At 42.0% G+C, this 272353-nt stretch overlaps 9 protein-coding genes and 3 long non-coding RNA genes across 36 annotated transcripts; 4 read left to right on the plus strand and 8 right to left on the minus strand.

The window, feature by feature from the left end:
• Positions 1–47321: 47321 nt before the first annotated feature.
• On the minus strand, positions 47322–60539 carry LOC110505471 (predicted GPI-anchored protein 23). Its single transcript, XM_021584709.2, has 10 exons — positions 59751–60539; positions 53898–54112; positions 53057–53101; positions 52529–52624; positions 50762–50800; positions 50396–50557; positions 50095–50229; positions 49867–50019; positions 49410–49544; positions 47322–49318 (listed from the first exon to the last, which is right to left on the minus strand). The coding sequence occupies exons 1-10, from the start codon at positions 59843–59845 to the stop codon at positions 49197–49199; spliced, it is 1197 nt and encodes a 398-aa protein (XP_021440384.2). The 5' UTR covers positions 59846–60539; the 3' UTR covers positions 47322–49196.
• A 3661-nt stretch (positions 60540–64200) lies between these two features.
• On the minus strand, positions 64201–73300 carry LOC110505470 (spidroin-1). 3 transcript variants are annotated; one of them, XM_021584706.2, is made up of 10 exons: positions 73149–73300; positions 72006–72547; positions 69759–69803; positions 69217–69312; positions 67403–67447; positions 67043–67204; positions 66739–66873; positions 66511–66663; positions 66049–66180; positions 64201–65957 (listed from the first exon to the last, which is right to left on the minus strand). In XM_021584706.2, exons 2-10 carry the CDS (start codon positions 72457–72459, stop codon positions 65836–65838), a joined length of 1344 nt encoding a protein of 447 aa, XP_021440381.2. In that variant the 5' UTR covers positions 72460–72547; positions 73149–73300; the 3' UTR covers positions 64201–65835. The 3 variants fall into 3 exon arrangements, with proteins under 3 accessions (XP_021440381.2, XP_021440382.2, XP_036818855.1); XM_021584707.2 differs by having other exon boundaries at positions 72960–73235; XM_036962960.1 differs by lacking the exon at positions 69217–69312.
• Positions 73301–88100: 14800 nt separating this feature from the next.
• Positions 88101–107471, minus strand: LOC110505472 (serine/threonine-protein kinase PAK 6-like). Of its 3 annotated transcripts, XM_036962863.1 has the most exons (9): positions 106975–107471; positions 98097–98344; positions 95269–95907; positions 93827–94360; positions 91591–91724; positions 90149–90275; positions 89931–90056; positions 89630–89764; positions 88101–89506 (listed from the first exon to the last, which is right to left on the minus strand). In XM_036962863.1, the coding sequence occupies exons 2-9, from the start codon at positions 98298–98300 to the stop codon at positions 89339–89341; spliced, it is 2067 nt and encodes a 688-aa protein (XP_036818758.1). In that variant the 5' UTR covers positions 98301–98344; positions 106975–107471; the 3' UTR covers positions 88101–89338. The 3 variants fall into 3 exon arrangements, with proteins under 3 accessions (XP_036818758.1, XP_036818759.1, XP_021440385.1); XM_036962864.1 differs by lacking the exon at positions 98097–98344; XM_021584710.2 differs by lacking the exon at positions 106975–107471 and having other exon boundaries at positions 98097–101526.
• Positions 107472–116910: 9439 nt separating this feature from the next.
• On the minus strand, positions 116911–124387 carry LOC110505475. 5 transcript variants are annotated; one of them, XR_002470818.2, is made up of 6 exons: positions 124001–124387; positions 123700–123731; positions 118825–118994; positions 118356–118538; positions 118157–118254; positions 116911–117890 (listed from the first exon to the last, which is right to left on the minus strand). It is a non-coding gene; the product is annotated as an uncharacterized LOC110505475 (long non-coding RNA). The 5 variants fall into 5 exon arrangements; XR_002470816.2 differs by adding an exon at positions 121639–121698 and having other exon boundaries at positions 118825–118939; positions 123700–124387; XR_002470817.2 differs by having other exon boundaries at positions 118825–118939; positions 124001–124385.
• On the plus strand, positions 124366–134911 carry LOC110505476. 2 transcript variants are annotated; one of them, XR_005039501.1, is made up of 5 exons: positions 124366–124567; positions 125331–125432; positions 126033–126164; positions 134348–134524; positions 134776–134911. It is a non-coding gene; the product is annotated as an uncharacterized LOC110505476 (long non-coding RNA). The 2 variants fall into 2 exon arrangements; XR_002470820.2 differs by having other exon boundaries at positions 124396–124567; positions 126025–126164.
• LOC110505473 (protein phosphatase 1 regulatory subunit 14B) lies at positions 134545–154220 on the minus strand. The gene is made up of 4 exons (XM_021584712.2): positions 153810–154220; positions 140156–140236; positions 135187–135219; positions 134545–134988 (listed from the first exon to the last, which is right to left on the minus strand). Exons 1-4 carry the CDS (start codon positions 153996–153998, stop codon positions 134920–134922), a joined length of 372 nt encoding a protein of 123 aa, XP_021440387.1. The 5' UTR covers positions 153999–154220; the 3' UTR covers positions 134545–134919.
• Positions 154221–163070: 8850 nt separating this feature from the next.
• Positions 163071–166830, minus strand: LOC110505478. 2 transcript variants are annotated; one of them, XR_005039534.1, is made up of 5 exons: positions 166480–166830; positions 166071–166365; positions 165190–165395; positions 164964–165072; positions 163071–164864 (listed from the first exon to the last, which is right to left on the minus strand). It is a non-coding gene; the product is annotated as an uncharacterized LOC110505478 (long non-coding RNA). The 2 variants fall into 2 exon arrangements; XR_002470821.2 differs by lacking the exon at positions 166071–166365 and having other exon boundaries at positions 166480–166828.
• On the plus strand, positions 165781–181634 carry LOC110505477 (kunitz-type protease inhibitor 1). 2 transcript variants are annotated; one of them, XM_021584714.2, is made up of 11 exons: positions 165781–165873; positions 167859–168318; positions 170634–170791; positions 170965–171106; positions 173608–173778; positions 173856–173906; positions 176345–176473; positions 176980–177030; positions 177178–177348; positions 179129–179188; positions 179571–181634. In XM_021584714.2, exons 1-11 carry the CDS (start codon positions 165823–165825, stop codon positions 179756–179758), a joined length of 1632 nt encoding a protein of 543 aa, XP_021440389.2. In that variant the 5' UTR covers positions 165781–165822; the 3' UTR covers positions 179759–181634. The 2 variants fall into 2 exon arrangements, with proteins under 2 accessions (XP_021440389.2, XP_021440392.2); XM_021584717.2 differs by lacking the exon at positions 165781–165873 and adding an exon at positions 167332–167522.
• Positions 181635–183331: 1697 nt separating this feature from the next.
• On the plus strand, positions 183332–230307 carry LOC110505479 (pleckstrin homology domain-containing family G member 3). 10 transcript variants are annotated; one of them, XM_021584724.2, is made up of 22 exons: positions 183332–183581; positions 184513–184595; positions 186204–186382; positions 194103–194190; positions 194919–194986; positions 211990–212492; positions 215696–215796; positions 218081–218150; positions 218263–218309; positions 218428–218578; positions 218840–218971; positions 219697–219879; positions 219984–220076; positions 220168–220254; positions 220367–220400; positions 220646–220768; positions 220938–220970; positions 221716–221726; positions 222152–222493; positions 223420–223530; positions 226927–228421; positions 228534–230307. In XM_021584724.2, exons 5-22 carry the CDS (start codon positions 194938–194940, stop codon positions 229355–229357), a joined length of 4389 nt encoding a protein of 1462 aa, XP_021440399.2. In that variant the 5' UTR covers positions 183332–183581; positions 184513–184595; positions 186204–186382; positions 194103–194190; positions 194919–194937; the 3' UTR covers positions 229358–230307. The 10 variants fall into 10 exon arrangements, with proteins under 10 accessions (XP_021440399.2, XP_021440398.2, XP_036818257.1 ...); XM_021584723.2 differs by lacking the exon at positions 194103–194190; XM_036962362.1 differs by lacking the exon at positions 194103–194190 and having other exon boundaries at positions 186209–186382.
• Positions 230308–240049: 9742 nt separating this feature from the next.
• LOC110505481 (neuroglobin) lies at positions 240050–249881 on the plus strand. Its single transcript, XM_021584729.2, has 5 exons — positions 240050–240674; positions 244535–244642; positions 245500–245620; positions 245722–245802; positions 249608–249881. The coding sequence occupies exons 1-5, from the start codon at positions 240514–240516 to the stop codon at positions 249725–249727; spliced, it is 591 nt and encodes a 196-aa protein (XP_021440404.1). The 5' UTR covers positions 240050–240513; the 3' UTR covers positions 249728–249881.
• Positions 249882–252326: 2445 nt separating this feature from the next.
• Positions 252327–264605, minus strand: LOC110505483 (signal recognition particle 14 kDa protein). Its single transcript, XM_021584735.2, has 5 exons — positions 264451–264605; positions 263969–264041; positions 255471–255583; positions 253800–253832; positions 252327–253624 (listed from the first exon to the last, which is right to left on the minus strand). The coding sequence occupies exons 1-5, from the start codon at positions 264472–264474 to the stop codon at positions 253535–253537; spliced, it is 333 nt and encodes a 110-aa protein (XP_021440410.1). The 5' UTR covers positions 264475–264605; the 3' UTR covers positions 252327–253534.
• A 49-nt stretch (positions 264606–264654) lies between these two features.
• Positions 264655–270362, minus strand: LOC110505482 (5'-3' exonuclease PLD4). 5 transcript variants are annotated; one of them, XM_021584733.2, is made up of 11 exons: positions 270248–270362; positions 270082–270157; positions 269744–269916; positions 269445–269590; positions 269207–269327; positions 266472–266599; positions 266160–266360; positions 265832–265971; positions 265545–265710; positions 265355–265451; positions 264655–265200 (listed from the first exon to the last, which is right to left on the minus strand). In XM_021584733.2, exons 4-11 carry the CDS (start codon positions 269550–269552, stop codon positions 264995–264997), a joined length of 1167 nt encoding a protein of 388 aa, XP_021440408.1. In that variant the 5' UTR covers positions 269553–269590; positions 269744–269916; positions 270082–270157; positions 270248–270362; the 3' UTR covers positions 264655–264994. The 5 variants fall into 5 exon arrangements, with proteins under 5 accessions (XP_021440408.1, XP_021440406.1, XP_021440405.1 ...); XM_021584731.2 differs by having other exon boundaries at positions 265832–265932; positions 269407–269590; XM_021584730.2 differs by having other exon boundaries at positions 269407–269590.
• Between the last annotated feature and the right edge of the window lie 1991 nt (positions 270363–272353).

Raw genomic sequence — 272353 nt, forward strand, 5'->3', positions numbered from 1 at the left:
GATGGTTGTCCTTCTGGAAGGTTCTCCCATCTCCACAGAGGAACTCTGGAGCTCTGTCAGGGTGACCATCGGTTTCTTGGTCACCTCCCTGACCAAGGCACTTCTCCCCCGATTGCTTAGTTTGGCCGGGTGGCCAGCTCTAGGAAGAGTCTTGGTGGTTCCAAACTTCTTCCATTTAAGAATGACGGAGGCCACTGTGTTCTTGGGGACATTCAATGCTGCAGAAATATTTTGGTACCCTTCCCCTGATCTGTGCCTCGACACAATCATGTCTCGGCGCACTACGGACAATTCCTTTGACCTCATGGCTTGGTTTTTGCTCTGACATGCACTGTCAACTGTGGGACCTTATATAGACAGGTGTGTGATTTTCATGTCCAATAAATTGAATTTACCACAGGTGGACTCCAATCAAGTTGTAGAAACATCTCAAAGATGATCAATGGAAACAGGATGCACCTGAGCTCAGTTTCAAGTCTCATAGCAAAGGGTCTGAATACTTATGTAAATAAGGTATTTCTGTTTTTAAGGTTTAATATACTTCACCTTTTCATTATGGGGTATTGTGTGAAGATTGATGAGGATTTTTTCTAATTTAATCCATGATAGAATAAGGCTGTAATGTACCAAAATGTGTAAAAAGTCAAGGGGTCTGAATACTTTCCAAAGGCACTGTATTTACTGTATGTTTATTGTTATAAGACAGTTGTTTTCAGAGTTTATGGTTATATATATACCTTCTGATAATAAACTTTCAGTCACACTGCTTGTTTGTTTCAACGTCAGAATCACATTCAGCCGGAGTCACAGTCAGAATCACATTCAGCCGGAGTCACAGTCAGAATCACATTCAGCCAGAGTCACAGTCAGAATCACATTCAGCCAGAGTCACAGTCAGAATCACATTCAGCCCGAGCCACAGTCAGAATCACATTCAGCCAGAGTCACAGTCAGAATCACATTCAGCCCGAGTCACAGTCAGAATCACATTCAGCCGGAGTCACAGTCAGAATCACATTCAGCCGGAGTCACAGTCAGAATCACATTCAGCCGGAGTCACAGTCAGAATCACATTCAGCCGGAGTCACAGTCAGAATCACATTCAGCCGGAGTCACAGTCAGAATCACATTCAGCCAGAGTCACAGTCAGAATCACATTCAGCCGGAGTCACAGTCAGAATCACATTCAGCCAGAGTCACAGTCAGAATCACATTCAGCTGGAGTCACAGTCAGAATCACATTCATTCAGAGTGCATGGAAATGCATGGCAAAAGTTGTGTTACAGTAGTTTATTTATGTCTGAAGTTTAACAGCATATACTGCATGCTGTTTATCAGATCTCTAATACATTTCATTCCTGAGTTAATTAAGCAATGAACATCCCATCATGTTTCAGGTCATGTATAACAATGCCCAGTTCCCCAATATTTTGGCCTCCATGGCTAGAAGTCATCTCAGTGACCATGAAAGAGGTGTCTCAAGGAGCATAGGGGGTTTAAAGGGTGTGTGTGTTTCTCAGTCACCAGATCTCAACCCAATTGAACACTTATGGGAGATTCTGGAGCGGTGTCTGAGACAGCGTTTTCCACCCCCATCAACAAAACACCAAATTATGGAATTTCTTGTGGAAGAATGGTGTCACATCCCTCCAATAGAATTCCAGACACTTGTAGAATCTATGCCAAGACAAATTGAAGCTGTCCTGGAGGCTCATGGTGGCCCAATGCCCTATTAAGACACTTGATGTTGGTGTTTCCTTTATTTAGGCAGTTACTTGTATGTGCGCCTGTGTGTGTGTGTGTGTGTGTGTGTGTGTGTGTGTGTGTGTGTGTGTGTGTGTGTGTGTGTGTGTGTGTGTGTGTGTGTGTGTGTGTGTGTGTGTGTGTGTGTGTGTGTGTGTGTGTGTGTGTGTGTGTGTGTGCGTTTGTGTGTGTGTTTGTGTGTGTGTCCGCGTGTGAGTGTATATGAGCTTGTAGATCTATGTGAGTGTGCTTATTTGTATACTGGAATATATTTGTACCCTAATGACAAGCATATACAGGGTGAATCATCAGCAGCATGTCCAATGAGTGAACTGAGTGCATCTGAATGATAGACACAGTGAAGACAAGGGAGAAGCAATTTAGTAAAGCATGCAAAGGCACTAGGCTATTTGAGCTCACTGGCTCTTTTGTTTTGAAGCAGATCCAATGCTGTTTGATGGTGGTGGGCACGTGAGTGAAGGCAATGACACATGTGAAGCCTGGTTCCTATTACCAGAGTGCCTCCGTCTCTCTCTCTCTACTTTCAATACAAGATCTTTTGCTGTATCTCTGTCTGCCCATGATGGCCATCAATCTGGCAGACAATGGTCTTACTCATTCATAATTACACACAATTGCAATGCTCTTTGTATCTGTCTGTTACGATTTCAAAGCCCTAAATCGCTGATTCATTCCCACAAAAGCGAGGCGATGACGGAGGCATGTGGAAAGTGCGAGTGTCACACGAGACATTTGGGAATACGTTGTCAGGAGCTGAGGAGTTGAGACATTCATCCACAGTGGTAGTTAGATGAGGGAGAGAGCTTTAAGACAATGTTACATAAAAAAGCTACCTTAAGATGAATGCACTAACTGTAAGTCACTCTGGATAAGAGAATCTGCGTAATGATTAAAAGGTTTTTAAAAATGCATGGGGACTCGTTTATCAGACCTTCACATAGAGTCTGTGGCCTAATGCTGTTCTACATAATTACAGAAAGTAATGTATTAATGTATAATTACAGAAAGTAATGCTATGTAAACCATAGCTTAAACAAGCAAGTTGACTTCGACAGACAAGGCAGCTTTGCTTCTAGCTCCTACCTTAAGCAACTTTGCAGTGTTTTCTTTTTGTGTGTTATTTCTGACATTATTAGCCCAATAAATATTTTGTGTTATTACATACAGCCGGAAATAACTTTTAGACATTCGAGCGACGGTAACTCACCAACATTACAACCGGGAATACAGCTTTCACGAATTGGATCCTTTGTTCATACCCCCCAGGGCAATTGAACTAATTCCAGAGGCTGATCCAAAACACCACCGGTAGAGAAGAGGTATTTGGAGTGGATATCTAGTCCGACTCAGGAGGCATGCACACCATCCACTGCTTCCGAGTATACTACTCGCTAACGTTCCGTCTCTGGATAATGAAGTGGACAAGCTCAAGGCGAGAATCTCCTTCCAGAGAGACATCAGGGATTGTAACATACTCTGTTTCACTGAAACATGGCTCTCTCGGGATATACTGTCTTTGTCCATACAGCCAGCTGGGTTCTCAGTACATCATGCCGACAGGAATAAAGAATTCCCTGGGAAGAAGAAAGGCGGCAGGGTATGTTTCATGATTCACCACTCATGGTGTGATTGTGATAACATACCGAAACTCAAGTCCTTTTGTTCAACCGACCTAGAATACCTCACAATCAAATGCCGACCGTATTACCTCCCAAGATAATTATCTTCGGTTATAGTCAAAGCTGTGTATATTCCCCCTCAATCCATTACCACGGCTGCCGGCCCAGACAGAATCCCTTGCCGCGTCCTCAGAAGATGCGCAGACCAGCTGGCTGGAGTGTTTACAGAAATATTCAATCTCTCCCTATCCGAGTCTGCTGCCCCCACTTGCTTCACGATGGCCACCATTGTTCCTGTTCCCAAGAAAGTGAAGCTAACTGCACTAAATGACTATCGCCCCGTGGCACTCACTTCTGTCATCATGAAGTGCTTTGAGAGGCTAGTTAAGGATCATATCACCTCCACCTTACCTGACACCCTAGACCCCCTTCAATTTGCTTACCGCCCCGATACATCCACAGAAGATGCAATTGCCATTGCACTACTCACTGCCCTATCCCATCTGGACAAGAGGAATACCTATGTAAGAATGTTGTTCATTGACTATAGCTCGGCATTCAACACCATAGTACCCTCCAAGCTCATCATTAAGCTTGAGGCCCTGAGTCTCAACCCCACCCTTTGCAATTGGGTCCTGGACTTCCTGACGGGCCACCCCCAGTGGTGAAGGTAGGAAACAACACCTCCAGTTCGCTGATCCTCAACACAGGGGCCCCACCAGGGTGCGTGCTCAGCCTCCTCCTGTACTTCCTGTTCACCCATGACTGGTGGCCATGTACGCCTCCAACTCAATCATCAAGTTTGCAGACGACACAACAATAGTAGACCTGATTACCAACAATGATGAGATAGCCTACAAAGAGAAGGTGAGGGCCCTGGGAGTGTGGTGCCAGGGAAATAACCTCTCACTCAAAGGAAATATATTTTTTTGCGTAAAGGCTCTCCAAACCTGTTTTATTTTATGATTCATGCATACGTTCCAAATCCAAAAATGTGCCTAAATAATCTACAAAATCAGAATATTTCTTTATCTTCCAGTTGGTGCTGAAACGGAGACGAATATGTACATCATTGATCCCTATATTCTGAACCTGTTCTCAATGTATTCTGTTCTCAAAATTTAAATGAAAGGTATATCATATTTAAAGAGATGGCTTAAGATAAATGTACTGAAAACCCTATTGAATGAAAACTCCACAAGAAAATCTGTTGGCCAGCAAGTGGGAGGGTTTTCAGCAGTTGAATTAAATGTATTCAGCGTGCGCAAGGGAACCACGCCTGCAAAGCCCATTACGCACCTGCATAATGTAAGTCTGAATTCCATCTAATGAGAAGTGCTAGGAAAGACATACATTTCTTAAGTCGGAATCTGCACCTATGAGCACTTCCAAGGGACTGTAGCTAATGTGCTTACTGGGTCTCCAGAGTGGCAAAGCAGTCTAAGGCACTGCATCTCAGTGCTAGAGACATCACTACAGACCCTGGTTCGAATTCCAGGGTGTATCACAACTGGCTGTGATTGGGAGTCCCACAGGGTGGCGCACAATTGGCCCAGCGTCGTTAGGGTTTGGACGGGGTAGGCCGTCATTATAAATAAGAATTTGTTCTTAACTGACTTGCCTAGTTAAATAGAAGTTACATGAACTTCAGGTTCAGAAGGTTGGAAGTTCCATTCTCCAGTTGGATTGCTCCCATCTTCTAATGCTTTGAAATGTTAAAAATGAGGATGTCAGTGTCCACAGGCCATTTGCTCAGGACAGCTTGTGCCTGAGATTACTGTCCCCTCACACACTGCTGAACATGTGATACCACTCAGTCTTGAGTCACTACTATCATAATGTTACATAAGGGCCAGCAGCTTCTCACCCACCAGCTAGAGAGGGAAGGCCCCATGCAGGGAGCATGCTCTCCGGTCATCACTGTGGACAGCTCACTGTCCAGGGAACACAGCACTCCGCTTAGATTAGAAAAAACACAGGCGTAACAATCAATCCCTTTGGTGATCAACAACTACGGGACAAATACATTCCTTTGCTGGAAATGCACCTCCCTTTTGAGATTCAATCAGAATCAAATAATCTGTGGTGCTTGTGATTATGATTATATTATATTGCTCTGTACGTGATGAGAGAGTGTGAAATTGACCAGGAGAGAATGAGAAAAGAGAGTGACGAGAGGAAAAGTAGGCAGGGAAAAGAAGAATGAAAAAAAGAGTCAGCTATGACATGGTCATTTCAGTTGACTGAAATGATAAAGAATAGATGGGTAGTATGATGAATAAATAAAGCAGATAGGAAATGAGTCTGAATGAGAGAGAGAGCTCAAAAGAAAGATCAAAAGAGAGATGGAAAGAGTAAAGGACAAGACAGAAGGTGGAAGTCTCCTCTCTCCTGTTCCCTAAGATACTCAGCTAGCCTGTGTGGGCTGAGAAGGGGTGGGTTATGAACAACACTATGTGTGGGCTGGAGAGGGATATGAGCATCCTAAACCATCCTACACAAAAGGGTAGACATTCATAGCCCAAGGATACCACAGGTTTTCAAGAGTCCAATCAAATTTACAACCCAAGGTGTATTGAAAAAGTGGATTCAACAGGTCCATATCCTCTAGTTATAACAAATTAATGCTAAGGGTCCATAAGAGGGTCTATGTTGGCGGACAGTGAGGGGCGAACTGACTCATTCATCATCCCCCCAAACCTTCCTCTAACACGTGTGGTTTGACAAAGCCAGTTTCCCTCAATCTCTCTCCTCCTCCTCCTCCTCCTCCTCCTCCTCCTCCTCCTCCTCCTCCTCCTACTCTATTCCCTCCTTACCCAGGCTCCATCTAGAGAAGCTCCGTGAATCAGAGGTGTGGACATGAGTCACGTGACTTGAGACTGTACTTGGTTGTACAGAGGTAGGATCTTAATTTGAGCCAATTTGCTACAGCAGGAAAATAATCATGCAGCAACAGGAAATGTGAATTATTATATGGATTATAATTAACTGACATTTTTTGTTGAGCTTGATTCTTTTTTCGTTAAGGCAACTCAAGTCTCCAATTTTAAAGTGGAAAATACAAACTTTACTTGTGACTCAAAAAAGAGTGACTTGGTCCCACCTCTGGCTTGAACCCTAATGCCATCCCTCTTGTTTGCCAGGCAACTCCTTCCCTGTAATATTTCCCTTCAGACCTGCCCTGGTGATTCATTCTGCCCTACCTCTGCCTCACTGCACCATCTGAAAAAACACTGTTGCCTAGTAATACCACCATAATGGCTCCAAGATTCTTCTTAAATGGGTCCATGACTCACAGTGAGCTGAATAGCTATCGCTGCATGAGTTTAGAGAGAGCAAGAGCATGGCAAAACAACAACAGTTACACAAAGGCAGAGTCAAGACCTAGACCGGGAGGGGACGACAGGTCCGAGACCGAGTCAAGACCGAGACCAGAAAAATGAGAGTCCAATTCAATACCATGATTGTAATTTTGTCAAATCATCACCATAATTACAGTTCAAAATGTCCAGTATTTCTGTGTTTATATTTCAGAACAACATATGGATTTTTTAGACATTCAGAATAGTGAAAAAATGCATGCTGGGGGAAAATAGAGCCACACATTATTATTAACCCAAACACAGTGGTGAACAATGAGGGCCTTCTACACCTTCAGAGAAGGGCTAAGGAATTCTAAAATAATATAAATAATAATAATGATATTAATATTTTCAATGATGTTCTGATTTAATCTCTTCAGTTTTTGTTAGAAAGGAAAAAGTTAACACAAGTGAAAAAAATATCCAATCAGGATTTTTCTTTGGTGGTCTCTGGGAAGATAAATCTACCTAGCTAAGCCAGTCATTGGCTAGGTCATCAGAAGCTTGACAGAAGGCATCTGCCATTCAACTGCATTAGGGCAACATTTTGGAGTGACAGTGGAACCAACAATTCACATTGACAAACAGCTCGAAGGCCAACAGGTCACTGTGCAATAGCGAGCAGTAGTTTTCCCACGGTCTAGCTAGCTAGCTTTTTATGTGGACTAGTTTGCAGCGGCCGTAGCAGCAGGTGTTATTGAAGAGGATGTTGTTGCTAATTTGTTAGCTTCTCCCCTTTGAAGACTAACTTTCAACAAGAAGTTACGTTTAAAATTATCATCATCTGGTGAGTGGAACTGTGTTTTTTTTGCAGCTCGCATGCTGTTGTTAGCCATCTCTTTGAAAATAACTTCTGTGTGAAACATTGTTGCATTTAAACTTTAGATCAGCTGTGCTAAACGTGAAATGTTTTTTTGAAATGGGAAGTAATAGTTGTACATTTTGTTTGGGAAATGCTTAGCCTAATGGTTGTGTTTTTGTATTCTTGTGATTGGGACCTACTGGCTTATTATGTGAATGGACTACTGTCTTTCCATCAGCCCTATGCAGTGGTGTAGCCGGGCCTGGAGAAGTGGTTCTCGTGTGAATAAAGGCGTCCTGTGTGAAAAACACTATGTTTTCCTAGAGATTTTTTAGATTTTAAATGGGGGGGGGGGGGGGGGGGGGGGGGGGGGGGGGGGGGGCAGTAGTTGCCCTTTAATTAATTTTAGCAAAACAAATTCCCTCCCCATTGATACAAATCAGCATTATATCATTCTGTCAGGTAGGCCTACATTGCAGTCAACATTTAATCAGAAGGTTTTTTTGGGAAAGCCTTTAGAAATGTTTATGCAAACAGCGCATGATGACTGAATTGGACATTGCAAATAGCCAACTAACCAAGACTAAGGACCACACTTTTTCAATTCCTGGCTTGCATACTAATTGTTGCCTTAGTTAGTATTTACTGGTAGATATCATCTATTGAAACGTCTTTCCTACTTACCGGCTACCTACGTCATCCGTCTGAGCTGCTTCTTGTGACAACCAGTTGAGAGCTGAGCGCTGTCATGACGTTGGCCTGGGGGATAGGTTTATGACAGTCATAAATACCTCTTCCCCCCTTTTTCCTTTCTCTACCCTACTGAGGTTACATTTGCAAAACCTTTGGTTAACATAGAGATTCTGGGAACATCAGAAAGTGGGGGGAAATTAACTATATCCTGCTAATCCGACCAATGGAACATATGCGGTGGTACTTAATGAATGTGTTGTCAGTTCGGTTGTCATGTGAGACATTCTCATCAATGATAAGATGACAAACTCTACAGTGGAAAGTCTACACATCAGAGTTATCGGATTCACATGGAATTGTTGTTCAATTTAAATGGTTGAATATGAAATTATTCGTGATGGGATGAAATGTAATTTTAGCTTCTAAAATGTGAGATTTGGGTTTTCATAAGACAGGGCTCTGCTCAATCAGTGGCCCGCCCCTGTGAAGGGACATGGGCTATAAAACCTTTCAAACACGCCCTCCTCTCCCTTCCTATATAATCCCTTGATGACAATAGAACCTCCTGTTCCGAGGATGTAGGACGACAGTCCTATGTCAGAATGGTTCAGATAATAAATACAGAACGAAGCCAACATCAGCGTGAGCTTTGGTTGCGAATGGTATGAACTTTGAACTCTTATTCCCTACAGGTGTGATACCTCCTAGCCATTGAGTTAGCAACAGCAGATGCAATGAGGGTTAGGAAGGAGCAGACAGACTATCCCGTCTATCACCCAACGACGTTACTACAACGTATGCAATTGACAACCAGAGACATTCTTCGAAGGACTCGTTTTGGCAACACGGCCTTCCATCTACCACCAACATACCGAAGCGCAGCTCAGAGTAAATATTTATTGCATTTTCCTTTTCCAAATGAGCAGTAATTTAGAATGCATCAGATACTGTATTTACGATAGCACAGCTTCTCCCTGTGTCCCTCAGTCTTCCCGCTCTTTCACTCAAATCCAGCCCTTTTCCTTTGTGTAACAAGCTGTCATATCTGTTCCGCCCGCTAGGGTCGTTTTCCATTATGACGTAATTTGTAATCAAGTTATGATTTAATTATGTGTATGTGTAATTCTGTGTGATTAGTTAGGTATTTAGTAAATAAATAATTAAACCCAATTTTGTATTGCTGATTCACATTGTTAGTCAGGGTTCGTGCAGATAACCAAGACTTTACAATTTTCAGATGAGACTGAATTAGGATGAGGATTAATATTGACTGCTATTGATGTAAAATATTACTAGGTCTTTAAGAGTTTATTCGGAAGATAACAGCTGTATAAATGTTTTTTTTCGTGGTGCCCGACTCTCTAATTAATTACATTTACATGATTAGCTCAATCAGGTGATATTAATTACGGAGAAATTATTTTATAGAATAGCATGTCATATCACTTAATCCGGCATAGCCAAAGACATGACAGCGCTCTTGCTGTCTGCAGATTATATTCCGCTGAAACTAGGCTACAGGTATGTGTGCTGCACACATGTTAATATATTTTATGTGCTTTGCGATTGTGTAGGATACTTTGTGCATGATTACTCTATTGTACTACATCATTAATAAATCGTATACCTCCACCATACTACTTTGATACGCAACATATGGGATTATAGGCAATGCCCACTGAAAATAAAAGTGGGTATAAGGCTTGCCTGCGTATAGCCTCCACTACACCACTGGCCCTTTGTGTTTTACAAAAAGTGCACTCTCCTACATGAGCGCGCTGGTATTGTGGTTGCTGTCCTTTCAGCATCATGAGCCTGTCACACACTGGAGGCCTAGGTCCAATAGGTTCGCCACTGTGCAAACATGTCTATAGATAGATATAGATAGATAGATATAAATAGATAGATATAGATAGATTGTTACGGTGCGTGAATGAGGACCCAAAAGCGAATTAACGTAAACAGAGCTTCTTTAATGACAAAACATAGGTAGGCTCAGATGGACCGGCAGATTCCGACAGGACAGGACAAGGTTGCAGCAAACATGACGATAGTCTGGTTCAGGCATGAATAACACAAACAAGAATCCGACAAAGACAGAAACAAAAACAGAGAGAGATATAGAGGACTAATCAGAGGGAAAAAGGGAACAGGTGGGAAAAGGGGTGACGAGGTAGTTAGGAGGAGACAAGGAACAGCTGGGGGAAAGAGGGGGAGAAAAGGTAACCTAAAACGACCAGCAGAGGGAGACAGGGTGAAGAGAAAGGACAGAAACAAGACACAACATGACAATACATGACAGTACCCCCCCACTCACCGAGCGCCTCCTGGCGCACTCGAGGAGGAAACCTGGCGGCAACGGAGGAAATCATCGATCAGCGCACGGTCCAGCACGTCCCGAGAGGGAACCCAACTCCTCTCCTCAGGACCGTACCCCTCCCAATCTACTAGGTACTGATGACCACGGCCCCGAGGACGCATGTCCAAAATCCTACGGACCCTGTAGATGGGTGCGCCCTCGACAAGGATGGGGGGGGGGGGGGAGACGAGCGGGGGCGCGAAGAACGGGCTTGACACAGGAGACATGGAAGACCGGGTGGACGCGACGAAGATATCGCGGAAGAAGAAGTCGCACTGCGACAGGATTAATGATCTGAGAAATACGGAACGGACCAATGAACCGCGGGGTCAACTTGCGAGAAGCGGTCTTAAGGGGAAGGTTCTGAGTGGAGAGCCAAACTCTCTGACCGCGACAATATCTAGGACTCTTAGTTCTACGCTTATTAGCAGCTCTCACAGTCTGCGCCCTATAACGGCAAAGTGCAGACCTGACCCTCTTCCAGGTGCGCTCGCAACGTTGGACAAAAGCCTGAGCGGAGGGGACGCTGGACTCGGCGAACTGAGATGAGAACAGCGGAGGCTGGTACCCGAGGCTGCTCTGAAAAGGAGATAGCCCGGTCGCAGACGAAGGAAGCGAGTTGTGGGCGTATTCTGCCCAGGGGAGCTGTTCTGACCAAGACGCAGGGTTGCGAAAAGAAAGACTGCGTAAGATGCGACCAATAGTCTGATTGGCCCGTTCTGCTTGACCGTTAGACTGGGGGTGAAAGCCGGAAGAGAGACTGACGGAAGCCCCAATCAAACGGCAAAACTCCCTCCAAAATTGAGACGTGAATTGCGGACCTCTGTCCGAAACGACGTCTGACGGAAGGCCATGAATTCTGAAAACATTCTTGATGATGATTTGTGCCGTCTCTTTAGCAGAAGGAAGCTTAGCAAGGGGAATAAAATGAGCCGCCTTAGAGAACCTGTCGACAACCGTAAGAATAACAGTCTTCCCCGCTGACGAAGGCAGTCCGGTGACAAAATCTAAGGCGATGTGAGACCACGGTCGAGAGGGAATGGGAAGCGGCCTGAGACGGCCGGCAGGAGGGGAGTTACCGGACTTAGTCTGCGCGCAGACCGAACAAGCAGCCACGAAGTGACGCGTGTCATGCTCCCGGGTGGGCCACCAAAAACGCTGGCGAATGGAAGCAAGCGTACCCCGAACGCCAGGGTGGCCGGCTAACTTGGCAGAGTGAGCCCACTGAAGAACGGCCAGACGAGTAGGAACGGGAACGAAAAGAAGGTTCCTAGGACAAGCGCGCGGCGACGGAGTTTGAGTGAGTGCTTGCTTTACCTGCCTCTCAATTCCCCAGACAGTCAACCCGACAACACGCCCCTCAGGGAGAATCCCCTCGGGGTCAGTGGAGGCTACTGAAGAACTGAAGAGACGAGATAAAGCATCAGGCTTGGTGTTCTTAGAGCCCGGACGATAAGAAATCACGAACTCGAAACGAGCGAAAAACAGCGCCCAGCGCGCCTGACGCACATTAAGTCGTTTGGCAGAACGGATGTAAAACGATTCTTGAGGAGATCAAAAGCTCCCTGGGCGGAAACGGACCACTTAAAGCACGTCTTGACAGAAGTAAGGGCTGTGAGAGGAGCTGCCACCTGACCGAAATTACGGATGAAACGACGATAGAAGTTCGCGAAGCCGAGAAAGCGCTGCAACTCGACGCGTGACTTAGGGACGGGCCAATCAATGACAGCTTGGACCTTAGCGGGATCCATCTTAATGCCTTCAGCGGAAATAACAGAACCGAGAAATGTGACGGAGGAGGCATGAAAAGAGCACTTCTCAGCCTTCACAAAAAGACAATTCTCTAAAAGGCGCTGGAGGACACGTCGAACGTGCTGAACATGAATCTGGAGTGACGGTGAAAAAATCAGGATATCGTCAAGGTAAACGAAAACAAAGATGTTCAGCATGTCTCTCAGGACATCATTGACTAATGCCTGAAAGACAGCTGGAGCGTTAGCGAGGCCGAAAGGAAGAACCCGGTATTCAAAGTGCCCTAACGGAGTGTTAAACGCCGTCTTCCACTCGTCCCCCTCCCTGATGCGCACGAGATGGTAAGCGTTACGAAGGTCCAACTTAGTGAAAAACCTGGCTCCCTGCAGGATCTCGAAGGCTGAAGACATAAGAGGAAGCGGATAACGATTCTTCACTGTTATGTCATTCAGCCCTCGATAATCTATGCAGGGGCGCAGGGACCCGTCCTTCTTCTTAACAAAAAAAAACCCCGCTCCGGCGGGAGAGGAGGAGGGGACTATGGTACCGGCGGCAAGAGCTACAGACAAATAATCTTCGAGAGCCTTACGTTCGGGAGCCGACAGAGAGTATAGTCTACCCCGGGGGGGAGTGGTTCCCGGAAGGAGATCAATACTACAATCATACGACCGGTGTGGAGGAAGAGAGGTGGCCCTGGACCGACTGAACACCGTGCGCAGATCGTGATATTCCTCCGGCACCCCTGTCAAATCACCAGGCTCCTCCTGTGAAGAAGAGACAGAGGAAACAGGAGGGATAGCAGACATTAAACATTTCACATGACAAGAGACGTTCCAGGAGAGGATAGAATTACTAGACCAATTAATGGAAGGATTATGACAAACTAGCCAGGGATGGCCCAAAACAACAGGTGTAAAAGGTGAACGAAAAATTTAAAAAGAAATGGTTTCGCTATGATTACCAGAAACAGTGAGGGTTAAAGGTAGCGTCTCACGCTGAATCCTGGGGAGAGGACTACCATCCAGGGCGAACAAGGCCGTGGACTCCCTTAACTGTCTGAGAGGAATGTCATGTTCCCGAGCCCAGTTCTCGTCCATAAAACAGCCCTCCGCCCCAGAGTCTATTAAGGCACTGCAGGAAGCTGACGAACCGGTCCAGCGTAGATGGACCGACAAGGTAGTGCAGGATCTTGAAGGAGAGACAGGAGTAGTAGCGCTCACCAGTAGCCCTCCGCTTACTGATGAGCTCTGGCTTTTACTGGACATGAAGTGACAAAATGACCAGCAGAACCGCAATAGAGACAGAGGCGGTTGGTGATTCTCCGTTCCCTCTCCTTAGTCGAGATGCGGATACCTCCCAGCTGCATAGGCTCAGCACCCGAGCCGGTAGAGGAAGATGGTAGTGATGCGGAGAGGGGGGCAACGGAGAACGCGAGCTCCTTTCCACGAGCTCGGTGACGAAGATCAACCCGTCGCTCAATGCGAATAGCGAGTTCAATCAAGGAATCCACGCTGGAAGGAACCTCCCGGGAGAGAATCTCATCCTTTACCTCTGCGCGGAGACCCTCCCGAAAACGAGCGAGCAAAGCCGGCTCGTTCCAGCCACTGGAGGCAGCAAGAGTGCGAAACTCAATAGAGTAGTCTGTTATGGATCGATTACCTTGACATAGGGAAGACAGGGCCCTGGAAGCCTCCTCCCCAAAAACAGATCGATCAAAAACCCGTATAATCTCCTCCTTAAAGTCCTGATACTGGTTAGTACACTCAGCCCTTGCCTCCCAGATTGCCGTGCCCCACTCACGAGCCCGTCCAGTAAGGAGAGATATGACGTAGGCGACACGAGCAGTGCTCCTGGAGTAAGTGTTGGGCTGGAGAGAAAACACAATATCACACTGGGTGAGGAACGAGCGGCATTCAATGGGCTCCCCAGAGTAACACGGCGGGTTATTGATTCTGGGCTCCGGAGATTCGAAAGCCCTGGAAGTGGCCGGTGGATCGAGGCGGAGATGGTGAACCTGTTCTGTGAGGTTGGAGACTTGGGTGGCCAGGGTCTCAACGGCATGTCGAGCAGCAGACAATTCCTGCTCGTGTCTGCCTAGCATCGCTCCCTGGATCTCGACGGCTGAGTGGAGAGGATCCGAAGTCGCTGGGTCCATTCTTGGTCGGATTCTTCTGTTACGGTGCGTGAATGAGGACCCAAAAGCGAATTAACGTAAACAGAGCTTCTTTAATGACAAAACATAGGTAGGCTCAGATGGACCGGCAGATTCCGACAGGACAGGACAAGGTTGCAGCAAACATGACGATAGTCTGGTTCAGGCATGAATAACACAAACAAGAATCCGACAAAGACAGAAACAAAAACAGAGAGAGATATAGAGGACTAATCAGAGGGAAAAAGGGAACAGGTGGGAAAAGGGGTGACGAGGTAGTTAGGAGGAGACAAGGAACAGCTGGGGGAAAGAGGGGGAGAAAAGGTAACCTAAAACGACCAGCAGAGGGAGACAGGGTGAAGAGAAAGGACAGAAACAAGACACAACATGACAATACATGACATAGATATGAAGACTGTTACAATTTCCCCGTTTCACCTTTACTAATAGCGAGCGTGCAACTTTCCAACATTTCCCCTACTCTTCCCTACCAGCGAGTCAAGGAAATTGGGACAAAGAAATTAGGAGTAAAAATGTATCTGGCACCAAGACAAGACCAAGACCCTCAATATGTGGTCCCGGTCTGGAGTACTACAATACTGCTTTATATTTTTCCTTTCGTTTCCCTTTAAACCTTTGAAAGATTTTTTTTTTAACATTTAGCTCAACAATAAATCACTTCACCAATCATTGTGGATTGAGGAGCTTTCTATATGGAACAGGCAAGCAATAGTTGTTTACATGCATTTGACAGACAAGTGTAGGGCGTGAGATGCGACTGAAATTTTGCGGGAGAGAGTGAGAGCAGGTGGAGGCTTGGCTTGAAGCGCTGGGTATCTTGTTATGACATGAGTTAGCTACAGTATCTGAATTAGGCCCACAGAATTATACCAACGGAGGAGCTGCTTCTATGAAGGAGCTTTGAATGTCTTTGAACTTCTGAGAGTAAGCTTGAGAAGCTTGTGTGTGCAGAGCGGCACCAGCTTTAAAATAATTACCTTTTCGTAGTTAATAAATCCAATGTGAAACATAATGACTATAGTATCCTTAACTAACATTGAAAGAGTTAATCCATTCTTCTGTAAATCAAAATCTCTCTCCCTGATTTCTGCATCATCCTTGTAATGCTTGTGACCACACACACTGGCAAAGATTTTCAGCTGGTAGGAAGCCACTGTAATAAGTTTCTGAGTGACAGAGTGAGGGCTTTGCATAGGCGCTTTGTTGCATTTTTTTTGTGGGATGGGAAAAAATGCCCAGAATGTAAAATAACATTGTTTACCGGTTCCCATGCTTTTAAAATAATGGTTATGTTCTTGAACAGTATAGATCACTTTCGTTCCCGGTTCTGATGCTGTTCCTTGAACATTTTTGTTATTTTCTGGTTTTCAGTTCTGTTCCCTGAACCGTTTCCAACCCCTGGTTTGAAACCAATTAGTATAAGATTGGCAGGTGCAGATCTCAGGTGAGATCAAATGGAAATGGACTGACGTGGAATGGACTGATGTGGAAGTGTAACTCAAAAACATCCATACAATGAACATAAAAAAACAGTTTTCATATAGTAGCTTAGTAATAGTATACTCATAAAGTAATATTCTGTTGATGATTGAAAAGAGAGGGTAAGAAATGTCAGAGCCATTTGTCAAGCAAGCTTTGAGTCTTTGTAACAACTAGAAATCTTCAGTGATTCAATAAAATATGTCTATTTTAAAAGAACGGTATGATTCCAAGCTGTCCAAAAAGCAGAGAAATGTTGGTTCAAATCCCGTTGTACCCGAGAATTTTAGTTTTTCATCTAATAATATGCCGAACAACATGCTGAACTCCATTGCTATGCCAGAACAAAGCAATCATTAAATTACTATGTTGTTACAAGAGTAATTACAGTGTTACTAGACAGGTAAGCACAACATAATATACAATGCCATTTAGTTTTTACCTTGCTTTCAAATGTTGTCTGTAGGCTAACATTGTTTGTCAAGTTTTCCAGGTTCTCTGCCAGTGGAGCTAAGTTTTAATTACCAGGTGCATCACCTGTTTAACCTATGGTTGAACTGACTCAACTTAGCTCTGGGATGTTTAGATAAGGCAGTGTGTGTTTTCTTAGGTTTTCCATTAGCTGGAACTGTCTGCTGAATGGTGATGGATAAAAACTTCAGAAGGTTTATCCCGAATGAACTTTTGAACTGTTGGGAGAAATAATATTTTATAACCTATGACGTCATATTTTGTATATAAACTGTTGCTCGTGGTTACATGGCAGCGCGCTCCGAGAATAAATGCCTATTATCTATTTTTGATAAGACTGGTCTCTGTCTATTTTGTGCAAATAAGAATCTTACAAATTCTCATAAAATAGACTAGTGAATTCAATTAATAAAAACATATTGGAATAATGAAATTACACTATCAGGCATCTGCTATGGTAGGCCGCATTAGTGGGTTCGTTGCATTGTGCAAACGGGATGATTCTTTCCCTGACTTTCTTAGTTATCACTGCGTAATTCATCAGCAAGCTTTGTGCGGGAAGATGTTAAACATGAAAGGGGTGATGGATGTTGCAATGAAGATTGTGTGTTCTATTCGAGCAAAGAAGCCTACAGTGGAGGCTATTTCGCGCTCACTTAGAAGAGACTGAAGCGGAGCACACAGACCTGCTGCTGCACACAGATGTGCGGTGGCTGAGCCGAGGTACATTTTTAGGGAGATTCAGTGAGTTGTGCAGAATATGCACAGCTAGAGGACACACAGTGGCTCCTGGATTTAGTTTTTCTCACTGACCTAACTTGCATGCTTAATGAATTGAATGTAGAGCTGCAAGGAAAAGGCAACCATGCCTTTGCATCGTTTGAGCCTATTGCCACTTATATGTTCTTTCCATTTGGCACAGACATAAATGTGGAAGTCATTGCCTCCAAAATGGGATCACTTTTTCAGTTGAACGCAACTATAGCAGAAACTGAAATTCTCACCCTTCAAATTGACATTCAGCTGAAATCCAGGGCAGCCACTGAGATGAAGGAAGAGTTCTGGGAGCTACTGCTAGAAGATGTGCTCTCAACTTATCAGCCCTTTGTGGATCAACCTACCTCTCTGAGTCTGCATTTTCTCACATGAGGATAATAAAGTCCAAGCACAGATCTGCTATGACTGATGACCACCTTGTTGCCTGCATGAGACTTGCAACAAGCTGCTCCAGCCCTGACTATGAAAAACTAATTGCCTCCACCCCATGCCAAAGGTCACACTAAGGTAGGAAATTAAATTAGTTGCACTTATTTGTGGAAAACATGTTATTGGTCCACATTATATTTGGATATCAAATAGGTATCACAGCAGCAAGTCCATACTCAGTGGTGTGTTGCGTTTCTTATATTTTGTTGGTTGGTTTAGATTTAGAGACTGGTAGATCTCATCAGGCTGGCAAAGTAGATCTCACGTCAAAGAAGCTTGAGCACACCTGGTTTAGAAGTAGTGCAAAGGCGAATTGAGTCATTGCACATGTGCACTTCACAGAGTACACGTTCCCTACCGGAAATATGCAAATGTATGCTAAAATGAACCAATAGGATATAGCAAGCTTGTGCTTGGCTCTGCCCAGCTCCTTGCTAGTTCTGCCCACTATCACTGTTGTTCCCATTTGAAACGACGGGCTGTGGTCTATCTTGGTTTAGCTATAAAAATGTTCAGTAGTCCTGTGTCCGTGAGAATCAAGGCTACAGCTCAGTGCAAGGCACTACGATTTATGGTGTCCATAGATCGATTTATAAGCGAAAATGTCGGCCGGAACCGGTACCAGAACCACGCAGGTCCCCAAAACGTGAATTTACATCTAAGAGGTCTTAATTGTCCTGAAAACATTGCAGTGTCATCCTGCGGTAATAAAACAGCATAACACATTACACTCTTCCTGTTCCTCTGCATTCAACTTGAGACTAAAAAAAGATCTGAACCTCAGGCAGGTGAAGGATTTAGTTTGAAGACAGAAAGTAAAACATTTGAGAGGCCGGTCATGTGCGGAGAGTGAATATTACCTATAAAAATACAATGTGATTCTTTCAAAGGCACAGTGTCAAATGCTAAGTTTTTCAATTAGTTTGTCCTGTGATGCGGAAATGGATAACCTTGGGCCTAAGGGCACGAGCTAATCTGAAAAGAAAGTATGTTCCTCTACTCTGCATCCTTCTTGTTTGGACCCCAGGATAACCCTAGGAAGAGTAGCTGCTGCCTTGGCAACAGCTAATGGAAATCCTAATAAAATACTAAATAGTCTAGAGAGAGTGCTCAAAGAGCTGTATTCCAGACATTAACAAAGCTTTGTGATGTTGCGGACTGAGCAACCTTTCCATCATCAACAGAGTTTGATTGCACTGCACTTAAATAATTTGCCTTGAAGAAATGACTTTGCCAGCATACTATACAATGCTTGTTGTGCCCCTTGACATTTCTATTCAGTCATGTTATTGAAAAGACCTGAAGAACCTTAGTTTTAGAAATGTGTTATTCCTTTTCAGCCAATACAATTACACTGCTTCCATCTGACAGGCTGGGAGGGAGATGTGTTGAACCATCCTGAATTCCAGTCATTTACTAACTTGGACACTTTCCTCCAATCTGAAATAATTAAAAGCATTTAGAAACTCAATATTTAATATTTAAAAAACAAATAATTGTTATGAATTTTAATTGAGAACTGTTGCTATTACATTTGACAATTCAAAGTAACATTCCATCCATTTTTATGTCAATTGATTTATCAAAAATGAACCACCTTGAGTGATATCCTCTGTGATTTGCTTTCAACCTTTTAGCATGCTTAACATCTACCTCCTCAACCGACAGGGATATATACACAGCACACAATATCTGGGGATGTTACTGTGTCTACTGGTATTAGTCACAGTGACATGTAAGCTACACGTGGTGGTGTTTTAATGTCCCAGATGGTGGGTAATGCTTTCTCTTCTTTTTCTGTCCCAGCCAGAGACTGTGGGCCGCTTTCGCAGCAGCTTCCTGTGTGAATGGGATTACCTGGCAGGCCATTACTCCAGGTGCGGCCTAGCATGGCCCGTATCCCAACGATGTGGACATCACAGAAATACATTTGTTATCCAATTGTCCAATTTATTGAGCTGTCACAGGCAAGCGAGGATAGAAGGCCACAAATAGGGCCTGTAAGGGGGAGAGATGGAGAGGAGGCTCCGCGGGCCTCTGTCTCCTTCTCAGAGCGCATCCAAAGACAGGCAGTGAATTTCAATCAGAGCCAGACATGATAGATCAATGATGTGGCACAGGTGGCTCCTGGTGCACAGAGCCTGGTGTCTCTGTTGTTAATGATGTTATTATCGTAACAAATTCAGGTGTTTTTGTCCTACACAAATGCAGACTGTATCGATCTGACTTGTTAGAACAATGTTGGTGTGTCAAATCGATCCTCCACAAAATATGTTCCATTGAGAATCCCATCTTTATGGCAATCATTTGCTTTGACATCAGTCATTTAAATAATGGTTAGGGACGTTAATAAAATCACGCTTGATTAGAGCCACATGAACAAAGGGAAAAGAATGTCCAGACATGTTGATCAAGCCAGACACCATTGAGTGGGATCCAAGCAAAACCATAATACTGTCTGGAATGGTACTTTTAATCATTTTATTATCCTTCGCTCGCTGAATGCAGGAAAAAGTCAGAGCACAAATTGCATTTGTATATCTAATTACTGGTGGTTCAAAGCGCCTCAGAGGGAGAGCTGATATTAGCTTCCTTAAATCCAAAGGGTGATGACACAGCCTTGTAATTAACATCTGGCCATGGTAGGGAGGCGATAATAGATAGGAGAGCAGAGGGAGGGGTGACTCTGAAGGGCCCAACTTCATGGTCAATAACATGCTGAGGCCCCTATGATTGACCGGTGCCAGCATGCTGCCAGACTCCTCTCACAGTAATACTGTAGTGCTCTCAGTCAACCTTGATTTTTTCACTGAAATACAACCCTCAACAACAACATCAACGCACTTTGAATGTCTCTATCTTTTATTCTTGTGAAGGGAACACTGAATGCTAGAGATTAAATTTAGCAGTTTAAACAAAAGCAAAGTGAAAACCCAGCCACTGTTTTGGTAAAAAGCTGAGGGATGGGGCTGGAGACATGTAATCCCTCTCAAATTCATAGACAGAGGTATGGATGTAATGACTGACCATCCAGGATATCAAAATTATAGTTCTAACCATGTTTTGAGGCTATAAAGTGTTTTCTTTACATTACATTTGAGTAAAACAGTAAGTATTCGGCCCCCTTGAACTTTGCGACCTTTTGCCACATTTCAGGCTTCAAACATAAAGATATAAAACTGTATTTCTTTGTGAAGAATCAACAACAAGTGGGACACAATCATGAAGTGGAACGACATTTATTGGATATTTCAAACTTTTTTAACAAATCAAAAACTGAAAAATTGGGCGTGCAAAATTATTCAGCCCCCTTAAGTTAATACTTTGTAGCGCCACCTTTTGCTGCGATTACAGCTGTAAGTCGCTTGGGGTATGTCTCTATCAGTTTTGCACATCGAGAGACTGACATTTTTTCCCATTCCTCCTTGCAAAACAGCTCGAGCTCAGTGAGGTTGGATGGAGAGCATTTGTGAACAGCAGTTTTCAGTTCTTTCCACAGATTCTCGATTGGATTCAGGTCTGGACTTTGACTTGGCCATTCTAACACCTGGATATGTTTATTTTTGAACCATTCCATTGTAGATTTTGCTTTATGTTTTGGATCATTGTCTTGTTGGAAGACAAATCTCCGTCCCAGTCTGAGGTCTTTTGCAGACTCCATCAGGTTTTCTTCCAGAATGGTCCTGTATTTGGCTCCATCCATCTTCCCATCAATTTTAACCATCTTCCCTGTCCCTGCTGAAGAAAAGCAGGCCCAAACCATGATGCTGCCACCACCATGTTTGACAGTGGGGATGGTGTGTTCAAGGTGATGAGCTGTGTTGCTTTTACGCCAAACATAACATCTTGCATTGTTGCCAAAAAGTTCAATTTTGGTTTCATCTGACCAGAGCACCTTCTTCCACATGTTTGGTGTGTCTCCCAGGTGGCTTGTGGCAAACTTTAAACAACACTTTTTATGGATATCTTTAAGAAATGGCTTTCTTCTTGCCACTCTTCCATAAAGGCCAGATTTGTGCAATATACGACTGATTGTTGTCCTATGGACAGAGTCTCCCACCTCAGCTGTAGATCTCTGCAGTTCATCCAGAGTGATCATGGGCCTCTTGGCTGCATCTCTGATCAGTCTTCTCCTTTTATGAGCTGAAAGTTTAGAGGGACGGCCAGGTCTTGGTAGATTTGCAGTGGTCTGATACTCCTTCCATTTCAATATTATCGCTTGCACAGTGCTCCTTGGGATGTTTAAAGCTTGGGAAATCTTTTGTATCCAAATCCGGCTTTAAACTTCTTCACAACAGTATCTCGGACCTGCCTGGTGTGTTCCTTGTTCTTCATGATGCTCTCTGCGCTTTTAACGGACCTCTGAGACTATCACAGTGCAGGTGCATTTATACGGAGACTTGATTACACACAGGTGGATTGTATTTATCATCATTAGTCATTTAGGTCAACATTGGATCATTCAGAGATCCTCACTGAACTTCTGGAAAGAGTTTGCTGCACTGAAAGTAAAGGGGCTGAATAATTTTGCACGCCCAATTACAGTTTTTGATTTGTTAAAAAAGTTTGAAATATCCAATAAATGTCGTTCCACTTCATGATTGTGTCCCACTTGTTGTTGATTCTTCACAAAAAAATACAGTTTTATATCTTTATGTTTGAAGCCCTAAAATGTGGCAAAAGGTCGCAAAGTTCAAGGGGGCCGAATACTTTCGCAAGGCACTGTATTTTTGGTTCTGATGGGATACGACAGTTAACCTAACTCATGAGGCATTTTCAAGTTATATTCTTCAAGAATCAATGGGTACATATCATTCATTTATGAGTCAAAAAATTGATGTAGCAACTGCTGATTACCCCTTTAAAATGTTAAAAACATTTCAGCAAAGAAAGGCTGTGCAGTTGAAAAGGACATTGTCTCTATTGTGTGCCGCCAACGGTAGCACTGACCTCCACTGAGCCTCCTTAGAGAGAGGCACATTGAGCGGCCCTATGACAGGAGGCCAGCTGCTTCCTTCCTGTGTGTGAAGACTTCCCCTGAAACCAAGCTGTCGTGTCCTTGTACCAAATCAAAGGGTATTAGTGCAATAAGAAGAAGACGAGGAAAGCAAGACACTCGAGCAGACACCTCTCTGCTGCATACTGAGAGATCAATCTAGTGAGCCCCAGTCAGTTATCTTCCACCCCCCAACCAGAGAGGTAGCATTCAGCTGATTATGGGTGCGTTCATAAAATCCCTCTGGCTATCTACTCTGATTTCAGAGCACTCTGTTTGTGTGCCAGAGCACAGAATAACTGATGAATTTACAAACGCTCAAAACCCCTTGAATATGGCTAGTGTCAGTAAACGTATGCAAAGAAGCGTAATTAAATTGTTGCCAGCAGCACAGTTACAGTCACCAACACTCTGGATAACATGAAAACAGCCTAACCATCTCTCAGTAGCTAGCAAGCGTTAGCCAGATAGCTTGGGTGCTTCACGGCCGCTGTGAGGTCAGAATGCTCGATTAACCCTACTCCTCGGCCAGATCGTCCAGTCTCTCCGAGAGACAAAAACGCTTTGAATTTAAGAACTGACAATGGTCTGAATTTACGAACGCCGAGAGCTCACTCTGGCACTCCAGAGTGAATTTACGAACACACCCTAGGTAACAGTGGAAAAACAGGGCAACACAGGGATCTGTGCACATAAAGTGTATGGACTGGTGTTCTGTCCTGTCCACACTGATGTATAAAATAATGTATAATCTGATGTTGTTGACTGACACATTGATAACATGTGTTAAATAATGGTGCAACATTAGCATCCCAGGGAGGTAATACAGTACTATATCTGAATATAAAAGCTTGGCCAATTAATATGAAGGGCCCTTCGTTATTGTTTTTTTGTTTTGTTGGGAAGTCGTCGAGGGAGAAGCAGATTAATGATAGTGAAGGAGATGCATCCTGTTTTCCTCAGTGTGTTCTGGGTAATCCCAGACCCAGGCAGGCATCCTCAGGTGTGCTCCAATTAGGACAGACAAGATGAAACAAGATAAAATGAGCTGTGTACTTTTTGACAACAGTTAGGAGGCATTTACAGGTAAAATTAATGGATCTCGCAAAATCAGGTCCCAGACTAATTCCTGTTCATGATTTATAATTATGTTTTTTAATAATTGGAATTGTGTTAAGATTCTTTGCCATCGCCAAGTAGCTAAAACATTTATCTGCTGTACCTTGAGAGACTTGTTGATTCAGTATCCGAGAAGTGTCCTCTCCCTAGAGGCTAATTCAGTCATTATGACTGTTAACACAACGGCTTTAAGTGAGCCTTAATATCTGATAAGCTATTCTAGGGGGCTGCAGCTGGGTGAGAGTGAGTAGGGAAGAGGAGATAGAGTATTTATCGTGGCATCTCTGCTTTCTCCGCATTCATCTGTTCAATTAGTCAGCCTCATGGGTCCTGCTCATTCAGACTCTTCATATTTAAACAATCCCTTTCATTCTATTATCTGAATGGAATATATAGTGTATTTAATGACAAATGCAATTGCCCTGTGCATTTTTGTCACCTCTGAACATATTCAATGACACAGTCTGGAATTACTATTTTTACTCTGCACTTTTTGTCAAAACCTAGGAAAATGCATGAAAATGATACATGAAAAGTATGTACATATAGAGTGACATGCCACCCACATATCCTGTGCTATTTCTGTATGATCATAAATCCTAAAATATATTTATTATATTGTACTCCCCAAAAGGCACAGCTGGAAACATGAACAAGCACAGATTATCTGGAGTTGTGGGAGCCAACACAATAACTCAAGCACAGCCTGTAGACTCGCTGCTAGGATTAAGTTTAGTCTGAGAGCTCGTCTATTTCTGGAGGAATGCAGCTCTGAAATAGCCGCCAACGGCTGCAAGCAATCCACTGGAAAACCAGATAAGGGGACACATGGAGAGCACCATTTTTATCAAGCACTGTGCAACTTTCCCCTTAGTCATATATCTACAAGGTGGAATAACCTAAACAAGCTATATCTGCTGAGATAAGAACTCTTGTTAATGAGTAGTCTGTATGCTATTTAATATGCTGCTGTGCTGACATGGTCTGAGATGTGGTGATTATTATATTACCATGCTGCGGTTGTGAGAAATTGATCTGACCTAATTCAGCATCCTGGGATCAGGTTATTATGTTTGCTTAGTTAACAGAATCTGCTGAATCACATTAACCTGATTAAGGTCTTATCGGCATTGAAGGAGACAGAGGCTGCATCATAAACACACTGGCTTATTGCTATGGAGAGCGTGCGTTAGCAGTAATTAAAGCAGGATGGTGGTGAGAAGCGGAGACACTGGCTGTCCTGTAGCTAAGGCGAAACATCAGATGTCCCTAAGGACACACCACTCAGTCTGAGCTTTGGAAAAGAAGATCCAGATCCTCTGGATTGTAGTTCAGTGGCGTGTAGGCACATTCATGGATGCAAAGGGAAGTCAGGCTTCCCCAAATATTTGACCAATACATGTTTTTAAACGATAAAATCCTTTCTCATTTGTCTCTCTCTCTCTGTGTTTTCCTAATTTTCTGTAAATTCGCAAGTGGCTGAATCTCAAAGGAGAAATAATTTGAGTGAGGGAAACAGCGCCCTTCTGTCTCAGTATGCGTCGCTCATGTATCTGATGTTGTCTGGACCAAAATAGTATGACATGTTGCCGCCGTAGCATTTGATTGATTGATGCCAGCAAGCATTTGGCCTCCCTTGATAAATGTTTTTATAAGATAATTAGCTAATCAGCGTTGAACTAGCTAGCTAACTCAGCTGGTTCTGTGGTTCATTGTTGCCCATGCGAGGAAGTTAGTCTAGCAAGCATTTAAGCTAGGTAGCCTATGACAACAACAAAAAAATAAAAGTGTGACAGTATGACAGAGCCATAGACCGTTTTGCCAACATGAAAGACATAAGGATGACATTCGCTTTCAACTAGTCTACAAGTAGGGTGAGTAAAAAAAAGACGTTTTATGCACACACACACACATACAGAAATTAGTACCATGGACAGCCACATGATATTTAGCAATATTGATGGGACTAAATTGTTTTTGATCTTTCATTTCTTTTTTCAGTGTATTAAACTAAGCATATATATAGCCTTGTTGATTTGAAGATGTTTAAGTTGAAATGGTGCTGGAACAGCGGAGACAGTGCTCCTGTGACTTGCGGTAACTCTGTGGTTCTAAATCAGTTGTTGTTGTTTAGTAAACCGTCGAAAACATTAACTTGCTTGATCATGCTGCAGGTGATTTAACTGTTTGTCACATATTTGCTTTGTGGACTTCACCCGACAGATGTTGCTCTTCGGTTTTGTGATTAGACAAACGCATGTGTAGTTGAATTTATTCTGCCGCGGCATGACTGTTGTCTTTTTGTTGTCACGGCCTTATTGTATATCACAGTGGAGTATGAACAAATGGGTTATAGAGCAAACAACTCAAATATCACAACATAGGTTGTAATATGGCTTTTTTTACTGGCTTGGCTTCCTCAGTGATTTTACAATGCAACTTGGGATCGGTTATTGAGTGTTGACAGGGGGGAAATGTATCCTTGAAATCAAGAAGGTTGAATGTAGAATGACTATCTCATGGCATTATTAAAACATTTATTGAAGTTGTTGCTAAGACTAGATTATTACATACCTGTTCTACAGTGATGTAATACTGTATATAACCAGCTCTTACTGTCAGAAAATTACATCAGTCACTGCATGAGTTTCAGTCCTATTTGTGTTACATTGCCTCTGATCAAATCTATCTGAATGGGAATCGTACATGTAATGGTGAGATAATGGAGCTGGCTCATCAGAGACGTGCTGTGGGTTTTGATGAAGAGACATGTTGACAGTAAGGAAGTGCTGCTTCTCTCACCTGCACTATCTGGGTCTGGGGTTGCTCCTGCTGTTTTTGATTTGAGCAATTAAAACCTAATTAAAATGATCAGAAGGCACGGAGGCGATGGCTGCTTTCTATAATTCAAGAGAAGTTATGTTAATGTGTTAGGTACATGTTATACTGCTGGTGGTTGGCTAAATCAGTGGGCACATTTTTGGGAGGGTCCATCCCCATCCTCTCCTCCAAATCTCCTCTTCCAAGAGCCTGGCTCCTGTGCTCCCACAGGTCAATTCTGTTGAACCTGAAACAATCAACTTAAAAGGTATTTCTGAGGGGAACATGAATAATGTTTTTGGAACAATATCATCAAATGAATCAAATGGTGATTCTGCAACTACGGGCACTTCCATGTCCTCGGGTCAATTTTGGGGATTTTATAAAAAATAAAACAAATACTTGTATGTTAAGTTCACACTGGAATCACCCCATACTTTTTTAAACACCACTCTATTAAGTATTTTAGCTACTTTTCAGATGCATTTTATATCTCAATTTCAATATTTTGCCCTTGACCCTGACCCAGACTTTTAAGCTTTTACTATGTTCTTCTATGAGAAAACATTAATAATTACACATTATATAATGTCATGTACTACAGAAAGAGGCAATTAAATCAAATCTATATCAATATTTATTGTGAGTATGCCCTTTATATTGTTTTTTACACAAAATATACCTGTCCTTTGGGAGTGGTTGTCATTTCCACCACTGAGGACAAATTCCTTATTAATAATGTTTTTTCATGAGAATGTTAATTTAGTTACCATGGAAACATATTGTGACACTGAAGCACGTGGACAATTGTTCCAGATGTGATGTCCAGAAGTTGAAGAAATATGGAGGTAAATATTGCTCGTGTAGAGAATATTTTAATTGTCAGTCATTTCCAAACAGGCTATACTTTCTTTAATTTGTGGAAGAACTTTATATATATTTTTTTATATTTTATGTATTTAGTGTAAATGATATGCTAGCTGTAAAACTAATCAAAGCATGCTAAGCAGTCTGTCAATTTTCTCCAGAAACTATAGAAATGTAATTTCCATCACAGTCATTTCCATTACAAACTTAAGTGTGGGGGAAATTACAGAAAGTGGTGGAAATTACACAAATCCATGATCTTATTTGTTTTTTATCTTTACTTAAAAAAAACAACTTCATGCTTATTTAGTCAGCTTTTAAATTAATTTAATCTAGAAAATGCTACAAGGTGTGCACAAGTTATGCCACATAAAACAGCACAGAGGTCAGAGACATATAGAAACAAAATCAAAAAGTTTCCTATACGATACCAGGAACATCTGCAAAAAGACGGGGTGAGATACTGGAAGAAAAAAGAGAGGGGAGAAGTGAAATCTTATCTCTGAGCTTACAAAGCGAGAACAAAGAAACAAGAGAAGGCAATGGAAATGTAACCAATGGAATTGAAGACAGACTTTAAAAAGAACAGTTGAAATGGAAACCTACCTATCAGGCAACACAACACCTTAGTCACCAGATGACTTGCAGCCAGAACATTAGGCCAACATACCTGCACCTAACATACCTGCCCCTGATGCAGACCCTGATACCCCTTCTTCCTCATCGTCTGCAACAGGAATGAGAAGTCAAATACTTGCTGGAAGGAAAAAGGTTGGAAGAGGTCGCTCAAAAGCATACAGAGATCTTAGTATGACAAATGTCAAACTTGATAATGCTTTACGGAAAGCTGAGAAATACAAAAAAAGGTACGATCGACTGATGAACAAAATGAAGAGACAAGATTCCCCAAAGACAAAGACAAAACCGCAAATGAAGGGAACTCCGAAGAACTTTAGAAGGATTTTATTGTTTCAAAATGCCATCATTGCAGAGTTAAAACAAAAGTACAAAACAATGGGCAGTGCCAAGGACAAACAAGTGGCTTAAAAAATGCTCAGAGGCAACATCCTGAGAAAGTATGGCCTGGTCAAAGCCCCAAACAGAGAATTTGGATTTTCAGCAAAAGCAATGAGGGCAAATGAAAACAGGCCATCAAGTCTTCAATACTCCAGGAAAAATCAGCGTAACAGAATTAGCACTGCACTAGAAGAGAAAATCCCTAGATTCTAAGAACGTGATGACAACAGCAGAGCAACAACAGGGAAAAAGGACACACTAACGAGGAACAAGAAGAAAAAGCAAAAGCACTTCTCGAATGGCACAATTCAGAACCTTTTTCAGAAGTTTAAATTTCCTACTGTGAATTCTGCAAAATACGTCCTTTTTGGGTTGTCAAGCCAGCAGTCCAGGATAGGAACACATGTCTCTGCAAAAGCCACGCCAACCTCCAGTTCATGGCGGACAAACTACAGTATCACAAAGTGATCAGCTGCAGCAACATTGAGAAAGATATTGAGTCTTTGTGCTGTGAGAACCTGAATAAAGAGTGCATGTACACAGACTGCTCCCTTTGCCAAGCCAAATAGCTTAAAACATCTGACTTTGATGCTGGTGAGCAGACATGGTGGTTTGAGTGGAAAAACAAAGCTGAAGAGAGAGAGAGAGAGAGATGAAAAACAAAGAGGGAAACATGGAGATGTTCTCTGTACATTTGACAGTAAAAGAAAAGGTGGACCAAGATTGAAAATTCAACTCCTCTCAAAGCACCGTCCAGCACATTGAAGATCTAAGTGAAGCATTGATCGGAAAGTGGTGTGGAGTATGATCACGACGTTTACCCTGGTATCGTGCAAGACGTTCACGCAGAGAGTGGTGCTTTTGTGAAAACCATGAGTGCGTTGGCCCCAACCATTTTTTTGGGCCAATGAGAGACGACATCATATGGTACAGACCACAGCATGTGCTTGGACTTGTCCCTGAGCCCCATCCAGTGACTAAAAGGCTCATGGAGCTGGATGCCTTGGTCTGGGAGGAACTTAGCTCTCTTTCTAAGCCTTAGATACACTTGGATACAGTACATACAAAGCAGGGCATAAAATCATCCATTAAATAAAACATGTGTAGCTCTCAATGAACTCTTCCCTCTATATATGTGCTAGAATTTCTACTTGTAGCATCTGTAACACATTGTTCTCATGTTGTTCCAGTGTTTTGGAATCTTACATTGTCTTCTATTAATCAAATGTTTAACAATGGTTGTTGTTCAAAATGTTTGCAATAAAATATTGTTTTCATACGTTTTTTTATTTTTTACATAGATGTAATTTCCACCACACCTTGCAATTTCCACCACACCTTGTAATTTCCACCACACCTTGTCATTTCCACCACACCTTGTCATTTCCACCACACCTTGTCATTTCCACCACACCTTGTCATTTTCACCACACCTTGTCATTTCCACCACACCTTGTCATTTCCACCACACCTTGTCATTTCCACCACACCTTGTCATTTCCACCACACCTTGTCATTTTCACCACACCTTGTCATTTCCATCACAACCCATATTTTTGAGGTAAATGAGTATATTATGTATAATTGACATACATGTATTTATTTTTGATATGGAAATCATATGGTTGTTATCATCTCACAAAAAGGTTGGGTGGAAACATCTTATTTTTCATGATAAAAAAAAGTTTTCAGCAGTCACCAAGGCAAGTTTATACATTCAGGCGTCGTGTGGAATTATTAATATTAGTAAAACCTTAAAAATCATCACTTAAAATCATATTCAATACAAGTTCATGTACAAATGTATAAGAAATCCGTTATAAATCAATTGTATGATATTTCATTTTCAACTAAAATGGATGTTTAATGACGTGATGGAAATTACATTTGTCTATGGCTGTCTGGGAAAAATGACAATATTATATAAATTCCTGAATAGTACGATCGCAGCCATTATCAGATACAGTTTCCAGACAAATCAAAGACAAGTACAATAAAAAATAACAGTGATATACAAAACAGTTGGTTGCAAAACACTTCAAAAGGACAAAGAGGGCATGAAAAAAACATTATCCTCAATACTATACTATCAAGGTTGCTATGTTCAGAAACCTCTCTCCTGACACGTGGACAGGACATGGTTATTATTAGTATTACAGCATGGAGCAGGTTAAGTGGAAAAATAATAGATGTCCTACAAACAGAGTTCTTGTCACTGATTACAGAGATCAAAGTGATCAAAGGCAGCGAGGGCCAGGTTTCCTGGAACGGGGAGTAGAGGGGAGTCGCTACACTATGTAAACAATACCTCCATTTATTGGAACTGTATTAAGCAGTGTTCAAGTGGTAGGGCGGTGTTTTAGTGGTAGGGCGGTGTTTTAGTGGTAGGGTGGTGTTTTAGTGGTAGGGCGTTTTTTTAGTGGTAGGGCGTGTTTTAGTGGTAGGGCGGTGTTTTAGTGGTAGGGCGGTTTTTTAGTGGTAGGGCGTGTTTTAGTGGTAGGGCAGTGTTTTAGTGGTAGGCAGTGTTTTAGTGGTAGGGCGGTGTTTTTGTGGTAGAGCGGTTTTTTAGTGGTAGGGCGTGTTTTAGTGGTAGGGCGGTGTTTTAGTGGTAGGGCGGTGTTTTAGTGATAGGGCGGTGTTTTTGTGGTAGGGCGGTTTTTTAGTGGTAGGGCGGTATTTTAGTGGTAGGGCGGTGTTTTAGTGGTAGGGCGGTGTTTTGTGGTAGGGCGGTGTTTTAGTGGTAGGGCGTGTTTTAGTGGTAGGGCGGTGTTTTAGTGGTAGGGCGGTGTTTTAGTGGTAGGGCGGGGTTTTGTGGTAGGGCAGTGTTTTAGTGGTAGGGCGGTGTTTTAGTGGTAGGGCGGTGTTTTGTGGTAGGGCGGTGTTTTAGTGGTAGGACGTGTTTTAGTGGTAGTACAGTGTTTTAGTGGTAGTACAGTGTTTTAGTGGTAGGGCGGTGTTTTAGTGGTAGTACAGTGTTTTAGTGGTAGTACGGTGTTTTAGTGGTGTTTTAGTGGTAGGACGTGTTTTAGTGGTAGTACAGTGTTTTAGTGGTAGTACAGTGTTTTAGTGGTAGGACGTGTTTTAGTGGTAGTACAGTGTTTTAGTGGTAGTACGGTGTTTTAGTGGTGTTTTAGTGGTAGGGCGGTGATTTAGTGGTAGGCGGTGTTTTAGTGGTAGGGCCGTGTTTTAGTGGTAAGGCAGTATTTAGGTGGTAGGGCGGTGTTTTAGTGGTAGGGCGGAATGGAAACACCCATTCCGTCTTAAAAAACAAATGTTCTGTCTATTAATAAATCAGTGCTTCTAACCGGACTATACTCTATTCTCCTCTGAAACCTTTGGGAAGAGAAGATGGATATGTATGAGTCATTATAGGATACACTATAACTTTCATAACATGCAGCATTGGCTGACCTTTAGCAACAAAGGACATAAATGGAGACTCCAAGCTCTCTATTTTCATCCATGTGAGAGAGTCTGGTAAAGTTAATTAGAGTTGCCATGTGAAAGAATGGTAGCCTGGGAAAAAACAAGAGACTGATTTAAGCACCTCTTTTGCAGCCACTTTTACCTGGCACACATGAAAAACACTGGTCATGTTTTTCTCCTTGAGTAATTATTCAGTTGAAATAGCATATATTTTCTTCTGGCGGAGGCAGGTTATTCTGAATGGAGGTTGCAACAGCACAATGGTCCTCAGATGGCTGTTTCCCTGGCAACGTGGGGAGGGCGTGTCGAGAGAGAGGTATAAAATGCCAGCAGCTCCTCACTGAGGCTCACTCTGAGGTAAATACACACACTGTCAACACAAACAGGGTCGGGATTCACTCTCTCTTCCTATCTCAGAACACAGTCTGAGGCTCACCTCCAGAATTTACTGTTAAGTATGATGAGACCTAAGGATCTGCGCCAGGGCTCTGGCACAAAGACCTTCCTGGATGCCATGCATGGTGGCAAAGTGCACCTAGCACGCTTTGTCCTGGACGCGCTGGACAACAGCATCATCAACTCCAAGACAGAGAACGGCCGCACCCCTCTGATGTTCGCCGTTTGCCTGCAGGACCCCATGGCCAGGGCCAAGTTTACCCGTCTACTGCTGGAGAAAGAGGCTGACGTGAACTGCCAGGACGATTACGGGCGCACGTCCTTGAGCCTGGCCTGTGAGCTGGGCCAACTGGACGTGGTCAAACTTCTGGTGCAGTTCAACGCAAACCCTGATGTGTCTGACACCTGGGGGAACAGCGCACTGATGTACGCAGCTTACACCGGCCACAGCCACGTGCTGGAGTTCCTGGTCAGGTCTTTCAAAAGAATGGGCATGAGGCTGGACCGTACCAACCACGCTGGCCACTCTGCCATCCAGGTGGCCAACTTCTTTGGGCACGACCAGTGTGTCCAGGCCCTAAACTCTGGGAGGAGGGGGGTGGTGTCAGATGACCAACTAGGGGAGGTCGGGATCTGGAAAGAGGCAGGGACCGAGCAGAGGCAACCAAACAAGCTCCCCAGGCAGGTTCTGGAGAGGTTCTCTAAACCGTTCCACAGCACGGATGAAGCCCAGCTACCTAAGGTGTTCCAGAGACAGCTGAGGGTCGGGGACAGCCACGAGCTGTGGGCGCGCATCAAATGCCAGAATAAGTCCCTTGAGAGAAAAGGCAATTGCCTAGAGAGGGGCCAGTCAGAAGAAGAACAGGATGACATATTCCCAGCCAAACAGATACAGTCACAGAACTGTAAACTAAGGCACATAAGGGGGGTTAAAACAATGAGCCATTGCCCAGAGCCATGCCAGAAAGATGTCAGCAGAAACGGACGAATGAAACAGGAGGAGCCAGATACTATTTCAGTCTGGGGCAAAGCAAAGTCATTTAACCTGGACCTGCTGAGCAGCAGAAAGCAGTCCTATCATGGGGATGTGCGTGACATGAGCCTATCAGCCAGGAAATTAAAGAGAGCCTCACTGCAGGACGAAATATCCCTGATAGTCAAGACTGAATGTCAAGAGAGCAACTGTGAGATGACAAACGATGCTGACAAAACTGTCACTGCGCAAAAAGCACTTTTAAACGGCAAAAGTCAATCTCCGAGAGCGCCTGAGGATTCCACCAGGGCGCCAAAAGATGAAAATAATGACATCGCTCAATCAAGCAGGAGAGGGAGTCAGAAGTGCGGCGGCCTCCCTCCGAACGGACGACTCAACAAACTCCTATTTTACAGAGAAGAGATGGAGCCGGAGAAGATTCCTGTCCGTCCACCGGGGTTCACCGGGTTGGGAACCAGATTACTTCGGAGATTCACCGCTCCTGAGTTCATGAGACTGGTAATTAACTCTTCCTCCGATTCCTCACAGGGCAGAGGGAGGATGTCCCGGTCTGAGACTTTCCCTTTTTCTCACACTCACCAGAGAGTTAACAGTCAGCCAAGCGTCGACAGCATTAGCGGGGTGAAGTGTGAATTTGAGAGCAGTTCCTGCGGTGTCTCCTTCGAGTAAAATGGAAATCAACTGTTCAATTTGGAGAATTAGTGGCAGTTGATTTAAGAAAGCATTTTTACATTCCTTTATTCTTAGATTGGAAATGAAAAATGATCATATAGCTAAGCTAAGCTTGTGTTTCTTAAGTGTAACGAGTACAGACCATTGCTTTGTCTGTAGATTCACTTTTATTTGACACAATATTATATTACACTACTAATTAAATGTGTAGCGTATATTCTATTTATCATGTATAATTTTTTATAATGAATCGCGCATTATGCTATATGAATTGTAATATATTTATTAAAATGTTTTCAAATGTGACAGTATATTAATTTCTGCATTTGATACAATGTATGTGTGAGAGAGGGGGGACGAGAGAAAGAAAGAGAGAGATGGACCTGTGTGAAAGGGGATGTTAAACATCAAACTGAATAGGAACAAAATAGTGGATAGTTTATAAAGATCAAGAGTCAATATGCATTATTTATTGATTTTTACAAAAGGATTATAATGTATAATTGTTTTGTTTTTTTTATCCTAGAAATACTAATACATTAAATATATTGTATCACTGGTAAGAATGCAAAGAAAATGTGCAATGTGTTCTCAGCTGGTGCACGCACACATTTTCTGTAGCAACACACACATCCTTTAGTTTAAAAAGTCGGTCGCAACAGAGTGGAAGGGATGGTTGAGGCAAACACACTTAATTAAGTTAAATTCATACCATATAAGTACAGTGGCTCTGCAATTAAGTCATATAATATTACAAGTAAGTTCTGTACTTACATGATTTGTTCATCTGCTACATTTCAAGTTGATCATGTAAAGTTAAAACTTATTTGCAATTTCAAGTTGCAAACCATTCACAACACTTTTCGGGAAAAAGAAAAATAGAATAAATATTAAAAGGAACATGATTCCTTGAGCACAATAAAAACAAACAGCCATCCCCTCATCTACAAATGTGTCATGGTGATACTGGCGGCAGGTCTCTCATAGTAGCATGTTTTAAACATTCTGATCAGGCCGGGTCTGCCTTCATTTGGCCATGCAAATTGTTTACTGACAAGGTGAACTTCAGTCAATGTCCCATATGGTTGTAGAGGTATGTAACATCAAGCTTCTCTCCAAATCATGAGCTATACATGATAAAATAGCTTTTAATTTCAGCACTTTTCAGGAGGAATGAAGCATTATTTCAATGAGCTGTAAGGGTACCAACAAATTTGAGCACGTCTGTAAGTGGTACTCACTCAGATGTTCTTAACACTTAATGTTTTTGAGTACTGTTAACAAAACAAATGTTAGGTTATAGAGTAAATCTAACTTTATTTGTCTTTGTTCTGCTGATCTAAATGAATGACTTTTTACAAGTTATGATTGTTTAATATTTTACAGTCAATCTAACACTTATTAAATAGGTTGTTCTTGCTTGATTGTATTGTTTTACATCTTTACATTGATATCTGAGTAAAAACACTTGATTTATCTGTGTTGTGATGATATCAAATTATTATGTTTTTTCTAGTCATGAATACTTAGTAGTGCCACGTGGCTCTGTTTTTAGAGTATTGCGGGTAATTCAAAATGTTTAGACTTCATGATACTTTTACACAATTTTGTATGCATGTTCGAAGAAAGAAAAGTATATTTCTACAATAGTATTAAGCAGTTTGCTGTGCTATGAGGTGTAATTGATCAATAATGAGTCAAGCCATTCCCACCAACAACAAAGTCATTAGCACCACTCTTAATGACAGAGGCTAATGCAGCATCCTGTAATGCTTATAGCTTACTCTTTAGCACAGTGCTCATTCCAGTATCTGCTAAGGTGGATTCAAATGACAAATCGTAAAATACGTTAAACAAAGTTAAACATTTAGACGTGGCCGTTGAAAACTACTTACATTTGACAAAAAAATGAGTAATGAAGGTAAAAATAATTAAGTAGAAGGGACACTAAATGTTTATGTTCACTGAAAAAATATTCATGTTCAAGTAACTTCAATCTTTATAGTTCACAATACATAATTCCTCTTTCGAACTTAAAAAGATAACTGGCCATGCAATGGGTGGTGATGTTATTACTTTAAGTATTATCCACGGCATTCTTTGAGTTGGGTGTCTCAAATGGTTCTAAGCAGTGGGATTCAACAGAAAGATGTAGTTAGCAGAACTAATGACTTTTTACAGTAAATACGTTCATTTTTCAGTGTTGAATTTAACATTTCAAGAACATAATCATAACATATAGCAAATCAGTTCTAATGAGGTTGGTTTATTGTACACTGAGTGTACAAAACATCAGAACACCTTCCTAATGAGTTGCACCCTCTTTTGCCCTCAGAAAAGCCTCAATCCGTCAGGGCATGGACACCAAGGTGTCCAAAACATTCCACAGGGATGCTGGCTCATGTCGACTCCAATGCTCCCACAGCTGTCAAGTTGGCTGGATGTCCATTGGGTCCTTTGGGACCCTTCATAATACACACAGGAAACTGTAGAGTGTGAAAAACCCAGCAGCGTTGCAGTTCTTGACACACTCAAACCAGTGTGCCTGGCGCCTACTACCATACCCCGTTCAAAAGCACTTAAATCTTATGTCTTACCCGTTCACCCTCTGAGACCCATGTCTCAATTGTCTCATTGTCTCCTCCCTTTCATCTACACTGATTGACGGATTTAGCAGGTAACGTCAATAAGGGATCATAGCTTTCACCTGGATTCACATGGTCAATCTATGTCATGTTAAAGAGCAGTTCCTAATGTTTTGTGAACTCAGTGTATATCATATTAACCAAGCAGGCTTCCTAGGCACATTATGCTGTAACCGAACAGGCTTCCTAGGCACATTATGCTGTAACCGAACAGGCTTCCTAGGCACATTATGCTGTAACCGAACAGGCTTCCTAGGCACATTATGCTGTAACCGAACAGGCTTCCTAGGCACATTATGATGAAATGATAAAGGAAATAAAGAAAATAATGTAGCCGAATACTGACAATAGGGTCACGTGATGCTTAAAACATGACACACAAATGTAGTTTACTGAAGTTCAATCAGGAAGTCTGGTCTGAATGCTCATTTAACTTAATCAAGTAAGCATAAGCTGACAAGGTACAAATCTGTCGTTCTGCCCCTGAACTAGGCCATCATTGAAAATAAGAATTTGTTCTTAACTGACTTGCCTAGGTTAAATAAAGGTTAAACAAATAATAATAATAATGACTTCATTCACTTTGTTTCCTATTATACGGGCATAGTGGGAATGAATACAAATGTATCCTCCTCATCAGCATAGTGTCCTCATAGCTTCTTCTCTTCTTTCCTATTAGCCACGTGCGGAACTCCATTCATCTATTTACCTTATAGGTTATAAGCATCACACAATTATGCACATTCCTCATGCTTGCTGTTAAACCTATGGGCTCAATTATCACCTTCATCTCTCTAAACCAATGGGTGTAAATCTTGGGATGTACAGTGCCTTGCGAAAGTATTCGGCCCCCTTGAACTTTGCAACCTTTTGCCACATTTCAGGCTTCAAACATAAAGATATAAAACTGTATTTTTTTGTGAAGAATCAACAACAAGTGGGACACAATCATGAAGTGGAACGACATTTATTGGATATTTCAAACTTTTTTAACAAATCAAAAACTGAAAAATTGGGCGTGCAAAATTATTCAGCCCCCTTAAGTTAATACTTTGTAGCGCCACCTTTTGCTGCGATTACAGCTGTAAGTCGCTTGGGGTATGTCTCTATCAGTATTGCACATCGAGAGACTGAAATTTTTTCCCATTCCTCCTTGCAAAACAGCTCGAGCTCAGTGAGGTTGGATGGAGAGCATTTGTGAACAGCAGTTTTCAGTTCTTTCCACAGATTCTCGATTGGATTCAGGTCTGGACTTTGACTTGGCCATTCTAACACCTGGATATGTTTATTTTTGAACCATTCCATTGTAGATTTTGCTTTATGTTTTGGATCATTGTCTTGTTGGAAGACAAATCTCCGTCCCAGTCTCAGGTCTTTTGCAGACTCCATCAGGTTTTCTTCCAGAATGGTCTTGTATTTGGCTCCATCCATCTTCCCATCAATTTTAACCATCTTCCCTGTCCCTGCTGAAGAAAAGCAGGCCCAAACCATGATGCTGCCACCACCATGTTTGACAGTGGGGATGGTGTGTTCAGCTGTGTTGCTTTTACGCCAAACATAACGTTTTGCATTGTTGCCAAAAAGTTCAATTTTGGTTTCATCTGACCAGAGCACCTTCTTCCACATGTTTGGTGTGTCTCCCAGGTGGCTTGTGTAATGAGGAAACTTTAAACAACACTTTTTATGGATATCTTTAAGAAATGGCTTTCTTCTTGCCACTCTTCCATAAAGGCCAGATTTGTGCAATATACGACTGATTGTTGTCCTATGGACAGAGTCTCCCACCTCAGCTGTAGATCTCTGCAGTTCATCCAGAGTGATCATGGGCCTCTTGGCTGCATCTCTGATCAGTCTTCTGCTTGTATGAGCTGAAAGTTTAGAGGGACGGCCAGGTCTTGGTAGATTTGCAGTGGTCTGATACTCCTTCCATTTCAATATTATCGCTTGCACAGTGCTCCTTGAGATGTTTAAAGCTTGGGAAATCTTTTTGTATCCAAATCCGGCTTTAAACTTCTTCACAATAGTATCTCGGACCTGCCTGGTGTGTTCCTTGTTCTTCATGATGCTCTCTGCGCTTTTAACGGACCTCTGAGACTATCACAGTGCAGGTGCATTTATACGGAGACTTGATTACACACAGGTGGATTGTATTTATCATCATTAGTCATTTAGGTCAACATTGGATCATTCAGAGATCCTCACTGAACTTCTGGAGAGAGTTTGCTGCACTGAAAGTAAAGGGGCTGAATAATTTTGCACGCCCAATTTTTCAGTTTTTGATTTGTTAAAAAAGTTTGAAATATCCAATAAATGTCGTTCCACTTCATGATTGTGTCCCACTTGTTGTTGATTCTTCACAAAAAAATACAGTTTTATATCTTTATGTTTGAAGCCTGAAATGTGGCAAAAGGTCGCAAAGTTCAAGGGGGCCGAATACTTTCGCAAGGCACTGTATTTATACTTCAATTTACCGATGTTCTCTCACTGTTTTTCAGCAACCGTTGTTGAACGACGGTGTCTGCTTTTCGTGTTGTTTAAATTATGTCAGATGCCAAAAGCTCCCCTGGGGAAACGATACTTACCCTTTTTTTGTTGTTGATTTTTTGTTATTGTTGATTTAACCTTTATTTAACTACACATTAAAGAAAAGAGGTGTAAAAATAACAGTTTTTACTTATTTTAACCCAGGATGGGTAATTTCTACACTATGAGGAGTCAATGAGCACTAGAGTCGGAATTAAATCGGAGTGTAAAATTATGCAGTCATTGCAGTGTAAATTCAACTCAATTCAGTGAAATTTTAACACCATTTTGGTAAATTTAGGGTAAATTTAACACTATGTAGACCGGGACCAAATGTTATCTGAAACAGTGTTGAATTCAAATCTATAGGAGTTAAATTAACACTTTTATTTTTACTGTGTAGGCAAGTCAGTTAAGAACAAATTCTTATATACAGTGACGGCCTACTCTGACTAAACCCCGCCAATTGTGCGCCACCCTATGGGACTCCCAATCACAGACAGATGTGATACAGCCTGGATTTCCAGCTACCGATCTACACCCACTCCCAGGCGATTCCTCCTGACTAGGATTTCCCCGAGAATAAGTTAGAGAATGAACAGCAATTATGTAAGTGGGCCCTGAAAAATATGGCTTGTTTATGAATTCTAAGGACCAATAAAAGGGGATAAAAAAATTAGGTGCTGGATTTTAGGCCGTTAGTAACCACCACGGGGTGTCCGTTCAGAACACGAGGAAGCAGTAGTTCCTGTTCAAGGGTTTGATGAAGATTCTCACACACATACAACACCACTCTCTCTGATACTAATTGTGGTTCTGTAAAGAAAAGAGAACTTAGGCTATAGCACAGTATTGCAAAAAATATGCCTATTTGCATGTCAACAACTAAACAGGCTATGTGGACCCAAACACATGCTAGATGCACAAAGAATAATAGACTAATGTAGAAATATCTACACATTATAAAACATAATAAGCATGAGCAATCTACAACCTAAAATAGGCTAGCAGCACAGACAAATTCTAACAAACTGGCAGGTCGGGTATTACGCTAAGGCCCGGGATAAAATGCTGCTGATTGGCTAATAAACTTATGATGATTGGCGTGACCTTATTCCAATAGGAAAACCAAAATAAAGTTGGGGTCTTGGAAATGAGATGAGCTGGCTGTTTTTACAGGCCCATTTTTCAAGACGCTAGCCTATGGGTTTGCCCATCCAGGCTGGTCCTTCCTCCACTCCCTTTGCCGCACCGCGGCCACCTTCACCGCCACCACCTGGCCCCTCTCGCTGTTGCGGTGACCAAGACCCGGTGCTGTCGGCTATCCAGCTGTCTTAAAACCTCTGAACTCAGGCTACAGCGTGTCCTTTACATCGCAGAGTTTGTAGTAGCATTTAGCATCTGCTGTAATGTTTTGCTCCATGTTATCCCCAGGAGAACAGAGGTTGATAAATTACATTTCTATGATTTGTGGTTAGCCATCATTCCACATTGATATATAATATCATATATTTCAGACATCAGATCTGGTCGGATTTATCGTAAATGCTCTTTAAAAAAAACGTATAGTCTCTCGAGGCTATTCATGGGGAACACTCAACCATATGATATTTATTTCCATCCGGGATTCTCATTCACAATCATGAATGTAATGTTTAGCTGGTGAAATAATCACAATAGATTATTACTCAGAACTTTATTAAAACTGATGAATACATGTGCTTCCCGTACACTTATATACCAAGATGGCATAGCAGTCAGACGTCCTTTGTCCTCATCTTGTCGTGTTCCGTGTATACATATATTTATCTTTCTTCGCATATCTTTTATATATTTTCTTTTCCAAAAACTCAACTTCAAAACACTCTCCTCCAACCTGCCTCATCAATTTAAAAAAGTATTATTTGCCTCAAATCTGAAATCCACAATAGAAGCTAGCCAGAAGCTAACCAGAAGCTAGCCAGAAGCTAACCAGAAGCTAGCCAGAAGCTAACCAGAAGCTAACCAGAAGCTAGCCAGTTTACTGGCTAACGTTAGTATTCAGCTAACCACGGTTTGTGATCATCAGCTATCCTTTAGCTCGAAAAGCTATCGCCAGTTTTGTACAACGCGATTCAGACCAGAATATACAGGACCTATTTTTCTCTCCATATCCCAGGATTTCAACCGCAAGCTCTGGACATTTACACCTGGATCTCGCAGCTAGCTATCTGCTATCTGTGTGACTATTGGCTTACGTCGATCCCGGAGCAAACATAAATTATTCCGGAGCTAGCCAGTTGAAGAGTTCAATCAGCCACTCCTGGGCTGCAATCACCTATCCGGACCCGTTTAACTGCCGATGCGGAGACCCACCGGGCCTTCACGACTGGACTACCAACGTTATCTGCCCGAAGGAGTTATCCAACTGGCACCTCTGTCGCGACGTTACCTGAACGCCCATCTGCGGCCCGCTAATCGTTAGCTGTCTTATCGGCTGATATCTGAATAGGTCTATCGGACAATTTTTCTTGGGTCACTATAACTATATCTATTTTGCCAATTGGATTGATCCCCTCTACCACACTGAACCCCACTAATCTACCAACAGAAACGCACGAGGGGGCTAAAAACAGACCTCCATCCTATGCTAGCTTGCTACGGATGGCCCGGATAGCTGTATGAATCGCCGTTAGCCCAATCAACCTCACTGCTCACTGGAACCTTATGATCACTTGACTGAGCATGCCTCTCCTTAATGTCAATATGCCTTGTCCATTGCTGTTCTGGTTAGTGTTTATTGGCTTATTTCACTGTTGAGCCTCTAGTCCTGCTCATTATACCTTATCCAACCTTTCAGTTCCACCACCCTCACATGGGATGACATCACCTGGTTTCAATGTTTCTAGAGACAATATCTCTCTCATCATCACTCAATGCCTAGGTTTACCTCCACTGTATTCACATCCTACCATACCTTTGTCTGTACATTATACCTTGAAGCTATTTTATCGGCCCCAGAAACCTCGTTTTACTCTCTGTTCCGGACGTTCTAGACGGCCAAGTCTCATAGCTTTTAGCCATACCCTTATCCTACTCCTCCTCTGTTCCTCTGGTGATGTAGAGGTGAATCCAGGCCCTGCAGTGCTTAGCTCCACTCCTATTCCCCAGGCGCTCTCTTTTGATGACTTCTGTAACCGTAATAGCCTTGGTTTCATGCATTAAAAGCTTCCTCCCTAAGTTTGTTTTATTCACTGCTTTAGCACACTCTGCCAACCCGGATGTTCTAGTCGTGTCTGAATTCTGGCATAGGAAGACCACCAAAAATTCTGAAATCTCCATCCCTAACTACAACATTTTCAGACAAGATAGAACGGCCAAAGGGGGCAGTGTTACAATCTACTGCAAATATAGCCTGCAGAGTTCTATCCTACTATCCAGGTCTGTACCCAAACAATTTGAACTTCTACTTTCAAAAATCCACCTCTCTAAAAACAAGTCTCTCAACGTTGCCGCCTGCTATAGACCACCCTCTGCCCCCAGCTGTGCTCTGGACACCATATGTGAACTGATTGCCCCCCATCTATCTTCAGAGCTCGTGCTGCTAGGTGACCTAAACTGGAACATGCTTAGCACCCCAGCCATCCTACAATCTAAGCCTGATGCCCTCAATCTCACACAAATTATGAATTAACCTACCAGGTAGCACCCCAAAGCCTTAAACACGGGCACCCTCATAGATATCATCCTAACCAACTTGCCCTCTAAATACACCTCTGCTGTTTCCAACCAAGATCTCAGTGATCACTGCCTCATTGCCTGCATCCGTAATGGGTCAGCGGTCAAACGACCTCCACTCATCACTGTTAAACGCTCCCTGAAACACTTCAGCGAGCAGGCCTTTCTAATCGACCTGGCCGGGGTATCCTGGAAGGATAATGATCTCATCCCGTCAGTAGAGGATGCCTGGTTATTTAAAAAAAATGCCTTCCTCACCATCTTAAATAAGCATGCCCCATTTAAGAAATGTAGAACCAGGAACAGATATAGCCCTTGGTTCTCTCCAGAACTGACTGCCCTTAACCAACACAAAAACATCCTATGGCGTTCTACATTAGCATCGAACAGCCCCCGTGATATGCAACTTTTCAGGGACGCTAGAAACCAATATACACAGGCAGTTAGAAAAGCCAAGGCTAGCTTTTTCAAGCAGAAATTTGCTTCCTGTAACACAAACTCAAAAAAGTTCTGGGACACTGTAAAGTGCATGGAGAATAAGAACACCTCCTCCAAGCTGCCCACTGCACTGAGGATAGGAAACACTGTCACCACCGATAAATCCACTATAATTGAGAATTTCAATAATCCTTTTTCTACGGATGGCCATGCTTTCCTCCTGGCTACCCCTACCCCGGTCAACAGCACTGCACCCCCCACAGCAACTCGTCCAAGTCTTCCCCATTTCTCCTTCTCCCAAATCCAGTAAACTGATATTCTGAAAGAGCTGCAAAATCTGGACCTCTACAAATCAGCCGGGCTACACAATCTGGACCCTTTCTTTCTAAATCTTATCTGCCAAAATTGCTGCAACCCCTATTACTAGCCTGTTCAACCTCTCTTTCGTGTCGTCTGAGATTACCAAAGATTGGAAAGCAGCTGCGGTCCTCCCCCTCTTCAAAAGGGGGGACATTCTTGACCCAAACTGCTACAGACCTATATCTATCCTACCCTGCCTTTCTAAGGTCTTCGAAAGCCAAGTCAACAAACAGATTACCGACCATTTCGAATCCCACCATACCTTCTCCGCTATGCAATCTGGTTTCAGAGCTGGTCATGGGTGCACCTCAGCCACGCTCAAGGTCCTAAAAGATATCTTAACCGTCATCAATAAGAAACAATACTGTGCAGCCGTATTAATTGACCTGGCCAAGGCTTTCGACTCTGTCAATCACCACATCGGCAGACTCGATAGCCTTGGTTTCTCAAATGACTGCCTTTCCTGGTTCACCAACTACTTCTCTGATAGAGTTCAGTGTGTCAAATCGGAGGGCCTGTTGTCTGGACCTCTGGCAGTCTCTATGGGGGTGCCACAGGGTTCAATTCTTGGACCCTCTCTTCTCTGTATACATCAATGATGTCGCTCTTGCTGCTGGTGAGTCTCTACGCAGACGACGCCATTCTGTATACTTCTGGTCATTCTTTGGACAATGTGTTAACAACCCTCCAGACAAGCTTCAATGCCATACAACTCTCCTTCCGTGGCATCCAATTGCTCTTAAATACATCTAAAACTAAATTCATGCTCTTCAACCGATCGCTGCCTGCACCTGCCCGCCCGTCCAACATCACTACTCTGGACGGTCCTGACTTAGAATATGTGGACAACTACAAATACCTAGGTGTCTGGTTAGACTGTAAACTCTCCTTCCAGACTCACATCAAACATCTCCAATCCAAAGTTAAATCTGGAATTGGCTTCCTATTTCGCAACAAAGCATCCTTCACTCATGCTGCCAAACATACCCTTGTAAAACTGACCATCCTACCGATCCTCGACTTCGGCGATGTCACCAAAGCCCCATATACTACCCACCACTGCGACCTGTATGCTCTCATTGGCTGGCCCTTGCTTCATACTCGTTGCCAAACCCACTGGCTCCAGGTCATCTACAAGACCCTGCTAGGTAAAGTCCCCCCTTATCTCAGCTCGCTGGTAACCATAGCAGCACCCACCTGTGGCACACGCTCCAGCAGGTATGTCTCTCTGGTCACCCCCAAAACCAATTCTTCCTTTGGCCGCCTCTCCTTCCAGTTCTCTGCTGCAATGTCTGGAACGAACTACAAAAATCTCTGAAACTGGAAACACTCATCTCCCTCACTAGCTTTAAGCACCATCTGTCAGAGCAGCTCACAGATTACTGCACCTGTACATAGCCCATCTATAATTTAGCCCAAACAACTACCTCTCCCCCTACTGTATTGATTTATAAAAAAAAATAAAAAAAACTCAATGCCTGTTTTTCAATGCCTGTTTTTCAATGCCTGAATTAAATGCCATTATCAGTGTGCCCTCTGCTGTGAAGGCAGACAAAATTAACATTACAATTAATATTTGATTATGGCATGTTGCCTTTGGTCATATTCTTTCTTCCGCAGGAAGTGCAAGAGTTATTTCCAAATATAGCTATCCTCTGCAGGGACAAGGGCGCATATATGCTGCTGGTAGTGTCTCACACATATAATTCATGATGGACCTATTTAACTGACGATATTCATCGTCACTTCATCAAGTTCTGCACGCAATGCATATGCATAGTCATTATAATATGTCCTTCATTGTAGTGGCTATCGTGCCTGTGTAACAGTACTCTTCTTGCGTTGTGTACAATCAATCATTGTTATGAACTACAGCTTTTAGCACCAGTCATGGAGATTTATTCTGATAGAAACAACACAGAATTTCACACCATGCAATGCACTTCTCACCATCCAACTCTGCACTCACGCATGCTGGTTTGGTGCTTGTTCACTGGGCAACGTAGCTACCAAAATAATACAATAATTACTATATAAAATATAATATTAACAATGTACTTGATAGAAACAGCACATAATTGCCCATCATGCAATGCACGGCTCACTATCAACTCTGCACTCACGCACTGTACAAAATATACTGTAACGACCCTGGGTTTGTACGCGCGGATGTCGCTTGAGCATGCTTTTGGGGCACAGTCGAGAGCGCGTTGGACTTCGGGCTAGAAGGTCGAGGGTTCGAGGCAGGCTTGTTTCATTACCTGCTTGTTTCATTACAATATGAATGTCATGAAACAGACACAGCAAGTTGCTAGCTAGCTTTAGCTGAAATTCTCGACAACAACTATGCACAAAAAAACTGCATCTTGTGTATGATGTTCTAATAATATTTACAAAATTGTACGTTCAAACCATCACTTGGGAGTATAAAAATCACTTACAGTGCTAACTGAAACATCCTCCCTCGTAAGTAAGCCACGCAAACCAGCCAATAAGATGCCATGTTGAGTAGGTGAAGGCAAGACAAAACTAAAACCAAAAACCCATAGGCTTAACAATAACGTGGCAACATAACCCTCTAACACTTGCACAAATCAATATAATAACATGTTATTATCATTTGTACAGGATAGACGTGGTGTAGGCTTCACAGTTCAATTAAATTCTTACTGGCGGCAATTTTATTCACTCATCGGGCTATGTCAATTTTATCATGTCATGTTGGATCTACGCTCTCCCATAGGATAACCCTTTGGTTCCAGGTAGAACCCTCTATGGAAAGGTTTCTACTTGGAACCAAAAGGGCTCCATCTGGAACCAAAAATATTTCTTCAAAGGATTCTTCTATGGGGCCAGCCGAATAACAATTTTAGGTAAATCTAGATGGCACTTGATCTAGTCTAGTGCATGTGAGCATGTGATGTAAGGCATTGCGCAATGACAGTCACGACAGATTTATCTCCATGTTTTAATTATAGCTATATCCCCACCAAACCGTTTGACCTTATACAAATACATGAGCAAAAAAGAAAAAAACTGTAGAAACGAATAAGATATACGACCTCATCAGTTCTACCAGCTAATGTGAGATTTTTAGATGACAACATTTGAGGACACAATTGAACCTCTTGAAACTAGGGGGCACTATTTATATTTTTGGAAAAATAACGTTCCCAAAGTAAACCGCCTATTTCTCAGGACCATATGCTAGAATATGCATATAATTGACAGCTTAGGATAGAAAACACTCTAAAGTTTCCAAAACTGTAAAAAAATTGTCTGTGAGTATAACAGAACTGACATTGCAGGTGAAATCCTGAGAAAAATCCAAACAGGAAGTGACTCTTATTTTGAAACCCCTGTCTTTCTATGCATCCCTATTGCCCATTGAAAGGGATATCAACCAGATTCCTTTTTCTGTGGCTTCCCTAATGTGTCTACAGCCTTTAGACATAGTTTCAGGCCTTTATTTTGAAGAATGAGCGTAAACGACTACATTGCGTAAGTGGCCAGCAGAGGGCTCTGAGTGATTCTTGCGTAAAAGACAGAGGTAGTAATTTTTCCTCTCGCTCCTACTGAAATTCTCTTGACAGCGCAACAACAACGATAGAAAAAGTAAGTAGATAAGTGAATAAATACAGCCCAATGAAATAAATTCACTTTTCATTTATTTATTTTTTTAACAAATAGTTACATAGCTTATATGGAAATAATAGACATGAGCCACCTGTAGAATGGAATAGGTTATAATATGTCTACGATTCATTTCATTTGGTCAGTTCTACCACCTCAACATTGTTCATTTTAAACAGGGTTAAATATAATTTTGTAAAGTGCAGCTTCAGTCCAAAACGGGACACTGCGTTACTGTCAAAAGATATGTGGTTCAGTCAGAAAAACAATTTCTTTCCGGAACAAAAACCTCTTGGGCTGAAGCCCCGGAAACCTAGGCCTAAAGACGCCACTCATAATTCCATTGTTAAATCTTTCCTCTGTCACGTTTGTGTGGTTGTTCTTTAGTATTGCTAGCAATAGTGGATCATATTACGCTGACGTATTACATGTTGTGCAATCATTAAGGGCATGTAGCCTATTTGAATCTTTATGGAACGCAGACCATACCTAGCAGTATAAAACCTGGAGTCTGGCGCACGGTTTACGACTACTGGACCGTTGTCATCTGTAATTAGTGACGATTATTAGGGTAGATTTATAGGACTCCTTGTTCAACCCCTATTGTACACCTCTCACCTTCCAATATTTAATCGATTGACCAATTGAATATGTCAACTTTCAGGCTTTTCAAACCTGTTTTTTTTATTCATAAATTCTTTCCGAACCCGAAATATAATACAAGATCAGAGTATTTTTTAATAAGTGCTGAAGTGAGACAAATGTGTGTATTTAAATTACTTTCTCTCATTGATTTCTAAAATTCGGAACATTCTCTCCATATATTCTAGTGAGTCTGTTGAGAAAATTCGACTTAACAGGTGCTTTTCACCAAATTTAAAGGGATGTCTTTAGAAATAAATGTACTGAAAACTTATTTGAATGAAACTCCACCGGAAAATTAGTTCACCAGGAAGTATGAGGGTTTGCAGTGGTTGAATTACATTTATTCAGCATGTGCAAGGGAACCACACCTGCAAAGCACATTACACACCTGTTCTGTGTTTGGTGTGTCAAAGGGCTGGGTATGTTGACAATTAAAAAAAACATGTTTCCATTATACAATAGACCTCTATTTTGAAAGTATGTTTGTTAATTATTTTGTCACATGCATAATTGTTCCTCTGAGTGGATGTGCATGCATCTGTTTGCAATACATGTTGAGTGGGTATATACCAGTATGTGTTTTGGCAACACCAAAAGGGGGTTTACATATGCACTCATAACACCATTATGAAATCATTCAAATCAAAATCAAATCAAGTGTTATTTGTCACACGCACCAAATACAACAGGTGTGGGTAGACCTTACAGTAAAATGCTTACTTACAAGCCCTTAAAAAATACATCTTAAGAAGTTTTTAACCAAGAAAAAGAGTGTTGAGAAAATATTTACTATGCCGAAAGGTTGGTAAATACCCATTAAATTGCTGGGGGTTTATACATGGAGAGTGCAACTTTCTTTATTTTCATAGTTTATTCGTCATTAGAAAGCACTTCCACACAAACTATTACTCTGCACCTGCTCATGTTTTTTTAGCGAGAAAATATTTACTAAAATAAACTCAAAAATCTGAAATAAAAATGATTTTTTTTTGTAGCTTTATTTTAACTAGGCAAGTCAGTTAAGAACAAATTCTTATTTTCAATGACGGCCTAGGAACAGTGGTTTAACTGCCTGTTCAGGGGCAGAATGACAGATTTGTACCTTGTCAGCTCGGGGGTTTGAACTTGCAACCTTCCAATGAGAAAAATATAAAAATAACAAATAATTAAGGAGCAACAAAAAAAAACATTCATAACATCAACAGTTTTTATGTAAAGGGCCCTCTTCTCATCCTCTCTCTTCCCTCTTTACTCTCCTCCCTCCTTTTTAGACGTCCTGATTCTTGAGAACAGCCATCCCGCCGCTCCACCAACTGCTGTTTTAACACGACCCCCAGCTGCTGTAGCCTCTCCTGAAAGCCCTGCAGCACCTAGATGAAGACCACACACATCGCTGTTCCACATTCGAGATACAAATCTCCTTACATTACCAATTAAAATGATAAATTACTCCCCACACACCTTCTGCAGCTGCTGTAGTCGTTCCTGAAAGCCCTCTCTCCTCGACTCCTCCCTCCCCTTCAGACGCTCCAACAACTGCTGCTCTAACACCTCCCACAGCCTTTGTAGCCTCTCCTGAGGCACCTAGAGGAAGACCTAGAGGAAGACCACACACACATTGCTCTTCCACATACGAGATACAAACATCCTCACTACTCTTATCCCAATTACCTTCTAGCCACGCCCCCTCCCTGCAACTCACCACACCTGATCAAGCCTTTACCTTACCTACTAAAAGTACCTTGTCTTTTCATGTATGCAATAAAGTGACAACTATTTATTGCACTTTGACTACTGCCCCATAGTGGTAGCTTACCTACATGAACCAGCCTTAGCCTATACAGTCCTTAGCTCTAGAGGCCAAATATTAATTTGACTTACATGACCAATTTATCAATGATAAATGAATCTGATAAACCTCCTGCAGCAGCTGCTGTAGCTGCTCCTGTATCTTTTCCTTCCTCCTTTTCAGGTGTCCTAGTCCTTGAGGCCAGCCATCCTGCTGTTCCCCCAACTGCTGCTCCAACACCTCCCGCGGCTGCTGTAGCCGTTGCAGAGAGCCCTGCAGCACCTAGAGAAGACCACACACGTCACTATCCCATATATGAGAAACAAACTTGCTTACATTACACTGCCACTCACACACCTGCCGTAGCTGCTGTAGTAGCTGCTGCCGCTCCTGAGAACCCTGCTCCTGCGGCCACCCATCCCAAGGCTCCACTAATCGCAGCTCCAGCACCTCCCACCGCTGCTGTAGCCGCTCCTGAAAGCCCTGCAGCACCTAGGTTGACCACATACACATCTGTCACTGTCCCACATAAAAAATAAATCCAAACAGCAATGATAAACGACATCAAGTCATGTGATTTAGTAAGTTATGACATCACAAGAACCACCATTGTCCATCTTTATTTCATTCGAAAGACTGTAGCTTTCTTCGTATTTACCTGCTGACTGTAGAACAGCGACAAGACCCCCTGCTGCTACCCCACCTCCATTTACCACGGCCGCTGCAGACATCATGCTTGCTGCATATGATCCAGCAGCAATCCCACCAGCAGTGAATCCTATCGCTCCTAGGACAACTGGTGCCATTGCCACTGCCGCAACTATGAAGGCCCAGCAGAAACACTTGAGCAAGCAACCAGAAACATACCTGGCCTCGTGTTATAGGAGGTTGACAATAGTATGACTGTCATGGGAATGTTTGGCCTAAACAACAAAACAAAGTAGCAATACTGTACATCTATACAAATTATTTGAAGCTGGTAATTGATCATTTGAATTCATGCTGACTAAATAAATTATCTCACCTGCTCCCACTGTTGCTGTTGCAGCAATTGTACCCGTTCCTAAACGGTAAAGAAAATATTGCTTATTTTACGATAACCTCCTTTTATGGCAACTGAACTTGTAATTCACCCAATCCATCAGAGTAACCTTGGTTGTTGATTGTAAACTAGGTGCTCACCATTTTGGATTCAAAAGGTTAAAAGGACTTTTACTCAAGAACATTTTTCTAGCCCATCAGTCCACCCTTCATATAGTCCCAAAATGTAATTATATACACTGCATATGAAAGCCTCATAGCTGTCCTAAGAGAAAGCCTCATAGCTATCCTAATAGAAAGCCTCATAGCTGTCCTAAGAGAAAGCCTCATAGCTATCCTAATAGAAAGCCTCATAGCTGTCCTAACAGAAAGCCTCATAGCTGTCCTAACAGAAAGCCTCATAGCTGTCCTAACAGAAAGCCTCATAGCTGTCCTAACAGAAAGCCTCATAGCTGTCCTAACAGAAAGCCTCATAGCTGTCCTAACAGAAAGCCTCATAGCTGTCCTAACAGAAAGCCTCATAGCTGTCCTAACAGAAAGCCTCATAGCTGTCCTAACAGAAAGCCTCATAGCTGTCCTAACAGAAAGCCTCATAGCTGTCCTAACAGAAAGCCTCATAGCTATCCTAACAGAAAGCCTCATAGCTATCCTAACAGAAAGCCTCATAGCTGTCCTAACAGAAAGCCTCATAGCTGTCCTAACAGAAAGCCTCATAGCTGTCCTAACAGAAAGCCTCATAGCTGTCCTAATAGAAAGCCTCATAGCTGTCCTAACAGAAAGCCTCATAGCTGTCCTAACAGAAAGCCTCATAGCTGTCCTAACAGAAAGCCTCATAGCTGTCCTAACAGAAAGCCTCATAGCTGTCCTAATAGAAAGCCTCATAGCTATCCTAATAGAAAGCCTCATAGCTATCCTAATAGAAAGCCTCATAGCTATCTTAATAGAAAGCCTCATAGCTGTCCTAATAGAAAGCCTCATAGCTGTCCTAATAGAAAGCCTCATAGCTGTCCTAATAGAAAGCCTCATAGCTGTCCTAATAGAAAGCCTCATAGCTGTCCTAATAGAAAGCCTCATAGCTGTCCTAATAGAAAGCCTCATAGCTGTCCTAATAGAAAGCCTCATAGCTGTCCTACTAGAAAGCCTCATAGCTGTCCTACTAGAAAGCCTCATAGCTGTCCTAATAGAAAGCCTCATAGCTGTCCTAATAGAAAGCCTCATAGCTGTCCTAATAGAAAGCCTCATAGCTGTCCTAATAGAAAGCCTCATAGCTGTCCTAATAGAAAGCCTCATAGCTGTCCTAATAGAAAGCCTCATAGCTGTCCTAATAGAAAGCCTCATAGCTATCCTAATAGAAAGCCTCATAGCTATCCTAATAGAAAGCCTGCATTTACTTCCTGAGAAAAAATCTATAATTATGCTTTTTGACACAAAACGCATTATCATAGATATTTTCCAGGACTTCTGGTCGTGCTGAATACCACTTGAAACCTATGAGTGTCATGGAGGTGGCTTTGGGACTTTAGTGGGTTTTGGCTCAGTGGGGTAATAGTTTCAAAGAACATGGGTGACCCAAAATGGATACACACAGGATACACATCCTTACATTATAAGAGCAAAGAAGAAAACAACTAAGTCAATCATCAATGATAAATTCTACTCAATAAGTCATATGATCTAAACAATATAATCACAAACACTACCATTGGCTTCCTTTATTCCATCATGCCATTAAAGCTTTCTTTGATTTTACCTATTGCGGCGCCCCCTGCAGTTGCTCCTGCAGCAACCCCAACAGTAGTCACACCTGCCACTCCCAGGGCTACTGGTGCCCCCAACACTGCTGCAGCTGTGAAGGCCCAGCAGACAAGAGCATGCAAAGAGCAAACAAACAAAAACATACATGGCTCCCTGTTATAGGAGGTTTGACAATGGTATCACTATAATGTGAATGACTTAGGCCTAAATGACAAAAGAAAGTAGTAACACAACTGTGAAATTATTTGAAGGTAACACCTAGAAAGGGCTTAACCAATAATGTTCAGAGCATAGACTAGAGATTCCTTTTCCTATACTGACAATTATTGTGCCATTTATACTGTGTTTCTTTTTTCTGGCAATTATTGTTCCATTTACATTGTTTTAACTCATGTCAACAATGGATTTTGACCAGTGTTAGTTTTTTTATAGCAAAAATCAACAAATATAATGCAGATCAATCAGATTAGTGGAGTTATTGGATCAAATATAATATTCATGCTGACTAAATACATTATCTTACTTGCTCCCACTGTTGCTGCTGCTCCTGTAATGATCATCCTTTTTCCTAAATAGAAAAAAAATATTGCTCTTTTATGATAACCTGCTTGTTGACAAAGCAGGTATGTGTTAGCCAGCAAGTCACCTAGTAATTCACCTAATCCACAACAGTAGCCTAACCTATTGTAGTTCGTTGGAAGTAAACTAGTTATTCACTATTTGGGATTTGAAAGGTTTAAAGGGTGCATTTTACTCAAAAACCATCCTCTAACCCAAGGGGGGCAAAGAATGGCCCGTAAAACATGTATATTTTTTTTACCCCTTTTTTCTCCCCAATTTCATGGTATCCAATTGGTAGTATTGAGAATTTTCCAGAACATATGTGGCCATTATACATTTCAGTCCACACAGCTATCCTACATTTACTACCTTTAAAATATCCATGACACAAAACACATCATCATGGATATTTTCCAGGATTGTTAGTCATACTTAATATCACTTGATAACAGGAAACCTATGAGTGTCATTGAGTTGGCTTTGTGAGTTTGGTGGCCTTTAGCTCAGTGGGCTAATACTTAAGAGGAATACAGATGACACAAGATGGATGCAGACATGTGACCTGTATTGCTGTGACCTGGAATCAACACATTATGTTCTGTTATTAAATATATGTTTATTTTGGTAAATTCTAAACGTGCTTTGTACTTAACACTACCTGGCCAGCTATTAAATGTTTTCATAAGTATTTATGAACTTTAAACATTATGGGTGCATGTTGCTATTTGTACAAATGTTAAATATGGTGCTCCCATTTTGAGGATCAGAATTGTGATAGTTTTGGGATGTTCTGTTTGACTCACTGTTCTGTTTGATTCTTTGTGAATCATCCGGGTCCTGAGGCTCCTGACAGTCCCGAGGCTCCTGACAGTCCCGAGGCTCCTGACAGTCCCGAGGCTCCTGACAGTCCCGAGGCTCCTGACAGTCCCGAGGCTCCTGACAGTCCCGAGGCTCCTGACAGTCCCGAGGCTCCTGACAGTCCCGAGGCTCTTGACAGTCCCGAGGCTCCTGAGCATTGCTGAAGTAAACAGTGAGGGCATCAATCATTGCTGCACATGTTTCAGTCATTGTCAAGGTATTTAAGATGCACAGTCCCTCATTGCCAAGGCAAGCGCATAACAATGTTATCTTCTCTTCGTCTGGCAAGCCTATGTCTGCCCTGTGTAATGTACAATTCAAAATATTCTTTCCAGTCATTCCAAGGCTCCTGCAGCTCACCGGGTACCGGCAGAGATATGGTCGGTGCACTACACAAAATATTGTGTCCCTTTTACTTTAAAAAAATGTAGGTAACTATTTGCATCAGCTTTTTAAGTAAATGCAACAAGGAGGATATTTTAAGTATAATATGCTTTACTTTTAGTGTATTACAAACTCAAATATATTAAGCGCAAACAACTGGATCTCAAAATTCACTTTCATCCAACTTCATTTTATCAGGTTCAGAACAGTTCTTTTTTTGTTTAGCCTGCTTAAGTCCTTCAAGTCCCAGAACTAATGTTATAAGTTTGATATACTTAATTTAATTAGTTACCAAACTACTATTGTAAGATTCATTTGCTGAATTTTCTCAGTATCGTAATTGATATTCTATGATTACAAATCTACAAATGTAGTAACTTATTGTATTCAGGTTAGTAAAATTGATTTAAATTGGGTTCCTACTACTCAAATATATACTCACAACTATACTTAAAAAGCTGATGTAAATAGTTGCCTCAACATACTTTAATAATAATAATTTACTAAAAATTGTTATTTCTATACAAGGGAATATGCAAAAAGAAACAACAGTGTTCAACTTCAACATCTTTATTTTGAATAAAATAAACGTTATAATTTCTTCAAACTCAAATTGCCCCTTAAACCCTACTCCTTAGGCATTTGTGGAGAGCTCATTATTTTGTCATCTGTAAGCATTCTGGGTATAACTACACCTTGCCTCCTTAGGTAAAGTTACCTGTACATCCAGATAGCTTGCACCTGACTACAAATCACTTCAGATGTTCACAACTGCATAAGGTTTAGGTGATAGTTTGGAATTAGCACTTTAGACAAAGCACAATATGAACTTTAGCTCAAATACCTCATTCAAGCTGTTTTAGATTAATTAAAACATGGATTTTCAAAACATACATTGCACATATTGTTACAAAATACAGTGGCAAGAAAAAGTATGTGAACCCTTTGGAATTTCCTGGATTTCTGCATCAATTAGTCATAAAAAAAATTCTGATCTTCATCTTAGTCACAACAATAGACAAACACAATGTGCTTAAACTAATAACACACACGATTGTATTTTTCTATATTGAATACATAATTTAAACATTCACAGTGTAGGTTGGAAAAAGTATGTGAACCCCTAGGTTAATGGCTTTTCCAAAAGCTAATTGTAGTCAGGAGTCCGCTAACCTGGAGTCCAATCAATGAGACGAGATAGGAGATGATTGTTAGAGCTGCCCTGCCCTATAAAAAACAGTTACAGAATTTGAGTTTGCTATTCACAAGAAGCATTGCCTGATGTGAACCATGCCTCGAACAAAAGCGATCTCAGAAGACCTACAGTAGATTCATTGTTGACTTGCATAAAGCTGGAAAGGGTCTCTAAAAGCCTTGATGTTCATCAGTCCACGGTAAGACAAATTGCCTATAAATGGAGAAAGTTCAGCACTGTTGCTACTCTCCCTAGGAGTGGCCGTCCTGCAAAGATGACAGCAAGAGCACAGTGCAGAATGCTCAATGAGGTTAAGGTGAATCCTTGAGTGTCAGCTAAAGACTTACAGAAATCTCTGGAACATGCTAACATCTCTGTTGACGCGTCTACGATACGTAAAAGACTAAACAAGAAGCCACTGCTGTCCAAAAAAAACATTGCTGCAAGTCTGAAGTTCGCAAAAGAGCACCTGGAGGTTCCACAGCGCTTCTTGCAAAATATTCTGTGGACAGATTAAACTAAAGTTGAGTTGTTCCTGGAGAAAAAAAAGGCACAGCACACCAACATCAAAAACTCATCACAACTGTAAATTATGGTAGAGAGAGCATCATGATTTGGGGCTGCTTTGCTGCCTCAAGGCCTGGACAGCTTGCTATCATCGACGGAAAAATGAATTCCCAAGTTGATCAAGATATCATGCAGGAGAATGTAAGGCTATCTGTCCGCCAATGCATCACCCAACAGAAGTTGGGTGATGCAACAGGATAATGACCCAAATCATCAGAAGTAAATCAACTACAGAATGGCTTCAACAGAAGAAAATACACCTTCTGTAGTGGTCCAGTCAGAGTCCTGACCTCAATCCGATTTAAAATGTTGAGGCATGACCTCGCGAGCGGTTCACACCATACACCCTAAGAATATTGCTGAACTGAAACAGTTTTGTAAAGAGGAATGGTCCAAAATTCCTCCTGACCGTCGTGCAGGTCTGATCCGCAACTACAGAAACCCTTTGGTTGAGTTGCTGCCAAAGGAGGGTCAACCAGTTATTAAATCCAAGGGTTCACATACTTTCCCCACCCTACACTGTGAATGTTTACACAGTGTGTTCAATAAAGACATGAAAATGTATAATTGTTTGTGTTTTATTAGTTTAAGCAGACTGTCTATTGTTGTGACTTAGATGAAGATCAGATCAAATTTTATGACCAATTTATGCAGAAATCCAGGGGGGGATCTTCTGAACAGATAAGGACAAAATATGATCTGTGAGCCATAATGCTATTGGGAAACCCCTCCCAAAGCATGTGCAGAGTGAGAATGTTCAGACTAATCTTGACTAATCTTTAATGCATATTTCATTGTAGATTAGAATATTAGGTCAAGACAAAAATATATTTTGATCAATATACATTTTCTACCTACATTGACTATTTTCATTCAGCTGTATGTTGTACCCGAGTGAGCTCAAACATGGCTGGCCATCTTTCTTCTAAGTCTTTCAAAGGAAGGGCCTGAACGACATTTTGGCACTCACAATGTTGTAGTTGTCACATATTTGTACTTCTCCCAGTAGCTCCACTCACTCCCTCTCCAGGGTCTCATCTGTTTTTCCAGCAGGGTGGGGTGGGAGGTAATTTACCTATGCCTTCTTTGTTTTAAACAAAAATATTCCTGTCCTCTGGTGATTCTCTTGAGTTCACTTCAAATCAAATTTTATTTGTCACATACACATGGTTAGCAGATGTTAATGCGAGTGTAGCAAAATGCTTGTGCTTCTAGTTCTGACAGTGCAGTAACATAACAATAATATTTAACAGTAATATCTAACAACTCCCCAACAACTACCTAATACACACAAATCTAAAGGGGTGAATGAGAATATGCACATGTAAGTATATGGATGAGCAATGGCGAAGGTGCAATAGATGGTATAAAATACAGTATATACATGTGATATGAGTAACGTATTATTTAGCATTATTTAGAGTGCATTGTATAAAGTGACTAGTGATCCATTTACTAAAGTGTCCAGTGATTGAGACCCAATGTAGGCAGCAGCCTCTCTGAGTTAATGATTTCTGTTTAGCAGTCTGATGGCCTTGAGATAGAAGCTGTTTTTCAGCCTCTCGGTCCCAGATTTGACGCACCTGTACTGACCTCGCCTTCTGGATGATAACGGTGTGAACAGGCAGTTGCTCGGGTGGTTGATGTCCTTGATGATCTTTTGGCCTTCCTGTGACGTCGGGTGCTGTAATGGTCATGCTGTTTCCTGAAGTCCACGATAATCTCCCTTGTTTTGTTGACGTTGAGTGAGAGGTTGTTTTCCTGACACCACACTCAGAGTGCCCTCACCTCCTCCCTGTAGGCTGTCTCGTCGTTGTTTGTAATCAAGCCCACTACCGTTGTGTCGTCTGCAAACATGATGATTAAGTTGGAGGTGTGCATGGCCACGCAGTCATGGGTGAACAGGTTGTACAGGAGAGGGCTGAGCATGCACCCTTGTGGGGACCCAGTGTTGAGGGTCAGCGAATTGGAGATGCTGTTTCCTACCTTCACCAACTGGGGGCGGCCCGTCAAAGTCCAGGACCCAATTGCACAGGGTGGGGTTGAGACCCAGGTCCTCCAGCTTGATGATGAGCTTGGAGGGTACTATGGTGTTGAATGCTGAGCTGTAGTCAATGAACAGCATTCTTACATAGGTATTTATTTTGTCCAGATGGGATAGGGCAGTGTGATGGCGATTGCATCGTCTGTGGACCTGTTGGGGCGGTGTGCAAACTGAAGTGGGTCTAGGGTGGCCGGTAAGGTGGAGGTGATATGATCCTTGACTAGTCTCTCAAAGCACTTTATTATGACAGAAGTGAGTGCTATGGGGCGGTAGTCATTTAGTTCAATTATCTTTTCCTTTTGGGTACAGGAACAATGGTAGCCATCTTGAAGCATGTGGGGACAACAGACTGGGATAGGGAGTGACTGAATATGTCCGTAAACACACCAGCCAGCTGGTCTGCGCATGCTTTGAGGACGCGGCTAGGAATGCCATCTGGGCCAGCAGCCTTGCGAGGGTTAACACGTTTAAATCTTTTACTCATGTCAGCCAAGGAGAAGGAGGGGGGGGCAGTCCTTGTTAGTGGGCTGTGACGGTAGTACTGTATTATCCTCAAAGCGGGCAACGGTGTTTAGTTTGTCTGGAAGTGTGACGTTGGTGTCCGTGACATGGCTGGATTTCATTTTGTAGTCTGTGATTTCATGTAGACCCTGCCACATACGTCTCGTGTCTGAGCTGTTGAATTGTGACTCCACATTGTCCCTGTACTGGCATTTAGCTTTTTTGATTGCCTTGCGGGGGGAATAACTACAATGTTTATATTCAGACATATTCCCAGACCTCTTTCCATGGTTAAATGCGGTGGGTCGCGCTTTCAGTTTTGTGCGAATGCCGCCATCCAGCCACGGTTTCTGGTTAGTGTTAGGGTTGCGTCAATTCGAATCTGGTATCAGGATAAATATGACATTGAGTCACCGATTGTATACTATGTATTTTTTATTAGCTAAGCATTAAGTGGTACATGCAATTTTCATATACACGGGCTCTCTGTCCCACCTCGCAGGGCAAACAGAGAACTGACTTGTTCCTGACAAAGATATTATAATATACTCTTGACAGAAGTAGTTCCTGCTTCCGAGCCGGCCTGTCAGAGTAGAGACTGGGCATGGTTTAAACTCACTCAGCCTTATCGTTGATTGTTGGCGCACAGGCTGGTCCCAGCCTCCTAAGCGCTTCAGCGGTCAGTCGTTGTAGAATATCTATGCACTCACACACTCAATACAGTTATCTCACACCTGGCTCCTGTTATCTAACAAAAGACCGTTTGTTCCCGCAACACTACGTTCTGAATGTGCCCTCACAATTCATTGCACAGTGCCTGTCTTCATGTTATTCTGTATTTTTCCACCACGAGAAAAGGCCCATGGCCCTGAAACTGTTAACAATGTCTCAAGTCAGCTATGTTGCATAACACATATACATACCCACACAAGCCAACAGCAAATAATATTCCATCACATATGATATGGTATGGTAAGGGCTATAGTGTATAACACAGAACCTCACATTAGGGTTGGTTTTAATAGTCAACATGGTTAATTCAAATAACCAACTCATCAATCTTTCATTATTTGAATCAGCTGTGTAGTGCTATTGGCAAATACTCACATCAAAAATGGTGGTGTCCGTGGCACACACTCGATGAACAGTTGAGGAAGGGGCCGACATGCGCGCAATCTCATTGCTCCATGTACAGCCCACATAGGATACGATAATGATAAGCCTTACACGGTTTAAAAACCTGTGATAATGTTAACCATCAAGCTACAAAAAGCATCAAGCCTTCTATAATGCTTTTTATACTTTCACTTTCGAGCTTCAGGAACGAGATCTCCGCCCAGTTTCCATTTCAGGGAAGTGAGTGTATGTTTACAGCCAGAGTCGCATATGTGAAGCGAGAGACACAACTCTGCACTTTGTCCTGGGTGAAATAAGACGCAATGCAGACAACGCGGTTAGTGTAGTTTTTTGACTGGAAGGCAATGGGATTGTGTCGCATTTGGTCAAGAAAAACATGTATTGTTCATTGATAACGTTGGACATAACTAAGAGACCTCAGTGCCGTACTTGCGAACATAAGCAACCATTTAAAGTTAAATGGATTCTCCAGTTAAAAATGCATATCAGCCAATGAAAAGCGTCGATTTACTTGCATGTGGCAGAAAGCTAAATTGTAGTTGGCTGAGTTCAATACGTTTGTACGTTCTGGGGCATTCAATTGATAGGAAACAGTGCTGTACTGAACGACTGGAAAACGGGGAGAGGTTGGATTATGTATGGAGCCAGATAGCTGCCAAAAGGTTGAACGTATGTATCGTTAGGATCGTAAGAAAACCCATACTTAAATTGTTAGGATTGTAAGAAAAGCCATGTATGAAACATAAACATTACATTTAATCTGTGAACATACAATTACGGACTAACATTTAAGGCTTGAGCAAATCTTGTGTTGCAATTCTGATGTACCTTTCAGAGTTTTGGCAGTTTTATCCCCCCCCCCCCAGAAAACGTTGTGTGAGGAGTGCTACGCAAACAAGCATAACACAGTATTTAAAAAAAAGGAAGTCAGGGAAACCAAAAGAGGTATCCTGCACATTTTCTAGTCTAAGTCTCCATCCTCTAATACTCCTCAGTTGAGTTTACTTCACAGTTAGGTCGCTAATGTAATGGATTTTCCAGTGCAAGTCAAGATAGCACTAGCTGTATTACGCCAACAAGAGTGAAGTTGCAGTCCGCTAGGTGTCTCTACAGCATGGGCATATAACTGGGTGACGTGGACATCCCCATGCATGCACCTTCTCAAAATACGACTAATTCAATATTGCACCATAGACATTTATTTCATCACTCAAAATCTTGCCAAAGCATATTCTGTTTGAGGGGTTAATATGAATGTAAAAGTATTTGACATGATTTATATGAATCGGGTCATGAACATATGGACTTTGAAATGAACAAGGGAGAGGGTAAACGAAGGCTAAGTCTGGCATAAACTTATTCCCACACTTTACAATAACTCTGTTACAGTGGTTTTAGGTAGTCTCCATATAGGCTATTCCCTCCATCACAACACTGCTGCTCAGTAGAAGAGCTTGTGATCTCCATTCAGCACCTTCAGATTTTTTTATTATTATTTTTAAAATTTAACTAGTAGTGTCAGTTAAGAACAAATTCTTATTTACAATAACGTCCTACCAAAAGTCCTCCTTTTGGGATGGGGACTTGTTTTTTAAAATTTTTTTAAATAGGACAAAACTCATCACGACAAGAGAGAGACCACAACACTACATAACATGGCAGCAACACATGACAACACAGCATGGTAGCAACACCACATGACAACAACATGGTAGCAACACAACATGGGAACAGCACAACATGGTAGCAGCACAAAACATGGTATAAACATTATTGGGCACAGACAACAGCACAAAGGCAAGAAGGTAGAGAAAACAATACATCACGTGAAGCAGCCACAACTGTCAGTAAGAGTGTCCATGATTGAGTCTTTGAATGAAGAGATGGAGATAAAACTTTGAGTGTTTTTTGCAGCTCGTTCCAGTCACTAGCTGCAGCGAACTGAAAAGAGCAGCGACTCAGGGATGTGTGTGGTTGGATTGGTAATAATCTGAGAAAGATTTAGGGAGTCCCATTGCTTTAGGACTTGGTCAGGTGGTTTAAGTATGTCCCAGTTTAGGTCATCTAGCTTGACAAATTCAGACTTAATGTAAGGGACCAGGAGAGAGCTTAGGGCAGGTAGGGTACAGGCCGGTGCTGATGGAGGACAATAACACCCAGCAACAGTCAACAAAGAGCTATTTGAAAGTTTAATGCTTAAAACCAGCAAATCAAATTGTTTGGGGACAGACTTGGTGGAGACAACCGAGCACTGATGGTGTTCCTTGGTAAAGATTGCCACTCCACCACCTTGGGAAGATCTGTCTTGCCGAAAAACGTTATAACCTAAAAGGTTAATATCAGTGTTCAACATAACCACGTCTTAACCACGTCTCAGTAATGAACAACACATCTGGATTGGAGCTGTGAACCCACACTTTCAATTGATAATTTTTAGGTAATAATTTGAGTAAAGCCACCCCTCAGCCTCAGAAGATGCCCTTCTGAAGGCATGCAATCATATATACTCAAATGTAGGCCTATTTGACTACTAGCCAAATAAAGTGCAGAGCATGCATGATGCGTGCAACTCATCATTCTAACGTACTTTAATATTTAATTCATCCTTCATTCAGTTCAGTCAGTCAGTATGTCATCCATTCTGTAATTTGTCTGAGTTGCAATAGGAACTAAATCAAAGAGAATAGAACAGTCTTATCCATTTGTTTATTGAAATCCAAGTGTGTATTCAAAATCATCTAAATTCTCCAAAGTTCTTAAGCCTATTACTTTAATAATTCAATGTTTAATTTAGGCCTATCCAAATAAACAAATAGGCCTTCAACTTGTAGGCATTGCAATTTAGGCTATCATTTTTAGTACTGGTGTCTTGCGGAATCCTAATGATACCTACAGTATGTTCAACCATTTGGCAGCTATCTGGTATGGAGACAGATACAGTAGCTGCCAAAAGCTTGAACGTATGTATCGTTACGATCGTAGGACTCTATGGCTGCATGCTTATGCCAGACTTAGCCTACATTTAACCTCTCCCTTGTTCATTTCAAAGTCCATATGTTCATGACCTGATTCATATAAATGGTGTCAAATTATTTTAAATTCATATTAATCCCTCAAACAGAATATGCTTTGGCAAGATTTTGAGTGATGAAATAAATGTCTAAATGTTCTATAAAAAAATATTTTGAGTAGTAAAGACTCCAGTGGTCATACATATTTCATAGATTCACCAAACACTTAACTATGTTTAGTTATTCCTGGTATATACTACTGGTTATGATTGCAGACAGAGCCCAGAGAATGGGATGGTGCAATATTGAATTAGTCATATTTTGAGAAGGTGCATGCATGGAGATGTCCACGTCACCCAGAGATATGCCCATGCTGTAGAGACCAACACCTAGCGGACTGAAACTTCACTGTTGTAGGCATAATACAGCTAGTGCTATCTAGACTTGCACTGGAAAATCCATTATATTAGTGACCGAAATGTGAAGTAAACTCAACTAAGGAGTATTAGAGAATGGAGACTTTTAACTTGAAAATTTGCAGGATTCCAGAGACTCTGGGTTCAAGCCCAGGCTCTGTCGCAGCCGGCCACGACCGGGAGGTCCATGGGGCAACGCACAATTGGGCTAGCGTCGTCCGGGTTAGGGAGGGTTTGGCCGGTAGAGATATCCTTGTCTCATCGTGCACTAGCGACTCCTGTGGCGGGCCAGGCGCAGTGCACGCTAACCAGGTCGCCAGGTGCATGGTGTTTCCTCCGACACATTGGTGCTGCTGGCTTCCGGGTTGGATGCGCGCTGTGTTAAGAAGCAGTGCGGCTTGGTTGGGTTGTGTTTCGGAGGACGCATGGCTTTCGACCTTCGTCTCTCCTGAGCCCGTACGGGAGTTGTAGCGATGAGACAAGATAGTAACTATTAACAATTGGATACCACGAAATTGGGGAGAAAAGGGGGTAAAATAAAAAATGTGCAGGATTAGGGCTGTTACGGTGACCATATTACCGCCACACCAGCGGTCACGAGTAATGAAGGCAGTCAAATTCCACTTGACCGTTTAGTCATGGTAATTAGGCTTCTCCAAGCTCTGATGTTGCTGATGGTCATTAGTAGCCTACCAAACTTGCTAACTACCTGGTACTCAGCACTCTATTGTCCCGCTAATCACTCTGACATCACTGCAAATGTGATCGGAAATCTAATTAAACACCTAATGAGAGCCCATGAGCTCATGTTGAAAATCTAATCAAACACCTAATGAGAGCCCATGAGCTCATGTTGCACAACATTTCTGTAGGCTATGCAATTGCATGATATGGCTTCTATTAAAAAGAGGAAGATCCCATCAGCTTTTTATAGGCTAGGCCTACTATATTTATATCTCAACATTCCTAATATTAAGCACAGAGCTAGTAAGGTGGAAAAAAACTTCAAGTTTGTTTACGTCATATACACATGTAGTACACAGTGCAATGAAATGCTAACTTGCAGGTATTTACATAGCCTATATGGAAATAACAGACATGATCCAAGCACGTTAACCTGTAGAATGGAATAGGTTATAATATGTCTACAATTCATTTCATTCGGTCAGTTCTACCACCTCAACATTGTTCATTTTAAACAGGGTTAAATATAATATTGTAAAGTTCAGCTTCAGTCCAAAGTGGGACACTGCGTTACTGTCAAAAGATGTGGTTTAGTCAGAAAAACACACTTTCTTTCTGGAACAAAAACCTCTTGGGATGAAGCCCCGGAAACCTAGGCCTAAAGACGCCACTCATAATTCCATTGTTAAATCTTTCCTCTGTCACGTTTGTGTGGTTGTTCTTTAGTATTGCTAGCAATAGTGGATCATATTACGCTGACGTATTACATGTTGTGCAATCATTAAGGGCATGTAGCCTATTTCAATCTTTATGGAACGCAGACCATACCTAGCAGTATAAAACCTGGAGTCTGGCGCACGGTTTACGACTACTGGACCGTTGTCATCTGTAATTAGTGACAGTATTAGGGTAGATTTATAGGACTCCTGTTCAACCCCTGTTGTACACTTTTCTCATGGGTTGAAAAATGAAATTTGTCAAATTTCAGGATCAATCAAACCACTATTTTTTATTCACCAATGCAGTCCGTGTGTAAAGGCTTTCCAAACCTTTTTTTTTTTATCAATTATTTCCAAACCCTAAATAATACAGTACACAGGATCAGAGTATTTTTAAATTGGTGCTGAAAGGAGACGATTATGCGTATATTTAAATGGGATTATTTCATTGATCTCTAATATTCTGAAAATTCTTTCCATATAGTACAGTGAGTCTGTTGAGAAAATTTGAATTAAAGGTACTTTACACCAAATTTAAAAAGGATGGCTTTAGATAAATAATCTGAAAACCCTATTGAATGAGAACACTGCAAAATCTGTTGGTCAGGGTTTTCAGTGATTAAATTGCATTTATCCAGAATGCGCAAGGGAACCACACCTGCAAAGTGCTTTACACACCGGCTCTGTGTTTGGTATGTCATAGGGCTGTTACGGTGACAACTAACAAAACACTTTTTCCAGTATACAATAGAGTTTTATTTTGAAAGTATGTGTGTCACATGCCTATGTGTTCCTCTGAGTGGATGTGCATGCGTCTGTTTGTAAAGGGGAAAGGGGGATATCTAGTAGGTTGTACAACTGAATACCTTCAACTGAAATGTGTCTTCCGCTTTTAACCCAACCCCTCTGAATCAGAGAGGTGCAGGGGGGCTGCCTAAATCAACATCCACGTCTTTGGCGCCCGGGGAACTGGGTTAACTACCTTGCTCACCGGCAGAACGACTTCTTTTGGGGATTCGATCCAGCAACCGCTCGGTTACTGGCCCAACGCTCTAACCACATGTTGAGTGGATATATATGTATGTTTGGCAACACCAAAGGGGGTATACACATGCACTCATAACACCATTATGAAATCTTTCAAAACACTTTCATGAATGTTGCAGTATCAATATGTTTTTTTTTTTTTTTAAGGCCCTCTTCCGGGATCTCTTCTCTTCCCTCTTTACTCTCCTCCCTCCTTTTTAGACGTCCTGATTGTTGAGAACAGCCATCCTGCCGCTCCACCAACTGCTGCTCTAACACCTCCCACAGCCTCTGTAGCCTCTCCTGAAAGCCCTGCAGCACCTAGATGAAGACAACACACATCGCTGTTCCACATACGAGACACAAATATCCTTACATTACCAATTAAAATGATAAATGACTCCCCACACACCTTCTGCAGCTGCTGTAGTCGTTCCTGAAAGCTCTCTCTCCTCGACTCCTCCCTCCCCTTCAGACGCTCCAACAACTGCTGCTCTAACACCTCCCACAGCCTCTGTAGACTCTCCTGAACGCCCTGCAGCACCTAGAGGAAGACCACACACATCGCTGTCCCACATACGATACAAACATACTGTTGTGAAGGATCATGGCTCCTATCCCAATTACCTTCTGGCCTCACCCCGTCCCAGCAACTCACCACACCTGATCAAGCGTTTACCTTACCTACCAAAAGTACCTTGTCCTTTCATGTATGCAATAAAGTGACAACTACTGCTTGCACTTTGACTACTGCCCCATAGTGGTAGCTTACCTACATGAACCAGCCTTAGCCTATACAGTCCTTAGCTCTAGAGGACAAACATTAATTTGACTTACATGACCAATTTATCAATGATAAATGAATCTGACAAACCTCCTGCAGCAGCTGCTGTAGTTGCTTCTGTCTCCTTTCCTTCCTCCTTTTCAGGTGTCCAAGTCCTTGAGGCCAGCCATCCTGCTGTTCCCCCAACTGCTGCTCCAACACCTCCCGCGGCTGCTGTAGCCGTTGCAGAGAGCCCTGCAGCACCTAGAGAAGACCACACACGTCACTATCCCATATATGAGAAACAAACTTGCTTACATTACACTGCCACTCACACACCTGCCGTAGCTGCTGTAGTAGCTGCTGCCGCTCCTGAGAACCCTGCTCCTGCGGCCACCCATCCCAAGGCTCCACTAATCGCAGCTCCAGCACCTCCCACCGCTGCTGTAGCCGCTCCTGAAAGCCCTGCAGCACCTAGGTTGACCACATACACATCTGTCACTGTCCCACATAAAAAATAAAAATAAATCCAAACATCAATGATAAAATATATAGTCATATGATTTAGTAATTTATGACATCACAAACACCAACATTGGCTATCTTTATTTCATCAAAAGATTGTAGGATTCTTCGTATTTACCTGCCGTCTGTAGAGCAGCAACAAGACCTCCTGCTGCTACCCCACCTCCATTTACCACGGCCGCTGCAGACATCATGCTTGCAGCATATGATCCAGCAGCAATCCCACCAGCAGTGAATCCTATCGCTCCTAGGACAACTGGTGCCATTGCCACTGCCGCAACTATGAAGGCCCAGCAGAAACACTTGAGCAAGCAACTAGAAACATACCTGGCCTCGTGTTATAGGAGGTTGACAATAGTATGACTGTCATGTGAATGTTTGGCCTAAACAACAAAACAAAGTAGTAATACATCTGTAAAATTATTTGAAGCTGGTAATTGATCATTTGAATTCATGCTGACTAAATAAATTATCTCACCTGCTCCCACTGTTGCTGTTGCTGCTGCAGCAATTGTACCCGTTCCTAAACGGTAAAGAAAATATTGCTTATTTTACGATAACTTCCTTTTATGGCAACTGAACTTGTAATTCACCCAATCCATCAGAGTAACCTTGGTTGTTGATTGTAAACTAGGTGCTCACCATTTTGGATTCAAAAGGTTAAAGGGCTTTATGCTGCAATTGTTTGTGTGTCAGGGGCTAGGATCAGTCTGTTACAGTTTATCTGGAGTATTTATCCTGTCTTATCCCGGTGTCCTGTGTGATTTTAATTATGCTCCCTCTAACTCTTTTTCTTCTCTCTGAGGACCTGAGCCCTAGGACCATGCCTCAGGACTACCTGCCCTGATGATTCCTTGCTGTCCCCAGTCCACCTGCTGCTGCTCTAGTTTCAATTGTTCTGCCTGTGGCAATGGAACCCTGACCTGCTCACCGGAAGGGCTACCTTGTCCCAGACCTGCTGTTTTTAACTCTCTCTCTCTCTCTCTCTCTCTACTGAATGATCGGCTATGAAAAGCCAACTGACGTGCCATCAGAGTCCCTGGGTTCGCGCCCAGGCTCTGTCGTAACCGGCCGCGACCGGGAGGTCCGTGGGGCGACGCACAATTGGCCTAGCGTCGCCCGGGTTAGGGAGGGCTTGGTCGGTAGGGGTGTCCTTGTCTCATCGCGCACCAGCGACTCCTGTGGCGGGCTGGGCGCAGTGTGCGCTAACCAAGGTGGCCAGGTGCACGGTGTTTCCTCCGGCGCATTGGTGCGGCTGGCTTCCGGGTTGGATGCGTGCTGTGTTAAGAAGCAGTGCGGCTTGGTTAGGTTGTGTATCGGAGGACGCATGACTTTCAACCTTCGTCTCTCCCGAGCCCGTACGGGAGTTGTAGCGATGAGACAAGATAGTAGCTACTACAACAATTGGATACCACGAAATTGGGGAGAAAAAGGAGTCAAATTTAAAAAAAAGAAAAAAAAAAAAGAAAAGCCAACTGACATGTACTCCTGAGGTGCCGACCTGTTGCACCCTCCACAACCACTGTGATTATTATTATTTGCCCCTGCTGGTCATCTATGAACATTTGAACATCTTGGCCATGTACTGTTATAATCTCCACCCGGCACAGCCAGAAGAGGACTGGCCACCCCTTAGAGCCTGGTTCCTCTCTAGGTTTCTTCCTAGTTTCCTGCCTTTCTAGGGAGTTTTTCCTAGCCACCGTGCTTCTAAATTGGCATTGCTTGTTGTTTGGGGTTTTAGGCTGGGTTTCTGTATTGCACTTTGTGACATCGGCTGATGTAAAAAGGGCTTTATAAATCAATTTGATTGAAAAATAAATGTGATTTTAAAAAAGAAAAATGTTCTAGCCCGTCAGTCCACCCTTCATATAGTCCCAAAATGTAATTATATACACTGCATACGAAAGCCTCATAGCTATCCTAATAAAAATACTATATTTACTTCCTGGGAAAAATCTATGATTATGCTTTTTGATGCATCATCATAGATATTTTGAAGGACTTCTGGTCATGCGGAATACCACTTAAACCTATGAGTGTCATGGAGGTGGCTTTGGGACTTTAGTGGGTTTTGGCTCAGTGGGGTAATAGTTTCAAAGAACATGGGTGACCCAAAATGGATACACACAGGATACACATCCTTACATTATAAGAGCAAAGAAGAAAACGACTAAGTCAATCATCAATGATAAATTCTACTCAATAAGTCATATGATCTAAACAGTATAATCACAAACACTACCATTGGCTTCCTTTATTCCATCATGCCATTAAAGCTTTCTTTGATTTTACCTATTGCGGCGCCCCCTGCAGTTGCTCCAGCAGCAACCCCAACAGTAGTCAAACCTGCCACTCCCAGGGCTACTGGTGCCCCCACCACTGCTGCAACTGTGAAGGCCCAGCAGACAAGAGCATGCAACGAGCAAACAACCAAAAACATACATGGCTCCCTGTTATAGGAGGTTTGACAATGGTATCACTATAATGTGAATGACTTAGTCCTAAATGACAAAAGAAAGTAGGAACACAACTGTGAAATTATTTGAAGGTAACACCTAGAAAGGGCTTAACCAATAATGTTCAGAGCATAGACTAGAGATTCCTTTTCCTATACTGACAATTATTGTGCCATTTATATTGTGTTTCTTTTTTCTGGCAATTATTGTTCCATTTACATTGTTTTAACTTATCAAAAGTATGTTTACAATGGATTTTGACCAGAAAGGGTTGTTTTTTTGCAAAAATCAACAAATATAATACAGATCAATCATATAAGTGGAGTTATTGCATCAAATAGAAATACTAAAATAGAAAGACTAAACAGATTATCTTACCTGCACCCATTGTTGCTGCTGCTCCTGTAATGATCATCCTTTTTCCTAATTAGAAAATAAAATATTGCTCTTTTATGATATCCTGCTTGTTGATAAAGATACTGTATGTGTTAGCCAGTAAGTCAACTTGTTATTCACAACAGTAACCTAACCTATTGTAATTTGTTGATAGTGTCACGCCCTGGCCATAGAGAGGCTTTTATTCTCTATTTTGGTTAGGCCAGGGTGTGACTAGTTTCTTTATTTCTATGTTTTCTGTTTCTATGATTTGGTATGGTTCTCAATCAGGGACAGCTGTCTATCATTGTCTCTGACTGGGAATCATACTTAGGCAGCCTGTTTTTCCACCTTAGTTGTGGGTAGTTTACTTTGTTAGTGGCCCGTATAGCCCTAGTAACCTTCACGGTCGTGGTTTTTCTTGGTTTTTTTGGCAACATTTTTAATAAAAATAAATGTACGCTCACCACGCTGCACCTTGGTCCGGTCATTTCCCTGACGACAATCGTGATCGATAGTAAACTAGCTACTCACTATTTGGGATTTGAAAGGTTAATAGGGTGCATTTGACTCATAAACCATCCTCTAATCCAAGGGGGGAAAAGTACGGCTCGCAAAACGTATATTTTTTCTAGCCCTTTTTTCTCCCCAATTTCGTGGTATCCAATTGGTAGTATTGAGAATTTTTCAGAACATGTGTGGCCATTATACATTTCAGGATAGTCAGCAAAACTAGTGCTCTATGTCATTAGACACCATTAGACATGCACCTGTCTGGGGAGTGGACAAGACTGGTTGTTTCTTTAACTGTGGTATGGCCTAATATGTACTGTTGCTATGGTTACACCTCTTGGGTTTTTTCCAGATCCCTAACCCTAACCCTAACCCTTTCAGAGGAGTTGGCAGGATGACATGTCTGCCTATTTCTGTAAAGTGCCAAGGACTGCTGCTGTGGTCCTACATGCATGCACCGGTCTTAAGGTGACATTTTTTTGAACTATAGGTGTGGCTCTACAGTTTCCATGCCCTAATATGAAACCAAACTAAAATGAATAAGGCGATAAGCTAATGGTGGCTAAATGCCAGAGGGGATGAGTCATTAAGAGGAGTTACTATGAGTGTGACTTAACGAGGAAAAATGTATAAGAAGTATGTACCAAGAGTGAAAGTGACTTGATTTCATGAACCAGCTCGGCTTTTATTATGTTGTAATAAATGTCCATTTGAACTCACAGGCTCCGGTATTTGAGAAATATGATTGACTGAATATTTCCACGACAGTAGTTAGTCTTGTCCCATCGCTGCAACTCCCGGATGGACTCTGGAAAAGTGAAGGTGGAGAGCTGTGCGTCCTTCGAAACACAACCCGCACTGCTTCTTGACACAATGCCCGCTTAACCAGGAGGCCAGCCGCACCAATGTGTCGGAGAAAACACCGTACACCTGGCGACCATGTCAGCGTGCATGCACCCGGCTCGCCACAGGATTGCTAGAGCGCGATGGGACAAGAAAATCTCGGCCTGCCAAACTCTCTCCTAACCCGGATGACGCTGGGACAATTGTGCACCGCCTCATGGGTCTCCCAATCACGGCCAGCTGTGACACAGCCTGGGATCAAACCCCGGTCTGTAGTGACACCTCAAGAACAGTGATGCAGTGCCTTAGACCGCTGCGCCACTCGGGAAGCCCCCACAAATTGGTCCCCCAAAAAATGTGGCCCTCCGTTGAATTTCAAAATCCCGATGTGGCCCTCGAGCCAATAAAGTTTGCCCACCCCTCCTCCAGTCCAACCTTCATATATTCCCAAGATATCATTACATTGTGCACTAGAGCCTCACATCTATCCTAATAGAAACCCTACATTTACTACCTGGAAAATATCCATGACACAAAACACATTATCATGGATATTTTCCAGGATTGCTAGTCATACTTAATACTACTGAATAACACCTATGAGTGTCATGGAGTTGGCTTTGTGAGTTTGGTGGGCTTTATCTCAGTGAGATAATACTTGGATGGATACAGACATGTTGCTGTGACCTGGATTCAACACATTATGTTATGTTTTGGTAAATTCCAAAGTGTTGTGTACTTAACACTACCTGGCCAACTATTAAATGTTTTCATAAGTATTTATGAACTTTAAACATTATGGGTGCATGTTGCTATTAGTACAAATGTTGAATATGGTGCTCACATTTTGATGATCAGAATTGTGAAAGTTTTGGGAAGTTCTGTTTGACTCACTGTTCTGTTTGATTCTTTGTGAATCATCCGGGTCCTGAGGCTCCTGACAGTCTTGAGGCTCCTGACAGTCTTGAGGCTCCTGACAGTCTTGAGGCTCCTGACAGTCTTGAGGCTCCTGACAGTCTTGAGGCTCCTGACAGACTTGAGGCTCATGACAGTCTTGCGGCTCCTGACAGTCCTGAGGCTCCTGACAGTCCCGAGGCTCCTGAGCATTGCTGAAGTAAGCATTGAGGGCATCAATCATTGCTGCATATGTTTCAATCGTTGTCAAAGTATTTAAGATGCGCAGTCCCTCCTTCCCAAGGTAAATGTTTAACAGTGCTATCTTCTCTTCCTCTGGCGAGCCTCTTATGTACAACTCAAAATATTCTATCCAGTCATTCCAAGGCGCCTGCGGCTCACCGGGTACCAGCAGAAATTTGGTTGGTGGAGACAAGTTTAATTCTGGTGCCATCTTCGTTTGCTTTGGGTTTAACCGCTTTGGGCTTCAGTCAAATTCTCAGTCAGGGTTGGTGCAACTTCGGGTGAAATTTAGATGCAAACTGCAAAGAGTGGGAGAAAAGTTACAGCATTTGACTCTCTCATTACACACACATTTCAAAAGGCGGGGCAAAGTGCACTCTATAGAGGTAAAGGAAAGTACTGTATTTGGAACATTATTGTGACACAATTCAAATGTAAAATGATGACAACAGATCTTGAATGCTGAACACATCTAATAACAAAAGGTCACATGGAACGTTGAAACATAACGCGTCTACTGTAAAAGCAAATCACCACGCATCGAAAAACGAATGCCCACATCGGATCTAGAAACAACATCTATAACAGATGATGTAGTTGAATATTGAAAGTACACCCCTAAATTACAAATGACTAACTTTAATATTGAAAACACTAAGTAAACACAAGTAAGCTCCAAATGATAGGTATTTTTGCACACACATACATTACCTTAAGTCAGTGGTATTCAAACTTTTTCTGTTTTTTTAATTCGTCGTCACCCCTTTTTTGAGAAAGTTATAATAATAATCTGTACTCAATTCTCATTCATTCTTTTGCCGACCACCCTACATGCGTGCCATCCGATTGGTCGAGGTAATAGCACACATAGGTTATAATGATGAAAGTAATTTTACAAACCTGTGATAATGTTAACCTTCCAGCTACAAGCAGGATCACGCATTCTAAATGGTTTTCTCAGTTTCACTTTCCAGCTTCAGGAACGAGATCTCCGCCCAGTACTCATTTCTGGGAAGTGAGTGTTGGCTCACAGCCAGAGTGACATGTGTGAAGCGAGAGAAACAACTCTGCACACTGTCCTGGGTGAAATAAGACCCAATGCAGACAAAGTGGTTAGTGTGTTTTTTTGACTGGAAGGCAATGGGATTGTGTCGCTTTTGGTCAAGAAAAACATGTGTTGTTCATTAATAACGTTGGATATAACTAAGAGATCTGAGATCCGTACTTGCAAACATAAGCAACAATTTAAAGTTAAACGTCACTCATTGCTTCAGGCCACACCCACCAAACGCGTAAAATGTACCTCAAACTGTTCTAATTTTTTTGCGGAAACGTGTCATTCAGTACAAATCGTACGGGAATGTAGCAAATGTTCAAGCGAACTGAACGCACCTCAGGTCCCATAAGATAACATGGCACAAGTTAGCCCTATGTTAACCTCAAAAGGTGGTAGCCTACTAAATATATCTTGACACAACTTCTCCATCAGCCTGTGAAAGAATTTAGACGTTAAATCCACCAACCAACAGCATTTCTTAAAATAGGTCAACCCTGGCCACGAGAGGGACATTTTAAACCTACAAATTCAAGTTGTACTTGTTCCTTTGGTCCCTAACAAAATGTTGCGTGCCAATATTGCACTGATACATCCTTGACAAGTGGTGCTTTCAAGACAACTGGGAACTGAAAAAAATCATGACATCAGTGATCTTCAGGTAGGAAAGTCTAAGCTCTAGAAAGATGCCAGAGTTTCCGACTTGGAATGCCAAGTTGGATGACCTTTCAACAACAACAAAAATCCCAGTGAAGCAAATTTTTCCCGAGTTCCCAGTAGAGTGGTGAGGAGGAGCTCTGTGGAACCTTTCTTTGATTCCACAAGTAATTTAGCCATTCATTTAAAAAAACATTTATTTAACTAGGCAAGTCAGTTAAGAACAAGTTCTTATTCACAATCACGGCATACCTCGGCCAAACCCTAACAATGCTGGGCCAATTGTGCGCTGCCCTATGAAACTTCCAACCACTCCCGGTTGTGATACATCCTGGAATCTAACCGGGGTCTGTAGTGACGCCTCTAGCACTGAGATGCAGTGCCTTAGACCGCTGAGCAACTCGGGAGCCCTCAAGGTAGTCATTGCGTTTTGTAGAGTTGCTATTTTCTCTAGTTTTCATGTGTCAATAACGTGTGACATTCCTGGATTCCTCATTATATGAATGAAGTCCGATTTAAATCAACAAATGCAATAGTCAGTTTAAAAATTGTTAAGGGTACAAAAATGTGTACATACCTTACCTGTCTGTGTTGCCAAAATCACTACATATCCCATCAAGCCTAGCGGGGATAGGCTGCCCGTTGTCACAGTTCCAATGGTGCGTTCTAGACAACGTAGAACTCATAAAAAAATAGAGTCAAATAGTGACATCAGTGATCTTTAGGTTAGAAAGTCTAAGCTCGAGTAAGATGCCTGAATTTCCGACTTGGAATTATGAGTTGCAAGTTCCCAGTTGCCTTGAACAGAACAGTCAGAAATGTCCAGCTAACCCTACGCCAATGACACTGGTAGATCTCAAAACTGAATTTGGTCCTATGGGACTCCAAATCTCAGCCAGATGTGATGCAGCCTGGATTTGAACCAGGGACTGGAGTGACACCTCTTGCACTGAGATACACTCGTGTCACATATCAGTGTGCAAACAATGTAAAAAAAATAATTTATTGGGTTAATAAAGCAGCATACAGACCATCTCTATTTTGCCTTTCTGAGTAAGGCAGCTTCAAAATGCAGGTGTTTCAGCTTAGCACAGTGCTTTCTGTGATGGAGGGGCAGCCAGCAGAAAATATAGAGCGCAGGGGTTGGCAAGCTTCTCTAGTTGCACCATGATTGGCTCAGTGTTCTGTCACTCATGGGGACACTACATCACAGCAAAATCTACAGGGAGAGCTAGAAAGTTCAAACCCACTTGGGTGCTGCCCTAGATTTACATTAGAAGTGCCCATCCAAGAAGGCTCAAGGTCCTTGGCCACAGATTAAATGACATCAAATCACATATCTACCGTAGTTTTGATTGGACTGATCATGTCAACCTCATACTTTCAAAATCTTAGCTAGCAAGCTAGACAAGCAGTCATCATCATGAATCAAGTTGACAATCTACTGGCAAATCCTTTTCCATCCTTGTCATATGAAGATAAATTATATATATATATATATATAAAACATATTGGTGCTCATTGGCCATTGGACATAAACATTAGACAACAAGTGGAAATTGCAAATTCACCAATGAGTGTTTTGGAAGGAATCAGTGGCTAACTGCAAGGGTTGCCAAGCCATCACTATTTTGCTTCCCCTGCCTTCAATTCAATGGAGAGGGTGTGGTCTAAGTCTTAAAAGCTTAAAAGGATAAACATTCACACGCAACACCATGGGCCAGAAAAGGTTGAATACATTGGTCATGCTGTCAATCCAGCATGACTTCTGCTTCGTTCAAAACAACTGGGTACTCTCAGACTTCAGTGAGTTCAAGACAACTGGGAAATCGGGAAAAATGATCTCCGACTGTGTGAATACCTTTTGAACCGTCAACCAACTCAGAATTCCAAGTCGGAAACTCGGGCCTCTTTCCAGAGCTCCGACCTGAAGATCACTGACGTCATGATTCAACCTTGTTTTTTTCCAGAGTTCCCAGTTGTCTTGAAATAACCTTAATTCTAGAGAATGCCAGTGTCACGGTCGTCCTCCTCTTCATCTGAAGAGGAGAGGCAAGATGGATCAGAAGACCAAAATGCAGCGTGGTAAGTGTCCATGGTAAATCTTTAATCAAGAAAGTACTGAACACTGAAAACTATACAAAACCAGTAAACAAAATAACAACTGTGACGCTGACGCGAGCTGCGCTGAAACAAGCCATCAACATAGACAATCACCCACAAACAAACAGTGCAACCCAGGCTACCTAAGTATGATTCTCAATCAGAGACAACTAATGACACCTGCCTCTGATTGAGAACCATACTAGGCCGAAACATAGAAATCCCCAAATCATAGAAAATCAAACATAGACTGCCCACCCAACTCACGCCCTGACCATACTAACTAAATACAAAAACAAAGGAATAAAGGTCAGAACGTGACAGCCAGACTTTGATGGGGGTGCTGCAGCACCCTCAGCACCCCCAGGGTTGTTGAGTAACAGATTACATGTAATCCCTTACATGTAAGGGATTACCAAAAACTGGTTACTGTAATCTGTTACGTTACCAGCAAAAATATTGTAATCAGATTACAGATACTTTTGAAAAACTAGATGATTACATCGAGGATTACTTTTAAATTCAGAAAATATGTTGGCGGAAAAAAATCTTTGACATTTCTTTGTTTTCTCAATGACATTCAAATGACATTGAAAAAAGGCACATGTTTAAATTTGTTCCACCTGAGCGAGTCTGACCACAAGTCAGAGACCACTATGATGACACACCACATGTGTTTGATGAACCGTAGGAAAAGAGCAGTAATAGGCTTTTGTAGGCTACAGACCAAGCTATGTCTTCAAATGGTGTGACTGCTGTCGGCATACAAAGATTATCCAATTTGAATAAATGCTAGGAGGTAAGAATGACAGCAGTGGTGTTGTCTACGGCGATACGGGTATAATTTATTATGGATATCTACATAGCGCATTGATGTGAATCACACTGCTGCTCTCTCATTTAGCTACTTGCGCCTTACGGATTGTGGTTGTTGTCGATGGCTGTTCACAAATCTAAATGTGTATTTGAACCCAATAATGGTTGAATTCAAGAAGTGAAGAGGCGTCTCTGTCCAGTGTCTGTGTTCTTTTGCCCATCTTAATCTTTTATTTTTATTGGCCAGTCTGATATGTCTTTTTCTAAGCAACTCTGCCGAGTTTCCTCTTCACTGTTGACGTTGAGACTGGTGTTTTGCAGGTACTATTTAATGAAGCTGCCAGTTGAGGACTTTTCCTCTTGCTCAGTTGTGCACCGGGGCCTCCCACTCCTCTTTCTATTCTGGTTAGAGCCCGTTTGCGTTGTTCTGTGAAGAGAGTAGTACACAGCGTTGTACGAGATCTTTAGTTTCTTGGCAATTTGGGGCGGCAGGGTAGCCTAGTGGTTAGAGTGTTGGACTAGTAACCGGAAGGTTGCGAGTTCAAACCCCCGAGCTGACAAGGTACAAATCTGTCGTTCTGCCCCTGAACAGGCAGTTAACCCACTGTTCCCAGGCCGTCATTGAAAATAAGAATTTGTTCTTAACTGACTTGCCTGGTTAAATAAAGGTAAAATTAAAAAAAAAAAAAAAAAAAAAAAAATTCTCACATGGTATTCCTTCATTTCTCAGAACAAGAATAGACTGACGAGTTTCAGAAGAAAGTTATTTGTTTCTGGCCATTTTGAGCCTGTAATCGAATTCACAAATGCTGATGCTCCAGAAACTCAACTAGTCAAAAGAAGGCCAGTTTTGTTGCTTCTTTAATCATAACAGTTTTCAGATGTGCTAACATAATTGCAAAAGGGTTTTCTAATGATCAATTAGCCTTTTAAAATGATCAACTCAGATTGGCTAACACAACGTGCCATTGGAACACAGAAGTGATGGTTGCTGATAATGGGCCTCTGTACGCCTAGATAATCCATAAAAAATCAGCCGTTTCCAGCTACAGTAGTTATTTACAACAATATAATGTCTACACTGTTTTTCTTATGTTATTGTAATGGACCAAAAACGTGATTTTCTTTCAAAAACATGAACATTTCTAAGTGGCCCCAAACTTTTGAACGGTAGTGTATATCCATTGATTCTTGAAGAATATAACTTATAAATGCCTCATGAGCTTAGTTCAGTTGTCACACTCCATGAGAACCCAAAATATAAGCTTGTCCATTTTGTTATTGTTTCATCTGTGGATTTGCCCTTTAAACAGCTGCATATTATCAAGATATCAAAGTGTCACCATTTTTCACATGTAAATAGTACTTTTCAGTAGTGCTCAAAGCATGCCATTCCATGAGCGCAGCATTTATTTTTCAACTCAAATCAATGAGCCCAATCAGTCCTCCATGACAACAAATCATTAACAACAGAGTAGGGCTGGCTAATAAATCCTTAGTCCTATTCTTAAAGATCAAGGTGCATAACATTTATTGGAGTGACTGGAATTCTGATAGACTTTGGTTTTTAATGTAAAGATATAATTTAATCGTATGTAGTAAAAAGTGATGGGTTAGAAGAAGCCTACATAACCAACCCATAAAGTAAAATGTAACATCCATATATGGCCAGCTAAGTAAACTTTAACATTGATTTATCCTAAAAGTAACGGAATGTACTCAGATTACATTACTGAGTTTGTGGTAATCAAAAAGTTACGTTACTGATTACAGTTTTGGACAGGTAACTAGTAACTGTAACAGATTACAATTAGAAGGTAACCTACCCAACTCTGAGCACCCCATACTTCCCACAGTTATGCTTTAATTGGAAAAATATAAATGAGGTCCTTAGAACATGTAAGTTTATCAACAATGAAGGCTATCATTGCAGTCATGAAGGCTATCATTGTCGTCATCGCTTCTCTGTGGCACACAGCGCATAAAGCAGATGTTGACTCGCAATTGATAGTGTACCTTAACCATAGATTGTAACAGTGGGTTCCAGCCCCCTCCACAGCAAGCTTTTTTTTGTTGAGGAGAAAACTGTTAACTGCTGGTCCTTATGCTCGATTCAAAACGCATTACGATGTAGATGAATATAATAATGCATAGCGGCTAGCCTAGATGTACATGTAGCCTACACAAGACTTGTCGATTTTGAGTCCTGCAGACTCGTGATGAACGTCTTTAATAAGCCTAAGTGTCCCGCTAGCGGAACAACTTCCGGTGAAACTGGAGGGCTCGCAATTCAAGTAAATAATCATAAAAATGATGGACATTAAACATTTAGATACATATAAATGTCTAATATCGGTTGAAGCTTAAATTCTTGTAAATCTAACTGCACTGTCCGGTTTACAGTAGCTATTACAGCGAAAACATGCCATGCGATTGATTGAGGATGGTTTCATAAATTCACAAATAGCGATTAAATGTTCACTTACTTTTGGAAAATCTTCCTCTGATTTGTCATCCAAAGGGTCCCAGCTATAATATGTAGTGTCGTTTTGTTAGATAAAATCCTTCTTTATATCCCAAAAGGTCTGTTTAGTTGGTGCCATCGATTTGAGTAATCTACTCGTTCCTCAGATACCCTAAAATGTAATCAAACTATAATATTTCTTAGGGAAAGAAGTCTTTTCAATAGGAAACCGATTTTAGCAGGTGCGTCTTGTATTCATGGCGTGCGCAAACACGAATTTCCAAGACTGTGTCCCTGTACTAAAACTGATATTTCTTATTCGTTTTGTAAGTTACAAGCCTGGAACCTTGAACATAGACTGCTGACACCCTGTGGAAGCCATAGGAATTGCATCCAGGGAGCTAATTTTCAGTATGCCCTTAAACTTGATGGTCTCTCAAAATAAAACAATTCTGGTTGTTTTATCTTTGGATTTTCTCCTACCATATCTATTGTGTTATATTCTCCTACATTATTTTAACATTTCTACAAACTACATAGTGTTTTCTTTCTAATGGTACCAATCATATGCATATCCTGGCTTCAGGGCCTGAGCAACAGGCAGTTTATTTGGGCACGTCAGTCAGGCGGAAATTTAGAAAAATAGACTCTAGCCTGAAGAATATTTATAATATTAATCTTAATTAATTAAAGATAATCAGAATTACCAGTGTCATCTTTGCTCACTTTATCCAATGGTGCACGGTCCTCCAGACTCCATTCTTCCTGCAGGGAACCAGCCAGAACACTTTGAAGCTCTGTTAGGTGCCCTTGCCCGACCAACCCATCTTGATCAGCTGGAGCGATGGAATAAACAGCTCATGGTCCTCTGGCCATCGCACTACCCAATAGAGTGTCAGGCCATAGGCGTCCTGGATCTTGTTGTGACCTCTGACCGAATGATTTCTGGTGTAGACCAGTTCTCCTTCCCTTAGTTGTGGGTCGCTCACTTGACTTCGATACCTCTGATCTCTGAGCTGCTTCCTTGCATTCAGCCACTGCTGCGCATGGTCATGTGCTTCTCCCGTGGACTCCTGGTGCTCCTACACCCAATCCTCCACATTGCCCTCTCCAGAATCCTCTCTGTCCATACCAAGCAAAAAGTCAACAGGCAGACAAGTGGACTGATCAACCGTATGCATTGGTTACCTGATGGAGGTGGTGACGTCAGCGCCTCTTTTGGTCAGAGGGCAAGGTCATGAAGGATCCAGTTGAAGCGCTCACACTGACCGTTACCCTGGGGGCTGGTATTGGGTTGTGGAGTTTGCACAGTTGCTGGATCAAGTTGCTCTAAAAATGTTGCACTTGTTCCAAATTGATCCGACACGGTGGGCCGAACAGATATAGCCAATGCTTCACCAGAACCTCAGCAACCGTACCTGCCCGCAGATCCTTGGAAGGGATTTCCTGCATGCACTTGAAAAACACATTAGTAACAGGAGAACATTCTGGATTCCATTGCTAGCTGGCTCTAGTACAGTGAAATCTATAGCTAGGACTTCATGGGGGCATATAAAGAGATTGACCTTTGGCTGAATTGCTTTAGGTAGAATGCACCTCCAACACGTTCTGCACCATTTTCTCAAAGTCTCCAGACAAGCTTGGTCAGTAACAGTTTGACCGTACCAATTGCAAAGTGCACTCCACCACTTGGTGCCCATGATTGTTGTGAAGACTGATACCTTTATACTTATGGTGACACTGTGGCAGTACGAGATGGTACTTCTTCTTGCCTCCATCAGAGGCATAGTTTTGTCGGGAACAACACAGTTGCTACCTCTGACGAACAAGCTCCTTTGTACGTCCACCCAATTTCTCTCTCTCCATTGGGCCTGGAGATCTGGCATCCTTCCAGTATGTCAGGAATGGTCCAATGACTATATCTCGCTTCTGCAAAACAGTCAAGTCTGCCTGCGAACAACCAGGAAGAGCAGAAATCTCACATTGAACACTTGACAACTTTCTTACTGGTTCATCCTCTCCACTTGTCACCACCTCCTCTAGTTCGCCTGGCTTCACATACTGGCGGGACAGTGCATCAGCATTTCCATTCCTAGATCAAGGGCAATACATAAGAATGAGGTCAAAAGAGGCCAACTGGGAGGCCCACCGTTGCTTGATTGCCTTGTTCAGATGACACAACTTGTCACGACTTCCACCGAAGTTGGTTCCTCACCTTGTTCAGGTGGCGTTCGGCTGTCGACGTCACCGATCTTCTAGCCATCGCCGATCCACCTTTAATTTTCTATTTGTTTTGTCTTGTTTTCCCACACACCTGGTTGACATTCCCTCATTATTTGACGTGTATATAACCCTCTGTTCCCCCCATGTCTGTGTGTGGAATTGCTTGTTGTAGTGTTTTGTGCATTTCTGACTGGTTGGCGACGGGTTGTTTCAACCCGTATTTTGTTGTTCTGGGTGCAGTTTGTTTTTGCATCATTAAAGTGCTCCGGCTTTTGCCCATTTCTGCTCTCCTGCGCCTGACTTCCGTGCGGCCAGTTACGCACCGCTTACACAACTGCTTGTTATCTGTAAATACTTTAAAGGGGGTTCATAGGAAGTACTCTTTGAACTTTTCTGTAACAGCCCACTTAAGGGCCAGGAACTCAAGCTTCATGGAGATATAATTCTCCATGTTCCTCTCAGTGGGTTTGAGCGCTCTGATAACAAAGGCGATAGATCTGCGCCTCCCCCCCTGGCTGGCATCAATCACTAATACAACAAGCTTCTGTAAGTCAGCATAAACTAGAATAGGTGCTGATATGAAAGCTTGTCTGAGCTGGTGGGAACATGCCTCGCATTCTATGGTCCAAGCCCATGTCAGTGATTTCCTAAGGTTATAGCACCGGTTCCAATCCAAGTGCCAATGCCGTTTATCAAACTCCAGATGGTGCTATAGTCGGATTACCTGAACATAGAGCTCTTTGGGCAGGCACATCAGTGGTGGGTTTGACATCGAAAAACTAAAGCATATGCAGAAAAGTATTTAATACCTACGGTAGAATATGGTGAGGCACTTTATATCTTATGAGGTTATTTTGCTTCCACTGGTCCCTGTGGCCCTTGTTAAGATTGCCCTGTGAGTTTGGCCTACTGGACATTATCAAAATTCTGGTGCAGTTCAGCACCGACCCTGATGTGTCTGACGCCTGGGAGAACAGTGCCCTGATGTGCACCGGCCACAGCCAGGAGCTGGATTTCCTGTTAACTTCTTAGTGATTCCTTCGAGCGCCAATCTTTTGACAACACCTAGTGAAATAGCAGCGCGCCAAATTCAAAACAGAAATACTCATAATAATAATTCATAAAACATACAAGTGTTATACACCGATTTAAAGATGAACTTCTTGTTAATCTAGCCATAGTATCAGATTTCAAAAAGACTTTACGGCGAAAGCAAACCATGCTATTATCTGAGGACAGCACCCCATCAAACATACACATGAAAATCATAATTCAACCCGCCAGGCACAACACAAAAGTCAGAAATAACATATAACTCATGCCTTACCTTTGAAGATCTTCTTCTGTTGGCACTCCAATATGTCCATTAAACATCACAAATAGTCCTTTTGTTCGATTAATTCTGTCGTTATATCCCCAAAATGTCCATTTATTTGACGCGTTTGATTCTGAAAATACACCGGTTCCAACTTGCGCAATATGACTACAAAGTATCTAATAAGTTACCTGTAAACTTGATCCAGACATTTCAAACAAATTTCCTAATACAACTTTAGGCAATTAAGACGGGATAAACTGCGTTCAATAGCGGATAAAAACAAAGTGGAGCGAGCTTTCAGGTCATGCGCCTCTAACAAACAGTACACTTCACTCGACCCTCGTTCTGAACTGCCTTACTTCTTAATTTCTCAAAGGAAAAACATCAACCAATTTCTAAAGACTGTTGACATCCAGTGGAAGTGACAGGAACAGCAAGCAAGGGCCTTAGAAATCTTGATCTCCTTAGAAAACCATTGAAAAGAGAGTGACCTCAAAACAAAAATCCTAGATGGTTTGTCCTCGGGGTTTCGCCTGCCAAATAAGTTCTGTTATACTCACAGACATCATTCAAACAGTTTTAGTTTTCTATCCAAATCTACTAATAATATGCATATCCTAGCTTCTGGGCCTGAGTAGCAGGCAGTTTACTTTGGGCACACTTTTCATCCGGACATGAAAATATTGCCCCCTAACCTTAAGAAGTTTTAAGGGCTTTCAAAGGAATAGGCCTGAGGCTGGCCTGCGCCAACCAGTCTGGGCACTCTTCCATCCAGGTGGCCAACTTCTTTGGGCACGGAAAGTATGTCCAGACCCTGAACTCTGGGAGAAAGAAGGTGGTGCCAGATGAGGAGAGGTCGGCATCGGGAAGGGGGCAGGGGCCGAATGGTGACAGCCCAACAAGCTCTCTAAACCCTCTGGGGCAAAGCAAAGTAATTTCACCTCCACCTCCTGAGCAACAAAAAGCAGTTTTATCAGGGTAACGTACTTGACAAGAGCCTATCAGCAAGGAAATTAAAGATAGCCTTGCTGCAGGACAAAATATCCCTAATAGCCCATGTCAAGAGAGCACCTGTGAAGTGACTAACAATGCTGACAAAACTGTCTCCACACCAAAAGCACTTTTAAACGGCAAAGTCAATCTCCGAGAGCGCCCGAGGATTCCACTAGGGCGCCAAAAGATGAAAATAATGACGTTGCACAATCAAGTAGGAGAGGGAGTCAGAAGCATGGCAGCCTTCCCGCCGAAAGGGCGACTAAACCAGCTCCACTTCCACAGAGCAGAGATGGAGTCGGAGATTCCTGTCAGTCCCCCAGGGTTCACCGGGCTGGGGACCAGATTACTGCACCGATTCACCACCCCTAAATTCATGAGACTGGTAAATAACTGTTCCTCCGGTTCCTCACAGGGCAAAGGGAGGATGTCCTGGGATAAAACTTTCCCTTTTCTCAAAACACCAGAAGGTTTACAGTCAGCCAAGTGGGACAGCATCAGCGGGTTGAAGTGTGAATTTGAGAGCAGTGTCTCCCTCGAGTAAAAGGAAAACTGACTGTTCAATTTGGAAAATTAGAGGCGGTCCATTTGATAAAGCACTTTAGATTCCACATGTTCAAACAGTATGGTAACTAAGGAATATATTCCAATGCCTTGTCTGTAGATTCAAATCATGTGCTATTTGCATAAATCGTAATAATGGCAATGTTGCTTTTATCTGACAAAATAATAATATCTTACACTATTATTGAAATATGTAGTGTATATTCTAATTATAATGTAAACTTATTTATAATGAATAATGTTGTTAATATGCACAGGCTATGCTATATGAATTGTAATACATTTATACAAATATTTCCAAATGTGACAGAATTCTCATTTCTGCATTTTATATTATCTTTGAAGTAGAGTAGAGATAGAGAGAGAGAGAGAGACAGAGAAAGATGCTCTTGTGTGAAAGGGGATATTAAACATCAAACTCAATTGGAACAAAATAGCGGTGGTTTGTTGATAAATAGCAGTGATTAGTTGATAAATAGCAGTGATTAGTTGATAAATAGCAGTGATTAGTTGATAAATAGCAGTGATTAGTTGATCAAGATCAAGAGTTAATATGCATTATTTATTGATTTTTACAAAATGTCATAAATGTCCTACATAGAAATACAAATACATTAAATATATTGTATCACTGGTAAGAATACAAAGACAATGTGCAAGGTGTTCTCAGCTGGTGGACGTTCTTCAGCAATCACATGCCAAGCCTGTGTGCTTTATCTTTGCAAACCAATGCAAATGCTGTCACGCATACATTTTCTGTAGCAACACACACATTCTGTAGTTTAAAAAGTTGGTTGCAACACAGTGGAAGGGATGGTTGAGGCAAACACTAAAACAGCATCCAGGCATAAACACACACTTAAAAAAATTAAGTTAAATTCATACCATATACACTACCGTTCAAAAGTTTGGAGTCACTTAGAAATGTCCTTGTTTTGAAAGAAAAGCACTTTTATTTGTCCATTAAAATAACATCAAATTGATCAGAAATACAGTGTAGACATTGTTAATGTTGTAAATGACTATTGTAGCTGGAAACAGCTGATTTTTGATGGAATATATACACAGGCATACAGAGGCCCATTATCAGCAACTATCACTCCTGTGTTCCAATGGCACGTTGTGTTAGCTAATCCAAGTTTATCATTTTAAAAGGCTAATTGATCATTAGATAACCCTTTTGCAATTATGTTAGCACAGCTGAAAACTGTTGTTCTGATTAAAGATGCAATAAAACTGGCCTACTTTAGAATAGTTGAGTATCTGGACCATCAGCATTTGTGGGTTCGATTACAGGCTCAAAATGGCCAGAAACAAAGTACTTTCTTCTGAAACTCGTCAGTCTACTCTTGTTCTGAGAAATGAAGGCTATTCCATGCGAGAAATTGCCAAGAAACTGAAGATCTCGTCAATGCTGTGTACTACTCCCTTCACAGAACAGCGCAAACTGTCACTAACCAGAATAGAAAGAGGACTGTGAGGCCCCGGTGCACAACTGAGCAAGAGGACAAGTACATTAGAGTGTCTAGTTTGAGAAACAGATGCTTCACAAGTCCTCACCTGGCAGCTTCATTAAATAGTACCTGCAAAACACCAGTCTCAATGTCAACAGTGAAGAGGCAACTCCTTCTAGGCAGAGTTGCACAAAAAAGCCATCTCAGACTGGCCAATAAAAATAAAAGATTAAGATGGGCAAAAGAACACAAACACTAGACAGAAGAAGATGAGGAAAGAAGTGTTATGGACAAACTAATCTAAGTTTGAGGTGTTCGGATCACAAAGAAGAACATTCGTGAAATGCAGAAAAAAGGAGAAGATAGTGGACGCCATCTGTCAAACATGGTGGAAGCAATGTGTTGGTCTGGGGGTGCTTTGGTGGTGGTGAAGTGGGAGATGTGTACAGGGTTGTCACGTTCTGACCTTGATTTTCCGTTGTTTTGTATTTATTTAGTGTGGTCAGGGCGTGAGTTGGGTGGGCAGTCTATGTTTGTTTTTCTATGTTTTGGGGCATTTCTATGTTTTCGGCCTAGTATGGTTCTCAATCAGAGGCAGGTGTCATTAGTTGTCTCTGATTGAGAATCATACTTAGGTAGCCTGGGTTTCACTGTGTGTTTGTGGGTGATTGTTCCTGTCTCTGTGTTTGTTGTCACAGGATAGGCTGTATAGGTTTTCACGTTCCTTTTGTAGATTTGAGTTATTTCATGTATCGTTCAGTTTTCCATTAAAGAACATGAGTAACCACCACGCTGCTTTTTGGTCCGCTTCTCCTCCTACAGACGAACGTCGTTACAGAATCACCCACCCACCAAGGACCAAGCGGCGTGGTAAACAGAGGCAGCAGCAACAGCAGCAGCAGGAGAAGCGACAGGTGCAGCAGGAGCAACAGCAACAGCGGCACAAGGAGGAATGGACTTGGGACGATGTGTTGGACGGCAAGGGTTGCTACACATGGGAGGAGATCCTGGCGGGAAAGGATCGCCTTCCATGGGAACAGGTGGAGGCAGCGAGGCGAGCAGAGGCAGCCGGAGAGAGGAGCCGGCGATATGAGGGAACACGGTTGGCAAGGAAGCCCGGGAGTCAGCCCCAAAGATTTCTTGGGGGGGGGGGGGGGGCTAACAGGGAGTATGGCTACGACAGGTAGGAGACCTGAGCCAACTTCCTGTGGTTACTGGGGGGCTAGAGAGACCGGGCAGGCACCGTGTTATGCAGTGGTGCGCACGGTGTACCCAGTGCGGGTGCATAGCCCGGTGCGGTATATTCCAGCTCCGCGTATCGGCCGGGCTAGATTGAGCGTCGAGCCAAATGCCATGAGGCCGGCTCTACGCATCTGGCCGCCCGTCAGCCAGGGGCCGCCAGTGCCGTCAGTTAGCCAGCGCCAGTGAAAGCCACGGAGGCGGACAATAAGGCGGACTAAGACAATGATGAAGTGGAGTCCGCGTCCCGCGCCAGAGCCGCCACCGCGGACAGACGCCCACCCAGACCCTCCCCTATAGGTCAAGGTTTTGCGGCCGGAGTCCGCACCTTTGGGGGGGGGGGGGGGGGTACTGTCACGTTCTGACCTTGATTTTCCGTTGTTTTGTATTTATTTAGTATGGTCAGGGCGTGAGTTGGGTGGGAAGTCTGTTTGTTTTTCTATGTTTTGGGGCATTTCTATGTTTTCGGCCTAGTATGGTTCTCAATCAGAGGCAGGTGTCATTAGTTGTCTCTGATTGAGAATCATATTTAGGTAGCCTGGGTTTCACTGTGTTTGTGGGTGATTGTTCCTGTCTCTGTGTTTGTTGTCACAGGATAGGCTGTATAGGTTTTCACGTTCCGTTTGTTGTTTTGTAGATTTGAGTTATTTCATGTATCGTTCAGTTTTCCATTAAAGAACATGAGTAACCACCACGCTGCTTTTTGGTCCGCTTCTCCTCCTACAGACGAACGTCGTTACAAGGGTAAAAGGGATCTTGACTAAGGAAGGCTATGACTCCATTTTGCAACGCCATGCTATACCCTGTGGACGGCGCTTAATTGGAGCCAATTTCCTCCTACAACAGGACAATGGCCCAAAGTACAGCTCCAAACGATGCAATAACTATTTAGGGAAGAAGTCAGCTGGTTTTCTGTCTATAATGGAGTGGCCAGCACAGTCACCGGATCTCAACCCTATTGAGCTGTTGTGGGAGCAGCTTGACCGTATGGTACGTAGGCAGTGCCCATCAAGCCAATCCAATTTGTGGGAGGTGCTTCAGGAAGCATGGGGTGAAATCTCTTCAGATTACCTCAACAAATTGACAACTGGAATGCCAAAAGCCTGCAGGACTGTAATTGCTGCAAATAGAGGATTTTTTGACGAAATTAAAGTTTGAAGGACACAATTATTATTTCAATTAAAAATCATTATTTATAACCTTGTCAACGTCTTGACTGTATTTCCTATTCATTTTGCAACTCATTTCATGTATGTTTTCATGGAAAACAAGGGCATTTCTAAGTGACCCCAAACTTTTGAGCGGTAGTGTAAGTACAGTGGCTCTGCAAGTAAGTCCTAATATACAGGATGTATTTACATTATTTGTTCATCTGCTACATTTCAAGTTGATATTCTAAACTGAAAACTTATTTGCAATTTCACGTTACAAACCATTCACAACACTTTTCGGGAAAGCAAAATATAATAAATATTAAAAGGAACATGATTCCTTGAGCACAATAAAAACGAACAGACATCCCCTCATCTACACATTTGTCATGGTGATACTGGCGGCAGGTCTCTCATAGTAGCATGTTTTAAACATTCTGATCAGGCCAGGTCTGCCTTCATTTGGCCATGCAAATTGTTTACTGACAAGGTGAACTTCAGTCAGTGTCCCATATGGTTGTAGAGGTATGTAACATCAAGCTTCTCTCCAAGTCATGAGCTACCATAACTTGAGTCTATAGCACAAGCTGAAAATTCACTATTATCCAAACACTACAATGGGAAACTGCTCAATTACAGTAAAAGTTCACAATGCAGTTTACAGTTCCCTTGGATTTCAAGTCTGTATATAATGTACCAAGGCTAGATTGGTGTTGTGTCGGGAGGAATCCCATTGGATGTTGTCTATCACAGGTAGAACCAGACGTTGTTGAAATGAGTTAGGAATACTGTTTGTTTGCATGCTACTGTTTCACTACACCAACTCACTGCTAAAGTGCTTCTTACAGTAGGTCTCTAGGCCCATGCTGTGCCATTGTTTACCAAGCCTACAGGCCTGATGCCATGAGCTCTGTAACAGCACCAGGATCTCTGGGTCTGGATCTGCTCTCTGGTGCTGCTCCCACACTGGGGTGGGTGCTGGGTGGGTTGGGCCTGGGCAGATCACACTCAGGGTGGGTACAGTAGTAATCAGGGATCAGGGTCCACCATGGGATCAGCAGTGAGACATGCGCTTGCGGTACTGCTCCACCAGGGGCACCAGGCACTGTGGGGAGCCGCTCTGCAGGAGGAAGGGGTGTTCTAGCAGGTCTGTGGCGCTGGCCCTCTCCACTGGGTCCCGGGTCAACATACGGTTCAGGAAGTCTTTCAACACCGGGGATACCTATAGTGTAAAGTCCAAGCTAATTCAGCAGACATGTTGAAATAGAGAAAAGATGTGTGTGTGTTTCTGTGCATGTGTAAGAGAGTATCTCTCTATGTACTGTATGTGTTCTGTTTGACTGACCTGGGTTGTGTTCCGTACGGTGGGAGCTGGCTCATCCCTCAGTCTTCTCATGGCTGCAACGGGGGTCTCACTGAAGTAGGGGGGCTCTCCGTCCACCATCTCAACTACCATGATGCCCAGAGACCACACATCCACCTGGCAGACACAACAAACCAGTATGCAGTATACTGGATATCAGCAGTGTTGACATGCACATGAATACTGGACATCATGAGTATGTGTTTGGACACAGTTAGTATGCAGTAATATACCTGTAAAGTTAGTTAGGATACAGAGTCATTTTGAATATCTTCTTTCTCACCTCAGTGCTGTATGGAGATTTAGAGATGACCTCCGGAGCCATCCAGTAGGGTGTTCCTACTAAAGACTTCCTCTTGGGAATGTCCTTACTGATCTGTGCACAGAACCCAAAGTCTGACAGCTTGATCTGTACAGGACAGGAGCATTACAATTAAATTATCAACAGTTATGAATACATGAACAGGTGTGTTCTCTCTCAACTCAATTCAAAAGACCCACCCTCCCATCCAGTGTTAGCAGTATGGAGTCACTCTTGATGTCCCTGTGGATGACTCCCTGGGAGTGAAGGTAGGCCAGGGCTTGCAGCACAGCCTCACACACTGTGGCTATCTGCTCCTCACTCAGCCTGCATGGGGGAGTGACATAGATACACACAACACTCAAAACTGCACTGCAGAATGGCTGTTGTTGTGTCACCCAGGTGATGCTATAAATGAATGGTGGCATAGGTGAGGTTCAGATGACTATGTGCATTCAGAGTGTCACGTTTATGCATTTAGAATATATAGCCTAGGAGATTTTGAACGTTGAAGAACTGTGTTTCAGAACCTCCTCAGTAAATACCTTAGCACACATCTGCAGTTCAAATGACAAATCAGGCTCCTCACCACTGTTCTGGTAAATAGCTGAGGGATGGGGCTGGAGCTCTCAAATTCATAGACAGAGCTACGCATGCAAGGACTGACCTCCATGATATAAAAATGTATAGTTTTGACCATGTTCTGAGGCTATACAATGTTTGTTAGAAATATAATTTTGACAAATAAATGGAGTAAAACAAGCTTAGATTTTGGGTTCTGATGGGGTACGACAGTTGAACTATGCTCTTTTTAAGTTATATTCTTAGTTATATTCTTAAAGAATCAATGGGTATATATCATTAATTTAAAAGTAAAAAAATGTAAGTAGCAATCGCAGATTGTTCCTTTAAGGCTTCCAGAGCGATATAGATTGTTTCAAAACTTATTTTGGGATGGATTGAAGTATGAAGGAGGTATATTTTAGCAAAGGGGTCTTATTCCAGACTGTTCAATCAAAACAAATACTAATCTAGGGCTCTGACAACCAATGAAAATTGCAGACTCCATCTGGACCATTTTAATATGTCAGCTGGCTAGATAGAAATGCACTCTGTCCCCATGTCTCTAGATACCTGGTTTTGGGGTCAACTCCTATCTATATAGTGAGAATGTGTCAACTTTCAGTTTGGAATTAAAATACATTGACAGGTAGTGTTAATATGCATTGACAATTTGTTTATGCATACAGTTTCTGATGTATTTAACAGCATGGGAGCATAGATTGATTCGTGTTTTTGGATCAAATTAAATTAACCACGTCATTTCAACATGCACAAATCTAATTATGTTATCAGATTATAGTTTCCCATAGGAGGACACAGTGTTTTGCTCTTGTATCAGTGAGAATGAAAGCAACTGTGCTTAGGTGCCTGTCCCCTCAAGCAGTCAGTAGCACACTACCACATAATGGTGAAAATAGGTACTGAAGACATGACTAGAATTTTGCTTTATCATTCTGTCACGTCTTTGAATTCTTGTCTCTTAAAAATGACTATATTTTACTTTTCATTGTTCCTTCAATACAATTTGCCCCCAATTGTTTATGGGGTAGTAGGTCAGATCTGTGCTGTGTCTCCATACCTGGTCTCAGACACGATGTTGGTTAGTGCTCCACCCTCTATGTACTCCATGATGACCCAGAGCTCCTCCTCCACCAGGGCACTCTTAAACATCTCCACCACGTTCCTGTGCTGGTAGTCCCTCATGATCACCACCTGGACAAACAAATACAGTTGATAACAGAGGTGTCACGTGAGGTTACTGATGATTTCAAGTGGGCACTGATGGGCAAAATAGGGTTTTGGGTATTATTGTCAGGGACAATAACTAACTGATGGACAAAATAAGGACTAGCTGGATCTAAGGGGGCATGTGTCTCCGCAGTTTCAATTGATAACAGGTGGGCTCTGTTACAGATATAGTATCTTAATTTGACCAGTTTCTCACAGCCAGAAAATAATCCTGCAGCAACAGGAAATGTGAATTATTATGTGCATTATAATGAATGGACATTTTTGTAGAGGGTGATCATTTTTTTTCTTAGGATAAATGAAGTCTGACATTTGAAAATGTAAATTATAAACTTTAGAAACGTTTTAAAATCTTGAATACATTACAATGTGCATTTCCTGCTGTGAAGGGACATTTTCTGCGACAACAGAGAGATCAAATTAAGATAGGATATACAGCACCAGTCAAAAGTTTGGACACACCTATTCATTCAAGGGTTTTTCTTTATTGTTGCTATTTTCTACATTGTAGAATAATAGTGAAGACATCAAAACTATGAAATAACACATGTAGTGTCCAAAAAAAAATCAAAATATATTTAAATGTGAGATTTATCAAATTAGCCACCCTTTGCCTTGACAGCTTTGCATACTCTTGGCATTCTCTCAACCAGCTTCAACAGTCTTGAAGGAGTTCCCACATATACTGAGAACTTGTTGGCTGCTTTTCCTTCATTCTACGTTCCAACTCATCCCAAACCATCTCAATTGGGCTGAGGTCGCATGATTGTGGAGGCCAGGTCATCTGATGCAGCACTCCATCAATCTCCTTCTTTGTCAAATAGCCCTTACACAGCCTGGAGGTGTGTTGGGTCATTGTCCTGTTGAAAAACAAATTATAGTCCCACTAAGATGGAATGGGGTATCGCTGCAGAATGCTGTGGTAGCCATTCTGGTTAATATGTGTGCCTTGAATTCTAAATAAATCACTGACAGTGTCACCAGCAAAGCACCCCCACACAATCACACCTAGTCCTCAATGCTTCATGGTTGGAACACACATGCGGAGATCATCCGTTCACCTACTCTGCTGCTCACAAAGAGACGGCGGTTGGAACCAAAAATCTCAAATTTGGACTCATCAGACCAAAGGACAGATTTCCACCGGTCTATGGTCCATTGCTCGTGTTTCTTGACCCAAGCAAGTCTTTTCTTATTGGTGTCCTTTACTAGTTTCCTTGCAGCAATTAGACCATGAAGGCCTGATTCACGCAGTCTCCTCTGAACTGTTGATGTTGAGATGTGTCTGTTACTTGAACTCAGTGAAGCATTTAATTGGGCTAAAATTTCTGAGGCTGTTAACTCTAATGAACTTATCCTCTGCAGCAGAGGTAACTGTGGGTCTTCCTTTCCTGTGGCGGTCCTCATAAGAGCCAGTTTCATCATAACACTGGTGGTTTTTGCGACTGCACTTGAAGAAACTTTCAAAGTTCTTGAAATGTTCCTTAATGACTGATCTTCATGTCTTAAAGTAATGATGGACTGTCATTTCTCTTTGCTTATTTGAGCTGTTCTTGACATAATATGGACTTGTTATTTTACCAAATAGGGATATCTTCTGTATACCACCCCTACCTTGTTACAACACAACTGATTGGCTCAAACGCATTTTAAGAAGGAATGAAATTCCACAACTTAACTTTTAACAAGGCACATCTGTTAATTGAAATGCATTCCAGGTGACTACCTCATGAAGCTGGTTGAGAGAATGCCAAGAGTGTGCAAAGCTTTCATCAAAGCAAAGGGTGGCTACTTTGAAGAATCTCAAATATAAAATATATTTTGATTTGTTCAACTTTTTTGGTTACTACATGATTCCATATGTGTTATTTCATAGTTTTGATGTCTTCACTATTATTCTGCAATGTAGAAAATATTCAAAGCAAAGAAAAACCCTGGAATGAGTAGGTGTGTCCAAACTGTTGACTGGTACTGTATGTATATGATGTATCCAACGTGATATATTGGTGATTTGGGGTGAGGTTTTGGGGGTCATTAAGGATGGTGTTGACTGGAGGTCTTCATACCTCGTTGAAAAGCAGCTCTCTTCGCTGTTGTCTCCGCAGGTCCATCATCTTCACGGCCACCTGCCTGCCACTGTGTTTCTCCCGAGCAATACACACCACCCCCGTCGAACCTTCGCCAATCTTCACAAAGTTCTCCAGGTACAACCGAGGGTCTCCCTTGTCTACCACCATCTGCAGGGCAGCCTTAAACTGTTCATGGGTCACCCTGGGGGGGTCTGGTGGCGGCCTCTGGGGGTGCTGAGGGGGTCTGAAAGCAGGGGAGCATGTGCCTGGGGGGCTGGTGGCCAGGGAGCCTGTGGGGGAGGGCCGGGGCTGGGAGGGGCTGTCCTGCCTGGGGAAGGGAGCATTAGGGCACCCTGAGTGTCTCAAAAAAGGGTCAGGGCCATTGAGTCTCAGGCCCATGTTGGGAGACAGTCCCAGGGTGTAGCTGGCTGAGGAGCGCACCGTCCTGTGGGGTCTGATGCCACTCATGAAGGGACTGCTGGGGGTGCTGGGTAGGAAGCCTGACTGGTGGTGCCTCAGAGCCGACTCTGCCTGGATGATGAGAGAGTAAGAGAGAGAGAGTTGGCTGTCTTCCCAAGGTCCCTCCCCTGCTTTATTACTGGATGTAAATAACAGTGCTTTACTCTCACACTATGCATTCACTTCACCTGGTATGCCCCTTGCTAAAACGCCATTCAGATATAGGATCTTAATTTGATCACTCTTTTGTTGCTGAGAATTTTTGCTCTTTTCATGAAGCCTACTTTTTGCCAGTGAATAGCCTAACCACCGATCAAGCAACATTATGGACTTAACATTCAAATCCTGTTGCTGCAGGATTATTTTGCTGTGATAATATAGGGCAACTTAAGATCCTACACCTGTAGGTACCTCAATGTACCCTTGAGATCTTGCTAAACATAGCATCTCTCAACGTTTACAAGCACATTCAAGCAATAAAGTCACAAATCACATTTTAGCACCTCTGAAAAAACAACAGCATTAATTGAGCAATCGACTGTAGAATGCAGTGATGCAGTCTGCTGTAAGATGGAGAGGAGCTATGGGCTCTACAAGTGTTTTCTATAAATGTTTCACCTAAAAAACTGTCTATGAAGTAGCTCACTGTCCATTATATGCACAGGGTTTTCAACGAGTAAAGTTGTTAATTGCTGTATATACCACAGCACAAGAGGCTGTTGAGGGGAGAACAGCTCATAATAATGCCGAAATTAGCAAATGGAATGGCATCAAACACATGGAAACCATGTGTTTGATGGATTTGATACAGTTCCACATATTCCTCTCCAGCCATTACCACGAGCCAGCCATTACTGGCCAATGTGAAATTGGTTGACGTATGTCTGTAAATAATATATCATAGTTGATTACATCAGCTAAGCTAAGACAATGTACATCTAAAATAGAGATGAGAGATAATGATGAAATGACATGCTTACCTTCAGGTCGTAGGAGGAGTATGGTCTGCTAGGGCTGTTGTGGGAGTGGATGTAGAGGTTGGTGCGGTACTCCGGAGGGAGGTGTCGCCCATGATCAGGATGGGGCTGCTGGACAGCCATGGCTGGGTTGTAGAAGCATGAGAAGGGCCTCTGGTTGTGTGGCATAACCCTCGGCACCTGGAAGTCTCTCCTCACCATCAGTCTCTCTGTGGGACTGCCCACCTCACAGCTGATATAAGCCCCTTTAATAGGCACCTGTATGGGCTGGGATGGAACCGGGGGTCTCTCCAGAGAGCTGACACTCACCTCGTAGGTGGACTTAGCCCTGGGAAGATCCCCGTTGGGCTGCAGGGTGATGCTCTTCTTCATGCCCATTTGGGGCATCCCACTCTCACTGTGGATGTTATGAGCCCTGTCCCTCCACTGCTGCTGCTCCATGTCATCCTCTCCCAGGTCTTCATACTGGTAGGTGTCCCCCTCCTTAACCTCCCCCAGCCTGCCAAGGGACTGGGCCCTCTTCCTGCCTGAAGGGCTGCTCTTCCTTAGGGAGTTGGAGCTGGTCACGGACAGCCTACTCATGTCGGAGATCATGGCTGAGATGTAGTCTCCATGGCCGATCATACTCCCACGCACAATGGTCTGAAAGGAGAGCAGTTATGTCCAGCCAACCACATTGACTGGAATGATCATAACATACTTAGATGCCTGTGCATTTGGGTGTGGAATAATGAGGGTGACACAACTGTCGCTGGAAGATTATTTTTAGAACTCTGAGTCTGAAAGGGAAGTTTGGGCATTCTTCAAAGATCCAGACTTAACTCGTTTTCCCAGTTAGTTTTGCTGGCAATATGTTGGAAGGACATATCTACATATTGCATATTTATTTTGTAGCATAGATGGTGATTTCATATTTTGGCCTGTATGCAGGCGCATCTATTTTGTAATGTGGTTTGTATAAAAACGGTAAAAGCTGACAGATTCTTTCTGACAAGTAAAATATCTAGCAGCACCCATCACAGTGGCATAGAGAAAGAGCATTAACTTGCCCTGACAGAACAAGATGACACAGACTTAAAAATGCATTGGCAGAAGGCCCTTTCAGTTTAACATAGAGAATAGGCCCATTGGCTGATCACTCAATCTCTGGGTAAAGAAAAGTCATGTTCACTGTTATGAGAGTCTTCCATGCGTCTGTCTTTAGTATGGTGCTCTAGTCTGCTCTCACAGCTGCACAGGTGGCTTAAGGGCTATTTATACCCTATGAAGACGGACCCCGTGTCACAATGTTGTTTTCTTTTGTCACAAAAGGGGTGGCTCCTTGTAGTGCATTCCGACATTCTACGTACTCCCGTGCCACACCACATGAAAATTGTAAAGCGCTGTATCATTCCTCTCGTAGCCATGGGGGCAGCGTTGAAGCTCGCATGGTTTGTAAATCTGATTTGTAGGCTATGTATCAAAGTAACCTATTTTGCATTGATAAGTACATATAATCTCAGCGACTATTCAAACAATAAACCAAACAACATTAAAGCCTTATTAGAATCCCCCACAAAAAGGTATTTTGTTTAGAAGTGATAACTTTATTCTAGGCTATTTGAAAATGTCAAAGCAGTGCTTGTTTCTTCTTCTCTGTGACAAAAAAAGTTTAACGTTATATTTTTTAGATGATATGGGAGTGAATACATTGAAGCAGCATATCAGATTGGGATATTGTTGTAGGTTACACTGGGAACTATAAGAATATTTGACAGGGCATATTATTTAATTATACATCAGATTATTTCACATGAGATGTGGGAAGCTAAAAGGCTAGCTAGCTCGCAGTGTTTAGCCAACTTGCCAGCAGGGGAAGACAAGACAAGCCAGACTCTTCTTTTTGCTTTCACAAGAAATGAGAAGACAACAAGAAAACCTCTGTCACCCCTTGATGAATGTTGCTACTTGGGATGGGTGAGGTATCAGGTTACCCAAAGGTGCACGTGTTGCTCTACAATGTCTGACTCCACCCAGCGCACTCATGCGTGTAGATCTACACACGTGAAGACTAATTCACATCCCACTGCATACCCTTTACAAAGGACAGAATGCATCATTATTGTTCAAATGTAGCAAATGTGATCATGTTTCATGTAACCTCTCCAACCTTTGCCTCTGCCATGCAGGCTACATAATTTACAGAACACAAGACTCCTCTGTACTACCAATCCAATCCCGATGATCCCATTAAAACCATGACTCTGCTTCATAAGCTGACGAGGAGATTCTGAAATGCAAAGCTCAAACTTATCCACTGGTGGTAATGAAAATGTGTTATGTTTTTCTAAGGGGCATATCGGCACGAGCATTCAGTCTAGCGCAGAAATCCTTAGATTTGCAGGCTTTATCGCTCACTGGCATTTCCATTGCTGTACCTGCACTTTCTATTCCTCAGCGTGACATCTATGGGAAGGCACCATGGATCGTTATTAATTGCCTGCATTGAGTAATAAATCTTGGAGCCCTCCAAGGATTCATGTTGTACAGTCAGTGTACACAGCAGGGTCATTAGCTGAGCCCTGTGATAGATAAGAAAGCAATATGACAGGGAGAACAGCAAAGTGTTGACCACCACAGTGCTCTGCTGCAGTAAAGGACTCTGTACTGTAGTAAGAAAGCCTCTGCTAGAAACGCTTTAGATGGAGGGCTTTGAGGCTCACTAATACTGGAATATTCTCAGAAATAAAATCCTATACATTTTCAACTCTTTTTAATCTGTTGGAAAATACATCAAGAGAAAAAGACACCCAGTGCATACAGCCAGTTGGGCTGAGAATAAGGCCCAGTACCTTCTTTGGATTGAGCTCAACTGGGGTGATCCGGGAGGGGTCCACCATAGGCTTGGGCCTGCGGAGGTTCTCTATCAAACTGTGCCATTGGGTTGGCAGGCCCACGAAGCAGCCTCGTTTAGCATCAAAAGAGGTGTGCACCCGGTGCTCAAAGTTCTTTGGTGCCGAGATCTCTGGCCTCTTCTTTTTCTTCTTACGAAACATTGTCAGGTCCAGAAAAGTGACAGCTTGACAAATTCAAGATGGCCCTGCATAGACAAGAAATATATATAACATGTTTCTAAATCTGCAGCACACTTAACATCTACTGTACTGTTCATACCATTGATACAGTCACTTACAGCTCCTTTAATCTATGAACAGCTTGTTATCCATCAATGTGTACCCCGAAGTGACTAAGCCATCATCAGATGCAGTACGTTCCCAGAAATCAAAATACAAGTGAATAAACTCAAATCTATCTGTCTAAAAAACATTTTCCATCTTCCAGACTGGCTTCCTGTCTGTCACTGGCCTTTGTGCTTTAGAACTCGTCTTAGGGGGACAGAGTGCATTGGGTTTGTAAGCCTGTGTGTAATGAAGGATATCTGGTCAATTAAGGCTTTTTCATTCTCTGTGCCCTTTTACTTACGAGCACACAGCCGGCCTCGCCAGAGCCCACAGGCTTCCAGAGCATTAGAGGGAAGAAAACACACTAAAAGTCTACCCACTATGCTACAGTCTGCCCACTATAACCCCATCCCCATTCCAATGCTAATGAAGGAGCATGAATTTTTCTGGCTTGTAGGGAAAGTAACCACTCAAGCTTTAGATATAAACCCCTCTGCACTGACAGTGGAGTGGTATAGTGTAAGCCAAGGACACTGCTGTCATGTCTCTCATGTGTACCTACCACAAAGACAGTTATCAATTACATTACATCTAATGTCCTTAGCTGTACTAGGATAGAATTCACCCACATTTATGCTTGTGTATTTTCTTGAAAATATAATAGTGCATTTGAGCTGCTCTTTGATAAAGTGCTGTTGGAGAACATGTTTTGTTGAAAGCTGGTGGATGTTTGCTAGAACATCAAATAGGAACATGGCCGGTGGCCCACTGTAACAAGCTGGCATGACACGTTAATGACGTTGTCATATGTAACACAACAAATGTGCCTTCAGTTGAACATGGCTCATCTCCCATGATGCATTGTGACACAGTGGGAGTTTAGGAAATCACTACTACGGCATTCTGTAACTCAGCAGGCCATCACACTGGCAGCCTCCCCTCCCACACTCTACAATCCCAATCTCCCCCTCCAAGGATAATTCAAACAGAAGGTTAATATGCTAAGTGTTGCATAAGTGTATCATTCTGTGCTCTCCCTATGTACGTAATGTGAAGCTGGGAAGGAATTGAATTCTGACAGGGACACTATAGCGTGAGGGAGGCTGGCAGGAGGTGGGGTGGGTGGGCTTGAGGATAGAGCGGGGACCACAGAGCAGGGTAGACCTGACTGTGGTTGTAGACGGGGACCTTGTTTTTCACTCTAAAACACAAAAAGGCTTTTAAGGAGTGTTTGTCTTTTGAGTTTGATTAAAGAAAGGTTTGAAATAACCAGAAAGTACATTACTGTTTTTTCGCTCCATTTGCCTGGTTCTCTAGTTCTGTGTCTGTTCAGAACTGTGCATTTGCAGATGTTGGCACTACTGAGCCAAATATTTACACAAGGCTCTTGTGTTTCCTGTACAATCAGATCTATCAATATTTACTCATGAGTGAAATATAAGCTACTACCGTCATCCGGTGCCAGTGATAATGGGATGATACCATCACAAACAGAATGGCTGCTCTCAGTGCTCTGTGCTGTGTGCTGCTACTCTATCAGGCATCCTCGCTTTGCAGAACTGCAGATTACAAACACAACATTATACATCACTATATGCCTTCTATGCGGTTCCTTTCAGAATAAATGGGAGTTACAAAGTAAAGAACCAAGTAATTGGACACAAATAAAAACACAGTATCTTGATTCATTCTCAACAAAATGAATTGAAAAGTAGATGATTTACAAGTTGTGATCACAGGCTTCTGCCCTTACATCGACATATCAGAATCCACTGAGCTAATGACTGTTCAGATAACAATATCTTTCATTTCAGCCCATAGGAAAATACTTTATATACAGTATATTCATGCAGAGCTGAACTTGCAGCTGCTATAATAACGGTTTCTGGTCACATACTTCTGAACTACTGGGACTTGACCCCATGCCTCAGCAGCTTGCCTTGAATCTATCAAAGTGCTGAAGCAAAACTTGGCCACATGCTGTCAAGGATATCAGAAAGCATAGAGGATGAGGTCATTCTAAATTGTGCTACACTTGTTGATTTCTTTCCAACTCCATGAACACACGTGCAAACATAGCATAGATCCAAATACCTGCCATGAACACAGAACCAATCATGCGTACCTTTCACAACTGATTTTTAAAGATTGATGGTTCAGTGCCATCAATTGTTCAAAATCACTTTTCAAAGGGACACATGCTAAACTCTTTACCTGGCATACTGGCCTACTTAACGTTAGAAAACATACTTACTCTTGTAGTACAGTCTGATCAATAATCACTACTCTAAGTTGTATGAATTACAACCCTGGTTTTTAAAAACAGACAGCCTATAATTCCAGAATGTGTCAGTGTCCCTGTAAACAACATACCTTAGAGTGCAAACATGCCTTCATACCCAACGCCCATCTCTAGATCTAAAAACAGCCATACCACCCTGTGAGCAGCTTTAACAGACAGACAAGACTCTCAGTTATCCCATCAATCCAGACCCATAGAGGACAGGACTAGTGATGGGGGGCGTATGCACCCCTTACCATATTCTTAGAAGGGGATATAGAGATAGCGAGATATAGAGAGATACGAGAGGTATTGGATTTGCTGGATGTGAGTCCACCAAGCTTAAGTGAATGTTTTCCCTATTTCGTCCTGACTGACTTTTCATCCTTTTTGGCAGGATTGCACTGATGTAGGGAGGATGAAGGTTACTATGCTTGTAAGATCAGTAGCGTGTTCAGCCCTCCTGTGATCGAATTTTAGGACACAGTTTCTCCCACGAGTGCTGACGCACGTTTGTTGTTCACAAAATATGTGTCAAATTGTGAGGTGTGGGTGGGAGATGGGACAGAAGGTTATCCTCTTTTTGTGTTTGTCAATGCATTAATAATCCAGGGCTGAATTACACAGCTAGACCTGTGCCGTGGCATAGATACCATCAAGGTCTTAACTGCTGTTTTGGACTCTGCAGTGCGGTGGTGTGGGCTCAGAGATTTCTATTCTATCAGCTTCATTATGATGCCCGTTTTGCCCTTTGAGTGTAATGAGACTGCATTGCCTCTCAAGGGGGGTGGAGGTGGAGGGGTATGTTTTTTCAGTACACACACACACACACACACACACACACACACACACACACACACACACACACACACACACACACACACACACACACACACACACACACACACACACACACACTCTGAGGGAAGGATAAAGGTACACAAGAAATGGACGTGACTGGACGGCACAATTGCAGTGTTTATGATTGTGGTTGATGCTGCCCTTTCCTTCAGTAGCCATGCCTGTCTAAAGAGTCACTTCTAGTGGCAATAACAGAGCTGAGTCAACACGCAATAGGGTGATGATTATTGTTTTAATTTAAACGTTTAAAAGGTGTAATCAGACTGGATTCTTATGACACATAAAGACATACTCCCTCCGTGTATATTTCATTAGTAAGTGGTCTGGTATATCATGCAAGTGTTGTGCAAGCAAATGAAAGGGGAGACACACTATAGAACCTGCACTAAGTTACTCATTGCCGGAGTGTGACTGTAGAGTCACTGGGGGCAGACCTTCCTCATAGAGGGAAATGGGGTTTCTTTGCTGATGGCCTCAATCATCATGTTACCGTTACTCAGTATAACATGAGCTGTTACAGGAGAGGGTACAGTACTCTACACCACAGTACATCATATAATAGGAGATAAATTATATACATCCTAAAGTGGTTTAGGATCTAGACAATAACATTGCAATGAAAAGAAAGAAAGTGCATTTGTGCTTAATGTTTGCTCCTCCCAAGTGTGGTCTTTATTTGAGCTAGTGGTACAACAACAGCATATAAAAACAAAAAAAATGTATTGTTACATCGCTAGCTCAAATAAAGACCACACTTGGGAGCAGCCAGCTATGTACAGTATACCCTGGGGCTAGATCATGAACCACATTCATTAGACACTGTAGTTTATTAAAGTAAAGCTCTAAAACAGAAGAATATTCTGGAAAAGTGAGTATGCAAAACTCACTGAACTAGGTCATCTGCCCTTGCAAGCTTCAAACTCCTGTTAAGTAAGCAAGTCAGAACTGCATCAAATCACTGAAATTCTGGTTTTAAAGGAAACTGAAAGCTTTTCCATCATGTTCTTAGTTCTTATTTTCCTTGAGTGACTAAGAAATTAGTTTCAGAAATTAAGAATTGTCCTTATCCTAAAACTTTGCGCTGTTTTAACTTCTAGGGTAGAAACAGTGCATGACTGCTCATAACTTTTGGCTGAATATTGACAGTATGGAGTGGAGGAATAGTCCAAAGAGATAGAAAGGTGTGTGGGGGGGGGGGGGGGGGTATTTAGCAAGGTCTGTCAGTATTGTCGCCGGACACTGACAACATTTCAATGGTTTTGATGTCTTAGTTTATCTCTTTTTGTGTTGGAACCTCGCCACGTGTTGTCCTCCCTCCTCATCACCAAGAGACTCAAAGACTCAAACTTTTATATGTCAACGTTGACTGGCTTCAATGGCTGTAAAAAAAAGCCATAATAGGAGGGATTTGAGAAGGGGACAGGGAGCTTGACAGAGAATATACATCATTCTGCCTAAATTAGATTGGCACAGATTCTCCAGGCCCAGTAAGTGTGAGAGAAAACGGCTTAGTTCTTCACTAGGCCAGAGTCAATGAAACACTAACAGAGTCATGTAAAGTAAAAGCTAGCTCTTATCTACCCCGAGCACCTTGACATAATGACACTGTAAACAGCACATCTCAAGTCGTAAGCCCTGGTGTGCTATTCCCTCTGTTTGCATCCACTGCCTCCGCTGATCCTCAACACTGGAGCTCCCCAGGGGTGTGTGCTCAGTTCCCTCCTGTACTCCCTGTTCACCCACGACTGCATGGCCAGGCACGACTCCAATACCATCATTAAGTTTGCTGACGACACAACAGTGGTAGGCATGATCACCGACAATGACGAGACAGCCTATAGTGAGGAGGTCAGAGACCTGGCCGGGTGGTGCCAGAATAACAACCTATCCCTCAACGTAACCAAGACTAAGGAGATGATTGTGGACTACAGGAAAAGGAGCACCGAGCACGTCCCCATTCTCATCGACGGGGCTGCAGTGGAGCAGGTTGAGAGCTTCAAATTCCTTGGTGTCCACATCAACAACAAACTAGATTGGTCCAAACACACCAAGACAGTCGTGAAGAGGCCACGACTAAAGCCTATTCCCCCTCAGGAAACTAAAAAGATTTGGCATGGGTCCTGAGATCCTCAACAAGTTCTACAGCTGCAACATCGAGAGCATCCTGACCGGTTGCATCACTGCCTGGTATGGCAATTGCTCGGCCTCCGACCGCAAGGCACTTCAGAGGGTAATGTGTACGGCGCAGTACATCACTGGGGCAAAGCTGCCTGCCATCCAGGACCTCTACACCAGGCGGTGTCAGAGGAAGGCCCTAAAAATGGTCAAAGACTCCAGCCACCCCAGTCATAGACTGTTCCCTCTACTACCGCATGGCAAGCGGTACCGGAGTGCCAAGCCTAGGACAAAAAGGCTTCTCAACAGTTTTTACCCCCAAGCCATAAGACTCCTGAACAGTTAACCGAATGGTTACCCAGACTTTTTGCATTGTGTGCCGCCCCCCCAACCCCTCTTTTACGCTGCTGCTACTCTCTGTTTATCTTATATGCATAGTCACTTTAACTATACATTCATGTACATACTACCTAAATTGGCCCGACCAACCAGTGCTCCCACACATTGGCTAAACGGGCTATCTGCATTGTGTCCCACCACCCGCCAATTTGATGCTACTGACACATGCCTGTACCAAATAAATGCTCTAAAAAGTCCTAGCTCCCAAATCGCCCGGCCATAGGGTGATATCTAGTCAGTTGAACCAGTGAGGTGTGGGGGGCTGCCTTGTCAGCTCGGGGATTCGATCCAGCAACCTTTCGGTTACTGACCCAACGCTTCTACTAGCCAGGAAACCTGCTGCCCCGTATAGAGTACTTATAACTGTTCCACTGAGGCCTATAGGCAGTAGGGAAGTGAAGTACAGTACTGACCTGCACTCTGTTTGATTAAAGATGCTACTGGCTTCCACCAGTCCTTTAAACAATCTGACTCTCAGCAGATAAATACATATAATCTGGTTAGTCCAATGAGACAGGCCAAATGGCCTCTCAGGGGTGTAATTTATTGATGCAGAATTCCGCTCTAGCTATCTTTACTGTACACCCTTCTTCCTATGAAAGGGACAAAATTACAAAATATATGTTTTCCCTCCATGTTATCAATTTGCGGCAGCTCAGTTCCTCTTCCGTCACCCAGTATGGGCGCTGTCTCATCACACAGTGTGACTGCAGGGCATCCTGTCCTAATTTTACTTGGTCGCGTTCTAATCCTCAGTGTTTGACATCTCATGGCCAGTGGCCACAGAAAACTCTTAATGCCCCCTCTCCTCTCCTCTCCTCTCCACTCCTCTCCTCTCCTCTCCTCTCCTCTCCTCTCCTCTCCTCTCCTCTCCTCTCCTCTCCTCTCCTCTCCTCTCCTCTCCTCTCCTCTCCTCTCCTCTCCTCTCCTCTCTTGGCAGACACGACTGTGAGTCGAGCATTCCTCTTGCCTCCAGCAGGCCCACATGTGCACAGTGCTGGGCCGTATGCTAAGGGTACAGTATGGGAACTCTGTCTCGGCAGCACCTGTGTGCTTCTCCATGGGGTCCGTCTGTCACCATCCCAGCTGTACCTGAGACAGGCCAGCTCGCTTGTCATCGCCTTGACAGCAATGTGAGGCAGCGCTAGACTGTGAACTTTTAGAAAAATGAGGGACAGAAAAAAGAGGGTTCCAAACAAGTAATGACGTGAGAAGAGGAGTCACGAGTGTGTATGACATGTCACTCACCCTCAGCTAGCATATGTCCACCTGGCTCTGTGCGCTCCATAAAACTCCCCTCTCACATACTCTTTCTCTCCCTCCCTACCTGGCCTTCTTGAATATCAATGAGAAACCTGAGAAACAAACACATGGCGTGTCCGTTACCTCTGGCTGTGGTATAAAGAGTGTCCAAAGTGTAGTGTTAACTCGAATCTGTAGAACCCCCACCAACTAATTAAACACACTTACAAAAAATAGAACAGGGTTAATTAATGACCGATCAGGTTATCTGAGTGCTAATTATTGATTAACCTCAATTAATCCTCCAGCACCTAGGAGTGGAGCCTCTGCCACTCCTAACCATCCCTGGTCTGGGGAAGCTGAGCTCTATAGATCTGTTGATCCAGGATGTCCCAGAGCAGCGCTTCTCTGTCTGATGGTTCTAACTGGCCATTAGCCTGCTAGTTAACAGAGGCAACCCTGTGCTGTGCAGCAGGTGCAGAGGGGCCTTTCAGCTGAGTCAAACGGGGTCAACTACTCACAACTCATTTACTGGTGTGAGAGGTAAGTGGTGCATGTCATACTGCTGCAGTCAAACATGTATGATTAAGGCATAATTGGCAGTATAACTTCAGGGCATGTGGTTAGAGTTTCAACCTACGGCAGTTATAAACCAGAGCAGAGATTCGTCAAGTTGTTGATCGTACCAGCAATCCCATGAAAACTATATCCCATTATATTATCTCCTTGGTGTAAGTACTTAAAACAAGACTAGTATAACGTAGACTATTAATGTAATATAATCTACAGTATAAAACCTTGTAAAATGGCATGAGTGGTTAATTGTCAGTCTGCCACTTGGTCTCTGCTATTCGCTGAGCAATTCTTCTCTGTATCCTCATTTCCACAGAGTACAAACACGTAGCAGTACATTACAACCATCCTGGCACACTAAAGGAACACATTTTGTGCATGATGTCACAGAGCAGAAGAAGAAAGCTCATGTTTATCTAACAAATCCCACACTCGTCAGTTTGTTCCCCTCCCTCGGCATCCACGTAAGCATAACTATACATACAGCAGCTGGATCCCTCAGTCAGCTTACAGTCAGCTTACAGTCCCAGATAAGGACAGATGCATAGGGACAACAATGAGTACCTTTATTCTGCATGCATGCAATGAGCATGGAATACTATAGCTTTGTCTGTATTGTCTCAACATGATTCATTCTCTGTCAAAACACAGAAGTATCTGCTTGCTCACCAGACACTCTGGGAGATCATTTCAACAGAAGCTGAGGAGAGAGAGAGAGAGAGAGAGAGAGAGAGAGAGAGAGAGAGAGAGAGAGAGGGGGGGGGGGGGGGGGGGGGAGAGAAAGAGGACGAGCAGGTGAAAGCAGCATTTCAGTCAGTCTTTTCTTCTCTCCCTTATTACCACCTGGGCTTACTGCATCCTGTTCTCTCTCTCTCTCTCTGATCTCCTCCACCACCGCTGTTGCCTTCCGACACCGCACACACACACATAGACACACACTACCTTGTTCATTATCAATGGAGCTAAGCCTCTTTTCCCTTTTTCTGCCCCATGCCCCCATCCCCACTCCCCAGATGGAATACACAGGGTGTGTGTAGGGATTCATTAGTGGGAAAAAAAACCCGTCAGTCTCCTTACCTTGCCGATCGCTGAAGAGGAGAGCCTCTCCTCCAGGAAGGGAAGAGTGCAAGAGTGAGCACACACATTTACACACACACACTTGTTATACACACTCCCTCACACACACCCCCACACTCTTGCACATACACACATGCATACACACATGCATACACACACACACACACACACACACACACACACACACACACACACCGTCGAGGAGGGCTGGCTCTCAAGCAGACGCACACTGCAGGCTGCTGCTTGCTTGAGAAAGCCTGATGCATTCCTCCCTCCAGGCAGAAACACACACTGCCATCTCGAAAGCTCTTTGTTGGGGATGATTCATCCCCAGCTCCCTCCGTGGCTAACAACTTGTCCGTGCACCGCTATACCGCTGCCTGCTCCTGGGGACACAGGGTGGCCAGTGACAGGGACAAAACCAGAGGAAAAGCCCCATCCAAGATGCGAGAATATCACAGCCATGCAGAGTTCCTTCCCTCCCCCTCTCTCTCTCTCTCTCTCTCTCTCTCTCTCTCTCTCTCACACACACACACATCCCCTCCTACTCTCTCTCTCGCTCTCTTTATCACCTCCCTCCCTCCTCCCACCCTCTCATTGGGTTGTCTTTGCAGTGGCCCTAAGTTGATATCAGCGTGCTGTGTGTGTGTCTGTTTAGGCTTGTTTCCAATGACTGAAAGGGAAGTAGAGCTGCTGTACACACAACCTGGGATACCTTTCATCCATCTGGTCCCCCTTTCCTTCTGGGGGGTGATATTAGAACAGTAACCGAAGGTGCCTTTTTCTCCCTGCCTGGTCAACAGATGCATTATCCATGTTAATGACAGGGTCGGGGATGACAGTGTTTTTTTCTCTAACAAAAGATATCTGGAATTAAGGAGAATGATTATAGCAACAAAAAAAAACACAACAATAAGAAAATGAAATACATAGCAGAAATAGCCTGCAAGACTAACAAGATTTAGGACACTAATACATGGTCTTTTGATTAAAAAATACTTGTGCATGAGCTCTACAACAACCAAATATAAAGTTATTTTACCCCACATCAAATAAACCCAAGTAAAAGGCTTGACTCAGCAAATTTGCATAACAATTATACAGATTTGAACACTAGGGGGCTTGGCAGATGTGACCCCCCTCCCTCTGTTGTCTTTGTTATCATCACTGTTATTGCTGATATTGATTGGTCAGCCTACTGGGTCTGTCCTGTTAGTACTGTCTGCAATGCAGTGCTATTGGGTGGGAAGCCTTATCCAGAACACAGGTCTCATAGCTCACAATAACAAATAAAAATGCCTCTGTTTGCTCAGACTATCTGATGGTGTCTGGTCCTTTTGCTGCTTGTTTACAGACAACCGTTTGTTTGTTTGCACCTCATATCCTTCTGTGCTACAAGTTTGCATATGGTTGCAGAGACATATATGGCTTAAGTGGGTTCAAAAAAAGTCCCATTCCTCCCTTTATTTAAATCCTCCCTTTATTTATGACAATATACATTCTGTCTATGGCCTCTGTTATTTATCTGTCTAGGATCGTAATATCATTCAAGTTCAACACGAGGCAATACAAACCTCAAAATGTTACTTAGTCCAAGAAACTGACACATTGCACGTAAGAAATAGTGATACTAAACTGCACCCACCTATTGTTGTTTGTCAAGCATTGTCACGCTTGATGAGGCTGCTACTACTTCTGATGAAAACATTGAGTCACCAGATAAACTGGGGGTAATGACACGCATTGCAAAGTAGGCCGACATTGACAATGCCTTTTAGCCTTTTGCAGCTATTGTTATTAAATGAAGCCCTTTCTCTTCGTGAGAGACAACCTAAATTGCTTGCATTTCAATTTCAATGCCATTTAGTGGGGCTTCTCAGGATTATGCCTGGGCAACATTCAGGCAGGGGTTGGAGTGCCTCCAGGCTTTAATGTTGACTGTGGTTGTGGGTGGTCAGTGAGTGGTCATCAGTGAGTGGTCAAAGCCCACGTCATTCCATGACCTGAGGATCTCAGAGTGGGCTGCAGCCTCTAAGCCCACATCCTAACATGTCATTATTTTCAATTGATTAGCTGTCATACACCTGTCCCTTCCCTATGACTAGTTCAGTATAACCCTGCAGTTAACTAAGCCATGTCTTGCAAAGACTTCTGCTAAGTAAGGTATTGGCCTGGGAAGGAATCGTGCTGTTAACTGGTGAATGTACTGTAAATAAAAAAGGACATAGCATAAAAGCACCAGTTGTGAACAAAGCTAATAGTGCCTGGATTTGTTTGTCAATCGAAATATCCTTCTCCGAGGGCCTTGCAAAACCCCAATTAGGCATAGGTACTAGTAGTCTCTCCAAATCGAGCTCCAAGTAGAGAGAGAGGTGTAGATCAGTAGATAGCAGCAAGTCCTGCAGCAAAGATGCTAGTGAGAATACAAAATATTTCAGAATTGCAACAGCACTAATACTCTACAGTGCCTTCATAAAGTATTCACAACCCCTTTACTTTTTCCACATTTTGTTGGGTTACAAAGTGGGAATAAAATGGATCTACACACAAAATACTGTGTAATGTCAAAGTGGAAGAATATTTTTTACTTTTGTAAAATAATTATGAAAAATAAAGCACCAATATATCTTGATTAAATAAGTATTCAACCCTATGCGTCAATACATGTTCAAATCACCTTTCCCAGTGATAACAGCTGTGAGTCTTTCTGGGTAAAGTCTCTAAGAGCTTTCCAAACCTGGATTGTGCAACAACATTTGTCCACTACTCTTTTCAAAATTCTTCAAGCTCTGTCAAGTTGGTTGTTGATCATTGCTAGACAACAATTTCCAGGTCTTGCCATAGATTTTCAAGCAGATTTCAAGCAGACTGTAAGTCAACCAATCAGGAACATTTACTGTCTTTTTGGAGCAACTCCAGTGTAGATTTGGCCTTGTGTTTCGTTATTAAACTGTTGAAAGGTGAATTAATCTCACAGTGTCTGGTGGAAAGCAGACTGAACCAGAGCCTCAAATGTTTTGAGCCCCACCTATTTAGCAAAAAAAACATGTATTGTTTTTTTTGTTTTGTTGCCGGTTTTGCATGTTATTTTGGCATTAATACGCGTTACATTTCAGTTTGCAAACAAATGTATATATATTTTTTAATAATTGAGTTAATAAATCCGAATACAATCATGGTCCCAAATACAGGTGTTTCAGCCTAGCTCATAACTTTCTGTGGTGGTGGGGCAGCCAGAAGAGAATACGGAGCGTAGGCGTTGGTAATGTTCTGTAGTTTTACCGTGTGGGGAGAGCTCAAAAATTCAGGCCCCTTGGGAACTGCCATAGAGTTACATTAGAAGTATTGGTGTTCTATTGTGTAGTGGCTTTGCTGGCATGATTCTAAATGTTTTGGGGGGAGTTTGCCCACCAACATTTACAAGCAAAAATCGCCACTAGACGTTACAGATAATTGTATGTGTGGGGTAGTCATTCAAAAATCATGACAAACTCTGTTATTGCACAGAGTCGATGCAACTTATGTGACAAGTTAAGCACATTTTACTCCTTAACTTATTTATGCTTGCCTTAACAAAGGAGTTGTATACTTATTGACATAAGACATTTCAGCTTTTCATTTTCTAATAATTTGTCAAATGGGACTCACCATTTGAGAGGCACTCAAATCCAGTCAAAAATGGAGGGTGAGGTCAAAATAGTAGTTTGAGGGTGGGTTTCTATGTGATATCCTCCAGCAGTCAAAGTGAATGTGATTTATGCTGGCTGTCCTTCTCTCCAGCTCCTTGGTGCAGCAGCAGCGTTTTGGTGGGTCTCAGGGGAGTCACTAGGCCAGCTATGCTGCTCACACAACCCAACTAAGGAGGCTGGATTTAACTTGCTAATGAGTCACCTATCTACCCTCAGTGTATCACATCACAGTGGATTACTCATTAACTTGGTAGTTTGGCTCCTGGATGCTGATTGGATGAAAGCAGTCGTAGATCAGACAATACACCACAGGTATGATGCAAAACTAAATGTTTACTGTTCTAATTATGTTGGTAACCTCTATATACAGTGCATTTGGAAAGTATTCAGACCCCTTGACTTTTTCCACATTTTGTTATGTTACAGCCTAATTCTAAAATATATATTTTATCTACACACAATACCCCATAATCAAAAAGCAAAAACAGGTTTGTATATTTTAGCACATTTATTACAAATAAAAAACAAAAAAAATCACATTTACATAAGCATTCAGACCCTTTACTCAGTACTTTGTTGAAGCACCTTTGGTTAGCGATTACAGCCTCGAGTATGACGCTACAAGCTTGGCACACCTGTATTTTGGTAGTTTCTCCTATTCTTCTTTGCAGATCCTCTCAAGCTCTGTCAGGTTGGAAGGGGAGCGTTTCTACACAGCTATTTTCAGGTCTCTCCAGAGATGTTCGATCTGGATCAAGTCCAGGCTCTGGCTGGGCCACTCAAGGACATTCAGAGACTAGTCCCGAAAACACTATTGCGTTGTCTTGGCTGTGTGTTTAGGGTCTGTGTCCTGTTGGAAGGTGAACCTTCTCCCCAGTCTGAGTTCCTGAGCAGGTTTTCACCATGGATCTCTCTGTACTTTGCGCCATTCATAATACCTTCTACCTCATGGCTTGGTTTTTGTTCTGAGATGCACTGTCAACTGTGGGGCCTTATACAGTGCCTTGCGAAAGTATTCGGCCCCCTTGAACTTTGCGACCTTTTGCCACATTTCAGGCTTCAAACATAAAGATATAAAACTGTATTTTTTTGTGAAGAATCAACAACAAGTGGGACACAATCATGAAGTGGAACGACATTTATTGGATATTTCAAACTTTTTTAACAAATCAAAAACTGAAAAATTGGGAGTGCAAAATTATTCAGCCCCTTTACTTTCAGTGCAGCAAGTTTCCAGAAGTTCAGTGAGGATCTCTGAATGATCCAATGTTGACCTAAATGACTAATGATGATAAATACAATCCACCTGACCTGTGTGTAATCAAGTCTCCGTATAAATGCACCTGCACTGTGATAGTCTCAGAGGTCCGTCAATAGCGCAGAGAGCATCATGAAGAACAAGGAACACACCAGGCAGGTCCGAGATACTGTTGTGAAGAAGTTTAAAGCCGGATTTGGATAAAAAATATTTCCCAAGCTTTAAACATCCCAAGGAGCACTGTGCAAGCGATAATATTGAAATGGAAGGAGTATCAGACCACTGCAAATCTACCAAGACCTGGCCGTCCCTCTAAACTTTCAGCTCATACAAGGAGAAGACTGATCAGAGATGCAGCCAAGAGGCCCATGATCACTCTGGATGAACTGCAGAGATCTACAGCTGAGGTGGGAGACTCTGTCCATAGGACAACAATCAGTCGAATATTGCAGAAATCTGGCCTTTATGGAAGAGTGGCAAGAAGAAAGCCATTTCTTAAAGATATCCATAAAAAGTGTAGTTTAAAGTTTGCCACAAGCCACCTGGGAGACATACCAAACATGTGGAAGAAGGTGCTCTGGTCAGACGAAACCAAAATTGAACTTTTTGCCAACAATGCAAGACGTTATGTTTGGCGTAAAAGCAACACAGCTGAACACACCATCCCCACTGTCAAACATGGTGGTGGCAGCATCATGGTTTGGGCCTGCTTTTCTTCAGCAGGGACAGGGAAGATGGTTCAAATTGATGGGAAGATGGATGGAGCCAAATACAGGACCATTCTGGAAGAAAACCTGATGGTGTCTGCAAAAGACCTGAGACTGGGACGGAGATTTGTCTTCCAACAAGACAATGATCCAAAACATAAAGCAAAATCTACAATGGAATGGTTCAAAAATAAACATATCCAGGTGTTAGAATGGCCAAGTCAAAGTCCAGACCTGAATCCAATCGAGAATCTGTGGAAAGAACTGAAAACTGCTGTTCACAAATGCTCTCCATCCAACCTCACTGAGCTCGAGCTGTTTTGCAAGGAGGAATGGGAAATAATTTCAGTCTCTCGATGTGCAAAACTGATAGAGACATACCCCAAGCGACTTACAGCTGTAATCGCAGAAAAAGGTGGCGCTACAAAGTATTAACTTAAGGGGGCTGAATAATTTTGCACGCCCAATTTTTCAGTTTTTGATTTGTTAAAAAAATTTGAAATATCCAATAAATGTCGTTCCACTTCATGATTGTGTCCCACTTGTTGTTGATTCATCACAAAAAAATACAGTTTTATATCTTTATGTTTGAAGCCTGAAATGTGGCAAAAGGTCGCAAAGTTCAAGGGGGCCGAATACTTTCGCAAGGCACTGTATATACAAGGGTGTGCCTTTCCAAATCATGTCCAATCAATTGAATTTACCACAGGTGGACTCCAATCAAGTTGTAGAAACATCTCAAGGATGATCAATGGAAACAGGATGCACCTGAGCTCAATTTCTAATCTCATTGCAAAGGGTCTGAATCCATAAGTAACTACGGTATTTCTGTTTTATATTTTTTATACATTTCCCAAAATTTCTGAAAGCCTGTTTTTGCTTGTCATTATTGGGTATTGTGTGTAGATTATTTTTTAAATCCATGGGAAGTTAAGCCCTGGAATTTGGGGATTTTGCTTAAATTCATCAAAAAAGTCAGCATAACAGTGAACCTTTTTTGTGGGATACACATAATATGTCTTGTGGCATATTTTGGTTAAACCCTCTGCATGCACAGTGCATTCTTCCATCACATGTACAGCCGATTCTCAAGATCTTGCACACTAATAAGATGCTATTGAGCCAACACTACTACACGGTCTTAGCCAACGACTACATGCTTTCTGGTTTTGATTACAATACTGGGTGGGATGAATATATTTTACATTACATACATTATTTTTTGCTAACTAGGAAATAGTAGCCAACAGCAAAGTGTGTTTAAATCATTTCTAACATGTTAACCATTTCTGCTAGTTAGTTTTTGCTACCATGTGGGTTTTAGCTTGCTTGAGCCAGCTAACTGAGGAATGTTAATTAACCTGTTTCCATACATGTTTCATTTAAAAACATTTATCTCACAAAGGAGTTGTTTAATCTTACTGCTTAGCTATTTTTCTGTACATGGAATTGTATTTATTCTAAACTTTACAGGAAAATGCCTCAGGCACTATCTGATGTGTGGAGACATTTCATTGCAAATAATGTAGAAGGAAAAGTTATGTACATTTGCAAATACTGAGCCAAATCATATGTGAAGAATGCAACAAAGATGCAGAATCATCTGGCCAAGTGCATAAAGTTCCCTCAGTGCTCACAACAAGCTACCTCTGACAAAAGTCCATCTACTTCTATTCGAGGTGAAAAGGATGAATCAGGCACCTTATCGATAGCAACAGCTCATGGTCCTCCTGGAATCAGAAGTTTTTTTGACTCAATGGTGGAACGTAGTCAGAGAAATGCTGATGAATGTCTTGCTCGAGCTGTGTATGCAACTCGTTCACCTTTGATGTTCACAGGCAATGTGGATTGGAAGAGATTTCTGAATGTTCTTCGCCCAGCATACACCCGTCCAACCAGACATGCTTTATCTACTAATTTGCTGGATGCAGAGTTCAACAGAGTGCAAGTGAAGGTCAAGCAAATCATAGAGAAAGCAGACTGTATTGCAATAATCTCTGATGGGTGGTCGAATGTTCGTGGGCAAGGAATAATTAACTACATCATCTCCACCCCTCAACCATTATTCTACAAGAGCACAGACACAAGGGACAACAGACACACCGGTTTCTACATTGCAGATGAGCTGAAAGCAGTCATCAATGACCTTGGACCACAGAAGGTATTTGCACTGGTGACAGGCAATGCTAAGAAAATGAAGGCTGCTTGGTCTAAAGTGGAGGAGTCCTACCCACACATCACACCCAATGGATGTGCTGCTCATGGATTGAATCTGCTCCTCAAGGACATCATGACACTGAAAACAATGAATACACTCTACAAGAGAGCCAAGGAAATGGTTAGGTACTGTGTGTGAAGGGTCATCAAGTTATAGCAGCAATCTACCTCACCAAGCAAAGCGAGGCAGAATAATATCACCACATTGAAGCTGCCCAGCAACACCCGTTGGGGTGGTGTTGTCATAATGTTTGACAGTCTCCTGGAGGGGAAGGAGTCTCTCCAAGAAATGGCCATATCACATTTTGCCGATATGGACAGCTCCATCAAGAGGATCCTCCTGGATGATGTATTTCTGGAGAGAGTGGTAAGCAGCCTGAAACTCCTGAAACCTCAAACAGTAGCCATTGCACGGATTAAGAGAGACAATGCCATCCTGTCTGATGTTCAGACTCTGCTTGCAGATGTAAGAAAATAAATCCATACTGCCCTGCCCACTTCACTGTTGCTCCAAGCTGAGGAAACTGCAGTTCTGAAATGCATCAAAAAGCGTGAAGACTTCTGCCTGAAGCCCATACACGCCGCAGCATACATTTTGGACTCCAAGTATGCTGGCAAGAGCATCCTGTCTGGTGCAGAGATCAACAAGGCCTATGTTGTCATCACTACCGTGTCTTGCCACCTTTGCATGGATGAGGGCAAGGTTCTTGGCAGTCTGGTCGAAGTACACTTCCAAGCAAGGGCTTTGGGATGGAGATGCAATATGGCAGTCGTGCCAACATATCTCATCAGCCACCTGGTGTAAGGGACTTGTTTGGGAACACACACACCATAGCTAGCAACAGGCTGACCAATACATGGGATGAAAAATTGGTAGCCATCCTGACAAATTTGAGGGTTTTTGAGCCTGACAACGAGCCATCCTTAACAAGGTTGGAAAGTGACAGTGAAGAGTCTGATGTTCAAGAGGTAGACATTGAGGAGATCCAGAGAGAAGAGAGGAAGATAATCAAAGCTTAAGTTTCTAGACTATCATTTCACATTTTATCATATTCCCTTTATTTTGTTGTTCAGTGAAATCATCCCATGTGAAGAGTCAACTAATTTAATTAAAGTTCAATTCGTAACTAAATAATTTCTAAACATTTCTATTGATACGATTTAAGCATTTGCAAATATGTCTACTTATGATAAGGTAAAGGGTTTGTTTCTGTCTCCATATGATATGGTAAATATATCCAATGCAAAAAAACATCTACATTTAAATTGTATTAATATTAATTTGCATATATTTCCATTTATTCCCACGGAAAGTTTCCACCTCTGAATATTCCCCAAAATGTGCAACCCTAGTGGTACATGGCCATAATACCACAACTAAGTGCTGTATCCAGGCACTCCACGTTGCGTCATATATCAACCACACCCCCTCGGGCCTTATTGTTTAACTATACCAGTGGGGACCGGCTGAACCTCATTGGACAACAATTAAGAAAATCTAGTCCCGGTTTCCCAGAAGCATGAGCTCCGTTAAAAACATTGTTCGAACCATTTAGCTTAATGGTTCTAACGATGAACTTAGCCTTAAGATGCTTTTGGGAAACCGGGCCCAGCACAGTTAACGATAAAGATTCTGGATGTAATACAATACGTCAAGTAGCTATATCATTGTGGGCAGTTTTCATAACAGAAAAATACAACATAACCCCCTCTAGTTAGAGAATGGAATAATTACATTAGAATAATTAAGATATCCAAGTGGCTGCATTAAACTCTCAGTTCACCATATTTATGGTGCAGCTCGTTTCTTGTTGTGACAAGCTGCCAGTGTTTACGACTTTAGCTTTCAGCAAGAACATGTGTAGAGCAGTATACCCTTTGCTCTCATATTCAATGAGGTTCAAATAACATTATCAGATGAAAAACATGCAAAGTAACCCATATTTGAACTTCGTGGTCTGCAGTGCCTCTCCCATCCAGAGCTCCTCTTGCATGCCCTCTACTGATAGTGACTTATACGACAAGCTCCAGTTAATCAGGCAATGATTATCACAGGAGTCATCACCATTATTTCACATTTATTTAACACTATCACCACATGGCCTTGGGGGGACATTTTTACCAATATATACAGCAGTGACATCTATAATGTGAATTGAGCCTTGTCATAGACTCCTCCTCTGGATTTCTCTCTGTCATTCTCATACACTACCTTCACCACATGGGGTACTGAAAGTTTAATTCCTAAGAGGTAACGTGAAGAAGGCAAAGAAATAATGGAGAGAGGAACCAGACGGAACATGGCATGTTATCTAAAGCCCTTTTCCAAACATAATATATTAGTGGAATGAATGTAAAATGTAGAATACAGTTTTGTAGTGAATTGCCATGAAAGAAAATATATTACAGAACAGTCTCAACAGCCAATTATTGCAGAATATCCAAGGATATACAGTAACAACAACCACCAGTATTTCAGTTCTCAAATCATAGCACCATTTTCTCACACAACTCTTTTCAATCCAATTACATTAGATGATTTTTCCCTCTGGGATACTGTGTGGCCCAGAGCCTAGATAGTGATCTATGGCTATGACTGGTGTGACCTATGCCGTTCCAACTGCAGTTTATATACACACATCACAAACAGTAAAATACATACATGACGAAAGACAACAAAGACATAACAGATGATACTGGCAGTCTGCTACCTAAATAAAAAACAATCTAACATGGAAATGTCATGTCAATGTTCAGGTGGAAAGGTGTCAGTTTGGAAGACCAGAGCCCCCTTGCTCTTCCTTGACACTGCCCCTGACTCCAAGGCCTTCTTCTGGTGGTAGCTTTCTGCCCTCAGTTCCTAAAAGCAGAACTCAGAGGCGACAATGAGCAACAGGTCCTTGCAATACATGCTCTGCTTCTGAGCTTTCCCCTCTTCCTGCTGCTGATGTTGCTGTTGTTGCAGTCTGTTCAGAGGAGTCTCATCCCTGCAGGGCTTTCGTGCAGACAACACCGAATTCACCGCTGGGTTGATCTTACAGTGTCCTGGAGGAAGGTGCCAGAACAAATAACTAAAACCTTAAGAACACAACTGGAGTAGACACAAACGATGCCACATGAATACACCTTGGGGTTACTGCTGGGTTTTAGTCATCCCGTTTTAAAATCATTTATTGCTAGATAGACATTTCTTTAAATAGAAAAACAGATATTTGCTTTGGGAAAAGCCACAGGCATTAATTCATTCAGTTATGAGAGAAAAGTGAAATGAATGAGGGCAGCAAAATAAGATGATCTTAGTGAACACTTACATGGTTGGAGGCTGATCCGACTCCTCCACAAAGGGCTGGAAGTTTGGCTTGCTGGGCGGAGCCACAACACTGTGACCAAACCTGGACTTTATAGACATCTACAATTGAGCACACACAAATTATGTCAAATAATTTAGCTTACAAATCGTCGCGTCACCGTGTCATCACATAAAAAGTCCCATTACTGCGTGTCTCAAACCTTTATGTCGCTCCATTTCTCATTCTCCTTAGATCTCGATGGGGGTGGGGCCATCCAAAATTCCAAATTTGGATCAGACGGTCCAGCACTGGCAGCCTTGTAGATCACAGATCACAAGGCGACTGTTTAGACCACTGTTGGCAGGGGCTGGTGGGCCTTGTAACTGTATCCTTAGTGAATTACCTGTGAACAAACAGGAAATATAAGGTAAAACATCATAACAGATTGAAATCTGTTGAACGTCAAAACCTCCATGACATTACACAACCCAACATTACATCTGGTGTTTTAAGATAGCGCTGAAGAGGATGGCTGATGTTTTACATGCCCATAGCCAATTGTGCTATTTTTTAATATATTTTTTGCGTTGTTTGTAACTTATTATTTTACTTATTTTGTACATAATGTTGCTGCTACCGTCTCTTATGACCGAAAATAATTTCTGGGCATCAGAACTGGGATTACTCACCACGAACTGGAAGAAGCTTTCTCCTTTAACGAGTCCAACGAGAAGGGTATACTGCTCTCCCGGGAACAGGCACAGATCCCCGTCATTTGCGTGAAGAGGACGCAGATCGGGCTTCCTTTTGAGAATCAGTAGGCGAGCGAGTAAACTCCCACGGCCATCAATTATATTTGCTAATATGCAATCATTGGAAAATAAAATTGATGACCTACGATTATCCTACCAACATGACATTAAGAACTGTAATATCTTATGTTTCACCGAGTCGTGGCTGAACGACGACACGGATAACATAGAGCTGGAGGGATTCTCAATGCACCGGCAGAACAGAGAAGCTATGTCTGGTAAGAGGGGTGGGGGTGTGTGTCTTTTTGTCAATAAAAGCTGGTGCGCAATGTCTAATATTTAAGAAGGGTAGAGTTATTGCTTGTCTGAGGTAGAGTACCTTATGATAAGCTGTAGACCACACTATCTATATTATTTGTAGCTGTCTATTTACCATCACAGACGGATGCTGGTACTAAGACCACGCTCAATCAACTCTATAAGGCCATAAGCAAACAAGAAAATGCTCACCCAGAAGCGGCGCTCCTAGTAGCCGGTGACTTTAATGCAGGCAAACTTAAATCAGTTATACCTCGTATTTACCAGCCATGTCACATGTGTAACCAGAGAAAAAAAATCCTAGACCACCTTTACTCCACACACAGAGATGCATAGAAAGCTCTCCCCTGCCTATTTGGCAAATCTTACCATAATTCTATCCTCCTGATTCCGGCTTACAAGCTAAAACTAAAGCAGGAAGTACCAGTGACTCGCTCAATATGGAAGTGGTCAGATGACGCGGATGCTACGTTACAGGACAGTTTTGCTAGCACAGACTGGAATATGTTCCGGGATTCATCCCATGGCATTGAGGAGTATACCACCTCAGTCATCAGCTTCATGAATAAGTGCATCGATGATGTCGTCCTCACATTGACCGTACAAACATATCCCAACCAGAAGCCATGGATTACAGGCAACATCCCCATCGAGCTAAAGCTGCCGCTTTCAAGGAGCGGGACACTAATCTGGACGCCTATATGAACATCCGCTACTGTAAGGGGTAAAATAGAACAATCAATAAATGGGTACATAACCCGACGCACATCAGACATAACGTGCACAAGCACTTACAATAAACAATTCTGGACAAGGACATGGGGGAAACAGAGGGTTAAATACACAACATGTAATTGATGTAATTGAAACCAGGTGTGAGGGAAGACAAGACAAAACCAATGGAAAATTAAAGGTGGATCGGCGATGGCTAGAAGGCCGGTGACATCAACCGCCGAACACCGCCCGAACTAGGAGAGGGACCGACTTCCGCAGAAGTCTTGACAGCTACGCCCTCAGACGAACCATCAAACAAGCAAAGCGTCAATACAGGATTAAGATTCAATCCTACTACACCGGCTCTGATGCTCGTCGGATGTGGCAGGGCTTGAAAACTATTACGGACTACAAAGGGAAACCCAGACGCGAGCTGCCCAGTGATGCGAACCTACCAGACGAGCTAAATGCCTTTTATGCTCACTTCGAGGCAAGCAACACTGAAGCATGCACAAGAGCACCAGCTGTACCGGATGACTGTGTGATAACACTCTCGGTAGCCGATGTGAGCAAGACCTTTAAACTGGTCAACATTCACAAAGCCAGATGGATTACCAGGACGTGTACTCAAAGCATGCGCAGACCAACTGGCAAGTGTCTTCACTGACATTTTCAACCTCTCCCTGATTGAGTCTGTAATACCTACATGCTTCAAGCAGACCACCATAATCCTTGTGCCCAAGGCAGCGAAGTTAACCTGCGTAAATGATTACCGCCCCGTAGCACTCACGTCGGAAGCCATGAAGTGCTTTGAAAGGCTGGTCATGGCTGACATCAACAGCATCCTCCCAGATACCCTAGACCCACTCCAATTCGCATACCTCCCCAACAGATCCACAGATGACGCAATCTCAATCGACCTCCACACTGCTCTTTCCCACCTGGAAAAAAGGAACACCTATGTGAGAATGCTGTTCATTTACTATAGCTCAGTGTTCAACACCATAGTGCCCACGAAGCTCATCACTAAGCTAAGGACCCTGGGACCAAACACCTCCCTCTGCAACTGGATCCTGGTAAGGGTAGGCAACAACTAGTCTGCCACGCCGATCCTCAGCACGGGGGCCCCTCAAGGGTGTGTACTTAATCCCCTCCTGTACTCCCTGTTCACCCACGACTGCGCGGCCAAACACGACTCCAACACCATCATTAAGTTTGCTGACGACACAACAGCCTGCTGAACAATTAATCAAATGGCCACCGGACTATTACATTGACCCCCCCCCCCCTCCATTTGTTTTCTACACTGCCGCTACTCACTGTTGATTATCTATGCATAGTCACTTCACCCCTACCTACATGTACAAATTACCTTTAACCTGTACCCCCGCACACTGACTCTGTACCGGTACCCCCTGTATATAGCTTCGTTATTGTTATGTTAGTGTTACTTTTTATAATTTTTTACTTTAGTTTATTTGGTAAATATTTCTTAACTCTTCTTGAACTGCACTGTTGTAAGTAAGCATTTCCCTATAAGGTATACACTTGCTGTATTCGGCAAGTGACAAATAAAGTTTGATTTGATTTGTTGGGGTGGAATGCGAATTGGAGCAGGTCCAGGGTGTATGGTGTTGATGTGTGTCATGACCATCCTTTCAAAGCATTTCATGGCTACAGATGTGAGTGCTATGGGCGACAGTCATTTAGACAGGTTACCTTGGTGTTCTTGGGCACAGGGACTACGGTGGTCTGCTTGAAACATGAAGGTATTACACACTGGGTCAGGAAGAGGTAGAAAATGTCAGTGAAGACATGCCAGCTGGTAACTATGTTAACAGTCTGATGTTCAGACAAACACAAACAATGTAAAGCCACTCAAGGACATATTGCACAACTTGTAATGCTTTACAAAGCAAGTAGAAAGCAAGGTGTCACGCATTATACAATGGGTGGTTTAATTCTGGATGCTGATTAGTTAAAGCTGCATTCAAGTCAGTGTCTATTCCACAAGTTACCACCAGCTAAGGCTATGACACAGACAGAAAAGGTAACCCAGACAAGTCACATGGGCTATAAAGCTGAAGCATCCCTTGGAACATTTTCTCGCCACCAAATATGGTAGTGAGAGGAACTCCATTTGGGGGTAGTGGGAAAGGATGGAACTAGAGCTGTGTTCGAATACCCATAGTAATACTGTATACTACATACTTAATGAGTATATGCACGCCATACTATAAATTAATTTTAGTATACTGTAAATGAACATTATCCTTTCAGTTGAGTGTACTAGCGCTTCGCCTGTCTGCCGGAAGTTGATGCTGTTGCTATGCAACCTGTCTTGCTATAAAAAAAATGTTTTACTTCGGGTGTGTTCGTAAATTCAATCGGGAGGAGGCTGAACAATAGAACGAGTCAAAATTCACCCAAGGCTGAAAAACAGCAAAAGGACGTTGGCTAAGCTGGAACACTAGCACGAGGCCATAGCAAATTAATGGAATCAAATGTTCGCAGAGCCTGTTTTGACTAGAGTGATGCTTATACTTCCATTTCGCCTAAATGGCACCAAAAAATGTACCCCTTTTTATTTTACCACTACAATCTGTTCACCGGACGAAACTGGAAAAAAAAACAACTTGTGTAGAAGTAAACATCCGCACCTCAATGGTGTCAATCTATAAACAATGTGAGCGGGTCTCATTGCCAACAATAGCGAAGCAAGCATTGTGACGTATAACAATAAACTGGGAATAGAATATTCGGAAGGCGAGTTGGTGCCACAATGCTCAATAGAACTAATAGGAGCTGGCAGGGTGAAAATTGCCCTAAAATAAGCAGTTTTTTCGCGATTATTTCAAAACAACAGCAAGCAGCTGGGAAATATGTTCATATTATGAAACTGGGCTCCACGGCAGATGCAATGAACTAGTTATCAGAAAAAACGTGTTTCATGTTTCCAGCGTATCTGGAGTGCCCTCTGGCGTTCGTAAATTCAGAGCGTTCATGACGCACTGGCCGAGGAGTAGGGTTAATCCGACTCACAACGGCAGTCAAGCACCCTTGCTAACTGGCTAAAGTCGTTGGCTAGCTTGCTAGCTACTTCCAGACACATTTTTTTTACTTTTTACTTCCAGACACAAATGACACCTCACTCTGACCATTTTGCTCGCCCTAGCAGAGCTGATTAGGCTGTTTATATGTTGTTCAAAAAGTTGGAGACTGTGCTGCTGCAAACAATTTAATGACACCGGCCATATTCAACGTCAGGCGTTGATGTATTTTGGCGAATTTAGTACGACATCCTGGAACTTTTGGCATACTAACTATATCCATACTATGACCAATAAGAACACTACATACTCAATTTAGTCACAAATAGTACAGTTAGTATGAGTATTCGAACACAATTTGGGTGAATCTGGCCAGACATTCTGATAATTTTCTCATTGATGTAACATCATCTGATCAATACATTTCTGTTCCAAAATATAGCATCTGTTAGGAAGTGCAATACGTTTTATAGACTTGAAGCTTTGTCAAAGTTTTAAATTGAGTTGTTTGGGAGTGCAAGGTCGAATTGCACACCGCACACACGTCACAGTAAATTTATGCAAATACTTGCTACATGCCAATAGGATCTCGCTTGCTCGTGCTTCACTTTGCCCACCTCCTTGCATCATTTGTACCCATTGTAAACGACACCGATTAACTATATTGGGTTAGTTATATATAGATCTTTATAATACATACATTCGCCTATGACGTTGAAATGATTATTACCTTCTCATCAGATCAATCAGGCAATTTGTCCACTGTAAAAAAATTTAAAAAAGCAACATTCTCCCCTTCATTTTAGACTTGCATTTGGTTTTCGACAGCAGATATTTGTAAACATTGCGGTCTCTCCGACATTGTAAAATTTTTGCAAAAGCACTTAACTAGCTAGCTTCAGTAGCAAGTCAGCTAGACAACAAAACAAAAAAAACAGCTAGCTAAAGTTAGCATTATTAGCTAGTTAACGTTACTACAAAGCTGGGTTTCCAAATTGTATTAGGCTAACGTTATATAAAATAGATCTTACCCTGTTTAGTAAATAGCTATATATTTAATTTTTGTTTTGTCAAAATTCAATAACACTAAGTCATTTTTCCTGCTGGTTGCTCATGTCGCGTTCAAATCAACTGGAAACTCGGAATTCTCCGATTTCCTGGGAACTCGGAGGGAAAAAATTGCTCTGACTGGGGAAAAAATCGATTTGAATGGTCATGCAATTCGGGAAGTCAGGTCTCTCCCTAGAGCTCAGACTTTCCGACCTAAAGATCACTGACGCCATGATTTAACATCGTGTTTTTTTTTTTCGACTTCCCAGTTGTTTTAAACGCAGCATCATTTCACTTCCTCTGTATATTTTGAACTTTGAACGGAACCTTGAGAAAATTTGGACGACGTTGATTGGATGGTCAAGCCCAATGACGTGTTCAAACGTGTCTTCCTAAACAAGAAACGAGTTTGAAAAAAAGTTGTTGTATCAACAACTTCCGGTACATTCAGTGAGCGATGTCCTAGAAACATAAACACAATTACTAAATTCGGTAAAATGGACAACCGTTGTTTTTGTTGTTCATCAAAGTTCACTCTCTTCAGGAAGGTTTGTTTGTGCCCCCTACCCTACTCCCTTTACGTTTTTGTAGTTGGATATTTTTATTCCATGTGTAACTGTGTTCTCGTATGTGTCGAACTGCTTTGCTTTATCTTGGCCAGGTCCCAGTTGTAAATGAGAACTTGTTCTCAACTAGCCTACCTGGTTAAATAAAGGTGGGGGAAAATATATATATATATATATATATATTTAAATGCTACATGCTTTATGTCCCTAAAAGCCTATGGTGTATTTCTTTGTAGGCTGTAGCCTTGAAATAATATACCCTAAATAATTCATTTTCATTATTTCTTAGGCTCCCTGTCTAGCTCCTGACCTATTTAGAGTGTTTATATGCTGTTTAATATGACATGTAGCCTATTTGAAATTATGTTTGCTTCATACGTTCACCTTTTCATGTTTATTCAACTACTTTTCATTCAAATCCATATGGTTTGGTTTCAATACTTCAAAATCAATTGGTAGGTCCAGGTAGTCACAAAAATAGATGGGTGTTGGTTAAATTGTGATTTCAATGAATGAATGGAGTTTTTTTCCCCCTGTGAGCCTGGAGTGGTTTTTAGTGGAGCAGTAGGAAAGGACATAGATTGCCGGAGCCGTGAACAAGCACCATTCCATGAGCTATGTATGAGCAGGACTTTCAACCACTCAACTCAGCTCACATACTCTGGTGGGGATGCATCCCAACCTAATTTTAGATAGTGCTACTTTTCATAACCACAAGAGGCTGCTGTTTTTAACTCATTCCCAGCTCACGGAATAAGCTGCATTGGACGAGGCCAGTGGCTACAACATACCCCCTGAGCACAGTGGCGCAAAAAACACAGAAATGACAGCTGCCCACAAGAAACAGGTAATAAATATGCAGTCCTTTTTGAACACATACACTTCAAAGGCTGCGTTTACACAGGAAGCTCAATTCACATCTTTAGACAATTATTTACATGTCTGATACCTATCATATTTTCCCCCTATTATGTAAATGGCAAAAAAAACACATGGAATCGGATATTTTGACTTCATACCACATCCATATGTGGACCTAAATCGTGATACAAACCCGATCCTCCATATGCAACCTTTGTCTGGATGCCCAGATCAGATATTGTTTTGCTCCTACGTGTTTTTTGTGTGTGTTATTTTTCACATAACCAGATGTTACTATAAAAACGACTCCCAATAACAACAGTGCCAGTAAATGTGCATTGCATGTGTGCTACTTCAAAGGCTACATCAGTGTGAATGCGCAAATTGCATATGGGTCACATGTAAAATCTTACTGAGGACAGTCAGATAAAAACATCAGATATAGAAAGAAAATCAGATTTGAGTTCTTAGGGTGGCGGTGTAAGCACAGCCAAAGAATCCCACAAATAAAACAGACAGTAAAAGCACAAAATGAAGTATATATTTGTTTGATCAGTTCTATTGTGTTCATCATTGAGGACCCCAGCAGCTGCCCTGGCCAGTCAGGCTTCAGACAGTGATGAGGATGAGCTTCCCTGGTGCTGCATCTGTAATCAGGAGACCTCCATCCGCTGTCACACCTGTGATGGGGATCTTTTGACTGCAACCGCTGCTTCAGGTACTGCACAATACTAATACTCCTACTACTACTATGGCCACATATCTATGCAATGATTTACAAGAAAGTGAAGTTCGTCCCTGTGTGCTTGTCATGTTTTTTTTCGAAACATGACCTAGATAAATCTTGTATAAACTTCTGCCATTCTGCAGAGCAACACATGTATGAACTATTTAGTATGTTAAATTATCAATCTGCTCTCCGTTTCCCCTGGGAGTGCCATGATATGTATGACAGGAAAGAGCACCGCACAGCTACAGTAGTTACACGGCACCTAAGAAAAACAAGAGGACGACGACGTGAGAATGCAGGGGCTGGCATCAGTATTTCTTGGAGGCTGGACAGTATTCTTGGAATTCTGCAGGATCACAAAGAGAAGGCTTATCCAAACACTGCTACCTGTCTTTAGGGTTGAAAAATTCCAGTAACTTTCCCAAAGTGCCCTGGTTTTCCAGAAATCCTGGTTGGGAGATTGCTGGAATTATGAGGGAATAAGCAGGGGTGTAAAGTTCTTAAGTAAAAAAAATAGTTTAAAAGTACTACTTAAGTAGTTTTTTGGGGTATCTGTACTGTACTTTACTATTTATATTTTTGACAACTTTTACTTCACTACATTCCTAAAGAAAATAATGTACTTTTTACTCCATACATTTTCCCTGACACCCAAAAGTACTTTTTATTTTACTGGATGACATTCACTTGTACTTGAGACATTTTCTACTAAAGTATCTTTACTAGGGATGCACTGATATGACATCTTTGGCCAATATCAGATATTTCCTTGCCAAAAAAAACGATACCGATAACCAATGTTTAACATTTTAGTGGCCATTTAAGCATTCTAGTACAGTTAAATAGTTGAAACACTCACACACACTGACCAAAAAGTTATTTTGTTGGCATTTACGTATGTCCCCATTACCTGTAAAACCTAATCAAAACCTATTTCTTTCACTTACTTGCTGTGCTGTTTCTTTGTCCATTTGTTCAGTCTGAACCAGGATTTCATCATACATGTCAAGCAGTGAAGTTTCAGCTCTGTCTGTCTGTGGCCTCTCTTCCTCGGTGTGCACTGTCACTGAGTCTGTTTCCATCTTGTCCAGCTGTGTCTTTAACATTTCACGTAAAACCTGTTTCTTGTCTGCATCGAAGTAGCGGTCCTTGTACCTAGCATCTAGCATGGTGGCAACACAGTAGAGGCTCAGAGAGAATGTCACCGAATCGCTTGTTCACAGCCTCTAGTAGAGTACTTTTCCAAGTTAACCCAATGGTCTGTGTTGGCATTTTTGTTGAGCAGGTGTTTCAATGCCTTGACAGGGTATCACGTCTGCTGCAGACGCAGTTGAGCTTATTTCTCGAGTCAGTTGTTTGAATGGAGTTAAGAGTGTTCATGTTTCCAAGTGTCAAACATGTTCTCAAATGCCATTGAAATGGCAGCAGTGGTATGAGAACCAGCACATTCTTGAGCATGCAATACGGCTTTCCTCAGTACGAAATCTCGTCGACCCACTGTGTTGTCAGACTCCTAATGCTCATGGGGCTGACATCGCTGGTCCAAATGTCAGTCATGAAGCTAATAGCAGTGGCGCCCATAGATGTGAGTTTCAACAGTACTGTGTAACTCCGGTAGGACAACATCTGAAAAATAGCAGCTACTTGGTAGTGTGTACCAGTGCTCGACCAGTCGGCGAAAGCCAACATCATCAACGACAGAACGGTTGATTCTCAAGGGCAATGAATTCCATTATCTTGGCGTTAATGGATTTCACCTTTGAGGGGTCTCGCTGAAATTTTCTAACTCTTTCAAATGACTGCTCGACTTGATGACTGCTCGATACACACAGACATTGTGGGCTAGGTTAGGAATGCTGTGTAGCGCTACATTTTTTTGTGGCGGCATTACGTCATCTACCTGAGTTACATAGGTATGCATGTCAGCTTTGACATCGGTTTTGCACATCGGCGTTAAACTAGACATCGAGCCGATGTTGTCATTTTTAGCTAATTTCAGTTGATTCCAATATGCTTACCGATATATCGTGCATCCCTAATCTTTACTTTTTCTTAAGTATGACAATTGGATACGTTTACCGCCACTGGTAATAAGAATTAAATCCGGTAATCCTCGAACCAGGATTTCTGTAAAACCAGGGAACTTTTGGAAAGTTTGTTACAGCCTTATTCTAAAATGGATTAATAAAAAAAATGTCCTCATCAATCTACACACAATAGCCCATAATAAAATGAAAACAGGTTTGTAGAAATGTTACCTAATTTATTCAAACTAAAAAACTGAAATACCATATTTACATAATTATTCAGATGCTTTGCCTATGAGACTTGAAATTGAACTCCGGTGCATCCATTTCCATTGATCATCCTTGAGATGTTTCTACAATTTCATTAGAGTTCACCTGTGGTAAATTCAATTGATTGGAGATGATTTGGAAAGGCACACACGTCTTTATAAGGTCCCACAGTTGACAGTGTATGTTAGAGCAAAAACCACGCATTGAGGTCTAAGCAATTGTCCGTAGAGCTCCGAGATAGAATTGTGTTAAGGCACAGATTTGGGGAAGAGTACCAAAACATTTCTGCAGCATTGAAGGTCCCCATGAACACAGTGGCATCCATCATTCTTAAATGGAAGAAGTTTGGAACAACCAACTCTTCCTAGAGCTGTCTGCCTGGCCAAACTGTCATTATGGAGTATTGTGTGTAGATTGATGAGGGGCAAAAATACAATTCATTTTAGAATAAGACTGTAACGTAACAACATTTGGAACATTTGAGGGGTCTGAATACTTTACAAATGCATCGTTCCTGTTTTACAAAGAGACTAAGAAGAAACACTGATTATGTTGCTAATCTAGTGTAATACATAGTCATTTGTCAAGTGTAGTTATAGATTTCTTCAAAATGGCTATACTATGAGTAACATTATGGGGTTGCATTAGCATAATGTAATGCTTGCGATTAGCTACATAACTGTGTTGTAGATTCACTTGACATTCACAGATCAGTAATCCAATCAATATCAGTCAATTACTTGTGGACTGTATTACCAGTATTGATTTACATTTAATTTGTGAGGTTAGTCTAATTTACTCTCACAAAATGTTTCACATTATTGTATTTTAGCATTACCCATCCTAACCCTTTTGGATTTTGGTCCAATGAAATAAAGTAGTCTGGGCAATTGGATGTTCTACCTCAATTGTAGCGCACTTGAAATGGCTTGCAGATTTCTTATTTGCTGTCATGATACTGAGATAGATGTTGAGTTGGTAACAACACAGACCCATGCACATTGCACAAACACAATTTGCTTATTTGGGAGGATGTACGGTCCCAGACAACTCAGCTTCTCACTAGAGGCTCACAGAGGAGCCAGTATAAAAGGATTAGTGAAGGCTTTGTTTTATTTTGTCAGGCTGCATAGTCTGTGTTATGATCTGTCTTTGGCTGGGACTCTGGCATGATTGTTGTTTTTCCTGTAGCTGTGTGTAATGTAGATCTAAGGGATGTAAACAATGTGTTGATGAGTTTAAAAAAAAATTATGTCCTGATAGTTTTTTTTGCTATGTTCCCTACTTCTCCCACCACTAATATCATAACTATATAACACTGTCACTCTTTTGTCATACCCCGCTAGGGGTTCTCCACTCATACATTAGGACAGCCACAGTTTCAGAAAGGTTGGAGAGAGGAATTTTTTTAGGAGAGATTCTGTAGTGAAAACCTTTACCAGATTACTGTCAGTATATGACAGAGAGAGCGGGGCAGAATGCAGTTTCATCAGGGTGCATTACTGTCTGGGTCATCTGGAGAGCCATAATGAATCTCACCTCCAGGGGTTTAGTCCATTAAGACCCAGATAGAGGCCCCTCTGTGTTTGCCTAACTTTTCTATCCCACACAATGACAACAGACAGGAAATGGACAGGCATAATGGATGCAGATAGAGATAATGGACCACCTTTTTGCAACATTTGTTATCTGTGATTCTGATATGCTGTCATTTCAATCAAGTCCCTTGTTTCAATTAGACAATACCTCACAAAGAATACATTTAGAGTAGCAAGTGAGAATGAACATTTGGAGTAAAATATTATTGATCGCATACACATAAAGCAGATGTTTTTGCAGTTGTAGCGAAATGCTTGTAAAGTGAAATGTACAGTATGTATATATATATATATATAAGATCAGTTGAAGTCGGAAGTTTACCTACACTTAGGTTGGCGTCATTTAAACTATTTTTTAAACCATTCCACAAATTTCTTGTTAACAAACTATAGTTTTGGCAGGTTTGTTAGGACATCTACGTTGTGCATAACACAATTTTTCCAAAAATCGTTTACAGACAGATTATTTCACATATAATTCACTGTATCACAATTCCAGTGGGTCAGAAGTTTACATACACTAAGTTGACTGTGCCTTTAAACAGCTTGGAAAATTCCAGAAAATGGTTTCATGCCTTTAGAAGCTTCTGATAGGCTAATTGACATAATTTGAGTCAATTGGAGGGGTACAATTGGAGGGGCAAAAAAGTATTTAGTCAGCCACCAATTGTGCAAGTTCTCCCACTTAAACAGATGAGAGAGGCCTGTAATTTTCATCATAGGTACACTTCAACTATGACAGACAAAATGAGAAAAAAAATCAAGAAAATCACATTGTAGGATTTTTAATGAATTTATTTGCAAATTATGGTGGAAAATAAGTATTTGGTCACCTACAAACAAGCAAGACTTCTGGTTCACAGACCTGTAACTTCTTCTTTAAGAGGCTCCTCTGTCCTCCACTCGTTACCTGTATTAATGGCACCTGTTTGAACTTGTTATCAGTATAAAAGACACCTGTCCCCAACCTCAAACAGTCACACTCAAAAGTCCACTATGGCCAAGACCAAAGAGCTGTCAAAGGACACCAGAAACAAAATTGTAGACCTGCACCAGGCTGGGAAGACTGAATCTGCAATAGGTAAGCAGCTTGGTTTGAAGAAATCAACTGTGGGAGCAATTATTAGGAAATGGAAAACATACAAGACCACTGATAATCTCCCTCGATCTGGGGCTCCATGCAAGATCTCAGCCCATGGGGTCAAAATGATCACAAGAACGGTGAGCAAAAATCCCAGAACCACATGGGGGGACCTAGTGAATTACCTCCAGAGAGCTGGGACCAAAGTAACAAAGCCTACCATCAGTAACACACTACGCCGCCAGGGACTCAAATCCTGCAGTGCCAGACGTGTCCCCCTGCTTAAGCCAGTACGTGTCCAGGCCCGTCTGTAGTTTGCTAGAGAGCATTTGGATGATCCAGAAGAAGATTGGAAGAATGTCATATGGTCAGATCCAACCAAAATATACACTTTTGGTACAAACTCAACTCGTCGTGTTTGGAGGACAAAGAATGCTGAGTTGCATCCAAAGAACACCATACCTACTGTGAAGCATGGGGGTGGAAACATCATGCTTTGGGGCTGTTTTTCTGCAAAGGGACCAGGACGACTGATCCGTGTAAAGGAAAGAATGAATGGGGCCATGTATCGTGAGATTTTGAGTGAAAACCTCCTTCCATCATCAGCAAGGGCATTGAAGATGAAACGTGGCTGGGTCTTTCAGCATGACAAAGATCCCAAACACACCGCCCGGGCAACGAAGGAGTGGCTTCGTAAGAAGCATTTCAAGGTCCTGGAGTGGCCTAGCCAGTCTCCAGATCTCAACCCCATAGATCTTTGGAGGGAGTTGAAAGTCTGTGTTGCCCAGCAACAGCCCCAAAACATCACTGCTCTAGAGGAGATTTGCATGGAGGAATGGGCCAAAATACCAGCAACAGTGTGTGAAAACCTTTTGAAGACTTACAGAAAACATTTGACCTCTGTCATTGCCAACAAAGGGTATATAACAAAGTATTTAGATACACTTTTGTTATTGACCAAACACTTATCCACCATAATTTGCAAAGAAATTCATTAAAAATCCTACAATGTGATTTTCTGGATTTTTTTTTTCTCATTTTGTCTGTCATAGTTGAAGTGTACCTATGATGAAAATTACAGGCCTCTCATCTTTTTAAGCTGGAGAACTTGCACAATTGGTGGCTGACTAAATACTTTTTTTCCCCACTGTATGTTTATATATGTACGTGTGTGTATAGTACCAGTAAAAATATGGGCACGCCTACTCATTCAAGGGTTTTTCTTTATTTTCTACATTGGAGAAAAAATAGTGACGATATCAAAACTATGAAATAAAAACAAATGGAATCATGTAGTAACCAAAAAAATCTAAAATATATTTTAGATTCCTCAAAGTAGCCACCCTTTGCCTCGATGACAGCTTTGCACACTCTTGGCATTCTCTCAACCAGCTTCATGAGGAATCCTTTTCCAACTGTCTTGAAGCAGTTCCCACATATGCTGAGCACTTGTTGGCTGCTTTTACTACACTCTGTAGTCCAACTCATCCCAAACCATCTCAATTGGGTTGAGGTCGTGTGATTGTGGAGGCCAGGTCATCTGATGCAGCACTCCATCACTCTCCTTGGTCAAATAGCCCTTACACAGCCTTGAGGTGTGTTATGGGTTATTGTCCTGTTGAAAAATAAATTGTAGTCCCACTAATCGCAAACCAAATGGGGTGGCTTATCACTGCAGAATGCTGTGGTAGCCATGCTGGTTAAGTGTGCCTTGAATTCTAAATAAATGACAGTGTCACCAGTAAAGCACCCCCACACCATTACACCTCCTCCTCCTTTCTTCAAGGTGGGATCCACACATGCAGAGATAATCCATTCACCTTCTCTGCATCTCACAAAGATACAGCAGTTGGAACAAAAAATCTCAACTTTGGACACATTAGACCGCAGGACAGATTTCCACCGGACTAATGTCCATTGCTCGTGTTTTTTTGCCCAAGCATGTCTCTTCTTATTGTTGTCTTTTAGTATAGGTTTATTTGCTTCAATTCAACCATGCAGGTTCACGCAGTCTCCTCTGAACAGTTGATGTTGAGAAGTGTCTATTACTTGAATACTGTGAAAAATGTATTTGGGCTGCAATCTGAGGTGAAGTTAACTCTTATGAACTTATCCTCTGCAGCAGAGGTAACTCTGAGTCTTCCTTTCCTGTGGCAGCCCTCATGAGAGCCAGTTTCATCATAACGCTTGATGGTTTTTGCGACTGTACTTGAAGAAACTTTCAAAATTCTTGAACTTTTCCGTATTGACTGACCTTCATGTCTTAAAGTCATGATGGACTGTCATTTCTCTCTGCTTATTTGAACTATTCTTGCCATAATATGGACTTGGTGTTTTACCAAATAGGGCTATCTTCTGTATACCACCCCTACCTTGTCACAACACAACTGATTGGCTCAAATCCATTAAGAAGGAAGGAAATTCCACAAATGTACTTTTAACAAGGCACACCTGTTAATTGAAATGCATTCCAGGTGACTACCTCATGAAGCAGGTTGAGAGAATTCCAAGAGTGTGCAAAGCTGTCATCAAGGCAAAAGGTAGCTACTTTGAAGAATCTCAAACATAAAATATATTTGATTTGTTTAACACTTTTTTTGGTTACTACATGATTCCATATGTGTTATTTCATAGATTTGATTCTTCATTATTATTGTACAATGTAGAAAATAGTGATTTTTGAAATCTTTTTTATCCTTGAATGAGTAGGTGTGTCCAAACTGTTGACTGGTACTTTATATAAAAACACAGGGGAATCTAGTTTTTGACTGTACTGGGTCTTTAACAAAAAACATTACTTTGTGTAATTTGCGTCGGAGCAATGGTGTGTTAAATTGCAAACATGCAGAAAATTGAGAGCAATATTTAAATAATTTAAGGGTAACATTTCCCCTCAATGATGCTGATTTATCCACTGGTGCTGATTGGAATTACAAATTGATGGGTGAAGACAAGCATTGGGAGGGTTGGCAGTGCCACGGTAGCATAGCCTAACAACTGCCTTGGGGCTGCCATTCTCTCTGCCCTACTTCTGCTGGCATCACATTTTCAATCTCTTCCTCTCTTCTTGTACAGTGTCTCCAGTGTGAAGCATGTAGCTTTTAGACTAGTACTGTTTTTTTTTGTGAATATTAAAACATACAATCTACCTTCAGTGAAGCCGGTCAACATTTACATTACATTGTCATCTAACAGACTCCAATCCAGAGCGACCCACCGGAACAACCATGGTCAAGCGCCCCGACCAAGGACACGTTGACAGATCCGCCACCAAGTAAAAACAGGAACCAGCGATCTATCGGCCACTGTTTTGATGTTTATATACACTGACTGGCTTTATCCTTCTATGAAATGACATATCATCCATACACAGTAGGTATACATCCAGAGCCTTGTCTCAAAAAATGTTGCTTTTATTGACAAACACTTATCAGAACAAAAATATATGTACATAAGTAGGCAAGCAAAAATGTACAGTCTGACACAAAAACATTCCATGTGAGTAATAGACAATACATTTTACTACTAGTGCATTATTTTAATTGAGGGGAATCAAAATGTTTAAACTGTCCATAAATAATGTTCTATAAAACACCAATCAAAACCCACTGTTCTCTTTACAGACCAACATTGACCCATGTGTGCAGAGAGAAGGTCCCATTAACATGCAATTGCACAGAGAGACATCCAAAATACCAGGTAATGACGGGGTGGGTTGCGGAGTCTGGGGCGCTTCACATTGTCTCGAGTCTTGATTTGACCTATTATTATTTCTTCAGGGGCCCTGACATTTTACGTAGGCCCTTCATCCGATAAAGCAGCCCATTGATAAAGTCCTGAAAGGGAGGAAGAGAATGAGTTAACACTACCCGTACCAGCAGTTGATGGTTAAACTCGTTCTGAGACGGTTTGAGCAGTGGACCATTGAATTGCAAGTATTTCTTTGTAGAGAGTAAATGTACAATAAGTGTAATTTGATGATTTGTTTTTTCGGTACATGACTAAGGCTATAATAGTTGATGGTTGTGTCTCACCTCTTTTGGCTTCTCACATTCCTGCAGTAACTCCTGTAAATGTACAGAAACAAACATGGCCTCAGTAACTGAAGTGGACATTGCTCTTTCACGTCTAACGGACACCAACTGGGGTCAAGCGCTTGTAAAGCAATTACCCTACTTTGTTAAATATGCCCTGGGGTATGTGTGAAGTATAAACAAGGGCATAGCTGAAGTGTAAGTATTGCCTCGTACTGTGACCCACAAAATGGCTTCTGAAGAGATGTCAATTTTCCATGGCTTGCTATCTGTTAGACAAGGCTTAGCATTTGTGAAGGTATAGCTTACAGTGAAACCTTGTCTGGAAAATATCTATGTTCTCCCTGTTTGTTTTAAATGTCTCAAAAGTTACTGTGATAACTCATCTTTTATAACTATACTGTAAAACGTTAGTTGTTTTCTTTGTTGACCAAATGTGTATTTGTTGGGGGTACATTCTACACTTCAAATTATACATTTATGAAACATGTACCTGTAGGCTGCCACTCAAAAGAAAGTCAACAGCAAGAAATACATACAGTTGAAGTGATAATGCATTCAGTTTAAACAGGAAACCAAAACAAAAAATAAGTGGGCTTCCAACCTCCCATCCCATTACCCCAAATCCACCAAGCCAACAAGTCTCCATCCAACACCCCAACCCCAACTAATGGAAACCATGTTTCCCACCCCCCCTAGCAACTAGGGTTGCACATCATATATATATTTATTATATGTGTTGGGATTTATGGATTGTTTATTTGTATGTTTTGGGCTTTAGCTTCGATTATTCTTACAGAGTCAAGTATATTTGTCCAGGCTTCAATTGTTCCTTGACCAGCATCATTCATTCTCACTGTTGATAATTATGTTGTAACTGTATTCACTGGCACATTGGGAAAGAGTGAGGTGATGCCAACTAAGAGCCAACATGTTTTTTTTTGCAACAGTGCTGCCTGCCAGCATTAATTGTCTTTGATTGATTGAGAGATTCAAGGAGCTATCATCGTTGAGTAACATAATATATGTAAAGCATTGAATATTTACATTCATGCACTTCTAAACACATTTTCCATATTTGCCCCAGAAGCATTTAACTGCAGGAAACTCCCATATCATATGGAGAAATATGCCTACCTGATTTAGGGGACACGGTGAACAATTGGGGCCAATTTTATCGTAAAATGTTTCCTTGATGTTAAATGTATAGCAAACTTAAAATGTATAAATTGATGGTTCAAATTAAGGGATTCCAAGGTTATATTTTTTCATAATCTGTTCCAGTGAATGGTTTGTTCAGATTCAATTAGATCTGTGGATCATACTTTTTTAATGGCTAGCTCAGAATATGAGCTTTCCAAAAGTTGTTCATACAGTGCATTCGGAAAGTATTCAGACCACTTGACGGTTTCCACATTTTGTTACGTTATAGACTTATTCTAAAACTGATAAATAGTTTTTTCCCCCCTCATCAATCTACACACAATACCCCATAATGACAAAACAAAAATAGTTTTTTGAAATTTTGCAAATGTTACATTTACATAAGTATTCAGACCCCTTGACATTGTTGAAGCACCTTTCGCTGCGATTACAGCCTCGGGTCTTCTTGGGTATGACGCTACAGCTTTGCACACCTGTATATGAGGAGTTTCTCCCATTCATCTCTGCAGATCCTCTCAAGCTCTGTCAGGTTGGATGGGGAGCGTTACTGCACAGCTATTTTCATGTCTCTCCAGAGATGTTCGATTGGGTTCAAGTCTGGGCTCTGGCCGGGCCACTCAAGGACATTGAGACTTGTCCCGAAGCCACTCCTGCGTTGTCTTGGTTGTGTGCTTAGGGTAGTTATCTTGTTGTAAGGTGAACCTTCGTCCCAGTCTGAGGTCCTGAGTGCTCTGGAGCAGGTTTTCATCTAGGATCTCTCTGTACTTGCTATGTTCAGCTTTCCCTCGATCCTGACTAGTCGCCCAGTCCCTGCTGCTGAAAAACATCCCCAACGCATGATGCTGCCACCACCATGCTTCACTGTAGGAATGGTGCCAGGTTTCCTCCAGATGAGACACTTGGCATTCAGGCCAAAGAGTTCAATCTTGGTTTCATCGGACCAGGACATTTGGTTTCTCATGGTCTGAGAGTTCTTTAGCTGCCTCTTAGCAAACTCCAAACGGGCTGTCATGTGCCTTTTACTGAGGAATGGTTTTCGTCTGGCCACTCTACCATAAAGGTCCTGATTGGTGGAGTACTGCAGAGATGGCTGTCCTTCTGGAAGGTTCTCCCATCTCCACAGAGGAACTCTGGAGCTCTGTCAGAGTGACCACTGGGATCTTGGTCACCTCTCTGACCAAGGCCCTTCTCCCCTGATTGCTCAGTTTGTCCGGATGGCCAGCTCTAGGAAGAGTCTTGATGGTTCCAAACTTCTTCCATTTAGGATTGATGGAGGCCACTGTGTTCTTGGGGACCTTCAATGCTGCAGAAATGTTTTGGTACCCTTCCCTAGAGCTGTGCCTCGGTCGGAGCTCTACGGACAATTCCTTCAACCTCATGGCTTGGTTTTTGCTCTGACATGCACTGTCAACTGTGGGACCTTATATACACAGGTGTGTGCTTTTCCAAATCATGTCCAATCAATTGAACTTACCACAGGTGGACTCCAATCAAGTCCTAGAATAGTTATGTAAATAAGGTATTTAAAATAAATAAAAATGTATACATTTGCAAAAAATTCTAAATACCTGTTTTTTCTTTGTCAATAATAAGTATTGTGTGTAGATTGATGAGGATTTTTTTTATTTAATCCATTTCAAATTAAGGCTGTAGCGTAACAAAATGTGGAAAAGTCATGGGGTCTGAATACTTTCCGAAGGCACCGTGTATTATAGAGATCAGTCCTTTCGGGAGCCCAGATAATTTATTTACAAATTATCATCATTGGATGTTTCGGTAGTTTGGTTTTCCAAGGGACTCCATAGGCTAGCATAGAATGATTTGTCTGGTAATGTGTATGTATCTTTCAAATCTTGGAACGTTCTCAAACCATTACTGTCCATGATATCGGCAAGGGTACAGATTCCACTTTTGGACTATTTGGGGGGACGCAAAAGGCCGCACTCCAGATCGCAAGGCGTTCTTGTGAAATATGGAGTATGCGCATGCTATTTTGTTTGTACGTTTTGTGGCAAATACAAATTGAGTGAGCAATAACAGGACCACAGTGTAGTTTAAATTGTTTCAGGGATATATCAGTGAAGACCACCTCTTCCAGGGCAACAACTCCATACTAAGCCAGGAGGCATAATGTCTAAACCAATTTAGGTTTGAGCAAAATACTAGTGCCTGAAAATACAATTGAAAAGTTTGGTATGGATAGTCCTCCTACGTCTTTCCCTCTTTGTACGTTTGTTCATTTGATCCGGGATCGTTTACCTTACCATATACATTTTGAAAACACACAATGAATTTTATCCCAATAGCCAGAAGGGGGAGCCATGTGAAGCATTGAACTACAGAAATTCAGCCGTGGCAATATGGTATTCATTTTAGCAATAGATATTCTGCCGGTTAAGGCAACTGGGATATTATTCCACCTACTGAGGTCGAATTGAATTGATTTTAAGCGTTCTGTTAAAGTTTATGGCAAAGGTTTTATCTAAGGAAGGAAAAATATCCACTCCCAAATATTTAAAATGGTAAACGATTGGGATTCCATAAGTAGAGAAACTCATCCATCGGGGTCTTGAGAGGCAGTAGGGCTGATTTGGTTAGATTCATTTTATATCTTGAGATTAAGCTGAATTTATCTTTGATCTTCAATACATTTGGGAGTGATTGAGATATATAAATTGGATCACTTTGTCTGCTCCTTTTAGTGATTCTGAACGGAGCAGAGCAGGTATTACCTGTTGTAACATTGTTTTGACAGTATTATACAATAAAACTAACAGTATAGTACCTTATTAATTATTTACAGTAATGGCAATTCACTCTGGGTGATTTTATGCGTAAACAGTAAATGATACCGTTTATTCCAAAGAAACTGATTTAACAGTACAGTACTGTAACCACACATCATTGTGGGATTGGCAAGCTTCCAACCTACCTCACTTCACTGTTAAAAGAAAATATGAGACACCAAACCCATTCCAGACGGATTTACCTAGATTGGTACATACTAGTGGAACCTTGAAAGTTAACCATTTAACTCTTGAGGTTCCATTAGTACATACCGATCTAGGTAGATCCACCTTCAGTTTTAGTGCCCCCCATTTTTGGAATAGCCTACAAAACTCCCTACATCTTGACTCTCTGGTGTCTCTAGGGCAGTTTAGGACTTTAATGTTGAGTATATTTTTTTGAGAATTGCAACTGTTTGGATTGAATGTAAATAATTGTTTTAATAATTGTGGTGTTTGATTCTATAGTGTTGATTCTGTAAGTTTATTTTAATTTTAATTTTGTAATTTATTGTATTGTTGTCCTTGGGGCACCATTGTAAATGAGACCCTGGTCTCAAAGGGTTCCGCTGAATAAAAAAAGAAAACAAAGTAAGATATAAAATACCAAAATGCTGTATTTTTCCACTTGCACTTCTAGAGGTTTTAACAAAAGCTTCTTCTACACTGTAATTCATCGATATGCTGTAATATGTGAGCAAATTACCTAGCCAACATGCTTGCACCAATCCTTGCAGTAAAAGACAAACCTCATCTACACTGAATGAATTTCATTAATGAATTAATCCAATTATTAATTCATTAATTTGTTACAATTCCCATAATATTATTACACTAATGCACTGTACTATTGTTTTTGCCGTAACTTACAGGCCTGAAAGTTACCGTAATAACACAGGTAAAAAAGATTACAGTAACTGTATTGGATACCGTTAAAATATGGTACGGTAACATACTGTACTTAGATTTTTTTACTCCTTTAACCTGACCTCCTCTCAGGACATCCTGCCAGTAATCACCTGCAGTCTGGATCTCTGCTCCGTGTCAGATAGCTCCAGCAGCTCATCTATGTCAATCTCTAACTCTGTGATCTCCTCCTCCTGGACAGAGAGAGAGAAGGAGAGAAAGAAAGTGGTCAGAGACACAGGGACGTTGTTTTTTTACCCGCCATGCAAACATAGATGAACTGTGACTGCGGCTCCACGCCACCTTAAATAGGCCCTTTTAAATATGTTTGAACATATTTCACTTAACCGTACCAAAGAAAATGAGTCTTAGAGTATCAAGTCTTAAAGGCATTGCTGATGCATCAAGCAAATATAAACGCAACATGTAAAGTGTTGGTCCCACGTTTCATGAGCTGAAATAAATACACTCAAAGAGGCTTATTTCTCTCAAATATTGTGGAAAAATTCATTTACATCCCTGTTAGTGAGCATTTCTCCATGTCCAGGATAATCCATCCACTTGACAGGTGTGGCATATCAAGAAGCTGATTAAACTCCATGATCATTGCACAGGTACAACATGTGCTGGGAACAATAAAGAGTCACTCTAAAATGTTTTGTCACACAATACAATGCCACAGATGTCTGAAGAGTTGAGGGAGCATGTAATTGGCATGCTGACTGCAGGAATGTCCAACAGAGCTGTTGCCAGAGAATTGAATGTTAATTTCTCTAGCATAAGCTGCCTCCAACTTCGTTTTGGAGAATTTGGCAGTACGTCCAAACAGCCTCAGAACCGCAGACCACATGTAACCACGCCAGCCCAGGGCCTTCACATCCGGCATTTTATCTGCGGGATCATCTGAGACCAAACTGTGGGTTTGCACAACCAAATAATTTCTGCACAAACTGTCAGAAACCATCTGCAGTTCAGCAAATGCTCTCCTTTGATGGCCTCTGGCAATCTGGAGAAGTGTGCTCTTCATGGATAAATTCCGGTTTCAACTATACCTGGCTGTAATGAATCTCTTCATCGTCTGAGGCGTACTAGGAAATATTGGACCAATATGCAGCGTGGTAAGTGTTCGTCATATTTATTACACTGAACACAGGAAACAAACGAACAAGCGAATAAAAAATAAAAAAAACAGTCCCGAATGGTGAAAAACACTGAAACGGGAAATAACCACCCACCAACAAGAGTGGGAAAACAGGCTACCTAAGTATGGTTCTCAATCAGAGACAACGATTGACAGCTGCCTCTGATTGGGAACCATACCAGGCCAAACACATAGAAATATAAACACAAGAACAAAACATAGAATGCCCACTCCAACTCACGCCCCAACCAACCTAAAATAGAAACATACAAAGGAACTAAGGTCAGGACTTGACAGTACCCCCCCCCAACCCCCCCCAAAAGTGGCAAAACCTAACCCCATAGGGGAGGGTCTGGGTGGGCATCTGTCCGCAGTGGCGGATCTGGCGCGGGACGTGGACCTCACTCTCGGCCCACTTAGGAGCGGCATCCCTCGCCGCCGACCTCGGACTGGGGACCCTTGCAGCGGGCCCCGAATCGATGGGAGACTCCGGCAGCTCCTGACTGAAGGGCGGCTCCGGCAGCTCCTGACTGACGGGCGGCTCCGGCATCTCCTGACTGACGGGCAGCTCCAGCATCTCCTGACTGACGGGCGGCTCCGGCATCTCCTGACTGACGGGCGGCTCTGGAAGCGCTGGACAGGAGGGAGACTCTGGAAGCACTGGACAGGAGGGAGACTCTGGAAGCGCTGGACAGGAGGGAGACTCTGGAAGCGCTGGACAGGAGGGAGACTCTGGAAGCGCTGGACAGGAGGGAGACTCTGGAAGCGCTGGACAGGAGGGAGACTCTGGAAGCGCTGGACAGGAGGGAGACTCTGGAAGCGCTGGACAGGAGGGAGACTCTGGAAGCACTGGACAGGAGGGAGACTCTGGAAGCGCTGGACAGGAGGGAGCACCTGGAGCGAGGAGACGGAGAGACAGCCTGGTGCATGGGGCTGCCACCGGAGGCCTGGTGCATGGAGGAGGCACTGGATGGACCGGACCTTTGAGGCGCACTGGAGGCCTCGAGCACCGAGCCTGCACAACCTGTCCTGGCTGGATACTCCCCGTAGCCAGGCAAGTGCGGTGGAGTGGAACAGGCGGCACTGGGCTGTGCTGGCGAACCGGGGACACTGTGCGTAGGGCTGGTGCCATATAACCCGGGCCGAGGAGACGCACTGGAGACCAGATGCGCTGAGCCGGCTTCATTGCTCCTGGCTCGATGCCCACTCTAGCCCAGCCGATACGAGGAGCTGCGATGTAGCGCACCTGGCTATGCCTGCACACTGGTGACACTGTGCGCCTCACGGCATAACACGGTGCCTGCCCGGTCCACCACTCGCCACGGTAAGCACGGGGAGTTGGCTCAGGTCTCCTACCTGACTTAGCCACACTCCCCGTCTGCCACCCCCCAAGAAATGTTTGGGGCTGCCTCCCGTCCCTGTTGCGCTGCCGTGCTAACTCCTCATAACACCGCCGCTCGGCTTTAGCTGCCTCCAGCTCTTTCCTGGGGCAGCGATATTCCCCAGCCTGCGTCCAAAATCTCCTCCCAAGTCCAGGAGTCCAGAACCCTCTGCTCCTGGTTTCCACGCTGCTTGGTCCGGTTGTGGTAGGTGGTTCTGTAACGGTTGTCGTCTTCTTCTGAGGAGGAGGAGTAGGAAATATTGGACCAATATGCAGCGTGGTAAGTGTTCGTCATATTTATTACACTGAACACGGGAAACAAACGATCAAGCGAATAAAGAAAAAACGAAACAGTCCCGAATGGTGAAAAACACTGAAACGGGAGATAACCACCCACCAACAAGAGTGGGAAAACAGGCTTCCTAAGTATGGTTCTCAATCAGAGACAACGATTGACAGCTGCCTCTGATTGGGAACCATACCAGGCCAAACACATAGAAATATAAACACAAGAACAAAATAGAATGCCCACCCCAACTCATGCCCTGACCAACCTAAAATAGAAACATACAAAGGAACTAAGGTCAGGACGTGACACTGGCAGATGGCGTTGTGTGAGCGAGTGGATTGCTTATGTCAATGTTGTGAACAGAGTGCCCCATGGTGGCAGTGGGGTAATGTTATTGGCAGGCATAAGCTACGGACAACAAAGACAATGCATTTTATCGATGGAAATTTGAACGAGATGCTGAGACCCATTGTCGTGCCATTCATCCACCGCCATCACCTCATGTTTCAGCATGATAATGCACGGCCCCATGTCACAAGGATCTGTGCACAATTCCTGGAAACTGAAAATGTCCCAGTTCTTTCATGGCCTGCATACTCACCAGACATATCACCCGTTGAACATGTTTGGGATGCTCTGGATCGACGTGTACGACAGCGTGTTCTATTTCCCGCCAATAACCAGCAACTTCGCACAGCCATTGATGAGGAGTGGGACAACATTCCACAGGCCACAATCAACAGCCTGATCAAGTCTATGCGAAGGAGACGTGTGGTGGCCAGACCAGATGCTGACTGGTTTTCTGATCCACGCCCCTACCTTTTTTTAAAGGTATATCTGTATTCCCAGTCAAGTGAAACCCATAGACTATGGACTAATGAATTTACATATTTTGACCAGGGGCAGGAGGAAAGGCAACTTCCATCTGATTTCACGGATGATTTACCCAGCTGGCATTTTGCTCAACCATTAGAGTAAGAATTCCTCCGTTTAATTTTTTAAAATATGAAATTAGCAGTGTTTCTGCTTCCTTATTCTGGGCTAATTTATTTATATGGCAAATATCCTGTGCAGATTAGTCTAGACCTGGGGTAAATATTCTGGGTGTGTTTAAGAATAACCCCTTACTGTGTGATATGTGGTCATTTGTTGTAAACTGACACTTACCTGGAAATCTAATTATCTAATGAATTTAGTAGACCGTGTTAACAGATTTCATATGAATCCACTTAACTCCTACCAATGTCAGTTACAGCCCCTAGATATAGATGAGTGTCTGCCATCTTTGAGAAACATTGCAAAACCACATCCACACCAAAATGACTCCGCTAATCTAAAACAAATACTAAGGTAATAGTAATCAATCTATATACTGGCTGATATTGCCCTTTGAATACCATTTACTGACAGGATATGATGATGCCTCACTTCTGGCCATGGAAGACTGAGCTGGGAAATATCTGGAGTCAGCAGGTGTAGTTTTAGATTTGAAAAGCCCTTAAAAAGAGAATTTTCCAGTTGGGGGTTTAATGGCAGGTCTGTTGAAGATGGCAGATCTCTGGATGAGGAGAGCACTAATCAATGAGTCTAGTGCTGAGTGGCGGAACGGAAGAGATCAACAGCCCAGTCCAGAGTCCCCTGTGTGTCCCTCTAATTGATAAATGATGCCAGGTCTGACTGTTTGGGATTCTGCATATTGGCATTATTCCACGGGTGCAGGGCCCTGCTGGGCTGTGCTGGGCCAGCGAACCACTGATCCAGTGATCCTCTCTCTGTCTGACTCTGGCTTAAGACTGCAGGGCAATGCACAGCACCACAGAATATCAATAAAAGTTTCGAAAATTCAGTGGGAGAAAAAGTGTATGCGTTTGTTATTGTCATGAGAAAGCCTTTGTAACCTTTTGTAGTAGCTCTTCAATGTTTATATTGTGTGGGGTTGAATGCTTTTCATTTGTGTGATTTTATTTTATGAAAAAAAAAATGAAAATGTCTCGACAGCACTTTTGAAGTTAAAATTAAATTACTAAAATGTAAATTAACATTAAAATGAATGTTGGCATTCATTTTTTTAACACATGAATATGAAAGTGGTTCTTTAGAGGAGCATCATTTTTTAACTGCAACATGGATTAGAACTGCAATCTTAATTAACCATTTTATGTTGAGGGATTTTGTTAGGATAAGATGCTCCTGTATCCAAGGGACCAGTTGTATCCATGCCAGCAGAGCCTAAAACTACATTGCCTTTAGGTAGAGTTCAATTGAAATTTGATTGGAATTTGGGGTTCATAACCATTTATATTCAACATTGACATGACAAGACAGAAATCATATCATAGCAGCCAACTGCTGAGGCATTGTAGATTGATGCATTTACAATAAGTACATGGTGATTATGCAGTATGATAGAGAAGCTACATTCTCCACTTTGCTTGGATCCCTAAAACACTCTGACCACATAACAAACCGATGTTCCTAAACCAATCAGTCTTATTATACTGAACAAAAATATAAACGTTAGAAGTGTTTCATGAGACTAAATAAACGTTTCCAGTATTTTTCCATATGCACAAATAGCTTATTTCTCTCACATTTTGTGCACACATTTGTTTACATCCCTGTTAGTGAGCATTTCTCCTTTACCAAGATAATCCATCCACCTGACAGGTGTGGCATATCAAGAAGCTGATTAAACAGCATGATCATCACACTGGTGCACCTTGTGATGTGGACAATTAAAAGGCCACTCTAAAATGTGCAGTTTTGTCACACAACACAATGCCACAGATGCCTGAAGTTTTGAGGGAGCGTGCAATTGGCATGGGGATTGCAGAAATTTCCACCAGAGCTTTTGCCAGAGAATTAAATATTAATTTCTATACCATAAGCCACCTCCAACGTCGTTTTAGAGAATTTGTTAGCACATCCAACCGGCCAAATGACCACAGACCACATGTAACCACGCCAGCCTAGGACCTCCACAGCTGGCTTCTTCACCTGCGAGATCGTCTGAGACCACCAACCGGGCAGCTGATGAAACTGTGGGTTTGCACAACCGAAGAGTTTCTGCACAAACTGTCAGAAACCGTCTCGGGGAAGCTCATCTCATCGTCCTCACCAGGGTCTGGCTAATGGCTGTAACAAGTTAAAGAGGCATCACGCATTTAGTACTATATCCATTGAAACGAGAGGCATATTGCTTTACATTTGTAAATTAATAATTACATTTACATTTTAGTAATTTAGCAGATGCTCTTATCCCTTTACAGGAGCTATTAGGCTTAAGTGCCTTGCTCAAGGGCACATCAACAGATAATGACATAACTGCAGTCTGAAGTATATTTCTATTGAGTAAGGATATTAAGGAAGTTTTTCCTACTCTTGGTGTTTTTCACACCTCTACGATTTGAGACTATTTTCCTAAAAGGTGTGAAGTCATCAACGTGGTCCAGTGCCACTGCCACTGCCACTCAATACCCAACCAATAAGCTACTTGTATAAATTAGAGATGTCACTAAATAATTCAGCTCTTGACACAGGGGGCTGACCACTAAATACTTCCACACGGAAGAGTCAGAGTATCCAACCACAGCCTAACCTGCATTCCTCTGAGTTCATGCAAAATTCATCCCATTAGTCAACGCACATGGACCAACCATGTCTCCTCCTGCCACACCAATGGGTGGTGTCTACCAAACAACTTATCCTTCTCAGATAGACTGGAGTTTGTCTAGTCACCACTGAAATCTGACATTAAGACATGAGCACCTCAAATCCTATAAAGAGATACTTAGGGCAGGAGTTTTTTCTTGACTGCGTGACCTGTCCAGGAAACCCTGCTTGTCCTAGTCATACTGTTTTATCCATACAGGATTACAAACCCACAAAGACTGTACCTACCAGACAACAGGCCTGTTTCATATGGCAGGCCCCATAACCACAATGACAAAGGAGTTGCTACTACTGCTACTGTATCTGTTATCATTCCATCAATCATGCAGGGATCCCATTACGTGCAACATCCTTCAGTCATAAAGGGCCTTCTCTCTCAGGGATTCCCACAGACAAATTAGCACAGTCAAGAACTCAAACACAATAACATTAGTGTACTGTCTACTAGTCTACTATTAGCGTACTGATGACATGTCCTGAGTAGCTTAGTTGCGCTTGCTACGCTGGGGTTGTGGGTTTGATTCCCACGGGAGACCAGAAAGAAAATGTATGCACTCACTACTGTAAGTGAGTGTCTGCTAAATGACTAAAATGTAAAATATCTACTGTACATAATTATCATGATAATAGTATGACAATAATATCAAACCCTATGCAAATTATAAATAGTTCTGGAACCATATTCTAACTGGGTTCTGCTCGCCTGAGTTAGAATGTCCACCCTACCTCGATGCCTGATGAGCGGAACAAGAGGAGGGTGTTCCTGGAGCAACTGGGAAAGGCACTTGTAACCCCACACATTCAAAGAAGGGAGCGCCTCCCCCGCACAGCAGCCTCTGCAGCGCCTGAAAGCTGTTCAGGGGCCCGAATCTTGTCCTGATCCACCTGAGGCTGCAGCTGGGGCAGGCAAGAGGAGGAGATGCCAATAGTCCTACATGTGCTAATTAGAGTTGATTGATTCATGTTGTTCACATTTTTGTTTTGTATCTATTGTCTTATGTTCGTATTTATTGTTGTTGTTTATACACTTTGTGGGTGGGGGCAATGGTTCAAAAAATGGGAGAAGACTCATATTTTGTTGTTGAAGTCCTCATTCTACAGTATATAAGAATATATCAAAAGAATATGCCAAAAAAGTAAGACGGTTATTGTTTCCCTTCAATAAAATGCATTCAAAACTACTTAGGCTATACAAGTGCCATCTCTTGCTAAAAAATGTATGTTTACACCTATGCAGTACCTTTAGCAATAATAATAATAATAATAATAATAGACCTCTACTTTAGTAAAGAAAACAATTATGACAGGTGTGTTGTTATAAAAAGGAGTGGTGTCCACTGATTAAATGCAGTCTTTCTGCATTGTGAAGAGGGAAAACCCAGATATTCACAAAGTTTGTGATGAATGACAGGTTATTTCTTCATGCAAAATATATTTGGGGTTTAAAATTCAATTAAGCTGCTTCATTTTATGGGTTTAGTGAAGGAGGGTCACTTTTTACCCTTAGGACAAGGGGAGTATACAGAATGTTAAGACTACACAAGGCTTCAAGTAATGAAGGACGGTCATTTCTCTTTGCTTATTTGAGCTGTTCTTGCCATAACATGGACTTGGTCTTTTACCAAATAAGACTATCTTCTGTATACCACACCTACCTTGTCACAACACAACTGATTGGCTCAAATGCATTAAGAGGGAAAGAATTTCTTCAAATTAACTTTTAAGAAGGCACACTTGTTAATTGAAATGCATTCCAGGTGACTACCTCATGAAGTTGGTTGAGAGAATGCCAAGAGTATGTAAAGCTGTCATCGAGGCAAAGGGTGGCTATTTTAATAATCTCAAATATAAAATATATTTTGATTTGTTTAACACTTTTTTGGTTACTACATGATTCCATATGTGTTATTTTATAGCTTTGATGTCTTCGCTATTATTCTACAATGTAGAAAATAGTAAAAATAAAGAAAAACCTGAATGAGTAGGTGTTCTAAAGCTTTTGCCTGGTACTGTACATATCCCAAGAAGCCATGGATTACGGGCAACATCCACACTAAGCTAAAGGCTAGAGCTGCCGCTTTCAAGAAGCGGGACGTTATACAGTGCTGATTTTAGCATGTACATCTTGGTGGGGAAAACTCCCCCAATTTTCTGCATGTCAGCAAGACCGATACACAACGCAACACAATAAACAATACATTAATTGCACTATAATGGTGCCCACAAACTGTTAGAACCTACATAAAGCCATCCCAGAGTTTTCTTTTCAGCACCATGGAGTGAATCCTTACCACTAATATACCTAGCTATCAGCGAAGCCTTGTCTGGCAGCGAAACAGTTCATTCAGCCTCATTTACTGCCTGTAAAAAAAAATTGCTGATATGGCTGACTTGCTTAAACAAATGTTGTTTCTACTGACAATTGAGATGTACCAACTATGGCATAAGGGAACGAGAGCGGATAAGAGGCAATCCATAATTTCGATTAAGACAATGAGTGAGATAAGACGGATGTTGTCAATGTAACTATGTATTCAGTACTTTTGAAATGTACAGCGACAGAATTCAGAACATGGACCGTTCTTACAGTATTCTCCCTGTACACCAAGTCAGAACCGTAGGATAAATAAAGGGATTATATAAGCAGACAATGAAAGCTCTTACAATATTTGATAGTGACTTTTCTCTAAAACAGGCTATAGGCTACATGTGCACCACCAAGTCAGAACAGTAGGCTAAATTATGAGGGGGAAAGGGACCAAACTATTAGGTCGAGGCACATGGGCTACTAATAGCTTACTACACAACATACACTTAATATTACTTTCTTAGCTACAGTATACATATCTTGCTGGAATAATACATAATTTATGCAGCAGCATATTATACATTTTTGGACTCACCTTGTTGTGCTGTGCTCATTTGAACAAGAAAGTGGCGCTGTGGTCCTTTTTGTGGGCACATTTTGTTATCAAACTTTGTCATCAAAGTCTGGCATTCTCTGGATTTATGGTGCTTTCAAGACAACTGGAAACTCGAAAATAAAACGGTTGAATCATGCCGTCAGTGATCTTCAGGTCGGAGCTTTAGAAAGAGGCCTGAGTTCTCAATTTGGAATTCTGAGTTGGATGATTGTTCAAAACATATTTTCCCAGTCGGAGCTCGTTTTTTTCTGAGTTCCCAGTTATCTTGAACTCACAAGTCTGAGATTTTCCAGTTGTATTGAACGCGGCAGAAGTCATGCTGGATTGACATTATGGCCAAGTATTCAACCTTTTCTGGCCCATGGTGTTGCATGCGAGTGTTTATCCTTTTAAGCTTGGAAAAGAGACCCTTAAACCTAGACTTGGACCACACACCCTCTCTACTGAATAGCAGGCTAGTGATTGCTTTGTTAAATTTGCAATTTCCAACTTGTTGTCTAATGTTTATGTCCAATGGTCGAAGAGCACTGAAACGTTTTATATATAATTTTCTCTGTATTACAAGGATTGAAAAGGATTTGTCAGTAAATTGTCAACTTAATTTATGATGATGTAATGTGATTTGACGTAATTTTATCTGTGGCCAAGGACCTTGGCCCTTCTTGGATGGGCACTTCTAATGTAAATCTACAATAAGGCAGCACCCAAGGGGCTTCAATTTTTTTAGCTCTCCCTGTAGATTTTGCGGTGACGTAGTGTCCCCATGAATGACAGAAAACTGAGCCAATCACAGCGCAACTAGAGAACATTACCAACCCTTACGCCCTGTATTTTCCACTGGTTGCCCCACCACCACAGAAAGCACTGAGCTAAACTGAAACACCTGCATTTTGGAGCTGCCTTACTCAAGAAGCAAAAAAGATCCTGTTTGTATGCGGCATTTTGATGTTTTTTTTTACATTGTTTGCAAACTGATGTACAGTGCCTTGCGAAAGTATTCGGCCCCCTTGAACTTTGCGACCTTTTGCCACATTTCAGGCTTCAAACATAAAGATATAAAACTGTATTTTTTTGTGAAGAATCAACAACAAGTGGGACACAATCATGAAGTGGAACGACATTTATTGGATATTTCAAACTTTTTTAACAAATCAAAAACTGAAAAATTGGGCGTGCAAAATTATTCAGCACCCTTAAGTTAATACTTTGTAGCGCCACCTTTTGCTGCGATTACAGCTGTAAGTCGCTTGGGGTATGTCTCTATCAGTTTTGCACATCGAGAGACTGACATTTTTTTCCCATTCCTCCTTGCAAAACAGCTCGAGCTCAGTGAGGTTGGATGGAGAGCATTTGTGAACAGCAGTTTTCAGTTCTTTCCACAGATTCTTGATTGGATTCAGGTCTGGACTTTGACTTGGCCATTCTAACACCTGGATATGTTTATTTTTGAACCATTCCATTGTAGATTTTGCTTTATGTTTTGGATCATTGTCTTGTTGGAAGACAAATCTCCGTCCCAGTCTCAGGTCTTTTGCAGACTCCATCAGGTTTTCTTCCAGAATGGTCCTGTATTTGGCTCCAGCCATCTTCCCATCAATTTTAACCATCTTCCCTGTCCCTGCTGAAGAAAAGCAGGCCCAAACCATGATGCTGCCACCACCACGTTTGACAGTGGGGATGGTGTGTTCAGCTGTGTTGCTTTTACGCCAAACATAACGTTTTGCATTGTTGCCAAAAAGTTCAATTTTGGTTTCATCTGACCAGAGCACCTTCTTCCACATGTTTGGTGTGTCTCCCAGGTGGCTTGTGGCAAACTTTAAACGACACTTTTTATGGATATCTTTAAGAAATGGCTTTCTTCTTGCCACTCTTCCATAAAGGCCAGATTTGTGCAATATACGACTGATTGTTGTCCTATGGACAGTCTCCCACAGCTGTAGATCTCTGCAGTTCATCCAGAGTGATCATGGGCCTCTTGGCAGCATCTCTGATCAGTCTTCTCCTTGTATGAGCTGAAAGTTTAGAGGGACGGCCAGGTCTTGGTAGATTTGCAGTGGTCTGATACTCCTTCCATTTCAATATTATCGCTTGCACAGTGCTCCTTGGGATGTTTAAAGCTTGGGAAATCTTTTTGTATCCAAATCCTGCTTTAAACTTCTTCACAACAGTATCTCGGACCTGCCTGGTGTGTTCCTTGTTCTTCATGATGCTCTCTGCGCTTTTGACGGACCTCTGAGACTATCACAGTGCAGGTGCATTTATACGGAGACTTGATTACACACAGGTGGATTGTATTTATCATCATTAGTCATTTAGGTCAACATTGGATCATTCAGAGATCCTCACTGAACTTCTGGAGAGAGTTTGCTGCACTGAAAGTAAAGGGGCTGAATAATTTTGCACGCCCAATTTTTCAGTTTTTGATTTGTTAAAAAAGTTTGAAATATTCAATAAATGTCGTTCCACTTCATGATTGTGTCCCACTTGTTGTTGATTCTTCACAAACAAATACAGTTTTATATCTTTATGTTTGAAGCCTGAAATGTGGCAAAAGGTCGCAAAGTTCAAGGGGGCCGAATACTTTCGCAAGACACTGTATTTATGCTAAAATAACATGCAAAACAGGCAACAGGTGGGGTTCTGCCCTGAATGACGGGTCACCATTGCGCTTGTAAGAAATTACCTCTGACGATCCATAAAACAGGCAATGTGTAAATACAGGACTAAGATCAAACCCTACCTGTTGTTTAAGATTTTTTTGTTTTTGTTGATTTAAACATATTTATTTGATTTGGTTTTGAAGCAGCAGGCAAGACTGACCTAGCATCATTTGTAAAGCAGCATAGAGATTATTCTTTAACCATAATCCTCTATTCTTATTTCTGAGATTCAGGCATCATTTCAACCCACCGCCTTTCAGGGATCTTTGCATATATTACTAGAGAAATAAGCAGTTAATGGGATCGCTATATTTAGGAGACAGGTGTAATGCAATCCTTACAAAACGCCAACCATTGTTGTGTGTCCAATCTGACAGTAGAGTGGTTTTATTAAAATCACCCAGGCTTACAGTAGCTCACACGGGCTGTTCACTGGCCTGTTCTGAGGGAAATGTGGAGTCTGAGCCGAGAGGAGAATCCTGCAGCAACAGGAAATTTTGAATTATTATGTGTATTATAATTAATTGACTTTTTTTGTAGGTGTTGATACATTTTTTGGTAGGACAAATCAAATCTAACATTTTAAAGTGAACATTACAAACTTTAGAAGCCTTTTTAAATCTGGAATACACTACAAGTTTGCATTTCCTGCTGTGCAGGACCATTATCAGCAACAAAAGAGTGATCAAATTAAGATCCTACATCTGTAGCTATTTTCAGGAAGTTTAATGAGGACACCCCTCACACGTGATGCTCTCTCATGCCCTACAGCATCAGTATGCCATATGCAGTGTTTCTTGGCAGTAGAGAATAATTTTTTGGTTGGAGGCATTCAAGTCACTCACTGCCCCAACACAACTCCCTCCTCAGTCAGGAAAGTAAATGAGAAACATCATCCTCTTCCACCCCGTCCTTCCCCAATCCAGCTTCAAACACAGGCCGTGTTGTCATATGATCTCCATTATCAGGCGGATGGCCATGCTCCTGAAGACATCCCTCTGACTCCTCTGTGCCTTTCCTCATCACGAGGGAGCCAGTCTTCTGTTGCCATGGCATCCCCAGAGACTTCGCAGCAAATCGATGCAGCCTCTGATTATAATTGGATTTCCCCCCACCAAATTGCAGTGCAGTGATGACACGGGGGGGTCCTACGATCTCCACACAGGGGTCCCACTCCCTAATCTTTGGAATCAATTATGCTAATGCCCAGTCCCTCCGTTTGTGGTGTGCAATCCTGGCCATAAGCAGTTCTGCAGACAACCTCCCTGCCGAGATCTAAGCAGTAAACCTCTCAAGTTCTTAGAAGTCTCAGACTGCAAACTGACCAGACAACAGGGATTTGCTGCCCTGTCTGAACCAGTGTCACAGAGGGGAGTAGATTCTCATCTTTTGAGGACAGATGCTGCGTGCCACTATAGTACTGTCTGTGTATAAGTATTTATAATAAGGAAAGGGGTGATTGTATTAGCCAATTAATATATTTATGTTAGATAGATAATGTTGTGTTACTCTGGAATGTTGTATGTATGTCCATTCAGTGATAGATGTTCAGAAAGGATATAAATAATGTAATATGATGTATAGTCATCCTGATATGAGGGTCAGATAATGTGTATCTACAAGGCTGATAATGCAGTAATAAATCTACCCACACAGCCCCTGGGACCTAGCTGTGCCAGCAGCAGCCGTGCACGACCTACCTCATAGTCGAAGAGCAGGTGCAGCTGATTGTCGATCCACTCCTCAATATCCAGCCTCCTCTGCAGGTCCTTGCGGTTGTATTTGACGGTCAGCTTGCCCAGTTTGCGACGCGTATGCTCCTCTTTTTTATCTGCGGACTGGAACATCACCCTGGACTGGGTGACTGGCTCCGACGCCATGCCTGCCATGGCCTCGGGTAAAACAGCTTAGGAAACACACAGCCGTCTCTCTCTCTCTTTCTATCTCTCCCTCTGTCTCTGGTGCTCTCACTCCCACCCTCTCTCTTGCTGTCTTTCTTGTGTGCTCGATCTTTTTCTTCTTCTCTTGCTCTAGCTCTCCTACATATCTATCTTGCTTGCTCCGTCTGTCTATGTGCACTCGTCTCCCCCCCCCCCCCCCCCCCCGCCTCCCTCCCTCGCTGCCTGTGGAGGATGGTAATGAAATATGCCTCTCTCTCTGTGTGTGTCTAGGTGTGCTATCCTTTTCTCTCAGGTAGGAGTGCATAGGTCAATTACAGAGTGATAAAAGCTGAGAAAGGGATGAGAGGGCAACTAAAGATCGGAGTGGTTATAAATACATTTATTTAACCATTTTGTTATCCAGAAAAATATCCATGTCCCAAATTCTAACACATGCGGGTTTCACATTTTCCAATGTGCCCTAATCAGGAGTTTACTCAGTGCTTGACTGAGTAAAGAGCTTACCGGAGCTGAGTACCGGCACCTAAAATGTTCTACTGCTTGAGGTCCTGCACCTCTTATAGAATACTGTATAAGCTCAAAAGTATTGTGGAGCTCCTGCACCTAAATATAAAAGGTACCGGCACCCAAAATGAGTACCAGAACCTACTGTATTTCAGTCCAAGTCAAGCACTGAGTTTACTGTATTACTCAGTGGCTTATCATCTCTACATCACAGCATGTGGAAACTCTTGGCCATCTCTGTTCATCCACACTTACCTACCTACGTTTCCCTGACAGGTGATCCAGACTTCCTCCAGTGTTCATTAGATCGCCCCCACATCATTTATAACAGCTATTATCAGGTGTACGTTTAATAAGCCTTGAAGTCAAATTGGCATCCTCAGTTACACCTCCATCAATAATGGATAAAAGAGAGAGCAGATAAATGCTGTGAACAATCACTCAGAGGGTAAAACCAGTTATAAAGACTCTGAACTAACCCATTTCATTTGAGAAGGTCAAATATCACCAGGAACTAAATTAGTCAAAATTAAAACTACTTCGTGTTTCTTTCTGTGCCAAACTAGTACAGTTGAGACTAGAGGGATAACAAGGGTACGCTGTAGTTTCCACAGATCCTTTTACAATAATAACAATGAGACCCTGCTTTTTGTTTCGGCAGTGTGTATCAGTCAGCCGTGGTGTTGCGTGTTCCCCTGCTGAGGCAACGTCTGTTACAAACACCGAATTATTGAGCACCTCTAGCAGCTCACCTTTCCAGGCAAACAAATTAATTCATACAATTCACTGATACCCGGTTCTGCCCCATCAGGCTGACTGAAAGGGGACTGGGTCTGGAACTGGGCAATTAGGAGACCTGGACTGGCCATCTCTTCATTCTAGAATGGGAGGAATGAGACACCTCACATAAGTGCTGGATCTCACATCAACTTGACTCTTATCCCTTGATTGGTTCTTTTTATACTGCAGAGTCTGTGTTAAATATGATGCTCTTCTGTTTTTACTAGTTTGCTGGACTTGGGGGTATAATAGTGTGTTACTCATAACACTGCCAACAACACACATATAGTGTGTGTGTTTTAAAAGGTTATTGATTTTCACAATGGACCCCTATTACTTGTTTCAGGCAGCAGCCATGACTCAGTACAGGAGTGACTCAGTACAGGAGTCACGATGCAGCATCAGCTTCATGTAAAGAGGACATGAAGATGAGATAAATATGAAAGGGGCCCATGAGACTGACATTCTGACAACTATTTCAGAATACACTAAAGAAACTGATTGTTCAGATGATCTGGATAATTTTCTGTCTGACACTGCCATCTAGAGGATATAAAAAGGTTCCATTTGGTAAAAGTGAGAATGAAAACATTGACGCTATATAGCCTGTCAGAGATTTGAGCACTAAATGCAACAGGACATTGCATGCATTGGCCTATAGTCGTAGGCATCCACTGTATGATATTAATATTTAAAAAATAAATATAAAAGAAGAGAAGCCAGGTTAGTCCTAGCCCCAGAGAGAAATAGAGATATGCTGGCGACATGCTATGACAGCAACATGCATTTCTTAATTCTTGTCAGATGGGCTACTGCGTTTGCTATACATATATCGGGGGACAGAAGGAGACTAATAAGTTATTTTTCGATCAGAATTTTTTTAAATATATAAAGATAAGCATTATATTGGACTCTGGTAGGCCTAAAATGTTCTTCCTCACCTTAAATTCAACTGTCAGAGTCAGTTGGAGCGCTAGTGCGTGCTGCCTTTATATCATAGGCCTGCAGTATAGACAAATATCCACACCACGGCTAACTTTTACAAAAGGCATTAGAACTGCTGTATTTCTGTATTTTGAAAGTTATATATCTCGAAAACTTGATTTTGGGACCAAATCAACAATGGACTAATGAAACAAATACCAAAAGATAGTTTTTGGGTGGAGTTTTCCTTTAAACTAAATACTGAGCACACAATTAAAAATACCTAATTTACCCACCGAAAATTACTCAACAGAATGAAATTTAAAGAACTGGTTTAGATTCATAAATAGGCTTACAATAATAACAATGATATAAAATAATAATAATAATAATGATGAAACAAATTATTATAAATACAAAAAAAAAAAGTTTTAAAAATTGCATCCTACCTGAATTGCAAGTTGCACAGTAGCCTGCATTTGGCCATTTGTATGGTTTTAAACATATTCTGCTAATGTCTTCCATCATGTAAAAAAAATGTCTGCACTGAAGATGTCTATATCAACACCATTATCCCAGAAATCCTAGACCCACACCAATTTGCATACCGCCTCAACAGATCCACAGATTATGCAATCTCTATTGCACTCCACCTGCCCTTTCACACCTGAACAAAAGGAACACATATGTGAGAATGATATTCACTGACTGCAGCTCAGCGATCAACACTATTGTGCCCTCAAAGCTCGTCACTAAACTAAGGACCCTGGGACTAAACACCTCCCTCTGCAACTGCCCCCAGGTGGTAAGGGAAGGTAACAACACATATACACCGCTGATCCTCAACACAGGGGCCCCTCAGCGGTGCGTGCTCAGTCCCCTCCTGTACTCCCTGTTCACTCATGACTGCATGGCCAGGCACGACTCCAACACCATCATTAAGTTTGCCGATGACACAATAGTGTAGGCTTGATCACCGAGAACAATGAGCCTATAGGGAGGAGGTCAGAGACTGCCAGGACAACACCACACTAGGCCAACGTGATCAAGACAAAGGAGATGATTGTGGACAACAATAACAATAGCGAAGTTAGCCAAATACATTTCAACTCAGTTTTTCACAATTCCTGACATTTGATCCTAGTGGGAATTTTTACTAGGATAAAATGTCAGGTATTGTGAAAAACTGAGTTTTGCTAAGGTAAAACTTCAGACTTCAACTGTAGTCGACTTCACTATTGTTATTTATTTTACCCCTTTTTTTCTCCCCAATTTCATGGTATCCAATTGTTAGTAGTCTTGTCTCATCGCTACAACTCCCATACAGGCTCGGGAGAGACGAATGTCGAGAGCCATGCCTCCTCCGAAACACAACCCAAGCGGACCGGAAGCCAGCCGCACCAATGTGTAGGAGGAAACACTGTGCACCTAGCAACCTGGTCAGTGTTGTATTCGGCGCATGTGACAAATACAATTTGATTTGATTTATTGGTCTGCTAATACAGGACTAGTAAGTGCCAAGTGCTCTACTTTTGTGATTTTAGTTTTTTAACTAAATGTATTTCAGTGTTTACCAGCACTTGTAACTTCAGTCTGATAATTATCTGTACAAAACAGTTAACCTGATAATACTTGTGGAATATAAAATTACTCGCTTGATATAGATTTTCCAGTTCCTTGAAATACTTTGCAAATACAACTCGGGAGAGTTGAATAATAGTGAAGACATCAAAACTATGAAACAACGCATATGGAATCATGTAGTAACCAAAAAAGTGTTAAACAAATCAAAATATATTTTACTTTTGAGATTCTTCAAAGTAGCCTTGATGACAGCTTTGCACACTCTTGGCCTTCTCTCAACCAGTTTCATGAGGTAGTCAGTCACCTGTAATGCATTTCAATTAACAGGTGTGCTTTGTTAAAAGTTAATTTGTGGAATTTCTTTCCTTCCTAATGAGTTTGAGCCAATCAGTTTTGTTGTGACAAGGTATGAGTGTACAGAAGATAGCCCTATTTGGTAAAAGACCTAAGCAGTGTTCGAATACTCATACGAACCAGATTAGCTGTACTATTTGTGATGTAAATTGAGTATGTAGCATTATTATTGTTGTTCATAGTATGGATATAGTTAGTATGCTAAAAGTTCCAGGATGTAGTACTAAATTCACCAAAATATGAAGTACACAAGCAGTGGACACTATTTCCGTGATTTTAGGGCTCATAATACAATTCATCAGAAAATGGGCGTGGCTTCACAACTTTTTCAGATTTCAAGAAAATAGCAGAAAATATGGAGCAGCAGCCCGACGAGAGTGGATACAATTTCATTGCTTTAACTAATTATGACAAATGTTAAGAAAATGTTGAGCAAAGTAATAAAGTCATTACTTTTCAAATAAGTTACACGTAATGTTGGCTGACAATTTGTTGGCTACGCTATCTTTATGAACCGCAGCATATCATTACAGCAGTATGTACCGGTATGTTAGCTAGCTAGCTAACGTTAGTTGGCTACTAATACATTGAACTTGCTAGTATATTAACTATATGTCATTCCTAGCTTAGCTAAGTGGTATAGTCGTTGTGTGTTCTCAATGGTCATTGTTAATTCACTCTGGCTATCTACTCAGATGAATTTACAAACACTCAACACCCGGCATTTAATATGACCGGTATCAGTAAACATCAGCAAAAAAAACGTAATTAAATTGTTGCCAGCAGCACAGTTACAGTCACCAACACTCTGGATAACATGAAAACAACCAGCTCTGCTAGGGCAAGTAAAATTATCAGATGGAGGTGTTCTCTCATTTGTGTCTGTCAGTAGCTAGACAGTTAGCTTGGGTGCTTGACTGCCGTTGTGAGGTCAGAACGTTTGGAATAATCCTACTCCTCGGCCAGAGCGTCCAATGTGCCCTCTGAATTTACAAATGCCCAGAGAGCACTCCAGATTGAATTTACGAGCACACTCAGTCGTAAAATGTCTAGCTAGTAATTTGTTATGCTAACAAGCTAGTAAGATGTTGCATAGCAACATAATCAAACTTCCAGCAGACAGGCGAAGAGCTAGTACGCTCAACTGAAAGGATATCATTTGTTTACAGAATACTAAAATGAATTAATAGTATATACACAAGCATGCTTTTGCGGCACAGTCGATAGCACGCCGGACCTTGGGCTCGAAGGTCGAGGGTTCGAGACCTGCTCTCTGCTGTTTCATTACATTGGTGTCGGAAGTGATCGGACCTTGCATCCACGACAGTGTGTGTGCTTGGCCAGTGAGCGCGTTCCTGTAAGACGTAGAGCCACAAGCTAGCGCGAGGACGTGCTCTTTGAAAGGAGGGAGTAGTGCAATGACCCTGGGTTTATAAGCATGGCGTTGGAGCATACTTTTGAGGCACATTCGATAGCGCGCCGGACCTCGGGCTCGAAGGTCGAGGGTTCGAGACCTGCTCCCTGCCGTTTCATTACAGTATGTTAGTATGGGTATTCGAACACAGCTCAAATAAGCAAAGAGAAACGACATTCCATCATTACTTTAAGACATGAAGATCAGTCAATTCTGAAAATTGCAAGACTTCTAGTGCAGTAGCAAAAACTATCAAGCGCTATGATGAAACTGGCTCTCATGAGGACCGCCCAGAGGAACCTTTCGGTTACTGGCCCAACGCTCCTGCCGTCCCTAAAGGACCTCTACTAAAGGACACCAATAATAAGAAAAGACTTGCTTGGGTCAAGAAACACGAGCAATGGACATTAGACCGGTGGAAATTTGTCCTTTGGTCTGATGAGTCCAAATTTGATGATCTCCGCATGTCTGGTTCCCACCGTGAAGCATGGAGGAGGATGTGTGATGGTGTGGGGGTGCTTTGCTGGTGACACCATTTAGAATTGAAGGCACACTTAACCAGCATGGCTACCACAGCATTCTGCAGCGATACGCCATCCCATCTGGTTTGCGCTATCATTTTTTTTTCAACAGAACAATAACGCAACACACCTCCAGGCTGTGTAAGGGAAAAGCAGTCAACAAGTGCTCAGCATATGTAGGAACTTTGAACTTTGTTCAAGACTGTTGGAAAAGCCTTCCAGGTGATGCTGGTTGAGAGAATGCCAAAACTGCAAAGCTGTCATCAAGGCAAAGCGTGGCTACTTTGAAGAATCTCAAATATAAAACATATTTTGATTTGTTTAACACTTTTTTGGCTACTACATGATTCCATATGTGTTATTTCATAGTTTATGCCTTCACTATTCTTTTACAATGTAGAAAATAGTACAAATTAAGAAAAAACCTTGAATGATTACGTGCCCAAACTTTTGACTGGTACTGTATTTATTTATTTTCAGATTTTTCAGGGTGTGCTGCAGTATTCTCAACACCCCTACTTCTAGGAGCTCATCCAAATTGGACCTGGGGCTTTTCCCACCCGGACCGATATGCATGAATATTTTTTTAATATAGAGGCCGGTTCCGAACGGACCCAAGAACAACTAGACCCATTCCGTATAGACCTGGTCTGATCTAGACCAAGTTCGAGCCCATCCGAGTGAGAGAAGCAGCAAAAAACATTTTTTTAAACTACTTTATTTACCAAAGCTGATAAAGCCTAAGAAGAGGGAGAGGTGCTGCTCTAGAAGGCGGGGGAGGGGCCATACTGTGAGCTAGTGACATGGGGGAGAGCAGGAGAGCAGGAGGGAGAGACAAGAGACAATCAAGCCGACTCGCGCTATAGTAGATTAATAAAGTCAGCAAAAAAAGAAACGTCCTCTCACTGTCAACTGTGTTTATTTTCAGCAAACTTAACATGTGTAAATATGGAACAATGTGTCCCTAAACAAAGGGAAGGTCAAAATCAAAAGTAACAGTCAGTATCTGGTGTGGCCACCAGCTGCATTAAGTATGGCAGTGCATCTCCTCCTCATGGACTGCACCAGATTTGCCAGTTCTTGCTGTGAGATGTTACCCCACTCTTCCACCAAGGCACCTGCAAGTTCCCGGACATTTCTGGGAGGAATGGCACACCGACCCAGACTATGACGGACACTCCACCTCCAAATCGATCCCGCTCCAGAGTAAAGGCCTCGGTGTAACGCTCATTCCTTCGACGATAAACGCGACTCTGACCATCACCCCTGTTGAGACGAAACCGCGACTCGTCAGTGATGAGCACTTTTTGCCAGTCCTGTCTGGTCCAGTGATGGTGGGTTTGTGCCCATAGGCGACATTGTTGCCGGTGATGTCTGGTGAGGATCTGCCTAACAACAGGCCTATAAGCCCTCAGTCTAGCCTCTCTCAGCTTATTGCGGACAGTTTGAGCACTGATGGAGGGATTGTGCGTTCCTGGTGTAACTCGGGCAGTTGTTGTTGCCATCCTGTACCTGTCCCGTAGGTGTGATGTTCCGATTTACCGATCCTATGTAGGTGTTGTTACATGTGGTCTGCCATTGCGAGGACGATCAGATGTCTGTCCTGTCTCGCTGTAGCGCTGTCTTAGACACCTCACAGTACAGACATGGCAATTTATTGCCCTGCCCACATCTGCAGTCCTCATTTTCCCTTGCAGCATGCCTAAGGCACATTCACGGAGATTAGCAGGTACCCTGGGCATCTTTCTTTTGGTGTTTTTCAGAGTCAGTAGAAAGGCCTCTTTTGTGCCCTACATTTTCATAACTGTGACCTTAATTGCCTACACTGTTAGTCTTAACGACTGTTCCACAGGTGCATGTTCATTAATTGTTTATGGTTCATTGAACAAGCATGGGAAACAGTGTTTAAACCCTTTACAATGAAGATCTGTGAGGTTGTTTGGATTTTTATGAATTATCTTTGAAAGACAGGGTCCTAAAAAAGGGCCGTTTCTTTTTTTGCTGAGTTTAGCTAGAGTATTATCATTAAATATGATTATGTAGTACTTGTCTTGGACTGCATCAAACTGGGAGAAGCCAATAGACTAATAGCTAGAGTATTATCATTAAATTATTATCTAGTACTTGTCTTGGACTGCATCAAACCGGGAGAAGCTAGTTAAGCTAGCTAGTTAGGCTAACGCCTCAATCATACAGACAGCGTCATTGCGTTTTGGTACACCAGAAGTACATTCATTTCTAACGGAACACTGTGTTTGCCTTGCAGTATTGAGTTGCAGTGCACATGTTGGATTTATCGAACGTATGCATCAAATTGTATGTGGAAACGACTTGACAGAAATGGTAGCAGGTGAATGTTGAACTTTTGTTTGCACGCATACCATTTTGCACAATGATGCTGTTGGTGTGACAAAGGTAACTGAGGTTGCAGTGCATGCGCTTTCTCATCCAAAAGTTACAAATAACAACTCCTTTCAGAATATTAAGTAGCAGCCCAGTTAGCTCTTGGTCAGTATAGCCGATCCTTCTCCTTTAACTGTAAATTCCATCATTTTAATTCCATTTTCCATTGATAAGATAACTCCTAACATTTGCCACACATGGAGCGAGGCTCCAGCAGTCAAACAGTCTGGCCGTGTGGAGAAGTGCCACTATATTGAGGGGCAACTTACCGGTTTGGTCAGGGCCAGCATGAGGGTTCAAGTTCATCCTCTGTCGGTGAGTGTAATTAAGTTCAGTGTAAGCATCTTAGCAATGCAATGTGTTCTATACCGCTGTCAACATTCTATAAGGAAAGAGCCACTTAATCAGTTATATAATAATTAACCATATTACCCCGGATACCAGACTTAGATGAGTGATATCTCAGTTCTAGAATGTTGTCATTGATGAGAATGAATCAAAACATCTATTGCCATTCAGAACTGACTTTGTTTAGACATCCAGCCTGTATTGTAGTTTCATAACCGGAGGCAAATCTTCAAAGGCACAGTATTTATTTATTCAGAGTGATACATGCGTTCATACAGTCTAGATTTATAGGATCCTTCCCACTATATGATTGATGTCAAATGATAAAATCCCAAGTTATCAATTAAAGGTTTATGGAAAACCTGCACTGCAATTACAGTTTATTAAATATTTTACAGCTGTAATGTCATTAATCAAATCAAACTATTTATATATCACATTTCTTACAACGAATGCATTTCAAGGTGTTTAAAGTCATGTATTGAAAGGCGTGTGGCACTTAACATCCTTCATCTTGGCAGGTCTCTATAAGTGACCAGGGCACTCTCTCTACCACATGCAAACGCCTCCGTGGAGCTCGTAAGTGTAGCGATGCAGCCAATTTTGGCGGTTCACAATATTGGCCGTACGGACGTGGAATGCGAGTGGAGGAAGACAGCCGTGCCCAACCAGGTACAGTCAGTGGAGGACCTGTACCCAGTCGAAGACTACAACCCTCTGTCCCGAGAGCCCACCGAGGAGGATCTTCAATGGCTAAGGAACCATCTTCGTGGCAGGTTCAGTGGAATAGCATGTCTCCTTGAACCTGAGCCAGAACAACCGCTACCCTCCCTGTGATCCCTGTCCGTACTGGACATTGTTTAAAAAAAACAAAAAAACAAGGGCATGCAAGCATCCTGGCTGGCATGGCGCTGTCGGTGTAGCAGCAGGAGGCTATACGGCAAGCAACAGTTGGATCGCGCACCAACCCCAACTGGCACACCATGAGGAGGGAAGTTGACAGCCAGCAATTATGGAACAGTGGTTAGGCCAAGCGCGTTACTACATCGCTGCTACAAAGGGTTCTCAGATCAATCATTGGATGGGGTACTGTCTCTAAAGTGGGGCAGATAATGAAGAGGAGGGCATCCAGATATTCAAAATGACTATAGGGATGGATGTGCAGGAGTCAGGGCTTTGGTCGGGGGCTCTTGGGCGCCTACTGGTGTACCACAGCAGTGGTGTAGATCAAGTGTCCCTATGGTGCAAGGGACCTTACCATTGAAGAGGCAGTGAAGTCTGAGGATTTTTAAATCAAGGAGGGAAGACCTCCCTCACTGGCACCAGGTCAAAGGTCAGCTCCACATCACAGGAAGGAACACCTGCTTCTTCGTTGTGTGGACCACCAAAGCCTCCAACACCATCCAGCAAGACGACCTCACTCACATTGTACCTGTTTTCAGAGAAGCCAAAAGGTCCAGAAATAGTCCATATAGTTCACACACACACACACACCTCCCAGAATAGGTTATATTACATACAAGTTTTGCTCAAAGCAGACAACTAAAGTAATGTAGTTAACTTTATTATGGGCACAGTGGGAATTTATATCTGTGATGTTGAAATGATTTCTTATCCCGTGTCTTACTTGCTGAAGGCCCCAGTCGTCCCTGCCCATACTTGATATTGTTGAAAAACAAGTGAACAGTGAATAAAGATCATACACAAACAATAGGCTCCTAGAATAGGCTATATTACATTTAAGTTTTGCTCAAAGCAGCCAACTAAAGTAAAGAGGTTAACATACGTTCAATCACAAAGGCTGGTCTGAGTGCATCTCCTCACAGTTTCATTCAGAAGTACGACACAATTCACATTGCATTTTATCATGGGCTCAGTGGGAATTTATATTTGTGATGTTAAAATTATGAGTGAGAGTGAGAGAGCACATCACTTCCAGCAGATCTCCTTGCTGAGAGTGGTGTTGATCATGCACTGCTTGTCGTGGGGTGTGCCTGATGTTCCACATGTCACACCTCATGTCTAAAACATGGGGAAAAGTGGACATAAAGTTCAAATGTTGATGCATCTACAAATGCAATGTTTTACACAATATTGTATTATATTTGATGTATTACTGACCTGTACGTCCACAGGCTCGATGTGCTGTACAAATGGATACTCCTGCTCGGATCAGACTGGTACAGGATGTCCATGCCCCAGATGGTCTGAGAGATGCACTCCTGTTGGACTGGAAAACAGAGACATTTGGTCATTGGTAGGTCTTTTTCAATGCTGTATCACCATCTTTATCTGGACAGAAAATGCATTGTTTATCTTCTTTTTTTTTCTCTTTTTTTTTAAACACCGTGGACAATGTGACAAGCAGTCCCTCAACAACCAATCCTCATGCCTCATTGTTGTTTCTTGTTTCCCAATCAACCATCTGGATCTTCCTCTTCAGCCATGGTGGATGAGCTACCGTTTCTGGTAAATACAGGGCCATTTCTCTTTCCCACCGGAAAATGGCAGCTACAGACCTGAGTGTTGTCACTGGGTTTCCGGTCTGCCCATCTGAAAGATTTAAAAAAAAAAACTTGCTAGCTAAGTTGATTACTAAAATGGTAACATCTATATTAAAATACCATAACCCACAGACTTGACTATAGTAACAGTAAAATAGACTGGGCTTTTCTGCACATCAAAAATCCTACTATGTGGATGATACATTTCTGCTGGGATAGAGGAATTATCTGGAATGTTCAACTAGATGATCAGGACAGTGAAGGTTACTATTTGCCCGAAGAGGTGAAGTATTGCAATGAGCAAGAGGAAAATTAAAACCCTCAGCCGTGAGGTCACTGAGGAGGACCAACAGTGATAAGGGACCGACATGCATGGATGGAATGTAAGGAATTTGGGCACTGGCCAGCAGACCACGATTTGTACTAGCCCAGGTAACATGCAGGTCCTAAATCTGTGGCATGTTTGAAAAGGCTAAATGTCACTGCTGTGTCAGGCTAGTTTGGCACATTTCCTACTACTGAATCAGGTTAGTTTGGCACATTATTTACTAGCCCAGTCTGAAAAGTACTAGCCTCGGGCTAGCTTAATTCACATCTCTGTTGGTGACTTTACATGTCATTTGATTAGTTATGTACAACAGATGTACTCGTGGAACAAAACCATGTGTTTTCTATGGGCAAACATTGCGACAAGTCCTTCGTGAGCCAGTTAACGTTAGCTCACCGTTCGTGTAAGTTAGTCACTTTTCCACGTGGTGATGTACTTGGCAATGTTAGTCCATCAGGGCATGGATATTTATCTAAAGTTTAGCTCGCTAGTTAAACGTTAGCTCATCGTTCGTGTAGTCAGACGATAATCGCCAACGTTAAATTATCTTCCCTTGACCCCTACCGAAAAATGAATGGTGAAAAAACGATTGGAACCATTTCCGTGGTTTACGGGTATTATGACTCAAACTGTGGTATTCCTGCTTTGATGACTTATGACCAACAAGCTACATGCGCCATGTTCCACTCTCCTGAAAAGCAAGAGCAGCAGCATCAATTATCAAATTTCTCGATCTCTCTCAACTGCAGCAGTCACGTTCGGATCTGTACAGCCCTACAGACAAGTCAGTTAAAATTACACATACCCGAGACTCGTGAAAATCAGATTCGACCCAGACCCGTGACATTATTTATAATTCTGTATTCGGACCTGACTCGGGTATTTGGGTGTAGGTGGATCCTTGAAGCCATCAACCATCTATTGTGTTCACATCTTGGGTCATATGAATAAGACCGGTCGCCATTATGAAAGCCATCGATTACCATAGGACTATTGTGAATAAAATATTTCAAGAACAATATTTAATCAATCTCTTCTTTTCTTTAAAAGTATTCTACTCTTCCCTTGACACAAGTGGAGTGGCATCGTGAATGTTTTTGGTCCCCTCGGTGGAAAATCTGTCTCCCTCCAGCAGGTGGCGTTGTTTTGCCAACCAAGCAATTCGTTTTTGTATGGAGGTCATGAGTCGAATTTGGTCAACAAATAAACTATTCATTTTTGCTACGTGAGGTTTATTTGATCGAACATACGTTTCGTAATGCTAAAGTTGTTAGGAGTGTACTTGTATAAGTAGGACACGTGACATCCCGGCAACTTTGAGAAAAAACACTATATCGAAGTTGTCTCGAGATGGCTATGCATATTCATGAAATGAGGCTAGTAGCATACAGGCGGTTGACGTCAACAACCCTCATCGAGTATTCAATTATGTACAATAATGAGATATATCCACCAATCCAAATAAAGGTTCAGCGGGATCTAGACAGCCCGCTGTGCCGCTTTGTGGACAACGATTCCCATTGTTATGGCGGAGAGACATATATCTTGTCATTATATCAATAATATTCGGTGTGGTCAAGATGGGAGTAGAATTTCACTTCCTGTATGTAACAGGGGTGTATTCACAACATAATCAAACGGAACGAAATGGGCAGCGACCTAATTGAATTTGTCCAATAGAAACTCGTTTTCTTTGCAAAATGTTTTCCGTTTTGAGTAAATGGTTTCCGTTGCAAAACGTTTTGGACTAATGATTACACCCCTGGTACCCGACAGAAACACACCTGTGAAATGGAAATATTTTGATAGTTTGTATAGAATAATCGACGACAGACACAGAATTTACAGGTGACACATTTTTGTTAATTCTAAGTGTTGTTTTTGAAGAAATATGGACCTATAAAGTTACAGAAGAGATAGATATTGGATTATTAATTTGCTGTTCTTGACGTAATTCTTAGGCTACCTTTGAAATCAGGAAGAGAGAGACACTGCCGCTGACAAAAGTCCTACGTTTGTCTATAAATGATTGTGTGTGTGTGTGGAAATGTTATCTTATTTTATTTAGATCATGTTACGACTACTTAAAGAAACTATTTTCATTTTAATAATTTATATTTAATCACAAGGCATTCCATGCTATATGTTACGTATTTTAAATTGCTTATATCACTCTGTTTTCAGATCATCCGCTGGGTTGTATTTGTGATTAATAGTTTTCCTGGAATGTCTTGTAGAATGACCTCTCTCCAAATTGGATTGTTATTGGGCGCTTCGGTGTGTTGTATTATTTTCCTGGGGCACGCGGAGGCTCAGGCATTCGGGGAACAATGTTTGGACAAGTTCAAGAAGGGCAGAGACGATTTCGTTCTCGATACCAATGAGTCGGTCAAAGACGGTGCGACTTTCATCTCTTCAGTGAAAGTTGAGCGCTCCAATGACTGTATACGCTCCTGCTGCAAAGACCCCAGATGTAATGTCGCTTTCATGGAGGTTTCAGATGAGGGCATGATTAAGTCATGCTTTCTCTTTGACTGTCTATACAAGCAGAGCTACGTCTGCCGATTTGTCAGGAAGAAGGGATTCCAGAACTACATCATAGACTCTGTGTATGCAAGTGATCTGGCAACAAATGGGTTCCCAGGTAAGATGGGTATCACTCTCACCCATCACAACATAGACACTCGTCAAATTAACTAATTGAGTCTACTCATATACAGTGCCTTGCGAAAGTATTCGGCCCCCTTGAACTTTGCGACCTTTTGCCACATTTCAGGCTTCAAGCATAAAGATATAAAACTGTATTTTTTTGTGAAGCATCAAGAACAAGTGGGACACAATCATGAAGTGGAACAACATTTATTGGATATTTCAAACTTTTTTAACAAATCAAAAACTGAAAAATTGGGCGTGCAAAATTATTCAGCCCCTTTACTTTCAGTGCAGCAAACTCTCTCCAGAAGTTCAGTGAGGATCTCTGAATGATCCAATGTTGACCTAAATGACTAATGATGATAAATACAATCCACCTGTGTGTAATCAAGTCTCCGTATAAATGCACCTGCACTGTGATAGTCTCAGAGGTCCGTTAAAAGCGCTGAGAGCATCATGAAGAACAAGGAACACACCAGGCAGGTCCGAGATACTGTTGTGAAGAAGTTTAAAGCCGGATTTGGAAACAAAAACTTTTCCCAAGCTTTAAACATCCCAAGGAGCACTGTGCAAGCGATAATATTGAAATGGAAGGAGTATCAGACCACTGCAAATCTACCAAGACCTGGCCGTCCCTCTAAACTTTCAGCTCATACAAGGAGAAGACTGATCAGAGATGCAGCCAAGAGGCCCATGATCACTCTGGATGAACTGCAGAGATCTACAGCTGAGGTGGGAGACTCTGTCCATAGGACAACAATCAGTTGTATATTGCACAAATCTGGCCTTTATGGAAGAGTGGCAAGAAGAAAGCCATTTCTTAAAGATATCCATAAAAAGTGTTTAAAGTTTGCCACAAGCCACCTGGGAGACACACCAAACATGTGGAAGAAGGTGCTCTGGTCAGATGAAACCAAAATGGAACTTTTTGGCAACAATGCAAAACGTTATGTTTGGCGTAAAAGCAACACAGCTCATCACACTGAACACACCATCCCCACTGTCAAACATGGTGGTGGCAGCATCATGGTTTGGGCCTGCTTTTCTTCAGCAGGGACAGGGAAGATGGTTAAAATTGATGGGAAGATGGATGGAGCCAAATACAGGACCATTCTGGAAGAAAACCTGATGGAGTCTGCAAAAGACCTGAGACTGGGACGGAGATTTGTCTTCCAGCAAGACAATGATCCAAAACATAAAGCAAAATCTACAATGGAATGGTTCAAAAATAAACATATCCAGGTGTTAGAATGGCCAAGTCAAAGTCCAGACCTGAATCCAATCGAGAATCTGTGGAAAGAACTGAAAACTGCTGTTCACAAATGCTCTCCATCCAACCTCACTGAGCTCGAGCTGTTTTGCAAGGAGGAATGGGAAAAAAATTCAGTCTCTCGATGTGCAAAACTGATAGAGACCTACCCCAAGCGACTTACAGCTGTAATCGCAGCAAAAGGTGGCGCTACAAAGTATTAACTTAAGGGGGCTGAATAATTTTGCACGCCCAATTTTTCAGTTTTTGATTTGTTAAAAAAGTTTGAAATATCCAATAAATGTCGTACCACTTCATGATTGTGACCCACTTGTTGTTGATTCTTCACAAAAAAATACAGTTTTATATCTTTATGTTTGAAGCCTGAAATGTGGCAAAAGGTCGCAAAGTTCAAGGGGGCCGAATACTTTCGCAAGGCACTGTATTTAGGGTTGGGCATGTCCATAATGAACTTCATGTTGACATTGAACTACCTACTAAAGTAACCTGAACATGCAGACCATTTGGCTACTGTATATTATTATGGGCAGAGAAAGCAACCCAATGGGCTTTTGACTCAAACCACAAAGACAGTCCCAACAGCCAAGCCTCTTATCTCCAGAGGAGATGAAACCACCGGCTTAGAGAAGAGCATTACCCAGCATGTCCCCACATGCCATGGCTCATTATATGGCCCGTTGTCATAGGTTTCTGTTTTTTTGCTGCTGAGAAAGCTTTTTACAGGGGAGATTGGTATTGTGCTGTGAGTCAAGTAATGGATTGCACTCAGACTTGACTCCGAGTGAATATTGTATGTCAACAGGATGTAGTTAATTGTGCATGAGCACCACCAAACTGATGGATTTGCTTATGTTGTGTTGACACTCAAAACCATTCAAATGCCATTAAAGTTCAGCCTAGTCAAACTTAAACCAGCCATGATGTGTTTACTCTTTGCACAACAGTTTCTGACATAACAGATTGTCTTAAAGCTGCATGTATTTTCAATATGACTATGTTGCATTGAATATGTGATGAAGGCTGTATTCAACTTTCAGATGAAGAGGACCACCCTCCAGTGGCCAATGGAGGTCCGGACAGAGTGGCCCAGCCCCAGGAAAGTTTGACTCTGAATGGCATTGAGAGCAAAGACGACCACGAGATTGTCACGTACCAGTGGCACCTTGTGTCAGGCAACTCCTCCGCTGTCATAGAGGTGAGTGATCAGTCATTATTGGGGTGTTTATCTGATCATAGATTTCTGTCTGACTGTAAGAGTACATGAGATGGACAGGTCACTCTCAGAACACCAGAGGATCACAATTAACTCCATTTCCAAAGTTCTGCCATACTAGACAAATTTAAACATTTTCTTTCCTCGTCTCCTAGAAAACTCAATTCGATGACCAAGTGATCGTGTCCAAACTGACGTCTGGGGTGTACAAGTTCCAGCTGACCGTCACAGACTCCAGCGGGCAGTCCGACCAAACCCAGATCACCATCCTGGTGCTCACCCCTGAGCAGTCTGAGGGTGAGTATGCTATAGTCTATGTGAAACACCTGCAGAAGTCACCTAGCTACACAGTTTAACACAGCTGTGTTGGGGGTGAAGGGAAATTCATGCTGTATATTGCATTTCAATTTACTTCTACACAGTAAGTTGCCTGTGTAGGAAATCAAACTAAAGTGAGAATGATTTCTCATAGCAGAGAAACGGTTGTTTCTTATGTGGTGAGACATTCCTCTTTTATGTTATATGTGGGACTGCATGTTAGTGTCAGCATGACATGAAAACCACGTAGATCCCTGTATAAGTTAACTAGAAGTTTCCCTTATGCAAAATCAGATGTCATCTATTTGACTGCCTGGCTGTGCTCCTCCATTCTGTCATGTCTTCTTTTATTAGTTGGTTTATGACATTATTGTTTTGATCATATCACTTCTAACAGTCAATAATCTGCTTCTGCATTTCACTCTGCTGAAGATACTCAACATTAAGGTCAAGTTTGAATGTGTGTGTGTGTGAGTTTTAAAGATGAATAGGTATGCAGTTTCTGAGTACTCATGTTTTGTTCCTGACTCACATTGTGTCATACCAGACATGACTCATGTCTCCTCTATTTGTTTGTCTTTAAAGTGGCCTACATCAGTGATCTGTCATGTGTTAAGAGTAGGTACACTGTGATAAACTATGTCCTTGAGGTGAGAAGGACTGATGCCCTTCTGACTTTATTTGACACTGAACACACAATGCAAGTGAATGCAATATAGGGGATTACTTTGAAATTCTATTTTTTCTTCAAATCGAGGAAACTGTCTTTGCAGTTTGCATTTTGCTGTGAAGAAGAAATACCTAATTTCAAGTATAGGTTGCATGTTAAGTTCATAAATAATTTGTATGGCTTTCAAATGCTTGTTGATTACTTTTACCGGTTGTACTGGTTTAAGTTGGGTTTATTACAACAAGACTTTATCATAATGATCACCTTTTCATGCCAACGTGACAGGAAGTATGCATATTAAAATGACAAAAATACATTTCCAGGTAAGCTCCTCTGATTTCCGTAGAACAAAATCTAGATTTACAGATTTAAAAAGGCACCATTCACAAGTAGATTTGACCCGGCTTAGACATCTATATGTGGGCTCAAGCTCTACTTACAACACCTTAGCGTTGTTGTTTTCCTAGTACCCGTTTCCTCATTGGTTGTGAGTTTGACAGAAAAACGGATATGTCTTCCATGAATGACTGTATGAGGTCATAACAGGATGACAACTCATTATCACACTGGCTTATACTTGGTAGATCAATAGCGTTGCCCTGCTGCTCATTATAGATTAACAGGGAATACTTAGGAATTAGACAATGGAGGGGTTGTCTCTGCACTACCCAGTAACGTGAGCGTGTGTATATGGAATGGATAGACACTTCCTGGAAGTTCAGAAGAAACAGGAAGTGAGGATAGCTGTGGTTGGAATGTTTTCACATCACTTCCCCCCCTTTTTATAACCCGTCTGTCTGGTTTGAGCTTGGGTTTCACAAACACAAGCAAACTCTTTTATTGTCTTGATAAAGGCAGACTCTTGATACTCAAACACTTTGATGTTATTTCTAATGAGTCAGTTATACATTTTTGGAGCATGTTGATCTCGTTCACAGTCTTAGCAGACTGAGCAGAGACTATTAACCATTCATTGATTCAGTTACCCATTAACAAGTCTCTACTCGGAATGGTGTGAGGAATGTTCCTCTGAGGAAAAGACCAAGGTATAGCAGTGATCCCTGACGTGAGCCACCACAATACATTTCTACCGAAATGGCTGCCTGCCTCAATGCTGGACGAATCACAATTAGAAATGCTAGAATAATCATAATTAAAGATACTCTCCCCTCTCAGCAAAACGATATGTATACTGTGAATCGTTCTCTACCTATAATGTTATTCTTAATGCATCAATTCACTTTCATATTGTAATGATGGAATGGCAGTGCAATGTAATGTAATGACTCAAACAAAATAGTTTTTTAAGTAAACAGGTTGGTTCTAAAGCATCAACCAGCTTGTCGTGAGATGTATTGCTTGGCATTGCACAAGAGGAACCACTTCCTCTGTCTGTGTTATATCAGTCATGTCTGCTTTCTTCCAAGATGCATCCAAATGTATCTCCAGTGGTTGAAGTAGGGCTAATATGAAGGAAAATTACCTATACCCTCCCCTCCCCCAATCACCTCTCTCTGATGCTTTAGTTGGGGTGGCAGGTAGCCTATTGATTAGAGCATTGGACCAGTAACCGAAAGGTTGCTGGATTGAATCCCTGAGCTGACAAGGTAAAAAATATGTTGTTCTGCCCCTGAGCAAGGCAGTTAACCCACTGTTCCCCGGGCGCCGAAGACATGGATGTCGATTAAGGCAGCCCCCCCCCGCAACTCTCTGATTCAGAGGGGTTGGGTTAAATGCGGAAAACACATTTCAGTTGAAGGCATTCAGTTGTACAACTGACTAGGTATCTCCCTTTCCCTTTATCCTCCAGATCACTGCCTGGTCCCCAAGAAGGTGGGTCCCTGTCGTGGGTCCTTCCCCCGCTGGCACTACAATGCAGCCTCAGAAAAGTGTGAGGAGTTCCTGTTTGGGGGCTGCAGAGAGAACCTCAACAACTACCTGTCCCTCCAGGAGTGTACCAATGCCTGTGATGGGGTTTCAGGTACTGTACAGATCCCTCTTGCCTCTCTAAGAACAGTTGGTTGATTGGTTAATTGATTGGCATTTCCTTTCATGTAGTTATGTCCAGCGTTGTCAGTGGCAGAAGTGGGCCACTTCCAGCCCCTAGAGGTAAGACTAACCCGCATTTCATTGAATGTCTTCAGCTGTAGACCTTTTGGCTATGCATCCCACACCCATTGATACATGCTGACAGATATACAGTGCCTAGTTAGTCTACAGACCTCTAACCTTCAAATTTAGCTGCCTTAAAATAATAATAAATGCTATTTTCATACAGATCGACACAGCGTACTCCACATTTTCAAAGTTATAGTAAAACGTTTAATAAAATGTTAATTAAAAAAAGTCTCGATTGCGTATATCTTCACACCCCAGAGTTAATTCTTGGTCTAAGCACCTTTGGCAGCCATTACAGCTATAAATAATTTGGAAAAATATTCTACGAACTTTGCAAAGGTCTTAGGGCAACATATGTCCATTGTTTCAAGCTCAGTAAAGTTGGTTGGGGATCATTGATAGACAGCAATATTCAAACCATGTCTCTACTTTTTAAAGTACATTTAAGTCAGGAATGAGACTAGACCACTCATGAACACTCAACACCTTTTGGAAAGCCATTCTGGTGTCTTTGGCATAAAAATTTGTGTAATTATCTCGCTGAAAATAAAACTCTGAGGTAGGTTTTCCTTTGACTTTTTACCTGGGCTTTGCTCCTTTCATATTTCTTTTGATCCTGAAAAACCACCAAGTTCTTGCCAATGACAAGCATACCAATAACATGATGCTGCCAATATAATACTTGAAAATACAGAGGGTTTCAGTCTGTTGAATTGGATTTGACCCAAATATGTAGTTTTTAACTTAGGCCAAAAAAGTTCATGTCTTTTGCCATGTTGTCTTGCAGTGTTACGTAACGGCCTTGTTTCTAACAGAATGTATGATTTGGAGTGTTTTTTTTAACACCGGCTTCCTTTTCACTTTATCATACAGGCCTGTAATGTGGAATGCATGCAATTTGTGTTTTCAAGTATTGTGGTTACAGTATCATGTTATGGGTATGCTTGTCACCAGCAGGGACTGGGGAGTTTGTTAGAATCCAAATAAATATAAAAGGCTCAAAGTTCAGGTAAAAAGTTAGAGGAAAACGGGTCCCTGAGTTTCAGTTTTCTGCGGGATAATTACACAAATTGTAATGCCAAAGACGCACTAGAATGGATTTCCAACCGGTGTTGAGTGTTCCTGATTGGTCCAGTCTGTCCCAACTGAAATTTGTTAAAAAATCTTAGACACAGTTTGAATATTGCTATCCATCACTGATTCCCATCCATATTTACTGAGCATGAGCAATTTTGACAAAAACAATGGATATATGTTGCCGTAAGAGTTCTGTACAATCTTATTCAAAATGATTCACAGCTGTAATGGCTGCCAAAGGTGCTTCCACCAAGTATTAACTCTGGGGTGTGAAGACATACACAATCAAGACATTCTCATTTAGTTTTTTTTTTTTTCATAATTCATTTTTTTTTAAAATTGTGTGGATCAATGGGAATGTTTTGGGGGGGATTTTCATATAGATCTGTTTTACCGTTTAGAAATGAAAGCACTTTGTGTATCTAGTCCCCCCTCCTTGTGAAGAAGTCATAAGTATTTGGACAAATTTGCTTATAGTCTATCAAAGTAGTCAAGTTTAGTATTTGGTACCATATCCCACTCAATGACTACATGAAGCTTGTGATTCTACAAACGTGATGGATGCTTTCACAGATTATGGGTTATGTTTTGCCCAGTAGTAACTGAAGGATGATGACTGGAGTCATTTTCTTTCCAAGTGAGTAGATTAGATGTTTTTGACCACTTCTAAAGGAATCCTGATAATGCCATGATTAAGAAAATGAATGAAGAATGATGAGTGAGATGCCGTTACGAGGCTACAACAAAACATGCTAATCTCTCACCATTACCAATAACAGGGGAGGTTACATCTTTTTTTTTTGGGGGGGGGGGGTTCAGAAACATCTTATATTATTACTTACAATAAAAAATACATTATTCACCATTCAGTTCCTATTGGGCAAAACATAATTGAAAACACAACCAAACACACCGCAAATGCAATCAACAAGTTTGTAAAGTCACAAGCTTAATGTAGTCATTGCATGCACTTTGATATTGATACTAAAAATTTGATATTTGATATATAATTTGATACTAAAAACGACATCTTCAAATGGGGGGACTAGATACATGAAGTGCATTCATTTCTAAATGGCAAAACAGACATGTATGAAAATACCCTTGAATAAAAGGTGACATTATGTACTGTCGCCTGATATGAAACATTCTGTCAAATCTAAAATGCTGGAGTATAGACACACAATTCAAATGTTTAGCTTTACTGTCCAAATACATATGGAGGGGAATGTACCTGTTCATTGAGACTTATAGGATGCATGGGTTAGCTGTGCACTGCATCATGTTTCTCTGTATTGAGTAAAGGTTACTCTCAACCTACCTGTTCTGTTCAACTGTGTTGTTGTGTTTAGAGGTGTGTGGGATCCCCTGTAGGTCAGGCCAGTTCACCTGTGCCAACAGCTGCTGCCTTGACCAAGGCCTGGAGTGTGACAAGGAGCAGCAGTGCAGCGACGGCTCAGACGAGGAGAACTGCGAGTACTGTGAGTGCAGGCTATGGCTATGCAAACCAACCCTAATTTACATACAAGACTTCACTGGCCTTAACTTATCACTGGCCTTAACTTATCACTGATCTTGCATTACCACTGACCTTGCATTACCACTGACCTTGCATTACCACTGACCTTGCATTACCACTGACCTTGCATTACCACTGACCTTGCATTACCACTGACCTTGCATTACCACTGACCTTGCATTACCACTGACCTTGCATTATCACTGATCTTGCATTACCACTGATCTTGCATTACCACTGACCTTGCATTACCACTGACCTTGCATTACCACTGACCTTGCATTACCACTGACCTTGCATTACCACTGACCTTGCATTACCACTGACCTTGCATTACCACTGACCTTGCATTACCACTGACCTTGCATTACCACTGACCTTGCATTACCACTGACCTTACATTACCACTGACATCATTGTTTGTTGACATGTGAAGTTGCTAAACTCTTGTTTTATTCCTTTCACCAGTGAACGACAAGTTCCGGATTCTACTGCAAATTCCTGTGGATGAACAGAAAGGTTATTTGAGTTTTACTGTTTTGAGACAGTAATAGGATCAATCTAGGATATTGTTTTTGAGTTAACTGGTCACCTTTTGTGCTTCTTACAAACACTGATTTGTCTCACAAACACTGATTGATCTCACACACATTCTTTCAACCATAGTTCGCTGCACAGTTCACCCCAAAACGGGACACTGTCGTGACAGTTTTACCAAGTGGTACTACAACCCTCTCTACGAGAAGTGTTTCCGTTTCAACTATGGCGGCTGCGACGGGAATGACAACAGATTTGACACTGAAGATACTTGTATGACGACCTGCAAACTGGTAACAGGTGGGTTTGTGTTCTGTAGCCATTACAACACTTTCAACTGATTTTAAAAATGGTTGTACTGTTATATTACCCTTTGAGACCATAATAATGAGAACTGAAGGGAATGTTTGAGATCCATGCTCCCATGTCAGCACCCCTACATTGTGTACAGTTGAAGTCGGATGTTTACATACACCTTAGCCAAATATATTTGAACTAATTTTTTCACAATTCCTGACATTTAATCCTAGTAAAAATTCCCTGTCTTAGATCAGTTAGGATCACCACTTTGTTTTAATAATGTGAAATGTCAGAATAATAGTAGGGGAAATTATTTCTTTCAGCTTTTATTTCTTTCATCACATTCCCAGTGGGTCAAAAGATTACATACACTCAATTCGTATTTGGTATCATTGCCTTTAAATTGTTTAACTTGTGTCAAACGTTTCGGGTAGCCTTCCACAAGCTTCCCACAATAGGTTGTGTGAATTTTGGCCCATTCCTCCTGACAGAGCTGGTGTAACTGAGTCAGGTTTGTAGGCCTCCTTGCTCGCACACCCTTTTTCAGTTCTGCCCACAAATGTTCTATAGGGTTGAACGTCAGGGCTTTGTGATGGCCACTCCAATACCTTGACTTTGTTGTCCTTAAGCCATTTTGCCACAACTTTGGAAGTGTGCTTGGGGTCATTGTCCATTTGGAAGACCCATTTGTGACCAAGCTTTAACTTCCTGACTGATGTCTTGAGATGTTGCTTCAATATATCCACATCATTTTCCTCCCTCATGATGCCATCTATTTTGTGAAGTGCACCAGTCCCTCCTGCAGCAAAGCACCCCCACAACATGATGCTGCCACCCCCATGCTTCACGGTTGGGATGGTGTTCTTTGGCTTTTTCCTCCAAACATAACAATGGTCTTTATGGACATTTTTGCTTCATCAGACCAGAGGACATTTCTCCAAAAAGTATTATCTTTGTCCCCATGTGCAGTTGCACACCGTAGTCTTCCTTGCTGAGCGGCCTTTCAGGTTATGTTGATATAGGACTCGTTTTATTGTGGATATAGATAGCTTTGTACCTGTTTCCTCCGGCATCTTCACAAGGTCCTTTGCTGTTGTTCTGGGATTGATTTGCACGTTTCGCACCAAAGTACGTTCATCTCTAGGAGACAGAACGCGTCTCCTTCCTGAGTGGTATGATGGCTGCATGGTCCCATGGTTTTTATACTTGCGTACTATTGTTTGTACAGATGAACGTGGTACCTTCAGGCATTTGGAAATGGCTCCCAAGGATGATCCAGACTTGTAGAAAAAAGATTGTAGACCTCTGAGGTCTTGGATTTTTCCCATGATGTCAAGCAAAGAGGCACTGGGTTTGAAGGTAGGCCTTGAAATACATCCACAGGTACACCTCCAATTGACTCAAATTATGTCAATTAGCCTATCGGAAGCTTCTAACGCCATGACATAATTTTCTGTAATTTTCCAAGCTGTTTAACAGCACAGTCAACTTAGTGTATGTTAACTTCTGACCCACAGGAATTGTGATATAGTGAATTATAAGTGAAATGCTCTCTGTAAACAATTGTTGGGAAAATGACTTGTGTCATGCACAAAGTAGATGTCCTAACCAACTTGAAAAACCTACAGTTTGTTAACAAGAAATTTGTGGAGTGGTTGAAAAACGAGTTTTAATGACTCCAACCTAAGTGTATGTAAACTTCCGACTTCAACTGTATATCAAGAATACTGTAGCAGTGTATACTAACTCGTATTGTCTGTTATCCTTACTATGTGTTCAGAAAAGGACATCTTTGAGAGAAAGGAGTCCTTTGAATACCAGGACACTCAAGGCCATACTGGTAATTATTTCTTTATTCAGCATTTCTTCTGTAGTTACCTCATGAAGATGGGGCCTTTGTCCCTTAGAATGAATTGTGCTCCTTTACAATCACTCAAGTCCATGGAAAAGACACCCTGACAATACTCCTTTTTAAATCCAATTCTTCCACCCCATCAATTTTAAGGGACCTGGGGGTCAAAGCTGGTCACAAATATCTTGAGGTGATGATGAAGCTGTCTGCTTCCCTGCCCATTCTCTTCACTTAATTCAGACACCATGAATGTTCCACATGATTGATCGTGTCTGTTGTCTAGCTTTTGCTGCCCTGCACATGCAGGCTTCTTTTTATTTAGTTATTGACTTACTGGTGTGTGTGTGTCTTCATGCCCATCCTCTCTCAGGTAGCATAGCAATAGCCGCACTGCTTGGCCTGGCCATCATCATACTGCTGGTTGTTCTATGTTACTGCTTCATGAAGGGCAGGAAGAAGCAGCCTCAGCGCCAGCGGGTACCCATCAACGGCACCCAGGTCCACACCAAGGAGGACACAGAGCGCCTTGTCTACAACAGCACCACCAAGTCCATCTGACCTCTAACCTTTGACCCCACAGGCCAGCCATTAGTGTTACCTTGCAAAGGTATTCAGACCCCTTTGATTTCTTCATTTATTGTTATTTTTTTTTAATTCTTCATGCTCTGTCAAGTGTTGCCATTTAGTATTTCAAGCAGATTTAAGTAAAAATTGGAACATTCACTGTCTTCTTGGTAAGCAATTCCAGTGTAGATTTGGCCCTGTTTTGTAGGTTATTGTCCTGCTGAAAGGTGAATTGCTCTCTTAGTCTCTGGTGTAAAGCAGACTGAAGCAGGTTTTGCTCAGGATTTTGCCTGTGCTTAGCTGTATCCTACTTATTTTTATCCTGAAAAACATGCCAGTATTTGCTGATGACAAGTATGCCCATGCAGCACCACCATGCTTGAAAATAAGGATGCAGTTAGTTACTTAGTGATATGTTTTGTTGGATTTGCCAAAACATATGGCGTTACATTTAGGCCAAAAAGTGTGTTCCTTTGCCATGTTTTTCTTTGCATTATTACTTTAGTGCCTTGTTGCATACAATATGCATGTTTTGGAGTATATTTTATTTGCTAAATTGATGTTATTTTCACTGTCATTTACGATGTTGTTGAATCATCCTCGGTTCTCTCCCATCACAGCCATTGAACTATTTAGCTGTTTTCAAATCACCTGTCCTGCAGCTCAGTTCAGAAGGATGACTATCTTTGAGTTGTCTGGGTAGTTTAATACATAATTCCCAGCATAATTATTAACTAGACAATGCTTAAAAATATATTCAATGTCTGATTTGTTATTGTTACCCATCTACTAATCACTGCACTTTGTAATGAGGTTTTCGAAAAGCTCCCTGGTCTTTGTAGTTTAATCTGTGCTTACAGATGTTGTGTGTATGGGGGACAGAGTAAGGGTTAGCCATAAAAAATCCTGTCAACCCCTATTACATGGACAGAGTCCATGTAACTTCTTGTGATTTGTTAAGCCTCATTTTTCTCCTGAACTAGTTTAGGCTTTCCTAAACAAAGGGGCTGAATACTTATGCAACGACTATTTTAGTTATTGCATTATATAAAAAAATGCTTTTTTCTTCCACTTTGATATTAGAGTATTTTGTATATATTGTTGACATTTTTTTTTTAAATGAAATCTTTGAATCCCATTGTAACACAAAATGTGAAGAAATCCAAGGGGTCTGAATACTTTTGCAAAGCACTGTATGTGAACTTTGGAGGGTTTTTGTGTCGGAGTATAGTCTGTTTTATTTTCCACAAATACAGGCCTCTCTATTTGATTAGAGCTTTTCCTTGTTGATGTTGTAATGTAGACCTATGAGATTTTATTGGCGCTTGACACCACTCCGGAAAGATAAAGTTGCAGAAATTCTTCAAAATGTGACACTTGTGTTTTGCCTTTTTTTTTTTTTTTTTCTTCTTCTTGCATTAGCCTTTCATAATTCAGATGGTTGGTCACTAATTCTGCACTCAGGGTATAATGGTTCAATTATTAAATCAACCAATCTAACTATTATTCATGTAAATTGTTGACATAATAATACCTGCCGCTATTGTTTACTAAATATGGATTTGTTATTCTTCTTATTCTATTTTATTGTATTTGAGGCTTTTTTTGTTTGTGTTGCTGGACATATTGTACATGGTTAACACCTTTGTCTTAACTGTTAAAGTTAGAGCAAGTTATTTTATTTTTGCAGTTTATTTTCGGATGATGAAAACAGGTATTTCTGAAGGAAACAGAAGAGGGGAAACTAAAGCCAGTTTGTGCCTCATAATGGTAGTAACATTATTTTTTTTTTGTTAACACCTTTTTTATATATAGTTTTATCTATTTTACCATTAGGTCTCAAATCCTAAATAAAATTATACTAAGGTTACCAGTATGTGTTTGTTCTGAAGATGAGGCATGCTAGTCTGAATTTGTTGCTTTTTCAGCACATTGTGATTAGTAACTGTACTTCGTTGAACCCTTTTACTGTAATTTGACATTCCATCATCTGAGGTTAAATGGGAAGTGCCCTTTTGTCCATAATAATCTAATTTTATAGGGCATGCTATACCCACACTGTATCTGCGAGCTGTTGGCAAGAGTGCACGAGCCAATTGTGAGAAAAACAGTAGAGTTAAATGCGATGGACACCCATTTAACTTGTATTTTTTATTTGTGACATGGGAATTTAACCGCAAAAGGTACTTTTATGTGCATGATCACTCACAGCCTTTTATCCTCAACAAATATATTTGATTGGTATTTAGGTCTGTGCATATAGTTTTTATGCAGATTTTTTTTATTTTCGCATGAAAGTCTTTCACCAATTGGATGGAAACTTCCGAGGTCGAAATAACTGTTCAGGTGTAATGGGACTTTTGGCCCACATCATGTCACAATGTGATGTGATTATAATAGACCAATGACTGTTCATCTGGGTAAGGAGGTAGGTTATAGACCACCATCCTATCAGCCAATCAGTGTGTATGTAAATATCTTCAAATTTGTTTCATAAAGCCCACACAATCAGACGGAGCATTTCAAGGGCCAAAGGAGGTGCAGGGAATTAAATGCTAAAAAATATTTTGATTATTTAATCACAGTGATTTATTAGACATACAGTGATGATTTAAAAAATCAAATGAAAGACTGCATGAGGGCTTTAACATACAATAAATGTAATCATGAAATGAATACTGTTTCGCCACACTCGCACATTTGGTAAATGTTTGTAATGACCATTAATAACCCGGCAAACATTCCTGAATCAGAAACAGTTTAATTAGTTTTGTGTCATAAACGGTAATATATGATGGGCTCTTACCTATTTACCCAACCATTACCAGCAGATGTAAACATTGACTTTAATGCACAGCCCCCCCTGTAGGCCTAAATGTAGTCAGTTGTAATTTCATCAACTACCAGAGTGAGGTGCACCATTTATACAGTCCCTGCTGACAAGATGTCCATTTTAGGACAGGACATCCTTAGTCATTGTTATGTAGATTAGCTCAGAGGTTACATTTCTCAATAGAAGCAAGTCTGACAGGAGACTGCTAAAGGGAATTCTGAGGGGAATACAGAGAAAAGTGCATCCCTTTACTAATAGCCACAAGTGAGGAGTTCCTTCAATTGATTCACTCCAGTTATCTGTCTGCCATTCTTTGTAGGGATCTTTTACAGTATAGGGAGGAACTGGATACCCTCATCAAAAGATCATAAGACTTAGTGATGGTGTGTGAAAGTGGTTTATTAACTTGTCATGTTGCCTGCCTGGGCCCTCAGGAGTAATCCACACAATTGACTGAGAGGAAGAGGTTGAACATGCTCTAAAGTGTGTCCGATTTTAGGCCTAAATATTAGCTTGTGTTAATTTGAATAAGGGGATTGGTAGAAACTTGAATTTGTGACATTTTCCAGATGCCCATAAACAGTGATGACGTTAAAAGACGTTAAAAGAAAACACATTTATTTCAATACAGAAACAATCTGGGATAATATTCACTCACTATTTGAGGCAAATAACACAAAAACTAATCCTAAATTGGACAATTTGAGACGACAAATTCTACCACTCTCCCGTTTAAGCGTGCTCTGGAAGTAGGCGGTCTTTGACCATCGCTCGCTGTACTTCGCTGTGTTCTGCTCAGCTGTGAATAATCAGTAGAGGACAACTGGGGATGTGCGGGAGTATTTCTGTGTTTGACTATGTGAGTTGATCTATGGAAAACAAGGACTTGGAAAAGTAAAACCAAATTCATAATATAGTCTACTGAAAAACTACAGCTAAACTTTCAGAAGTTCACAGGGAGACGACTACACACACAAACAATTGGTAAGTGTTTTTAACGCTAATAACATTTCTGATCCTGAATGAGAAACAGTTCGACAGAAAAAAGTCGGACCTCGAATTTCCCTATGATGAACTACAGCATAGGAGTGAATGGCCGATACCTCGATTTTAGGGCGCGTGTTTTTCTTTTCTTTTTTTCATGCCCATCAAATTATTCAATCGAAGCCGCAATTGTTTTGGTAAATTCCAGCATCTCAAGACCGTCCTTGTATTTCTTAAATTCCATAACTATGCAGACGGGGTCTTCGTGACACACATCTGCCAAAGTGTTTTGACAGGATGAAAGGTGGAAGAGTAGAGTTAAGCTTTTGGCTTTAAAAACCCAACCTTAATAGTCCACTTTACATGAGAAAATGTCAAATTAAGGCTCCGTGTCATGCCAGTGATGCCTTCAACAGGGGATTGGTAGTTGGACCCTGTGGAACTTCACAAGATTTAGGCAAATTGAGGAAAGTACCTCTTCTGAAACATATGTCTTAAACTCAACTACAAAGGGTAAGAGTTTATATTCTAAACACTTTTTTTTTTTTTTTTGACTGAATGTTGACCAGCTGCAGAGATCTGTAGGCTTTCTAAAATTCACCTTTTCTGGCTGGAGACATCTGAGACCAATATAGTGTATAAACTAGATTTATATTTTGCACTTGGATGAGTCTTAAACATTTCTACTATTTTCCTAGTTTATTAGTTGTATTGAAATCGCTTCTTCCCAAGTTACTCATTATTGACAATCCTTGACCCAGTGAACCCAATTGCTTCAGCTGATGGGCGTTACAATAGAACAAAGAGGTCCTGACTGCAGGCTGTTTTTATAATCAAAGGAAATTTCCCAGCAGCAGTTGCACTGGAATTAAACACAATTAAGGTTCATGAAAAGTCCATTTGACTTGTTTGGGCAAACATTTTTTTCTAGAGGCAAGCTGAAGTCTACGCACCTTCGTCAGTGATTGGTCAACAGTAGGGATTCTTCAATCAAGTCTTTTGTCATTCAACAAGGTACAACTCATTTTCATGCACATTTTTCATTGAGAAATACTGCACCAAACATCTTAATTCATGTAAAATTGCATAAATAAGATATCCTTGGCAAAAACTCATGTCATTAATTGATGTTATCTTAAATTAATTGACCATTTTGAGGAAGTGTTTACTGGCTACGCTGTCTCAAAATGGATAAACAGAACTAGTGCTCTTTTTTTTCCTCGTTTGCAAGCGCACTCGTTCTGTTCGCCTGGATGAATTTGGCTAGCCGCCAGCTGAACTGAAGCATGCTGACGCCTTTAGTGGGCATTTCTCTTTTGCCAAGATAATCCATCCAGCTGACAGGTGTGGCATATCAAGAAGCTGATTTAACAGTATGATCATTATACAGGTGCACCTTGTGCGGGGTACAAAAGACCACTCTTAACTGTGCAGTTTTGTCACAACACAATGCCACAGATGTCTCAAGTTTTGAGGGAGTGTACAATTGGCATGCTGACTGCAGGAATGCCCACCAAAGCTCTTGACAGAGAATTTAATGATAATTTCTCTACCATAAGCTGTCTCCAACATTGTTTTAGAGAATTTGGCAGTACATCCAACCGGCCTCACAACCGCAAACCATGTGTAATTGTGCCAGGCCTGGATGCACATCCAGCTTCTTCACCTGCGGGATCGTCCAGCCACCTGGACAGCGGATGAAACTGTGGGTTTGGACAACTGAAGAATTTCTGACAAACTGTCTGAAACAGTCTCAGGGAAGCTCATCTGCGTGCTCATCGTCCTCGGCAGGGTCTTGACCTGCCTGCAGTTCGGCGTCATAACCGACTTCAGTGGACAAATGCTCAACTTCGAAGGCCACTGACGCACTGGAGAAGTGTGCTCTTCACGGATTAATCCTGGTTTCAACGGTACTGGGCATATGGTAAACGGTGTGTATGGCGTTGTGTGGGAGAGTGGTTTGTTGATGTGAACTGAGTGCCCCGTGGTGGTGGGGGTATGGACAGGCATAAGGTACGGACAACAAACCCAATTTGCATTTTCTCTATGGCAATTTGAATGCAAAGAGATACTGTGACTTGCTCCTAATGCCCATTGTCGTGCCATTTATCCGCCACCATCACCTCATGTTTCAGGATAATGCACGGCTCCATGTCGCAAGGATCTGTACACAATTCCTTTAATCTGAAAATGTCCCAGTTCTTCCATGGCCTGCACGCTCACCAGACATGTCACCCATCGAGCATGGTTGGGATGCTCTGGATCGACGTGTACGACAGCGTGTTCCAGTTCCCGCCAATATCCAGCAACTTCGCACAGCCATTGAAGAGGAGTGGGACAACATTCCACAAGCCACAATCAACAGCCTGATCAACTCTATGCGACAGAGATGTTGCGCTGCATGAAGCAAATGGTGGTCACACCAGATACTGACTAGTTTTCTGCACCATCCCCCTACTTTTAATTTATTTTTTTATTTTTTTTAAGGTATCTGTATTCCCAGTCATGTGAAATCCATAGATTAGGTCCTAATGAATTTATTTCAATTGACTGATTTCCTTATTTGAACTGTGTGTAACTCAGTCAAATCTTTGAAATTGTTGTTTTTATATTTTTGTTCAGTATAGATAAACGATCACTCTATGGACCCCCATGAAGAGTGTTGTCCATTCCAAGTAGAAAGCGCTTAACCTACTTCCATTGAATATCTTCAGTACTGAACATCAAGGGCAACACTGGGTGAAGTGTCTTATGGTTCTTCTGGGAGGAGATGCACTGTTCTTTGTCGGTGGCACAGACAGGTACGTCTTGTTCTCTACTAGCCTGTTGTACACATGCAACTTGTTGTATGTACACATTACACAGAACACTGGGTTGCTCTAGCTCTCTCTCTGCTTCCTGATAGTCACACTGATAAGGGCTGAGCTGCAGAGAGAGAGGGTGACTTTCACACGTCTTTCAACTCATGCCCCTTATCTCACTCGCAAAATGACTCAAGCATTTACGTCTATAGATATCTTAGTAAACCACCAAGAGCCTTGCATAAGTCTGTTACTGGACAAACAAACCTCGCATGTTATTTGGTGGTCAACAGTAGCTTAGTTTGGTGTTGCATGAAAAGTACAAAGATGTGCTTAGCCTTGTCCATGGGTTAGGATTAATGTTGGATAATAGATTCTGGTCATGTCTGACTCAACACCTTATTCAATATATTTAAGGACTAAACAAGACTGCGTTGGTTCTGAATACACTTAATTGAAAATGAGAACTATCACATGCAATGTCAAAGTGGAAAACATTGAGGGTTTTCCCCTCCTGGGCTCCAAAGTTTGAGTTAGGATTCCGCACAGAGTTAGAGGTCAACGTAGAAGATAAACATTAGCCTGCTTTGAAAGTGGAGTGTGATTTAGGACTGGAGATCTGAGGTCAGATAAAGTGTTTGTGCCATCATAACGTTGACGGTGCTATAAAACTGCACTTAAATCAGACTCTATCTCAGTTTAAGGACTTGCCCTTTAAGTTTGACCGGCAGGCTTCCCATCTCCTCTCAAAACATGGTAAAGCTCAGACAAAGGTAGGATTGTTAAATGTTTGCCTGCCAACAATACTTAGCACCTCTGACTGCCGACACTGTTATATCTCTTGTGTTCAAACAGCAAAGACCTTGAAAGTTGTCAGCCACTCAGCCTTGTAAAAATACTCCAAACCAGAAGGTGGCAGTGGTGGTGTTGGACAATGCATATCATGACTATTGCTTATGGTCTAAATTCAAAGTTATCTGTGATAATGTTGCTATTTTGTAGAAAGGCCTTGTAGATACTAGCCAGATGGCCACATCCTGTACTGCCAGTGCCAGCACATAGCCGAATGCTTAGGTAGCTAGTGTTAGCATATGCACCAGCTAGCACAACATAGCTAGCTAGCTAGCTAGCTAAGGACACTGCACTAACTTGGCAGCTGTTTCATGAACATTGAATCATAATGGATTAGCTAGTTATGTCAATACTAGCTAAATCAAATTTATTTATATAGCCCTTCGTACATCAGCTGATATCTCAAAGTGCTGTACAGAAACCCAGCCTAAAACCCCAAACAGCAAGCAATGCAGGTGTAGAAGTACAGTGGCTAGGAAAAACTCCCTAGAAAGGACAACCTAGGAAGAGCCTGGTTCCTCTCTAGGTTTATGTGGGGTGGCCAGTCCTCTTCTGGCTGTGCCGGGTGGAGATTATAACAGAACATGGCCAAGATGTTAAAATGTTCATAAATGACCAGCATTGTCAGCTACAGTGGTTAGCTAGCTTGGAGGAAGTATTTAGTGTTGTGTGCATTGTCTGTGCACTTAGCTACCATCCCATAGCCTACATTGTATATGAAGTGTGACTGGCTCGTCTGTTGTGTACTGAGATTATTATTTTTTATGGCTCAATGTCGTGGGGGTTTGTGCTCTCTGATTGGCTCAAAGTCAAGTTGTTGGCCACGACAAGCATTGCGATTCCACAAGTAGAATCGATAGGTTTGTTGCTACTGGGTAGCAGGTACCACTTTTGTTCTAGCAAGAGAAGGAATGGCCTTCCACTGTGAGATTTATCTATTGGCAGTCATATTCTTGGTAAGTTTCATGCTGCAGAACATTATGGGGGACCACTTCCCTCTGTGGCATCAGATAGTGAAGCATACAACCATTAAAAATATTGCGTACGTAAGTCCAGTTCTTCACCAGTAACGTCCTAACTTGCCAATGACGAAGACAGCATTTTCCACTCATTAGGTATGTTCATTTACCTATCTAAACCATAAATGATTTGAACCCCTGTTTTCAATAGCTTTCAATACCTCACCTTGCGAGGATAATGGCACTGCGACTTTTTCTAAGGTGGATGGATTATCTTGGCAAAGGATAAATGCACACTAACTGGGATGTAAACAAATCTGAACAATTTGAGAGTTATATGCTTTTTGTGTGCAACTGGAACATTTCTGGGCTCTTATTTCAGCTCATGAAACATGGGACCAACACTTTACATATTGCATTTATATTTTTGTTCAGTGTACAAAGCTGCCCAAAGTAAAGAGTTCGTATGGGTCATGCCATGTCATTTCAGCAAGCCATGATGCCCACAATCTCAGATTGTTCACTTTTTTTCACATAATAGCAGGAACAGAGCTTGGTAGTATCAGAATGTATGAGTGGACATAAACCTAATAACTTCAATCACTAATTTCTCTGAACAGGGGGTAAAAAATCATCAACAAATTGACTGGGAAATTACATATTTTTGAATTACATAGAATGAAGAAACATTACTCTGATCCGCAGCCTCATAGTACTTGTCAGAAACAGAACTGATACTGGTGGTTTGGGTGGGCTTGGCATGGGATGTGGGGGGCATACATTTTTTGGGGGATGCATTCCTCATGTCATTGTTAAGAAGATGCATGGGTGAAAGTAGATTTGTATTTCTAACCAGTACGGGACTACCCCCCCCCCCCCTTTTTTTCTTAACTTTTTACATGTATTACCATTTTAATGTGGCATTAGCACAACCAGTCATGTTTTCATCACTTTAAAAAAGCACTCCTTGTAGGCTACCCGCGCAAAATAATTCCACCGACTTGCAGGAATGGCACCATCTAGTAGTCAGGATGTATGATGGGACTTATACCTAACAACTTCAATTACTAATTCCTCTGAATGGTGGAAAAAACATTCTGAGCTGCAGCTCCATACTACTTGTCAGACATAGAAAACTGATACGGTATACTGGTTGTTTAAGTGGGATTGGAGTGGGGGGTCCTTGAGGGGCATTTAAACATGTTTTTTTGGGGGGGGGGGGTTCCTAATGTCTTACTCATTTTTAGGAAGTTTGGTCTAAATGTTGTTATGTGCTATATTAGGATGTTAGGTGCTATATTTATTGAAAATTATATTAATCTTATTTCAAAAGCCCATTTTTAAATACATTTATTTGCTTTATTTCTTAGATCAAAATAATATAAGGATTTTAACCTATTTTCTAGTGCTTTTTGAGGTGGAACGACCCATATGTTAAATGTCTGGGAGAAGTCGAAGGTTACGAAGATGCTATTCTAGAAGGAGCTGGTTTGATTGAAATCGAGTGCGAGTATGTGTCTGGTTTATTGTGTTCTCCTGTGAATGAAAGGCTGTTGGTCTCTTGTGGGCTGTGTCAAGGACATAGTGCAGGAGTAATGTGGGAAAGAGGGTAATTCTCTGACACAGAGAATTGTGTTTTTTTTTTTTTCCTCTGTGGGTGTAGACAGGGGTAAGCGAGAGGTCAAGCAAGATAAACACGGCCCTACCACTGAAATAATAAAGGCTCTGTCTGTCAGCTCGGTTAGCTTTTTATTTTTCACTTTCTGAATATAAACATCCTGACAGTGTTCTGTCTGAATGAGGACATCCCCAGGGACTTGTGTAGTATTCCCAGAATCCCTTGAGACTTGTTGGAGAGGGAATGTGATGTAGTCTGACTGTGAGAAAGGTGGAGCAGCCTACATTCTACTGCAGTATTCTCAGCCTGCCCCCTCCTATTATGTTTTATTGATTCATGTCGCATGCAGAAACCGTTAATTTGCCAAGTGAATTGTCCCCCACAATGAATTCGGGGAGGGGAATGTGGATCTGTCCCCGGCCATTAGTATGTTCGTACATTAGTCACACGTGATATCTCAGGCTGAACTGGCACGATTTTGACTAAACTTGGGTGAATGATGCGTCTTGCCATAAAGATCTGGCATTTACAGAATTACACTGATTGGCCCAAGGTGGGAGCTACAGTAATTAACTGAAATTTGTTAGTCACACGCAATCGCTCAATTGGCCTGGGGGGGGGCTGCATCATTCATGGGGGAAGACATGTTTACAGTTGCATGTAATAGGGAGCAGGTTCTCTCTACATGATTGAGCTACTGAGTCACTGAGATGTCTTCTAGCCATGGAGGCCAAAATAATGGGGAACTGGGCATTGTTATGCATGATGGGATGTTCATTGCTTAATTAACTCAGGAACCACACCTGTGTGGAATCATCTGCTTTCAATATACTTTATAGCCCTCATTTACTCAAGCATTTTCTTTTCTTTTGTCAGTTACTTGTATATGCAACAAGGAAATTGCTCTGACACAGCAGCCAAAAGTGAAGTCATTTCTCCCTCACTCAGCTATTATTCACATACAGAGGAAAGATTCACACCTTTTGATAAAGATTAGCAACATTTCAAATGTTGAGCTATATTGTATGCAAAAAGAAAAGGGGGGAATTATTTTATACTAAGATGTTTTTTTTCTCTCAAAGGTAGGGAGGGATCACAGTTATTTGCACCCCTGTTTTCAATACCTTTCAATACCTCACCTTGCGAGGACAATGGCACTGAGCCTTTTTTGAAGGTGGAGGGATTATCTTGGCAAAGGATAAATGCTCACTAACAAGGATGTAAACAAGCTTGTGTGAAACTTGAGCGAAATAAGCTTTTTATGCGTATGGAATTTATTTTATTTTACCCCCCTTCTCCCCAATTTCGTGGTATCCAATTGTTAGTAGTTACTATCTTGTCTCATCGCTACAACTCCCGTACGGGCTCGGGAGAGACGAAGGTCAAAAGCCATGCGTCCTCCGAAACACAACCCAACCAAGCCGCACTGCTTCTTAACACAGCGCGCATCCAACCCGGAAGCCAGCCGCACCAATGTGTCGGAGGAAACACCGTGCACCTGGCGACCTTGGTTAGCGTGCACTGCGCCTTGCCCGCCACATGAGTCGCTGGTGCGCGATGAGACAAGGACATCCCTACCGGCCTAACCCGGATGACGCTAGGCCAATTGTGCATCGCCCCACGGACCTCCCGGTCGCGGCCGGCTGCGACAGAGCCTGGGCGCGAACCCAGAGTCTCTGGTGGCACAGCTAGCGCTGCGATGCAGTGCCCGAGACCACTGCGATACTCGGGAGGCCCGTATTTTTATTTTGTTTTCAGCTCATGAGAGATGGCACCAACCCTGCATTTAAAAAAATATATTTTTGTTTAGTATAATATAATTTCCTACTTTTTGAGTATACCATAGCTTATTATTTGAATTGTTTAGTATAGTAATTTACGCTCATCTTTATTAGGGTTGTCAATTTCCAACCCCACTGTATTTCATTGCCTCTGACAGATACCTCCCTCAGGCACTATGGAGTCAGTAAGTGATATGAAATTATTCCCTATGGTTCATAAATCAATATTATTGATGTTATCCTTGGTGCTCAATAGAAAATTCCCAGGTTGGTTAAATGTCGCTTCCTTTTTGCTCAGTCTGTGCCCTCTGTCTGTAAACCTCTCTGGAGAGACATAGAGTGGCATGTCTACCCAGAGGAGATGCCTGGGCTTCTCTTACCCTCCATAATCTGCCCTCTGTTATTAGTTCAAGGTTTTACTTCCCTCCCAACACTGGGAGCGGTCAGTGGTGAATGATATTCCCCAGATAGTAATCACTCCCCAAGAATGCCAGGCGTTGGGTCTCAAATACAGGGAAGACCGTGTCGGCCGCTTGTTATGGTTATCCGTTTGTGGTGGGACATTGGACACAGTTAATACAGTGACCTAATTAGAATTTTCATTCTCTCCCTTTCTCCAACTGAGCACAGTCTATCTCAGGGCAACATGTGCCTGTCGCAACTGCCGTCTGTTAGGAAAAAGTTTCCAGTTGGAATTCAAGCTCAGAAACCGTAAGATCACAGGAACAAGGGACATTATCTACTCCGCTGAAAGGGATATTACAGACCAAGTGATCCATTGTAGCGCTCTAACTTAACAACCATTTAGATTATTTGTGGTGGCATCTGGGTCCACTTAGAGAACAAGCTCCAGATCTCCAGAAGGGAGGTTCAGGTTGCGGCTAACACACTTATCAGCTGTGGGAACAAATGCTATCCATTTGTGTGTAACGAAGGCTGGCTCCAGCACAAGGGGCCCCCTTCACATGACTGTGTCAGCCTGGCTAGTGTTTTCCTAAGGATTTGAAGGAAGCTGTGCTTCCCACCTTTTATGAAAATAGTGATTTTACAGTTTTCATAGCTCAGCAAACCTGAGATGATGGATAATAGAAGTTTAAAACGCAGTACAACTATGTTGGTGTGATAAATTGCTCGGCTGACCTTGTTCTTGCTAGAAGACCACTTCATTAATATTACATTTTTCCATCCAAGTTTGTTTTCTCTGTTTTCTGTACATGGGGAATTTCACGGTACTGAAATGACGCTGTGAATTTATAGTTTAGGTTGTAGCAAGTCTAATGTTTTCTAATGATCAATTAGCCTTTTAAAATGCTAAACATGGGTTAGCTAACACAACGTGCCATTGGAACACAGGAGTGATGGTTGCTGATAATGAGCCTCTGTACGCCTGTGTAGATATTCAATTAAAAATCAGCTGTTTCCAGCTACAATAGTCATTTACAACATTAACAATGTCTACACTGTATTTCTGATCAATTTGATGTTATTTTAATGGACGTGCTTTTCTTTCAAAGACGAGGACATTTCTAAGTGACCCCAAACTTTTGAACGTGTGTCTTAATAGAAGTCTACCTTCAACATTTTTTTTGCTTGTCTATCCACTCATTTACCAGGTGAGGGTTCAGAGATTAGTGTAGTCATGGTTATTCAGCTGGGTTAGCTCTGAGGTCAGAGTTCCAGACCTGTCGAAAGTGAATTTGTTCAGTAGCTCAATGCACTAGGCGCTGCAGGCACACTTCTCACTGTTAAACAAGTGAATATAATGTGTTGAGCAGGGGTCTTGTTTTCTCCCAGCGTTCCTGTGCAACATAGTTGACCAACTCCCGTGGCAGTGGGCTTGGCCTCAGCGAGTCAGCTTGCTCAGGGCAATGGCCACAGATTGCACTCGGAACAGTGCACGATACTAATCCCTGACAAATTCCTGCCTCTCCAATCTAGCTGCGGTGAAATATGTGATTGTTTGAAAGATGGAAGCTTACTAGGAATCACAGGAGACGAGTTCTCAGGCCCAGTATTTTGTATTCATTTGATTTAAGGAGGGAAAGAAGCAGTGATGTGGGAAACTGGCAGGGTGGCTGGGCCTGGCGGTGACACTTCTCATCAGTAAGACCAAAGTACTTTGGCATGATGAGGGCTAAACTTAACTGCAGGCCACTGTGTTTGAAGTTCCCAACCATAGGCGGTTGGTGGCACCGTAATTGGGGAGAATGGGCTCTTGGTAATGGCTGCAGCGGAATAGGTGGAATGGTATCAAACATATGGTTTCCATTTGCTCCATTCTGGCCATTATTATGAGCCGTTCTCACCTCAACAGCCTCCTGTGTCAACCTGTGTAGCCTGAACAATTATGCCTGAAAAATAGCTTTAGATGCATTTAAATCCTTGCCCTTACTAATTCAAAGGGCAATTTATGGAAGAGGATTGCTAGCTATTGGAAATGTTTTTGTGGTTTGGTTACTGTAAGGCTTTATTTGACTGAATTTCACCATTCCCGTCAACCTTTTCTTCAGGTGGCTGCAGCATTTGGATGTCTCATCCCAGCTAGGACCCTCCAGCTCTGTCTCATGTCACTCCCCCAGACTTCCAGTCACTGGTCTGGTATGAGCTCATGTTGTAATCTCAGGAATATACAAAGCCCTCTGGAGCCCCATACGTCAGAGCTTGTGCCAGCCACTCAAACACAGACTAACCATGCAGTAATCAGTGGAATGTGAGGAATTTCTCTATTAAATGCTGATAAGAATCCAGCTAGTTTTCCCCACACCTGTGCAAGCTTAGAGGAGTGGGGAATGAATGAGTTTGTCTAGCATGGTATAGATTGTATAAGCACACAATACGATGGTGTAACAAGCACATAACTGGGGCAGCTGAGCAATGGGAAAGGTGTACACCTCTGATTCTGGTGATCATCTTCTGGGAGATGGACATGCTGTGATCAATACTATGGAATGTAGAATCTAGATTGAGGTGACTGACAACAGGGCATCACAACATTGGCCATACATCAGAGGAACAAAATGTTTTGTTCTGTTGCTGCCGGGGAGGCAGGGTAGCCGAGTGGTTAGAGTGTTGGACTAGTAGCCGGAAGGTTGCAAGTTTAAACCCCCGAGCTGACAAGGTACAAATCTGTCGTTCTGCCACTGAACAGGCAGTTAACCCACTGTTCCTAGGCCGTCATTGAAAATAAGAATTTGTTCTTAACTGACTTGCCTAGTTAAAAAATAAAACAGTTGCATTATTATGTGAAAGCTTAAGTTTCATGTTAATTTTACTACAATGAGTCCACTTGTGCTGACTTGAGACCTGACTCTGTTCTGTCTTGGCAGGTCCTGAGGCCTGAGTGCCATGCCAGAGTCGTCCCACAGTACTCTCCATAAGGGCCCAATGGGGGAAGGTAAGACCAGCCTTTTTAACATCTTATTGACCTTTTTATAGTTAGTCGTACAGTATGTGACATCTCAGATGCACTGGCAAACAATGATCACTTGGCAGTCTACAGCTCAAAGTCCATTACTAACCTCCTTTGACTTAATGTAATGTTTGTTTTGCGTCCCGGCATTGGAGAGCTAATGTAACATTGATAGAAGGGCATTCTAATCCAAAATTGCAGATTATTTGCCGTCAGCCAAAGTACTGCATGGGTAGGTGGAAAGGTCTAGAAATCTGCAGAATAAAGGACATCTGAAGGATTGGAAAAGCAGAGCTCAGAGACCCATGAATTCCCTGCCCACAGTCTGTCAGGGCTGACCTGGCAGAGCGGCGCTTTGTGTGATTCCGGAGCTGGACTGTCCCTTCTGCATAGCTCAGACCAAAACAAGGATCAGGATGTGTCTGACTCTAAAACAATGATTATGCTTTGGCCAGCATATGTAGCTGACCTGCATGGTGGGGGGTGCTTCCTTAAATTCCATGGTATTTCAATTGCTAATTATCTTCAGTAAAAGAACTTGCCTGTGCCCCCCCCCCCCCCCCTTCTCCACTGAATACATTTTGGCACTGAGCTTCCACTCTGGCTGCAGAATGCCAATGTGTCAATGGCTCTGTTTTTCCTCCCCACCCGTCCCTTTGCCACCACCACGGCCAAAAGAGGCCAGTGGCTGGGAGGGGGGGGACGTGTGCCGCCCTCATGAAGAGTTGTCCCGTTCCATCAGACTGCCTATAGCTCAGACTGCATTCAGACTACCTTTACAATTGAAGCCTCTAAAACAAATTTCAACTTTTGATTTAGCCCACCCTCATATTGTAGTTAAAAAAACATCTTGCTGCTCATTTGGACTAGTGTGTGGAGTGGAGTTGTCGATTTGTCTCCTGCTTTGGATGGATAACTGTTAACAGGCAGCTTGGAATGCTGTCTCTCTCTTTTGAGGTAATGATTGGTCGAAGTGAAGAGGCAAGAGGAATGTGTGTTGAAAGGTAAACAATGAAGTCTGTCATTGTCGTGACTATCCCGCTCAAATTCACCTCTCGGGTCAAAAGAGCCCAAAGGTTTATAACATGACCACTCAGCTGAAAGAACATCTGGGGGATTGGTTTTACTGGTTACAGCTTTACAATTACTGTACACCTGACATGGCTAGCATGGGACAAACCCTGGGTTCAATAGTCTGCTTCTGCTCCAAGATGGCTTTATTTCATTTGATATATCAGCTGAAATGTTTTAATATATACAGTCAGGCTGTGGTGGATTAGTACCCCCCCCCCCCCCCCCCCAGAGTCATTTAATACATTTTTGAATTGACTGTTGTCTGAATGGAGGAAGTAAAACAACATTTTAGCATTGTTTAAGCTTTCTTTGTTTGGTGTTTATCTGTGTTTTTAGATCAATTGTTGGTGCATTATCCTCCCAAGCAAACTCTGACTTCTTCTAAGCAAACGAACAAACCAAATGGGTGTGAGTCTATCTCCATGCTGAATGAAAGCTAAAGCACCGCTGTGTGAAGCTGCTGATGGAACAACATGTCTGAACCCAGTACCAACAAACCTCAGGACCAGGGTGCCATAGATGAGAGCTACCCCTGACCTACTTAGTAATGAGGACTGGAATTGGAATGTATCTGTGTTTGCAGAATGTATGGAGCTTTAAAGGGGTAGGAGACTGAGGAATTTGATGGGAACCAGTCCAAGCAGCAGCTTTTCCAGCCCAGTGGGCCTGGGGCTACAGACTGTGGTGACCTGGCCAGGCAGGGATGACTGCTCCTCTCTGAGTGCTGCTTGTTAATGGGGCTTCCAGAGCTTAACTCTTTTACCCCTCATTCTGCTCCTCTATCAGTCAGCCATAGGTTAGCTGGCTGCACCAGATCTGGTGACATGCATACTGGTCCCACGTGGAGACTGCTTAGAAAGGGTTTTAATGCTAGTCTCATTCAGTGGCACTGGCAGTGACTTTTAGTATGACCTAGTCCAGATCTGTATGTGCTTCAGCAAACTCTTCTATTACTGTCATGCCATGACCTATAGACTGCACATGCAGATCTGGGACCAAGCTATGCAACACAAACTGTAAGGTGGACACTGGACTTATATTTCCAGAGACAACCTCCTATTCATCAATGTTTTTGGGCAGATGGTGAAAAGGATCAGGTCTGGGCTCTTTTGTTGCCAAGGAATTTATATAGCACTACATTCAATGTCTTCCACTGCATTGTTCAGGACCCTGCCTCCCACTCCCCACAATCAGTCACATTGATTCATTTCAATGTGAATGATTTTACTGCCCCTTACAATTACATTCCACCCAGAACTCTTCCAGTAGATTACGCAAGTTAGTCATAGACTCTGAGTCTCATTCCAAGGTCTGGGGAAGTTCGCCTTGTTATTGTGCTGTCTGTTAAAAAAGCTCTCCAGAATCTTGTTCCGTTTAGAAAACCCCACATTAGTTTCCTCTGTGATGTGATGCTGCTTGTATTTGGAGTTTTCCTTTTCCTGTGTGATATCTGTCAGTTAACCTCAGTTGAGAACATATGCTGCATGTCCTGGAAGGGCACAAGGGAACTCCCAGGACATCCCTCCCTGACCCCCCTCAACTTCTCCTCTCTGCCCAGCTGTCCCCCAGAATGTTGCCCTCCCTCAGTGGGGCTCACTCTGCAGGGAAGTGCTAATGGGCCATGGGCCTGTCTGTGGACACACAGCCTGGTGGTAAAGTTTACAATGTGCTCACATCTCGGACCTCCATCAGACCCAGTGTTGTCCAGAGGAAATGGGACTTTAAATAAACCCTAGCTGAAGTGGCTCTTTGGGGGTCATGTTGAATGGGGTCTTATAAGTGGATCATCACATGCCTGTGCACTGAGGTCAATTTGACACTGCTGGATCCTTCACCCCTCAAACATTGCTTTGCAAGTAAACTAACAGGATTAAATCAGGGTCTTTTGAACAGAAGTGTTTAAAACTTTGAATCTCTTTCAACCACTTTCTCCTTCCCTTATTAGTATTGGAATGGTGGTGCAGTGCAGAGAAATGTTTCCCCTGTCCCCCAATTCAGTCTTATCACTGTAAATTACAAGGTTTGTTTTTGAGTTATCAGGTTGGTGGGAAATTATAGTGTGAATGTATATAATTGACAGTTGAGCTTTACCTGTTTCCTTGTCAGGAACCAGGTAACTGAAATGGAAGAATGCACATTAAACAAGTGTACAGTGAACTTTCAAATATTTAAGAACAGGTCTGAAGGATAAGCGGTGTCTTAGGAAAAAATGTCAACCACAAACAGTTTCACTTGTAAGCACAGGAGTTCTCCAAACTTACCAACAACTAGCTAGATCTCTGACCTTGACATTTCGTGTGGAATGCAGGTTCAGGTTGTGTGCTCAGCCTCAGTCACTGCTGCTATTCGGGTTTATTTACTGACCTCCAAGCTAATGATTAACATCCCCTTTAATGTCCTTTTAGAGGTAAAAGTAAAGTGTAAATAAAACAAAGTCTAGAAGCAAGAAAGAGATTGCTTAACTCCCCTCAATGCAGTACGATATTCTATTCTTAATTACAAAAGCCCAAATACAAAATGTAAAAAATAAGAAGTTGTAATACAAATTTTAAGAAAGAAAAATAAGAATCATTGTCTTGTCGCTAGTGATGATTCATGGCTATGGTATTGAGTTTTTCCTGTCCTTTGGTTGCAATGTGCACGATGATGGTGTAGACTTATGACTAATCCTCAGCTTCAATCTCTGTGCATATGCTGCTTCCTGGGGAGGAGTCTTTCACCACAGCCAAGTGGGGAGGAGTCTTTCCCAAGGGGATAAACTCCAGACACCCCATGTTCCTTTTGTCTGATCTCTGTGGAGGAACTGATAACCCCGGCCAGGGTTGTAAGGGTGTGTGTTAAAGGATGGAGGAATATTGGGGCATTGAAGCGGTCATTAAGATGTAGAGAGAAATGCCATTCTTGGCTTTATCCTATAGCAAAACAGGGTGACGCCAAGCCCTTGACTCTGAAAGGATCAGTTAACCGATTTAAGGGGCACCTTCGGATCCACAGGAGATTTTTCCTGTGAGTGAATGACAACATACAAAAAGTAGTCATCGTTTATGTGGCTTGAGGAGGTCCCCTTTATGGCTAGAAGGGATTCTCCGCTAGATATTCAGATTATGAATGCACAGTCAAGAGAAACCGATGTGAAGAAATCAAGAATGCCTTGCAGCAGTTATTCAGGAACGTAAATATCGTGCTCATGGACATGTGAACTGTAAATTCCTCAAGTATTTCTACAACTTGTTTTGACAGGGTTTAACATGATCTTGGATTATAACTATTCTTATGAATCAAAGCATAATAAAGGGAACAAAATGTTATTGGGATTTTACAACAAAAAGGTTGTATAATAAGTTGTCTGGCATGGCAGTTTGCCATTTTGTGAACCCTTGCCTCAACGGTGTGAATAAGATCCTATATTTATTCTGTGTCCAGCAGAGTGCTCTGTAGTTTCAGTCAAAGTCTGGTACAGAATCACAAGGCCTTGTTGGACATGATTCACCTTCTTCAATAATCACACAGCTTCATTTGATACATGAGTCAGGATGATTAGAAGAACAACTATGTGAAGTAGTACTAACAGAATAGGTGGGGCCACATTGGTGCCTGCTTAGGAGGAAGAACACACACACAATGAAGGGACTTTTATATATGGTTAATTTTCATCCTGGCGAACACCATGCCACTTGCATGCAAATATCAGACCTCAACAGGAAATGAGTCCAGGGATCAGGAGAACTGTATAACACTATGGTGTTGGAGACAGAGTGCCTCATGCTCTCAACCTCTAGAGAGCGAAGAGGACATATTCCTCTGTTTTCAAAGGTGCCCATGCAACTAGAGGAGGGAGAGGGATTTGCATTCTGGATGTTGGAGACGGACTCATGTTCCTCGGTCCTAGCTCCTGATTTGGTTAGAAACATTCAAGGATGAAGATGGGTCACTTGTAATGGAGAGGGTTTCCTATCAAACAACAAAAGGAATCTGATGACTACCAAGTATCCATTATGCGGTCCACTTTTGTTCATAAGGAAACATCTGACTGGATGTGAGGGGTGCTAGCTGCAGATGTAGAGTCATAGGAGTGTGTCTGGCACACTCCTATGGGAAGGGAGGGAAGGTGCTCACTCATCAGATGAAAGTTTCCCTGACTCTCTACTGCGGTTCAGTAGATTGGAGGTGAGCAGAAGGGAGTTTATACTTACATGCCTAATAAGGGTGGGATGTCTCAGACTTAGGACAACATTGGAATTTCTCACCTTCGTCATAGTGAGGACCTGGGTGGTGAGGACCAAGTCACTGCACTCTTTTGTTAAAGGTATGTCCAGAGATTCTACAAAGTACGTTTCATTTCAATATTTGTTCTGAAGTGTATTTTTCAATTTATAAGATATCATTAGAAACTCTATCAAAAGTATAATTGTCATGGTTTAATCCCAGTTTTAGTTTAGTTTCAACATCACTATGGATCGATTTAGGCCCTTCTGTTATGTTTTTTTTATACCCTTTAGTTAGTTATTTATTATCTGACATCTTTGCATTGAGTCCTTTTAACATATGTAATCAGTTCCTCCTATGGAATGCGGGACATGTGTAATGTGTCTTAGATAGAACTGTCTAAGAGCTCTGAGTCTCTCCATAGCAACTGCTTTGACTGGGCTGTAAATATAGCCCATGAGGAAAAACGACCCTTTTTCCAATCTAGAATTTACATATGAACATGGAAGCCAGAGCAAGTTGGTTTGCAAACGTCCACATGTCAATCTCGCAATGTTTTGAAACCGACAGGTAATGCAGTCTTCTCAGTGATGTGAACAAAAGTTGTTGTTGGAAAAAGAAAAAAGCTTCCTGATGGGAATTAATCCTGTTGTATCACAGGGACCATGTGAGAAAATTAGGGATTATTTCTCATATTTGACTTATACTTACTCTTTAACAAGACAGACAAATGTCATGCTGTCAGTGAAATGTCCCATTGAGGGATGTCTTTACTGAGAGACAATTTGCATGCTCAGTGTGGAGAAGGTGAACAACAAGGTGTTGTCAGAACAACATCCTTGTCAGAACTACAGTACATGTCTACCTTATTTGGTACTGTATGTCGTTGACATCAATCTTGTCATCACAAACAGACAGGGTCATATGAGTTTTATAGTGTCAACCTCTGACAAATGAAAGCTGAAATGGAAACATCTGTAGATTACACCTGTTCTAGACTGTCTGATTACTCAGTGACCCTTCAGAACGTCTCACCTTCATCTCAGTCTGTGGAAATACCATACTAGTGTTCAAAGCCAGGGGCTGCTGTACTCGCCATAAATTACCAGGGCCAAAAGTGTCTTAAGGATAACTTCATCATTAGAACCATTGTTTCTAACAATGAATTTAGCATTAAGATGCTTTCAGGAAAACGGGCCCAGAGCTCTTCTTCCAACTAGACCTGGTTTGGCTCAAAGGGAAATCTCATGGACCTGTAATTCTCATTTGTTAAGATGCCTGACATTGTTCAGTAGTCAAAAACATGCAGGCCCCATTCCCATAGATGATACTGTTGAACAGTGTTCTAATAAGTTGAACTATAGCTTCCCAGGGGCCGGGCTGTGGACTCCAAGAAGTAACAGAGGTCATGCTTGTGGCATTTACATTCAGTAGTCTGTGAAGTTTAACTTTGGTTTAATAGGCTGTAGCAACCAGGAATTCAAATAATTACAGCTAGGGGTTCAGAATGAATACAGCAGGCATGTCAGCTATTTTACCTCAACAGGGTGATTAGTGAAACAGCCCATAATACTCCGTTCAGACAGAAGCAGTTGATCAGATGTAATCCCTTGTACTGTGTGTTACAATGTGACTTATTTTTTACTTATTCCTCTGTCATACTGTAGCTATTTGAAACAGAGGTCATACTTTGTAACTCTGTATTGTTGAAGGTCAGGCCTAGGCTAAAATATACTCCAAATACTACACTCTGTTTTTAACCTTGACTTGGTTAATACTTCTGTTTGACTAGATTAATGATTGTATTCAATTGGTAGCCTCAAACAGAATTTGACTAAAACGACCTTGGGGCAATTCCACGATAACAGAATTGCACTGACTAAGATTTTTCACAAAAAAATCTATGCCAAATTTAAAAACCATTGATTTCAGAGTTTTAACAAATCCTACAACTCTATGCACAAGGACTACTTTAACAAGTTACACAGAACATTTGACAAAAACACATTTAATGGAATAACTGCAGATTAAAAGTTACACATTTCTGTAAAATCTCCATCAGTTTGTGACTATGATTTCCAGAAACTCTGTTAAATATCTGCTCTAGAGGTCGACCGATTATGATTTTTCAATGCCGATACCGATTATTGGAGGACCAAAAAAGCCGATACCGATTAATCAGCCGTATTTTTGTTGCTTTTTTAAAAATATATTTTTAACATTTTTATTTATTTGTAATAATGACAATTACAACAATACTGAATGAACACTTATTTTAACTTAATATAATACATCAATAAAATCAATTTGGCCTCAAACAAATAATGAAACATGTTCAATTTGGTTTAAATAATGCAAAAACAAAGTGTTGGAGAAGAAAGTAAAAGTGCAATATGTGCTATGTAAGAAAGCTAACGTTTCAGTTCCTTGCTCAGACAGAACATGAGAGCATATGAAAGCTGGTGGTTCCTTTTAACATGAGTCTTCAATATTCCCAGGTATGAAGTTTTAGGTTGTAGTTATTATAGGACTATTCCCTCTATACGATTTGTATTTTATTAACCTTTGACTACTGGATGTTCTTATAGGCACTTTAGTATTGCCAGTGTAACAGTATAGCTTCCCTCCCTCTCCTCGCTCCTTCCTGGGCTCGAACCAGGAACACAACGACAATAGCCACCCTCGAAGCAGCGTTACCCATGCAGAGGAAGGGAAACAACCACTCCAAGGCTCAGAGCGAGTGACATTTGAAACGCTATTAGCGCGCGCCAACTAGCTAGCCATTTCACTTCGGTTACACCAGCCTCATCTCGGAAGTTGATAGGCTTGACGTCATAAACAGCGCAATGCTTGACGCACAACGAAGAGGTGCTGGCAAAACGCACGAAAGTGCTGTTTGAATTAATGTTTACTCGCCTGCTTCTGCCTACCACCGCTCAGTCTTGTATGCTCAGTCAGATTATATGCAATGCAGGACACGCTAGATAATATCTAGTAATATCATCAACCATGTGTAGTTAACTAGTAATATTTTTTTACAAGGTAGGTTTAATGCTAGCTAGCAACTTACCTTGGCTTACTGCATTCGCGTAACAGGCAGTCTCCTTGTGGAGTGCAACGAGAGAGAGGCAGGTCATTATTGCGTTGGACTATTTAACTGTGAGGTTGCAAGATTGGATCCCCCGTGCTGACAAGGTGAAAATCTGTCGTTTAAGGCCGGTCCAGATGTCTGTGGACGTTGAAATCCAGGCCAGGGCGGACTGACCACATTTCAATTACTTTTCAACATCCATGGATATACGGTGTCGGTCGGCGCTCAGTGGAAGAGGATTCTGGCTAGAGTAAATGGAAAGGGAGGGGGCTCATGGGTAGGTGTCAGTAAGAGCCAGGAAATGTGACATTAATTGGAAAGAGGGAGGGCTTGTCCATACTTTACACACTCTTGCTTTGACCACCAGATGACAAAGTGAAAGAAAATGGTTCTCAGCTGAACATAACAGTATACCAGTGGAAGGGAGGACAGTAGCAGGTGACCCAACTGTGGTTTGTGACTATGATTTCCCATTGTAGCCAATTGAAATACAGAAATTGTTCGATTTTTCAGTAATTCTGTTACTGAATTTCACATTTTAATCCCTTAATAATTCCTAAACAAAATTGATATCAGTAAAAACAAGAACTAATCAGTAGTCCTATCTTTGTGTTACTTCTGTGAATTTTCAATGTCCTCCCTCCTAATGAGGGAGAGAAATTAGAAAATATCTTCGATATGTGTGTTTTTGGTAACAGAATTTCAAAGCAATGTTTGTTAAACCAACAGAAGGCAGCAACAAATCTCAACTAAATATGTGTTGATATAAGTTGGTAAGGGTCTTTACTTCAATATTGTGTTTTGATGTATTTCTAATGCCTTTAAAGACTTTTTCTGGTAGATGGTTTCTAAGACCCCTTTTCCATCTGTTTGAAGAAATCAAAGCCTTTGTCTGATTTTCTTTGGATGGAACAGGGTTGAGAGGTGAACAAAAATATGAATATAATATGTAAGTATGACCGGGCGGCGCACATTTGGCTCAGCGTTGTCCGGGACGGTTTGGCAGGCCAGGATTTCCTGGTCCCATCGCGCTCTAGCGACTCCTTGTGGTAGGCCGGACATCTGCAAGCTGACCCCGGTCATCAGTTAGACTGTTTCCCCCTACACATTGGTGCGGCTGGCTTCCAGGTTAAGCGAGCAGTGTGTCAAGAAGAAGTGCGTGTTTTGGAGGATGCGTGGCTCTCGACCGTCGCCTCTCCCGAGTCCCATCGCTGAAACTCCCCTATGGACAAGAACACAACTACCAATTGGGGAGAAGTACGGGTAAAAGTACAACAAATATATATATATATATAACTCTGCATGAGGCAAATGGTCACACCAGATACTGACTGGTTTTCTGATCCATGCCAATACCTTTTTTTTTTAAAGGTATCTGTGACCAACAAATGCATGTCTGTATTCCCAGTCATGAAAAATCCATAGATTTGGTCCTAATGAATTTATTTCAATTGACTGATTTCCTTATGAACTGTAACTCAGTAAAATTATTGAAATTGTTGCATGTTGCGTTTTCTATTTTTGTTCAGTGTGTATATTCCTTAATTAAAAAAATATATATATATAGATTAACCTTTCATTTGACACCCAATTTAACAGGCTCCTATGAACTTCACATGTTGGTGCTCATGGGTCCTCTTTTTAGATGGAAATGACCCTTACCAAGCCTTTGACTGAGCTAAAGCATGAGGGTGTGGGAGTCTGCGCTGCCATCTCTTGGACTGAATAATATTGTGGATATAAAGTAGTCTACTACAGTGGGGCAAAAAAGTATTTAGTCAGCCACCAATTGTGCAAGTTCTCCCACTTAAAAAGATGAGAGGCCTGTAATTTTCATCGTAGGTACACTTCAACTATGACAGACAAAATGAGTGAAAACAATCCTGAAAATCACATTGTAGGATTTAATGAATTTATTTGCAAATTGTGGAAAACAAGTATTTGGTCACCTACAAACAAGCAGGATTTCTGGCTCTCACAGACCTGTAACTTCTTTAAGAGGCTCCTCTGTCCTCCACTCTTTACCTGTATTAATGGCACCTGTTTGAACTTGTTATCAGTATAAAAGACACCTGTCCACAACCTCAAACAGTCACACTCCAAACTCCACTATGGCGAAGACCAAAGAGCTGTCAAAGGACACCAGAAACACAATTGTAGACCTGCACCAGGATGGGAAGACTGAATCTGCAATAGGTAAGCAGCTTGGTTTGAAGAAATCAACTGTGGGAGCAATTCTTAGGAAATGGAAAACATACAAGACCATTGATAATCTCCCTCGATCTGGGGCTCCACGCAAGATCTCACCCCGTGGGGTCAAAATTATCACAAGAACGGTGAGCAAAAATCCCAGAACCACACGGGGGGGACCTAGTGAATGACCTGCAGAGAGCTGGGACCAAAGTAACAAAGCCTACCATCAGTAACACACTACGCCGCCAGGGACTCAAATCCTGCAGTGCCAGACGTGTCCCCCTGCTTAAGCCAGTACGTGTCCAGGCCCGTCTGAAGTTTGCTAGAGAGCATTTGGATGATCCAGAAGAAGATTGGGAGAATGTCATATGGTCAGATGAAACCAAAATATAACTTTTTGGTAAACTCAACTCGTCGTGTTTGGAGGACAAAGAATGCTGAGTTGCATCCAAAGAACACCATACCTACTGTGAAGCATGGGGGTGGAAACATCATGCTTTGGGGCTGTTTTTCTGCCAAGGGACCAGGACGACTGATCTAAAGGAAAGAATGAATGGGGCCATGTATCGTGAGATTTTGAGTGAAAACCTCCTTCCATCAGCAAGGGCATTGAAGATGAAACGTGGCTGGGTCTTTCAGCATGACAATGATCCCAAACACACCGCCCAGGCAACGAAGGAGTGGCTTCGTAAGAAGCATTTCAAGGTCCTGGAGTGGCCTAGCCAGTCTCCAGATCTCAACCCCATATAAAATCTTTGGAGGGAGTTGAAAGTCCGTGTTGCCCAGCAACAGCCCCAAAACATCACTGCTCTAGAGGAGATCTGCATGGAGGAATGGGCCAAAATACCAGCAACAGTGTGAAAACCTTGTGAAGACTTGCAGAAAACGTTTGACCTCTGTTATATACCCTTTGTTGTCAATGACAGAGTATTGAAAAACTTTTGTTATTGGCCAAATACTTATTTTACACCATAATTTGCAAATAAATTCATTAAAAATGAATTATTTTCTGGATTTTTTTTATAATTTTGTCTGTCATAGTTGAAGTGTACCTATGATGAAAATTACAGGCCTCATCTTTTTAAGTGGGAGAACTTGCACAATTGGTGGCTGACTAAATACTTTTTTGCCCTTCTGTATGTATGCTATGCCTATAGACGTCTTTAAAAGCCGTAACCTGCAGACCATCCAACTGAGAACAGGCCGCAGGGAGGTCAACACATGTAAATCTTCTTGCAAATCAGCCTCCAAATATTTACACGAAGCTTTGAATACTCCATGTGAAAGTATCTCTGTGTGTGTATATGAAGTCTCAATGGTGAAGATGAAAAATCAGCTGTTGCTTTGTCATGGCGTGTTGGTTGTCCTGTGATGGATGTGCACACTGTACATTTTCTAAATATCTCCTGCATCAAAAGCTGCAGAGGAACACTTAACAGTTCCCCCTCATGAGTGAGGAAATGAGTGGTTCGTTCTGACACTCTCAGAGAAGAATGTACACTTCTGTCTGTAGATGTTATGTTTTGAATACCTCAGCTCAGTAACCTACAGTTCTGTGTTCTGTCAGGACCACATGCATCATAAACTAGACTCAGGGCATCTTCCCCCACACTTCTCCCCTTCTGAGTATTAACAGGTCCCAGAGCAGTTATTTACCTGCAGCTATTGGCTCAGCCAGGGCCTGTAAATGGGCTGTTCAAGGATCCCCAGCTGACTCTGTATCTCAAGAGACTTGTTGCTATAATATGCTAAAGTATTACTGGAACTAAATTAGGTTTCTCATTGTAAACACTTTTTTATGAGGGATGACATCTGGTCACCACCTGTATTCAGATGAAGTCAAATCAGTGTGTGTGTGTGTTCAGAATTGTGAGGTATCTCATCTGAACATCTGTAGGGCCGTGTTTACTGACATATTCGTTTTGTTTCTCTGTTAGTGAAGGGACAGGTGTTGGTGAATGGCAGTGTGGGGGTGGAATCACAGTTGTATCACCCAGTGTGGGAGTTTATTGGTCATGGCAGCGCGGTGTGCAGGCAGGCCTGTGCCAGGAAAGATATGTTGATCCTCTGGGATCAGTATTAAATGTTTGCAGATGCTGGAGAGACTCTGAGGCACCAGGATAGACCAGACACTGCCTTTTTAAGTTCTGAGCGGGAGTCTGATACATTATACATACTGTATTGACACTATGTGAGGATTTCAACTTAATATAGGTATGTGAGATGAATGCCTATGGCCAAGTCATTAGCAGTCTTTCTTTTTTGCTATTTTGTCAGTCATGGTTTATGCCTGTGATGTACTAGAGATGGAGGTCATCACTGTCCTCTCTGGTAATCCTGCATCTGACTTCCTTATCCACAGAGGCCCAATGGAAACACTGCCCTGCATCACAATAGGTTTGCTAATTTAGCTCTAACCTTATTTCCAGACCCACATGTTTACCAGGGATTTTAATTTGCATTCCTTAGCATTGCCTGCTACAATGAAGCCACTCCGCGTGTGGTTGATGGAATCGTACGGAGGAGCTCAAACCAATGGAGTGTGGGATCAGGCAAATATCAACTACCTTATATCTTCAGTGGGTACTCTGAGCAGGGAAAGAGAAGATTGGTGGTACTAGGGCAGTTACCGCCACACCGGCATAGACATGACCATAGTCAATTTCCACGTGACTGTTTAGTCAATGTAACTAAGCTTCTCTAAGCTCTGATTCTGCTGATGGTCATTAGTAGCCTACCAAACTTGCCAACTGTCTGGTACTAGGCACTATGTTGTTTCTCTAATCACTCTAATGACATCAATGCAGATCGATCAAAAATCTAACACTTCATGAGAGCTCATTTTGCGCAACATTTCTATAGGCTACGCCTGCGTCAGAAAACGGAGTGATGGAGGCCATTAAAAAGAGGATCCCATCAGATTTCTTTAGGATAGGCTAACTATATTTATTTCTCAACTTTCTTAATATTTAAGCACATTGCTTATCTTTACAACAGGAGTATAGCCTACCTGGCTGGCATTAAAATGAACCACATGAAAAGCGTCCTCCATTTGCTGTTTAAGTGCATAGATGACATGTATATTTTTGCCCCTGGTGCATGATAATGCTTCATTCTAAATTAAAACTAATTTCACGTGTGTGTGTGTGTGTGTGTGTGTGTGTGTGTATGTAAAGACAAGATTAAATCAAGAATAGTCTGATGGGTGACAATGATGGGTGACAATATTAGCCTATCGCTTGTGAATGATGCCCAGGTTGTGTGCAGTAAGGCAGACAGCTCATACCTTTTTTAATTTTTTAAAAATTACTTTAACAAATCATAGTCCCACACCTCATGTGGCCTGGCCAATATGTTTTGATAAGGTTTGTATCACAACTAAAGTGGCCAAATAACTTCTTCAAATGAAGCACATTAATCTACTTTACAACCGGTAAAGAGCCTAACTGGCATACATAGGTGGATGCATGATTTTCACTTTTGGGGAAGATCATTTTCACCATAAAAATTCACCTTTTTATAATAAAGCATTACATGCATAATCACATTTGTGGTAACTTTTGAGAATGGTGTTTTCCCGCTAAATGATTGCATTTTGGAACATTCGCCCTTATAGCCTACTGCCGTGTACGCATTGCTGCGCTTATAATGTGAAGAAATGGCCTAATAGTTTATCAAAATTAAGCTAAATGTTCTGATCTGTTTGCATCAGCCTCATTGCTTTAAAAAAAAAATAATAATAATAATAATAATAATTCAAATGGATGCGAGTGGTATTAATTTGGGATCTATCGCATCCCACAACTGTCCCAGAGTATGTTTTGGAGTATTTATTTCTCGCACAGGTCGGGAAAGAAACAAAGCAGAGCTCATGCCTTTCATGCGTCTTTTTTCAAATCATCATTAGTTGTGTCATGCAGCCTTAGAATGTATTAAAAATCTGAACATTAGCCCAACATTTGTATCACTACTGAAGTTGCATAAATAGGTCTAAATTAAGCATAAAGGAGGACCTTTTTTTAACCACTCTACACAGAATAGCCACATGTGCGCACTCCCTCAAATTGTTTGGAGAAAATATCCTTTCTATTTTTATTCAGCTATTTCAATTGTATTCTTCATACTATAAAATAATGCCACTATAAAATGCCATTCTAAGCAAATCTTATCTGCTTAATGAACTAGTGTAGCCCATAGCCAGGTCAGGACCTAACATAAGGACAACTCAGTGAAAGCAATTCTGTTCTTCTGAAGTAGACTACATTTACTTCATATCATTTAGACCTGTCTAAAATAAATAATGGATTTATTGTGAAGGTGTAGGCTATATAACATGGCTTTATTAGACTTTTTAAAATGTAGATGTTCCAAAGGTCTGCATCAGTGGCATGTAGGCTGTGTGGAATCCAGGAGATGCTAAATATGTTTGTTAAGTAATGGTCAATTACCGTCAGACCGGCAGTTATTGTACTTGACAATCACCGGTTGACAATTTCATGACTGCCACAGCCCTAGGTGGTACAGTTTACTGTTGCTGGCTTTCTCTCTTATCCCTGGTCCCGGTACTAATGCCCTAGACCTTCCACATCTCTTACATTGTTTTTATTATTTTATGGCTCATCTTACTGCCATGGCTTTTCATGATGTTGATGAGCCTAATGTTGAGTCACCATTATTTAATAATTCTGTAAAGAAACATACTGTGTAAAGATTGAATTAGCCTAGGACAGGTCATATAATTTGCGCTCCACTTGTAGAACTGAGTGGCTTGGAGACTCGTTAGGGTTTGTTATTAGACCTGGAGATGTTTTGACTGTCATTACTCCTCCAGTCATGACAGTCTGGGCATTGACGTCAGCACAGAGGCGATAGGGAGGGAGGCCTTGGCGGCTGGCTCTTAGAGCAGGCGAGGTAGTAATTTTCCCAGCCCAAAGTAAATGGGGAAAGGAGGAGCTTCTGTCTGAGTAGATACTACAACAGAAACTCCTAGTGGTCTGAGTTCAACAGCCTACTGTACTATTACTCCCTGTAAGTAGTACTATTTCATGGTTTTGTAACTACTCTAAACAGCTTTTATGAAGTGGTCAACCCTTGTTTGCATGCTCACCCCTTCTTTCTCTGAGACTTGGCATGCTTGAGTCTGGTGTTGTAGACGAGCCCTGTGGTAGATTGTAGAGGCTGGCGTGTAGCACAAAATGACTGCACCAGCATTCTAGGCCTGATGAGCTCACCCCTGATTCATGGAAACTTGAGGATGCCAGGAGGAGGAAGGCATGTGGCTTGTGTAGAAACCTGTGTGTTTGCTCTTCACTCACTTCTACAGTGACAGTGTGATTCACCAGAGTTCACTGGCAACATCCAGCTGACTGTCTATATATAACCTATGTAGAGGGGGAGAGACTTGTTTTGTTTCCTGTATATGTTGATTCCACAAATTTGACTTATGACCTCAAAGAGCTCTTTCATCTCCAATACTTTCTAATAATCATTTTTTTCTACATTTATTATACCTCAAAGGTGAAATGTTCAAGTATATCACTTTTGTGATACCATCCTTACTATGTAGAAAGACCCTCCCTCAGTTCTGAAGTCATTTGGGTCATTGGTAACAGATCACATCTCCAGTCAAATGGCCTGCTGCCCGCAGTGCCTAGTGACAGATCCATGTTATAAGATGTGGGATGTCTGCTAATGAAGCATATTTTATGACTGCCTTATCGATTTCATAAAGGATTTGTTAACACAGTTGACTCCATGAAGTAAGTCTGTATTAACGCCATCTCTCTGTCCTCACTTGGCAATATCCCTGGCCCAATCACTGCTGTGACCAATAAGGGGTTTGTTCTCCAGATGGCTCCGTTTATTGGTTTCAAGTTCAGTGGCAAGAATATCATAGTTTTAAATGGTGCAAAATACATTTTGACCTTTTTACCTTCCAAATACTTTCTGAAATAAACCACTGTGACTTGATGTATTTGGGAAAAGTTTGTGGGGAATATTCCCAATCCGGACCGGAAGGATGTGAAACTGAATATGAATTCAATTTTTCTTGATTTGAGAAGTAGCTCCATAAACAAGACTCTGGTTCCCACTCCCCTATTTTCTCCCGCTCTGTTTTTTTCTAAGCCACTACCAGTCAGGGAGGGTGGAGGAAATGGCTGGGTTTTCCAGAGAATGTGGAGTGCTGTAACTGGGGCAAGTCAGTAATGATTTGAGAAATCCCCTTCACAGTAAAGCACTCCTCCTCAGGCTGGAAGGCTGGACACTGGGTTCATAATGTCATGGATCCTTAATCACTCATCGGAGTACAGTATTTGATTCAATGGATCTAAAATTTATTGGAAGGTCCTGATAACAATCTTGTTGATCTATTTTCTGCCCATGAACCCTGCATGTTAACTCACCTTTCTCTCTTCTCTATCAGAATCTCCTCGGTTGTACTCTGCCGTCTCCGTCAGTGATTGTCATGAGCGACCAGACGGCTACAGCCAGCTGTGTGCTGACCCTTCGGAGGGAGAGGCTAAGCGTCCAGTGAGCCTGGTGTCCACTCTGTCCTCTGGCTCCTCCAGGGACAGCCACAGCCTCTACGGCAGTACCACGGCCCTCCCCTCCTCCACACCACCTCCCCCCAGTAGAGAGGACATTGACCTGGAGCTCAGCCCTGCAAAGGGAGCCAGGGAGCAGCCACAGGCCCAACTGCAGGGCCTCAGCCAGGGGGGGGCCAGAGACCAGTGGCGGAGCCACAGTCAAACCAGGTCCCAGTCCAACACCTCCAACAGGAGAGCTTTTGCACCTCTGACCCCAACCTCACCCTTTGCCACTGAAGCCATGGCGCCCAACCCCAAGCTCAGCTACGTGGACCGTGTGGTCATGGAGATCATTGAGACGGAGCGCATGTATGTCAGGGACCTTCGCAGCATCGTGGAGGTGAGTCGCCTTCAGCGTGCGTCCATTCAGTTCTAGTTAATAGGACTGAGGCTTGACCTGAATCTATGCAATAGTGTTTTCACTATATGATATAGTGTAAGTTAATAGGTATTTCAGAGTGTTTCTCTTGGAATGGTATGTAGCAATGACTTAATGTCTGTACCTCCCTAATATGGAGCTGATTTACTGGAGTTAGCCAGAGACTAAGGAATGGGAGAGCAAATAAGGTTCTCCATTTTCCAAGTGACTGCTTGCCTTGTAGCCACATGTGTCTGCTACCTATAAAATATTCTTGATTGTTTTACCAGGATGTAGTTTGATTTCCTGGTGAAACAGTTCCCTGCGTATTTTGTAACTGCATTTTCAGAGGGGGAAAAAGTACCCAATTGTCATACTAAAAGTAAAGATACCTTAATATAATATTACTGAAGTGAAAGTCACCCAGTAAAATACTACTTGTATTAGTATTAGATACTACTTGTATCTAATACTAACTATCAAAAGTAAATGTAATTGCAAAAATACATTTAAGTATCAAAAGAAAGTGTACATTTTCGAACTGCTTATATTAAGCAAACCAGACGGTACGATTTTCTTGTTTTTTTTTCAAATTTACGGATAGACAGGGGCACACAATAACATGCAGAGATTATTTACAAACAAAGCATTTTTGTTTAGTGAGTAGGGGTGATCTCTTGATAAGTGTGTGAATTGGACCATTTTCCTGTCCTGCTAAGCATTCAAAATGTATGAAGTACATTATTTTCTTTAGGAATATGATGAAGTAAAAGTTGTCAAACATAAAAAGTTAAGTACAGATACCCCCAAAAATTACACTTAAGTAGTACTTTAAAGTATTCTTAAGTGCTTTGCACCACTGCATTTTCATAATCGGACAGAAAATACCATGTAGCCTGTAAAACCAGCGGATTAGGATTCCAAAGTGACTGATACGTTTTTAAACTGATGTATGTAATGCACTCTGTTTTACATTACTGTGAATGCATACAGCTCTGAAACTTGGATCTCGTTATCTTCTCAGGTCTTGAGTTCGAAAGCAAAATCAGGGCTAAGACACAAAGCACCTCTTTCAAGGCAGAACCTCTCCCCTGATGAGCTTGGTCATAGATATTAACGGATGCTTCTAACGTCATCTCCTGGTTGTGGGAAATGGGACAGAGATTTCTTCCACTCCACATTTAAGTAAACTGACCTCTTATCATGGCTGCTGGCTTTGTAGTCTGAAAACAACTGCCAACTGTGCAGATCAGCCTTACCTATTGGCCCCTTCAGGTTGGGGTAATTCTCCTCTTTGGATTAGTACTGACCATAGGGATGGTGGCTTGAGAGCCCTGTAGCGTACAGGTTATAATATCTTAAACACATGACGCAGACTGTGTTACTGGCTCTCTTCACCTTGTCTCTGTGTGGCTGACTGTGCTGCTGGCGCCTGGCCTAGGAGGTGTTGGAGGGTGATATGCTCTGACTGAGCCCTTGCTGCTGCAGCAGTAGCCAGAGTAATCACCCAGTCCTGCTCCTGAAAAACACTCCCACACTGCCTCAGGACTTCCAACTAGCCCTGCCTAGCTGCCTGCTTTATTGCAACCTAAACTAGGATACGGAGCTTTCCGGCCTCTTACAGGCAACAGCCAACAAAAACACAGCCATCACAATGCCAACTGAAGAAACATGGCAGAGTAGCAACTGTTTTTTCCCCCCACATAATGTTGTGGTGGAGGAAACTCTTTGAACAATCCCAAATCTAAATTCAGCATTTCAATGACTTGCTCTGCAGTAGCATCTTGTCGTGCACGTTTCAGTTCCAGGATGTGAAGCTTGGCATTTTGGTGACATATTTGATGCATCTGTTTGTCCTGCTACTGTCGCTTATGATGTCGACACTACACCCGGGAAGCTGTTGGTGTATCTGGCGGAGAGCAGACACTGTCTAGGAACATGCCTCCCCATACCACCTACTGTGTGCCACATCTGGGGAAAGCAGAAACCTTATCTCAGCTCTTAGAACAGCTGTGTGACACAGGTGGAATCGCACCTTCACTTCCACCTCAACAGATATGCTGAGGGTCAAAATCTCTCTGTTTGGAGTACTGCTAGCGTCCATAGTCTTCCTCTCATCAATTCTCACTAGGTCATCTCTATTTCATTACATGTGCCACTTATGACTTCCCAGATGTCACTCTAAATGGCTCTTCCCCTCCCCCTAGGGTGCACTACCCTTTTATGGGTCACCCAACCATACTCACAAGCCTAGACCTAATGTTGTTCTGACAGCAGGCTGTACATATGTTCGCAGGCTGTGTGTGGTCAGTAGGGGGCCTCGGTGTGGCTGGTGTTAGTGGTGCTCAAGACTGGGACTGTGAGACGCCCTGCTGAAAGACAGTCGGCATTGCTGTCACTGGACGGGAATGCTTCCACTATGAAATGGTTTAGTTCAGCGTGTGGTGAGAAGGGATGACTACTTCACACTGCACTGACGGGGCTCGGGTTCTGTGTGCACACGTGTGTTTGCGAATACGAACAGTCGAACACTGTTTGATTTTTCTTCTGTGAGTGCGTGTCTGCTTGCAAGACAGTTGAGTTATGTAGTTGTCTGTATTTGGTGCGTTTCTATAAGGAACACCAGTGTGTTACTGGGTGAGAGGAGAAGCATCAGCCATTCCTAGCATATACTCTGACTAATGTGCCTCTGTTTCAGTTATATTAAAATTGAGTAGTCCTGCCACCAGATGGGAGAGGGGCCATGGGAGGAGAACACTGTGTGCTGGTCTGATGGACTTTTACAGAACTACTGCCAGAGGGTCAAACTACCCTCCAGTAACAAGGAATAAATCCTTAAAAGGACCATTGAAACATTACAACAGAACCACTTGGATTTGAACACATTGATCATGAGTCATACAGTGTTGTTTTAATGGACAGCAGATGGGCATCATCCTATGTGGTCTTTTTTAGCCTGGTCATAAAAAGTGCAAACAGGATGTGCAGTAAATTGAAACATTGAAGCAGAATCCACGACGACCCAACAGCACAGGCACATTTTAAATTTTCTCTATACACAAGCTCCCTCTACTGGAAGTCATTTGAAATTGCAGTTTAGACTGAGAATACACACACAGGATATTTTGGTTTTTCATAGGGAAAATTGAACCTGCAGTATAACCATAGTCTTGTTGTTTATTTAGGATTACCTGGCTCACATCATAGACATGGACAACCTTCCCATTCAACCAGACCAGGTTTCTTCCTTGTTTGGGAATATAGAGGACATCTATTTGTTTAACAGGTAAGCCTCAGACACCTGTCAACGCCCCATGTTCTCCCAAAATGACAAGGCAAATTAACTGTAACTGCATGTATGTCTACACAAAAACAACTTGGTACACGTTTAACACTCATTACACTCAACTTGAAGCATACATTGGGAAGACATTGCCATTTCAGTGGAATGCTGTTTTGACAGAGATGGATTCAAAGGCTTCCTGGCAAGAGCTCTGTTTTATGGCTGTGTTGGAGAGTTTGACCTCCAAAACAGATTTAGACCGATAGAGGAAAATATGGCTAACCAACACCAAACACACAGATTGGCCCAGAACACAGCAGATTGGGATCAGTTACGCATTAGACAAATTACATTATGGCTGTATGTGCCCACTCTGCTGCAGATGCTATCAGGACCACCACCCACTCTGTGCACCCGATAGACAACATATGTTGTTGTTCGGATGATCCTATCATGTCAGCATATGCTCACTAAGCCTCATGCCAAAAGAGAAGAGCCACAAACATCCCTATGCTCTGTCAGGTTCCTCCCCACATGCTCCCCAATCATAGTCTAATGCCATAGAAACCAAATGGTGAAAAAAAGGTTCCGATGCCTTTTCTAATGCAATTTCTACCGGCGTAGACTTCTAAAATAGAGGTTTTGATTAGTGTTTGTTGTTTCATCTACAGCAAGGGGAGTTTCATATACGTCCCCCTGACTCCTACAGAATCAATACACAATGTGTTTACAGACCTTTAGAAAGTAAATGAAGTGTGTCTGTTAGAATGGATTATTAGGATGTTGTCTGATCGAGACACTGCACACTATGCATCATCTCGGCTAAACGCTGTGACTGAGTCGTGCCAATTAGCAGGAAGTGCCCAGGGGGAGCAAATTACTGATGCGCAAGAGGCAAGCGTACTTCTACAGCACTGGTTTGAAAACATGTGCAACACTGATGCACTCTCCCAAGGTGATTTGAGGACAGATTCATTCAAGCAGAAACTGTACGAACCTCTGCATAGACATGGAATGGCATTCTGTTATCTGTATTGTATTGGAGACTGACGGTCTCATGCAGACAGTTCATTGTCATACACAGGGTTTTAAGACGGTCCTAGACTCGTCATTCAGTTTAGAGATGTGTGTGACTAACTAGTGACTGTCTCTGGGTCATGTTGTGATTTAAAGTTCCCACTACAGTACTTCTCTGACACACTGCACCTGTTTCCGGGTCAGGTCACCACACTACTCTGCTTGTACCCCTGAAACAGACCATCTTCCCCTGCCACTAGAAGCCACATAATGGCTTGATGAAAGAGTATCTTGGAACATTTTTAATGAACATGATCTTTAGGCAAAAATAATCCTCAAACAAAAAAGCACAAAGACATTTCATTGTACTCTGAGCATATTGACACATTGGTATGTGTTTCCTTTATTATTTGGTTCAGCCCATGCAGCTGAATGATGTTAGAATTTCTTTGATTGGGCATGTGTGTGGCCAGTGACCACGTAGAACACATTTTTGTGGTGATGTTGTGTGGGTTTTGTACTCCTTTTATGTTTTGCAGTGGTGACCCCTCTCTCCTTGTGTCCACTCTGGTGTGGGAAACCTGACTCTCTGGGGTCTATGGACAGAATGAGGTTAACCAGAACAAACCCATTCAGCCATGCATATTCTATTCAGTTGGGTATCGCCACAGGCAAAACATAAACACGTTACCAGACATAGTACCTGAATGTACAGGTAACTGCCGAAATAGGGGAAACACCAACATAAATTGTCTTAATAGGGTGTTGGCCAGAGCAGCTTCAGTGCACATAGGCATAGATTCTACAAGTGTCTGGAACTCTATTGGAGGGATGCGACACCATTCTTCCAGGAGAAATTCCATTATTTGGTGTTCTGTTGACGGTGGTGGAAAACGGGGTCTCAGGCGCCGCTCCAGAATCTCCCGTAAATGTTCAATTGGGTTGAGATCTGGTGACTGAGACTGCCATGGCATATGGTTTACCTCGTTTGCAGGCTCATCAAATCATTCAGTGACCACTCGTGCCATGTGGATGGAGGCATTATCATCCTAGGGGCTACCATGATGGGTTGTTAATTGTTTAACTCAGAAACTACACCTGTGTGGAGCAGCTACTTTCAATATACTTTGTTTCCTTCATTTATTGTTTCCAATATTTTGGCCGTTATCTGTAGTTTACACTGAATTCCTCCTCTTGCTGTCTCTGACAAGACCTCAGATGTCTGTATAGTTGATACTGTGCATGTCTGTATGTCGGTCTTCCTCCACAGTGAGCTGCTGCAGTCTCTGGACATGTGTGAAAATGACCCTGTGGCTGTGGCCAGATGCTTTGTAGATAAGGTAAGTGGAGGCCACTCACAAACATACTGACTTGAACCTATCATCAGGAAGCTGGACAAGCTAGTGTTATTGATCTGATTTTGGGGTCTTCCTCCATTTTGTTATTTTATAGAGTGATGATTTTGAGATCTACACGCAGTACTGCACAAACTATCCCAAGTAAGTAGAAGGAATAATTGATGGTTTTCTGGAACCTTTGGGTTCCAGAAAATGGACATGTTTAAATAAAAATGATAGTCATTTGTACGATCCATTGGCTTGTTGTTTTTTTTCCTAGCTCTGTGGGTGCACTGACAGACTGCATGAGGAGTAAGACCCTGGCCGAGTTCTTCAGCGATCGCCAGGCCTCTCTCAAGCGTTCTCTCCCCCTGGGCTCCTACCTGCTCAAACCTGTCCAGAGGATCCTCAAATACCACCTGCTTCTGCAGGTACACTGGTCCTCACTACCTACTACCTTTACTACGGGTAGAGATGGCCCAAGAAAACTATATAGAATTGTCCTTGTGCAATTGCAGGTTGATTGTGGGGTCCTTTTGACAGGAGGGCAAAAAAAATTGCATTCAACCTTTAACCTAGCAAGAAGATGGCAAAGCATTGTATTGCATATTACAACAACACAATCAACCCCACTCCAGAGGTCTTGACTCTTCATGCTGTGGTTGTTTGCTCTCTCTTTCTCTCGCTGAAAGGACATCGCCAAGCACTTTGACCCTGATGAGGAGGGCTACGAGGTGGTGCAGGAGGCCATCGATACCATGACCGGGGTGGCCTGGTACATCAATGACATGAAGAGGAAACACGAGCACTCTGTCAGGCTGCAGGTCAGTATGGCTACTCAGGGTGGGGTGAAGGGAATTTGACCCACCCCTTTCCACTATTATGATATACTGTACCTGCATCATTGTGTAGTGCAGCAATGACATCTAATTGAGGTCATTTTCTGGTGGCTATGTTTCTCTAGGTTTTTATATCAGATAATGAAGTGTATGCTGTTTCACTGTGTTGCTAGAGTTCTTGTTTATAAGCCATTATGTTTGTCACCCAGCCTCCTAAACTGTTCCAGGTTGCTGTCCCACAGTAACTCCCTGGCTGAGTTTAATGTACTCTGTGTATGGAGAGAGGACATTCACATTTTGAGTTCATTGCAAAGTATTTGTTGTTCCAATAAAGCAATAAACCTCTAACTTCCACCACCAGTCTAAATACTAAATCTTTAAAAAGAAATTGGTCTTGTAGGGACCCAATAAATCAAATATTTTTTTAAACTCCTAAACACCAGGCCCAACCACCAGGTTCTACAGGGTCACCTTGTCTGCTGCGTTTGGGTTTTGTTTTAATTCCTGCTTTTAATTGGATGGCTAGTTTGCTGCCCATGGTTTCCCTTGCCTAACTGTGTTTTGTAATGTTACAACAAAAAAACTGTTCTCTACGCGGACTTTGCACCCCTTGTGCATGCTTTCATGTACATTTTTGCCAGTGTAGTGTACCCAACCAGTGTTTAGGAGACCTAGATACACTCATATATGAGCGGTGTGTGTGTGTGCAGGAGATCCAGTCTCTCCTGATCAACTGGAAGGGCCCTGACCTCACTACATTTGGAGAGCTGGTCCTGGAGGGAACTTTCCAGGTACAACGTGCCAAGAATACCAGGATGCTGTTCCTCTTCGACAAGATGCTCCTCATCACCAAGAAGAGAGGAGAGCACTACGTCTACAAGACCCACATCTCGGTACGGAGCAGGCACAGTCGACCAGTCTAACCCGAATGGCATGGGCTTTCTTTGTCAGGTTGGTTTAACGTTTGTGTAATGTTTCTGTATGTGTTTGGTTTCAGTGCTCAACTCTGATGCTGCTTGACAGTGCCAAGGACCCCCTGCACTTCAGTGTGATCCACTTCAAGCATCCCAAGCAGCCTCACACTGTGCAGGTAAGTTTGGCTCTACCACTACATCATATGCCTGTCCTGTCTTGTAATAGTTCTCCAAGAGCTCACTATGATTGACAAGTGTCTGTTTCAGGCCAAGACTGTAGAGGAGAAGCGCCTCTGGGCTCATCATATCAAGAGGCTGATTCTAGAGAACCACCACACCATCGTCCCACAGAAGGTAAACCTAACAGCAGGGAATCAAATCCACTTCCTTCAAGTATCCTACAGTCTTGCGCCATCCATTAACATCAACTTATTGCTAATGCTTTCTTTTGATTTCTGTCTTATAGGCAAAAGAGGCCATCCTGGAAAATGATTCTCTCAGTGAGTATTCCAGATAAATGAATACAGTTGCTATTAATATAAGGTAAAGGCACTAACCATATCTCTGGCTGCGGCTGTTACCAAAGCAACATAAAATGCCGTCATTGAGTGCAAGAACATCAATTCATTTACTGGAAATATATTAGCTTCTTTGTAAACCTTTGGAACAATTATTAACTGTTGTGTCCCCTGTAGATGAGTAGAGAATGATTGCTTTGACTGGCTTGGTAGTGAGTGAGTAGTAGTGATGCTGTGTGCAGACCCAGGATCAGGGAGGTACCGTTACAGCCCAGAGAGGCTGAAGAACGCTGTATCCTGCCAGGCTGAAGACTTCCCTGCAGAAGGACGGCACGGACGCAGGAGATCAGGTAAGATAGTTCCCCTCCCCCTGCACATACTAAAGCAATGTTTTTGTTTTATGAAAACAACACTAAAGCCATCTCATCAGTCTCGATTAGTTACTTACGATTTTGAGATTACAGTATATTTGCCACAAATATCTTCACTATGCTTCGACCATATCTTTTTTTTCTTTAGAACCAGCGAAACAGATTGTGAGGACAACCAAAGGTATTAAAGGCAACAATTGTTATTCATAATAATTATCTTAAACAGCCTGTTAGAGGTCTTTGTTGTTCATTATCATGATGAGACTTGAACGTTAAATGAACATGGAGACCAGACAGACAGACAGCTGCTCATTACACTGGAGCCACTGCTGCTATGATTCAGGTTCTCTGTCGCTCGTACCAAGTCTGTGTGTTCACCCCATACTTTCATTCTGCCCTAGATGACCCCTGGACAGCCAGATCAAAAGGCCAGCCACTCCACTCCACTCTCTCACCCCCACACACCCCTCTGCCCTAGCTCACACATAATGATGTAAATTATGGGCCATATTACTGAAAGGCTTTGTCATGCTCAAGCTCTTTTCAATAGTCAAATTCAGTCCTGGCTTTAGATCTGTTGCTCGGGCTGCTCTCATGCATTTTAATTATCCAGTAATGAAAGGACTAAACTAAGTACCTCTGTCTTGTCTCTTTGGAGTCTTTACGCCCTCTCAAATCAATTTAGCTACAAACCTAATGAAGTTATTTTCTTGTTCTTTATCCTCCTCGGTCAGAGAGGACTGTCCTTGTGAATTGCATCATTTCTGAGTCTCTGAAATGAGGCATTTCTCATTCAGTTTATCCAATTAACTTGCTCAGATATTATTACAGTATGTTATATAAATGGAGTTTGTTGTATTGGCAATATTGTTGACGTTCTCCTTTTAAAATTTGTCTCCTCTTCATTATCTACTCCTGACTTGCAGCCATTCTGAAGGTAAGCTTCCCAATGATGAAAGTACAATTTTCCCTGACATGTTTTTTTTCTCCTCTGTGCAGAAAGAGAAATCAGTTGACTCTGTTCAATGTGTCTAGTGAGATAATGTTGTTTGACCCTGACTTAGCAGGGTCAAACTATTTCCATTCAGAGAGAAATTAGCCAAAAGAGAGGAACTGCTACTCTAAGCCCTATTGGGCTAAACTGTGGTAGTTGAAGGTTTCTGTCTCAGGGTTTTCAGTGATGTAATGTGTTCACAGCGTGGAATGGACAGCATGCTGACTTGGACACATTGTGCCTTCATATCTCACACTATACTAGAGCAGTCACAGTGATGCCATAATTTTCAAAACATTGCATTCAAAACACAACACGTCTATGCTGGCCTCGCAGTAACAACTCAACTCTGTGACTTCACGCTACAGCATGCGGACAGTGAAGGTGCTCTGCTGGGGGACAGGCGTTCCCTGCAACCCTCTGCTAGTGTCAGTATGCTGGGCTCCAGTCTAGGCAAGCCCAAGGCTGAGAGGCCTAGTGTACAGGAGGACCAAGAGGAGCTATGTCCCAGTGATGGTGAGGACCCTAGGCCAGGGTCCCCGCCCCTCCAGGGGGGCACTGAGCAGCAGGAGGCGGAGAAGGAGGAGATGAACATGGATGATATTCTGATGGAGGACGACCAGGTAGCCGACTTTGCCAGCTCTATGCTGGCAGCCATCTCCTGCTGGCACTATAGGGCCAGGGCTTTGCTTTCCGCTCGGTTCACAACGGTGAGGCTCACTGCCACCAATGGGTTTCATATTTCCTCTGCCATTTCATTGGCTTGCCAATCAACATTCTCCCTTTCTCTGTTTACCTCGACCTTGATGTAATTCACTAACACCCAGCTACCATTTGCCATACTCATGGAATGCTTCTGGTTTTCAAACTCACACAATAATAACAGCATGGACTTAACCTTCCAGGAATGGTAACAACAATCAGTAGCATGAAAATCTGGTCACTGGTGATCAGATTTATGATGAATCACGTCTTCATTTAATGTTGTGGAAAGGTGATGGTATTATGTACTTTATAAATATAGATTTTCTGTGTTCCAGTCATTAAAAGGCTTTGTATGTTCTGAATTTGAGGGGGGGTTAAGTGAAGGATTAACATGCATACTACCATGCTTTTCTCTTATGTTGCGGGGAGTTAGACCCAAAATCAACATTGTAGAAATGACTAATTTAGAGGTTAGCAATTAGCCTTCTGCGTAGTTGGCGGTTGCATTTGCATTGAGTCAATGGATCCACAGAGCTGATGTATGACTTCAAAGGTGAATTTGCCTGTCAAATCGGGGAGTCAGGATAATGGGTGCTTTGGTCTTTGGCAATCACATTAGTTAAAAGGTTTCTCTTTTGATTTTTTCCGAAACCACAGAGGAGGTTTTTAAAGGTTAATTGCTCTAATGGGATTAAAATGGCCTGAACTTTGAATATCTCTAATATGAATGTCAGCTGTCTATATAATGTATGTACTGTCACACAGGTGCTTTACAACCCAATGCTCATCAGTATTGTGACTGTCTGGAACCAGAGTATATAGCAATGTGATACTCCAATGTATGGTTTTTGGCCATGGTACCCCTGTGTAAGGCACGGTGTTCAACCTAAATGTGCTGCAGTCCCCTTCATATTGTGTTCTGCTGTCCCAGGATGAGGAACACTGTGAGGTTGTAGATGAGAAGAGACCAATGAGGGTGAGGATGGATACATCAGCCCAGGAGATCAGTGAAATGGCTACAGTGGAGGCCTTCACTGACCAGGTATGGAGAGTTTGGACTGGCTGGGTCAAAGTTGAGGTGGTCTCTGCACCCAGAACCAAATCAGTCACGAGAGACTAAGCTTCAAGAGATTCTTCTGAACAGATTAATGTTTTTGGTTCTTCTATATCTCTCAGGCAATGCTTTCAGAAAATGATTTAATATTTTGAGGGGGATGGGAATTTTGAAAATATCCAGCAACGAAGACTGGTAGTTGGCCCAAAAGATGAGCACTGTTCCATTCAGATAAGTCCTCTTGGCATCTTAATAGACTACAACCAGTGGGCATAGCTGCGGGAAGTAGGGGTGCTGAGGGTGCTGCAGGACCCACTGAATGTAGTGCACTGGTGAGCCATTCGATCTAACAGATCCAGGGAATGCATGATATTTTGTATGTGCAACCTGTCAAAATAGGATAAAGATTGATCTGAATACTGTTTGGCTCTTTAGAGATTCATGTGCCGACCATCTTCGTGCATAGGCCTACTGGCATATTGTTCACCACCTGGGGAAGTGGAAACTCAAAACACTTGGTTATCTAGCAATAAGATCATATCTAGCTATGTAGGCTAATCGATTAACCTATCAGTAAATGTAGGCCATTGCCCTACGAAACCTTTCCAGTGCTAGGTCAAGGCTACTTGATGTAGGCCTATTCAAGCAAATGGCACGCTCCGCTCCACAGGCGCATCAAAACCATACTACATAGACTAGCCTACTCCGATTGTAAAGTGGTGCCATTGAATTAAATTGTATACTCAGAAAGCTGTGACTCCTCCTCCTCTCTATAACTAGAACAACAGTAATGTAGCACAATTACATTTTGAGCAACAGTCAGATGCTTGTGCTTAGACTGTATCTCTCCCTCTTTGCGCACAGTGGTGAGATGGGGTGGTTCGCTCACACCAGCTGACAGCTAAGGAAACGGGGACAGGCAGATACTGTCATAGCAGGAATCAATATAATGCATATGCTTTTACTGTTGAGCAAAGTTTGGTTTTAGAACCAAAAATTGCAGGTACATTGTGTCGCAAAATCACTGACTATTAGGACCCTAAATAAAATGCTTCGGTAAGAAGGCAGTGTCGGTAATTTTTGGTTTATCATCCCAGCTCTAGGGGGTTGTGTATTTATGTCCTGTAAATGAGAACGTCCCCTCCTTCATGCTGTTGCCGCCTGTCATCTCTCACGGTGAGAAATGCAACATTTTGATATTGGGGAATATTTTTGATAGAACCTGCGTCTCCTGGGTGCTCTGCGGGACGGCTGGTTCCAAGCCGAGTGTGACAAGTTATTTTCATCCCTCCCTTATCTCCTTCTCGCAGCTCCCTGCTGCATTCCACTACACACACACACACACACACACACACACACACACACACACACACACCATCACAGCCAGACGGCGGTTGGAAATGAGTCTGTTATAACTGCACATGAGTGAAATTGGTGTCTTCAACATTTTTGAAATTGCTTGTTCAGCAGGGGTGTATGGCATGGCCCGTGGCAATTGTATCTGAGGAATTAGTTGTAAAGCTAAAAATGGAATCAAAATGTCCCACTATCCATTATACTGTCCTTTCCTTTTACATAATATTAGACGATATGTGCTACTATCAGAAGTCGTGCCTGCTGTAACAGATTAGCCTGATCATTTAACTCTGTTCATTTGTCAAATGTCAGATAATGACTTCGGATTTTAACATCAGCACCCGATGGCTTATCATATACAGTGCCTTGCGAAAGTATTCGGCCCCCTTGAACTTTGCGACCTTTTGCCACATTTCAGGCTTCAAACATAAAGATATAAAACTGTATTTTTTTTGTGAAGAATCATCAACAAGTGGGACACAATCATGAAGTGGAACGACATTTATTGGATATTTCAAACTTTCTTAACAAATCAAAAACGGAAAAATTGGGCGTGCAAAATTATTCAGCCCCCTTAAGTTAATACTTTGTAGTGCCACCTTTTGCTGCGATTACAGCTGTAAGTCGCTTGGGGTAGGTCTCTATCAGTTTTGCACATCGAGAGACTGACATTTTTTCCCATTCCTTCTTGCAAAACAGCTCGAGCTCAGTGAGGTTGGATGGAGAGCATTTGTGAACAGCAGTTTTCAGTTCTTTCCACAGATTCTCGATTGGATTCAGGTCTGGACTTTGACTTGGCCATGCTAACACCTGGATATGTTTATTTTTGAACCATTCCATTGTAGATTTTGCTTTATGTTTTGGATCATTGTCTTGTTGGAAGACAAATCTCCGTCCCAGTCTCAGGTCTTTTGCAGACTCCATCAGGTTTTCTTCCAGAATGGTCCTGTATTTGGCTCCATCCATCTTCCCATCAATTTTAACCATCTTCCCTGTCCCTGCTGAAGAAAAGCAAGCCCAAACCATGATGCTGCCACCACCATGTTTGACAGTGGGGATGGTGTGTTCAGCTGTGTTGCTTTTACGCCAAACATAACGTTTTGCATTGTTGCCAAAAAGTTCAATTTTGGTTTCATCTGACCAGAGCACCTTCTTCCACATGTTTGGTGTGTCTCCCAGGTGGCTTGTGGCAAACTTTAAACAACACTTTTTATGGATATCTTTAAGAAATGGCTTTCTTCTTGCCACTCTTCCATAAAGGCCAGATTTGTGCAATATACGACTGATTGTTGTCCTATGGACAGAGTCTCCCACCTCAGCTGTAGATCTCTGCAGTTCACCCAGAGTGATCATGGGCCTCTTGGCTGCATCTCTGATCAGTCTTCTCCTTGTATGAGCTGAAAGTTTAGAGGGACGGCCAGGTCTTGGTAGATTTGCAGTGGTCTGATACTCCCATTTCAATATTATCGCTTGCACAGTGCTCCTTGGGATGTTTAAAGCTTGGGAAATCTTTTTGTATCCAAATCCGGCTTTAAACTTCTTCACAACAGTATCTCGGACCTGCCTGGTGTGTTCCTTGTTCTTCATGATGCTCTCTGCGCTTTTAACGGACCTCTGAGACTATCACAGTGCAGGTGCATTTATACAGAGACTTGATTACACACAGGTGGATTGTATTTATTATCATTAGTCATTTAGGTCAACATTGGATCATTCAGAGATCCTCACTGAACTTCTGGAGAGAGTTTGCTGCACTGAAAGTAAAGGGGCTGAATAATTTTGCACGCCCAATTTTTCAGTTTTTGATTTGTTAAAGTTTGAAATATCCAATAAATGTCGTTCCACTTCATGATTGTGTCCCACTTGTTGTTGATTCTTCACAAAAAAATACAGTTTTATATCTTTGTTTGAAGCCTGAAATGTGGCAAAAGGTCGCAAAGTTCAAGGGGGCCGAATACTTTCACAAGGCACTGTACATATTGCCTTAACCATCCTGATGTTAATGTAGACTCTGTCCTCCTTATCCAGGTGTATGTGAAGGAGGTGCTTCCTCAAAGCAGTGCTCCTAAGGTAGTGGTGATGGAAAAGAGTGACGAGAACACACCCCTATACACAGAGCCTGATGCCTTGCCCACCCTGCTTCCCAGACAGCTTGAGACATCTCAGACACCGGAGCTTGAGAAGAGGAAAGAGGAAAGGTACAAAGAAGGAGAAGAGAAGGAGAGTGACTGCTCTGCCCACCAACAGGATGAGATGAACTCATCAGCGACCAATGGAGAGTGTTCAGAGTTGGAGGATGGGGCGGTGCAGACTGAGCCCAGCAGCATTCTAACTGTCTCTGTGTTGGACCAGGCCAGTGTAATTGCTGAGCATTTTGTCAGCAGCCTGTCCCGGAGAGGCAGCCTGGTGGTCTCAGAGGAGCTGCGTTCCCTGGGCTGCCCCTCACCTCAGCCGGGCAGCAGGAGCAGCAGCAACCCCTGTCTGAGCACCATGCTCCAGGAGAAGGCCCAGACCCTGGTCAACTCCACCCCAGAACCCCCACTGCTCCTGGAGGCCAACACCTCAACGTCTGACCCTAGACCAGACCACCTCATGGAGGTGGAGCGCCAGTTCACTCTCTCCAAGCAAGACCGGATACTCATCCACAAGATCAGGAGGTACTATGAACATGCTGAGCACCAGGACGCCAGCTTCAGTATCACACGCAGGGAGAGCCTGTCCTATATCCCTGCAGGCCTGGTCAGACACCTGAGCCGGCAGCTTAACGGCAAACCCCAGGACCAGGCGGTTCCAGGGCACCGGAGGAGCTCCCCGAACATCCGGCCCACCTTTTGGTCAGCTTTCGACCTTCCTGGCATAGAAAAGGAGCAGAGGACTAATAATACCCCTGTGCTGGAGCCACAGAGAGCTGCAGACCCAAAGCCCAGGTCCCAGAGTGTCAATGATGCTCCTCTTGGAGATGAGGAAGAGTTCTTCAGACCCTCCTCGGACATGGTCCAAGTGTGGCAAGCGATAGATGTCAATGGGACCCTTGAGGAACCCAAGGGTTCCAGTAGTACAGAGGAAATTTTCCATCCCAGATCACATCTATCCCGGAAGGGGGGAACCAGCAGAGATAGCCCTGAAGCTGAGTACATCGAGCCCATGAGGATCCTGGAGGAGTCAGACATGGGCAGTGTCTCAAAGGAATCCCCAGTCCCATTGCCTGTCATAATCACCCCAGACCCCTTCTCAGGGCATGAGTCCTGCCAGAATAATATTCCCAAGTCCTGGGAGAGAGGCAGGGTCAGTAGCGCTCCCGTCCCCAGGATAATCAGTCTGTGTTCAGAGGTAGATGAGGACCTGATCCTGCAGGACATGGAGAAGATGAAGAACAAGGTGTTCCAGCTGGCCCGCCAGTACAGCCAGCGCATCAAGAACAGTAGGCCTGTGGTGAGGCAGAGGAACAGGGAAGTTGAGAAACACCTTGCCCCCAAGAACCTGCCAGCTGTCTATGAGGAGAAGGTCCAAAAGAGAGACTGGGGTAAGCTTTGTTTTTTTGTTTTTTTTGCTGATCAGTTATGATTTGATGTGATGCTCTAATCTGTAAAACTGAAATTATAAAACTGCTCTGCCCTGTCTTTCTGTGTATGCAGGTAGAGCTAACCTGATGCTGTCACTCAACTCCTATGAGCAAGTGGTTGTGCATGAGCTGAGGACCCCAAGCCCAGCCCCAAGCCTCAGTTCTGGGGCCAGCTCACGGGTCACGTCCCCTTGCCCCAACGGTCCTCCGAGCCCAGTGCAGACAGAGATTTTCCACTGGCCACATGTCCAGGAGCTGCGCTCTAAATACACTGACCCCAGGCTGGACCCGGGTTCCTCCCATGCCTCACCTGTAAGCCGTAGCTACTCCGTCCCAGAGAGGATGGAGAGTTGCACTGAGGGGTGCAGCACCTCATGGAGCACCGCTGGCTATTCATCCAGCTGCAACGGCTCCACAGAAATGAACAGTGCCCTAACAGACTCCCTTGAGACTATGTCATCCATGGCCCACCGGGGTGTGGGCTCTGTGGGGAAGGCTAAGCCCCAGCCCCCGCTGTGCAGGTGGAACTCTTTGGATCACATGCTGGGAACACTGCCTCTACATGAACTGCAAAACCTCCAGGTGCCCACGAGGAGCTGTTGCGTGGCTGGTCAGACCACCCTGCCCAACGAGAACAAGGTAATTATAGTGGAGAGGGTTCCTGGCGCAAGGCCTGTGGAGACTGGAGGGAAGGAGAGAGTAGAGGAGGAAGGCGCTAAAGGAAAGGGCCAACTCAAAATCTTGAAAAGCCTCGACTACCAGTACTGTGCCAAAGCGTCTCCACTGACTTCAGGCAAAAATACTGAGGGTAGTCTGGTAAAAAACTTACGGGTGAAATTCCAGAACTTGGGTTCAACACATGAACACTTGAAAACTGTAAAGACCATGCCTATTTGATTGCATTCTGTAAATCATCAAACAAGCCTTCTCTTACCTAAAACATGAAATTGACATTGATGCATATGAAAATTGTCATTTAGCCAGTAACTAGTGCTACTGTTTTATGATTTCCATTTGGTGAAATAATTTTCTACTTCCTTTTTGTTGGTCTTTTCTCACATCAGTTACTGGTATGAAATGTGGTTATGTAACCTCTGGTGTTATTGGGGATATTGAGCTATTAAGAGCACCCCATGGGAAATTGTGACTTTGTAAAATGTGTAAATACTTGTAAATTTCTCTGGTTCTTACACCACCATGTAATGTGTATATGTAAAGAGAATGAGTATGTTTATATGGAAAATGGTTTTGTTTCATGTTTGAGGGAAAAGAATGTCAGCGTACTGGAGCGTAAATCTGTCCAGACTACCTTTTTTTTTTTTTTTTTTTTTTTCTGTATCACTTAATCTTTTCCCCCACAATGCAATGGTCACCCTCCATTTGTGATTCAATTGCGAGGGTCATAAGCAAGGAAATGGTGAAAAGAGGATTCGGGAAATGAACAATTAATATATAAAGGGGAGTAAACCTGGAAGGCTGTGCCACCATCTAAGTGATTACTGCAGATTTACAATCAAGACGGCGCCATTAGGACTTGCTCATCCCTATTTGACCTTTGACCAAAGTGTTTTTCCCTTAGTTTTGTCATAATGGGAGAGAGATGGTCTGTGCTGTCAACTATTCAGCCCATTGTGCCACATTTGGCACCATCCTTGTTTTCATACATCACTGGAACTGTGTTTCTGATTATTATATATTTCCTTTCTTGTTATTTATAAAATGATCCTCGTCTTCATACAAATATTGACCAATACAGTCGTAGACTTTTCCATTCCAGAAACTAAACAGAATAATTTAATGCTTGAAATGACATATTCTCAATAAAATCAGATAATAAATGTACCTAATTATTTGTGGTTTCTTTGTCAGTAGGAAAAATGATCTAATATGAAAAATGAAGGCATTTTTTTTTCAGTTGATTTGTCACTTACAGGAAGTCTATATTTTGACATAACTGTCGCAGAGCTGTAATGGGAGTTTGAATCTTAGCTTCCTGGGCATTAGAGGAGACACGCCATACTCATCGTAGACATCTTTAACAGATACCGTGGCAGATGGAAACCTGGTTTGTCTGAGGTCCCATTAGGCTGTGTCTAAGCGTGATGCTTCTATATACACCTGCATTTACACTGAACGAAAATATAAATGCAACATGTAAAGTGTTGGTCTCATGTTTCATGAGCTGAAATAAAAGATCCCAGAAATGTTCCATACGCTCAAAAAGCTTTTCTCTCAAATTATGTGCACAAATTTGTTTACATCCCTGTTAGTGAGCTTTTCTCCTTTGCCAAGATAATCCATCCGCCTGGCAGTTGTGGCATATCAAGAAGCTGATTTAAACAGCATGATCATTACACAGCTGCACCTTGTGCTGGGGACAATACAAAAAAAAAGACTCTAAAATGTGCAGTTTTGTGTCACAACACGATGCCACAGATGTCTCAAGTTGAAGGAGCTTGCAATTGGCCTGGTGACTGCAGGAATGTCTACCAGAGCTAATTTCTCTACCATAGTCACCTCCAACATCGTTTTGGAGAATTTGGCAGTACGTCCAACCGACCTCACAACCACAGACCATGTGTAACCACGCCAGTCAATGACCTCCACCACCGGCTTCTTCATCTCCGCTATCATTTGAGACCAGCCACCCGGACAGCTGATGAAATTTGAGTATTTCTGTCTGTAATAAAGCCCTTTGTGGGGGAAAAACTAATTCTGAGTGGCTGGGCCTGGCTCCCTAGTGGGTGAGTCTATGCCGTCCCAGGCCCACCCATGGCTGCGTCCTGCCCAGTCATGTGAAATCCATAGATTAGGACCAACTGAATTCATTTCAATTGACTGATTTCCTTATATGAACTAACTCCGTAAAATCATTGAAGTTGTTGTGTTTTATATTTTTGTTCAGTATACATGTCTACTGTGTTTCCAGATTCCCGTGCTACGTTCAAATGCCAGTATACATTCTACAAGTAGTGGAACAGGCAAAACATAACCCCATGTCTGATGACAGTAGCTCTACTGTAGCTAACAAGCCAGCTAACCTCTGTAGCTAGCAAGCAATGCTTAAGGCATTGCAAACGGGTTAGCATAACTCGTTTATAAATACTAGCTAGCATTTTCTGAGGCCACCAAACACGGTCCTCACAAGTTAGGAACATATTTTCTTCAACATTATAATGAAAAGGTGCCTCTAGGTCCCAAAACACAAGTTTTCTGGAGACTTGTGGGAGGAGTGTCGACTACGTCGCCCACTGGATGTGCTTTCGGTAGCCTTTTGCATCCAGGAATCTTCCATGACGACCACCTGAGGTGGTCAGCCAGATCTGAACACAATCAGACCACAAAGCGACTTTTGTGCGTCTCGAACAGTCTTTTCAATGCAATCGTTGTACTCCGATAGCAGAAGTCAAGTGTAGACACTATGCCATGGGGAAGAATTGAGCATAGATTTGACTCATACCATTACTTCACTAAAAACTGTGTCTCTACCCTAAACCATTCAAAACATATTTCACCAGAGCTACTGTATATGTGTGTATATACAGTGCATTCGGAAAGTATTCAGACCCCCTGACCTTATCCACATTTTGTTACGTAACAGCCTTATTCTAAAATGTATTAAATTGTTTTTCCCTTTATCAATCTACACACACTACCCCATAATGACAAAGCAAAAACAGGTTTTTAGAAATGTTTGCATATTTGAAGTATGACATTTACATAAGTATTCAGACCCTTTACTCAGTACTTTACTGAAGCACCTTTGGCAGCGATTACAGCCTTGAGTCTTCTTGGGTATGATGCTACAAGCTTGGCACACCTGTATTTGGGGAGTTTCTCCCATTCTTCTCTGCAGATCCTCTCAAGCTCTGTCAGGTTGGATGCGGAGTGTCACTGCTCAGCTATTTTCAGGTTTCTCCAGAGATGTTAAATCGGATTCAAGTCCGGGCTCTGGCCGGGCCACTCAAGGACATTGAGACTTGTCCCGAAGCCACTCCTGTGTTGTCTTGATGGTGTGCTAAGGGTCATTCCCCTGCTGGAAGGTGAACATTCGCCCCAGACTGAGCACTCTGGAGCAAGTTTTCAATCAAGGATCTCTCTGTACTTTGCTCCGTTAATCTTTCCCTGACTAGTCTCCCAGTCCCTGCTGCTGAAAAATATCCCCACAGCATGATGCTGCCACCACCATGCTTCACCATAGGGAGTGTGCCTTTCCAGACGCTTAGCTTGCAGGCCAAAGAGTTCAATCTTGGTTTCATCAGACCAGATAATCTTGTTTCTCATGGTCTGAGAGTCCTTTAGGTGCCCTTGGCAAACTCCAAGCAGGCTGTCATGTGCCTTTTACTGAGGAGTGGCTTCCGTCTGGCCACTCTACCATAAAGGTTTGATTGGTGGAGTGCTGCGGAGATGGTTGTCCTTCTGGAAGGTTCTCCCATCTCCACAGAGGAACTCTGGAGCTCTGTCAGAGTGACCAATGGGTTCTTAGTCACCTCTCTGACCAAGGCCCTTCTCCGCCGATTGCTCAGTTTGGCCGGGCGGCCAGCTCTAGGAAGAGTCTTGGTGGTTCTAAACTTCTTCCATTTAAGAATGATGGAAGCCACTGTTTTTAGGGACCTTCAATGCTGCAGACATTTCTTGGTACCCTTTCCCAGATCTGTGCCTGGACACAATCTGGTCTCTGAGCTCTACGGACAATTCCTTCGACCTCATGGCTTGGTTTTTGCTCTGACATGCACTGTCAACTGTGGGACCTTTTTATATAGACAGGTGTGTACCTTTCCAAATCATGTCCAATCAATTGATCTTCTCAAGGATGATTTAAAGGAAACAGGATGCACCTGAGCTCAATTTCCAGTCTCATAGCAAAGGGTCAGAATACTTATGTAAATAGGGGATTAATGTTTTTTAATTTTGAATACATTTGCCAAAACATTCTAAAAACCTGTTTACGCTTTGTCATTATGGGGTATTGTGTGTAGATTGCTGAGGATTTTAAAGAAATCTATTTTAGAATAAGGCTGTAACAACAAAATGTGGAAAAAGTCAAGAGGTCTGAATACTTCCTGAAGGCGCTGTATATCTTAAGCATGCTTTACGGTGGGAACCACATGCGGAGTTCATTGGGTGTCATGAGGACCGCCACAGGAAAGGAAGACCCAGAGTTACCTCTGCTGCAGAGGATATGTTTATTAGAGTTACCAGCCTCAGAAATGGCAGCCCAAGTAAATGCTTCACAAAGTTAAAGTAACAGACACATCTCAACAACTGTTCAGAGAAGACTCCATGAATCAGGCCTTCATGGTCAAATTGCTGCAAAGAAACCAATAATAAAGGACACCAAAAGAAGAGACTTGCTTGGGCCAAGAAACATGAGCAATGGACATCAGACCGGTGGAAATGTGTCCTTTGGTTTGGAGTCCAAATTTGATAATTTTGGTTCCAACCACAGTGTCTTTGTGAGACGCAGAGTAGGTGAACGGATGATCTCCGCATGTGTGGTTCCCACCGTGAAGCATTAAGGAGGAGGTATGATGGTGCTTTGCTGGTGAAGCTGTTGGTTATTTATTTAGAATTCAAGGCACACTTAACCAGCATGGCTACCACAGCATTCTGCAGCAATATGCCATCTGATTTATGCTTAGTGGGACTATCATTTGTTTTTCAACAGGACAATGACCCAACACACACCCAGGCTGTGTAAGGGCTATTTTACCAAGAAGGAGAGTGATGGAGTGCTGCATCAGATGACCTGGCCTCCACAATCACCCGACCTCAACATAATTGAGATGGTATGGGATGAGTTGGCCCGCAGAGTGAAGGAAAAGCAGCCAACAAGTGCTCATCATATGTGGGAACTCCAACAAGACTGTTGGAAAAGCATTCCTCATGAAGCTGGTTGAGAGAATGCCAATGCAAAGGGTGGCTACTTTGAAGAATATAAATTAGATTTGGATTTTAACACTTTTTTTTGGTTACTACATTATTCCATATGTGTTATTTCATAGTTTTGATGTCTTCACTATTATTCTATAGCAGTTTTGACTGGCACTGTGTGTGTGTGTGTGTGTGTGTGTATGTATGTATGTATATGTGTGTATATATATATATATATACACACACACACACACACACACACACACACACAGTGGGGCAAAAAAGTATTTAGACACCAATTGTGCAAGTTCTCACACTTAAAAAGATGAGAGAGGCCTGTAATTTTCATCATAGGTACACTTCAACTATGACAGACAAAATGAGAAAAAAAATCCAGAAAATCACATTGTATGATTTTTAATTAATTGATTTGCAAATTATGGTGGAAAATAAGTTTGGTCACCTACAAACAAGCAAGATTTCTGGCTCTCACATACCTGTAACTTCTTTTTTAAGAGGCTCCTCTGTCCTCCACTCGTTACCTGTATTAATGGCACCTGTTTGAACTTGTTATCAGTATAAAAGACACCTGTCCCCAACCTCAAACAGTCACACTCCAAACTCCACTATGGCCAAGACCAAAGAGCTGTCAAAAGACACCAGAAACAGACTACGATTTAAAACTGCACATGGAGACAAAGATCGTACTTTTTGGAGAACTGTCCTCTGGTCTGATGAAACAAAAATAGAACTGTTTGGCCATAATGACCATATTTATGTTTGGAGGAAAAAGGGGGAGGCTTGCAAACCAAAGAACACCATCCCAACCATGACGCACGATGGTGGCAGCATCATGTTGTGGGGGAGCTTTGCTGCAGGAGGGACTTGTGCACTTCACAAAATAGATGGCTTCATAAGGGAGGAAAATTATGTGGATATATTGAAGCAACATCTCAAGACATCAGTTAAAGCTTGGTCACAAATGGGTCTTCCAAATGGGTAATGACCCCAAGCATACTTCCAAAGTTGTGGCAAAATGGCTTAAGGACAACAAAGTCAAGTTATTGGAGTGGCCATCACAAAGCCCTGACCTCAATCCTATAGAAAATGTGTGGGCAGAACTGAAAAGGCGTGTGCGAGCAAGGAGGCCTGCAAACCTGATTCAGTTACCATCTCTGTCAGGAGGAATGGGCCAAAATTCACCCAACTTATTGTGGGAAGCTTGTGGAAGGCAATATAAAGGCAATAATACCAAGTACTTATTGAGTGTATGTAAACTTCTGACCCACTGGGAATGTGATGAAAGAAATAAAAGCTTAAATAAATCACTCTCCACTATTATTCTGACATTTTACATTAAAATAAAGTGGTGATCCTAAGACAAGGAATTTTTACTTGGATTAAATTGGAATTGTGAAAAACTGAGTTTGAATGTATTTTGCTAAGGTGTACGTTAACTTCCGACTTCAACTGTATATATACACACACACATTATTCACGCCCCTTGACTTTTTCCACATTTTGTTGTGTTAAAGCCTGAATATAAAATGGATTGTGGCCTGCATACATTACCCCATAATGTGAAAGTGTAATTGTTTTTCGAAATGTTTACAAATTAATTAAAAGCTGAAATGTCATGAGTCAAGAAGTATTCATCCCCTTTTATGGCAAGCCTAAATCATTTCAGGAGTAAAAATGTGGTTAATTTGCATGGACTCACTATGTGTGCAATAATAGTGTTTAAAATGATTTTGAATGTCTTCCTCATCTCTGTACACACTGTAAGGTCCCTCAATTGAGCAATGAATTTCAAACACAGATTCAACCACATAGACCACGGAGGTTTCCAATGCCTCGACAAAGGGCACCTATTGGTAGATGGGTAAACATAAAAAGCAGACATTGATTATCCTTTTGAGCATGGTGAAATTATTAATTACAATTTGGATGGTGTGTCAATACACCCAGTCACTCCAAAGATACAGGCGTCCTTCCTAACTCAGTTGCTGGGGAGGAGGGAAAACGCTCAGGGATTTCACCATGAGGTCAATGGTGACTTTAAAACATGGCTGTGATAGGAGAAAATGAGGATGGATCAACTACATTGCAGTTACTCCACAATACTAACCTAACTGACAGAGGGAAAGAAGGAAGCCTGTACAGAAAAAAATATATGTCAAAACATGCATCCTGTTTGCAAAAAAGCACTAAAGTAATACTGCAACAAATTTGGCAAAGCAATTAACTTTTTATCCTGAATACAAAGTGTTGTGTTTGGGCAAATCCAACGCAACATATTTCTGAGTACCACTCTCCATATTTTCAAGCATAGTGGTGACTGCATCATGTTAGGGGTAGGCTTGTAATCGTTAAAGACTGGGAAGTTTTTCAGGATAAAAGAGAAACGGGATGGAGCTAAGCAAAGGCAAAATCCTAGAGGAAAATCGGGTTCAGTCTGCTTTCCACCAGACACTGGGAGATGAATTCACCTTTCAGCATGACAATAACTTGAAACAGCTACACTGGAGTTGCTTACCAAGAAGACAGTGAATTTTCCTGGGTGGTCAAGTTACAGTTTGACTAAAATCTACTTGAAAATCTATGGTAAGACCTGGTATCGAAATCATGGGTTTGAATACTTATGTAAATTAGATCATTCTGTATTTCATGTTCAAGACATTTGTAAAAATGTCTAAAAACATATTTTCACTTTGTCAGTGTGGGGTATTTTGTGTAGATGGGTGAGAAAATATATTTAATACTTTTTTATTCAGGCTGTAACACAGCAAAATGTGGAATAAATCAAGGGGTGCGAATACCTTTAGAAGGCACTGTATATATAATAATTAGTGTGCTTGTCAGCAAGAACAGTAGGCTGGGTTACTGTTATTTCTCATCCTTTTTTATTATTCCACTTCATCCCATTTTGCTGGTGGAACTACAGTGCCTTGCAGAAGTATTCATCCCCCTTGGCGTTTTTCCTATTTTGTTGCATTACAACCTGTAATTTAAATGGATTTTTAATTGAATTTCATAAAATGGACATACACAAAATAGTCCAAATTGGTGAAGTGAAATGGTAAAAATATCTTGTTTAAAAAAATTATTTCCCCCCTAAATAAGATCTGGTGCAACCAAGTACCTTCAGAAGTCACATAATTAGTTAGATTGCACACAGGTAGACTTTATTTAAGTGTCACATGATCTGTCACATGATCTCAGTAAATATACACCTGTTCTGAAAGGCCCCAGAGCAACACCACTAAGCAAGAGGCACCACCAAACAAGCGGCACCATGAAAACCAAGGAGGACACCAAACAAGTCAGGGAGTTGTGGAGTTATAGAGAAGTACAGATTAGGGTTGGGTTATAAAAAAATATCCAAACCTTTGAACATCCTACGGAGCACCATTAAATCCATGATTAAAAAATGTAAAGAATATGGCACCACAACAAACCTGCCAAGAGAAGGCCGCCCACCAAAATTCACGGACCAGGCAATGAGGGCATTAAATCAGAGAGGCAACAAAGAGACCAAAGATAACCCTGAAGGAGCTGCAAAGCTCCACAGCGGAGATTGGAGTATCTGTCCATAGGACCACTTTAAGCCGTACACTCCACAGAGCTGGGCTTTATGGAAGAGTGGCCAGAACAAAAGCCATTGCTTAAAGAAAAAAATAAGCAAACACATTTGGTGTTCACCAAAAGACATGTGGGAGACTCCCCAAATATATGGCGCAAACCCATCACTTCCAATATCCCGAGAACACCATCCCCACAGTGAAGCATGGTGGTGGCAGCATCATGCTGTGGGGATGTTTTTCATCGGCAGGGACTGGGAAACTGGTCAGAATTTAAGGAATGACGGATGGCGCTAAACACGGGGAAATTCTTGAGGGAAACCTGTTTCAATCTTCCAGAGATTTTAGCCTGGGACAGAGGTTCACCTTCCAGCAGGATAATGACCCTAAGCGTACTGCTAAAGCAACACTTGAGTAGTTTAAGGGGAAACATTTAAATGTCTTGGAATGGCCTAGTCGAAGCCCAGACCTCAATCAAATTGAGAATCTGTGGTATGGCTTAATAAAGATTGCTGTACACCAGCAGAACCCATCCAACTTGAAGGAGCTGGAGTAGTTTTGCCTTGAAGAATGGGCAAAAATCCCAGTGGCTAGATGTGCCAAGCTAATAGAGACACACCCCATGAGACTTGCAGCTGTAATTGCTGCAAAAGGTGGCTTTACAAAGTATTGATTTTTTTTGGGGGGGGGGGGGGTGAATAGTTATGCACGCTCAAGTTCTGTTTTTTTGTTTATTTCTTGTTTGTTTCACAATAAAACTTAATTTGCATCTTCAAAGTGGTAGACATGTTGAGTAAAACAAATGATACAAACCCCCCCAAAAACGTATTTTAATTCCAGGTTGTAAGGCAACAAAATAGGAAAGTTGGCAAGGGGGGTGAATACTTTCACAAGCCACTGTACGTATTTGAAATCAAATATACCTACTGTAACAATGTGTGTGTCGGTGGCAGGGAAGTCAGGCACAGGAGAATCGGACTTGGTATAAATGGAGTCGTTTAATAAACTTACATAAACTCCAAAACCAAAACTCCAACATAAATAAAAGTGGGTACAAGAACCCGTCGCGCACCAATACATAATACTCGAACATACAAACAAACAATCTCCGACAAGGACATGATGGGAAACAGAGGGTTAAATACACCACATGTAATTGATGGGATTGGAACCAGGTGTGAAGGAAGACAAGACAAAACCAATGGAAAATGAGAAGTGGCTCAGTGATGGTTAGAAGATCGGTGACGTCGACCGCCGAACACCGCCCCAACAAGGAGAGGGACAGACTTCGGCCAAAGTCGTGACACCTACTTGTCTTTAAAAATAAATGACAAGAGGCTATTCATTTTTGTCGGCATTCATGTGTTGTGTTCTATGTTGATTGTCAGTTATAAAAGTGAGAATAGACTATATTGAAATGTCTGTTACCTTAATTATTTATTAATTTTAGTAGTGTGCATAAGCATCTAGGAAGAGATGATAAGGGGACTCTCATTAGCCCTTAAACGTAAAATATCTTGCCTATGTATTGCATGATGACAAGTGTCAGCAACAAGTGTCAGCCTCAACCACCTTTAGATTTGTATTCAAGGTGGGGTACCTTGGAGAAATTGATTGTTATAGTTAACATTTTCAAACCCCCTGCACTTGGGAAACATACCCCCCTGCAAGTCTTTCTTCAAGTCCTATTTTAAAGGCATTGTTCATCCACATTAATGAATGTTATTTTATATTTTTCTTTACAAATTTCTTTGTGCTCTAATCTCTCAATGTTAATCTCAAAGTACACCAGATGAATGCATGTAGCTGCTGAAATTAAATGGTTCTAAACACCTCTACTACAGTTCCACCTCTGGCTTTGGGCTAAGCCTCCAATGTCTTCAAATCTTGGAAACACCCCTGGAAATATGATATAACTATTATAAACCATGGTCATATTTACCTATATGAAGCCTATAAAATACATACATAAGATGCATAGACTACTACAGTATTCATCGTTGTGCTTTTGGCAGTAGTTATGGGAAAAAAAATGTTACCCCTCCCCTCAAGGTTACAGAAAATGAACTCTTATTACGAAGCACTCCTGCGCTCTGGATATCACTGAATCCCATTCATGCTGGATGGTGTAGCCCAGTTGTTTCCAATCTGTGTTCCGGGGTATTGTAGGTCGTCTGTGACTATTTTAGATGTTTTATAATAAATAAATGAATTCTAATAACAGCTGGGATTATTAATGGTATTATAAGAAATTGTATTTTACTTTTCACAATCAAAATTGTTTATAATAATAAAAATAGCATTTTAATGTGTAACATTCATTTAAAAAAAATAACTGCTAAGATATTTTATGTAAAAAAAAATAATATACGAATCCCCGATCTTTTGATAGCGATTTGGTGGTCCCCGGAACGGAACATTTTGGGAACCTCTGGTGTAGCCTAGATTTACAGCCATACGCGCAAGAGGAGTATACGTGAACCATATGCCAGGGGAGCAGACCTTTCTCTCGGCAGTAATTCGGTTATTTTTGCGTCTGTTGTGTTATTACTAAAGTAGGTTACCTACATTTAAGTTAATTGTACTGTATCAAGAAGAATGGGCTGCGCTATATCAGGACTGGCACCGAAAACACTTGGAGAGACAAAAACGGAAGAAGATGTTGCGCATCTCAACGAGAAGCAAATCCAGATGATCAAAGAGTCCTGGAAAGTTATCCAGGAGGACATTGCGAAAGTTGGAATTATTATGTTCGTCAGGTGAGATATTTTGAATAGTTTTGTTTGAGTTATTTGTAAGCAAGTTAGATATTCGCTTTATCAGACTGAACATTTTCATAATACACATCTCGCACATAGAAAGGCAAAACTCTTCAACACTATTGCTCTCAACTTCAAATAACAGAGATAAATACATTCCAGAAATGATTGAATAAATTGGCTAGAACAAAGACAGTTTGACCGCAGGGACTGCATGATACTGTAAGTGACTAATACTACGTTTATTATCATTCATGACGTATTTGTATTTAATATGGATCCTCATTACAGCTACTCTACATTGTGTCCAGCAAAATTAAGGCAGTTATACGAAATTAAAAACATGACAATAAATACATTCATTATTCACAACACACTATCTGTGTGCCCTCAGGCCCATACATGACTAGAAATGAAAGAATATGCCAACTTCACATTACTCAAACTGTTATTACACAGTAGTTATTTGTCTATGTGTGTTAATTATAGCTGCAATACATATTACTTTGTGGAAACAGTAGGATCAAAATGTAGGATCAATACATTATAATTGTTATATTGTATGAGAATTAAGCCCCATCATCCTAATAAAATTATGTCACTCCTTGTGCTGCCAAAAAGCTCTCAAGGCATTTTAGGGAGAGACATGATTTGGTTCACAACAGAGAGGAGTCTCGGGGCTCAATGATTGAATGTGACTGTGACATTGTGCCCAACCTCTGCTCACAAGCAAGCAACTGTACATAGTCATATTCTTTAACCTCTGCCACATCCTTCTGCCTTGGGGCTTGGAGACTTTCATGAAGGGGTTGGAGGGTGTTGCCTCCCTCCCATCATCCAACATTACATCTCAATGTTGCATAACAAATATACAGCACCAGTCCTCTTCCCATCTACTGACAAACAAAGACATTCACAGCAAATACATTGCAACGAGCACGATGGCCAGCCTTTGAAATGTAATAGCTTGCAGAGAGAGAAAAAAAACATGAAAATTGAGTGCACAATGCATTCCTAGTTTGGTGCTAATGTAGTCAGACATTATGGCTGTTAGTGGAGAGAGATGGAGAGAGAGAGACCACCAGGCACAGCACAGCAGATGGCTTCAAGCCCAATCAGGGCAATGTGTCCCTGGCCAGGAGGAGATCCAGAGAGTTGAAGAGATTGACCTTAGCGTGTTGGCCTGGGACCACTGGGGCCTTCCTTGGTTTAAGGTCACTTCAAGGCCCCTAGAAACAAAGGCTGACCTCGGGTTATCAGCAAGGCTGTCCTCAGGTTAACAGCATGCACATTCAATTAGACCAGCAGCACTGTGAAGACTCCACCTTGTTGCCCTCCTCTGCTCTGTGTACTACTAGACCAAGAGTGTCTCACCAGGGAATGTATTTTCTATAAGCTGACAGTGGAAATGTAATTGATGAACTGTACAGATCATGCTGTGTGTATGCTATGTGAGGAAATGTAAACTCTTCTATCAAAGGCGAGCCTTTGAAATACCTACTGCATATGAGAGAGCAGGAATTAGAATTCCACTTCCACTTCAAACCCCTCAAGTACAGGGAATACACTGTAGATCAAAGTGTCGAGCTCTTGAACCGTGGTTTTCTGTGTGTGGGAGAAAACGAGACCAGGGTCATTTCCCCTGTGCTCTCACATCAGTGAGGTGTGGTATGAATTACATTGTGCCTATAAAGTGAGAATGACATTCACAGTAAAGAATATGTCCTCTAACAGCTTTGCCCGGAATAGGACTCATCTCGAAATCCACTTATCTTGACATCCATTTCACCTAGCCACAGAATTGTACAATTTATTCGGGTCTGCATTCAATGCAGCATATGTCCAGAAAATGTTTTTTTCTTCAGCATGTATTACTTTGCTTCCCTGTTCATACTTTGTCATTCACTGTTGTTCTTTAACGGTTCTAGTAATTGCGGCATAATTCCATATCATTCATGTGTCAACTTAAGTCCCCTGAGACGTATCACTTATAGTACAAGTTTTATTGTCAGCCAAAATGCATTAAAAAAACATACATTTTTAATGCAAGAACATAGCCACCATTCAAAGAGACCTATTTTGAAATCACCCCACACACCTCTTCTCTGCTCCTATTCATTTATTTCAAGGGCCTTGTGTTTCTGACAGTAGCAATGGACTGAGATACAACTCTGAGTGTAAATAAGGTTCTCTCCCTCACACACAGAGGCAGTAAGAGGTGCAAATCAAAGTGTATGTGCAAAGCTCTTATACCTCACTTCATAAAATGACTGACTAGAGGGATGAGGGAAAACACAAAAAAGAGGAGATGATTGGTTGATTACTATGAACATAATTAGCATTATAAAGCCAAGTAATTAATGCATGGTTCCTTTAGATCCTACAGAGCTGTATGGTATATTTATGGTATATTTCATAAATGGTGATGTATACATTTATGGAACTCACAATAGGGTATGTGTTTACTGATTTCATGACTATATTTAAGGTAGACACCTCTGAGGGAAATGCTCACTGATAGTATTGCAACATGAGTTAAATCTCTTGTTAAAGGACCAACGAAGCCATTTTTATCTCAATACAAAATCATTTCTGGGTAACAATTAAGTACCTTACTGTGGGGCGGCAGGGTTAGAGCGGTGGACTAGCAACCGGAAAGTTGCAAGTTCAAACCCCCGAGCTGACAAGGTACAAATCTGTCATTCTGCCCCTGAACAGGCAGTTAAACCCAATGTTCCTAGGCTGTCATTGAAGATAAGAATTTGTTCTTTACTGACTTGCCTAGTAAAATAAAACTGTGATTGTTTTCAATTAAAATGGTCAAAAATAAACAAAAATGTCTATTTAATTTCTCAAGCAAGACATTTTATAGGACTTTCTGGGAGTGGTCTGAGTGGGAAAGGGGAAACTGAAAACGATCTGTTATTAGCAGAGAAGTTTGGAACTTTCTTTCTTATTGCTCTATTAAATAATTTGGTGATGTCACCAGGCAGACCAAAACTCCAGCCCATCAAAACAGGCAACAATTACTGGTGGTCATTTAAAACAGCTCTTACACTAAACGGACATTATCATAATTTTCACAATTTGATAGTAACCTCATAGTGTGGAAATATATACAAAACAGAGGAAAATCACGTTTTTGACTGCAGCGTAAAAAATGAAACAATTTACTAAGTCTGAATCAGGCCCAGAATGCATAAAATAAAATAGAAAATAGAAATATTGTTTAAAAAACAATATATAGAACCATATCATGAAAGCAACAAAGTCTATGAGAAAGGCCATACATGAATGGGTCTGAAATGGCAGGGGAACTCTTACGGCCAGATCACACATCTGGGGACGGGAATTATGACACCTTAAATGGCAGGGGAACTCAATACAGGCAGCTCTATGAGGAGACGGACAAGTGGGTTTTACACCCCCTGGCACTGAGTGTGTTGATGTTGTGATTGCAGCCCATAGTAGGCCCAGAGCAATGCAGGCAAGGACTGAGGGTTAGAGAGCAGCCAGGACTGATAGCTGCAAGGGGATCAAACGAACAATCAGATCTCAGAGATTTTCTTAAAATCACTGTGTGGATGAGATGTGATGACTTTAAACGCCACCTTGAAGATATTGACAAGGATAAAGACAGGAATGGCTTAACTAGAAGACCATATCAACACTTACATTATACAAAAAACAATGGATGACTTTTAAGACCTTATTTACTTGCTTGAACTCTGTTACGTAGTCAGTGGGAGAATTTGGAGGACGGAGGGATGTTTGTGTGTGGGCATGAATACGTCAGTTTGGTTAAGGCAGGCTTAATGAAGCTGGCTCTTGTAGGCTCATGTCTGTTGTCTTGGTAACAGGTTATTTGAGACCCATCCAGAATGCAAGGATGTATTCTTCCTGTTCCGAGACGTGGAGGACCTTGAGATGTTACGAACCAGCCGGGAGCTCAGGTCACATGGCCTACGGTCAGTCGCCACACCACAACACTGTACAACTCTTAAGTTCAATACACTACAGCTGGTGTACCACAGAGGGAATGGTATTTATTAAAAAAATAAATATATATATATTTTTTTTTACATATATCTCGAAATCTCACAATGTACCATCACTGATTACATTGAAGCAAACTAATGTATGACATACTGTAGAGATTAAGTTTCATATTTCAAAGATCTGTCAACACTGTTTGGGCACATATATGAGATTATCATTATCTGGCTAGCTATTATCAGGTCTGCTGCCAGTGAAGAACACACTTATCCTCCACATGCAGCTCCCAATGGTGTGTTTTCTCCATTCTGTTGTGTCACTGGGGTATGCTGAGCCTCTTAGTTTTTCTCCCCACAAAAGGCCAATAAACCTAATTAAGCCTGAGGACTCCACTTAATCAAAGGTATGAAGGCTACAGTGGTATTACAGGAGACAGACATGGATATGTACACTACATCTCCACACGGCCCTTCCGAGCTTATACTCCCAGGAAAAGGCCAAGTGCCCCTCAAATCACTTGCACAGGCATTAGTGCCAAATGTCCTCACCGGCCCCCAGAGGGAGTACACCCATGTATTATTCTTGTGCATATTTATCTTTCTGCATAAACTCTCCCTAACATGCTCTTCGGCGTAAAATACAGGCCTACGGGAAACAACGGAACCATGTTCAGTTTCAGCGTTTAATGTCGGAGAACAATTGTTGAAAGAGAGGATAAACGATTACTAAATTAATTGGATCACATTAAGTGCCCGCTGTATGATCAAATGATGGTGATAATCAAGGTGTGCCTGTGGGTCCTAATATCCAGGCCTGTGTTTCCTCTCAGAGTAATGTCCTTCATTGAGAAAAGTGTGGCCAGACTGGACCAGCTGGAGAGACTAGATGTTCTGGCTGTGGAGCTAGGGATGAGCCATTACCATTACAACGCCCCACCCAAATACTACAGTGTAAGACACACACACTGACGGTGCATCTTAAGCAAAGTTAGAGTTTGCATTTTTTGGGGGATACATGTATACATCCCTATTCTGGTGTGATTTCTTTCCAGTATGTAGGAGCAGAATTCATCTGTGCTGTCCAACCCATTCTCAAAGAGAGATGGACCCCTGAGCTTGAGGAGGCATGGAAGGTACAGATTTCAGTCTTTCTTGGCGACCCCTGTGATTTAATATGTGGGTGTCAATCACATGCTCTTCTAGGAATTCACCCAGTATAAATGTTCAGCAGAATGCGTTGAATTGGTATAATCATGTGTGTAACCAATTATTGTCCAAGAGGTCCCTTGGCTTTCTGCTGTGCCAGAGTTATTCACATCCAATGATTCATGTCAAGATGGAGATTATCACCAGCGGATGAGATAGGTTGACTGACATGAAAATTTCAATTAACCCGAAATGACCATATTGTGGAACCAGTGCATGGCTCTGTCACATCATGTAACCCTGCTTTACATAACTAACAAAGTATTATATCATACACTCTTATTAAGTAAAATATAAATTTCAGTACAATGTAAAACTGCGCTGTGTGTGCTACTGTGTATGATGTGAATAATGTTTTGTTTTTTTGATAGTCACTGTGTTTTCTAATTAATTTTATGGGTTAGTGAACTAGCCTGGCTATTATAAATAAAATTAAATGAGTGAATGAAGCTCTGTATTTTATCATAAATGTTCCATTGAAACTGTCTGTACTTGCCTCTAGTGGATTCATGGAGAACTACCCTTAACTCCAACCTTGTGCTTACCAGTCCTAAAAAAAGTAAATGAGTTACCTCAGGTTCGTTCAGCCATTCCTATGGGGTAAATGAGTTACCTCAGGTTCGTTCAGCCATTCCAATGGGGTAAATGAATTACCTCAGGTTCGTTCAGTCATTCCTATGGGGTAAATGAATTACCTCAGGTTCGTTCAGCCATTCCTATGGGGTAAATGAGTAACCTCAGGTTCGTTCAGCCATTCCTATGGGGTAAATGAATTACCTCAGGTTCGTTCAGCCATTCCTATGGGGTAAATTAATGACCTCAGGTTCGTTCAGCCATTCCTATGGGGTAAATGAATGGGGAAGAATGGGGTTTAGGGATAAACGCCAAAAATAAGTTCTGAGGTTAACACAGGAGATCTTATACGTTTTGATCCAGAAGATAATATCAGTCAGTTAACATGACCTTTATGAATTATGAAGACTATGTGCTTGTTTTGAATACATAAATGATTTTTTTTTAAATCACAAAAAGGGACGTTAGCTAATGAAGATGATCTCATAGAACAACATGTACAAGATCTCCATAAGCCTGTGTTTACCACAGACCTTTTTTTTCGGTCTTTATTGACCCCACGCATAGTGGAGGATGGTTAGAGTGGCCAAAAAATCTCCAAGGATCACAGCTGGAGAATTGCAGACGTTAGTTGGGTCTTGGGTTCAGAAAGTCTCCAAAACTACGATCAGACACCACCTACGTAACCACAAGTTGTTTGGGAGGGTTGCCATAAAAAAATCCTTTGCTGTCATCAAACAACAAACTCAAGCGCCTAGTTTGCCAAACGTTACTGGAACTTTTAATGGGACGGGGTTCTATGGTCAGATGAGTCCAAAATAGAGCTTTTTGGAAACAAACACCAGAGGTGGGTTTGGCGTAGACAGAAATATATCCATGCAGAAAAGTACCTCATCCCCACTGTGAAGTATGGTGGTGGTTCTTTGATGTTGTGGGGCTGTTTTTCTTCCAAAGGCCCTGGACAACTTGTTAGGATACATGGTATCATGGACTCCATCAAGTATCAGCAGATATTAATCAAAGCCTCTTCTAAGAAGCTTAAACTGGGCCTTCATTGGATCTTCCAGCAGGACAATGAACCAAAGCACACCTCAAAATCAACACAAAAATGGTTCACTGACCACAGAATCAAGGTTTTGCCATGGCCATCCCAGTCCCCTGACCTAAACCCCATAGAAAACCTGTGGGATGAGCTGAAGAGGAGAGTCCACGAGCTTGGACCTCAAATCTGAAGGATCTGGAGAGATTCTGTATGGAGGAATGGTCTCAGATCCCTTGCCATGTGTTCTCCAACCTCATTACCCATTTTAGGAGAAGACTCAGAGCTGTTATCTTGGCAAAGGGAGGTTGCACAAAGTATTGAATGAAGGGGTGCCAATAATTGTGGCACACATATGTTTGAGAAAAATATTTGTTTTATGTTAGAAATGAATTTTTTCTTTCAATTATTTTACTTTAATTGAAAGTTTGATTTCTGTGAATATTTTGAATGAAAGACCAAGAGGATAACCAACAAATATGTTTTTTACAGCCTGTTTTGCTCATATTTACAAAGGGTGCCAATATTAGTGGAGGGCACTGTATTCATACCCTTTGACTTATTTCACATTTTGTTGCGTTACAGCCTAAATTCTAAATGGATTAAATAAAATAAAAATCTACACACAATACCCCATAATGACAAAGTGAAAATGTGTTTTTAGATAAATACAGAAATATCGAATTTACTTAAGTATTCACACCCGTGTCAATACTTTGTAGAAGCACCTATGGCAATGATTACAGCTGTGAGTCTTTCTGGGTAAGTATATACGAATTTTCCACACCTGGATTGCGCAACATTTGCCATTATTCTTTTCAAATTTCTTCAAGCTCCATCAAATTGGTTGTTGATCATTGCTACACAACCATTTTTAGATCTTGCCATAGATTTTCAAATAGATTTGAGTCAAAACTGTAACTCGGCCACTCAGGAACATTCACTGTCTTCTTGGTAAGAAACTCAAGTGTAGATTTGGCCTTGTATTTTAGGTTATTGTCTTGCTGAAAGGTGAATCCATCTCCCAGTGTCTGGTGGAAAGCAGACTGAACCCGGTTTTCCTTTAGGATTTTGCCTGTGCTTAGTTCCATTGTTTATTTTTATCCTGAAAAACTCCCAGTCCTTAACGATTACAAGCATACCCATAGCACGATGCAGCCACCACTATGTTTGAAAATATGGAGAGTAATGTATTGGATTGGCCCCAAATATAACACTTTGTAGTCAGGCCACAAAGTGAATTTTTTTGCAGTATTACTTTAGGGCCTTGTTGAGAACAGGATGCATGTTTTGGAATCTTTTATTCTGTACAGGTATCGTTCTTTTCACTCTGTCAATTAGGTTAGTATTGTGGAGAAACTACAATGTTGTTGATCCATCCAGTTTTCTCCTATCACAGCAATTAAACTCTAACTGTTTTAACGTCACCATTAGCCTCATGGTAAAATCCCTGAGCTGTTTCCTTCCTCTCTGGAAACTGAGGAAGGACACCTGTGTCTTTGTAGTGACTGGGTGTATTGATACACCATCCAAAGTATAATTAATAACTCCACCATCTTTTTTACCCATCTGCCAATAGGCTTCCCTTCTTTGCAAGACATTGGAAAACGTCCCTGGTCTTTGTGGTTCAAATCCAGTGCTCGACTGAGGGACCTTACAGATAATTATATGTGTGGGGTACAACGATGAGGTAGTCATTAAAACATATTTTTGAACACTTTTTTTGCACACAGTCAGTCCATGCAACTTGTGCCTTGTTAATTAAACACATTTTTACTCCTGAACTTCCCATATCAAAGGGATGGAATACTTATTGACTTAAGACATTTCAGCTTTTCAATTATGGGATAGTGTAGGCCATGGGGTATTGTAGGCCATTGATAAAAACATCTCAATTTAATCCATTTTTTAAATTAGGCTGTAACACAACAAAATATGGGAAAAGTCAAAGGGTGGTATGACTACTTTCTGAAGGCACTGTATAAGGGTGGGAATACTTTGGAACAGATTTCCAAAATTAATAAACTCACCAGTTGGGGGAACCCTGCATTCAGACACCTTGATTCGAATTCTACATTATTACAGGTATCCTCATAATTCCTTGTGTGTTTGTGAACCAGACCCTGTTCCTGTACCTGAGCAGGCTTATGAAGCAGGGCTACCAGGAAGAGACAAGCAGACATCACCATGAGGCAGCATCCCGCAAGGAAAGGCCAGAGAAGAGGAACACACCCAGATGAGAGGCCTGGCTATGGCTGGCCTCCACCCAGAGACTGTTGAGCATAGCACAAAAATGTGGCACGTGGCTTTTAGCTGTGTATATAGTGTATTTATCGCTTACAGTATTCATTTTCTACATACAGTTGAAGTTGGAAGTTTATATACACTCAGGTTGGAGTAGTTTTTCAACCACTCCACAAATTCCTTGTTAACAAACTAGAGTTTTGGCAAGTCGGTTAGGACATCTACTTTGTGCATGACAAGTAATTTTTCCAACAATAGTTTACAGATTATTTCACTGTATCACAATTCCAGTGGGTCAGAAGTTTACATACACTAAGTTGTCTGTGCCTTTAAACAGCTTGGAAAATTGTAGACCTCCACAAGTCTGGTCCAACGCCTAAACGTACCCTGTTCATCTGTACAAACAATAGCACGCAAGTATACACACCATGGGACCACTCAGCCGTCATACCGCTCAGGCAGGAGATGCGTTCTGTCTCCTAGAGATGAACGTACTTTGGTGCGAAAAGTGCAAATCAATCCCAGAACAACAGCAAAGGACCTTGTGAAGATGCTGGAGGAAACCGGTACAAAGTATCTATATCCACAGTAAAACAAGTCCTATATCAACATAACCTGAAAGGCCGCTCAGCAAGGAAGAAGTCACTGCTCCAAAACCGCCATAAAAAAAGCCAGACTACGATTTAAAACTGCACATGAGACAAAGATCGTACTTTTTGGAGAACTGTCCTCTGGTCTGATGAAACAAAACTAGAACTGTTTGGCCATTATGACCATGTTTATGTTTGGAGGAAAAAGGGGGAGGCTTGCAAGCCAAAGAACATCATCCGAACCATGACGCACGATGGTGGCAGCATCATGTTGTGGGGGTGCTTTGCTCCAGTAGGGACTGGTGCACTTCACAAAATAGATGGCAGCATGAGAGGAAAATTATGTGGATATATTGAAGCAACATCATAATGCTTGGTTGCAAATGGGTCTTCTAAATGAACAATAACCCCAAGCATACTTCCAAAGTTGTGGCAAAATGGCTTAAGGATAGCAAAGTCAAGGTACTGGAGTTGCCATCACAAAGCCCTGACCTCAATTCTATAGAAAATTTGTGGGCAGAACTGAAAAAGTGTGTGCGAGCAAGGAGGCCTACAAACCTAACTCAGTTACACCAGCTCTGCCAGGAGGAATGGGCCAAAATTCACCCAACTTATTGTGGGAAGCTTGTGGAAGGCTACCTGAAACGTTTGACCCAAGTTAAACAATTTAACCATTTATGGCTGCCCTCCCGTAAACGAGATAATTGTCATCAACAACCGCTGAATTGCATAGCGCCACATTCAAATAATATTACTAAAAATATTTATATTCATGAAATCACAAGTGCAATATAGCAAAACACAGCTTAGCCTTTTGTTAATCCACCTGTCGCCATATTTTGAAAATATGCTTTACAGCGAAAGCAATCCAAGCGTTTGTGTAAGTTTATCGATCGCTCGACAAAACATTATGTACACCTAGCATCAAGTAGCTTGGTCACGAAAATCAGAAAAGCAATCAAATTACCTTTGATGATCTTTGGATGTTTTCACTCACGAGACTCCCAGTTACACAATAAATGTTCCTTTTGCGCCATAAAGATTATTTTTATATCCAAAATACCTCCGTTTGTTTGGTGCGTTATGTTCAGAAATCCACAGGAAAGAGCGGTCACGACAACGCAGACAAATTCCAAATAATATCCGTAATGTCCACAGAAACATGTCAAACGTTTTTTATAATCAATCCTCAGGTTGTTTTTAAAATATATAATCGATAATATATCAATCGCAACTGTCTTTTTCAGTCGGAGAGGGAAAGGCAATGGCTGCCCAAACTCTTATGCATACAAAACGCAGCTGGCACCCGGCCATACAATGACGCAATGTTATCTTTCTTGCTCATTTTTCAAAATAAAAGCCTGAAACTATGTCTAAAGACTGTTGACACCTTGAGGAAGCGATAGGAAAAGGAATCTGGTTGATATCCCTTTAAATGGAGCAAAGGCAGGCTATGGAGCATGGAGTTTTCAAAATAGAAGCCACTTCCTGGTTTGATTTTCCTCAGGGTTTCGCCTGCTATATCAGTTTTGTTATACTATAATATTTTGACAGTTGGAAACTTGTGTTTTCTATCCAATACTAATAATATGCATATATTAGCAAGACCGAGGAGCAGGCCGTTTAGTTTGGGCAACTTATTCTTTCAAGCTACTCAATACTGCCCCCCAGCCATAAGAAGTTAAAGGCAATGCTACCAAATACTAATTGTGTGTAAAATTCTGACCCACTGGGAATGTGATGAAAGAAATAAAAGCTGAAATAAATAATTCTCTACTATTATTCTGACATTTCACATTCTTTAAATAAAGTGGTAATCCTAACTGATCTAAGACAGGGAATTTTTACTAGGATTAAATGTCAGGAACTGTGAAAAAATTAGTTTAAATGTATTTGGCTAAGGTGTATGTAAACTTCCAACTTCAACTGTAGCTCGTGTTATCAGCCTACAATGTAAAGTTAAACGGCGTATTCCTTATTTCAACAAATCGCTGCCAGATTGATATTTATTCCAACAAAGCACTTTATTTCTCATTTTACAGTAACAATTTGTATTGCTCAATGACATTGTGATAAACGATGACATGACATCATTCATCTGACATGTGTGTTAAAAGCTGCAGCTGTGTGTCATTCACTGGAAAGTAATTATAATCCTTAATGATAATTATCATGGTTAGGTTTACACCCAGTAAGGAAAACCAAGCCTGTTGATTAAAAACTAAATTTATCAAGTACAAGGTTCTCTCTGTATCCATAAATCAAATATGCCTTTCAGCCACCAGTAAATATACTATATTATTCAGAAGTTTCTAAATACTTTCCCCCTCACTCAATCTTCCATCAGATGGCAAATACATCCTACAAATTAAGAGGCTACAGCTTTTCTGCATTTGAATTGATAATCCAACAGTACAATAAAGGCCTTACAATGTGTCAGCTAACTTTTGGATCCTCGCTTTACAGCTTAGCTTACAACTATGAATTTACCACCTTCATTAAGTGGACACATGAGTGACGAAGAACTAATTGGACCAATAAGGAACTTCTTAAGTAAAAACAAAAACAATTCTGTATCTCACTTTCCACCGTAAAATATAATAATCTAACATTTTCCGAATGGCAAAAAAAACATTCAGCCCCAACCCTAACAAATATATGTGGCAGCTTCACTCGTAGTTAGTATATAGTTACACATTTAATCATCTATCCATAAATGGTTAAGACAAGGTCCGGTTGGAAAGTAAATCAGAACTTTAGTGAACATGTAATCGAATTGATGCATGCAAACCGAACTGACTAAATAGGTAGTAGTTAAAATGAAAACGATTTGAAAGGCATTTTATCAACACGCTCCATCCTTTCCGTGACTACATAAACGATGCAGCTCTCTGTGTAACTTGGATCCAGGCCAGAGATGTTGACATTGGGGTGGGGGGGTTGATCTAAAAAGGCAGCTCACTTATAGTATCCTCTCTGAGTGTTAAACTCCTCAGCTCTCCCTTCATCCTTATAGACCGATACCATTCACTGGCCAGGGATGAGACACTGCTGTGTAAACAATGGCATGATGTCAAAGCAGTCCCCAGGTGGAAGATTGTGGGCCGCAGCCAGCAGCAGGAAGGATGGGGGTAGAGATGATAGTTAAGAGTGTCTAGGAGGTGGTACAGGCAAGTCTGGGTTCCGCCAGTATGCTATGAAAGAGTCTGTTGCTCATTGGGTGGCTTTGGTTTTCTTGCTTTTGCTTTTCTTGTCTTTCTTCTTAAGGCCGTCCATATGTGCTCTCAGGAGGTTAGAGTATGCCTGACAAGTTGAAAAGAGAGAGAGCAAACAAGAGGAGTTTGTCAAGAGGAACGTGTTTAAATGATTTGCTAAATCATTTTTAGCATTACATAGATCTAGTCAAACAAGACAATGTGCATTCAGTGCTCCAGTGATGCATTTGTTACAAAAACCATACCACAATGTCAGTACCTACCATCTGGAACTTGATTACTTCTTTGGTGCTAACCTGGCGATAAAAGGAAAACTGATTAGCACTACTGTCTGCAAGGTATAGCAAATCATATGGATTTATTTCAACAGCGAAGTTAGAGTTCAACATCATAGTACCCTCAAAGCTAATCACTAAGCTAAGGATCCTGGGACTAAAACACCTCCCTCTGCAACTGGATCCTGGACTTCCTGACGGGCCGCACCCAGGTGGTGAGGGTAGGCAGCAACACATCTGCCACGCTGATCCTCAATACTAGAGGTCCCCAGGGGAGCGTGCTCAGTCCCCTCCTGTACCCCCTGTTCACCCAAGACTGCATGGCCAAGCACGACTCCAACACCATCCTTAAGTTTGCAGACGACACAGTGGCTGCCTGCCATACAGGACCTCTACACCGGGCAGTGTCAGAGGAAGGCCCTAAAAACTGTCAAAGACCCCAGCCCCCCCAATCATAGACTGTTCCCTCTACTACCGCATGGCAGGCAGTACCGGAGTGCCAAGTCTAGGACAAAAAGGCTTCAACAGTTTTTACCCCCAAGCCATAAGACTCCTGAACAGGTAATCAAATGGCTACCTGGACTATTTGCATTGTGTGCCCCCCCCCAACCCCTCTTTTTATACTGCTGCTACGCTCTGTTTATCATATATGCATAGTCACTTTAACTATACATTCATGTACATACTACCTAAAATTGGGCCGACCAACCAGTGCTCCCGCACATTGGCTAACCGGGCTATCTGCATGTCCCACCCACCAACCCCTATTTTACGCTACTGCTACTCTCTATTCATCATATATGCATAGTCACTTTAACCATATCTACATGTACATACTACCTCAATCAGCCTGACTAACCGGTGTCTGTATGTAGCCTTGCTACTTTTATAGCCTCGCTACTGTATATAGCCTGTCTTTTTACTGTTGTTTTATTTCTTTACCTACCTATTGTTCACCTAATACCTTTTTTGCACTATTGGTTAGAGCCTGTAAGTCTACAACTGTCTACAACAGTTGTATTTGGCGCACGTGACAAATAAACTTTGATTTGATGTCAGAACACCCAAGAGCAATGGACAACATCGGATTACTAAGTAGACGGAATAGATTCCGACCCTACGCTTGCTTACAGCTGCACTGGGGTCGGATAGGCTTGCTGTTTACATTAAGCCACCGCAGATCCGGCTCAGAAATTGCACCTCAATCCAGGGATGTGAAATTGCGTTGGCTCAGAAATTGTACGTTTTGAAGTAAAGTGCTAGTTTAATTAAACTGCTGTTTTCATCCTCATGCTAGCTAGCAGTAGCCACAGCAACCATTATGGAGTGGCACGTTGCATTGAACAACAAAAGAGCTGATTGGCTGACACTGTCATTACAAAATGGCTGTGGCTTATGCAACCGAGCATGAGGACAAAAAGGGCAGGTTCCTGAAAAACAAGCAATCTCGCACCGGTTCCACAGTGTCTTAATCGAAACAGGAAGTCTGTCCAACCCCAGTGCAGCTGTACGCAAGCGTGGAGTCTGAATCTAGTCTGGCTAAATACTAAGTAGAGATGTATGGACTAATTGCCTGACTAGGTAAGAAAAATATTTGATTCTAAAAATCAACCAAACCATCATAAATCACTTCTTTGCCACATGATGTTTTAGACTGACCACTGTGCTGATTTTCTTCTTGCCGTCTGACGCTCTGAGTAGACACTTGTTGTCTGCTGGTTCATAACTCTCTGGGTGGCCTTTTCTGGGGACTGGTTTGGTTCTCCCGTCATCTGTAAAGTTCATGACGACAAACTACAGGTCAACAGGATTACTCACTGTAGTTGGACTGATCAGACAGCCTTAGATTCAATAATAACCCTGAAGCAACTACCAGCAGATAGTCACAAAAAAAATGGAGAAAAAAAAAGAAAAAAAAAATCACAGAAAAATAAATATTACACAAATAAAACATTTGCGCTGAGAAAAGCACCGGGGATGGACAGCTTTCCCATAGAATTGTATTTTATATTTTGGGACAAGGTAGCGCCTCTATTTACGGAAATAACAACTCATGTCACTCAATTCAGTACTTCCTAGGTCCATGTATCAAACAGTTATTTCAGTGATATTAAAACCAGTCAATTCTGGAGTTCAACAGATTAGACCCATACATTTGATAAAAATGCAACAATAAAATGATTAAACTCAAGGGCAACAGAATAGCAGAAGTATACCCAGATTTGATACACATTAATCAAACAGTGTTTATTAAACATAGACACTTAAAATACAAGAACATTTCTCAGTATAATACAATACGCAAAAAGACAAGATGTAGATTTCTCAATGGCTGTTGATGCAAAAAATACTTTTGGCCGTCCTTGGAAGCATTCAACTTCCCAGCTGAAATAATACATTCAATTAAAATATATAAATATCCAAAAGCAAAAATACAGTACATACCCCATAATGACAAAGCGAATACAGGTTTGATATTTTGAGTCAAGGACTGAGCCAAGGACTACATGCTTTCTGGTAAGTTTTGAGGGGTGTTAATTCACCTGTTTCCATACATGTTTCATTTTAAAACATTTATCTTACAAAGGAGTTGTTTAACTGCTTAACTATTTATCTCTACTTGGAATTGTATATTTGGGATTTTTTTACTCATTTTTTCCTAATCTTTACAGGAAAATGCCACAGGCACTATCTGATGTGTGGAGCCATTTCAATGCAGATGATGTAGAAGGAATAGCTGTGTACATTTGCAAATACTGTGCCAAATCATATGTGACAAATGCAACAAAGATGCAGAATCATCTGGGCAAGTACATAAAGTTCCCTCGGCGCTCACAACAAGCAACCTCTGACAAAAGTCCATCTACTTCTATTCGAGGTGAAAAAGATGAATCAGACACCTTACGATAGCTACAGCTCATGGCCCTCCTGGAATCAGAAGTTTTTTTTGACTCAATGGAGGAACATAGTCAGAGAAATGCTGATGAATGTTTTGCTTGAGCTGTGTATGCAATTGGTTCACCTCTGATGCTCACAGGCAATGTGTATTGGAAGAGATTTCTGAATGTTCTTCGCCCAACATACACCCCTCCAACCAAACATGCTTTATCTACTAATTTGCTGGATGCAGAGTTAAAGTGAAAGTCAAGCAAATCATAGAAAAAGCAGACTGTATTGCAATCATCTCTGATGGGTGGTCAAATGTTCGTAGGCAAGGAATAATTAACTACATCTCCACCCCTCAACCAGTAATCTACAAGAGCACAGACAAGGGACAACAGACACACCGGTCACTAAATTGCAGATGTGCTGAAGGCAGTCAACGACCTTTGACCACAGCATGTATTTGCACTGGTGACAGACAATGCTGGAAAATGAAGGCTGCTTCGTCTAAAGTGGAGTCCAACCCTCACGTCACACCGATTGGCTGTGCTGCTCATGCATTGAATCTGCTCTTCAAGGACATCATGGCACTGAAAACAATGGATACGCTCTACACGAGAGCCAAGAAAATGGTTAGGTATGTGAAGGGTCATCAAGTTATAGCAGCAATCTACCTCACCAAGCAAAGTGAGAAGAATAAGAGCACCACATTGAAGCTGCCCAGCAACATGTCTTCATGTTTGACAGTCTCCTGGAGGGGAAGGAGTCTCTCCAAGAAATGGCGATATCACAGTCTGCCGATATGGACTTCCCCATCAAGAGGATCCTCCTGGATTATGTATTTTGGAAGAGAGTGGTAAGCACCCTGAAATCTATAGCAGTAGCCATTGCACAGATTGAGGGAGACAATACTATCCTGTCTGATGTTCAGACTCTGCTTGCAGATGTAAGAGAATAAATCCTTACTGCCCTGCCCACTTCACGGTTGCTCCAAGCAGAAGAAACTGCAGTTCTGAAATACAAAAAAAAACATGAAGACTTCTGCCTGAAGCCCATACACGCCGCAGCGTACATATGCTGGCAAGAGCATCCTCTCAGGTGCAGAGATCAACAAGGTCTATGGTGTCAACACTACCGTGTCTCGCCACCTTGGCCTGGATGAGGGCAAGGTTCTTGGCAGTCTGGCGAAGTACACTTCCAAGCAAAGGCTTTGGGATGGAGATGCAATATGGCAGTCATGCCAACATATCTCATCAGCCACCTGGTGCAAGGGACTTTGTGGATCTGAGGCTCTTTCCCCTGTAGCCTCCATCATCCTTCAAATCCCACCAACATCAGCCGCCTCAGAGCACAACTGGCCCTTGTTTGGGAACACACACACACACACACACACACACACCAAAGCACACAACAGGCTGACCAATACAAGGGTGGAAAAATTGGTGGCCATCTGGGCAAATTTGAGGCTTTTTGGGCCTGACAACAAGCCATCCATAACAAGGTTGGAAAGTGACAGTGAAGATAAAGCCTCAGTCTGATGTTCCATATGTGGACATTGAGGAGGTCCAGGATGAAGACATGGAAGCCTGAGAGAAAGACAACCAAAGCTTTAGTTTCTAGACTATCATTTTACAGATATTGAAAATGTTCTGGGGAGATGAGATGGATCATTGGGGATCATTCAATATTCCGTTTCCTTTGTTGTTCAGTGAAATCATCCCATGTGAAGAGTAAACTCATTTAATTAAAGTTCATTCAAAATGTTTATTTAATTTTAATTGGAAGGATTTAATCATTTGCAATTATGTCTATTTATGATAAGGGAATAGGTTTTTGTTTCTGTCTCCATATGATATGGTAAATATATAAAATGCAAAAAACACCTACATTTAAATGGTATGAATATTAATTTGCATATATTTCCGTTAATTCCATCGGAAAGTTTCCACCACTGAATATTCCTCAAAATGTGCAACCTTATAACCAACAAGACCCGAGGCTGTAATCGCTGCTAAAGGTGCTTCAACAAAGTACTGAGTAAAGGGTCTGAATAATTATGTAAATGTAATATTTCAGTTTGTTTAATACATTTGCAAAAATTTCTAAAAACCTGTTTTGCTTTGTCATTATGAGGTATTGTGTGAATATTGAGGAGGAAAAAAATGTAATTTATACAATAAGGCTGTAATGTAACGAAATGTGGAAAAAGTTAAGGGTTCTGAATACTTTCCGAATGCACTGTACCCGACTAATATTGAAAAAGAATGCCCCCTTAATAAAAAAATATTTATAGAATCTCAGGATATGAAATTAATGTGGAAAAACATGTAATGGCAATAGGAAAAAAATAACTAACGATCTACAGCAGAAGTCTCCAACCGTTTTCTAGCATGAGAGCTACTTTAAAAAAAATGAAACATCATAAGCTACTTTTTTCCCCCTAGCTTTCAAATAGGCACATTCTTCTCTTCTCCTCTCTCCTGCAACTCTTCCCCAGGTCCTTAGTGTAAAAGAGAAAGTAGAGCACTATGTTCTGTCAATATACCCGGTAAAATAATGGTTACTAAACTACTAAGGGGGCCCTATTAAATGTTATTTTCCCCAAAAAATATGCTTTATATTTTCCCAAATTAACTTAAGCTTTCCTGGTTTTAGATTTTTGGGGTTTTCACTCTTAAAATGAGAATTATTCATAGAGAAACAACAAAATTGGATGTTCTGAGTTAATGTCAATGAATAAATCACATTTCGATTTGAGATAAATTTAGATTAGAGTGTAAACCCCATTTAATCGCGCATCTGGCCCTTTAATTGCACATCTAGCGAGTGAGGAATGTGTGGTCTAAATTGCCGATCTAGCAATGTTTCTGTGCTGCTGCTGCTGCTCATTTCATGGCAAAGTGAACAAATAGCAAAGAATATATACAAATTATATACTTACTCATGATATACTTCTGCCAGGTAAGCCTACTTTGCAGTTAACATTAAATTTAAATGTTTTTGGGGAAAGTACTTCTGCCAACCCACAAGATGGTTATCACATCCACCCAAAAACCCATCCATTTGGGTTTTTAAGCCAAGTGGCTATCCAGGGATGGTATAATCTAAATGTTGCGTTTCTTAAGATAGTAGCTGGGAGCTTGCAGTGTCTGATACTTGTGAGATGTGTTTATGACAGTTTGCTGTGGAGCACATGAAAATTGCATGCACTTTCAGAAATCCCGCTATGCCCTCAGACTAACTATCAAACAAGCAAAGCGTCAATACAGGATTAAGATTGAATCCTACAACACCTGCTCTGACACTCGTCGGATGTGGCAGGGCTTGAAAACTATTACGGACTACAAAGGGAAACCCAAACGCGAGCTGCCCAGTGGCACGAGCCTACCACACGAGCTAAATGCCTTTTATGCTCGCTTTGAGGCAAGCAACACTGAAGCATGCATGAGAGCACCAGCTGTTCTGGCTGACTGTGTGATAACGCTCTCGGTAGCTGATGTGAACAAAACCTTTAAACAGGTCAACAGTCACAAAGCCGCTGGGCCAGACGGATTACCAGGACGTGTACTTAAAGCTTGCGCGGACCAACTGGCTAGAGTCTTCACTGACATTTTCAACCTCTGAGTCTGTAATACCTACATCTTTCAAATAGACTACCATAGTCCCTGTGACCAAGGAAGCGAAGGTGACCTGCCTAAATGATTACCACCCCGTGGCACTCATGTCGGTAGCCATGACGTGCATTGAAAGGCTGGTCATGACTCACATCAACAGCATCCTCCCGGACACCCTAGACCCATTCCAATTCGCATACCACCCCAACAGATGACGCAATCTCAATTGCACTCCACAACGCCCTTTCTCACCTGGACAAAAGGAACACGTGAGAATGCTGTTAATCGACTACAGCTCAGCATTCAACACCATATTGCCCACGAAGCTGCTTGTTTGTTACCTATACATAGTCACTTCACCCCCACCTACATGTACAGATTACCTCAACTAGCCTGTACCCCTGCACACTGACTGGTACCAGAGCCACCCCCTGTATATATCCTTGTTATTCTTATTGTGTTACTTTTTACTTGGTAAATACCAAGTTGGTAAATACTTTCTTCTTCTAGAACTGCACTGTTGGTTAAGGGTTTGTAAGTAAGCATTTCACGGTAAAGTCTACACTTGTTGTATTTGGCACATGTGGCAAATAAAGTTTGATTTGATTTAAAGAGGAACACAAAGGATGGAGCTAAGAATATTAACACCTTAGTTAAGAACACTATAACATGGAAGAAAATGAAACAGATTGTACAAAGAACCAATATTACTGCCTAAAAACACACCACTATGGAACAATCCTTGGATAGCTTTTCAGAGTCCACTGATAAATTGACTCACATGGAAAACTAAAGGCATAGAAACCGTAAATGACGTGGTAAAAGTAAATAAATATTTCCCTGCCAGAATTAAAAAGCCATTTTGGACTGACCAATGTAGACATGATCAAATATACTGTATGCAACTTAAAAGTTTTATTTCACATAAGCTTTCAGGTCAAATAAAAATAACTGATATTGGAACAAGATGTAGGGAGTGTTTGTTATATTCAAACTAAATTACCGTTAACAAAAATGTGCCCCACCCAGTATGAATTAATGTATAGAATTTATTATAGAAGAGACAAAATTAAAATTATGGCAAAGTCATGTCGTAAGTGTAAAACTAGCAATGACTCAATAATGATTGCATTCTGGGAGTGTTATAAAGTCCAAAAGTTATGAGCAGAATTCGAAAGCAGACTGTAGGAAGTTTTACAATGTAAATGTACGTTTAATCTGTCTTATCGGCATTTTTCAAGACATGGCATATGGGAGTGTGGTGAGATAAACAATATTGTCAAAACCATTGGGTGTCACTTATATCGAAGAAGCTATTACTTAAATACTGGAAGTATAAATGATACTCCAATGTTGAGAGAATGGAAGAATCAAATGCTTTATTATTTAAATATTGAAAAAAGTCTGGCAACAAACAGAAACAACATAACACAATATAAAAAGTAATATGCGGTAGTCTTAAAAGTATTAGAAACAACATTGGGTGTGGATACGTTGGGGACATTTGGGTCTGAACATATGTGATGTTATACATCTAGGTGGAAAGGTATAACAGCTGTCCCAAACTAAAAAAAATATTGTGTGACCGAAAGCCGACAAATTGATTGGTAGAAATGTTTTACAATGTATTTTTCCATATATAGACACACCCTGTGTGTTTTAATGAAATCAAATATACACTTGTCTGATGAAATACACCACAAATGACTCAAGAGGGAGCCAGAGATCAAGATAACCAGAAGCTAAAAACCTTAACCTAACCCCGACTATTCTCCTTCAGGTCCTACTGGCTTTCACAACAGTTACTATCCTGAAGATGGCGTTAATAGGCTACACGAGGAGTTGGTAACCTTTCTCATGTGGAATGCCAATTTATCTTACAATTCCTACCGAAATGCGTGCCAGTTATGGTTTTCTTATGCACAATTTCGTGGAACAGTTTAATTTAATTTATAATAACGTCTTCATATCTAAAAATCATTGTCATGTGGTTAATCAAAATTCTATCCAAATGTAAATAAAAATTATACAAACCCAAAAAGTAACTTCTATTGCCAACTATGTAAAAAATAGCCTACACAAAGCAACAAATAAAAATATTGCAGCCTGCAGGTAGAAAATATCCTAAATATTGGCTACACATGGCCTTTCTGCAACGAACTTGAAACATTGTATCAACTATCAACTTGGCTCCAGCCAGAAGTTCAAGCTAGCAAACTTGCAACTATAAAATATTCTGGGCCCTCAGAGTTTCCCGTGCCAGTGAGCCCTGGAAAGATTTTTCAACTATTGTCATTCTCAATGTATGTAAAAACAGACTTTGTTTGCTTGTTGTTTGAGGTTAAGAAAACATTACTTTGAGAAGCTCCACAGCTCATTAGTGGTGGTGCGTTAAGCCAATCAGAAATACTATCAGATCCCCAAATGGGCACATTTATATGCCTACATTTGCGCTCCGGCCAGGTAGCCTACCTCTATGCTAATCAGTGTGAGTCCTTACTCAACATTCACAGTAGAGCTCCAAACAAAGACAAACACTAAAATTGACATAACTTGTAAATGTAATGAACCAAAACTTGTTTCGCACAAGTGTAGCATGGGTTGTGCGCTCTTCAAACAACGTGTCCACTCTGACAATGATCATGGTAAAAGACTGGAATAATAACATATTGAATGTATTAACATAAATTACCATAACCAAACAAACTGTAGATTACAAATTAACGGTAAATATAAACTATTACTGATGATATATGCAATGTGGAATTGATATACTAGCAATCAAGGCAAACAATTCACACAATTAAGTTATGAAATAATGAACGTGCACAAATTGGCGGTAGAGTAATTTCTGGAGTGAGACGTGCATTTTAGCCTCACAGACCTTCTTGGACTGTGCCATCCACCCGGCCTCCGCAATGGATTAAGATTAGTCTCAGCCTCCCCAATGGATTTGTTCACTGAGATGGGCGCGAATCAGACAGGCGTCTTGTGCCATAAAAATATATATTTGCTACTGCAAGACTAAAAAAAAATCCCCGTCGACCAACAGCCAAACAATAGACCCGTCGACTAATTGGGGTCAGCCCTAAAAGGTATGCATGTTAAATATGCACTATGCAGAATCGCTACGCAATTTCATGGTTGCTAAAATTCTAATAGTTTGCGTGACAAAACAAGCAAGTATAGTGTAGAGTATCATTTTACTGTCTAAACCACTCTGAAATATATTTTCCATAACCAAAAACATTGTATTTTCAGCTGTTTAAAGCTGGTGTACAAAACTGAAAGTAAGAGGCAACATTTTTACTTAACAGGAAGCATAGAAATAGCACACATAACATATCTACCGTTTCTAAGAGACTTGCGTTCAATGAGAATGATAGTTCTATAACTCACATTTATTTGGTGGAGTCGCCCAAAAAGTAACATATTGCTGCTTTAAGTTTATTGTTTTTGTCTATGCATGTTTGCTTGTAAAAAAAAAAGCTGCAAAAAGTTAAATAAAATGTATAAATAAATATCACTGTAAATGTAAACCTCTGAGGTTGAGCTCAAAAGAGGATATAGGCCTAATATGAACATTTCCTGGAAGAACTGAAGGATAAACTCGGCCACCAAATAACGTTATGTCACAGCTGACAAGATCTGAGCACTTACATTTCTTTAACGTGATGGCAACACTGCCTGTGGTCCTGCATTTCTGGAACAACCGTGTCAGCTCCGTCAAAAACTAGAGGAAAATAATCAGATGTAATTTAGGTTCGTTAACATTGAAATCAACTGTGGTGGTAGCTTGTAACGTTATGTTAATACTAGACAGCTGGCTAATGAGCTAACGTTAGCTACCTAACTCGCCGACATATATCAATGTGTGTGTAACGTTAGATATATTTTTTCGAACTCACTCTCTACGACCTAGCTATCTTGCTAGCTACTTCTAACTAAAAACGTGTCCAGTATTTCTTATTCTATAAAGCTGACCACAGAAGCAATCCAAATTAATAGTTAGCAAATGCTAGCTATGGCGGCAGATGCCACTTATGCCAATGCAGAATACTTATCAAACTAAACCAGTCTTCTAATAGTGACAGTATCTAACTAAGATGTACTACATTAGTCGATGGGGCATTCTGTCATACCGAGTCGTTTTCAAGTAGTACCATGATTCCCACTGCAATTCTGTAACTTCAGCTAGCTGGCTAGCCCGTCAGAAGCACACGTACTACAACATGAAATTCTGCTCCGTGACCTTTCAACTTACAAAGTACACGCTGAATAATTTACGTTACCGCCATCTAGTGTAGAGGAAAAAAATACAAACCCTTGAATAAACTAGACAGAGCTCAGTCTTTTTCTGCCTTTATTTCAAATTAATGAACTTGTATAATACAATTTCGTTGCAAAAATAATTAGCAATAAAGCACATCACGAAACTGCATTTATCAGCTTGTGAAAGGTAACACAGTGAAGTATGAAACAATCCAAAAGTACATTTTCAGTAGGAAAAAAAGGTAACAAGTGGCCTAACAAACGATGATGCAAATCATGTGTTCAGTTGCAACGTCCCTTATAGAAACAACCCAAGGCTAGGAAAAGCAGCCAAACAGGCTTACTGTTATTTCCCTAAGCCATACTTAAAGTAAACATTGTTATAGCTAAGTGTATGGATGGTAGTCAAAGCACCTATCCTTTTGAGAGTGCACAATCAGGGTGATGGCCCAAGTCAGCAAAACATACAGTAAACTGAGAGTGCCAGTCCCTGTCAAACACTGCTCTGAGCTGCCCCTGCAGAGCCTGGGTCCCCCAGGGCCAGTTTGGTGTGTGTTGGGAAACCACCAGCCCCACTCCAGCTGTGGTGTTGAAGTAGTCAGCAGACCAGTTAGACGTCCCTGAGGGGCAGAAGGATTTGGAATTCAGGCTGTTCATTACATGTAATGTCTTCATATATACAACTGTGTCTGTTCACAATAAAGTAGCATCATATTAAACTATTTTCTGAAAAATCTACTGTAGGCCTTGTTGTTAGACCTGTCTAACACTTACCAATATATGCCACTCTATCAGTCACCATGTATTTATTATGGTTTACTCTGGAGTAGGGAATCTCTGACTGGTTCCCTACTGGCACAATGGACAGTTTCTGAAAAAGAGGACAATCTGGCATTACAGTACAGAAAGGAAGACAACCAGATGGTTGAATAATAATACCAGTAGGCTATATGTGTCTTCCTACCACTTGAATGCTGATGTTATGGGCAGGGTAATTCAGGGAGGCTAGAGACTGAAGGAAAGGTAGCATGGCTGGATCAGAATCACGTCCACAGCTGACCAGCAGACGGACCTTAACATTCCGCTCAAAAGCAGCTCTCTTTAATGCATCATCAATGGCCGGCCAGTACCTAAAGGATGAATTAGAGGTTGATTAAATTCATCTAACAATAAAACAAGAAGGCAGAGTTGTAACTAAAACTCAAGGGCGTATTGAAAAATGCTATGAGCCTGGTAGGACAGTAGGTTCACCTTTGAGGGTGTATGAAGCGTGTGGTGGGAAAATACTCCATGACTGCCACATCAATGAAGTGCTGCGCCCCTGATATCACTGAGAGGATGGCATTCAGGTCCTGAGTCCGAGATGTTGGGCAGAAAGAGGGAGGAGAACCCTGGGAGAGAGAGGGCAGACATGCCATGGGAAGAAAGAGGTCTGTGAGGAGTAGAACCATTCAACCTGTTATGTGTTGGACAATGGGCACGCTCTTTAATTCTTTCAGGTTTTATTCAGATGCTATTGGTTTTATCATCTGGGCCCTCTGAAAGCACAGAATGGGGAAGTGAAACAGAAGGGACTCACTGTAATGTAGATTTTGCTTGAAACATTATCAGCCTTCAGCAGCAAGGGATGCTCTTTGTTGATGGCAGTGTCATATTTGGAGGGCCAAGGGTCTGGGATGGAGCTGTTGAAATGACCCATCACCCAGTAGGACTCAAATATCTTTTGGAGGTCTTCAGCCAGACTGGAGCAGTTGTAGATCACCACTCCCAGTTCCTTAACCTAAGATGATGTGCATTGTTACCGTGCATTGTTACCGGTCATGACACATGTAGGACCAAAGTGAGTGGAGTATTCAAAGGTAAGTCTATTATATCATCACTAGACCTTTACCTGTGTAAGAGCCCTCCAATCCATGTTGGCACTTCCAAGGAATATGTGTCTCCTATCAACAATCCAGAACTTGCTGTGGAGTACACCCCCAGTCAAACGCCCAAAGTGCACCTTTCTTACTTGGACTCCTACAGAAAACCAATGAAATTACATTTAAAGATTAAAATACAGTAGGATAATTTACAAGGTACACTGGCTTCATAAACAAGTGCATCAATGATGTCGTCGCCACAGTGACCGTACGTACAAACCCCAACCAGAAGCCATGGATTACAGGCAACATCCGCGCTGAGCTAAAAGGCTAGAGCTGCCGCTTTCAAGAAGTGAGACTATAACCTGGAAGCTTATAAGAATCCTGCTATGCCCTCCATCAAACAGGCAAAGCGTCAATACAGGACTAAGATTGAATTATACTACACCGGCTCCGACGCTGGTCGGAGGTGGCAGGGCTTGCAAACCATTACATACTACAAAGGGAAGCACAGCCAAGAGCTGCCCAATGACACGAGCCTACCAGACAAGCTAAACAACTTCTATGCACGCTTCGAGGCAAATAACATTGAAACATGCATGAGAGCACCAGCTGTTCCGGATGACTGTGATCACGCTCTCCGCAGCCGATGTGAGTAAGACCTTTAAACAGGTCAACATTCACAGGTTCAGACAGGTTACCAGGACGTGTACTGCGAGCATGCGCTGACCAATTGGCAAGTGCCTTCACTGACATTTTCAACCTCTCCCTGCCCGAAATCTGTAATACCAAAATGTTTTCAGCTGACCACCATAGTCTCTGTGCCCAAGAACACTTAGGTAACCTGCCAAAATGACTACCGATCCGTAGCGCTCACGTTTGTAGCCATGAAGTGCTTTGAAAGGCTGGTCATGGCTCACATCAACACCCTTATCCCAGAAACCCTAGACCCACTCCAATTTGCACACCGCCCTAACAGATCCACAGATGATGCAATCTCTATTGCACTCCACACTGCCCTTTCCCATCTGGGCAAAAGGAACACCTATGTGAGAATGTTATTCATTAACTACAGCTCAGCGATCAACACTATAGTGCCCTCAAAGCTCATCAATAAGCTAAGGATCCTGGGACTAAACACCTCCCTCTGAAACTGGATCCTGGACTTACTGACGGGCCGCCCCCAAGGGTAGGTAACACCACATCCGCCACACTGATCCTCAACGCAAGGGCCCCTCAGGGGTGCGTGCTCAGTCCCTTCCTGTACTCCCTATTCACTCATGACTGCACGGCCAGGCACAACTCCAACACCATTAAGTTTTCTGATGACACAACAGTGGTAGGCCTGATCACCGACAACGACGAGACAGCCTATAGAGAGGAGGTCAGAGACCTGGCCGTGTGGTGCCAAGACAACAATCTCTCCCTCAAAGTGATAAAGGTTAAATCAAATGGAAAAAAGACGAAAGGAGATTATTGTGCACTACAGGAAAAGGAGGCCCGAACACGCCCCCATTCTCATCGACTGGGCTGTAGTGGAGCAGGTTGAGAGCTTCAAGTTCCTTGGTGTCCACATCACCAACAAACTAACATGGCCCAAGCACATCAAGAGAGTCGTGAAGAGAACACGACAAAACCTATTCCCCCTCAGGAGACTGAAAAGATTTGGCATGGGTCCTCAGATCCTCCAAAGGTTCTACAGTTGCACCATCAAAAGCATCTTGACTGGTTGCATCACTGCCTGGTATGGCAACTGCTCGGCCTCCGACCGCAAATACTACAGAGGGTAGTGTGTACGGCCCAGTACATCACCGGGGCCAAGCTTCCTGCCATCCAGGCCCTCTATACCAGGCGGTGTAAGAGGAAGGCCCTAAAAATTGTCAAAGACTCCAGCCACCCTAGTCATAGACTGTTCCCTCTCTACCACACAGCAAGCAGTACCCAGAGCACCAAGAGGCTTCTAAACAGCTTCTACCCCCAAGCCATAAGACTCCTGAACATCTAATCAAATAGCTACCCAGACTATTTGCATTGCGCCCCCCCCCCCCCCTTTTCACTGCTGCTACTCTCTGTTTATTATCTATGCATAGTCACTTTAACTCTACCTGCATGGACATATTACCTCAATTACCTCGATTAACCGGTGCCTGCGCACATCGACTCTGTACCGCTACCCCATGTATATAGTCTCGCTATTGTTATTTTACTGCTGCTCTTTAATTACTTGTTACTTTTATCTTATTCTTTTTCATATTTTTTAAACTGCATTGTTGGTTAGGGGCTTGTAAGTAAGCATTTCACTGTAAGGTCTACACCCGTTGTATTTGACATGGGACTAATAAAATTGGATTTGTTTCCCAACCATTGTCCTCCAGTTCCCCCAACAGTACACATTTTCATTGTAGCCCTGGACAAATGCATCTCACTCAACTCATTGAGGGCTTGATGATTTGGGGCGGCAGGTAGCCTAGTGGTTAGAGAATTGGGACAGTAACCGAAAGGTAGCAGGATCGAATCACCAAGCTGACAAGGTAAAAATCTGTCATTCTGCCCCTGAACAATGCAGTTAACCCACTGTTCCCCGGTAGGCCACCATTGTAAATAAGAATTTGTTCCTAACTGACTTGCCTAATTAAATAAGGTAAAAATACGTTTTTTTTTAGTCTGCATGTTGAATCAGGTGTGTGTGTCCAAGGTTACAATAAAAATATCTACTATAGGGGCTACTGGAGGACCAGGGTTGGTTTAAGGGATGTTTTCAGACCTTTCTGTCTCAGAACTTGTAGATCTGTGGAGTTTGTCAGCATAGAGGGAATACTCGTCACAACCCTCACTGATACGTTTCTGGAAGGCAAAGCTCCAAGCTGCTCCAGTATGTCCTTTCCCTGTTGATGACATTAGATAAAGTGCAGGCAAATTTACAGGGATGAATTTGCCTGCACTGGCTTTTTTTTAATAACTCACAGGTAAGTCAGTGGAAGAGTTCATATTGATGTCATCACCGGTAAGAGTCCAGTAGAAGGAAGCCACATCGACTTGGTTAGTTGCCATGGACAGGAGATCTCTCCAGGCCTTGTCCACTGGGGTCCCAAAGGTTGCATTGTCGTCATATTTCATATACAGGGGAATGCTCTCTACAAGGATAATTCTGAGGAATTCACAACAGGACCTCTTAATTACTAGTCTTTGGGGATGATTACAAACAGGAAACAAAGCATCCAATTCCCTTGAAAAAAATGGCACTGTTTTACATTGTCAATTGTGTTAAAGCAAAAACGTATACTGTGTACATGAAGCTCACCGGCTTTGCTCATCAGAAATGTTATTTTGATCTGTTCTTGTTTCTTGGAAGAGCTTGTCATTTTGGAAATGCTCTTCTTCTGTGCACTTGTCCAATATAGAAAAGGAGAGCAGTGCACCCAAAGCAGTCAAACATCCCACAACCACAGCTATAGACACAAGCCGTTTTGAGCCCTGAGAGCACGGACACACAACCAAGTGTGATGTTTATGAAAAATGAGGACAGAAAAAAATGGATTTCAACATAAATATGAACAATAGTTAGAACAGACTTCAGTTGTAATCAACAGATAAGATTCTACTGAAAAGTTTGACAAATGCTTGACAAGCAACTCTTACCCTTCGGTTGGGAACATAGCTATCATGTAAAGTCTTGTAAGGAGAGGACATCTCTGGCACTAATGTTCCTGGCATCCTGTTGAAATTCAGACCTAAAATGTAATTGATCATCAATATAATTTTAAACATACATTTAAACAGCATTTAACATACAAAAACAACTTACAGAATAAAGCAGGTGTCTACTACAAGGGATTTGTTTCTTCCTCTAATCCACAGAAACTGATATGAAACTAAGAAGTATGACATTTACTGTACACAGTAACATACATGGTTCCTGTTTTTTCTTTCATTTCTCTTTCTGACAGATCAGGACATATAAATACAATGACTTGTAAAACATGTAAATGTGTTGAGTTCTACAATATTAGGCCTACATCAAACAAGTGACTTTGGAATAAATATTATGAAGATGACAGTACACCACATAATTGATTACAAATCAGTTTATTACAAAAAATGGAATCCCATTTTCTAAATTATGCACAAAATTATAACTTTTTCAATAGATTTAATTCTGGAAAACATCAATAAAAAATAAAGTGGGTGTTTAGGGTGCAAGTGCCAAACAACCAAAAAACCAAACCATGGTGATGACATTGAAGGGATACGAACAGGTTTAACAAAATGGGACTCATGACTTACACCAAGGTATTTCTAATTTTGATGAAGAACTGCAATGAATAGCACAGAGCCATAGCAATCAAAAGCTCAAAGAGACAGATTTAACTGAGCTCATACAAGTGCTGTACTTTGTGGTATGAAACAATATCTCCCAAAAGGCTTTGTGGCACTGAGGGAAATTGCGGTTACTACTTCATGGACAGCTACACAAACTGGTTAGAAAAGAGGAAAGCACTTGTGGTGGACTGCAGTCATTTCATTTCATTGAACTTTCAGCCTCCTCTCATTCTGGACAGGAGAGCATTTATACAATCTTTAAAATAATGAACGCAACCCCGTTAGTAAAAAAGGGGGCTTAAAGTGTAGCTTCTCAGCATATTAGGTTGAAGGGTCCCGATGGTATTACAATAGTGCAAAATACTAGATGGAGGTCATCTCCAGATCAAACATTTAGATATGTACATACATTATAAGACATGTTTATTTAATTTATAATTGCACAGAATTTCTGCTAATTGTCACTCCCAATTATAATTAGATTATAACAAAACAATGAACAGCATGTGCATCTTGCTTTTGACACTTCACTTAATAGGCCTAATAAACTGGCATCAACAACACAGGAGACCAGGTAGTGTGGTGTGCTTAATGAAGTAGTGTACAGCAATAAAACTGGAGGAAATATATCCAGAAAGCAAAACTGTCAGAGAGCATTTGAGTCCGTAAAGTGTTCACTTTTACTATAAAAAAATAAAAGGAGAGCTGCACACTCTAGGAGCTCTGATGCAATCATTTTAGAACCAATGTTTCGACAGCCAAGCATCGGGGTATAATGCCAAACACTGCGGGTCACTAGTTTATATAGTTTGAAAGGACACACACAAAAGCTTTTACTAGACGTTTCAACGGTAAACTTCAGCAAAATTGAAGCCACGGATCACAATTTAAACTGAGAAAGGGGAATCAAGAAGGGAACAGAAAGTAGACAGCGCTGCGATATCGCTGACCACACTATGGACAGCTGTGCAATCAACTGACAGGTTGACAATCAAACCTATCGGCAATACTACCAAACATTTTCCAAATGGCGCTTGCTGGTAGAAGTCCTGAATGAGTCCTGTGTTTTATTTGGTGTTAAAGCTTAAAATCTCTGGGCTGAGCTATGCAACGACTCACTCCAGACAGTTGGCTGTTGTCAGGTGGTTAAACCTAGATGTTCTACCGCACCACTAAGCCCCACTGCCCTGCCCACCCAACCATACAGTACATTCTACACAGATGTTCAGTTCTGAGAACAAGGAAACTTCTAATATCAGACATGAGGCAGACCTAATTGCTACTTTTGACTCTAAAGAATAAGGCACAAAACACATCTGATCATGACATGTTTCTACTGGCAACGTGAGATACCTTGTGAAACAGTGACTCCTAGACCCATTCTTACATTTAATCTCTAAAATGATTCAGTCTCTTTTAAAAGACCAGAAAAATAACATTCTTCTCTTAGCTCAAAGCAAGTGTCCAAGTGCCAACTTATAAACTCTTTAATACTATATAAATCATTACAATTAAATACTTGATATACATTCTTCAAGTCTGGTCCATAGAGATAAAAAGTGGTCAATAGAAAAAGAAAATACAGTGGGGA

The sequence above is a fragment of the Oncorhynchus mykiss genome, chromosome 25 (assembly GCF_013265735.2).
Source record: "Oncorhynchus mykiss isolate Arlee chromosome 25, USDA_OmykA_1.1, whole genome shotgun sequence".
Classification (NCBI taxonomy): Eukaryota; Metazoa; Chordata; class Actinopteri; order Salmoniformes; family Salmonidae; genus Oncorhynchus; species Oncorhynchus mykiss.

What these genes read in the sequence shown, in the direction of transcription:
- LOC110505471 (XM_021584709.2), bottom strand. Translation starts at nt 59,845, where the DNA reads ATGTGGGCTGTACATGGAGCAATGAGATTGCGCGCATGTCGGCCCCTT. An exon ending in ACAAAGAATCAAACAGAACA is followed by an intron (nt 53,102 to 53,897) that starts GTGAGTCAAACA and finishes TTTTCTATTTAG; the next exon opens with GAAAAAGGATGATCATTACA. An exon ending in TACTACAGCAGCTACGGCAG is followed by an intron (nt 50,020 to 50,094) that starts GTGTGTGAGTGG and finishes GGTCTTCTCTAG; the next exon opens with GTGCTGCAGGGCTCTCTGCA.
- LOC110505482 (XM_021584730.2), bottom strand. Translation starts at nt 270,330, where the DNA reads ATGTCATACTTCTTAGTTTCATATCAGTTTCTGTGGATTAGAGGAAGA. An exon ending in GCTATGTTCCCAACCGAAGG is followed by an intron (nt 269,917 to 270,081) that starts GTAAGAGTTGCT and finishes CCGTGCTCTCAG; the next exon opens with GGCTCAAAACGGCTTGTGTC. An exon ending in ATAACATCAGCATTCAAGTG is followed by an intron (nt 265,452 to 265,544) that starts GTAGGAAGACAC and finishes CCTCTTTTTCAG; the next exon opens with AAACTGTCCATTGTGCCAGT.
- LOC110505477 (XM_021584714.2), top strand. Translation starts at nt 165,823, where the DNA reads ATGTCACTGCTGTGTCAGGCTAGTTTGGCACATTTCCTACTACTGAAT. An exon ending in GGCAACAAATGGGTTCCCAG is followed by an intron (nt 168,319 to 170,633) that starts GTAAGATGGGTA and finishes TTCAACTTTCAG; the next exon opens with ATGAAGAGGACCACCCTCCA. An exon ending in CGAGGAGAACTGCGAGTACT is followed by an intron (nt 176,474 to 176,979) that starts GTGAGTGCAGGC and finishes TCCTTTCACCAG; the next exon opens with TGAACGACAAGTTCCGGATT.
- LOC110505479 (XM_021584724.2), top strand. Translation starts at nt 194,938, where the DNA reads ATGCCAGAGTCGTCCCACAGTACTCTCCATAAGGGCCCAATGGGGGAA. An exon ending in TACTGCACAAACTATCCCAA is followed by an intron (nt 218,310 to 218,427) that starts GTAAGTAGAAGG and finishes TTTTTTTCCTAG; the next exon opens with CTCTGTGGGTGCACTGACAG. An exon ending in GCACGGACGCAGGAGATCAG is followed by an intron (nt 220,769 to 220,937) that starts GTAAGATAGTTC and finishes TTTTTTCTTTAG; the next exon opens with AACCAGCGAAACAGATTGTG.
- LOC110505472 (XM_036962863.1), bottom strand. Translation starts at nt 98,300, where the DNA reads ATGTTTCGTAAGAAGAAAAAGAAGAGGCCAGAGATCTCGGCACCAAAG. An exon ending in TTGAGCTCAATCCAAAGAAG is followed by an intron (nt 95,908 to 98,096) that starts GTACTGGGCCTT and finishes CTCTCCTTTCAG; the next exon opens with ACCATTGTGCGTGGGAGTAT. An exon ending in AACATCGTGTCTGAGACCAG is followed by an intron (nt 90,276 to 91,590) that starts GTATGGAGACAC and finishes TCCCCCATGCAG; the next exon opens with GCTGAGTGAGGAGCAGATAG.
- LOC110505483 (XM_021584735.2), bottom strand. Translation starts at nt 264,474, where the DNA reads ATGGTACTACTTGAAAACGACTCG. An exon ending in TACTACTTGAAAACGACTCG is followed by an intron (nt 264,042 to 264,450) that starts GTATGACAGAAT and finishes ATTTTCCTCTAG; the next exon opens with TTTTTGACGGAGCTGACACG. An exon ending in AGAAGAAAATCAGCACAGTG is followed by an intron (nt 253,833 to 255,470) that starts GTCAGTCTAAAA and finishes TTTTATCGCCAG; the next exon opens with GTTAGCACCAAAGAAGTAAT.
- LOC110505481 (XM_021584729.2), top strand. Translation starts at nt 240,514, where the DNA reads ATGGGCTGCGCTATATCAGGACTGGCACCGAAAACACTTGGAGAGACA. An exon ending in GGAATTATTATGTTCGTCAG is followed by an intron (nt 240,675 to 244,534) that starts GTGAGATATTTT and finishes TCTTGGTAACAG; the next exon opens with GTTATTTGAGACCCATCCAG. An exon ending in CCCCACCCAAATACTACAGT is followed by an intron (nt 245,621 to 245,721) that starts GTAAGACACACA and finishes ATTTCTTTCCAG; the next exon opens with TATGTAGGAGCAGAATTCAT.
- LOC110505470 (XM_021584706.2), bottom strand. Translation starts at nt 72,459, where the DNA reads ATGGCACCAGAATTAAACTTGTCTCCACCAACCAAATTTCTGCTGGTA. An exon ending in TGCAGGGGGCGCCGCAATAG is followed by an intron (nt 67,448 to 69,216) that starts GTAAAATCAAAG and finishes TTTACCGTTTAG; the next exon opens with GAACGGGTACAATTGCTGCA. An exon ending in TACAGCAGCTGCTGCAGGAG is followed by an intron (nt 66,181 to 66,510) that starts GTTTGTCAGATT and finishes GTCTTCCTCTAG; the next exon opens with GTGCTGCAGGGCGTTCAGGA.
- LOC110505473 (XM_021584712.2), bottom strand. Translation starts at nt 153,998, where the DNA reads ATGGCAGGCATGGCGTCGGAGCCAGTCACCCAGTCCAGGGTGATGTTC. An exon ending in AGCAGAGATCCAGACTGCAG is followed by an intron (nt 135,220 to 140,155) that starts GTGATTACTGGC and finishes GTACATTTACAG; the next exon opens with GAGTTACTGCAGGAATGTGA. An exon ending in AATGTGAGAAGCCAAAAGAG is followed by an intron (nt 134,989 to 135,186) that starts GTGAGACACAAC and finishes CCTCCCTTTCAG; the next exon opens with GACTTTATCAATGGGCTGCT.